Source organism: Phoca vitulina, unplaced genomic scaffold (assembly GCF_004348235.1).
Source record: "Phoca vitulina isolate PV1807 unplaced genomic scaffold, GSC_HSeal_1.0 scaffold16, whole genome shotgun sequence".
NCBI classification, from domain to species: domain Eukaryota; kingdom Metazoa; phylum Chordata; class Mammalia; order Carnivora; family Phocidae; genus Phoca; species Phoca vitulina.
Window position 1 is genome coordinate 12,384,131 of NW_022589719.1, and position 232,549 is coordinate 12,616,679.

General features: G+C 39.3%; 5 protein-coding genes, 1 non-coding gene and 1 pseudogene across 9 annotated transcripts; 3 read left to right on the forward strand and 4 right to left on the reverse strand.

Annotated features, from left to right (window-relative positions):
• Positions 1–9,647: 9,647 nt before the first annotated feature.
• DEPDC7 (DEP domain containing 7) lies at positions 9,648–29,323 on the forward strand. The gene is made up of 9 exons (XM_032413971.1): positions 9,648–9,763; positions 20,518–20,908; positions 23,003–23,130; positions 23,941–24,130; positions 26,906–27,117; positions 28,084–28,226; positions 28,414–28,539; positions 28,640–28,718; positions 29,024–29,323. Exons 1-9 carry the CDS (start codon positions 9,691–9,693, stop codon positions 29,215–29,217), a joined length of 1,536 nt encoding a protein of 511 aa, XP_032269862.1. The 5' UTR covers positions 9,648–9,690; the 3' UTR covers positions 29,218–29,323.
• Positions 29,324–34,209: 4,886 nt separating this feature from the next.
• On the forward strand, positions 34,210–69,743 carry TCP11L1 (t-complex 11 like 1). Of its 3 annotated transcripts, XM_032413973.1 has the most exons (11): positions 34,210–34,460; positions 34,919–35,143; positions 37,415–37,601; positions 49,241–49,373; positions 50,660–50,780; positions 52,056–52,276; positions 57,630–57,766; positions 59,841–60,037; positions 63,047–63,228; positions 64,883–65,055; positions 68,438–69,743. In XM_032413973.1, exons 3-11 carry the CDS (start codon positions 37,439–37,441, stop codon positions 68,638–68,640), a joined length of 1,530 nt encoding a protein of 509 aa, XP_032269864.1. In that variant the 5' UTR covers positions 34,210–34,460; positions 34,919–35,143; positions 37,415–37,438; the 3' UTR covers positions 68,641–69,743. The 3 variants fall into 3 exon arrangements, with proteins under 3 accessions (XP_032269864.1, XP_032269863.1, XP_032269865.1); XM_032413972.1 differs by lacking the exon at positions 34,919–35,143; XM_032413974.1 differs by lacking the exons at positions 34,210–34,460; positions 34,919–35,143 and having other exon boundaries at positions 37,513–37,601; positions 49,245–49,373.
• On the reverse strand, positions 39,095–39,814 carry LOC116638227 (40S ribosomal protein S29-like). Its single transcript, XM_032413976.1, has one exon. The coding sequence runs from the start codon at positions 39,790–39,792 to the stop codon at positions 39,619–39,621; it is 174 nt and encodes a 57-aa protein (XP_032269867.1). The 5' UTR covers positions 39,793–39,814; the 3' UTR covers positions 39,095–39,618.
• Positions 56,371–57,342, reverse strand: LOC116638226 (nucleoside diphosphate kinase, mitochondrial-like). The gene has a single exon (XM_032413975.1). It carries the CDS (start codon positions 57,321–57,323, stop codon positions 56,760–56,762), a length of 564 nt encoding a protein of 187 aa, XP_032269866.1. The 5' UTR covers positions 57,324–57,342; the 3' UTR covers positions 56,371–56,759.
• An 870-nt stretch (positions 69,744–70,613) lies between the features above and the next one.
• On the reverse strand, positions 70,614–145,415 carry CSTF3 (cleavage stimulation factor subunit 3). 2 transcript variants are annotated; one of them, XM_032413881.1, is made up of 21 exons: positions 145,220–145,415; positions 130,011–130,112; positions 129,793–129,888; positions 96,088–96,120; positions 95,594–95,691; positions 94,223–94,289; positions 94,104–94,138; positions 93,891–94,017; positions 92,448–92,525; positions 91,526–91,688; positions 88,888–88,997; positions 88,405–88,521; positions 88,072–88,146; positions 85,886–86,029; positions 85,218–85,320; positions 81,015–81,084; positions 79,606–79,801; positions 77,315–77,468; positions 76,557–76,651; positions 76,351–76,411; positions 70,614–75,897 (listed from the first exon to the last, which is right to left on the reverse strand). In XM_032413881.1, the coding sequence occupies exons 1-21, from the start codon at positions 145,244–145,246 to the stop codon at positions 75,695–75,697; spliced, it is 2,154 nt and encodes a 717-aa protein (XP_032269772.1). In that variant the 5' UTR covers positions 145,247–145,415; the 3' UTR covers positions 70,614–75,694. The 2 variants fall into 2 exon arrangements, with proteins under 2 accessions (XP_032269772.1, XP_032269773.1); XM_032413882.1 differs by lacking the exon at positions 145,220–145,415 and adding an exon at positions 145,098–145,213.
• Positions 145,416–167,228: 21,813 nt separating this feature from the next.
• Positions 167,229–167,617, forward strand: LOC116638614 (annotated as a pseudogene).
• A 29,041-nt stretch (positions 167,618–196,658) lies between these two features.
• LOC116638952 lies at positions 196,659–196,765 on the reverse strand. The gene has a single exon (XR_004300723.1). It is a non-coding gene; the product is annotated as a U6 spliceosomal RNA (small nuclear RNA).
• Positions 196,766–232,549: the final 35,784 nt, after the last annotated feature.

The following is a 232,549-nucleotide window of genomic DNA, read 5'->3' on the forward strand; positions in this document are numbered from 1 at the left end:
TATATAAATAATATATAACATATATGTAATAAAAATGATTTTTAAAATTCAGATTAGGTTTTTTGAAGGTATTATATGCATAAAATATTAGGGAATATATTTTCTTTTACCTTTTGTTGTCCCTTAGTCCTCTTCTTCGTGTTCCATTTTTTTATTATTATATGTAGTATTTATAAATATTAATCTTAATAGAAGCAGGGTCTGTTTTTTTCTAAATCAGAGAACATCAAAACCTCCTTCCTTCAATTGGGAATTAAGCATTACTCCAAATACACTAGTTGGCATGATTAGGTTTTTATTATACATTGTGACTATAGGAGAGTGATTTACTAACTACACTGTATCCAGTTCTTTAAAAGAAAGGTTTTGTCAGTGGACTTAGAACTGCTTGTTCTGAACTTTGAAGTCACAACCTGACATCCCACTCATTGTTTATCTTGCTATGTATGCTGTTATGGTCCATGCCCTAAGTGCTCTGTGTATATGTGTTTTATTAAAGAAAGTAGATGATTAGCTTAGTGGGTGTAATTTACTATTAATTCACTGCCTATAAAGACATTAGCTCTCAAATCCCATTCATTGTAAATAACATCATTTTTTGGCTAACTGGAAAACATATTTATAATTCATTACCTAATTTACTAAGCACCCATTCTGTATGAGGTACTTTGCTTTTGAGATTTACACAGCAATAAAAATTAAGATGCAGATAAGCTAAGATTTATTAACTAGTAGTGAAAATAGAAATTATTTCTTCTGGATACTTGGACCATTCATCCTGGGTCCTTTTATTTTTTTTATTTTTAAAGATTTTTTTTAAAGATTTTATTTATTCATTTGAGAGAGAGAGAGACAGAGAGACAGAGAGCACATAAGCAGGGGGAGAGACAGAGGGAGAAGGAGAAGCAGAGCTGGGAGCCTGATGTGGGTCTTAATCCCAGGACCCTGAGAGAATGACCTGAGCCAAAGGCAGACACTTAACCGTCTGAGTTACCCAGGCACCCCTAAAGATTTATTTATTTATTTATTTTTAAAGATTTATTTATTTATTTGAGAGAGAGAGAGAGTACAAGCAGGGGAAGGAGCAGGCAGAGCTCGGAGAAGGAGAAGCAGGCTCCCCGGCTGAGCAGGGAGCCCGATGCGGGGCTCGATCCCAGGACCCTGGGATCATGACCTGAGCAGAAGGCAGACACTGAACTGACTGAGCCACCCAGGCACCCCTAAAGACTTTTTAAAGTAATCTCTACACCCAACGTGGGGCTCAAATTCACAACCCTGAGATCAAGAGTATGCACAGAGTCATTTTTTTCTTTCTGTTTTGTTTTTTTTTTTTTTGTCAGAGAAAGAGAGAGTACAAGCAGGCGGAGAGGCAGAGGGAGAAGCAGGCTTCCTGCTGAGCAGGGAGCCCGATGCGGGGCTTGATCCCAGGACCCTGGGATCATGACCTGAGCTGAAGGCAGATGCTTAACTGACTGAGCCACCCAGGCATCCTTTTGTTTTGTTTTTTGTTTTGTTTTGTTTTGTTTTGTTTTGAAATAGATTTACTTATTTATTTATTTGAGAGAAAGAGAACACGATCAGGGGGCAGGGCAGAAAGAGAGAATCCATAAGCAGACTCCCCCCTGAGCATGGAACTGAGGTAGGGCTGGATCCCAAGACCCTGAAATCATGACCTGAGCTGAAACCAAGAGTCAGCTGCTCAACCAACTAAGCCACCCAGGGTCCCCTTTAGATGTATTTTTAAAAGCAGATATTGCTCATAGATATGCAAATACAAAATTTTATATATAGTAAAATATCAAATACATAAAATATATGCATTGTTACATTTTTTAAATGCCTCAAATGTTTTTGTTTTTTTTTTTAAAGATTTTATTTATTTATTTATTTATTCATTTGAGAGAACGAGAATGAGAGAGAGAGAGAGCCCATGAGAGGCGGGAGGGTCAGAGGGAGAAGCAGACTCCCTGCTGAGCAGGGAGCCCGATTCGGGACTCGATCCTGGGACTCCAGGATCATGACCTGAGCCGAAGGCAGTCGCTTAACCAACTGAGCCACCCAGGCGCCCCTAAATGCCTCAAATGTTAATAGTGATTTCTTCTGGATGGTGAGATTTTTTTTTTTTATACATTTCTCAAGCTGGAAATGTTCTACAGTGTACAATTACTTCTATTCTAAGCAGTGAAAAGTAAACTTTGCTTAAAACACAACTCTTTGGGGCACCTGGGTGGCTCAGTGGGTTAAGCATCTGCCTTCAGTCAGGTCATGATCCCAGGGTCCTGGAATCGAGTCCCGCATGGGGCTCCTTGCTCAGCGGGAAGCCTGCTTCTCCCTCTGCCTGCCGCTCCCCCTGCTTGTGTTCCCTCTCACTCTCTCTCTGTGTCAAATAAATAAATAAAATCTTTAATCAAAAAAAAAAAAAAAACAGGGCACCTGGGTGGCTCAGTTGGTTAAGTGACTGCCTTCGGCTCAGGTCATGATCCTGGAGTCCCAGGATTGAGTCCCGCGTCGGGCTCCCTGCTGAGCAGGGAGTCTGCTTCTCCCTCTGACCCTCCCCCATCTCATGCTCTCTCTTTCTCTAACTTATTCTCTCTCAAATAAATTAATAAAAAAAATCTTTAAAAAAAAGAAAAAAACCACAACTCCTTTCCTCTTCCAACTTGGAATCAAAATGCTGGACTTAGCTACCAGCTGACAATGGAGAGCAGGAGAGGGAGTGTTTACCAAGACACAGTGTTAACGGCAGAGCCTTGACTAGAAACAAGTCCTCCTACCTTCAGGTCTTCATCCTTCTCTGGCTAGAGGGAGCAGGCTGTTCCAGGGGCTTTTTTGTCTGTGCTCATTGGCCTACCCAGGTTCCTGGCTTCTTTATCTCTAAGTCTGGAATATCTGAGGCAAAAAGAAAACTCATCACCATGTCATTCTTGGGTCCCAAGGCCCCTAGCCAGTCTGACTTCTTTTCTACACCCTTCAGAAAAGGGTTTTATACATAGTGTCTAGGGGTTTGGGTTGTACTTACTAGGAGGAATGGGGAAATGTACTTCTAGTCCATCTTCCTGGGATTTATAATTTTGTATTATTCTCCTTCTCCCCCTCCCCCTCTTTCTCCTCCTTCTCTTCCTTCTCCTTTTATTTTTTAAAAGAGGGCCCACAGATTTGCAATAAGTTTCAAGCCAAACTGGATCCACCTCTGGTATTGGCACATGATAAGAAATCAATAAATATTTTTAAATGGGTAAATGATTTGATCCCATAATTATGGTATTTAACATTGAATCCTACAAAGAATGGTGTCACTCAAATATGGGAAAATTACAAGAAAAAAAATCTAATTGGAAACACCCCTCAAGCAGTGATGCTAACTGGATATTCTGATTAATGCTTTTTGGTTGTGTTTTTGTTTTTGTTTTGTTTTGAATTTTTTTATATTTTATATATTTATTTGAGAGAGAAAGACAGAAATAGTGAGAAAGAGCACAGGTGGGGAGGAGGAGGAGAAGCAGACTCTCCACTTAGCAGGGAGCCCGATGCGGGGCTCCATCCCAGGACACTGGGATCATGACCTGAGCTGAACGGAGACACTCAGCCTACTGAGCCACCCAGGCACCCCTGCCTTTTGGTTTTGGAAAAAAAAAAAAAATGAACTGAAACAAAAAAAGCAGCTAAGTGGTAACCAATTGAGGGTGCTGCTTAAGGGCTCTCAGGTACATTCATAATCAGCACAAGATTTTGCCTTTCATCTAAATCCTGAAGAGAAGCCTCACTGATCATCTGTTCCAGCAGTCCCCAAATTTAGCTGCATCCTGAAATCATTTAGCAAGCTTATTTCCAAGTGCAAAAGAGATGGAAGATTTTGTACACACCCTCCTGGTAATTATTAAATTATATAGTCTTTGGACTTCCAAGCAACAATTTATATTTGGCTCCTGACAAACTGCAACTGAAAAGGCCAGAGGAACTTAAAAACAAGGAAAAAATCTGCATCAACAAGTCGATATAATCCAAATGCTCCAAACTTAAAAAAAATTCTGCTAAGCGGAGTGTTGAATGAGACGAGATTGAGCCACCCAGGCGCCCCAGAAAGTAACATTTAAACCAGGAGAGAAGTAAGCATGTGTTCATTTGGGCACAGAGCATGGCAGGCAAACTGAGCAGCTGTGCAGAGGTCCTGAGGCAGGCATGTGCCTGATGTGTTAATGGAACAGGTGAAAGCTAGTGTGGCTGGAATGGAAAGATGGAAAGGTAGAGTGTGCAGAGGCTTAATCTGTGGCATAATCTGACTTACGGTTCAAGGACTACTCTAGCAGCCCTTTTAAAAGACCGAGAAGGGTGGGGACAAAGAGAAAAGCAAGGTCAATGAGGAAGCTACTGCAGCAGTCCAGGCAAGAAACAACAGAGACTCAGGCCAGAGTAATAGGAAGGGAGGTAGTGGGACATGGTCAGATTCTGGATATATTTGGAAAATGGAACCAACAGGTTTTCTCATGAATTGGGTGTAGGGGGTGAGAGAAAGGGAAAAGAAAAGGATGACTGCAAGACTTTTGGCCTAAGCTACTAGAGAGTTGGCAATGCCATCAGCTGAGCTGGAGAAAGTCGGTGTGGAACAGATTTAGAGGGGGAAGACCTGGAGTTTGGTTTTGGACATGTTAAGTGTGGGATGTCTACTGGACCTCCGAGTGGAGATGCAGAGCTGGCAGCGGATATGGGGCTGGAGTGTTAAGGAAATACTTAGAGATATCATTTTGGAAGTTTCAAGAGGTTTTTACAAACATGAGATTAGATGAGGGCGTGAGTAATAGAGAAGAGGACAGGGCTGCCTGGGTGGCTCAGTTGGTTGAGCGACTGCCTTCAGCTCGGGTCCTGATCCCGGGGCTCCTGGGATTAAGCCCCGCATCAGGCTCCCTGCTCCTCGGGGAGCCTGCTTCTCCCTCTCTATCTGCCTCTGCCACTCCCTCTGCTTGTGCTCTTTCTCTCTCTCTCTGTCAAAAAAATAAGTGGAATCTTTAAACAAAAACAAAAAAGAAGTCATAGGAGCTACTCCCTGGCTCCCACCACTTACTAAAAAAAAAAGAAAAAAGAAAAGGAAAGAACAGAGGACCAAGCCCTGGGACACTTGAACATTAGTAGGCAGGGAGAAGAGCTATCAGAGGAAAGGAGACAGAAGAATAACAACCAGTGAGACAGGAGGAATATTCAGAGTACTCAGCTTTGTGTTTATGCTATCAGCAAAGGCTATTCTTACCATTTTAGTTTTAGGATGTTAAAGATCGTTTGAGGAGCAAAGGCTATTCTTTTTTTTTTTTTTTTTTTTTTTGACAGAGAGAGAGAGATAGCGAGAGCAGGAACACAAGCAGGGGGAGTGGGAGAGGGAGAAGCAGGCTTCCCGCTGAGCAGGGAGCCCGATGCGGGGCTCGATCCCAGGACCCCGGGATCATGACCTGAGCCGAAGGCAGACACTTAACGACCGACCGAGCCACCCAGGTGCCCCAGCAAAGGCTATTCTTGACTGATGTTGACCCTTGGGTAACATATGAACGGTATCTTGAATTCCTTTTTAATTAGAGAAATTAAATGCTTATGAATCTAAAAAGTTTTGTAGCTTTAAATAGCCAGTGGTAATTTTTTAGACTTTGCACGTATTGCTTTGGAAGAAAAATAAAGCTATATCCATTTTGTGGGGGGGGGGGACGGGGAGAAACACCGTTTGTGAAAGAGAAAATGGTTGATCTAAGCCAAATTCTGGGGCCTTAATAAAATCATGGCAATGATGGTCATAGTTTATCTCTATTTATTAGCTTACCAGCCCAAAGTAGTCACACGACTTTGCTAGAGACATTATCGTGTTCTAAATATTAGTCAGGATATATATTAGCTTTTAATTAATTGATTAATTAATTGAAACTTGTATAGAACAAAAAAAGTAAAACAACTGTTTAGTGTATTTCACTATTCCATGAGAAGGGTCATTGTTGATTTATAGTCTATATAAAGAACAAAGGAGATGGACTGTGGATAACTGGAATATTTCTACAAAATACTTATGGTAAACATAGTTTATTATAATTCTTTCATAGCATCCATAGCTTTCAACTAATAAGAAAACTTAAAAAGTCCTGTATTTGAATTCGCATGAAGGGCTACTAATTTATTCCTCAATCTTCTATAATTTAAATATCCAAGTAAAATTGTACAGAAGTTTACATTAAAATTTTATGCTTCTTTAAAAAAAAAACAAAACTGGGGTGCCTGGGTGGCTTGGTCCTTAAGCATCAGCCTTCGGCTGGGGTCATGATCCCAGGGTCCTGGGATCAAGCCCCAAGTCGGCCTCCCTGCTGGGTGGGAAGCCTGCTTCTCCCTCTCCCACTCCCCCGCTTGTGTTCCCTCTCTCGCTGTCTCTCTCTCTGTCAAATAAATAAATAAAATCTTAAAAAAAACAACAAAAAACTTAGGGGTTGCCTGGCTGGCTCAGTGGGTAGAGCTTGTGACTCTTGATCTCAGGGGTTGTGAGTTCAAGCCCCACATTGGGTGTAGAGATTACTTAAAATCTTTCAAAAATAATAATAAAAATTTTAAAAACTTAGGATAATACCATTATATGAAGTATCCTATGTATAGAGAAAATTATACATTTTGGATGGATTTTTTTGCTTGATAGTTACTGCATCTAAAATATTTTTTTTTCAGACATTCACAAAAATTGTTGAGAACTAACTACAAACTAGCTTCTGAACTAAGTGCTGAGAATACAGTAGTGAAAAGACAAAAATTTCTGTGGTCTTGGAATTTACATTCTATGAAAAAAGTTCTATCAGGAAAAAGGAAACTTCAAGATTTTAGAGTAGTATTTCTCAAAATGTGGTTCACTGACATTTTGCATTATAAGTATCAGTGGTGCATGTTAAATATGATGAAGATTTGTGTATTTTTACCATAATCTAAAAAATGATGGAGATTGTCAGGAACATCATACTAGAAGCAGGAAATCAAAAAGTGGGGTGGGGGCAGGAATCTGCATTTTTTTTAAAAGTATAATGGTAGAAACCATTATGAGTAGAAAGTTTTATTTTATTTTATTTTTTAAGATTTTTATTTATTTGACAGAGACACAGCGAGAGAGGGAGTGGGAGAGGAAAAAGCAGGCTTCCTGCTGAGCAGGGAGCCCGACGTGGGGCTCGATCCCAGGAGTCTGGGATCATGACCCGAGCCGAAGGCAGACGCTTAACAACTGAGCCACCCAGGTGCCCCTAGAAAATTTTATTTTATACTGTGATATTTATTTTCTGTCTCTCTCTTTTAAGTAAGCATATATACTATATATATATATATATACCACTTCCTCTTTATCCATTCCTCTATTGATGGACACTTAGGTTATAAAGCTGTTAGTTTTTTAAACTCTGTATTTTGATATAAGAATAATTAAGATATCTATTATTATATGCCTAACATTAGCTACTAAAAGAAATCTGGAAAGTTAAAATATGCTCTCTGCCCTGTACAATTTTCCAATTTTGTTAGGCAATCAACATGTGTGTGTTGAAAGCATTAGGTAATATCTGAACAAGCTGGGGGAGGGTGCACTAAATAGTAATGTACTTTGGTAAGTGCCTTCGGTGGTCAGAGAGGGAATATATCAGAGTACAACCTGTCTAGTGAACAAGGTGGGTTTTGAGTTAGGCCTCCAAGGTGCATAGACTGTGGTTAGGTAGAGAAGAGGAAATACAGCATTTCAGGTGAGATAAACAAATATAGCACAAGCTGGTAAAAATTATTTGAAATGGTATATAAATTGTCAAAATGGTCATTAAGGTCACTTGTCTTTTTCAAAAGACTCAATACTAGTGTTTGTTAAGACTTGTTTTCAGAGTTTGGTATGAGTTTTTTTCTCTCCCAAGCAGTGAGGATGAACATGTGTTTTTATTCAATTCTGCTGCCTGGGACGACTAAAGTTAACTATCTGGTCTATTGAATGCCTGAAACTGGTCCTAAATTGTATCTTATTCCTGCAAGCAGGAACCAACTAAGAAATTACAGAGGAAATTCCTTGAACAGAAGTGAGGCCAGGTTTTACTACCACCAGGGGGAGAGAGCATATAAAAAAGGACTAACCAGTTGGCAACCTTTTCTGAATCTTCAGAGCAGCAACTGCTGGGGTCCCAGGCACTAAACTGGGGTTCTAGGGTCACAGCTTCTTAAGTTTGTATTCTTTGAAACAACCACATGTATGTATTTTTAGTGTTGTATTCTTTGAACCACATGTAGGAGCTTCTTCCAATAAGCTAATGAATTCCCACCTTAAACCATTCTAATTTACAACCTGATCACACAGGCATCCTCCTTCTAACCAAACATTATATGTACCAAAGGTTTAAAATCATTACAAAATTCCCAAATTTGAAAAAATTGGGCAAGTATCCAGCAGTTGAATTATTGGTCCCTTAGATCATTCAGCCTTTCAGAAGTACCCCAGCAGTGAACCCCTGGATTCCCTAGCTTCAAATTCCCGTTCACAACCCTCCCTTCCGTCTTTCCTAGCCTTCACTCCCTTTGCATAGCAAACTCTGTCCCTACCCTCCTGACCCAGAGTTACTTTGGAGACGACACCGATTTCCTTGGCAGTCAGCCCCATGGCCAGCCAGCTGCCCTCCTAACCATGACCTCTAGACATGCTCTCCTGGGCCAGATAAAGATTTGGTTTTTTTACAGGGAGGGATGCGGGAAAAACTCAGTGCATTTGTCATCATGACATAATTTTAAGCACTAACCTTTCAGAACCAACTACTAAAATTCTGAACATGAATTAGCTTGTGTAATCTTCATTAAAAAACTCCACACCAGGGGTACCCCGGTGGCTCAACTGGTTAAGTTTCGGACTCTTCATTTCTGCTCAGGTCATGATCTTGGGGTCGTGGGATGGGCTCTTCACCCAGCCCAGAATCTGCTAGAGATTATCTCCCTCTCCCTCTGCTCCAAACCCTGCTCTCTATCTCTCTCAAATAAATAAATAAAATCTTCCAAAACAAAAACAAAACCCCAACAACATCAACAACAAAAAACTCCACACCAGGGGCGACCGGGGTGGCTCAGTCGGTAAGCTTCGGACTCAGTGTCAGCTCAGGTCTTGATCGCAGGGTCCTGAGTTCAAGCCCCGTTGCAGTCCACGCTGGGTGTGGAGCCTACTTAAAAACAAAGAACAAACAAAAACCAAACTCCACGCCACAGGTGAGGGCACTGAGGCACAGAGCAGTTAAGCCACTTGCCGAGTCCCAGAGCTAATCCACGGTGGGACATGGTATGCACCCAGGTGGGCTGAGCCTGCGGGGCGCTAACTGCCGCCAGCGCCGGGGAGACGCCGAGCAACGGTGGGAAGCGGGCCGCGTAGGTGTTGGCGCCGGTCACGCGGCCCACACTGAAACGCTCCCTACTTGGCTATCGCCCACGTCACGACCGCACGGCGCAGTCCAGGAGGCCGCGGGCCGCACCTTTTCCCGGCCCGCGGGGCTGCAGGTTACCCACCGCCCCGGCAGGCACGTGACCCGTGGAGTGTGGCGCGCGGCGCTCTGGGCGGGCCGGGGGCGGGACCTGACGGGAGCCCCGCCCCGTCCCGGGCCAGTTAACTGGCGGCCGAGGGGCGGGCGCCCACTCCGCGGTGCAGCGGTCGGTGGAGGTGGTGACCTGGCAGGCACGGTAATGGCCACGGTGCGGGAGAAGGCGGCGGCGCTGAACCTCTCGGCTCTCCACAGCCCGGCGCAGAGGCCTCCGGGTAGGTGCTGAGGACCGCTGTCCGGGGCGTGTGGGGGTCCCGGGGCGGGCCGGGGGCGGGGGGTGGGGTGGCGCTCAGGCTGCGGTTCTCGCGCGGGACCGGGACCCCGCCGGGTCCAGCGGGCTCGGCGCGTCTGTAGCCACTCAGGCCAGCACCTCGTCGTGTCGGCGAATTGGGTCCCTCTCCTGTGGGTGGGCTTCGGCCGGCAGACTCCGCCGCCCTCACAGCCCAGCTTTTTACTTAGTTCCCCAACTTGAACTTCGCCGCGCGCTCGTCAGTGGCCCGCTGCGCTGCGTGCCAGGCGCTCGCACTAGGTCTCCAGACAGGCTCCACGTCGTTACTCGTAGCAAGCCTATCTGGACTTGGAGGGCTCTTTGCCTTCTGTCTCATCCACAGACCTCGACTCCACAATATGGCCAGGGAACCAGCGCCTCTCTTGCCCGCTCTGTTCTCCAGACATCCTGGGGGTGATGAGTGGTTTTTGTTCGACGGGAAGGAACTTGGCATAAAAAGTATTTGTTCGTTAAATTTTCTGGATAAGCAGTATTTCAGTGAATAGAAGTTTTGAACTTTTTTTTTTTAATGGCTATATGACATTAGGAGAGACGTTGGTGAATTCTGCCACCAGCTTAATCATATGTTTGGGGGTAGTTTGCTTAGCCTTTTGCTTTCTTTGAATATCCAAACAAATGAACGGAATGGATGATCAGTTCTAAAATTCTGTTCCTAGCATATTACAACTCAGTAAATAAAGATATTCAGACAACACAGCTTTTTTTTTTTTTTTCCTTTTTCTTTCTAGATAAGTTAAACCTTTCCCCCTTTCTGTATCGGCTGTGTGGGGTGTTATAGGTTCCCTATCTGACAGAAACTTTTCCTTTGGAAAATACCAACCAGTGAAACTGACTCCTTCCTCAAGATGACGGTAGTCAGTGAATTGACTTAGGTCATTTGGGTGCATCTCAATGGCTCCAGTCTTGTGTTGACTTATAATTACTAATGTTCCTTTTAATCTTCAAAATACTAATGATAAATTGTGATAAAGAACTACTTTCCTAGGAACAATCATAATATTGACCTTCTTCTGCCCCAATTTAAAGGATTCAGATAAGCATATGATGGCTACATTCAGAATTTCTCTTTGTTTTGCATTTTGAAGAGGAGGGATTCATTCATCATTTGAGAATTCAAAATTGGAAACAGTCTTGGGAAATCTTTGGGCTTACTGTCTGAGTGAAAGAAATTGCCAACTTTTGTGTGATTAGAACCATAGCACCCTGTCTTCTCTAACAGCTGAAATACCAGTTCTGAGCTTTGGGCTTTTGTGAACAGGTTCTTAGATGGCATAAGGGAATATGTATTCACAATTAAGTAGGTGACTGTCAGAGGGAAGAGCTGAAGTGCTGGTTAGCAGATTTGAACCCAAGGAAAAGACCAGTTTCCTGCTCGGCAGGTGCAGTGGGCAGAGAAGGGCCCACTGCCTTTTTTCATTTGTTTTGCTTGCTAGGGTTGGAACCCTACCTGTTAGCATTTGTTAATCCCTCTTCCACCCTTTAGTTCCCTGTCACAGTCCCAGGGAGCACAGTAATAGGAGCCCGTGCTTCTTGGTTCCTTGCTATTGGCTTTCTTTGTGCTCTGGCAAGCAGCTTTGTACACTTCGTTCTCTACTGAATAGTTACTCTTCCACGCCCTAACGGGGCTGTAATGACCAGGGACCTGATTTATGTAGAAGATATGAATGCTATAAGCTAACCTTCAGCACTTACTTCGAAGATATTTGCCTTTTAATATAGACGAACAAGAAAGTGGTGTGTTACCCTGTTATCCCTTCATACTGTAACCTAATTCTTTGAATTCACCTGGTATCACTTTTCCAGAGAGCTCAAAGTACTTCCCATATGCTGTCTCATTAATCTGTATGCAGTAAAGTAGGGGCCAATGCCTACTTTTGTGGATACTTCTCTTAATCTGTTTTAAAGTTGTTCTTTTTTTTTTTTTTAAGATTTTATTTATTTATTTGACAGAGAGAGACACAGCTAGAGAGGGAACACAAGCAGGGGGAGTGGGAGAGGGAGAAGCAGGCTTCCTGCCGAGCAGGGAGCCCGATGCGGGGCTCGATCCCAGGACCCTGGGATCATGACCTGAGCCAAAGGCAGATGCTTAACGACTGAGCCACCCAGGCGCCCCTAAAGTTGTTCTTATTAGAAGAGATTTCTTTTACATATTTTACCTACTTGCAGCCTTCTTTTTAGAGGCAGTCTCAGGCTTCAGCCTGACATCTCTAATACCATATAAGAGGAAAACAAACTTTGGACTACCAAAACCAATATGCAGTAAAAGCATTGCATATTGGTATCATTGTATAGCAAGTTTTTCCCACTCAGTCACAGCTGCCTATTTGAATACCCAAAACTCAGTTCTTTACATTTATGTATTTTCATAAGGTTTTGGTTAATGTCCAACAGATGTAGTTCTTTTCGTTGGTCTTGACAATTCTGTAACATTTTAAAACCTCTTGAAAAAAATTCTAAAATTCTGAAACAAATAATACATTATATGTTAAAAAAAAAAAGAAGAAGATAGTAGGAAGGGAAAAATGAAGGGGGGGAAATCGGAGGGGGAGACAAACCATGAGAGGCTATGAACTCTGAGAAACAAACTGAGGGTTCTAGAGGGGAGGGGGGTGGGGGGATGGGTTAGCCTGGTGATGGGTATTAAAGAGGGCACGTATTGAATGGAGTGCTGGGCGTTATACGCAAACAATGAATCATGGAACACTACATCAAAAACCAATGATGTAATGTATGGTGATTAACATAACGTAATAAAATAAAATTTAAAAAAAAATTCTCTTTAATCCTAAATGACTTAAGATGTTTTTTAAATTTTTTAAGATTTTATTTATTTATTTGGGGCGCCTGGGTGGCTCAGTCGTTAAGCGTCTGCCTTCGGCTCAGGTCATGATCCCAGGGTCCTGGGATCGAGCCCCGCATCGGGTTCCCTGCTCAGCGGGAAGCCTGCTTCTCCCTCTCCCACTCCCCCTGCTTGTGTTCCCTCCCTAGCTGTGTCTCTCTCTGTCAAATAAATAAATAAAATCTTAAAAAAAAAAAAGATTTTATTTATTTATTTGAGAGAGAGCAGAGAGAGCACACATGAATGGGGGGAGGAGCAGAGGGAGTGGGAGAAGCAGGCCTCCCGCTGAACAGGACCAATCCCAGGACCCCAAGATCATGAGTGGAGCTGAAGGCAGGCACTCAACTGACTGAGCCACTAAATGACTTAGGATTTTTCTTTATATAGATTATTATTTTTTTTAAGATTTTATTTATTTGACAAAGAGAGACACAGAGAGAGAGGGAAGACAAGCAGGGGGAGTGTGAGAGGGAGAAGCAGGCTTCCCGCCGAGCAGGGAGCCCGATGTGGGGCTCGATGCGGGGCTCGATCCCAGGACGCTGGGATCATGACCTGAGCCAAAGGCAGATGCTTAACGACTGAGCCACCCAGGCGCCCCTAAATGACTTAGGATTTATATATTATTTTCTGATGAAGAGTTAAATCCTCTGGTATGTGACACATCTTGGTCTTATCTGCTAGCAGTCTTTATTTACTGAATTCTGTTTAAAGCTTGACATCATCAGGTGGTACGAATAGTTAAAGGATAAACTCTTTGAAGGTAGGGACTCTGTCCCCTTAGGTCAGAGGAAGGAAGAAGAAGTAAAATACCTTTCCTTTTCTTTTTACTTTTTATTTTTTTATTTTTAATTTTTAAAAAAATATTTATTTGAGAGAGCAAGTGAGAGAGAGCACAAGCAAGGTGAAGGGCAGAGGGAGAAGAAGACTCCCTACTGAGCGGGGAGCCCGATGTGCGACTCAATGCCCGGACTCTGGGATCATGACCTAAGCCAAAGGCGGACGCTTAACCGACTGAGCCACCCAGGCGCCCCTCTTTACTTTTTAAATAAACTTTTAGAATTTTCTTTTTTTTCTTTTTGTTTTTAAGATTTTATTTATTTGACAGAGAGAGAGACAGCGAGAGAGGGAAGACAAGAAAGGGGAGTGTGAGAGGGAGAAGCAGGCTTCCCGCTGAGCAGGGATCCTGATGCTGGGCTCGATCCCAGGACCCTGTGATCATCACCTGAGCTGAAGACAGACGCCTAATGACTGAGCCAATCAGGCGCCCCAAACTTAGAATTTTAGAATAGATTTAGGTTTACAAAAAAGTCATGAAGTTTGTATATAGATTTCCCACCCACATGTCCTTCACTCATTTTCCCTTATTATTAACATCTTACATTAGTATAGTACATTTGTCACAATTAATGAACCAATGTTAACACATAATTATTAACTGAAGTCCATACTTTATTCAGATTTCCTTAATTTTTTTTTAAAGATTATTTATTTATTTATTTGAGAGAGAGAGAGAGCATGAGAGGGAGGAGGGTCAGAGGGAGAAGCAGACTCCCTGCTGAGCAGGGAGCCCGATGCGGGACTCGATCCCAGGACTCCAGGATCATGACCTGAGCTGACTTAACCAACTGAGCCACCCAGGCACCCCAAGATTTCCTTAATTTTTGCCTAATGTTCTTTTTCTGTTCCAGGATCCTGTTCAGGATATTACATTACATCTTAGGCTCTCCTAGATTGTGACAGTTTCCCACTTTGTTTTGAGTTATACATCTGTTCATTGCTGGGTACTGATGGTAGCTACCTTACCTATATTGTCTCCTGTGATCCTCCGAGTAACTGAGAGAAGTGGACCCGGCTCTGTTTTGCAACAGAAAAGTTACACTGTTTGCCCAAGATTGCATTACTAGTAAATGATGGAGCCAAGAATAGAACCCAGGGATCTGGGACTCCAGACTGCATGCTTTTGTCTTACTCTTTGTATCCACAGAAACTAGCCCTGTGCCTGCTGCATTAACACAAGTTTTCGTGTCCTAATTTATTCAGTTAACCCACAGTTTCTGAACTCTGGGCACTGTTGACATTTTCTTTGTCGTGGGGGCTGACACTTCAGCAGTGTCCCTAGCCCCTCTACTCACTAAATGCCAGGAGCACTTCCCCTTCCTCAGCTTGTGACGATCAAGAATGTCTCCAGACACTGCCAAATATCTAGCTGGGAGTAAAATCATCCACTAAGAACCACTGCATTAACCCTCCTTTAAAAATTTTTAGTAGTTGGCAATCATCTACAACCCACAAGTATCGAATAACCAAATGTATTATGTGAGGCAGTCTATAAGGCAATTAAATAATTTGAACTTTTGCAAACTATAAGGACATTTGAAAAAAAGAAGGCACTAGCTCACTGTTCAGGTTTTGTGGAAAATTGCCTAACATGAGCTAGCTGAATTCTTTTTTTTTTTTTTCCTGTGGGGTGGGGATAGTCTAATGCCCGAGAATGAAAAGGAATTGTTACATGTTCATTTAGAAGTAGCATTTTTTTCATAATTCTTTGTGTGTTTACCTTGCATTGGGATCCACTTTTATTAATGTGTATATGATCTTCTAAGGAGGCGAGTAATCCTACTAATTTGAAGTGATCATAGAATTGTTTTTGCCCGTAAGTAGGTTTCACCAGCAGGGCCGTAGTAGATGTGTTACACAGATCATAGGTGAAGCTGATTATCCTTTTGTAACTTTTGAATAAATGTAATTTCTTGACACATCTGCTTTATGACTTGATTTTTAGGGAATTATTATAATGTGATTATTTAGTGTGTATTTATAGAAGGGAAGATAATTATTAGCATCACATATATAAGAGTTCAACATTAGAAATTTAACTTTTTTATTGTTGGTAAACTTTTTTGGGTAGATTTCAAATACATGCAAAGGACAGGTCTTGGTTTTGAAAAATAACTATTGCTTTCAAGCGAATAAAGATGAGCGCTTGAAAAATGAATGTTAACTAGCCTAGGCTTATATAGTGCTTACGAGCATGTATAGTATGTTATAGATCTAGTTTAAAACAATCTCTGAGCCTCTTGTTAGGCCACCTTCCAAAAAAGCTTTTTATCTGATAAGGTCACATTTGTTTCTATGCCTCATTTCTTACCATATTTTATGTGGTGTTCAATGTCCATTCTAAATGGAGATGGGTAGAATTTCAGTCTCTCAAATCCTATAATCAGGGGTGCCTGGGTGGCTCAGTCGTTAAGCGTCTGCCTTCGGCTCAGGTCATGATCCCAGGGTCCTGGGATCAAGCCCCGCATCGGGCTCCCTGCTCGGCAGGAAGCCTGCTTCTCCCTCTCTCACTCCCTCTGCTTGTGTTCCTGCTTTCGCTATCTCTGTCTCTGTCAAATAAATAAATAAAATCTTTAAAAATAAAATAAAATAAGATCCTGTAATCAGATGTTTAGACCTGAAACCAACCTTAAACACAGTGTTCAGCTCTTATATCAGTAAATGAAGAAACCAACCTATAGAGGTTAATTCTCTTATCCCAGGTTATCACAGCTCATCTCTAGATTCTTTGATCCTTTCATCATGATGCTTTTAGAACACTCTTGACCAAATGTAAATAAGGAAGCATCAAGATGCAAATAGTGATGAATTTTAATTAATTAATTTTAGAGAGGGGAGAGAGGGGGTTGGGGCAGGAGCAGAGGGAGAGGGAGAGAGAGAATCTCAAGCAGGCTCCACACCCCCAGCACAGAGCCCGATGTGTGGCTCCATCTCACGACCCTGAGATCATGACCTGAGCCAAAATCAAGAGTCGGACACTTAACCGACTGGGGCACCTGGGTTAATAAGGTGAGCATCACTAATAATTAGATAGTGATGAATTTTAAAGAAATGTCTAGCTCATATGCAAGTGAGGGCTGAGGACAAGCTGAAGCTGAAATTCTGATGCTAGACTTACAAAGTACTCTTTGTCTACTTCTGGTCTCTTGAATCCTGTTTAGAAGTCACAGTAATTTGTCTCACTGTGCCATGGTCTGCTATACCCATATTCATTTCAACTCTTAGATAATGATAAATAAATTTCAAACCAGCATGTGGGGGATCTGTGTTCAACTGGTGAAGTCAGCATTAAAAAAACAGGTTATCCTGGTGTGGGTTTTGGCACATGTACTTGTCAAGTGCAGGGTATATTATGTATTAAAGTATCTGTATGAACATGAGCTAGTTTGGGTCTGTGGGTGGTGATGCTTGAGGGGAAATATCCCAGGATGCAATGTTGGGAATTAATGGTCAGTGAGAACAGAGGGGACCTGAAAGGGCTGAATTGTATCATGCCTGGAGGACTCTGGAAACTTTGCATGGCTCATAGGTGCCTACTATCCTGCTCTAACCTGTTCTTTAATCTTTTATACCATGTTATCCAACCTGCAGAACTTCCTGATTTTCCCATATTTAAGCAGCAAGTTAATATGTGGAAATTTATTCTTCTTACTTCCCCTCTGAAGACTAGCCTTTTCCATGTCACTGAAGCTGTGTATCCCTTCCTTCCCACCCCTTCTGTTGTCTTATTGATCTCCAATTAGTAAGTGACTCAGCCTTAATTTTTAAGATTTGTATACCTACCTACTTGTAGCTCAACTGTTATGACTGAGGTGTATCAAATTTAATATCATTACCAGCCCAGAAGTATATTTCACTGCTACTTAAAAGGCCCTCTGATCTCTACAAGTTTGAATCTTACTTTCCTCTCCTCTCCTACTCCTGTGTACTGTGACTAGTATATATTATAGAATTTATGATATCCTACTTTATTTTAGGACTAATGGCTACTGTTTTTATTTATTTATTTATTGGTTTATTTAATGATTGCTTTTTTTTTTAAAGGTTTTATTTATATATTAGAGCATGAGCAGGGGAGAGGGGCAGAGGGAGAGGGAGAAGCAGACTCCCTGCTGAGCAAGGAGGCCATCGTGGGGCTCAATCCCAGGACCCTGAGATCATGACCCAAGCTGAAGGCAGACGCTTAACCGACTGAGCCACCCGGGCACCATGCCTGCTGTTTTTAAATAGCTTTGCTAAGGGTTCACAATGTTTTTTTTTTTTAGGGCTCACAAATCTTAAAGTTGTTTTGTTTCTTCTAATCTCATTGGCTCGCTTAAAGCTCTTTCACTTAATCCAAGTCTTCAGTGAAAAGTTGATGCTAAAACTGGTGACTTAATGTATTTATATTTGAGTCCTAGAAGTATGTTTACTACTTGTGAAACTGGGTTTGTTTAACTCATGAACCTCAATTTCCTCAAAGTAAGATTATTAATAAGTATTTCAGAGAAGTTTATCAGGATTAAGCAAGAGAAGACAGAGCTTGTCATATTTAAGTACTCAAATATTAGTTATTAGTAATAATATAATGAAGATTTGAAAAAAGACTAAAGAGCAGACATTAAGTTCATTTATTTATTTTTTTCATTAAGTTCATTTAAATCCAGCTATAATCTCTAATATTTTAAGAAGCTAAGAATATTAACCTTGAACACTCCTTTTAATTAGTTATTGTGTCTGGAAACAGCGCAGCTACTCCTGGGTTCTAGATACCAGGAATGACCTGGACAGATTTTGAGATTTCCTTAAATGCTCCATTCTGGCTCTATTCAGTAGATATTAAATACTGTGCCAGTAGTATATCTATTTCCACCTTGGAAATAGTTTTACTAGTTTATCTAGTTGATTCTCCTATAATTCAGTCCTTAAAACTGCCTACATGACATTTGGAAAACTGGCATCAATTACTACCTTCTTTGTTTAGTACTGGATTATGAAGTATCTTGAATTTTATTTTTTTTTAAACTAATACTAGCAATTTTATTTTTTTATTTTTTTTTTAAGATTTTATTTATTTATTTGAGAGAGAGATCATGAGCAGGGGGGAAGGGTAGAGGGAGAAGCAGACTCCCCGCTGAGCAGGGAGCCTGATGCGGGACTCGCTCCCAGGACCCTGGGATCGTGACCTGAGCTGAAGGCAGACGCCCAACTGACTGAGTCACCCAGGCGCCCAGTATCTTGAATTTTAAAATATAAAAACAGTCTTGCTGATTATTTTAAACTAACATAATAATTGGTAGATAGTTAAACTACCCATCTATTTTTGGTCTGGGAAGTATACAAATAAACAGTAAAGGGCTTTATGTGTGTGCATGTGTGTATGTTAGTAATTTTCCTGGTGAAGATGTTAAAATTTCTAGTAGCACAAAATGACACTGTAAGTGAATACAGTGTGATGGTTCACTATGATTCTTTTATTTATTATAATACAAAAGATGAATTCCAAATGACCCACTTAAAATTTATGACCCTAGTACATTAAGTGGAGTTTTAATGTCCTTCAGGAACTTACCTTTGCCTTCATCTCATACATTCTATTTATCTAAAAAGGCAGGAAGGTAATTTCAGGTAGCAGTTTCTTTAGTTATGTCTCCCCTTGTTCCTTACAGTTTTACTGATGCATAGTTTTCCTTTTTACACAACCTTAAGGGAAGTAGTAACTTTTCAACTTCTCTGTCAGAGTATCCTAAAAATGAAGGGAGTAAGACACCTAACAAAACTGGGGACTTAAAAATTAGAACCACTGAATATTCAGAGGATCATTGAAAAGTGTAACACATAAAAAGGCATACTCTGTTTATGTAAAAAGAGAGCCAGCCAGCCAGCCAGCCAGCCAGCCAACAAGCTGATGATTAGCTAGACTCTGTTCCATCAGCTTATTAAAACTAAGGTCCATTTTTTTTTCCTTTTAATTGTTTCTCCTTTTCTTTGTAGTTTTGCCAAATATCCGTTTATTACAATGAGGAAAAATGTGATAAATCTTTGAAAGCATGTTTTCTTTCTTTTCTGTTTTGCTAAAATCTTGCTCAGTTTCTATGCTTTTCCTATCTTTGTGGTAGGCTGTGAGCTCCTATTGGGCAGGAACCAGTTTTCCCTGTTACAAAGTACTTAACTTATAAGCTGCATAATAGGAAGCTTTAAAAATAGTAGTTTATTCCAACTCCTGTGTGTGTGTGTGTGTCTAAATGATACAGACCATGAACCAAATTCCAGTAGCACCTCTTACAACATAATGTCTGGAAGTTACACTTAACCTCTGTGAATCTATTCTCCATTTCTCAAGTAGAGATTATGTCTACCTCATGGGGTTGCTAATGACCTAAATGTGAGGCACTTAGTAGAGTTCTGTGCACATAATTAGTAGCTGCCACAAGGACCTGCTTGATCTGCACTCCCCCACCCCAAAGACCATTTCCACTCCCCTCTGGTCTCCCTTCCTACTGTTCTCTCCCTGGTCACCCGCTCAGGCCATGCTGGCCTTGTTCCTCCTCTCCTGGCCAAGCACACTCGCTTCTCGGGCCTTTGTTCTTTCTGTTCTCTCTGCCCTTTCCCCAAATATCTGCACAGCTTGCTTCCTGGTTTTACTCAGGCTTCTGCTCAGATATCACCTTGTCAGATCTTTCCAGACATCCCCTCTAAAATAGTGTTCTCCTCTTCACCAGGCTTTATTTTTCTCCTAAGCACTCATCTAACACATACATATTGTGTGTATCTTCCCACAAAGTAGAAGTCTGTGAGAACAGGGACTCTCTTTTGCTCACCGATGTATCTAAGCCCATAGAACAGTGTTCAGCATAGAGTACGCACTGCATTTTTGATGAGCTGCTACTGATTAAAAGTTCAATAACAAGCTAACCTCATAATTGTTCCTCATTAATAACTTTGGAAATTGCCACCTTTTGCTCAAGGATTGCTTAGACCTGATTATAAATGAACAAGGTTACTCTGCATTTTTCCCCTTGCAGGTTTCAGTGTGGCCCAGAAACCATTTGGAGCCACGTATGTGTGGAGCAGCATTATAAACACGCTTCAAACACAGGTGCAGGTGAAAAAGCGAAGACACCATTTAAAAAGACACAATGACTGCTTTGTTGGTTCAGAAGCTGTGGATGTCATTTTTTCTCACCTAATTCAGAATAAATATTTTGGTGATGTGGATATTCCTCGGGCCAAAGTGGTGAGAGTGTGTCAAGCACTTATGGACTACAAAGTATTTGAAGCAGTTCCAACCAAAGTCTTTGGAAAAGACAAAAAACCTACCTTTGAAGATAGTAGTTGCAGCCTTTATAGATTCACAACCATACCTAATCAAGACAGTCAGTTAGGCAAAGAGAATAAGCGATATTCACCTTCCAGGTTAGTATATAATGTTAGATTATCCTGGGGATATTGGCAGGATTTCATCGACTTTTTAGCGAGAGGCTGACTGGCTTTATGTTATTTTAGAAATTGTAAATTAGGCTAACATCTGGGTCTGTGGGGAAATTTGATAAAATACAGTGAATTTCTATTTATTTGGTATCTCCTGGAATTCCTACTTATTCATATTTTATATTTAGCAGAAATAATCAACAAACTTTGATTTTCTTTCTGCATCAATTTACAATCATAGTATAAAAATATGTTAGAGAGTTTATACACAAAGTGATATGAGAACAGAAAAGGTGAAGGGAGGCTGGTGGGTTATCACTAGAATCCAGGACATGGTAGATGTTAAGTATGAAAGGCATGTGGGACCCAGAATGCAGAGGATTTTATATGACATACGACATAAAGAGTTTGCAATCAATCATACAGATGTTGGGGAGGCCACAGAAAATGACAATGAATCTTAGAAAGGTCATCCTATCCTGGCAGCCATACGGACAGCCTAACTGGGAGAGCCAGTTAGGAATCTATTGCAGTATTGCAGTCTACAGATGAGGGTGAAGTGAGCAGCAGTGGTGAAGACGGAATCATGTCAAGGGAGACTGGGGGACAGAATTGTAGAACCCAGTGCTTGAAATGGATGTATGTGATGAGTACATAATTAACTTGGTTATTTGTCATGAAATAAGACGTTTCTCTTTTATTTTCTTCAGCTAAACTGTATAGAAGTGACCGTGTAACTGAAGCTCTTATAATTCAGATCTGACCCAAAGAGTTTTAGTGTTACCGACTTTCAATTATTATTATTTTTTTAAGTTTTATTTATTTGAGAGAGAGAGCAAGCACAAGCATGGGGAGGGGTGGAGGGAGAGGGAGAAGCAGGCTCCCCGCCGAGCAGGGAGCCCGACGTGGGGCTCGATCCCAGGACCCTGAGATCATGACCTAACCTGAAGGCAGATGCTTAACCAGCTGAGCCACCCGGGCGCCCCTTTCAATTATTTTTAATGTATAGTGTATCAAAAATTGTGTATTTTTAGTGTATTTAGTATATCAAATATCTTTTTTTTTTTTTTTTAAAGATTTTTTATTTATTTGACAGAGAGAGACACAGCAAGAGAGGGAACCCAAGTAGGGGGAGTGGGAGAGGGAGAAGTAGGCTTCCCACTGAGCAGGGAGCCCGACGCGGGGCTCGATCCCAGGACCCTGGGATCATGACCTGAGCCGAAGGCAGACGCTTAACAACTGAGCCACCCAGGTGCCCCGTATCAAATATCTTAATGTCTTAACTTTCAAGACTCTCTATTTAAAAGATGATAACATTTACCTCTCTGTTTAGGAAAGATATATGAGGGTAAGATAGGGCAAAATCACTGCTTTCCAAATGCAAGTCCACATTCTTTATGTGAAACCTTTGGGGTCACATGCATTTAGAAATTTGGAACTTTGGAGGTTTTAAAAAGATAATTTTGTAGATAGAACATATATTAGATAACACTCCTAGAGGGATCTGGGAGAGCATCTGGTAACGAAATGCATTAATATTTCTGCAGTAAACAAAATACTCATACTAACTGGGATAAGTAAAGACTATGCAGGACAGGTTTCCTCCCCCCTCCGGCCCCAGTAAAGTGAGGACAGGTTTTGTCACTATATGAGTTCTGAATAAACTTTAGATTTCTCACAGCCTTTGGGGTTTCAGAATTGTGGGTAAATATTTATAGGTCTATATTTGGAAAATGATGAGCACTATCTACCAAAGAATGCCCCAGAAATAGAGATAAGTGATAAAAACCGTAAGCATAATGAAGTTTGGTTATGTTTTAAAATTGGAGATCAAAATTTTAGTCATCGAATTGCTTAAATCTAAATATTCAAAGAAAAATTTAGAGTATGTATATTTGGGCTAGAGTGAAGGTGGATGTTTTTGTATTCTACTCTTAGAATTTGCATTTGTTGTGTTTTTGCTCTGAAATACATAAGCTTTGTAGAAACTCAGCTCTCTGATGGTAAAGTATTTCTCTGGGCTTACTAAAATAAATTAATAATTAATAAATAATACTAAAATAAATAAATTCATTTTAGGTATTCCGATGTATTATTTAAGTCACCTGATATCAAATCAGCAAGTTTAGAGGATCTGTGGGAAAATCTGAGTTTAAAGCCTACTAACTCCCCTCCTGTAAACATCTCTGCAACCTTGTCTCCACAAGGTAAGTAAAGATGATGCAAGTAAGAAATTTAGAAGACCAACTTCAGATAAAATTAGTTATTTAAAACTTTTCAATCTTAACCTTTATTAGAATTTAAATATTCAGAGCACAAAGAAAGAGTACACTGTGTATTAAAGTTGTTTATATTAAGTTTTAACAGAGGTCTATTATCTTCAACAAATGATCAGTGTTGCAATTCTTGAACACTGACTTTTGTCCTATCAGCTGGCAGAGGTTCAAGCTGCAGTGTTTTGCGTGCAGATTTTTATTTATTTTAAATATGCTCTCAGATATTTTTTTCTCTAACATTTTATGAGGTTAAATAAAATTTTGAAAATTACATTAGAACATTAACAGAACTCTTATGTTCTTCCTTGTCTGTGGCAATGGAATGCAGATTAATGACTGATTTCCACCTTCCCTCCCCCATCCCAGTTGTGGAAACCCTGAGTGGAATAATCTGCAGCCAATAGTTTCAGACCAGTTTTCAGATTGAATAATGAATCATTCTTTCTTCCAAAGTCCTTATTAACATGTTATATGACTTGATCTCTTATCTCTGCCATATTGCTTTTACAGTAGAAGAATGAAAAGAATTCCTGCTGTCTAAAGTCTGTTCTCCTACACTTTAAACAAATCTTGAATTGTTTTACTTTGTCATAAGAAACCACTTTATAAATAAGGTTGACTTTTTTTTCTCTTTTCTCTTTTTTTTTGCCAAAATTTATACCTTAGACTTGCCTAGACAAATATCGTGGTGAGTATTTAGTAAATATTTTTACTTTTCACTTTGTCGTTTTTCCTGTGTAGTTATTAATGAAGTATGGCAAGAAGAAACAATTGGACGTCTCTTGCAGCTCGTAGACCTTCCACTTCTTGACTCCTTACTCAAACAGCAAGAGGTTGTATCTAAAGTTCCTCAGCCTAAGAGGCAACCTGATTTGGTCAACAGCAGTAACTATCTGGATCGAGGGATTCTCAAGGCTTACAGTGACTCTCAGTATGTGGAAATACATCTATCTCAATAATTTGAGTGTGTTTGTAGGAAAATCGTAGATAATGGTTTTAAGATAATCTCCTGAATTCTTCCGTCCACGGGATCAGATATGCATTAGCAGTTGATAATTATCAGGACTTGGGAAAGTGAAGAACAAAATTACCTTGGTCAAAATTAGAAAGAGATATAATTTTCATTATTTTTTTATATTTATTTTTGCTTCTCACATAACCTACTTACACATCAAGTGAAGAAAATGATTCTTCTTATCTTTGTTAAAATGTAGGGCTCTCTGGTCTTCAAAGGGACCTGGAACAAAATAAACAGATTTGACAAATTCTTAGACTTGTTTGACTACCTATACCTTTATGCTTCTCCAAAATATCTTGAATATGTATTTTTTTTAAAGATTTTATTTATTTATTTGACAGAGAGAGACATAGCGAGAGAGGGAACACAAGCAGGGGGAGTGGGAGAGGGAGAAGCAGGCTTCCCGCTGAGCAGGGAGCCCGACGTGGGGCTTAATCCCAGGACCCTGGGATCATGACCTGAGCCGAAGGCACATGCTTAACGACTGAGCCACCCAGGCGCCCCTTGAATATGTATTTTTTAATTAACTAGTTTTATCGAAGAGAGAATGAAAGTAACTCTTGCTCTCATATCTGACTATCATTCTTCTGAATATAAATCTTAAGTTGTGAAGGCTTAACTTCAGGTGCTAAAGGAAGTATGATTTTTTTTTTTTCCCTTAAGAAAGAGTTCTATATTCCTTATAACTTTGAAATTCTTTTCTTAAGTAAAATTATTAAAGGTTAAAATCTTGTATTTTCTAGCTTGTTTAATTTTTAATTACTTTGCCTCAGCACATCGTGTTCAGTAGTTAGGGAGATGGGAATGTTTAAAAGGAATGCAACTTACATTTCTCAGTACTTCTTCACAAGTTCCACAGTCCAGTGAACTATTAATAGTTAAATACCAAAAGGTAGTTTAAAACCTTATGCAAGGGGTGCCTGGGTGGCTCAGTCGTTAAGCATCTGCCTTCGGCTCAGGTCATGATCCCAGGGTCCTGGGATTAAGCCCCACACCGGGCTCCTTGCTCAGCGGGAAGCCTGCTTCTCCCTCTCCCACTCCCCCTGCTTGTGTTACCTCTCTTGCTGTCTCTCTCTCTCTGTCAAATAAATAAATAAAATCTTAAATAAATAAATAAAACCTTACGTAAAAAAAAAGTTAATCCTAACATACTAGTTAACTGAACTCTGTGTGTATAATAGGACGATTATTATTCAACAAGAATTTAAATCATTATGATGAGCACTGAAGGAAAAAGAGATAAATAAAATTGAATAAATCACACCTCTAATTCTTTTTTTTTTAAGGTGGGGGAGGGGCAGAGGGCTAGAGAGAATCTTAAGCAGGCTCCACCTCCAGTATGGAGCCCAAGGTGAGGCTCTATTTCAGGGCCCTGAGATCGTGATCTTTAGCTGAAATCAAGAGTCGGACATTTAACTGACTGAGCCTCCCAGGTGCCCCACATACCTATAATTCTTTAAAAAAAAAAAAATGAATTTAAATCCTATTTTTATAATCTAGTTTTTTTTTAAGATTTTATTTTTAAGTAATCTCTACACCTATCATGGGGCTTGAACTCACAACCCCAAGATCAAGAGTTGCATGCTCCACCGACTGTGCCCCATATTTCTACGATCTAAAGTAACATATGAAAACATTTTATAATTGGGGCGCCTGGGTGGCTCAGTCGTTAAGCGTCTGCCTTCAGCTCAGGTCATGATCCCAGGGTCCTGGGATCGAGTCCCACATCGGGCTCCCTGCTCAGCGGGAAGCCTGCTTCTCCCTCTCCCGTTCCCCCTGCTTGTGTTCCTGCTCTCGCTGTCTCTCTCTCTGTCAAATAAATAAATAAAATCTTTAAGAAAAAAAAAAAAAAAGAAAACATTTTATAATTACCTTACATTTTAAATAATTAGAAATTGTGCTAGAAGTGACCTTGAAGATCATCTTGCTGCATCTTACTATGAACTTGATGAAGCTGATGCACAGAAAGGTGACATGACCTGCCCGATATAATGCTCCTGGGTGGTGGCAGAATTAGTTGTCCTGAGTTCATAGCAGTAGAGCACATGGTTGTTCTTTTTTAAACTACATATAAAATACATATAAAATATATCATGTATATTAGCAAGTTGAATATTAAAAGTTATTCTAGAATTCTGTTTCTTGAAATGTAACATTTTTCTGATTTACCCAGGTGGCATTTTATTAGAAATGGAAACTAATATTTAATTATTTTTGAAACCCTACCTTATCTTCCTCTGTTGTCTCCTAGCCAGAGTGAGAGATGATAGATCACAGAGCTCTGAAATACACAACATCATATTAGAAAAATACTGGCCTAGGAGTCAGATCTGGGATCCAGTCCTAACTGGGACCCTGAGCAAGTAACTTAGAGTTTCTGGACCTCTGTTGTAAATTTAATATTAGAGTTTGAATTTTGATATCCTTTTCAGTTTACATTGTAGTGGATAGCTTCTGTTTTCACTTCGAAAAGAAAAAGAAGACATGAAGCCATACTTTTTGTCTGTGATACATGATCTAGCTATATTTTAAAAAGAATTACACATATCTATATCTAAGTGTATAGAAATTTATCCTCATGGCAAACTTGAAAGAGGTAGTAAATTAGGTACTGTGTGTATATTTGTTACTTGCTTTTTAAAATACTTAAAATAATTTTTTAAAAAATAATTCTTTTTTCCCCCATAGGGAAGATGAATGGCTCTCTGCAGCAACTGATTGCTTAGAATACCTTCCAGACCAGATGGTGGTGGACATAAGCAGAAACTTTCCTGAGCAACCAGATAGGATAGACTTAGTGAAAGAACTTCTGTTTGATGCCATTGGCAAATATTACAGTAGTAGGGAACCTCTGTTAAATCACTTATCTGATGTTCATAATGGCATTGCAGAGCTCTTAGGTAAGTAAGATCTTACTGGATACTGGAATTTGTCTTTTGGAGGAAACAGGAAAAAGTTAATTATCCTCAGAATGAACCAAACTGCTTCAGGCTCGAAGTGGATCTGGATAAATCCATGGAAAGTATGTTTATTCCAAACTTCTAGGGTTCATTTGGAAGGAGGCTTTAGTAAGCTCTAAAGTTATGCAGGAACTTCTGGTTGGCACAGGAGAATGCTGCCCTAATTCCCTGGAAGTTTAATAGGTATAGTGTGGCAGTTCTCTTCTTTAGAAAACACTACCAACACCACCACTCTCCCCCGCTTCATTGTCTTCAAAATGGCAGACACTCAATCCCTCTACCAATGAGCCAGACTGTTCGACATGGTTTGTTGAAAACAAATTGTGGATTTCAGAGAATCCTTTCTATTTTTCTCAGGTAGAGTTGGATACATCAGTATTTTACACATAGTGTACCCTTGAAATGTGTTGAATTAATGAAAAGCAGGCTGAGAATTTATTTACAAAGCCAAGAGTTTAATTTAACATCCTAAGATGATTATGACAAGGATTTAGGGTATCAGTTGCCAATTTGAGAATAGGCTGCCTGACGGTTGGTATTGGTCATTTATTGTAATTCCTAGTTGTTTTGTTTTGCTTTTGAAAATAGTTTTGAGAGGCCCCTGAGTGGCTCAGTCGGTTAAGCGTCTGCCTTCTGCTCGGGTCATGGTCCCAGCATCCTGGGATTGAGCCCCGCATCGGGCTCCATGCTCAGTGGGGAGCCTGCTTCTCCCTCTCCTTCTGCCTGCCTGCCTATCTGCCTACTTGTGATCTCTCTCTCTCTCTCTGTCAAATAAATAAATAAAATCTTAAAAAAAAAATAGTTTTGAGTAAGTTTAGTGTTTAGCTTCAGCTTTACCTTAAATTTTGTTCCCTTTGATAGTCATATTTGGTCAAAATTAAAAGCAGTTTTTTCTTTCGGCTGAAGTGAACGGGAAGACTGAAATAGCATTAGAAGCCACTCAGCTCTTTCTAAAGCTTCTGGACTCCCAAAATAGAGAAGAATTTAGAAGACTACTGTATTTCATGGCTGTTGCAGCACATCCTTCTGAATTTAAATTACAGAAAGAAGTAAGTCTTTTGTCTAAATGTGAATTGTATTCGAGCAGCCTTAGTTCTTACAGGACCCACAAGTCAGATTATTTCACATCGGCATCAAATATGCTGAAATGAGTAATGACTATTAATATTCAACATTGCCTTTTATATAAACTCATTCTTTTAAATATACACTATTGGGTGTGTTTTATTTTTATAGAGCGACAACCGAATGGTTGTGAAAAGGATATTCTCAAAAGCGATTGTTGACAATAAAAATTTATCTAAAGGCAAAACTGATCTTCTCGTACTCTTTTTAATGGATCATCAAAAAGATGTTTTTAAGGTAAGATTCTGAAAGTAGTTAAGTTGAGCTTATGTAATAGATCACTGGATTAAAATGCATTTGAATAATCTGTGTCCCTCCTTTTTTTTTTTTTTTTAAGATTCCAGGAACTCTACATAAAATTGTTAGTGTTAAGCTCATGGCCATTCAGAAAGGAAGAGATCCAAATAGAGACACAGGTAATTTGAGAAATATAATTTTCATGATCTTCCAAAGATAAATTCCTAGTGTTTATTTGAAAGTATTTTGTTGCACTTTAATTTCAACTAAACTTTAAATTCCTCAGGGTTATCCAGACTTAGCAGAGAGCCTCCTTATGTCAAAAAGTAACTTGACCAAATTTAGACAGTCAGCAGTGCTTAGCATCTTCAATGCATTTTATAAACTGGGGAATAAGAATATAAATGTAAAAATACTGCTTTTTTTTTTAGTTAAATCTGAGGAATAGATTCATTAACTGAACTTTTTACTTTTAAACATAAAGGATATATATATTGCCAGAGAATTGATCAAAGTGATTATTCTGACCATACACAGAAGACAACCAAGGATGAACTAATGAATTTACTAAAGACTATTGATGCGGATTCAAAACTATCTGCCAAAGAGAAGAAAAAATTGCTAGGTCAGTTCTATAAGTGTCATCCAGACATCTTTATTGAGTATTTTGGAGACTGAGTTTTTAATGTCTGTATATAACTTATGTATTTTAATAATAAATTATGTATCCTAAATATCTAATCACATTTGTAATCTTAGATGTTCTAAATATGAAATTGTACTTAATAAAACATTTTTTGTATAAACTTCCGTGTCTGAAACTGAGTATTAGATGGTGTATTGCTGTTAGATATTAACCTCTTTAGGGTGAGCTGATTTATAAGTACTGTGCCCAATACTTTATAGAACATCATAGAAATTTAATGATACGACATTGCAGTGTTTACATAACAAAGTATTAAATAGTACTCGTTAATAGGAGTGTGGTTTTTACCTTAAGAGGTACTCCTTAAAGATACAAGAGAGAAACTCAGGCTATGATAAAGTGAATTTGCTAATTACCATAAACAGTAGACAAGTCAGAAATTGAACTGTCCTAATGATTTTGAAAACTTCAACATCTTTTAAGTTTATTGGGGAAAAATTCAAACATTTAAAAATGGGAGAGAACAGAATAAAAGAATAACTTCCATGTACCTATTATCCACTTTCAACAATTGGCAACTCATGGCCAATCTCATTTAATCTATACCCCCATGCATTCCTTGCTCCCACCCCAGCAAACGTCAGACATCATATCACTTAATCTATTAAATTTCAGAATGCATGGCTAAAAGATAAGGACATAAAAAAAATAACCACAATATCATCATTACATACACACAAACCCACAATTCCTTAATACCATCAAATATGCAGTCAGTAGTCACATTTTCTGATCTCAAATGATTTTGACAGTTTACTCAAATAGGGATCCATTAAGGTCCATAAATTACAATTGGTTAATGTGCTTCTTAAGTCTCTTTTAATCCGGGGCGCCTGGGTGGCTCAGTTGTTAAGCATCTGCCTTTGGCTCACGTTATGATTCCCAGAGTCCTGGGATCGAGCCGCGCATCGGGCTCCCCGCTCCGCCGGAAGCCTGCTTCTCCCTCTCCTGCTCCCGCTGCTTGTGTTCTGTCTCTCTCTGTGTCAAGTAAAATCTCTTTTTAAAAAAAGTCTCTTTTAATCTATATATTCTTCTTTTAACTCCTCCTTCTCCTCCTCCTCCTTTTCTCACTCTGCCTCTGTCATTGAATAAACCTGGTTAGTTCTTGAGTTTCTCCACAGTCTGGATTTTGCTGATTGCAAGCTTGTACTAACTTTTATCATGTTCCTCTTGTATCCTGTACTTCTTGTGAACTGGTCATTAGCACTAAAATCTTCAACTTTTTTTTTTTTTTAAGATTTTACTTATTTGAGACAGAGCATAAGAGGGGGGAGGGTCAGAGGGAGAAGCAGACTCCCCGCCGAGCCGGGAGCCTGTTGCAGGACTGGATCCTGATCCCGGAGTCCCGGGATCAAGACCTGAGCCACCCAGGCGCCCCTAAAATCTTCAACTTTTCATCCAAGGTCATGATCATTTTGGAACTGCACTGTCAGGATATATTTGGTAAATAGACAAGAAATATAATACAATTACAATTTGAAACTGTTCATCCATACAATAATCAAAAGATTAAAAGGAAACAATTTTTCTACTTAAACTTTTAAAGAAAGGTTGGGAGGGGGCACCTGGCTCGCTCAGTCGGTAGAGTGTGTGACTCTTGATCTTGGGGCTGTGAATTTGAGTTCCACGTTTGGGTGTAGAGATTGCTTAAAACAAACAAACCCTAAAAGAGCAGTAGGGAAAACTGAGATGCACCAAAATGCTAGCATGTCAATCTTTTATTTTCTAACATCTGATACAAACAGTCTTTCAGTGGGAGAAGGTTGAGAACTCTATAATGTATCTGTGATCCCAGTTCTCCTAATAAAGCAGGGAATAACTTTGTCAGGTTTTTTGTTTTTCGTTTTTGTTTTCATAGACAAGGGAAGGCAGCTGTCTTTACTGTGTGAAAAAAAGATAAGATAGTTCGTGATTTAAATGTGAGGAAGTTTTCAGAAACTACTGAAAGTGTGGTGAGACCATACTTGGGGTGTGGAGGTGGTTCTTGCCTGGCTGCAAACTCGAAACACCTGGGAAGCTTAATTCTTCCCTGGCATCACCCCTGGAGTCTCAGATGATCCTTTTAGAACTCCTGCCCCCCCCCCCCCCGCCCCCGGAGATTCCAAGATGTAGTTAGGGTTGAGAACCACTAATCTAGAGACTATACATTAGTATAGAGCAACTGTGTGTACTATCTGACTTGCGACCTTTACTTTGCACATAATTGAATGATTATTTGGCAAACAAAACCTAACACTTCTTCAGGGGAAGCAAAACTAACTGCGTAGTTATTATATTCATGTTCCTAGAAGCAGTGGCATTCATTTCATGGAAAATTCTAGCAAGATCAGTTTACCTCAAACTTCCTAAGCAAGAATAAAGTTTAAGAAAAATTGGTCCTGTTTACTGCAAGCATGGTCAAAGTTTTATTTTTATTTTATTTTTTTAAGATTTTATTTATTTGACAGAGGGAGAGAACAAGTAGGCAGAGAGGCAGGCAGAGGGAGAGGGAGAAGCAGGCTCCCCGCTGAGCAGGGAGCCCGATGCGGGGCTCAGTCCCAGGACTGGGATCATGACCTGAGCCGAAGGCAGCTGCTTAACTGGCTGAGCCACCCAGGCGCCGCAAGCATGGTCAACGTTTTAAAGTGCGGGTCCTGTGCTACCATGAATGCTGTGGGCACCCCTCCTGTATCACTAAAACTGTCAGCTGCTTGCTGTGTGCCCTCATTCACTCATCCATGATATCCCCTTGGGGTCCCGGCCCCACTTAGACACCTGATGCCTAGGTGACTATGAGCCTTGCCACCACTCTAGCTAAGTAGACCAGGGCTAAGCACTGATCCAAGAACAGCTTACCTATAGGCAAATGACTGATTTTGCACAAAAATCAGCTTGCTCAAGGAAATTCTATATAGAAAAATCCAAATTAGGAGGAAGCAACAACTAAGAAAATAGAGAAACCAGTCTGTGATTCAGAGGGGTGCTGGGGATTGCAGCAAGGAGTAGAGAAGTGATGAGAGCCATCCTGTGTGTCTTGGGGAGATGATAAAACAGTACTGCTCTCTAGAACAGCTGCTGGCTTTCTCCTTCCAAACCCTAGGGAGCCTTGCTATGAACTCCCTTTATTTTGAAGTAGTTTGAGTTTCCAGTGCTTGCAGCCAAAAAAATCAAACAAGGTGTCCATATGTTTTTAATATTTGAAACAATTCCAAGTATATCAGAAGATAAAAAGTAACCGTTACAACTCACATCAATGGTTTTAATATTGTAACAGTGTCCCCTCCACAAGTGAAAATTGTTTATATTAATCCTTCAAGGAAGGTAGTGGACTCTCACTAGGGGTGTAGATGTGGTGGGGGCAAGGGTGGATCTCTCTGGGGAGGTGGTTCTTGCCTAGCTGCACATTTGAATCACCTGGAAAGCTTAACAGTTTTTCCACCAGCATCACCCCCAGAGTTTCAGATGATCGTTTTAGAATGCCCACACCCCAGACAATTTTAGGGTGTAGTCGGGTTTGAGAACCATTAATCTAGAGACTCTATGGTATATTAGTCTGGATTCCACAGTGAGAGCTTAATGTTTTCTTGGTGAATCTTTATTCCAGGTGGTTGAGTATCTTAAGGGTTTTGTTTTTTTCTCTCCTAAAGTGAATCCTCGTTGCGGACTTTGATGTTCTTGTGTATTTAAGAAAAAATACCTAATGTGCTAGTTAGTGAATGGTTTGATGGTGTTGTGTTGCATTAGCCTTCAATACTTTAGGAATAACTGCCCACGTGTGATCTATTTAGTAGTGTTTGAAAGCACTCATTTCACTTCATCTTGCTTTTCTAGTTACTTAAATTTAACAAGTTTTATAAGCTATGGGTAGGAGACTAGATTATTACCTTCATTTTGTTTAATTAAGGCATACATGACTTATGCTAAGTCTTATAGCATCTCTACAAAATGAACAGTTAATCACATAGCTTTTAATTTTTTTTCTAAAAATTTTATTTATTTGACAGAGAGAGGGACAGCGAGAGAGGGAACACAAGCAGGGGGAGTGGGAGAGGGAGAAGCAGGCTTCCCGCGGAGCAGGAAGGACCCTGGGATCCTGACCTGAGCCGAAGGCCGACACTTAACAACTGAGCCACCCAGACGCCTCAGATAGCTTTTACATTTTAAGATTAGGTACAAAAACTCTGTCCACGTAGTTTGCTATCCTACTGCTAAAAGGTGAGAAAAGCATGTTTTTTTGGAGCAGCCACTAGTCCAGTGCCGAGATAATCACGGCCCCCACTTCCTGTGATAGAGGGAGATGAGGCTCCAAAACGGGCTTGTCTTAGCATGTTTTCCCCTTCTAGAACACAGTCATAAAATGCTCCAAGTCCTCACTGTTGTTTATGTACCTACACCGAGCTGAACCCTCATGGGAACCGTTCGTCCCCTTGCCCCGCGTCTCTTCCGGGCTGAAGTCTCGCTCTTTCTATCGACAAAGTGTAGCAACCACTTAGGTAAGAGAGGATCCCCAAACCAAAATGAATCTGTGCCATTAAAGTGAGGCTTGGCTATCTAGGTGGTAAGCATGGCTTTTTTTTTTTTTTTTAACAGCTCAGATTAGGTAGAATAATAAACTATGTGCAGTGACAAAACATGATGGTAATATTGAAGTTTGAAAACCCGGGCGGGGAAGGCTTTGAATGAGGTTGCGAATAAGCGGCCTTTTTCTTTCATTTGACAGACTCCGCGCCGGCTCTACCACGTGTTCCTCTCCCGCCTCACACTCTCCCAACAGCGCCCACCTTTCTGTACGGAAACATGGCGCCGCCCTGAGTGGAGCGGGCACCACCTGGCTCCGAGCCACCGCCCACTGAGCCTTGTCCGCCGACTCGGAGCCCGCCTCTCGCATCTCCGTACGGAAACATGGCGCCGCCCGGCTGGAGCTCCCGCCCATTGAGCAAACTCCGCGCGTACGGGACCGCGCCTCCCGCCTTTCCGTACGGAAACATGGCGCCGCCCTACGAGGGGCGGGCACCTCCCGGCTAAAGGGCTGCCCCCTCCTTTCCGACGTTGAGGAGCGGCCGCACTGGCCGCTACCCACCGGACCCGGGCGGGGAGGACGGCCCGCAGCGCGGCGAGGGATGCGGCCTCGGAAGGGCAGAGGCTGAAGTGTCCCGTGCTCGCCGCGCATCGCTCCGCGCCTCCGCCGCCCGTCTCATTCCCCGCCCGAGCGGCAGGAGGAAGAACTCCGCGGCAGGTGAGGGAAGCGGACGCAGAGGCTGGCAGCCCTGCGGGGCCCGCACGGGAGGCGCCAGGTGGAAATCACAGGCATTTCTTCGCCTCCTCAGGGCAGGTCGGGCCCCGTGCTGTCGGGTGGAGGCAGGGACGGCGGCGGGGTGCGGCGTAGGGTGGCCTTTGTCCCAGCCCTCGAGGCCGTGCTCCTAGCGCGCCCCTCTGCCATCGCTAGCTGCCGGCCCGCCACTCCCTCGCCGGCCCGAACAGTTGTTTACAACGGAATCCGGCCGCTGAGCGTGAGTGGCGCTGGGTGCCGGAGGGAGCGGCTCCCGGCGACTGTAGACAGGGCGCCTTTCCTTTGCTCAGAGACCTCTTCTGCTGGGGAGTCTCTTGTGGCGGCTTTAGGGCCCGGCGTGTAGCTCGGATAGAAGGTCTTTAGGACCAGGGCGAGGATCCTGCTACCCCCGGTTCCCTCTCCAGGCGGAGGAGTTGGTGACTGTTGAATGGGCACGCTGTAAGCAGTCCGTGGTTCCTGTAGCTACCAGTTGCAGTAATTACAGCTCCCCTTTGTGGAAAGCCTGTAGTGTACCAGCTGCACATTCTGTCGTCTCATCTTACCCCCAAATCGAAGAAGTAGGCAGCTGCATTTTACAGATGAGGAAACTGAAGTTCCCCAGCTAGTAAAGAGCCAAAACTGGAACCCAGGTACGTCCTGAGACCAACGCCCCTCCTTTGCCCACACGCTGACATCAACAGAGATGACACCGCTGTCACCAAATACTTAGTGGGCATCTGTTTGGAACATAGACTTACACGGATGGAGCGTATGTGGGAAATATGGTTGGTGTTGGGCATGAAGTTAAAAATCTAGGTGAAGAGTTGTTTTTAATAAAACTAGCAATTTTACAGGCTCCCCACAACCCACCTTTCCCTCTTCATCACCTGCCACTAGTTTTCTCATTTTCATGTGCCTTCACATGTGCCCTCTGAGTGAAATGCCCCCCTTTCCACCTCCTCTCTCACTCTAGACATTTTTTAATTGCGTGAAATCCTGCTCTTTTCAAAAGAACGGTTCCAATGTCCCCTTTTCCGGGAGGGTTATCCCAGCCTCCTTCCAGGCGGAATTCCTTAATCCCTCTACTATGTTCCCTTAGTGGTTTCATCATGCCACCAAAGCTTAAGCTTCACTCCGTTTCCTTGTGAGCATGTTTCCCTCTCCAGACCTATTTAAGTAAGTGTATGTTGAATTGGATCTAAGGCAATGATGCATGCCAGATGTGCAGTAACTAGCCCGACAGGAGTTCAGAGAAAGGTGCAGACACTGTGGGGTAGTGTCCTGGGAGGAGTAGGACTCGCGCTGAATCTTAAAAGGTGGGGTTAGTTTGTTAAACTGAGCGTTAGAGAAAAGCATGCCTTCCTCCTCACTGCGCAGTTAAGAGTTACTTCATCCTTTCTGAGCTCATTCTCAGCATGTGAAGAGGATAAAATTAGAAGTGTGTGTTTGTCCTTTCTCATAGAAGATGCTGGCAATGTTATCTTTTGGATCTTGGAGCATATCCAGAGCCTAATAGGATTTAGGACAGAGGAAATGGGTGTCTGGAGTGGGATGTTGGAAGGTAAGGGGAACTGCATTAAAGCAACCTTCATATTAATAATACAGGCCTGGAGGGGCGCCTGGGTGGCTCAGTCATTAAGTGTCTGCCTTCGGCTCAGGTCATGATCCTGGGATCGAGCGCCACATCGGGCTCCCCGCTCAACGGGGAGCCTGCTTCTCCCTCTCCCCCTCCCCCTGCTTGTGTTCCCTCTCTCGCTGTCTCTCTCTCTCTGTCAAATAAATAAATAAAATCTTAAAAAAATAATACAGGCCTGGAAAAAAAATACAGGCCTGAAAATGTCAATTCCAGTAACTTCATTCTACTTAATGGAGGATTCTGAAAGTTCAGATAATTATATCAAGTGATTCATCTCTGTCTAATGTGCAAAAGAGAGTCTGCCAGACCTTTTGGAAGCAGTCAACATTTCTTTTCATCCCTGGATTACCCTCCAAGGTATATAATAAAGACTAATTAGTGTTTATGACAATGTTTTGTGATCTCCAAGTGCTGATGGTACAAATGCTAATTATTTGCAGTATTGTGAATGCAGAAACATTGTGTCTGTCTTCTCCCTTAATTAGAAACACCTTAGGAAGAGAGAACTCTAGAAAAAACTCGGGGGTAAAAAACTTGAGAAAAACTTTTACAGTAAAAAGAGGCTACAATTTCAGGCCCTTTTTTTTTTTTTTTTAACTGGCCCAAACCAATGTGTTAAGTATTATTACTGTTCTAACCAGCAACTTAAAAAATTAAAACCCCACCCAACCCCATACATTGTGGTTGTTTGCAACGTCCTCCTTACCATCTTTTCCTGCTGACTGGCAAGAAGTTAATAAAAATATTTGCCCCACATATTCTTACATGCTTTGTAAGATTCTACCTTCTATGTGTCATCCCTAGTTATTCACACAACAGAATCAGAGAACCGGCTCCTCAGCCCAGTGTCTTCATTTGGAAGCGAAGTTGAAAAAGCATGATTTCCAAAGACTTTTCATATCTACTCTCAGGAATGAAAGTAAAGAATGGAAGAATCGAATCACTTTTTGATTAAAATAGAAGCAGGCAGTTGATAGTATTATCTTCCGACAATGTAAGGTCCTGTTTTCTTTTGACATGATACTTAGGAGTGGGACAAAAATATTCAAACTCGTCGCTCTCTGAGGTACAGGTCCATAAATTTGATAAATCATAAGTGTCATTTTACATGTATCTGTTTAATCATTGAGGTAGAATATGATAGCTGGATAAGATCTTCGCAAGCGCATTCATTCTTACAGGTGAGAAAATTGAAACCCAAAGAGAATAAATGATTTGCCAAGAGTCCTACTGCTAGTTAGTGACAGAGCCAGAACATTTGGTTCACTTTTTTTTTCTTTCCTAGGAAAGTAAATAAACTTAATTGAGAATGTCCGAAAACCCTGGCAAGCCCAATATAAATGAAGCTGGAAAATCAAAATCGAATGATTCTGAGCAAGACCTTGAAGATGCTGTGGAAGGTTCTGATGAAGCTCTACAGAAAACAATAAAGTCGGTTTCTCCCAGCACCCAAAGAGTGCAAAGACCTCACTGTAAGCAAATTTGACTTTGGTTAGAAGCCATATTATCATTGTTTTCAGATGATATTTTGATTAGGCTTCCTTGTACTTGTGGCCCAGAGCTGCGTTCTAATATGATAACATTGCCGATAACTAGTATTTAAGAATAGCCAAGTTTCTCAACTGGCAGCCTAGTCACTTGTGGACTTTCTTTTTTTTTGTTTTTAAGATTTTATTTATTTGAGAGAGAGAGAGAAAAAGCGCATGGTGGGGAGTGGCAGAGAGAGAGGGAGAGAGAAGGAGACTCCCTGCTGAGCAGGAAGCCCTGCAGGGCTGATCCCAGGACCCAGAGATCCTGACCTGAGCGGAAGGCAGACGCTTAAATGACTGAGCCACCCAGGCGTCCCCACTTATGGGTTTTCAATTGCTTGAGAAATTAAAATTTTAGGATCATGTCCAGAATATTCCTATCTTCCTGCAGTCTCTGTGGCATTCCACTTTCTCTGAAGTGCTCTGAGAAATAGGGTGGAGTGCAAATTGTAGCTTTAATTTAAAAAACATCTGAAAAGTGTGAGGCAGGTTCCAGCCAGGACTGTGCTTGTGCAGGTTAAAAAAGAAATAGGTTTTGAATGTGAGTGAGGTCACCACACCCTAACTCCATTGCCTGGGGGCTTAGTTCCCACGAGGTTGAGGGGATTCAGTTTGCTGAATGTGTGGTGAAGTCATTTCAGATCCCTGGCAGGGAGCAGGGCCTCAAGGATGAAAGGGTGGTAATTTCCGCAAGTATTCCCAGCAGTCACCCCAACTCATGTCTTTTATTAAGAATACTTAAGCTTTTTGAAGTGAGTCCAAAAATGAAAGTTTTAAGAGGGAGTGTCATAGTCTAAAAATGTCAGTGCTGATGTTATCTCTTTAAAGTGTAGATGATCAGTAGTTCTTCATATTTGAAAGAAATATGAACATTTTTGGGGTTTCAGGTGTGTTTCTTTTAAAATGATCAAAGCTCTTCCCAGGTAATTTATTAGTCCACACAGTATTCTTTTCTTTTTAAAGATTTTATTTATTTATTTGACAGACACAGCGAGAGCGGGAACACAGCAGGGGGAGTGGGGAGGAAGAAGCAGGCTTCCCGCCAAGCAGGGAACCCGATGTGGGGCTCCATCCCAGGACCCTGGGACCATGACCTGAGCCAAAGGCAGACGCTTAATGACTGAGCCACGCAGGTGCCCCCTCCCCTTTTTTTTAATTAAGGAAGCTTTATGCCCAGTGTGGGGCTTGAACTCAGGATTCTGAGAGGAAGAGTTGCATGCTTTACTGACTGAGCCAGCCAGGCGCCCCTCAACATAGTATTTTTTTTTTTTTCCTTTTTAGATTTTATTTGAGAGTGAGAGCATGGGGTGGAGTGGGGAGGTTGCCAGGGGAGAGGGAGAAGCAGACTTCCTGATGAGCAGAGAGCCCAACACAGGGCTCAATCCCAGGACCCTAAGATCAGGACCTGAGCCGAAGGCAGATGCTTAACCGATGCTTAACCACCCAGGTGCCCCACAATATAGTATTCTTATAGCCAACATTATGGGCCCCATTTTATTGTGGTTTAGTATCACATAGATTTTGATAGATACACCAACAAGTTCAAGGAAACATGCTGTTGATAAGTCTATCATGCATGTGTTAGGCCTTGCAGAGAAAATTATTTTTGCAGAAAAAAGTCAGGTTCTCCCAGCAGCCAGAGTACAGAGCTCACTGTAAGCAAATATGACTTTGGTCATATTGATCTCTAATACGTATAGTTAGAAAGCTTCTGTTTTCTCATTTCTATTTATTTTTTAAGATTTTAATTTTATGTAATCTATACCCAACCTGGGGCACGAATTCACAACCCTGAGATTGAGTCGCATGCTGTACTGACTGAGACAGCCAGGCTCCCCTATTTTTTTTTTTTAGTTGGAGTATTTTTATTTTATGTACAATGAGTTGGCATTAAAGTAGGTATCTTGGATATCTGCAGTTAAAGTAGGTTATCTTGGATGACCAATTCAAGGAAGTTCACTTAATCCAATTTAATGAAGCCTGTATCATACTTCGCGTACTGACGGAAACACTGGCGGCACATCTTGAGGCCGTATTTCCAGATCAGACTGTGCCAGTTTGAGCAGATGCGGCAGGAATGAGAACCCTGGCCAAATTTCCTCGGATGGCTCCGGTACACCTGCTGGTGACCCATCTTGCTCTCTCGGATGCAACGAGGCAAAAAAAAAAAAAAAAAAGCCACCCCTATTTTTTTTATTTTTATTTTTTTTAAAGTAGGCTCCATGCCGAATGTGGGGCTTGAACTCACAACCCTGAGATCAAGAAGTCATATGCTCTACCGACTTGAGCCAGACAGGCGCCCCTGTTTTCTCATTTTTAAAATGAGGAAAATACACTTATCTCTTAGGATGGTTGTAAAGATTAAATGAATTCATGTAAAGCATTTAGAGTAATGCGTGGCACCTAATAAATGCTCAATAAATATTAATTGTTAATACTACTGGCATGTCATCTGTTGCATTTAAAGATACCAGGACTGATTGCTGTAATTTGGATGTATATGGCCAACATGATGGTTTTATCACCTACAGTTTCTGATAAGGAGGACCAGTGGTATAGATCTTTAGTCATTCTTTGATTGATGGCCATGCCTTTGGCATCCTGTCAGTCTACTGGCATGACTCCAAATTAATGTCAAGCCAACACTAGACTATATTATTCGAGATTGTGTGTAGTTATATCTTTAAGGCAAGAGTACTTACCTGGGACCCATGATTATGTGTTAGGGGGTCCTAGGAACAGCCAGAAAAGTATATCAACATTTGTGTGCATATGCATTTTTTTTAGGAAGAAAGTCATGGAATATTTCATTAAATTCTTTTAGAAGTCTATGCCAAAATGAGGTACAAAGTCAGTGCCCTAAAATATTCCTCTGGCTTCCTTGCTCTTGCTCCTTATAATAGTAGGGAGGCACAGGGCTGTGGGCCTCTGTGGTAAAGCTCAGACCCCATAGTCTGAGGACCACATCAGGAAGCATCACTGATCACATAGATCATAAATAAGAATTTATAAAATATGAAATTAACTGTCTGCAGACATTTGAGTTTATAGTAACTCTAAAATCACTTCTGGAATGCTACAAATTAAAATGTAAATAGCAAAAAATAACCTTTAGCCCTGCAAATTATAATAGAGTAATATTTTAAAGGCAGAATTGCTATTGGTACCTGTGATATTGTGATTTATAAAATAAGAAATATATTTGGTCTTTGTCCAGTCCTGGCAAAGAGCTCCTTTGGAATTTCCTAAGTGATGAGCCCTAGAAAGGTGTCTTTTGTTATGTTAATGAGGCGACTGGAAACCACCTAGGTCTCCTAAGGATGGGGGCTGGTTGCCAGGGGACCCAGTCATGTGATTAGAGGGTTGGAACTTTCAGTCCCATCCCCCAACCTCCAGAGTAGGAAGAGGGGCTGGAGGTTGAATCAATTGCCAATGGCCAGTGATTTCTTTCTTTCTTTCTTTTCTTTTCTTTTCTTTTTTTTTTTTGAAGATTTGAGAGAGGGAAAGAGCACGTGCCTGCACATGCACAGGCACGTGGGGGGAGGGGCGGAGAGAGAATCCTCAAGCAGACTCCCCACCAAACATGGAGCCGGCAGGGAGCCGCACCAGGGTTCTAGCCTAGGACCCTGAGATCATGACCTGAGCTGAAATCAAGAGTCGGCCGCTTAACCGACTGAGCGACCCAGGTGCCCGGCCAATGGCCAGTGATTTAATCAATCATGCCTATATAATGAAGCCTCCATAAAAACCCAAGAGGACTGTTTTGGGAGAGCTTCCGGGTTGGTGAACACCTGGTGCTGGGAGAGTGGGCTGCTCCGAGCATGGAAGCTCCGCCCCCTTTCCCGTACCTTGCCCCACGCATCTCTTCATCTGGCTGCTCCGGAATTATATCCTTTTATACTAGACCAGGGATCTGGTAAGTAAAGTGTTTCTCTGAGTTCTATGGGCTGCTGTAGCAAATTAATCAAACAAGAGGTGGGAGTCGTTGGAACCTCTGATCTATAGCACAGGTGACAATGTGGACTTGCGACTGGGGCAGTTTTATAGAACCCAGCCCCTAACTTGTGAGATCTGACTCTACCTGCAGGTAGAGTGTCAGAATTGAATGGCTGGTGTGTGACAACTGCTTGCCCCCGCACACGTTGGGATTTCGGTGCAGAACCTTTAGTGATAGAGAATGTTGAAAAAGAAAAAATGGCTGGCTTGTGAGAATTGGTTGGCACTAATCTGAGGTGGTGATTTGATTCTAAAAGATGATCTGTTCTTTCAACATAGAGCTCCTCAGAGTAAGGATCAGTCCGCTATAACTTCATGTCTCCTCTGAGATTCTCTACTACCACATGCTTCTCTGCTCACAAAGCGCCTTCTGTTCTGGTGTTTAATCACCTGTTGACCAGTAAGAGATGCTGTATTCAGATGAAAAACAGCAATTGTTATTCCAGTTAATATTTTCCATTTAGCATTTTGATTTATTAAATCAGGTCTTTGTGAGTTTAATTAGTAGATCCCAGTCATCCTTAGATAAATGGATGACACTAAGTTCTTGCATTTAAAAAAAAAAGATTTTTATTTATTTTTTTAAAGATTTATTTATTTTGGGGCGCCTGGGTGGCTCAGTTGGTTAAGCGACTGCCTTCGGCTCAGGTCATGATCCTGGAGTCCCTGGATCGAGTCCCGCATCGGGCTCCCTGCTCGGCAGGGAGTCTGCTTCTCCCTCTGACCCTCCCCACTCTCATGCTCTCTCTCTCTCATTCTCTCTCTCTCAAATAAATAAATAAAATCTTTAAAAAAAAAAAAAAAGATTTATTTATTTTGGAGAGAGAGGGGGCACACATGTGCACATGGGCAGGGGACGGGGAGTTACTGGGGGGGGGGGGGAGAGAGAGAGACTTAAGCAGACTCCATGCTGAGCACAGAGCCCAACACAGGGCTTGATCTCAAAATCCTGAGATCATGACCTGAGCTGAAACCAAGAGTCAGACGCTCAACCGACTGAGCCACCCAGGTGCCCCTAAAGATTTTATTTTTAAGTAATCCCTACACCCAACATGGGGCTCAAATTTACAACCCTGAGATGAGAATCACATGCTCTACTGACTGAGCCAGCCATGCACCCCACCCCTGTGAATTTAATTAGTACATCCCAGGCATCCTTAGATAAATGGATGGCACTAAATTCTTACATTTTGATTTGTTTATTTATTTCAGTAATCTCCACACCCAGTGTGGGGCTTGAACTCACAACCCCGAGATCGAGTTGCAAGCTCTTCCGACTGAGCCAGCCAGGCACCCCTAAGTTCTTACATTTTTAAAGCTCATGACTAGACTTTGAATTATGGTGTCTCTGTGTTCAGTCAATCAGCCAATATTTATTAAGTGCATACTGTGTATCAGGAATCCAGTAGTGAGCCAGCAGGCCCACATAATCTCTTTGTTCATGGAGCTTGCCGTCTAGTGAGGAAGACAAAGTAACAAGCAATTTCTACACAGTGCAGTAAGTTCTGTGGATAAACTTTACTCTTGCTTCACTGTACTCACTCTAGAGTAGTTTTGGGTGACATTTGCCATTTGAGAATTCTCAAATACAAAACAATCCCATCCCACAACCCTGTAATTAGTATGCAATGAACAATTCCTGTGTGTGTAGATCTGTAACGTATCCTGATATCTTAGAATTATAGCTTTTATCTCTTTTTATCAGGTACCCTTCATTAATAAGTTTGATTTTAAGTAGTCTCTAAGTTGGACAGCTCCTGCAAGCTGGTGTCTGATGTTCTCAGAACTCGGTACAAACTGTTTTGTCCCAAGTGTACCCAAAACCCTGAGAACACACTTACCTATAATTTGGAAGAGTCTCCTCTTTCATAGAACATTCCTTCGGTTATCTTCTTTTTGCATATTAGGAAATAATAGCCCTGGAAGATTTAAAGATTTAGGGGCAGAGGGAGATGGAGAGAGAGAGAATCCCAAGTGGATTCCCTGCTGAGTGCTGGGCTCCTCCCGGGGCTCAACCCCACGACCCTGAGATCACAACCTAAGCTGAAACCAAGAGTCAGATGCTTAACTGACTGAGCCAGCCAGGCGCCTCTGGCCCTGGAAGATTTAAATGACTTGTTGAAGGTCACATTCAAGAGTCTTGTTAGAGGGAACTGAATTTCTTCCTGACGTGCTCTTTCCATTGTGTTTCATGACTAGGTAGCATGCGAACAGGGTCTATTTCTCATCACCGAAATGCCCCAAATTGTTGAAAAATGGTAAATTTACTGTGAAAAGTGTTTATGTTATTTTCAGAAGTTTAAGATGATTAGACATTTGAAGATTTTTGCAAAACCAAGGCTAAAACAAAACTTGGAAGCCCTGGTGACAATCCTGAATCTCTTTAAGAGAGAAAAACTTGGCGTGCCTGTCTGGCTCAGTCATTAGAGTGTGTGGCTCTTGATCTCGGGGTTGTGAGTTTGAGCCCCACGTTGGGTGTAGAGATTACTTTTCTTTTTTTGTTAAAGATTTTATTTATTTATTTGACAGAGAGACACAGCGAGAGCAGGAACACAAGCAGGGGGAGTAGGAGAGGGAGAAGCAGGCTTCCCGCCGAGCAGGGAGCCCGATGCGGGGCTCGATCCCAGGACCCTGGGATCATGACCTGAGCCGAAGGCAGACGCTTAATGACTGAGCCACCCAGGCGCCCCAAGATTACTTAAAAAAAAAAAAATCTTAAAAAAGGTAAGAGCCCGATGGAATTTAATAACTTTAACTTCTGATCCTCGCTATTGATATACCACAATGGAAGTTCCATTTTCTGATAAATGGCAACAGAAAATATTAGCTGGGTGACTCAGTTGTTAAGCGTCTGCCTTCGGCTCGGGTCATGATCCCAGGGTCCTGGGATCGAGCCCCGCGTTGGGCTCCCTGCTCAGTGGGAAGCCTGCTTCTCCCTCTCTCACTCCCCCTGCTTCTATTCCCTCTCTCGCTGTGTCTCTCTCTGTCAAATAAATAAATAAAATCTTTAAAAAATATATATATAGGGACGCCTGGGTGGCTCAGTCGTTAAGCGTCTGCCTTCGGCTCAGGTCATGATCCCAGGGTCCTGGGATCGAGTCCCACATCGGGCTCCCTGCTCAGTGGGGAGCCTGCTTCTCCCTCTCCCTCTGCTGCTCCCCCTGCTTGTGCTCTCTCTGTGACAAATAAAAATCTTTAAAAATATATATATATATTAGCTTGAATAAATTTAATAATCAGTATGCATATAGCAAATTCCTGCTCAGTGCCTTTGAATTTTTAATCAATTTTATTGAGGTATAATTTATACATAATAAAATTGAATTTTAAGTACGTATTTGAGTTTTTTTTTTTTAAGATTTTATTTATTTATTTGACAGAGAGAGATAGCGAGAGCAGGAACACAAGCAGGGGGAGTGGGAGAGGGAGAAGCAGGCTTCCTGCCGAGCAGGGAGCCCGATGTGGGACTCGATCCCAGGACCCTGGGATCATGACCTGAGCCGAAGGCAGACACTTAACGACTGAGCCACCCAGGCGCCCCGTATATGAGTTTTGACAAATGCATTTACAGTTGTGTCACTACTACCACAATTATGAGCTGCTAGAACATTTTCATCACCTCCCTGAATTCCCATGCCCCTGGACAGTGAATCTTTCCCACCATTTGATCATCATGTATGATCCATTTAATGTATTGTTGAATTTGCTTTGCTATATTTTGTCGAGGATCTTTGCATCTATGTTCTTCAGGGATGTTGACCTGTACTTTTCTTTCCCTGTAGTGTCTGGTTTTGGTATCAGGGTAATGGTGGCCTCATATAATGAATTCTGGCCTTTGGCAACCACTTACTTGCTTTCTGTCACTATAATTTTGCTCTTTTTATGATTTCAAATAAATGGAATCATACTGTATATAGTCTTTTGTATCTGACTCTTTAACTTGAGATAATGCTTTTAAGGTTCATCTATGTCTTTGCATGTATCAGTTTATTCCTTTGTTATTGCTGGGTAGTCTTCCGTTGTATGGTTACAATTTGTTTATCCATTCTGTAGATGATCCACATTTGGATTAGTTCTAGGTTTTGATTGTTAGGAAGAATGCTACTATTAACATTTGAAGACAGGTCTTAACATGGCCATATGTTTTCAGTTTTCTTGGGTAAGACCTAGGAGTGGGGTTGCTGGGTCATGTGGTTAAGTTTATGTTTTACTTTTACAAGAGCTGGTTTTCCAAAGTGATGGTACCATTTTTCATTCCCATTGTTTATGTACGAGAGTTCCAGATGCTCCACATCTATGTCAAGACTTGGTATGATCAGTCTCTTTCATTTTGGCCATTCCGGTAGGTATGTATTGGTATCTCAGTGTGGTTTTAATTAGCATTTCCCTGATTCTAAAAGGAAAAACCTACAGTTTTCTACCTGCGTGGGGCAAAACCCAGTCCTTCCTCCTCTGTTTTTCTCCTGGGTGTCTTTTACTACTCACACAGAGTATACCTCTTCTAGTTACCAAATGTGTAGGGCTCCCCACCCCCAATCAATTTTCTGTGACACCAGCTGGGTGTCTTACACTTCAACTAAATTCTGACACTATTTACACTTCAACTAAATTCTGACACTATTTACCCAGAGTTAAGATCAGATATTACAGGTGAAGGACTTAGTCCCACAGGAATACCCCGCTCCCCCCATCCCTCTGCTTTGGACACCAGTCACAAGTCTAGGTTGTCGTCTCTGCTTCTGACCGGTCAGCTATAGACTGGAGATTCTAGTGGCCCCTCCTTGGATTCTATTAATTTGCTAGAGTGGCTCACAGAACTCAGGGCAACACTGTTCACCAGTTTATTAAAAGGTAAATACAGATGAACAGCTAGATGAAGAGCTACATAGGGTGAAGTCTGGGAGGGTCCTAAGTGCAGGAGCTTCTGTCCCTATGGAGTTAGGGTGTATCACCCTCCCAGTATGGATGTGTTGGACAACCTGGGAGATCTCTGAACCCCCTACTATTGGGACTTTACGGAGGCTTCCTCATGTAGGCATGATTAATTATTAACTCCATTTCCAGCCCTTCTACCCTCTCTGGAGAACAGGACTGAAAAATCCAGCCTTCTAATCATGGCTTGGTCTTTCTGGTGACCAGCCCCATCCAGAAGCCATCCAGGAGCTCATTCAGAGTCACAACAGAACAAAACATGCTGCTTGTGCTTATCACTTAGGAATTAACAAGGGTTTTAGGAGCCTGGTGTCAATGAGCCCGGTCAAAAACCGAATATTAAAACTAGATGCTCCTAATGTTCTTATCACTTAGGAAATTAGAAGGATTTTAGGAGTCTTGTGCCAGGAACAGAGGGGCAGAGACCAAAATACATATTTTCTGTTAATTTCACACTGATGATTAATAATGTTGAGTAGCTGTTCGTGGCCTACTGGCCACTTGTGTATCTACTTTGGAGAAATGTCTGTTCAAATCTTTTGCCCGTTTTTTACTGGTTGTCGTCTATTTTTGAGTTATAAGAGTTCTTTCTAATTCCGGATACAAGTCCTTTATCACATACGTGTTTTGCATATATTCTGTCCTATCTGGCATGCCTTTTCATTTTCTTGATAGGAGTCTTTCACAGAATAAAAGTTTTAATTTTTTTTTTGTTTTTTGGGTTTTTTTTTAAGATTTTATTTTATTTGACAGAGAGAGACAGTGAGAGAGGGAACACAAGCAGGGGGAGTGGGAGAGGGAGAAGCAGGCTTCCTGCTGAGTAGGGAGCCTGACGCGGGGCTCCATCCCAGGACTCTGGGATAATGACCTGGGCCGAAGGCAGATGCTTAACAACTGAGCCACCCAGGCACCCAAAAGTTTTAAATTTTGATAAAGCATAATTTATCATCTTTTTTCTCTTATATGTTGAGTTTTTTTTATCTTACTCTAAGAGATTTTACCTAATTCAAGGTAAAGATTTCACCTGTCTTTTCTCATAGGAGTTCTATAGTTTTAGCTCTTATATTTAGGTCTGTGGTCCATTTTGAGTTCCTTTTTACTTATATGAGGTAAGGGTTGAGGGTCATTCTTTTATATACAGAGAACCAATTGTTCCAGCACTATTTAGTTAAACTGATCTTGCCTCATTGACCACATGTATATGTATGTATGTGTGTATCAGTCTGTTTCTGGGTCCTCTCTTCTGTTCACTTGATCGATCTTCATGCCAAAAATACACTGTCTTGATTGTTGTAGCTTTAAAGTAACTCTTGAAATCAGTTCAAGTCTTTCAACTATATTCTCTTCCACAATAGTTTTCATATCTGTAGGTCCTGTGCATTTCCATGTAAATTTTAAAATCAGTTTGGCACATTTTTTTAAAAGATTTTATTTATTCATTTGAGAGAGAGAGAACACAGAGGGAGAGGGAGAAGCGGGCTCCCTGCTCAGCAGGGAGCCCGATGCAGGGCTCAATCCCAGGACCCCGAGATCATGACCTGAGCCAAAGGCAGACACTCAACTGACTGAGCCACCCAGGCGCCCCCAGTTTGGCATTTTCAACAAAAACGCTTGCTGGAATTTTTACTGGGATTGCATTTTATCAATAGATTAATTTGGCAGAAATTGACATCTTAATAATATTGAAAATTTTTATCTGGGCTTTGATTTTTGGATGTTCATTATATTTTACTAATATCCATGAAGCAAGATTTATTTATTTATTTATTTATTTAGTATTTTCATTAATATTCTGTAGAAACATTGAGAAGAATTTATGTTGAGTGTTTCCAACTTCCCCTTATGTGACTGAATAAAGATTTTTACCAGACAGGATAGGACCAGCTCTTAGATTTGGTTCCTTTTTTTGGTGAGCAAAAGAAGAAAGTAAAAGAGGAAGGTAAATAATTTTTGACTAACCTAAGAAGATCTTTATAACTGTTAAACCCCGTGCAAACCAGTGACATTATTTATTTCATTTTAAGCCTAGATCTTATCCCCATCACATAAAATTAATATATCTTTTTAATTATCTTCTAGATCAGTGCTTTTCAAATTATGGTTTCAAAACATTTTTAGTATCATATACAATGTAGTAGCTTTAGAGTTTTTTGAATAGCACCTGGTGCCCTAAACTACTTGATGAAATTTTAATTTGGGGAGATTCATTCCTGGCACAGTATTAGTGGTGGTGCAAAATGTAAACTGCTGATGGGAGCAAATGAGAAAATCCTAAATCTGGGGTCTCCTTTCTTAAATTTAGGATAGACAAAAAGCAAAGAGATTAGAAAACAACCCTCTGCTTCTTGGAAAATTTGATACTCTGTGACTTAAAAAGTTTACCTAAGTCTCAATTTAATTTAATCATTTCCACTGACCAGCCTTGAGTAAAAAAACAGATATTTTAAATGTTGGAAGTGGTCTCTGTTTTTAGGATTCTAGGTTAAAATAAAAATGAAACAAGTAAAATTCTGTTGTTTGAAATTGCTGGAGTATTTTCATAAACAGAGGCATAACCAAAATCATTAGCTGGTACCAGAACCACTGCCTTCTCCTCACTTTAATGGAAATTTTAATCTAGAGAAGCAAATCTCTTACCCTGGGTTTTGTTACAGCTAGTCCTCCTCGATTTGTGACAGTAGAAGAACTTCTAGAGACAGCGAAAGGAGTCACTAACATGGCTCTAGCCCATGAAATTGTAGTAAATGGAGACTTTCGGATTAAACCGGTTGAATTACCAGAAGACAGGTAAGGCGGTTACTGAGTTACCTTGTTTAGTGGAACTCTGCCATTTACCAGTTCTGGAAAGGTCTTCTCCGCTTGATGTCAGTATATTCAAATGTATTTTTTCCTTTTGTATGTTGGTGCTCAAAAAAACCCCACAGTACGTCTATACTTGGAATCACTATTGTTTGGAAATGGATCTCAGGACCACTGATCATAAATAAAAGGTCTAGGAAGTCTCCTGTGGACATCTTTCATGTCAGCTTCTCCTTATTGCATAGGACTTAGCTGTCCTATCTTGTGTTTTCGTTGTATTGTTTCATTCATTTCTTGTAACTATCACATCGTACTATAGTTGTTGGTTTACTATGTTCTTCACCAGAGTGTAAACTCTACAAAAACAAAGATTATGTGTTATTTTCTATGTCCATAGCACCTGGCACATATCCTATGAAATCTAAAACTCTTGATTGTAAAGTGTACCTTTTAAAATGTATTGTTATAAGAAAGAAAAATCATTGCCCGTTATAATTGTAAAAGTGCCGTGATAAACACTGGGAGTCTGTTAGCCAGGGAGGAGGAATGGCTGCTGGGTTGCCAAGCTATAGAGTCGCCCACATGAGCCTTCTATGACTTTACGGACATTTCTTCTATGTTCTGCAAAGACAGTACTTTTTCACATTAATAATGAAGAACTACTTGTTTTGCTCTCACAATATACTTTTTTTTTTTTTAAGATTTTTATTTGTAAGTAATTTCTACACCCAACGTGGGGCTCAAACTCTTAACCCTGATATCATGCTCTACTGACCAAGCCAGCCAGGCACCCCTAAAGACTGGTTTTAGTGAGATGTTATATGTTAGTTTTACAGTTTGGTGCCTAATTAAGCAAGTGTCTCATAGATCACATAGGAATAGGATATTTTCTGGAAAAAAGTCCTTCAGCCTATATACATGCTGAGTTGTTATCTTAAACTACTTAATCATAAATATCTTAAGAAACTTAATATCTTAAGAAAATTAAGAAAACAGCTCTGAACTTTTCAGTATGCTTTTAATCATATGGCACTGTTATATGCTATTAATTGGCCCAATGTCATCTGTCCAATGAGTTGAAAATTATTCTGTCCAATGAGGTATTTATTGAAATAAATCACTAAACTTAAAATAAGGTATATCTGGGAAGTCTTTCCTTCATCCAAATTATTTTTAAAATTTCTCACCCTAAACCTATAGAATTTGTGCTTTTGAGAGTGATTTGAGGCTCAGATATTTTATTTATTTATTTTTCTTTTTTCATTTGTTTCCAGCTTGGAGAAGAGAGTAAAGGAGATTGTACATAAAGCTTTTTGGGATTGCTTGAGCATCCAGCTAAGTGAAGAGCCCCCGACATATGACCATGCCATCAAACTTGTTGGAGAAATCAAAGAGGTGAGGCAGAGAGCAAATTGTGGTGCTTTTCTGGCGTGTTAGGAGTATTCAACCTCTCTGTGTTACCGCACCAGAAGACTGTAAAGAAATCGAAGGATAAGCTAAAGTACTTGCTGAAATGTGGATTAAGACTATTTTTGGCTCAATGCCCTTTTAAAAATTTGAAACAAGCTATGATAACCTGAAGGTTTTATGTTTGTAAATGAAGGTATATATTTAAAGATTTATTTATTATTTAGAGAGCGAGCACACATGCAGGGGCAGGGTCGGAGGGAGGGAAGAAAGAATCCAGGCAGACTCTGCACTGAGTGTGGAGCCCAACATGGGGCTCGATCTCACGACCCAAATGACCCTGAATTCGTGACCTGAGCTGAAACCAGGAGTTGGACACTTAACTGACTGAGCCACCCAGGTGCTCCTAAAGGTTTATATTTTTAGAAACAGAATTATTTAGAGAAAACAAAAGTTATTTTACAATATAGGTGATTTATAAAAATGTTAATAGGTGTGGATGTGTTCAATTTATAATGGACAAAAAGTGATTCAGTCTGTAGGATAGAGAAGGCAAGTAGAAGTTAAGACTCTTTCTGCAAGTGCCTTTAGCGGTCGTATCAAAGAAGAAATGCATCCGTGAAAATTGGCATCTATGGTTGGCTCAGAGGCTCACATTAATTATGTTTTTTCTCACTTTTAACAGTTTATCTTTTATCTGGTTGACTGCTACATAAACTTTAAATGGAAGCTTAAATAGCTACTCTAAATGATTTGCAAACGGGCAGCTGGCTGGCTCAGTCAGTAGAGTGTGCGACTCTTGATCTCAGGGTTCTGAGTTCGAGCCCCATGTGGGGCATAGAGCCTACTTTAAAAATAAATAAATGAGGGGCGCCTGGGTGGCTCAGTCATTAAGCGTCTGCCTTCGGCTCAGATCATGATCCCAGGGTCCTGGGATCGAGCCCCGCGTCGGGCTCCCTGTTCGGCGGGAAGCCTGCTTCTCCCTCTCCCACTCCCCCTGCTTGTGTTCCTGCTCTTGCTGTCTCTCTCTCTGTCAAATAAATAAATAAAATCTTAAAAAACTAAAAAATAAAAATAAATAAATGATTTGTAAGCATGTTTTCTATAGACTGTTAAGAGATTAAAATATGTATCACAGTAGCAACTGTATTACAGTAACAGTGGATAAGCCCTTATTTGGGTAATTGTAAATTCCTTTGCATATAATAAAAAATGATGTCTGACTAAGAAACTTTGATTAAACTTGGCTGTGCTCTCTTGTAGACTCTCTTATCTTTCTTGCTGCCTGGTCACACTAGACTGAGAAACCAGATAACAGAAGTCTTGGATCTGGATCTGATAAAGCAAGAAGCAGAGAATGGAGCCTTAGACATTTCCAAGCTGGCAGAATTCATTATTGGCATGATGGGGACCCTGTGTGCACCTGCTCGAGATGAGGAAGTCAGGAAACTAAAGGACATTAAGGAAATAGTGCCCCTTTTCAGGTATGGGAATCATGTTAATCACCTTCAGTGTGCTTAAAATACAGAGCCTTTTCTCTTGTTCTTTTTAGATTTATTCATCTTAGAGTGGGGGGAGGGGGAGAGGGAGAGAGTCTCAAATAGACTCCCTGCTGAGCGTGGACACCGGGCTCAATCAGAGCCTATTTTCAGATTTGGACTTCAAGTGTAGATACTCATAAATTAAAAAAAAAAAATTAAAAAGCAAACATTTTGTAAAATACAGAAAAATAGAAAGAAGGAAAAACAATCACCCATAATTTTACCATCTAAAGGCAAAATCACTGTTAATCATGTTGATATTTTTTCTCCCTCAACATTTTATTTTGAAAAATTCCAAACTTACAAAAAAGTTGTAAAAAAGAAAACCCAAAAAAACAAAAAACCCGTGCGGTGAACACTCATATATCCTTTATACAGCTCTCCCAGGTTTTTTGTTTGTTTGTTTTAAAGATTTATTTATTTGAAAGAGAGAAAGGGAGTGTGGTGGAGCGGGAGAGAGCTCAGAGCCCAACGCAGGACTCAGTCTCACGACCCTGAGATCATGACCTGAGCCAAAATCAAGAGTCAGATGTCTAATTGACTGAGCCACCCAGGAGCTTCCAGACATTATGACATTTAGCCTTAAATGTTTCAGTAGGTGTCATATTAATATTAATATTAACTTCCTTTGGTCTTTTGGGTGTTTATTTTTAAACCTAATCATAATCAAATTTATATAGTTTTTTTTTTTAAAGTAGGCTCCACACCTAGCGTGGGGCTTGTACTCATGACCCTGAGATCAAGAGTTGCATGCTGTACCGACTGAGCCAGCCAGGTTCCCTAAATTTATATAATTTTTATGATAATATTATTGACAAAGGATTGACACGATGCTGCCTGATAATTTGACTTTTGGTTAACTGCTTAGCTCTATTTTTCCTGTAAACAGATAAAGGTGTTAGGCCTCAAAATGCTACCATGCAACATTGCTTATGGGGAAAGTGACCTCGGATTGGTAAATTGCATCTGGACTAAAAGAAATGATAATGAACTATAAATACTGGATGGGACACCACACGTTGGATGACCTTTTATAACAGGTCATGCCCCTAGTGGAGACACTAGAAGCCATGCCATAGAATTATTACAAAATATATTAGCACATGAGGCTTGTAAGCCAGGTGGTTCCCATCGATCTGTCTGCTCTTGGCTGTTACTGGAACTTGCTGAAGAGGAGTGGTTGGTGCTGCCTTGTTGGCCGGCTGCGTGACTAGATGATGCCAGACCCGGGGCTTACGGTCGTCTCATGAGCCCAGGTGTTCAGTTGACTCGAAGAAGTCCTCTTGGTGGACATTGCAGGCCTGACTTTTTCTAGAAACATTATACCCTTAATCATTTCACTTTTTCTTTTAATTGAAAGTGTCATTGATATAATTGTATATTCATGTGGAGTTGTAAGAAATAACAGTACACTTTATCCAGTTTCCCCCAAAGCTAACATTTTGCAAACCTGTAGTGTATCACAGCTAGAATGTTGACATTGATACAATCCAGTGACCTCACTTAGATTTCCAGTTTTACTTGAATGTGTTTTGTGTGTATGTATGTTAATTTTTATATAATTGTATCCCCTATGTAAGTTTGTGTATTCACCACTACATTCAAGGTCCTGGGCAGTTCTAACCCCATAGGATCCCTTTTATGACCAACTTAGATTATTTTTAAAACTCCCCATAAGCATTTGCAATGGCTGCAAGATATTCATTTGCATAGATATAGTTAACTATTACTCTGTTAAGATGGACAATTAGAGTAGGTATAATTATTTGCTATTTAATCCTGCCATGAACATCCTTGTGCATAAAACTTTTTTCTATATTTTAGGTTATTTCCTAAATATAAGTTGTTGTTTTTTTTAAGATTTTATTTATTTCACAGAGAGATAGCAAGAGCAGGAACACAAGCAGGGGGAGTGGGAGAGGGAGAAGCAGGCTTCCCGCCAAGCAGGGAGCCTGATGCGGGGCTCGATCCTAGCATGCTGGGATCGTGACCTGAGCCGAAGGCAGACGCTTAACGACTGAGCCACCCAGGCGCCCCTAAATATAAGTTCTTAAATAGGATTACTATGTCAGAGGATAGGAACAGTTTTAAGACTCTCACTGCATGTTACCAAGTTGCTTTCCCAAAAGTTCCTTTCATTTTCAGCTTTTTTTTTTTTTTTTAAGATTTTATTTATTTGAGAGCAAGAAAGAGCTGGCACAAGTTGCAGGAGGAGGGACCGAGGTAGAGGGAGAAGCAGGCTCCCCGCTGAGCAGGGAACCCTACTCGGGGCTCGATCCCAGGACACTGGGATCATGACCTGAGCCAAAGGCAGATGCTTAACCGACTGAGCCACCCAGGTGCCTCTTATTTTCAGCTTTCTTGATATCATTATATAAGTATTGGGTATATATAAAAATGTTCTGCATTGTGAAGTTAACCTCCGTGTTTAGAAAGCATTGAAAAGACCTCCCAAAAAGGGGCACCTGGCTGGTTCAGTCCATAGAGCGGGTTACTCTTAAGCTTAGAGTCATGAGTTCAAACCCCATGCTGGGTGTGGAGATTACTTAAAAATCTTAAAAAGGGGCGCCTGGGTGGCTCAGTCATTAAGCATCTGCCTTCGGCTCAGGTCATGATCCCGGGGTCTTGGGATCGAGCCCCGCATCGGGCTCCCTGCTCTGCAGGAAGCCTGCTTCTCCCTCTCCCACTCCCCCTGCTTGTGTTTCCTCTCTAGCTGTGTCTCTCTCTGTCAAATAAATAAAATCTTAAAAAAAAAAAAAAAATCTTAAACAAAAACAAACCTCTTAAAAATGGATTTGTTCATTCATGCAACAAGCTCTTACTGAGCATCTCTTATGTGCTGGGCATGGTGCTAGATGTTAGAAATAGTAAGAGCTCCTAATAAGGCCAAGTGAGGAGTTCCTAGGAAGTGAGTCCCCTGGGGAGAGAGCTTGCAGCAAACTCAACCTAAACTCAATTCCTACTGGGAGGAGACGGGCCTGGGGAACCCGGCGAAGTGGGAGTACAGACACTGTTGAAGGGGAGATGAAGGAATATGGCCCACATTGTCAGACCCTCTGATTTCTCAGGAGAGCCTGGAAATGGAGGTCTTTAAAAACACTCTGTGAGCACGAACGTATTCGTGGGCTACTCTAGTCAGTGGCTGTCGGCGGGCAGTTTCCAGCAGTCACTGGTCTGCAGTAGGTGGATGTGGGGAATTGCTAAGGAGCGCTCAGAGGAGAGGCAGAATGTCCCCTGGAGAAGTGGGCTGTCCCAGGTACTTGGGAGGTGGACAGGATGTCAGCGGAGAGGCCATGAATTGTTCTCAGACTGTGTGTCTTTTCCATAATAAACTTACCCACATGTAAGGTCATTGTATCATACAGCGTTCAGTCTGTCCCAGAGGGCGTCAGGGGACTCAGAGGACATTTGACCCTGTTCTTCCTTCCCTGTGGGGCCACACCCACGCCTGTACCTTGGGTTCTCAGCCACCTCCTGCAAGTAGGTCACTTAGCAGCTCCCAGCCTCTGGAGACGAGGTGATGGTACGTGACAGGCAGGATTGAAGGCATCCTGAGCGTCGGGTCAGGTGTGCCCGTCGGGCACATTCGGAGTGTGAGCTTGCGGTTCTGCCACAAAACTAGAACAGAAAACCGGCCCTGAAACTAAGAGCCTGGGGGAAGAGGAGGGGAGAGGGGAGAGAGTTCTTATTCTTTCTTCCCTAGGAAAGTGAATTAGCCTGTGGGAGAGTGGGGACCGGGTGGTCCGCTCTCTGCCCTTGACCTCGGGTCCTGGTTGTCCTTCTCTGTGGCTGCCAGGAGGGCTGACCCCGTGCCAAGGAACGAGTTCCAGCCTAGACAGGCAGTGGGAGAGCTGTGTTTGCTTGGAGGTAGGGTGTGGAGGAGCGGGGACAGAAGGCAGCTTAATAATTTGCAGTCTTTTTAATCTGTTATTTAAATTTTTGTGTTTTCTAAATTTTTCTTGTTTTTTTTTTATGTTTATTTTTTTTTTGTTTTTTTTTTTTTTTTTTTGGTGTGTGAGAGTAAGCTTTATTTCTACTCTCAAACTCTTACAACTTTGCATAAAGTCCTACCTCAGAGATGGCAGAAACTGTAATAAACGATCCACCCCCCTGCACAACACAGCAAATTTTAATGTCCCACCCCCCTTTGGGGGAAGGGAGGTTACACTACACACTTTTGGAGACGCCCCAAAGGTTATCTGGCACTTTGGTACAGAAAGGATTTGGTCCGATTTCTTACTGGCTTAGGATACTAAAAGGCACATAAAGTTGGTTGCTCAACCCCTCTGGGCTGGGGTGGGGCAGAAGGTAGACAGGGAGGTGGTCTGGGACAGAAGGGCAGACCATGGGTGTGGGCTCAAGTTCTGGACGACAGAGGTAGTTGATCCTGGGTGGCTGCTGGGGTGGCTGAGGGCAGCCTGAGTGCTCAGGGTGGGTAGATGCTTCTCTGGTGGCCTTCGTCTGCCCAGTCCACCAGCTCACTGCTCTGAAACCATAGCTGGATCTCCCTCTGGGCCCCCTCCACGGAGTCGCTGGCATGGATGATGTTCCTGCTGATGTGGATGCTGAAGTCCCCCCTGATGGTGCCAGGGGCAGCCTCAGCTGAGTTGGTGTGTCCTACCATGGCCCTTGAGGAGCAGACCACGTTGGGGCCTTCCCAGACCATGGCCACCACGGGGCCGGAGGTCATGTAGCTGATGAGGGCTGGGTAGAAGGGCTTCCTCTGCAGGTCATGGTAGTGCTCAGCAAGGACTCTCTCTGGCGCCTGCAGCATCTTCATCCCCACCAGCTTGAAGCCCCTCCTCTCAAAGCGCTGGATCACATCCCCAACAAGCCGCCGCTGCACCCCATCTGGCTTCACTGCAACCAGGGTCCGCTCCCGGGTCCAGGAGGACCCTCCCGAGCTCGGGCGTGCGAGCAGGCTCGGGCCCGGGGCCCGCGGGCCGCTCAGCAGCCCCGGCAGCGCTGCGCGCCCCAAGAGGCCGCCCATGACCCTCGGCCCGCGGGCCGCTGGCTGAGAGCAAAAAGTTGTTACTTGTTTTTTATTAAGTAATCTTTATGCCCAATATGGGACTCAAACTCACAACCCCAGGGTCAAGAGTCCCATGCTCTACCAGCTGAGCCAGCCAGGCGCCCCTCTAAGTTTGTTTTTCTTAATCTACACGCTCTTGATTTTCCAACTTGCTGCCCTTTTTGAGATGAAAAGCCTCTCTCATATCTGCTCCCCTCTTTCCTCTAAGACCGTGCTTCCTTGACACATGCCCAGTTCTAAATGCTTTTCTCCCTTTTCTCTCAGGGCAATTTTTTCCGTGTTGGACCTCATGAAAGTAGACATGGCGAACTTTGCCGTCACTAGCATTAGGCCGCATCTCATGCAGCAGTCCGTGGACTACGAAAGGAAGAAGTTTCAACAGCTTTTGGAGAAGCAGCCAAGTACGTCTAATGCTTTGTGGTGTCCTGCACTCTGTTCTTCCATTTCAGGGCTGTAGCTGGTTGCACAATGATACTGTTTGCAAAATAAAACTAAAATTTTGTATGGGAGTGTTCTGATTTCAAGACCGAAAAGCACAAGACTTTGAACTTGACAATTGACAAGCAAGAGAAACAGAAGTAGAATATAAGAAAAGAAATTTAAAAGAACAAAGAAGTCCTAAATTAATAGGTTTTTAATGAGAACACCAGTTTGGGGTAAATTGTATGCTTGGCCTTGATTTTTAAAACACGACCGACTTCTTGTGACTATTCACTTTCCCCTCTCTTGGAGGTACATGAAGAAATTTTACTTTGCCTCCGTTCTATATGCAGAAAATCTTCCTGGTTTTATACCCAGAAAAAGTCTCATTTCCATAAGCCTCTCCAATGATAGCAGGAGAACAGAGGACTATAGAATCCAAAACTGTGTTGCATTTCTAGGGTGCTTTTTTTCGGGGTGGGGGTTCTGCATCGACAGCTGATGTTCCTGGTAAATTACAGCCTTCGGATCCAATTTTTTTATTTATTTAAGATTTTATTTGAGAGCAAGAGAGAGCACGAGCGGGGGTGGGGCAGAGGGAGAGGGAGAAGCAGGCTCTCCGCGGAGCAGGGAGCCCGATGTGGGGCTCAATCCCAGGACCCTGAGATCATGACCTGAGCCGAAGGCAGATGATCAACCAACTGACTCAGCCACCCAGGCGCCCCTGGATGGCTGCGAAATCCTCATTTATTATGAGTTCCATTTAGCCCCTAACTTGGGTGGTTAAAGAAGAAAATGGCAGTCTCTGGCTAGATTGTGTCGCCTGACCAGAACAGTTCATGCAGCGCCCGGAGCAGGTGTCCATCCCGCCGCAGACAGAGAAGGAGGGGTCAGGAAAGAGCAGAGCAGAAGAAACAGTACCAAGAGAAGACTGGATGCTGTTCCCAGCACACACACACGGCGTGTGCCCAGGGCGGGTGCATGATCACTATAACCCTCGCACCATAAGCCTACGAGGGGCGCACTATTTTTTTTTAACCCCTTTTTACAAATGTGGACATCGATTTTGAGAAATTTTTGACCAGAATGATTGGCCACCCAGTTCACTTTCTCAGCCAGGGTTGTACTGCCTCTCGGGAGGCCTCCAGGCTGGCCATCTTCCAGGCCGAAGAGCCTTAGTGTGAGAGTCGGGTGCCGGCAGCCAAGGGCCCGGTGAAGGAGCCGCTGCTGCGGCGCTGAGCGGCCAGGCTCCCCCTCCCTCCTCACGTGTACAAGCTGCCGGGCTACGGAGTGTGCCGCCTGCCGCAGGCTGCGGCGTTGGCACAGGGGCATCCTGCAGCCGGGTCCTTGGCCGCCCACTTGGCTTGAAGGTGACCTTCCCGGGCAGAGCCACAGCACGTTCCAGGAGCCGTCAGAGGGACTTCCTGTTCCAGACGCGGCAGAAGCAGCGCCCTCGGGGTGGCAGAGGTCCCCTCCCATGAGGCTGAAAGCAACCGAGCTTGATGGGAGACTCAGATCTAGACAAGGAAAAGGCCTCATTTTCAGTGTGGAGGATACTTTACACTGGGAAACTCTCGCCCGTGTCTCCTCCTGTCTCTGGGCAAGAATTTTTGCATCTCACTGAGCTGGAGTGATCAGAGCCCCCAGCCTTGTCTCCTGCCATGGTCGGGATGGGAGCGAAGCCCGTGGTTTGTTGAACATCTGTAGGTGGCGAGGCCGGCCATGAGCTTTGTATGCACGATCTTGTCTAGTCCTCGGAACTGCCTACGAGGTGGTATTATCCATCTCTTTATATTATATATAAATATATATATATATTAGGAATATAATATATTAATATGGAATAATATAATATATTAGGAATAATATAATATATTAGGAATCTGATCATTCTTAGCTAGTAATTTGCAATACTGTGATTTAAACCGAGTTTTATTTGATTCCAAAGTCTGTACTCTATATATACCTCACCTTCAGGATGATCTTCCCTAAAGTCATTCCGAGAAGCGTCCCTCCTGAGTGTCATAGTAATGTTCGCAGCCTTGTTTTTCACAGATTCCCTGGACTTTGTCACCCAGTGGCTGGAAGAAGCCGCAGATGACCTTATGAATCAGAAGTATAAAAATGCTCTGCCAGCTGGGGGAGGGGCCGCTGGCTCTGGGGACGGTCCCATGCCAAATCCTGTGGCTGTCCAGAATTATGCATACCTGAAGCTTCTGAAATGGGACCACCTCCAGAGACCTTTCCCAGAAGTAGGTGCTCCAGAGCAGTCTAACTGCTCATTTCTTTTTGTGCTGCAGAACTTTTAAAAAATAATAGTTTTGTGATGATACAGTTCTCTTACCAGAAAATTTCCCCTTTTAAATTGAACAATTCAGTGGTTTTTAGTTTATTTACAGTTAGAGGACCATTACCACGATTTAATGTCAAAACATTTTCATCACCCAAAAAAGACCCTGTGCCCATTAGCAGTCACTACCCTTTCCCCCCTCCCATACCCCTGGGCAGCCACTAATCTACTTCCTGTCTCTATGGATTTGCCTATTCTGGACATTTCGTATAAATGGGATCCTGCAATATTGGCCTTTTGTGTCTGGCTTCTTTGACTAAGCATAACGTTCCTCCAGGTTGTAGGATGTACCAGTACTTCATTTTATTTTATTTTTTTTAAGATTTTATTCATTTGACAGCACAAGCAGGGGGAGTGGCAGGGAGAGGGAGAAGCAGACTCCCCGCTGAGCAGGGAGCCCGACTTGGGCTCAATCCCAGGACCCTGAGATCATGACCTGAGCTGAAGGCAGATGCTTAACCGACTGAGCCACCCAGACACCCCAGTACTTCATTTTTTTTTAAGTTGTGTTTTTTTTACTCTAGAATATGCATAGTACAAAATTAAATACCAAAAAAAAAAATCTTTAAAAAAATTTTTTTTAAGTAAGTGCTACACCCAGCGTGGGGCTCAAACTCCCAACCCCCGGATCAGGAGTTGCATAGTCCACCGACTGAGCCAGCCAGGTGCCCCAAAATTCACTATCTTTATGTGTGCAGTTCAGGGCGTTAAGGACTTTCTCATGGTTGGGCCACCATCACCACCATCCTTCTCCAGAACTTTTCCATCTTCACAAATTCAAACTCTTTAAATACCTTTAAACACAACTCATGCCTCCCTCCCCCTTGCCCCTGGCAACCACCATTCTCCTTTGTTGTCTCTGGATCTGATGACTCTAGGTGCGTCATCTGAATAGAATCTTAACAGTATTTGTCCTTTTGTGTCTGGTTTATTTCACTCAGTGGATTGTCTTCAAGGTTCATCCGTGTCATGGTGTGTCAGTGTTTTCTTTTTAAGGCCGAACGATATTCCAGTGGTTGTCCCACATTTTGTTGAGTCGTTCATCAGTTGATAGACATTTGGGTTGCTTCCACTTTTTGGCTATTGTGAATTGTGCCGCTCCGAACGTTTGTGTACAGGTTTTGGTGGGGGCACGTGTTTGCAGTTCTCTTGGGTGAATACCTAAGCTGAGAATTGCTGGGTCACGCGGTGACTCGGAGTTTCCCTTGGAGGAACTGCCAGGCTGTTTTCCTGAGCATCCACCTCCCTTTCCCGTCCCTCAGCAGCGTGTGCGCCTCCCGGTGTGTACTGCTGAGCCACTCTCCTGTTTTTACACAACCTGATTACAACCATAACAGTGATGTTGCTTTTCAGTTTTATCTAAAAAATACTGCTTCCCATTCCATGTGGAGCATAAAAAAATAAATAAAAGTTTTTCACAATAAGTACTTCTAACTGCAGTGGTCCTTTAAGAAGACCGACAAGGATTTCCCCCATTTTGTCTGTAACCTGCTGGTTTGGTGTGTAGACTGCCTCATTTTTGAGGGCACTCAGGCTTTTTATCTCTAGCCTCAGAACCTGCTACTTCTCTAAATCTTTCTCCTCTAAGTTCCTGTTTTTCCTTTCAAGATGCTGTAAGCCTAAGGCTTCGTTCACTCTTGCCTCTGAGTTCCCTGTTTCGCACCAAAGGAGGCTCTAAATAAAGAGGGTGAGCAGGTAGGGGAGGCTCTGTTCTGAATAGTGGCACGTTCTCTCCCGGAGGGCAGTTCGCAGTCTGACATTTCTTTTAAAAATACCGCTGTGGGGAAGATGGTGTTTTTCATTGGACACCGATGTCTACCCTGAGGATTGATTGTTGGAAATCTTTTGTATCCTAAACCCAAGTCCTGCACAAAGCTGGGATGCTGCTGTGTCACCGAGTGAAGTCAAGGAAGAGGCTGGGTCTGTGGAAGCATTTCTGTTTAACAACAGAGGATCCTGAATCTTCAAAGATAGTTTTCACTGCTTGAGAAGAATGCTAGGCTAAGACCCTGAGTTAATGTCTTGATTTGGTGTGTCAGTCTCTTATAGCAAGACTAGTCCTTAACATTTATTTGGTTCACCTGTAAAAACTCCCATCGGAAGGTGTATTCATCAGCCCTTCCAGTGTTCTTTCCCTCATCCCACGCAGGGCACTTTGGCCTGGTAGGATGCATGGGGGATGCAGTCAGGGAAATCCACTCACTGCTTTCAGGGTGGCTTTGGATTGTTTTCTGTTATTCCTCCTTTTTTCTACTTACTGTTTCTTTTTCATTTTCTTTATTCACTCATCGATTCTTGAGGGCCTCCTTTGTGCTAGTGAGGGGGACACCAAGGTGAATCACGTAGGCTCTCCCTTCAAGCAGCTTCTCCTCTCCTTCCCTCTGGGGACTCTGGCTGGAGACCCAGGCTGCCCGGTTTGCTCTGGACTGGGGGCGGGGGGTGCTGCTGTTCGCAGGACTTGGGAGTTCCAGTTTTAAAGCCAGGACAGCCCTGGACAAACTGGGATGAGTTGGTCACTCTAGCTCCGTATCTCGTTACTCTTTTCCTGTCTCATGATAGAACTCCCAGTTACTGAGTGTTGGCTCTGCCAGCCCACTTTAGATCCATGGCCAGCCCCGTGAAGCAGGAATCCGTTTTGCACAGGGCTCCAGGGTTGGAGAAATTGGTGTGAGGTTATACTGCGTTTCCATAGCCATCTGCCTCCTGTTCTTAGAGTGCTCTCTGGCAGTCTTCCTAAGGAGCAAGGGGCTCTGAGGGGGAAGGATGATTCACGCATGACTCCCTCAGCTCTGAAATGACTAGAAAATTCCGAGGGCACCTGTGGAGGCCCGTGTGGGGCTGTACCCCACCGCCCCCTGCTGGCCGGCCTGCATCTCCCGCTCAGGGATGATTTCTGTCGTCTCCATTACAGACCGTTTTGATGGACCAGGCTCGCTTCCAAGAGCTCCAGCTCCAGCTGGAGCAGCTCACCATTCTGGGAGCCGTGTTGCTGGTCACGTTCAGCATGGCAGCCCCAGGAATTGCCAGCCAGGCCGACTTTGCTGAGAAACTCAAGATGATCGTGAAGGTTCTGCTGACAGATGCGCATCTGCCGTAAGTGGCCCCTGTGGGACAGCTGGGAGGCAGCGGGTGGCCGAGAGCAGCCTGCAGGGGGGTCTCCCGGTGTGGGGACGCCCCGGGGCCGCTCTCTAGGAACTGAGAGGAAACCTTGCTCCCTGTTTTTTTCACCCCAGCAGAACTGATCCGGGTTCATACAAACGGCGTTAGAGTCAATTCTAGGGTCCGCAAGGCTCTAGGAGAGTGGCTTTCACATGTTTAGGCCCAGGACCCACAGTAAGAAATTCATTTTCCGCTGTGACCTAGTACACACTTCAGGCACACGTGTAACTGAAATAAAAACTTCACAAAGTGAAACTTAATCTGAACCATGCTTAGCACAAATTCTTATAACATTAAAAAAAAATAAAAAAATACTGGTTGCTGCCCACTGAAATGCTCTCACAAGCCCCTAACAGTTTGGGTGGCACGGCCCTGGGAAAAGTCCTCTAAGAAGCGGGCGGCGTCCCCCCTGAGTCGCTGGGCCGTGAGCAGTTCTGTGCCCTTGCCCGCTCCCTGCGGCCCCCAGTGCTGCGTGTAAATGCCTCAGTTCATCGGGCAGCACGAGGCCACCCCTGCGGAGACGTCCGCTCGGGTCCGTGTGGTTCCCAGCCTACAGGATATTCTCTACTGGTCAGAAGTAAACACGGCCTCTGACAGGGCCCAGTTCAGAGGATTCCTGGAGGAGAATGTCCCCAGACTTTCTCATCCTTACGAGACGGAGGCATTTTCCTGCCGAGTTCGCACAAAGCGTGCCCGTGCTCGGTGCGGTGAGGGGTGTGTGCACATGCTGGGTTAGGCCGGGAGGGGTTTGCTGAGCTGAGGCCCTGGCACGGGGGCAGCCCTGGGCTGTCACCGAGGTCCCCCCGCCCCCCGGCAGACCTGGCTGTCTACTGCTTAAAGCGACCGGTGAGGGGCCCTGTCTGGCGCTTCCTCAGGGGGGTCCCGCCCTGCGCTGCAGTGTCCATCCTGGCTCTTGGGTTGGCACAGAGTTGGCACCAGCAGGGAGTCCCAGGGCTTGCACGTTTGCTCCCGCGACTCCTGCTGTACAAAGGGTTTAGGCCCAGAACGAAGGCCTTACAGGAAACCCACCAGCAGGAGGGCTCCCCACCGATACTCCAGGAGGGCCTGAGGGCTCTGAAAAATCAAGGTGCTCATTTTTTTTAACTTCGGGATTTCAATGGTATTTTTTTAAAGTAGTTAATACGTTCCCATGTTTCACAAATCGAAAGGGACAGAAGGGTATCCAATGAAAAGTTTCTCTCCCACTGCTGTCCCACAGCTCCCTGATTCTGGATTCTTGCGTATTACTCAGTGGCATTCAAGGTTTCAGGCTTATTTCAGCACACAGATGCTAGCAAGAAGTTGGGTTTGGGGTTGTTAGCGCTGGTATAGTCTCAGCCCTTCCCTTCCCACTGTCCTTTCTAGTAGAGAGAGAGAGAGTCTCCTGAGTCAGGTGTCCACAGCCTGGAAGGTTGGGGGCAGGGAAGAGAGTCCTGGACTTTCTCTTTGAACATGTCAGTCTGCAAACTGACTCAGATTGTGACTCTTATCAGGGCTTGGGCTCTTAACTTGGCTTGAGCTCGGTGGATGTGCACTTTGCTTACGGGCTCTTTCCTCCCTGCCTTCTCCTTTCCCTTCTGTACTCTAGCTCCTTCCATCTGAAGGATGCCCTGACTACCATTGGGGAGAAAGTCTGCCTGGAGGTGAGCAGCTGCCTTGCCTTGTGTGGGCTCACCCTCTTCACCACGGAAAAGGAGGCCGTGCTCAAGGGCCAGATCCAGGCTGTGGCCAGTCCCGACGACCCTATCCGCAGGATCATGGGTACGTTTTGGGGGGAAAGATGGGCAACAGGGATGTGCCCTTGGAGGGGCTGGCAGACCGGCCCCTCTGAAGAAATCTAGAAGGCTTTGATAGGTTATGAGTGCTGATGAGTGAGGAGAGAGAGTGAGTAATCACCACCAATGAGCGTGACCCAAAGGTCTGGACAAGTGACCAGGCAGCTGTCATTGTTCTGAGGGCTCTGACTTTGGAATCACAGGCTTTGTTCAGAACCCTGCTCCAGCACTGTGAGGTAATAGAAAATATAAGTATTGGTCTCTGCCCCCGTTCCCAGCACAGGGCTCCTAAAATTCTTGTAATTTCCTAAGTGATAAGAGCACTAAGCGCATCTTTTGTTCTAAGATTGGTCTTTGACCTGGATCCTGACACAGAGCTCTTAAATCCTTTGGAATTTCCCGGGTGATAGGAGTGTCTTTTGTTCTAATGAGGCAACTCTGGGTGGGCTCTGAAAGACCAGGCCATGATTAGAAGCCTGGAATTTTCAGCCCCGCCCGCCCGCCCCCCCCCCCCGCCCCCATTCTCCAAGAAAGGAGAGAGGGGCTGGAAATGCCTATGATGAAGCCGCCATAAATATCCCAGAAGTACAGGGTTCTGGGAGCGTCTGGGTTATTCATGTAATGGGAGGGTGATGGACCCCAACTCCACCAAAGCTCCTGCCCTCAGGACTCTCCCAGACCTCACCCTATGTGTCTTTTGTTCTGGTTTTCATCTGTATCCAAATCCTTTATTATGTAATAAGCTAGTAAACATACGTGTTTCCCTGAGTTCTGTGAGCTGTTCTAGCCAATAATCAAAATCCAGGGGAGAGGAGGTCATGGGACCCTCCAGTTTGTGGCCAAATCAGACGGAAGCTGTGGGCGTCCTGGGAACCTACTACTTGCAGTAGTGGGGGTAGGGGGGCAGCCTCGTGGGACTGAGCCCCTGGCCTGTGGGATGTGAAACTCCCTCCAGGTAGTGTCAGAATGGAGTACAATAGTAGGACACCCTGCTGGTGTTGCAGAGAATCGCTTGGTGTGGGAAGCCCCTGCCCTCGCCCACATCTGTTGCAGGCATGTTTGGGATGTGTGGTGAGAATGAAGGGGGAGCCAGGGCTTTCTTCACAAGCACCTGCTGTGTGGCTTGAGCAGGTGACCGGATGCTCCAGGTTCCTCATTTCTAAAAGGGATAATACCGGGGCGCCTGGGTGGCTCAGTCATTAAGCATCTGCCTTTGGCTCAGGTCATGATCCCAGGGTCCTGGGATCGAGCCCCGCATCGGGCTCCCTGCTCTGCGGGAGGCCTGCTTCTCCCTCTCCCACTCCCCCTGCTTGTGTTCCCTCTCGCGCTGTGTCTCTCCCTGTCAAATAAATAAATAAAATCTTAAAAAAAAAATAAAAGGGATAATACTGACAACCCTATACAGTTGCTGGGAAGACCACAGGGCATGAGGTCCATAAAGTGCTTATCAGAATATCCGTAGCCCATTGCAAGTACTTGCTAGAGAGGAGCTATTATTAAAAAGATTACTGTGTTAGCTGTTAGTCTTCATCATCCCAGCCATAGCACTGTGGAACATTCTGTTTGCTGTTGCTGGTTGATCGAGGAATACAGTGGTCATCTAATTTGGGGCACCTGGCTGGCTCAGTCAGAGCACGTGACTCTTGATCTCGGGGTTGTAAGTTCAAGCCCCACGTTGGGTATAGAGATTACTTAAAAATAAAATCTTTAAAAAATTTTTTTCATCTAGGGGCTCCTGGGTGGCTCAGTTAGTTAAGCGTCCGACTGTTGATTTCGGCTCAGGCCATGATCTCAAGGTTGTGGGATCGAGCCTGGAAGTGGGCCCCACGCTTAGCAGGGAGTCTGCTTGAGATTCTGTCTCTCCTCTCCCTCTGCGTCTCCCCCGCAACTTGGACTTGCTCGCTCACTCGCTCTCTCAAATAAATCTTTAAAACATTTTTTCATCTAATTTTTAAAACTCCTCTATTTCTCTTTAGTGTAATTAATTTTGAAGTCATTCTTTAGCTTCTTTATGAAACTAAATAGGTGTTCAACATAGAAATAACGAATAGTTAGCAGGCTTCAAGCGAAAGCTGAGTGACCTGTGGTTATCAGATTTCCGGTTGGAGTAGAGGCTGAACCAGTGACGTGAGCCGGCTTCTAACACTATGACTTCCTTTTTATCCTTAAGTAATATTTGATGGAAAAAGTTACAGGGATCGACAGTTTTTTCAAAATGACTTCATCCCAGCCCTGCATCGGTCACGATGTCGTCTGTGGGTCACTCAGGAGGAGCCTCTTGCAGATAGAAGGACCATCAAGATTAATATTAGTGACTTTGGTAGAGATGCAGGAACGTGCCGTAAATAGACTGCCGGCTAACAAGCTGCTCCGCGTCCTGCCATGTTGGGTGCCGAGTAACAGGTGGTCATAGACCTGGAGCTAAAAACCAGCCCTGGGGTAGGAATGATCCGAGGATCTCCAGTTCCGCGTGGGGCTTCCAATTCTGAGAACCTTAGAAAACCAAACTAACTTGGCAACAGGGGTAATGGGACCCATCTGGTCAGCAGTTGCTTTGTCACTGTGTATTGGGGTCTGAAGGGCGTAGGTCATTTGCACCCGAGAGGGTCCCACAGGCGTGCAGTTTGAAAGAACTCGGTGAATATAAATGCCCCTATTGCTTTTGTAAGAAAATCTGTAGGGGTTGATGAGGACCATGCAAAAGCGTCCTAGAGAGGAATGGCTTAAAAAGCAGCGCAACCTAAATTATTCCTCAGTAGTACAAGGTGGCAGGTGGCCACACCTCCGTGGCGGCGTTAAAGAAGGACGTTCACGCTGCTTACGTGTGGGCTTGGTGGGAAGAGCTCACAGACTCACAATGCTAGAATCTTTTTTTTCCATTTCTGAACTTACAATTCCTGCTTTACCCCCCACCTTTCCTCCCCCCCCGGGCCCCATTTTTTATGTGCTCTTCAGCAACGGTTCATGGTGGTCTCAGTGTGTCTTTCTCCTCAGAGCAGAACCTGTCAACACTTCAGTCTCCTTGTATTGATTCACACATTTATTCTTCCTTTCCAAATGTATTTTGAGCTTCTCCTGGGGCCAGGTCTCCTGCCAGGCCATGGGCTGAGTGCTGGGGCGGGGGGGATGACGAACAGGATAAGCGTGCTTCTACCCTCGTGAAACTAACCATCTAGAGCTGGAGAGGAAGTGTTCTAAAAATGGGCTGAATGTTCGAAGTGCACAGTGCTGTGGGTACCTGGTCTAGGGGGTGGGCAGGGAGGACTTCCCCGGAAAAAGGATGTTTAAGCTAAAAACTGAAGCATAATCAGAAGTTTGCAAAGTCACCCTGAACAAGAAACAACCAACTGCTTTCTTTTCTATCACAGATTCCCGAATCCTGATCTTCTTAGAAAGCTACCTTGCCTCGGGTCATCAGAAGCCATTGCTCACGGTCCCTGGGGGATTGGGTCCAGTTCAGAAAGAGCTGGAAGAAGTTGCTATTAAATTTGTCCGCCTGGTCAACTATAACAAGATGGTCTTCAGTCCCTACTACGATGCCATCCTCAGTAAGATCCTTGTCCGATCCTAACACGTGTGCGCTCTAGGCCGCAGTAGTATTAGCTTCTTGGTACAGAATACCTATTCTCAACTCTAGTGTTGCTTTGGAAAATGGCTATTTATTACATTTCTATGTAACAGCCCTGATTCCAAAAGGAAGAACACTGTGTATCACTGTTGAAAAGAGTTGTTGAAAAAGGCACTGAATTCTAGTTTGAAGGTTTGTATTTATGAGTGCAAGTTTACAAATCAAGAAGCTTCTTGTTCTCTTAAGTTTGTGGTAGCACTCCGCTTTTAAACGGTAGACTGCCGTGTGTCTCCACTGACTCTGTGCTGATTCGAGCTGCCTTGTCTTTCCCAGGGGGCTGGGGCCTCTCTTCCGCCATCTGGGTAGTTTTCCTTTCAGACACCCGAGAGGATCTGCCAGCCACCCAAGAAAGAGTGACCAAGCCATGTCCGTGTTGAGACTCATGCCCCTCCCTGGCACCGACCCTCACTCTTCCCTCCAGCTATTTTGTGTTAGAAGGGCTATCCCTAGTCTTACTGCCTCCCCCCAACCCCAGTGATGGCGTTCTCCCTGCCTGGCCTAGCCAGAGGCCCTGAGCGCCAGAGCCCTTTTGTTCTAGAGGGGATTTAATTGATTTTAAAAAGCTTATTCTTTTATACAGAATCATTCCTGAGTCTGGATGATAGCAGTTATGACTTCTGGGATCTAGAGAAAGGAAATTCTTTGACTTTTAAGCTTTGAAAGTTAAGGAGGAAATATTTTTTTAAACAGTATATACGTTGGTGTAATTTAAAAGACAGATGTCTGGGGTTTTTACTGAAAAATTCACTGATACAATGCACAGATGTATTGATTGGATTTGAATTTCAGAAATAGATTTAAGTGTTTTCAGATAAAACAGTATAGTGTAAGCTCACTTATTTCTTGGATAAGGAAGTCATAGAAAATCCCTGGTTTTAGAGCAGTATTTTTTTGAGGAACTTAGTGACCAGAATTCCTGACATATCCTGTGGCAGAAAGGGTAGCTGGTGTCTCACAGATAACCTACTCTGTTAAAAAAAAAAAAAAAAAAGTAAAAGGCATGCGTGCGTATGTGCGTGCGTGTTTCAGACAGGGACATTATATTAGAAGCAGAGCCATGAAGTTGGGAGTGAACTCCAAGTGCGGGAACAGCACAAGGCAAAGTAATGCAAGGAATCCCTTAAAGCGGTGAGGGATATGGTAGGGCGGGAGGCAGGCGTGATGGCAGGTGCGGTGGCAGCCTACCAGAGGAACGTTCGCTCTGTAGACTATCGAGTCGTACCAAGCTTCAGGAGAGGGTACGCTTATGTTGGGGGGACTGTGATTTCTCCAAATACATGCTACAAACTGTGTTCTAATGGTGTTTTCTACTTGCAGTCAGAAATGTATGCTGCATTATGTGGTCCGAAGTCCTATTATTAAAGTTTATACTCAAGGACAGATCTTCCCTGGTTTCATTGGAAGGGAATAAAAGTTCAATAAGTAGAACTTTTAAAGGACAAAATCACATCTTTTATAGTGTCTTCAAATGAGGTCACTTCTGGAATTGTTTCTGGAGGTAAGGTTGCTCTGTGGCAGCTGTGCTTGTTGGTCATGTGGTACCCCTCTCCCCCCAGGCTGAGAAGCCCGAGCACTCTAAGTGAGCACCATGCCCAACACGGGCCTTGAACTCACAACCCCGGGATCGGGAGTCACATGCTCTACCGACCCAGCCTCCAGCCACCCGCCCCCGCCCCCCCAAGCACTCTTTTGCCTGCCTCAGCATCCGAGAGTGTTTGGGGTTTAGTGCCGCCTCCGCCAAGAATGAAGGGGAAGAGCTTTACCCCCTAATACACAGGGTGGATCAGCACTTCCTGTAGTCACTCTTCCTAAATTTTAATTCTTTTTTTTTGCTTTCTTTTCTAAGGGTTAGCTTTTTATAAGATTTGACTTTTTTTTTTTTTTTTTTTTTATGGGTTCCTGATTTCAAAATTTAATTTTTTTTTTTTTTTTTTTTTTTGCCCCTCATGGGTTCCTAAATTCAGAGTTAAGTTTGTACCATCTGAAATCTTGATGCATATTTTACAGGGACCCACACAGACTCTCATGCCCCCCCTCCACCCCACCCCCCAGTGTCCACTGGTGGAGTTCTCCAAGTGGCAAAGCCAAGAATGAAGGAGGCAAAGTTCAGAATCACAATATTCATATTGAATTGTGTTGTTGTTCTTTGAAGATAAGTGAGCTACTTTCTTCTTGGAATCTCATAGGATTATCACTAAAGGCCAGGAAAATTCATTTAGTCACTCAGGAAATGTTTGTTGAGCATCTCCTTGTAATCTCCCCCCTCCCCCAACCCCCAGTTCTCCCTCCAAGATATGTATCCTTTGGAGCAGAAATTATCCTTCAGAATTGACCTGGTTCTATATAATGCATTGATTGGATTTGACATGATTTTCTATCTAACGGGTTTGTGGAAACAAGCGTCTTTTAGGGAAGTGCTAGGTTTATTTGGTGGTAGTACTTTACTGTGGATAGAACTGAGCGCCTTGAGAGTTGGGTCCATCATAGCAGGTGTGTTCGATTTATCTGATGGCCTCACGAATGAATGAATGTCCAGGGCAGGAACTGCTACTTTGTCAGGTCTCGGTTGGGTGGATGGATTCTCAGCCTAGAAGTTTTTTGAAAATCTCATTACGTTTAAAGCAAGCTGTACCATGCGATTGTTTATGTAACCATATAACCCGACTATAAATATACTTCAGGTAAGGATGTCTTACCGATTAAATGCAGTAGGCAGGTGCCTCAGAGTTTTTTTCTCTGAACAAAAGTTATGAATAAGTCTGACACAGCAGGGATATAATGTGCACACACTGGCTGACGATTAATGGGTTATTTAGCAGTTCTGTTTTTGTGGAGGTGCTTATGTTCATCTCGCTAAAACCCTAAGATTCCTGGGAATAAAGAGGTGTTGCCGCACCACCGTTCCTACTGAGTTACAAAGGGAATGAATAGGTGTTTGCTGTTTGATTTCCAGTGACTTTTGGCATGCTCTGGTTTCTGTGTAGAATGTTTGTATTAATTTTCATTTTGAGGCCAGGTGGTAGAGTGGAAAGACTGGGAGCTGTCAGGAAACCAGAGTTCTGACCCCATTTCTGTTACGTACTAACTGGGGCAAATCAGGACCTATTTCCAGCACATGTAACATGAAAGGACTAGACTTGATCTTTGAACTGCTTTCCAATCCTGACATTCTGTGATGTGTCTCATTTGAGTAACTTAAGTACACTGCAGTAGGATCGTGCACAGAGCTCCTGATTTAGAGGGTGGTCTGGGTTGGAGTCCTTCCTCTCTTGCCTTCTTACTGGCTGTGTGATATTGGGCCAGTCATTGTCCCTTGGGCCCCAGCATTTTCATCTGTAAAATGGGGAAACGACTCATTGACACTTGCTGTGAGAATTACATTTGATAATGGATATTAGAATGCTTTGTACATGGGAAAGGACTATAAATAGGAGGAGAGCATATAACCGTCTCCCCGTAGGTGTACCTGTGTCTGTGCCCAGCCTCCCTTCAGTCAACGTATTCTACGGGCTGGACGGAAGGGTTTCCTCCTGTCCTGGGACTCGTACTTTCTTCTGTCATCTCTTCTGTACTAAAGCTGCAATCTTCCCTTTGCTCCTCTCCCTGCTTCCACTGCCACCCCACTGATTCCTCCCCACCTCACCTCTGTATTATTTGAACCAAATGAATTCATGAGTGAACAAATGAAGGACGGCAGATGATGGGCTATGAAACTCCTATTTAAGGGCACTTATCTCATTGAAAACATAATTTAAATAAAGAACCACAATGATGTTTGCAATTGTGTCTTTATATTGGATTTTGTATTCTATAACTTTTGTTCGTAGCACTCAAAACAACTGCATGGAACGGAGGAGATACTCTGTAAGCTCAATAAGCTCTTTTAAACTGTCAAATGCTCACTGATCCTTTCTGAAATAGCTAGAGCCCCGGAAATAAGTGTCTGGAGCCTAAATGGGCAGGATTTAGTTGCACCTGGCCCTGCTGGGGGTTTCTGTTTATATTGCCTTCAGAACCTAAGAACCAGGACTCATGTGTAGGCCTGGTTTAGGTTTGAAATCACACGTGTCTGGAGTTAGTAGCACTAGTCACATTTCACCATTTTTACGTTTTATCTGAACTAAACACCGAGAAGGGTGTAAGATTAACTTCTGACTTTAAGAGCAACCCCAGAATTGAAGAAGCTCCTTCATTTCCGTCGTTTTCATTCCTGCCACCTCTGCTTTCTGAAGCTGTCTTCGTCGTGCTAAAAGCAGAACTCTGGTCAGGGCTCAGGGAGGAAAATTTAGAAGATGGATGAATTGTTTTTCTTGACTTTTATTCCCAAAACTTGGTAAGCTGACCCTTTTGTTGAATATGTAAGATTTTACTTAGATCAGGAACATGGCATCTGTTTTGTTACTTCGTATAAATGATCTGTTAGGACTTCTGAATTTTTTATTAAATAGAACTTCACTTAAAAAAATAATAAATAGAACTTCATTTGCTGAGTATCAGGTAAGAGGACTACCGACATTAATGAAGTTTGCTTTGGGAACTGAAATGTAAAAAACAAATTTATGAACATGGTAAATACGTTTTTACTGTCGTATAAATGAACTCTTGGTTTTACATGCTAAGCATAGGCCAATAGAGGGTTATAAAATTACCAAATAAATTCATAATTATTGACCAAGGTTAATATGCTGACAAAAGTGTATTTTTTCATTCTTTTCTAATGGTACAAATTTGGTTGTTGAGTTTTACATTTACTAGGTCACTACAACCTTTTACTTTACTGGACGTGGCAGCAGAGATCAAACCTCTTACTTGAAATTCAGTGCTAAAGGCTAGAGTTTGACTGATGTTGTTCAGGAAGGACTTAGAGTCCTTACATCTTACCTGGTTCTAGAGTTCTCTAGAAAATGTCATTGCTTTTATAAGAAGGAAAAATACGGATATCTTCTGAGAATTTCTGGGTCTAGCACTACGGATATAGGAGAGTTCCTGGACAAGTGGGACCGGCTGTATGAGCAGACGTCTGCACATTAGAGTTCCAAAAGTAAGTGCGGATTTCTAACATCATGCGACTTGATCAACTGTGTCTACAAAAGGAATGACCAAATACTCAATCATGTTAAAATCTAAAAATTCATAAAGTATCTATAGCAGAACATTAGAAAATGGTTTCTCCTAACATTCCTTTTTGTGTTTAAAAATCAAATAACATTCAGGGGAAAAACATCTTAGAAATAAATGCAGTAGGAACAGTTACAATACACAATGGCTACTCAGTGGCACTTTTCATCAAGGTGGGTGCGCGCGTGTTTTCTCTTTATTATGAGGCTAAAAAAATCATTTTTCATGCATTCACGTAGCTTTGTTTTGTCGTCCATGTAGACGTTATTACAGATCATTACAGGCATTTGAAGCCATTTGTTTTTAAAACACTACCCAAAGTGGCTGGGTGAGGGACACTGGGGAGGGCATGTGCTACGGTGAGCGCTGTGAACTGTGTAAGACTGATGAGTCACAGACCTGTACCCCTGAAACAAATAATACAGCATATGTTAATAATAAATGGGGAAAAAAAACCAAACACTCCCCAAAGATAGCAGTTCAGGAGAGATTCTGCCCCTCTGTATTTTAACGCCTGGGAAGCTATTTAGTACTACTTGTGCCTTTCAGATTGTTTTGATGATAACCATATTAAGAAAAACTACACAGCTTAAAAATAATACTTAAGAGGATAACAAAATCTGAATTAGAGCCAGCTGACTTTGTTTATAGGCTATTTTAGCTTTAATGGGAAAATACGGGAGACACATGCTTGTGAATTATGTAAATATCAAGATAACGTTTTTTCCATTACAAGCAAGAGTTTTACAGAAATATTTGAAGTTGATTTTAAAATGTATTTAGTTACTTTTGAATTCAAACTCTAAACTGCGTACCCAATATGTAAGAGTTTCTTTATAAAACTGTGATACCTTCCCCCCCCCCAACCTTCCTTTTAGCTTTTATTCTGAATCACAACCCTTAGGCTCAACTAGTTTTCTGTCTAGTAGTTTTTCTAGAAATGAGTCAAGAGGACATAATGTTGCTAACAAAGAGCGAAACCGAATTCTTGGGACTTATAATTTAATGATATCTGTGTGTAGCTCTTGAGCACTAAGTACCTTCTGAAATATATTTGTGAGAACAAGACAGTGGGTGGTTAAAGGAATTCCCACACTTTGCTTTTTAAGAGACATGAAAGGTAATATATCTGCCTCAGATTAATTGGGGGAAAGTACATATTTGAGGATTTCTAAAATGTTTAATTTGCCTCTTAAAATTAGATCCCTCTGTTTTCAGTTAATACTGAGACCAGGAGAGGACAAGTAGGTAAGTATACATAAATACAAGATGACTTTTCTTCGAATTGGCATTTATTTTTAAATGGTATTGGCTGAATAAAGTAAGTAGCTATTTTAAATACATTCTGAATGGAAGCAGCAGGAGGCATGACATTTTTGAGATCCTTTTATTTTTTTTAAAGGATTGTTTTAAAATTTTAAACTACAAAACCGATCCCATACATTCTGCCATAAATAAAAACAAACAATAAGGCAGACTCTACATAAGCAAACTGAGAACTGTTTTCAGAAAATGTGGTAAAATGCTTTACAATCATAAGCCATCCAGTTTTTAAAATAAAACTGTTGAAAACTCACAAATCTTCAAGCGGCACATACAAGACCCCCTTGAAGAGGGAACAAAATGTGGTTCTGCCATTTTGTGCTGTTCTCACATTTTTGAAAACCTAGTTTTAGAGCACAGGTCTGTTCCATGTTCTAAAATTCACACAGGTTGGTTGGTGGTTTTTCTTCCCAAGAACCATATGATAGAGGCACCAATGACATACGACTTTGTTTCCAAGAACCTTGTAACAAAGCATTGTCTCTTTTAAACATATGACTTAAGAGGCAAGAACGGAATCCTGGAGTTTTCTTCCAGAGCCCGGCTGGGGCCCGCTTCACCGAATTCGCTTCTGCTGCCGCGCTCTGTAGATGTCATGAACGGGGGGGACGACAGCTCCCTTTTCTTCATCGTCATCGGAATCCTCGTTGGGCCTCTTGACCGCCTTGGTGAGTACGGCGTTGCTCTCCACCGGGCCGTTCCCCTCGACGGCCAGCTCCGGGGCGCCGCCCGTGATGATCCGCACAGCTTCCTCAACAGCTGCGCAAACCACACGGAAAGGAAGGACTGTTGGGGGGTGGGGAGGCCTGGGGGGAGGGGCTGCAGAGTCCGCCCCGGGGAGAGAGACTGCACGCGCTACTTGGGACACTTCATGGTTGCCTGCAGAGCCTACTATTGGCAGAGCAAGGGAGGGCACGAGAGATACTACATAATTAAAGGAAAAGACCAAAGTGGCTCTTAAAATGACTTTCAGAAGCCCACTGTCCTAGTTCGTGTTCCCACGATAGAAAAGATCCGCTTTTGTGATGTTTTACTCCGTGGCATTAGAATGTGAACGAGCCTCTCTGTACCGAAGAGGGTTTGACTGCTCTGAGGTTTCACTGTACTGCAAGATGGCTAGCTGGAGTTGGGGACTTCAGCGCCAAAGAATAACAGTCGCCTGCCTAGGAGACCATGTGAATTCGGCCCTAAAGCGGGGCTTTCGTCACTTACTATTTGGTATCTTGCATCTTCGGAAAATTTCCATCAGTTCATCCACTTGTACAAAAGGACCCTATTTTGACACAAATAAATTTTAATCTCCAACAATCTGACAAGTTAAAATCGCACTACTTTACATTTTCCGTGAGAGGCGAAAAAGCACATGATTATTATAACCCACAGAGCAAGTATTATCAAGAAAATAAGAGTAAACAAACCTGGAAGCAGATGGGAGGAGGGAGAAGTTTCATTAGAACGACGGCGGCAGGCGGCACTGGGAACACGCCCCCGGGAACAGGGTGTAAGCCGGGTGCTGTGACACAAGGAGAAGGGGGGATCAGACAGGATGGAAGAATTTCTAGACAGAGCTAAAATAAATCAGAAGTAATTTATATAGAGAGTTCTAAGTATTGCTTTATTCTGGACATTTTAAATTGCTTTTACTGCTATACGTGTTTGGCCAACTACAGTGGAGGAGACAGGGCCGTCTCACCCCCATGGCCGCTGGGAGGCAGAAAAGTAAACAACCCAGTGGCAGAACTTCGGTTTTTGTCAAAGACCATTTCTAAGCCTCATAAATCATGTGTTCAGCAATCCTTTTTAAAGTCAGTTACTCAACGGCATGTTTAATCATAAGGGCCTTGTTCAAATAGGATCTAGAAGGGCCGCTACCCACTAGTAAGTGTAAATAACACCAAACAGCGTCACCGAAGTGAGTGTCCAGTTGTACAGGTAATTTGTATGGAGCAGCATCTCTGCCCAAACAGGTTACCAGAATCTGGATCATTGAGGGTATTTTCGTTTTTAAAGACATTCTTAACTCCTCTTGCTTCAAAGATTACAGCCAAGTCACTTGTCATAGTGACCCTGAGTCTAATAATTAACCTGCAAGGGAAAGGTCACATCACTCCCCCCCACCTCTGGATTTAAGTCAACAAACAGAGGTCTCAGTACTGGATCTAAAGTCATGGCTTACGTGCTAAATGTCGTGGCTGAAATGGAATCATCTGCTGAGTGTCTGGTTTGGGGTACTCTGGTTTTCTATCCACTTCATCTTTCAGAACAGGCACTATGGAAGGAGCTACAACTGGGTCTGGAATTATAGCTGCTAGCTTAGCACGGGAGACATCCTGAAAATGCAGAACACAAGAATCCTAAACCTGAAAAAGGGACTTGAAGTATCATTGTGCAATTCTACAATCTTGAGGATACACTGAATACCTGGGTTAAAACCACAGAGAACTGAGAGGGACAAGTTAGAATGTGACGGTAAAGACTATTAAATACTCAACAAGGAAAGCTACAAGGCTTTAGAGATGTGGTGTTTGATAACCTTGCCCTAACCCTGGTCAGGAATTGTTTGACTCAGTGCTGCTGGGTAGGACATTTGCAAGCTTTTTTGAGTAAACACCTGACTGGGCACCAGGAAGAGAGTGGGGCAATTTGTGAGAAGATCTACAATTTTAGATATTTTTCTGACCCTTCCCTTCCACTAGAATTGAACAATATCAATTTAAGTGAATCCCTACTTCATGAAAGCTAAAATAATCACTTAAACTAATTAATACAATTTTGTTAATGAAATAAAAAATTATTCCCAACATAGTTACAGGGAAGAAGGGACTGATATTGAGCAGCCACCTTTGTCCAGTTTTCACCATTTATTCCCTCTTTGATGAGGCAAATAGTAACCTCTCCATTTTATAGAAGGAACTGAAGCTCAAAGAGGTTCTAATATTTCCAAGGTCTTAGAGCTAAGAAGTAGAGAAAGGACTGGGAGCACCGGCCTCTGACCACAAGCCCACCCACCGTCCTCTTTTTAGTTTATCAGCAGTGCCCCACCAGGGCTGAGAACAGTTTCTCCAAGACCGGTCAAAAGGGACAGTGTGGCCACCTATCAGCGGGGCCCCGCCCCAGAGAAGTTCCTCTGCTGCGGGCGCTGCTGTCAGCCTGCCTGTCCGGAACCAAAAGAGCCCCTTTCGCCATCATCGACGCAGAAGAACATTTCACTTTCTCAACACTTGCTCATATGCACAGTTGGTGGCAGATCTCAGTGAGCAGGCCCATCGGGAACGGCTTTTTTCTCTTCCCCTCCCACATTATGTACACATGGGAGTATATTTAATCCTTCTCCCCCAAAATGAACGAGTTGAAATAGAAATAGAAGATGGAGAATTCATATTGAATAAATAGTTCAACTTGGAAATAGTAAGAGCTCTATTTTCATTAATTTCCATTTTCACCTTGACGAAGTTGAAATAGTCCTTGCTAACTTCACATAGTGGTCTTAAAGGTCTTTTGCTTTTCCTTGAGAAGTTAAACTAGAAGCTGACCTTCCTGACCCCTGAGCAGTCACCCCTAGTTATAGAATAGGAAGATGGGACTGGCACGGAACTGGGGCTTCCATCAGTGAAAAGGTCTGAAGGTCAATTATGGGTCATTTTCCCCAAACATGTAAATCTGGTTCACACACCAGACCAGCAAGACGCAGGCCCAAAGAGGCTGCTGAAGAGAATGATGGTCAAGAGCATCCTAATGCTGGTTGGCTTAAAGGGACCCAATCTAGGATCTTGTGGGTATCGCTTCCCTTTGGATTTCTATCTTGGTCTTTGTTTTCATGACACAGGAAAAAAAAAATCAAGAAATGACAGAACAGTGTTTTTCTCAGCAAGGGCTATTTCTGGAGCTGCATGAACATTAACCTTTCCCCCAGGGCCTAAACAGGTTGAGGGGCCAGATTTCTTAGGACTCAGTTGTCTATATAGAGGAGTTCAATTCCCAGATAAGCTCATTTCCTCAAGAGCCCCCTGAAGTACTGTGTTAAGATACAAATCCCTTCAGGAACTTTATGGACTTCTTAACAAGCTGTGACGTTTCTTCAGTATACCTACAGGAGCTACATTTGGTTTAGGATCTGTCAAAACACGTTCATGAGTTTTAAGAACTATTAGAAAAAACATAGCACCTAAAATGACATTTTTTCTTCCTTCCACAATACCGTCATGTGCCCACCAGACAAGATACAGGGCATTGGCAATTTCAGGGGAAGGCTGAAAGTGTTAAATCTCACTCTCGCATTTTGTCAGTACTTTTGATACTCAGTGTTTCATAAACTCAAGGAAAATCCCTGAACTTTTTTCCTGTTTTCTGAAAATCTAAAACTAATTTCTATTTCAGAATTTCCTTTAGAGGGATGTGTTTCCATAAACTGTTCTAAAACATGGGAAAAGTAGGGACACTACACACCTCTTGATCCTAAGTACATACCTTATAACCAAGCGCTTTTAGTTCACTTGCCGAGCAAGGATATAAGTCCATGAACTTATATCTGTCCACCAGTAAAGCTGTTTCTTTGCCTTCATACTCTTCTTTGAATGCTGTAAACCGTCTTTTCTCCACTTTGAGTATGCTAGCTAGATCACCAATGTTACTTTCGAAAGCTAGAAATCGGGCCCAGATTTCTCTGTAATAAATATAATCAGTACTTAATTATTCTGGGTTTGGAAGAGGGAGTCCATTTACAAAAAAAAAACCTGAAGTTCCCTACTCCCTTTTTTTAGTTAGAAAAAGCTCTTTTTTTAATTAAGATTTCCAAACTACAGGACAGTATAACAAATACCTATGGATCATCATCATCACCTAGATTTAATCATTGTTAATATTTCGCCATATTTGCTTCATCTTGCTTTTGCTTAAGTATTTGAAAGTAAGTTATAACACTTCACCCTGCACTCCTGTGTATTTAAGCCTCTTTTTGAGATTTTATTTATTTAGCACACCTTCCTATCCCCTTGTGGTCAGTAAGAGACACAGTTAGGTAAACTCTAGGTGGAAGAGCTGAAAAGGAACATACCCAGACTTCCAATTTCTCCTGAATAATGTGGCTTCACCATTTTGTTTAGTGGCATGAATTATTATGTGGAATACATTCTTCACTCAATGTATGAATAAAAATATATTCTAAAACCTAACATGATTGTTTTCCCCTCATTAACATGGATTATTTGGGACATATTTGTGCCTCAGAACTGTTGTAACAGCCAAAATTAATTCTCTGAGACTCTACTTAAATGTCACTAAACACCTTTGTATTAAAGTAACACACAGAATGCCGACTGCATACCAGGAATAGGACTATCACAAAAAGCCTACATTGGCAGATATTACTATTAGTTGATGAGATAAGGTTTGGGAAGGTTATGAAATGTATCCAGGGTATAATCAGCTGAGCTGGAAATTGAACCCAAGACTCCAAAGCCTTACTATTTCCACTCTACCACTATACCATGTTCCTTTGTTTGATAAAACTGACAGAGTCAAAAGCATAAACCAGGGATGTAATATGTCAAACAAACTTTGAATATGTAAGAGTTTTTGCCCTTGAGTAAGGTAAAACTTTCAGAACTTGTATTTGTTCATATCAATTTCTAGGGCATGGTAAACTAGGAAGATATATTAAAATATTTAATAATAAATGCCTAACATCTCTCAAAACAATTCTCAGTATACAAACATTTTTTTTAAAAAATCTTAAACAGGCAGGTATTTGTAAATTAAGCTTCAATAGAGAAGGGAAATTTCTCCTGAAACTTCTAAACAAACGTTCATTCACAGATCACAATTCAAGTGTTAAAGCTGCCATCGGAACCCAACCAACAGTTTTCCCAATAGCTTACCCAGACTTCTCAGGAGGAAGGCTTCCAGAGGTTAAGACTCGTTCAAACAAAACTCGGGTATTATTGTCCTCTAGGATATATAAAAAGATTTTAAATATTGAAAAATTACATTTTACAATCAACCGTGTATTTACATATGTATCACCTCGTTTAATTCTCACAAAAATCCTCTGCAAAAAGGTAACTATTTCCCCAATTTTTATAGATGAGTTAACCTGGGTTTCAAAACAATTGAGTTGGGGACGCCTGTGTGGCTCAGTCCATTAAGTATCTGCCTTCGGCTCAGGTCATGATCCCAGGGTCCTGGGATTGAGCCCCGCATCAGGCTCCCTGCTCCGCAGGGAGCCTGCTTCTCCCTCTCCCTCTGCTGCTCCCCCTGCTTGTGCTCTTTCGATCTGACAAATAAATAAAATCTTAAATAACCCAAAACAACAACAACAACAAAACCAAACAAAAAATGATTGAGTTGATCTGGCTCACTGTTACTGAGTAACAGCTGGAACTAGAAGCCAGGTCTTTTTACCTGTAGTTCAGCCCTCCTCCTACATATACTGCATTTATGTCAGGCCATTTATAACTGTGATATCTGAGCAAGGTATCCACTGGCCTTTTTGATCTTTTTTTTTTAAGGTTTTATTTATTTATTTGAGAGAGAAAGAGAGCATGAGCGGGGTGAGGGGCAGAGGGAGAAGCAGACTCCCACCGAGCAGGGAGCCCAATGCGGGGCTCGATCCCAGGACCCCAGGATCATGGCCTGAGCCGAAGGCAGCCTCTTAACCGACTGAGCCACCCAGGCGCCCCCCACTGGCCTTTAAAATATAATAAAAATTATATATCTGCTTACATTGTGTCACAATTGATATTTTTTAAATACCTGGAATGTGATGGATGGCAAGCTCAAATTTATATATAGGCGATTTTCTTATTTTGCAGCACCAGGACTACTCTCTATATAACTACTTTAAATTCTTGTATAGGTACAATTAAAATTTAAGTCTCGGGAGTTCCTCTGTAGCTGGAGGTGGGAAAATAACACTTCTTCCTAAGGGATCTATTAAAATTTAAGAATCCTGCAATACATTTACTAACAATCATTGAACTGTATATTTTAAATGGGGGCATTTATGGTATATAAACTATACCTCAATAAAGTTTTTTAAAAATCCAGCAGAGTGTTGGTTTTTATTGCCTCAGGGTAGTTATTCAGTGTTTACTACATGTCCATACACAAAGTAAAACCAAGAGATTAAATGTGTTGAACCTAAGAAGATGGCACCATATTCATGGCTTTCATCTTAAACTTAACATACTGTACTTCAAAAAATAAGTAAATCTTGTATTTTATTCTTTTTGTTTTAACCCAGGCCTTGCTCCATACACACTTTCTACCATTCCACATAACTTTCCCACTGCTTTACATGCCGTCTTCTCTACCTGGAATAATGCATTTTCCTCTATCTTTTCCTGGCTAACTACTGTTCATCCTTCAAGACCATCTCATGTTGCCTCTAGAACAGCACTGTCCAACAGACATATAATGCAAGCTACATATATAATTTAAATTTTCCGCTAGCCACATTTAAAAGAGTAAAAACAGGTGAAATTAATTTTAATATATTTTATTTAACCCAAGATATCTAAATTATTTTGGCATGTAATTAATATGAAAATTAAGGTATTTTACTTTTTTTTTAAATTTTTTTTATTTTTTGTACTGACTCTTTGAAATCTGGTATGTAGTTTACACTTACACCACATCTCATTTTGGCCTAGCCCCATTTCAGGGGCTCAATTCTTACTGGTCTAGTGGCTACCACAACTGCACAGCACAGCTCTAGAACTTAAATTGTACTCTCTTCTCTGTGCTTCCAAAGTAGCTCATTCAGGCTCTATTATAGTAGCACATTTTTTTCATGATTGCCACCATCATCCTAAGTAGTAACATTTACAATATGCATACCACATTCCATGTGTAAGTCAAACACACGCAAAAACTCATCTAATCCTCTCAACAATCCTATGAGAGGCACTCTTACGACCATACTGCAGATGAGAAATGGGAAACAAGATTATATACCTAACCCCAGAATTTATGCTACAATTAAGCACCAAAAGATGATGCAGTTACGTTTACACGTCTGATTCTCCCATGAGAACACTCTGAGAATAGGAATGGAGTCCTATTCACCTTCGTATTCCCAGACTCTAGTAACCAGAAGGTACTGAATAAATGATGAAAAGATGGGTGGATGGATGAACAAATGAAAGAACTATGTAAACACTGATTTTTGGAAGACAATAATAATGCTGATATCAGGGCGCCTGGGTGGCTCAGTCGTTAAGCGTCTGCCTTCGGCTCAGGTCATGATCCCGGGGTCCCGGGATCGAGTCCCACATCGGGCTCCCTGCTCGGCGGGAAGCCTGCTTCTCCCTCTCCCACTCCCCCTGCTTGTGTTCCTGCTCTCGCTATCTCTCTCTCTGTCAAATAAATAAAATCTTTAAAAAAAAAAAAAATAATAATGCTGATATCAGATATCATCCGCATTTTTGGAATAACATATATACTAGTAACTATTCTAAAAAAAATAAAATGATTTGCAATTGTTGAGAACTTCTTTTTTTTTAAAGATTTTATTTATTTGACCAAGAGAGAGCACAAGCAGGGGGAGAGGCAGGCAGAGAGAGAGAGAGAGAGAGAGAGGGAGAAGGGAGCTCCCCACGGAGCAGGGAGCCCGTTTCAGGGCTCGATCCAAGGACCCTGGGATCATGACCTGAGCCGAAGGCAGACGCCTAACCAACTGAGTCACCCAGGCGCCCAAGGAACATTAATTCTATAAGAGAAAATTTCTTTGTAATTCAGTGCTCCACTATCTCATTTTTTGGAGTTAAGTCCTCTTCCAGAGTGTAGAATCACTAAGCTAAAATACCAAATCGTATTTAAGTTTTTTCTACTATATAGGTATAAAGAATGCTGTATTTTTATTTTTTTATTATTATTTTTTAAGATTTTATTTATTTATTTGACAGAGAGATAGAGAGAGGGCACAAGTAGGCAGAGAGGCAGGCAGAGGGAGAGGGAGAAGCAGACTCTCCACTGAGCAGGGAGCCCGACGCGGGGCTCGATCCCAGGACCCTGGGATCATGACCTGAGCCGAAGGCAGCTGCTTAACTGACTGAGCCACCCAGGCGCCCCAAGAATGCTGTATTTTTAAAAAATATCATTCAAAGCATTGATATATAGTTGTGATATCTAACTCATTTACATGGCACATAATTGTACATTTCTTTTTTTAAAAAATTTTTTATTGTTATGTTAATCCCCATACATTACATCATTAGTTTTAGATGTAGTGTTCCATGATTCATTGTTTGTGCATAACACCCAGTGCTCCATGCAGAACGTGCCCTCCTCAATACCCATCACCAGGCTAACCCATCCTCCCACCCCCCTCCCCTCTAGAACCCTCAGTTTGTTTTTCAGAGTCCATCATCTCTCATGGTTCGTCTACCCCTCCGATTTCCCCTGTACATTTCTTTCTTAAACCAACTTTTATACCAGATCATTTCTAGTCAAGAAATTACATGTACTGGACTGTGGGTAACTAGACTAAATGAGACACATACATATGTATATATATACGTTATATAAATCCCCCAGCTCCGTGCCCAGTGTAAGGTCGGATCTTAGTAAAGGATGGCCATTATTATTACAACAGGATAGAGAAAGATGGTAATAAACAGAACGTTTCTTTTGGAAATCTCTTCCCCAGCAGCCTCCAAGCATTTCACTTTACTACTTGGGCATCTTTGAGTTTTGGTGGCTAGATATTACCACTCTTGTTTCCCCCACCCAGGAAACAAGAGATGATTTGCACAGAGTCGTCAGAGATGAGCATGAACAACTCTTTTTCCCAAGTCTGAATTTGTGGCTTTATCCTACTTGTGATGGAACTTCACTGATGAGGCATTAAAGACCATCCTGCAGAGTCAAAAGCATCTACTATTACTCAAATACAAATTCATGGTTGTTAGGCCACAAATATTTCTTGAGTGCCTATTAAGTGCCTGGTTCCAGTGTGACAACAGAATTAGAATACATCTGAGAAAGAAAGAAACCCAGCAACATATTTTCAGAGAATGATACTGATGGTTTAGTATTAATTTAGTATTAACATAACCATTATAGATCTACAATTGACTTACCATTGAGGTGAGAAAGATAGTCAATATAGGCCAAGACATATTCTGGAATGTCTCCATATTTCTTTAGACCCAGCTCAAAAATCTTAAAGGCAACAGATTTGTCCTAGAAGTAGAGAGGAATGTGCTGGTTTCTATGAAATGTCAGACAAGATACTCAAAACAATACTAAAACTATGACACCTAAGCAAGTTACATTAAGTATTAAAATGGAAATTAAAATCATATTAAGTAAAAACTGCTGAGGGCGCCTGGGTGGCTCAGTTGGTTAAGCGACTGCCTTCGGCTCAGGTCATGATCCTGGAGTCTCCAGATCGAGTCCCGCATCGGGCTCCCTGCTCAGCAGGGAGTCTGCTTCTCCCTCTGACCCTCCCCCCTCTCATGTGCTCTCTCTCGCTCTCTCATTCTCTCTCACAAATAAATAAATAAAATCTTTAAAAAAAAAAAAAAAAACTGCTGAGTTAAAGACCAAGGTGTTTAATAAAGCATAAATTAGCAGGCAGTGGGGATTTGGATGATGCTCCATATAATTTTACACAGATACACTTAGACTTCCTTTATGATACAGAGCAATTAAAACTTAAGGACAGAAACTAGGACTACCTTTCTTTAATTAATGTATCTCAGATGAAAGAAGCTATTTTACCTTTATATTTTATTTCAGCACTTACCTTACTACAGTAATACTCCATGAGTGCTGCAGTAACATAGACATGGTGGCGGGTTCTGGTATCTTCTCTTGCTTTTTTAAATATCATTCTTCCAGATTTGATACCTTCTGCTCTTCTTGCAAATTTCATATATTGGATATATACCTATGCAAAAAAAAGAAAAAAGCATTTCTTCTCTACAGATTAGGTAGAATGTGATTCCTGTAGCATCCGAAACAGTCTCACCTTATTCCTACACTAGTATGTTTCCTGTATAAGAAAACAATCTTGAATACCCAAGATACCAGAAAGTAAGCTTATAGATAGTGCTCTATTTAAGTCCACAAGCAAATTTTTTCTGGTAGTAAAGATGCATGCAAATTAATTTTTTTAATGCAAATAAATTTTTAAAAATTGATACATAATTCACATACCACAAAATTCACCCTTTAAAGTGTACAATTTAATGGTTTTTAGTATATGCATGAGGATGTACAATCATCACTACTATCTAATTCCAGAATATACAGTTAAGTTTTAAGGAGGGAATAAAAGTAAAACTACTAGAAAACATTCCATTAATAAATGCCAACACCTAGAAACTCAAGATTTAATCTAATACAAGCATATTTAATAATATATGTTTAACTTTACATTTTCTTGGTTTATTGCTTTAAAAGCCCACTAACTCTGTTTTTCCAAAGACCATATAATGTATCTTTTACTGATAAACTATTAATGAGCCATTTTATCCTCAGCATCACAGAGTGTGCAATACATGATAAGCATGTAATATTAGTTCAATAAACAAATGTTTCTGGACTAAGAGTAGAGTCCTGATTTGCCCAGTTTTGATGACGTCAAACTATGTTACCCAGTTTTGACAGATGGATGGATGAATGGATGAATGAACTATGAGTTCCTTGAGGAAAGGGATTTTCTCTAATTTGTCATTATACTTCTGGAATCTAGCATGGTGCACAGAGAAGTTTGCTAAATGAATTTTAAAATGATGAAGAAATGCAAGCAATCAGAACAGTGGAATCCCAACACAAACCAACAAAAAAGCAGTATAGATTTGACTTGAAGCAGAGGCTCTAGAGTTGCAGACACTCGCCTGTCCCCTTCCCCTCTGGATGAGAGAGCTTCATTGCATTTTAGTAGAGACTAAAGGCTTTGAAACTCAGGGCTTTGAAAACCACTATTATGGAGCAGAATTCAGGATAAAGCAAGTGCCCATCCAATTCCTTCCCAGAATATTGGCTTCTCTTGTTTCCATTTATTTAAAAAGAAATATTTATGAGGCAACAATTATGTGGCATAAATGGCTTTAATCCATGATCACAAGGAAGATGTTAAAAGAGAGCACCACTGCTTCATACTGCTGCATTTATTTATTTATTTATTTATTTTTATTTTTTTAAGATTCTATGTATTTATTTGACAGAGAGACAGAGAGAGCACAAGTAGGCAGAGCAGCAGGCAGAGGGAGAGGGAGAAGCAGGCTCTCCGCTGAGCGCGGAGCCTGAGGCGGGGCTCGATCCCAGGACACTGAGATCATGACTTGAGCTGAAGGCAGACACTTAACCATCTGAGCCACCCCGGTGCCCCCATACTGTTGCATTTAAAAAAAAAAAAAGTGAGGCGGTGCCTGGCTGGCTCAGTTGGTAGAGCATGCAACGCTTGATCTCAGGGTTGTGAGTTCAAGCCTCACACTGGGTGTGCAGTCTACTTAAAATAAATAAAATAGTAAGAAAAGAAAGAAGAGAACAGATCGGTAATTGACTATAAAGGGGTCACATGAGGGAATTTCTGTGAGGTGATTAAAGTGTTTTGTATCTTGGGGCGCCTGGGTGGCTCAGTCGTTAAGCGTCTGCCTTCGGCTCAGGTCATGATCCCAGGGTCCTGGGATCGAGCCCTGCATCGGGCTCCCTGCTTGGCGGGAAGCCTGCTTCTCCCTCTCCCATTCCCTCTGCTTGTGTTCCCTCTCTCGCTGTCTCTCTGTCAAATAAATAAACAAGATAAAATTAAAAAAAAAAAAAAAAAGTGTTTTGTATCTTAATTGTGATGGTGGTCCCATGACTCAATGTTATTGGTCAAGATTCACAGAACTATACCAAAACAACCAGTGAATTTTAATGTACGTAAATTAAAAATTTTTGTTAAAGCTGACTGCAAAGATGGTAAGGAAACATAATGTTACTCACCAAGGTGGGGTCAATATCTTCAATTGCCAGAAGTCTGTTATATATACTGTGAACTTTCTCATATTTCATGCGACTCTAAGGTGGTAGAGAAGAAGTGGATATAAATATACATTCATAAACAAGCAGGATTTGAGCTCTGAGGAATCCAGAGGCTGCACCCCACAATGGCACCTGCTTTGAGCATAAATATATAATGAGCTGAGGACTAATAACTGTTCATTTTGTATCATCTCTACTAAAAGCAGTATGCCTGGCAAAGAAGCAGCCAGAAAAAAATTTAGTCCTGCAGTAAAAAAATCCAATTATAAGAAAGTTCTAAATATTGTTACTGACCTCTTCATAATCTGCATATGCAAAATAAAGAAGCATATTCTTCTTTAATAAAGTGCTTATGGCTCTTTCATATATATTAGCAGCTTCATCACTAAATAATTTGGCATTATTCATATCCTAGGAGAAAAAAAAAGTTCACTCTTTAATAATTTTCATACAGCTGAAAGAGAATGAAATAGACATATATACATATGGACACATATGCATTTCTGGATTCTAAAAAAATTCCAAAGACTTAACATACAGAAGAATCATACAAGTATGCTAAATGGTTCATCATTTTAATAGATTAAAAAACAGCCCCTATATTTTAATTCTGACTAAGGTAGCCACATATAACAGTGTCACTAAGCTTTATATTGACATAAGGTTAACATTTTCAACACCCATACTTCATTACCAAAATTCAGTATTATTATTTTTATCAAATTATTGCTCTGTTAAAACCATGAAAAGGCCAAAGGTGGGGAGAGGAATACTTACCCCCTTTTCCGCAAGCAGTTTACTTGACTGCTCAAGATACTGGGCGGCTTCATACCAAATATCAGGGTGATGGCCCAGTACAAGCAGGCACTGTTCATAAGCAAACATAACTAGGGAAGACATTCACAACATTCAATTAAAATAAATATTATTTATGAAACTATCAGTACAAGCATCACAACAAACTTAGTAGGCTAAAACAGGGCCATCAATAATGAATGATAATTAGAAATAAAAGCTGTAGTGATTTCTGGCACCATTATCCACCCAAGCCCCATCCATCCATCCATCATTTATCAAATTAGTACTTATTTAGCGCAAACTATATGCTAGGGAATGTGAGAGATCCTGACTGTATGAGTGACTAAGACTTCCTATACTTAAGGAGTCTGCCCTGTGTTGGGAAGATATTACAAAGGCAATTATAAAAAGTAATAACTATTATGATGAGGAAAGTACAGTGTACTCTTGAACTTGCAGCAGCAGAACTTAGCATAGTTTAGGGACTCAAGAAAGGCTTCCCTAAGGAACTGACATCTAAAGCAAAACCTGAAGAAGTAATAGAATCTGGTCAGATGAGAGAGTAAGTGGAGCTCAGGAAGGAAGAGGGAACATGGTGTAGGCAAAGAAAACTATCTGCAAAAGCTTACAGATAAGAGTGACAAGACTGAGGAATTGTTTCAAGTTCCAAATTCTAGTTCTGACAGTAGCAGAGTTGTTCCTATAAGACTAACTCTCCTGAAAATAAAAATCATAAACCAAAAAAAAAACAAAAACCTAAAGGCATGGGAGATTGATCAAAAGAAACCAATGGCCAAGACAGAAACCAAAGAACATTGAGCCCTTAAAAAATCAGAACCACACAGGGTAAGATCCATATTTAATATGACTTTTCCCCTCAGGGACACATCCCTTTGTGTACAGTTCTGGGATAGCTAGATCTCAAGTCAAATACTGAAGTCTTACTGGCTTGAGGAAAGTAACATGGCATTCTGAGCTATGAAAATAGGTAGAAAATTAAGGGGGAAAATCCCCCCCCAAAGAGAGAGCCATAGAGGATGGCGCCTGAATATCTGAGCATAAATGCCCTCAAATCTTTAGCTGGCCTCTAAAATATACTTACACAGGGAAGAATACAAAGAGCTCAAGTGGAAAGCAAAGCTGGAAGGCTGAAAGAGCTGAATAGGTTTCTCAGCAGTTGCCCATTGTAATGGAGACCAAGTTTAGAATTTGAGTCCCATCAAGTTAGACGGTCTGGGCAAACACCTTGAACTTCCCATTCTGTTTAAGGAGTAAAGACTTTGTCCCAGGACAAAGAGATTTACCGTGAAATTAAAGGCAAAACTAAAACAGATCCATCCTAACAAGGTCCAGGTGATCTGTCAGTAATTTAACCCCCGGCTAAAATAAAATTCAACATTTTTCAAAGATGAGAGAACCCAGTCTTTACAATGTAGCATTTGTACATCTGTATAATGTCCAAAAGAAAAATTTTACTATTTTTTTTTCTTTTATTTATTTATTTATTTGACAGAGAGAGACACAGTGAGAGAGGGAACATAAGCAGGGGGAGTGAGAGAGGGAAAGCAGGCTTCCCGCAGAGCAGGGAGCCTGATGCGGGGCTCGATCCCAGGACCCTGGGATCATGACCTGAGCCGAAGGCAGACGCTTAACGACTGAGCCACCCAGGCGCCCCCAAAAGAAAAATTTTAAATGTCTAGACTCTTGACAAAACAGGAAGATGTGACCCACAGTCAAGAGAAAAAGGAACCAATTCCATGATGGCCCACATGTTGGAAATCAGCATACGAGGACTTTGGAACTACTCTTATAAATATGTTCAAGGATATAAAGAAAAAGATGGTAATAAACACAGAATCTCAACAGAGAAATGGAAACTATAAAAAAGAAACTATAAAAAAATACAATATATTTTTTGGGCGCCTGGGTGGCTCAGTTGGTTAAGCAACTGCCTTCGGCTCAGGTCATGATCCTGGAGTCCCGGGATCGAGTCCCGCATCGGGCTCCCTGCTCGGCGGGGAGTCTGCTTCTCCCTCTGACCCTTCTACCTCTCATGCTCTCTGTCTCTCATTCTCTCTCTCAAATAAATAAATAAAATCTTTAAAAAAAAAAAAAAAAAATACAATATATTTTTTTAAGTAGACTCCATGTTGGGTGTGGAGCCCAACATGGGGCTTGAACTCATGACCCTGAGATCAAGACCTGGACGCTTAACCAACTGAGCCATCCAGGCCCCCCCCCTTTTTTAAAATAGGCACCATGCCCAGTGTGGAGCCCAATGCGGGGTTTGAACTCATGACCCTGAGATCAAGACCTGAGCTGAGATCAAGTTGGACACTTAACCTACTGAGCCACCCATGCGCTCCCCAAAATTTCTAGAATGGAAATTTATAGAACTAAAAAGTATAATATCTGGAATTCACTGGATGGGTTTAACAGCAGATTGGATATGTTAAACAAAGGTCAGTGAACATGGATGGAGATAGAGCTATAGAACTTACTGAATCTGAAGAACGTAAGAGAAAAAAAAGACTGGAGGTAAAAAATAGCCTATGGGATAATATCAAGTGACTGAACATATATGTAACTGGAGTCCCAGGAGGGTTAATCTTATTACCTCTTTTTGTGATAAGCGTCTGATCTTCTGTACGAAGAGGGTTGCTCTTTTCCCACTGTATGTATTTCTTCCACATATCCACCTGCTGGGCTTCTTGGGGAGTATTCTGAGGAGGCACTGAGGGAGCATTGCGGTCCAAACCTTTCATTACTGTCTCATATTCCTAGATAACAAGCATTTAGAATTCGTGGTGAGCCTAGAAACAACTCAGATATATGGAACGGAGTTGATCAGTTTGGAATACTTTGTTCAAAATGCCTATTTTCCCCAAATACCACTTTGTTAATATAATCTAAAAACTATTGAAGAGCAGGGAGAAAGATAACAGAGGATAACTTACCCAAAAACAGGTTCCCAGGCCTGAGTGAACCCTGGGCCCTCTCTGTAAGTGATCTAGGAGGTCACTCTCCAGGACAGAGGAGCTGACAGATCAACATGACTGATGATCTGGTGGCATCATTACTGCCATCTTTGGAGAAACTGTCTTTTAAAATTTCAATAGTTTGTATTACTAGGCTATCTTCCCTACTTCTAACAGTGTCAACGAATGGAAAGGTATGCACATAAGACAAAAATCTGGCCCTGAGAGCTATGAGACCACAAAGTAGTACGGTATTCAAGCATGTATGAGCAGATATGAGGAAAGCATAAGAACTAATTCATCAATCGTAGGTAGAAACTTGTCTCCATGTCCTTCTCAAGTATTTCAAAAAATTTCTTCCAAACGTGGTTTACTCTATATTTGTCCTTCAACGTGTGTAAAGAGGCATTTCATTTCAAATATATCTGCTCAGATGATGAAATTAATTGTCATTGGTTAAGATTGCCAATAACTGAAAATGTCAAGAGGAACACCCAACAGGGAAAGCTCTTGTATAAACAACATACTCATCAAAAGAAGTGACCTGCTGGAATTCCATACCTTTGCTACACGCCTAGCATTCATGTAATCTCGACTCCGATCTTCAATCATTTTTTTAGCTAAATGAATATTGATACCCTAGGAAAAAACAAAGAGAAATGTATATTATTTTAAAATTAAGTATGTTTTAATAGTATGTTTTAATATTAGCATAATACAGTTAATTTGTGCATTTACTAAGTCATTTTCAATTCTATATTTTAAAAGATTTTGTTAATAAAGGTCAATCACATTACATGCTTCAGGGATCGAGGATCTGCTCATATCTGTTAGGAGCTGGTAGTAAGTCTCCATGTCAGGAATTTCTAAAGATAAGGAATGATTTGGAAAGGTTCTATTATTTCATATAAAATTCTATTAATAAAAAAATGCTATACAGATTCATCAGCGTGAATAGCAAGCACTTTGCTTTATTTATTTTATTTTTTTAAGATTTTATTTATTTATTTATTTGACAGTGAGAGAGAGACAGCGAGAGAGGGAACACAAGCAGGAGGAGTGGGAGAGGGAGAAGCAGGCTTCCCGTGGAGCAGGGAGCCTGATGCGGGGCTCAATCCCAGGACCCTGGGATCACGACCTGAGCCGAAGGCAGATGCTTAATGACTGAGCCACCCAGGAGCCCCACCAGCACTTTGCTTTAAAAGCCCTTTTCTAACTAGGTCTCCGTACTTTTTTTTTTTTTTTTTTTTAACATTTTATTTATTTGAGAGAGAGAGAGCATGTGTGAGGGCGAGAAGCAGAGGGAGAGGGAGAAGTAGACTGCCCGCTGAGCAGGGACCCCAATATGGGGCTCAGTCCCAGGACCCTGCGATCATGACCTAAGCTGAAGGCAGACGCCCAATGGGCTGAGCCACCCAGGGATCCCGAGAGAACGGTTTCAACACCCTACCTAGTTCTTCCCCATCACAATGGATATATGAGAAACTTTCTTTTAATGATACAGCTGCTGTGGCTGTATGTTTACATATATGAGCTGATTAGCTCAGCTGGTTAAAAAATATGCCAGTGAGACAAAGATCTTGGACTGCAGCCCCACTGCAAGCCAATAAATCACAGCACCGTAACTACATGAAAGACTTGTAATGCAACTGATCATACTACTGGAAACAATGCTAATTAAGGTCCCATTTCATAAGAGATGAATGACAATGTGTATGTATATGGTTTAGCACTGAATATAAGTGGTTTTGTAAGAATTTTAATTTCTCCCAGGGTATTCTCTAAAAAATAACTCAGTAATATTAGGAGACTCTCAAAACCTTACAAAAACATTAGGAGTAGTTCTCTGATTACAATCAAAATAAAAACAGACCTGTGTAGCAGGCCAGAATCTAGCAGCTACTACAGAGGTTAGAATCCATAAGTCCAAGTACATAAAAATTAAAAACAAACAAAATTAAAAATGGCTTAGTTATAATAATGAACTACTCTAGCCTAATTTACCTCTTCATACTTGTTATAGTCTCTCCAGAGTTGTTCAATGTTGATCATTGGATTAACACAACCTCGTTGATAAACTCTTCGGACAGCTGTTATTCTCTGATTTTCTGCATAAGATCCAACAGCTTCCCTGGCGTTGGATTAAAAAAATGCCATCAATTATATTATAGCTAAAGCAACTGTTCACATGGGAAAAAAAACTATAAAAGTACTTACACGCCTTTTAAGAAATTGATGTAATCCACCCAAATCTAAGAAATAAAATAAAATGTCAGTATCTTTTCTTTATATTTTCAAATTTATTAAGTGTATATATGGAAAAAACTTAACTCTACCTGATAAGACATAATTTCCATTCCAATTTTATCTAGTGCAAAGTCATATGCTTGAGCCATTTTTTCTCTGAAATAAATATGAGACATGTTTGCTTATTTTTAAGATTTTATTATTTTTTTAAGATTTTATTTTTAAGCAATCTCTACACTCAACGTGGGGCATGAACTCACAACCCCAAGATCAAAAGTCACATGCTCTACCCACTGAGCCAGCCAGCCACCCTCTTAAAGATTTTATTTTAAAGTAATCTCTATATCCATCGCGGATCTCAAACTTATAACCCTGAGATCAAGAGTCATATGCTCTGCCGACTGAACCAGTCAGGCACCCTGAAAGACATGTTTTTTTAAAAACAAGTATTTGTTATTAAAATATATCTACAGCTAAAACATATGGGGTGCCTGGCTGGCTCAGTTGGTGGAGCATGTGACCCTTGATCTTGGGATTGTGAGTTTAAGACCCACGTTGGATGTAGAGAGCACTTAAAAATAAAACCTTTTAAAAAAAAACAATAATTATAACTTCTCATCATATGATCAAAACAGCATTTGAACCTTTGAATAAGCAAAAATGTGAAGATATCTTTGCAAGTACATAGAGAAAATAGTTCTTTTGTGTTTAGTTTGTCAACGTCATTAATTTATATATTTTCTTTTACCTACTGTTTGTGCGTTCATCAAAGATAAAGCCCATGTTTCACTTATCCTTATATCCTTTAAATTGCCTAATCTTACATGTAGCAGATTCAAATGTGGAAATATTTGGTTCTCTGATTAAGGAGGTAAGTTATGTCTGAAGATGTATTAGCTCTGAAGTAAAATTTAGGAAGAAAGAACTTCCTCTTCAATATAAGATAATAAAAGAAATGAGGAAAAGGAAATAAAGATAGAATTCTAGTTATAGAAATAGCTTGTTTGTTATACACAAGAATAGCTATTTGAGAAGGTCCATTATTGAGTTTCTGTGAGGATGGATAGGTGGGTGTAAGCCGTGGCAGGGAGTTACACTCCGAGAGAACTGTCAAAGACGCCTTCGAATACGTAGGCAGCCCGCTGCACTGTAAGCTGCCAAGAGTAGTGCTAGGACAAGTAATAGATGCTTTTTATGAAGTTTGACAACAAGCCTACCAACAAAGTGATCTGGTGTTGCAAATGTAATGTTTCAACACAGAAGGGCTTGGGTGATTCAATTCTCCAGAATAAGACTTTCTTTGAAGCCCTTGTTGTGAGTTTTACTGACTTCTCAGGTAACCCTGAATTTCCAAATTCCTAAGTCTCTTCTCCCCGGAGTTAAGAGAAGGTGTGAGTTTATGTGGGATTGACTGTGTGCCTGGAGATGACTTGTATTCTTAAGATCTTGTTTTAACTTACTTGTAACTTGGCAGTTTACCCTTGGTTTCTCGAACATATGAAAGATAACACTTCCATAAATCAATGTGCAAAACCTTCATAAGGCATCTCTGAAATAGCTATAAGTACAAGAAAATATTATCAGAACCCACAGTTAAATAAATTCCACATGTACATGGGCAAAATGAAATATTAAAAAAAACAAAGTCAGCTCTTTTCATGAATTTATCTTCTTACAGATAAATGGCAAATTTAACAAATCCCTCCTATTTTCAGGTTAGATAATCAAAATCATTCTGATGATTTTGGTCAGTGGAGTATAAATACTTTCTTTTCCAAAATTTTTATTATGAACATTTTCAAGCATACAAAAAAAACTGAATAAGTACAGTGAACTCCTATATAATCACTACCTAGATTCAACAATTGTTACCATTTTACTATATTTGCCTATGTTTGTTAAGTCCTAAGTTAAACTTCAGCATAAAATTCAAAATATGTTTATGAGGACTCACCTTTTCAACCTTGTCATAATTTTTAGCTTTTATCTGAAGAGAAACAGAAAAATACAGAATTAACATTATTGTTTTTAGAGTATTAAAACACCATGCCAGACTTTTTTGACTAATCTTGCAAATTCATCCCTACACTTTCCAACTAATTCTGCTTTACACATAACAAACAGAATTTTGAGCATGACCTGGATAATTATGCATTATAAATGTGCCTTATGTGAACTGATTCTACACATACAGCTTTTCATACATTTATGTTGAAATTTTATAAATTTCAAATTTTGTAAAATTATAGTCACAAGGTAGATACAGAAATATATAGAAGGCATACTTGAATAAAGCTTTATGTATCTACTGAAGACAAACTTTACTTAAAGCTTTGTTTTCCCAGAATAGCTACTACTAGAACAATCTGAGTATGGTAGCAAAAAGATTTGCTAACTTTGACTACAATTACATTTTAGTCACCCAGTCAACCTACTATATTCTAGGCACTGTGGCAGCAATTGTGGCTACCACAGCGAACAAAACATGCATAGTGTCTGCCTGTGTCCTCAGAGGACTTGAAATTTTATGGGGAAAAGTTGTGCCAAATGGGGGAAATATAGGGTGCTATGGGTACACTTAGGGGGACCATAAAACTCAGACTTGGGGACTTGCAAAAAATTTCCTGGAAAAAGTGAAGATGTTAAGGATGAGGTGTTAGGCTGGTAAAGAAAGGGAGGAGTTATTCCAAGCAGGAGGAATAACATGTGCGAAGACCAAGGTTAAATGTTATTACATATCCCTTTCTCTGAGTATCTTCATCAGATGGTAGGTGATTAATTTGGTTCGAGAAATCTTGGCTTGTGGTCCTTTTCTCTCAGTAGTATATATAAATTTTCTATTTTCTAGCTTAAGGTGATGCAGATGAGAATTTTGATGACAGACTTTTTTTTCTTTTGCTGATAACTTGCTCTTTCTCTCTGGAACTTGTAAGATTTCCTCTTGATCTTCAGAGTTCATACATTTTAAGAGGCTATATGTAAGTTTTGCACTTTGAGGCAGCTCAGTCAGGCTCTGGAGTCAGACCTCTTGGGTTTACATGGACTATCCACTTAACCTCTTTTTTCCTTATCTGAATAATGGGGATGATAGTACCTATTTTCTAAGGCTGTTAATAAGGACTTAGTGAGTTAATGTGAAGCCACTAGAACACTGCCTGGCAAAGTGAGCACAGAGTAATTGCCATTTATTATTCCATTAGCACAAATTCAGCATGCCCTTTGAAGTTACAGATACAGGGATCTTCCAGCTCAAGAATTTTTTTAAAAATTACTGCCTCTCTTCCATCTGTTCTTTTTTTCCTTTTAGAACTCCGATTATGCACATTAGATCTCCTTGCTCTATCCTCAAAATCTATTATTTTTACCCTGTCTTTGAATTTTGGTCCAGGTTTAAAACTATTTCTTCCACTAGATTTTCCAGGCCAAAAATTTAGGTCTCCATGTTACCATTCTCTTTCATTTGACTTACTGCTATAGTTAGTTCAAAAATAATGGGTTTGTCTTGTTTTTCAAAAATTCTGTAATTTCGATATTGCTGTGGTTCATATTATTTTGTTAAAGTTATTGCCTCTCTCCTCTATTTTGTTAGGGGTCTGTCCTGACAGTTTTAGTTAGCAGTCCTTTCTTGTTGCTGGATCCTTAGAGGTACAGCTGTTTTTTCTGTCTATTCACTGAAGCTCAGTGTTGGCAGACCTAGGTAGTTGACCCTTTCTCTACCATCAAACCTATGTAGCAGGTGTAGACAGCAAATAGCCTGGTCATAGTCCTTGGACATAGAACCAGAAAGAAATCTTTGCTCAAGAGTAGGGAGGATTCAGCCTGCTGGTTCTGATCCTTTTTCGTTTCCTGGAGCCACGCTGATGTCAACATTCCTCTAGGGGTAGAAAGGCAGTTGAGGCGTTCCAAGTATTTTTATGGGTCAGTTTCTTACTTTTTGCCTTAAGTTCTCCACCAGCCCTCTTCTTTGAGGCTGCCATAAAACCTGAGGTTTCTTGCATTCCCCTGCTTGGTCAGTAGAGGTAAATAGCTTGAGTTGAAAGTGGGAGTGAAGTAAGTTCAAGTCACCAGCTTCCCAAATGCAGAGTACAAATTATATACAGTTCTCACAATTGGCCAGGAAAACCAACACTCATAGAGAAAACTGGCTAAGAATATGAATAGGCAATTCCCAGAAGAGAGAATGCAAATGGTTAAAAATAATGTGGCAATACATACGAACTTCCAAAATGGGAAAAACAAAATAATAGATATCATTTTATACCAGTCAGTATGGTAAAAGCTTAAAAAAGGTATTAACAACTACTGAAGTGGCATGAGGAAAGGGAGTTCATACACTGCTCAAGGAAATATGAATTGTTATGACCTTTATGGAAAGCCATTGGCAAAATCTATTCAAATAAAAAAATATACCTTTTGACCTAGCAATTCTGCTCTCAGATCTACCCCACAGAAACAAAAGCATCAGGATAGAAAGGTGTTGTACAAAGTTATTTACTGCTAACTTTGTAGCAGCAAAAACAGTTAACAAAGTAAATGTCCACCAACAAGGAAATGGTTTAATAAATTATGGTACATCCACATTATGGAATATTATATATCCATATAAAATGAATTAAAGCTATATATAAAGGGTAAGTTGGGAGAGTTTCATATGATTTTATTGAATGAAAAAAAGATTAAAATGTGTATAATTCATTTTTATAAAACGATCAAAAATAAATCTTATTTGTACATATCTATGTTTGTAGATGATTTTATGAGCATGGAGAAAATATGGTATACACACAAAGTTGATAATACAGTTATAGCAGGCAGAGTTCTAAGGGTAGAAGAATAGAGACAAGAAAAAAGAGACTGTACATATATGATTTCATTTATGCATTTAAGTTTAAAAAATCTATTTTTGTGTAAGAAACATAAACCAAAAAATCTGGGTTTTTTCCTACATGAATTGGTCCTCTATCTTGGATTCATTATTTATTGCTTCAATTGGTACTACATTCAATACATGTATGTAGAAAAACTACAGAATTCTCTGGTCTTGAATACCTGGTCACTGATGGTTATTAATTCAACCAATAAATATTCAACAGCCCCTCTCTAGAGGCTATACTGATAGCATTAACATTGCAGCTATCATCTCATTACTTTTTAAACATTCAAATTTTAAAATATCAACCTGCTTTGGTAAAGCAGTGTGATAAAAATGAAAAGAATTTGATCACCTTGTATCATATACTGAATTTCTCTCAGCATCAGTGTTCCCACTTATAAAACAGGAATGATAAGAACATTTACTATAAACAGTTTCCAAGGATTGAAAAGAAAATAAAGCATTTAGACATTCCGGATGTATAAATCATACCAATTAACAAAATTATGAACTAAAGGAGTATAAACTTTTCATTACATAGTCTCTAAACAGAGCTATATAAACCAAATAACCAAAAAAAGCAATGTTGTTATAATTGGCCCCATTTGGGAGAAAAGCAAAAGTTATGCTGCAGATCATATTCAAATTCCATTTTGGTGAAAAATTCCACATTGGTGAATAACCAGCACAAGAACATGTGAACATCCTGCTTTTGGTCACCCTACTAGTCCATTTTTCTTCTTTAAAACATTATTAGCCTAGGTGTTATTGACTAGTACTTATATGAAAACATCTTACTAGAAGTTAAATATTCTTAATATTTAGCAGTTATATAGGCTTGTACAGGAATCTACCTGATAACAAAAGCTTGGTTTAAATTTTTTAAATAATGAAAAAAAAAGAAAAAAGAAAAAAATAAATTAAAATAATTTAACTTGAACTTAGACATCAGAGATTCCTGGATCTGTCATTAACCAATGGAAAATGCCTCCATTTAATAAGCCCATTATATACATACACATAAATTTTACAAAGCTTACTAGAACTTTGCTCATAACTTAATCTATTAAAAGTAATGTTATGGGGGCACCTGGCTGGCTCAGTTGGTAGAGCATGCAACTCTTGATCTTGGGGTCATGAGTTTGAGCCCCACATTGGGGGTGTAGAGTTTACTTAAAAATAAATAATAAAAGTACGTTATGTAATTTTGAAATGAAAATAACAGGGGCTCTTTAAAAAAATTATCTTTCGTCTCCAGCTCTCAAACTTTAATGTGCAATCACCCGAGTAGTGTGAACTTCTGCGGGCGCCTGGGTGGCTCAGTCGGTTAAGTGTCTGCCTTCTACTCAGATCATGATCCTGGGGTCCTGGGATCCAGCCCCTCCCTGGGCTCCCTGTCCAGTGGGGAATCTGCTTCTCCCTCTCTCTCTAACCCTCCCCCTGCATGTGCTCTTGATCTCTCAAATGAAAAAAAAAAAAAAAGGAAGTGTGGACTTATACGTTTTTTTAACAGGAATCCCAAGTTATCCTAATGCAAAGATTTTTTAAAGCAGATGGATTTATACCAAAATATGAATAACTTGTGTTAGTGTGATGGAATGATTGTTTTTTTTAAATTTCTAATGTTATATTATTTTTATAATTTAAAACATCATTATAAGAAAAAATTAAGGATAATTTTTAATACTGATTCTTCTATCTTAAGAATTTGTCATACAATTACAGTATTACTTTTTTGATAAATCATTTGAATTTTACCAAGACATGAAAAGTTGCTGTGGAGGGAAAGGAATAAAAATTTTCTTTCTTTTTTTTTTTTTTTTAAGATTTTGTCAGAGAGACAGAGAGAGAGAAAGCACAAGCAGGGGAAGTGGCAGGCAGAAGGTGAAGCAGGCTCCCTGCTGAGCAAGGAGCCCGATGTGAGACTCAATCCCAGGACTCTGGGATCATGACCCAAGCCGAAGGCAGACGCTTAACCAACTGAGCCACCCAGGTGTCCCAGGAATAAAAATTTTCTAAGTGTCAACTTCCTAGGAATTATTTTTATTTTATAAAGGGGGGAGATACGTGGAATACTATCAAGATTCATTAAACTTTAAATTTAATTGAAGTTGGGGTTATTTGGATTACTGGTTATTTGGGGCAGGGTAAAACAAGTATAACACTGAATAAACATAGATCTATCCCTAACACTTTTTTTTTAAAAGATTTTATTTATTTGAGAGAGAGAGCATGAGAGAGAGAGAGCGCACACGAGACGGGGGAGGGTCAGAGGGAGAAGCAGACTCCCTGCTGACCAGGGAGCCTGATGCGGGACTTGATCCTGGGATTCCAGGATCATGACCTGAGCCAAAGGTAGTCGCCCAACCAACTGAGCCACTCAGGCGCCCCCATCCCTAACACTTTTGAACATTTCCTATTTCCAGTCATTTCTTAATTTCCACAGTTATTTCCCAAGCACTCATTGAACGTTGAAACGTTCAACTTCTGGAACTAAAATTTCCTCTGGGTAATTATTGGAAGTTATGATGACTTACAGCAGATTATTTAATTTTGTAAAATATAAACTGGGTCAGAAGAGAAAAAAAGTTTTAATAAACCTTTGACTAATGGTGGTAACATCCATTTTTAACAGTTTAGATTAACTATGCCCTTACCTGGAACATTTTTATATGGAAATCTAAAGGAGCCCCAATATTTAGCTGTTCAAAATTAAATTAGTTTTGATGTTGGAACATTTTTCATATTTCACTGAACATTTTATAAGTTTGGTGTAAATGCCTATAAAACTAACATTTTTCCTATCAAATAAACCTGTATGTGTCAACAGCATTTTGGCCTATTTCTTCAAATTCAATTATTTTTCTTAAACCTTGGGAAAAGAATACAGATCCCATAACATCAGAATTCTAACAAAAACACTATTTGCAAAATTGTCAATTAAAATAATCATTAATAATCGTAAAATTAATTTTAAATGGTTCAAAAACATACTTGACAAATAAACCCAAATGACAGGGTAACTATGAACAAGCAAAACAATCTAAGAGAAAAAGTAGATCTCTATACACTTTGTTTAGATTTTTATATAGTAACCAATTAAGAAGTCAGTGCTTATGGTTTTGTTTTTGAAGATTTGACTTTTTTAAGTAATCTCCACACCCAACGTGGGGCTCCCACTTACAACCCTGAGATCAGGGGTCGCACGCTCCAGCGCCTAAGCCAGCCGGGCGCCCCAGTGTCTGTGTGTGAAGATACTACGCGGCTACCCAGCAGGGGCATCTCAAGTGAACTGACATGGCGGTTGCTTATAGTAAATGTGATGAATAAACAAATTAGTTGTAAACCTGCATTCCTAATTCGTTCCCTACATCTTTTCCAAAGTTAAAGCACATGCACTTTTGTGGAACTTAAGACAATTTAAATTGAGTTTGAGCTACCGAAGTTGCCTCATCCTGCTTAATTATCCAAAAAGTTTTGCCCCAAACTTGAAAGCTGAAAGCAAATGTTATCCTAATTATAAACCCTATCTTCCATTCCTTTATTCTTTCCCAATGCTCTCCAATCTTCTATCTTGAGAGAAAGTCTTGGAAGATTACAGAATTTAAGTAGTTTTTAAGGAATTTGGGAGATACTGAAGAATGACACTTTAAGACAGACCAACAGTTTTCAAGTTGCTGGAGTAGCTGCAGAACATTCTCCTTTCCACCACCCAGTCCCAATATCAGCGAAGGACTGTCTGCAAATAAATTCATTTTTATTTAACAAATAATTGCGTGCCTATGTGGTAGGCTCTTTTCTAGCACTGGAGATAGGGGTGGGTTAAACTAAGTTTTATAACTCGTGGAGTTCTATTTTAGTGAGGGAGTCAGGTAAAGAAACTAGGTAGTTTTAAAATTTTTGTTCATCTGTACTTCCTATTTTTTCCTACATTATATGGTATTATTTCTATAACATAACTTTTCTATGTAAATTTCTATGTAAATAAACCTTTCTTGTAAATGTAGTTACAAATGTATGCCTACATATACATATACAGATTTAGATAAACCTGTTTATGTCCCATAAATTTCAGTTCTCCAAGCACTTAAAATGTGTCACAGAAATAATATATTGTTAAATATGAGTGGAAAGTATAGACCACTGTTACAGTCTCATTAGGATTGAAATTAAAATGTGCTAAGCAGGGGCAGCTGGATGGCTCAGTCGGTTAAGCGTCTGTCTTCGGCTGAGGTCATGATCCCAGGGGATCGAGCCCCGCATTGGGCTCTCTGCTCAGAGGGGAGCCTGCTTCTCCCTCTCCTTCTGCCTGCAGCTCTGCTGCTTGTGCTGTCAAATAAATGAATAAAATCTTAAAAATATATATATGCTAAGCAAAAATATGATTATCTTCAGTTCTAGATTAAGTTTACATTCATTTCAATACTTCATACTAACCAAATTAGTATTAATTGACCTTCCACTTTTCTGAACAGTATCCTTGGGGCACCTGGGTGGCTCAGTCGGTTAAGCATCTGCCTTCAGCTCAGGTCATGATACCGGAATCCTGGGATCTGCTCAGCAGGGAGCCTGCTTCTTCCTCTCCCTCTCCCCCTCACCTGCTCATGCGCTCTCTCGCTTTCTCTCTCAAGTAAATAAATAAAACCTTAAAAAAAAAAAAGTACCCAGTGTGTGCATAGGATTTACCAAGTGGATATAAGAATATGAAACTGAACTCTGTTAAAGAACTTGTAATCTACTTGGACGCATAAAGTAATTATTGGAAAGAACACAGGACTAACTTTAAATTATTTTGTGTATGTTCCACGTCCTATAAAATTCGGAGGAAAATGAATTCTATGCAAATTGCAGTTACCAAGGAAAGTTTCACTGAGCAGGTGGAATCCAGACCATTAATGAGAAAAAAAGGTTTGTGTAAAAATGACATAGTTTCTGGAATTTTCTGTGGAACAGTGAAGACATCCACATGAGAACATGTATTAGGAAAGCAGGTTGGCTAATTGTGGTAGAGGTCCACTACAAAGGGCCTAAAAAGCTAAGCAGAGTTTAAATCTGATGCACAAAAAATTGGATGTCACCAATAACGAACGTACAGAAACTATGGCTCATCAGTAGTAGGGCGGGAGGTGCAGGTGAGGAAGACTGAGGTGGCCTTGGTACTATGGGATGAAGCAAGTAGGCACTAGCTGACAGAATAATAGCTAAGAGGATGCTGCTGTCATCCTTAAGTGGGATAACAGTACCCTGAACTTGGGGGAGGGGAAACAGGAAGAGAAAACCAGTAATATAGAGGGAAGAGCAACAGACATATTTTTTCATGAGAACAAAAATTAAAAATGTTACGGTAGTTGTTGTAAAGTTTACTTTTTATTAGATTTATATGAGATGGCCATACAATGGTATGTGACTAGAAACAGTTTAAAGTTAGGAGATAAGGTATTTGTTTTCAAATTAGACTGGGGATAAGGAATCTGTATTCTAATCATTTGTTTTAAAAGAATTTATATATATACCAGAGTATACAATGCCTAAGACATTAGGTATATTCCCTAAAGCAGAGAATATACACAAAGACTAATTTCAAAAAAACATGCATTACCAGGCAGAGAAAAAGAACAGAACCCTAACGAGTATATGAGATGAGAGAAAAAGGACAAACTCACATCTAAGTAGTTAAAGAACACTGTGAGAAGGAGAACTGGTGAACGGCAGGATATGACACAGGTCAAAAGGAATGTGGGAGTAAAAAAGATCAGTGGGTCTGGTAATAAAAGTTACAGCTTATCTATTACAAATTTAAATTTAAAAGTTGGAAACAATTCAACTTCCTAGAAGTTGAAATCAATACAAAATACTGTTAATACTAGCAGCATTTATTAAATACTTAATGTTAAGCACTACTCTAATAAGAGTATATATATATATGTATTAACTCATTTAATCCTAGAACACCACTCAAGTAAATAAAGTACTATTTTTATTACTTAAAGATGAGAAAACTGAGGCATAGGAAGTTTAGAAACTTGCCCATGATTGCACAACTGAGTTCTTAACGACTACACTCTATATTGCTCTTTGGCAAGGAATATGTATGAGGATGTTCACTGAAAGATTGCTTCTAATACAGAAATTTGGAAACTTAAACGACCAAAGGCAGAATGACTAAGTAAATTATGCTTTGTCTAAACAATGGAACAGGGTATACATATATACATAAAACTTCAAACGCAATGATGTAGATTTATAATACTAAATAAAAATATCTACACATTTGGTATGTTTACCCATCTACTTATCCCCCTCACCCTCCCCAATCTAGAGTGCAAGAGACATAAACTAAGGAGAAATGCACATAAAACTGCTACCAAAACTATTATCACCGGGAGAATTGAGATTTGTCTCAGTTACGTATTTCCATAACACATTTCCTATAACAAATTTTATTGCAGTAAAGAGAGACGGGTTTTTTAAAAGAGAAAATCATAGTTGATTTGGGGCAGTAAATTCTTCTGAGTAATTCACTGGTATTTTTCTCTTGTTATAAACATCTCCATTTTAGATTCATTTTTAAATGCTCTGAAATTCTCAGCCAGGCCTACAAAGCTAAATAAAAAAGTTAAATAATTGATAGGTAAATCAGGCAAAATTGATTTCAACCAAAACCATCAAAGGTAAAACTTTCATCTAAATTTGATTCTGCCCCAATTTACAGGACATCTGTCAACAACCATTACTTGACATCTAGAGACACAGCCTGTTTTACTTAATGTCTAAATTCTTTGCTCCCAGTAAAAACATTTTGTCAACATTATGCCAAACGTTATTTTTCTAGGATATCCTTCAAATTTTGATAAGGAAAATAGAGCAGAATATCTTCCTTTTTGAGAAAAGTAATTTGGTCTTAAGTATCAAAAGTCACCAATCATCAATGGGCTCAACTGGTTTTGCCACTCTAGCACTATTATGCCACCTCCCCATCATTTCCTCAAAATTGCCCCGTGGCATTGAAATTCTTACATTAGGGGCACCTGGGTGGCTCAGTCGATTAAGCATTGACTCTTGATTTCTGCTCAGGTCATGATTTCAGGGTTGTGAGATTGAGCCCTGTGTTGGACTCCATGCTGGGTGTGGAGCCTGCTTAAGATTCTCTCTCTCCCCTTCCCTCAGGCCCTCCCCTGCTCACTCTTGCTTCCCACCCCCCCAAAAATCCCCGTACATTAAAATTGAGAATGAGAAATGAGAAATATGTACAATCATTTGAGATCTTTGAGCTAGTAGGAATGTCAAAAAAACAGCTTTATAAGCTACTGATCTCAAAACAGTACCAATGTGCACCTTGAGTAATGCTTAAGCAGATGTACTGAATCACTTTCCTCAAAGGTCTAACAGTTTCTTTCCAATCCATTTATACCGTTTTCTATGCTACCTTAATTTTCAGCTTTTAAGAGTTGTCCTCTTAAAAAAATGAAAACCCTTTCAGGCAAACTTAAAATACTATTCAGTATATAATTTCTCTAAGATTATCACAAGAACTTTATGTATCACCTTAGAAAGTATCTCACTCTACTCATTTGCTAAGTTAATCTTCCATGAGTATAGTCATACTTTTTTTTTTTTTAAACGTGTGGAGTTTTTTTTTTTTCCCAGTAATCTCTACAGCCAACATGGGGCTCAAACTCAGAGATCAAAATCACATGCTCTTCCGACCAAGTCAGGTGCCCCTGGAGGGGAAAATTTTTGAAGTGGGAAATCATTTACTTAAAACTCTTTACAATTGTTTCTTCTCTTACTATACTTCTCAGTACATTTGCAATTTCACAAATTGAGAATTGCTATTTTAAAAATTAATAATTATCATTGGACAAAAGCCATATTTTAGTCACTCCTCTACTGTGAATCATTCTAGTTTCACTAATCAATTTCCTTCTCATTTTGATAAACTCGTATCAGAATACCACTTCGCTTGCCAATTTTCAATGGCATCGTAATTTTTTCTATTCATTTCCTTGACACTAATTCTATATATGCTTTTACATTGCTAAATCAAGTATAACATTGATACTAGATATGTAGTATCATGAGTAATGCTTCACCTGGACTTAAAATCACTTCTGGAAAAACAAGATTATGCTTCCATAATGAAGTGGATACAAATTTAGTGGATTACATTTCTCTACTTTTGGAGCAACTTGCCTACTCTTCAATTTCCTTATCAACACAGATTCATGAATGTGGAAAAAAATCCATTTTCTCATTCTACAAAACTTACACTGCATGCCTCAGATTAAAATATTACACTTTAAAAATCAGTGCTTCTATTCAAATACTCTTTAGATCAGAAATTATAATTCTGCAACTCTGCCCTTCATACCCTTGTCATTTTATCCAAAAAAAAAAAAAAAAATCCAGAATCATTTGTATTATGACTCAATTCTAGCTTTCTCAATCCTACATGCATAGTTATTAAAATGACCTAATTCCATGTTGCATTTAAAAATATGCTCACCAAATAATCTCCTAATCATCTTTTCCGCCAAGTCTGTACATTTATTTAGTCTTTTCCTCTCTATTCCTGGGCTAACTATACAGTGGCCATTTTTACTAAAATTTGGAAGCAATTTAAAAGGCCCTTACCTGGCTCATTTGAAAGATCATGGCAGCAACCTTTGATAGTGAAATACCGATTCTAAATAGTCAATCTGAAGAAATTATTATAAATGTGTAAAGGTATTTAAGTAAAATCATATTTGTTAAGTTTCTTATAAAGCAAAAAACTAGAAACAATATAATGTACAACAATAAAGGACTGGTTAAATAGCACATTATCTACAATGGACTACTTTGGCTTAAAAGCAATTTGGTATAAGTAACACATGTGGAAAACCTAAGTTACAAAAAGTCTTAAGATTTTATAGATAGCTACACCTAGAGAACCCAACAGTGGTGGAAGGTAGTGGGAATACCATTTTCCCCCTTTAAACTTTTCTAGCTTTTCTGCAATAAACATGTATTGTGTTACCCTTTTAAAAAAGAAAAATAAAAGCTTTATTTTCCCTTTTAAATAATGACAAACTCACTTTTCCTTTCATCTTTTCTCCTAACTTCCATTCATTTGATGCCACTTCATTATGCTTGCCTTTTAAAATTGAACCATTTAATTCCAAAATTTTTATTCACCCACATATTTAGCTTTTGTGACAACTGTGTATGAAAGCCTGCTATACGAACTGTATTTTTTCAGTATTCCATTGGCTCATCTGAAAACAAATGAGTCAATATCATTAAAAAAATCCCACAAAGGCACTGACTTTCATCAGTTTATTTCACAGCACCTAGAATAGTGCCCAACATAGAACATTCAATAAACAGTTGCTAAATCAAAGTTAACTTGGGGAATTAATATTACACTAACTGAAATATCTATGGAAATGTAGAAGTGTACCTTTTATAAAAACCTGTGAGTTCTGTAATTCTTGTTAAAATTTGAACTGAAAAACCCCACCTCCATAAGATGGTTTAGAAAGAGTATTATACTGTCTGGGGCGCCTGGGTGGCTCAGTCGTTAAGCGTCTGCCTTCGGCTCAGGTCATGATCCCAGGGTCGTGGGATCGAGCCCCGCATCAGGCTCCCTGCTCGGCGGGAAGCCTGCTTTTCCCTCTCCCACTCCCCCTGCTTGTGTTCCCTCTCTCGCTGTGTCTCTGTCTGTCAAATAAATAAATAAAATCTTAAAAAAAAAAAAAAAGGAGTATTATACTGTCAATTTAGAAGAATAATTTTATAAAATAGATTAAGGACTGATTAAAATGCTAATATGGATTTTGAAAGTAGATTTTCACATGGCTTAGACAATTCCATGCAAATACCCAAATCAATTTTTTCTTTAATTCTCTTAAAAGTTTTTATTTCCCATGTAACACTGCTTCAAATAACCATTTGAAAGAGGTGATTGGGGCTCCAAAGTGAGGTTTAAGTAAGTAGACATAACTAACAAATTATCAAGAAATAAGAATGAGACTTGAATCTTCTTCCTCTATGATGGATATGTTCCAAATTCAAATTCTGGTTCTATTTTTATGAGTTAGGTCCTACTTAAAAATTTTAAGTATTTATTATCTCCAGAATGTTTATAAAATAATAGGTAGTTAAATTTAAAAACTTTTTTCCTTACTTCATAAGTTCCTAAGTGCCTTTCTCCAAGCAAGCCTATAAAGGCTTAACAAAAGCATGCCCTGTTTTCTCTGCAATTTATATAGTTTGAAATGTTTGGCTTGTATTTTACATTTTATCTCCTCCAAATATATGTTTGAGAGGACATTTTCCAAAGTGATACTACCAAAAGTAAAGAATTAAGCTCAAGTTCTATATGGAACACTGCCATTAAGGTTTCAGTAGACAAGAACAAAGGGTTATACTGGTATTCCTGCTATATAAAACAGACCCTCACTGGGCTTTCACTTAAATGTAAAGAAAGCTGAAGGGGAAAAAAGCTGAATAGCAAGCTCTGGACCAAGATAATATTTTAGCTTATATATGAAGTCTGGAGGCTCCTGTCTTCTAATAAACAGATGGCCATTTTTCCCAGTGGATTCTAATATACAGGTCTAATTTTGTCCAGGCTTTATGTAACAGGTTAGTGCGACTGTCAGTTTATCAAAATCTGTGACATGTAAAAAGTAATAGGAAAATCAGTTTGCTACTGCCCAATTTCTCTAAGAAGCTGAGCTGACAGCCCTTCTCTAACCACTACCTAAACCTAAGAGAGGACAGAAGCCAGGGACAAGACCAGTGCTGCCCCACCCCCACCCCCTCATTAAACAATATGCACACAAACAAGGCATAAAATAATGTAGGGAACAGACTTCCAAGTTGCTACAGATACACTGTTGGATGGGAGGGGATGCATATTGGAAACCCAGATTTTATAAGTGTTTAATTACCTCAACAACTGGGAAAACTAATTTAAAAATGTTTAATGTTAAATAAATCAATGAATAAAAGTAAAAAAGTTTCATGTTCAATAGTACAAATATAACCCATATAATATAAAATTCATTTCAAAGGGATTTCTATAATTCTTAAAAGTGCCTTCATGGTTTTGATGCCTATTTTTAATTAAAAGCTCAAGAAAATTTATACTGTGAATCAAGACTGTTCTTCACAAATATTTTATAGTCAAATCAATTTAAGAGAAAAAAGCAAGTAACTAGCAAAAGTAGTATACCCTTAACAAAATCCACTTAAAACTATTATTACATACGGATATTTGAGTCTTCTTTCTAATGTTGAGTTGCAAGAATATAGAAAGTTCAAGACATATGTGAGAAAAATAACTTGCAAACGTAAGATTTAAATGGGAAATTATAGGGTTGATCAACTAAATGAAAAACTAGGCACAAAACATGTATTTGAAAGAAAAGTATTGAGAGCAAGTCAAGAACACCAAAATAACAAAGAAAAATAATTGGTTTTTCATCTCAGAGCGTATTTATCATTTCTTCCAATCTGACACTGAGAAAAACATAAGCAATAAAGAGAACATACTATTTAAATGTTATGTCAAAATTACTTCAATTTCTAAATAGCAAATTGTGAAGCATTCCTTAACTCCCCTAATATATAATGTTTCTGCAAATAAGAAAAAGCAAAACAGAAAAATGTGGTATCAGGGCTCAGAAAAATAAATCCAAAGAGTCTTTAAACATGCAAACATGCTCAATCTCATTCATAAGAGAAATGCAAATTAAAACCATACAGAGATTTACCTATAAATACTGGCAAAAGTTTTAAAGTGTTTTTATATGCAATATGCAATAACATATTGCAATAAGAGGATATGAGGAAGTGAGGTTTTTCAAGGATTATCAATGGGATTTTAAATTGTTACCACCTCTGCGGAGGGAATTTGGATATAGAAAATTCAAAAAATCCCACATACATTTTGATCCAGCAACTCTTCATCTAGAAACTTAATCTACAACATATTCAAACAAATGGAAATGACATGTAGAAAGACATTCAACATTCAATGCAATAATGTTTGTATTACAAGTCTGGGAAGAACCTTAATATCCCTCAGTAGAAGATGGGTTAAATAAAGTACTTGTAAGAAAAAATAATGACTTTTAAAATTCACTTGTTTAAGTAATAAAGAAAAAAAAGCAAAGTGCAAAACATAAGAGGCAATTATTCATGTAAAAGTAGAGGAAAAAGACATAGGCTGAACATTTGTCACTGAGGAGAAGATGGGTGGCTCAAGGACAAGGAGATGAAAAACTTCACTGTAGGTCTCTTTGGTATCTCAGATTTTTGAACCGTATTTTTAAAAAATATGTATTTTAAAACTCTAAACAAACCCTCCAAATACTCCAAAAATGCACAAAAGACATGGGATATGTATTATGCACACAGAAATTACAATCTCCCTATTTCATTTTTTTTTTTTAAGTAAGCTCTACACCCAACATGGGGCTTGAACTCATGACCTGAGAACATGAGTCGGATGCTCTACCAACTGAACCAGCCAGACAGAAATTAGATGTATAATATTGTTTTTTATTTTTATTGTTTTAGATGTATAAAATTGTTAAACTATTTAACTAACAACATATTCTAAGGCAAAGGATTACTTTTGCAACTTCTAAACACCTAAAAGAATTTAAGCATTTTAAAAAAAAATCTATCACAAACTGATAAAGTATAGAAGTACTACCTTATATTTAACTCAGGTAATTTTCAAATAAAATTAAAATACTGGTATAACTCAAGATTATTTAAAGTGTTTTATAAGGTATTAATAACACTTAACTATTATTGAAATGATTATACATGGGAAAAATATGACTGAAAGTCAACACTTAAGAAACTGTTCAACATAAACTTATAAGCTTCTGGCACTAAAGCAATCAAATAAGATTTACCAAATTTATTTTATAAACAAAAATAAAATTCATAATTACTTTCTTCCAAAAAAATTAAACTAAAAATATACCATTAATTACAATTCTAATAAAGGCCCACTCACTTATGAGAACGTTCATTAGAACAGGATGAATTTGGGTGAGAAAACTTATTACAAAAACAAATATTCAGGGTAACCTGATGGATACTTAAAGATTCCTTAACATATATTTTTTAAGCTTGAGGAAACTATATATATAACTGGAAATGTCCAAAAATATATGTGTATCTTTGACAATGCCAAAGTTGCTTTATTAATCTTGCCTAGATTTTTTCATCTCCATAAAGACTTCTTTTCTGGATATAAAACTTTGACAGCTATTTTCTCTCAGCAAGTTGAAGTGGCAATTCCAATGTCTTCTGGCTTCCATTGCTGCTGTTGGGAAGTTGTTGATCAACCTGCCAATCCTTTGGTCATTTGTCTTTTTGTATATAGCTGCTTCTATGATTTTTTGGTCTTGTTTTCTATGGTTGCACTTTCATGTATCTAGGTGGGATTTTTTTTTTTAATCTTATTTGGGATCCATTGAGCATCCTGAACTCTGGAAAATTAGTATTTAGCTCTTCAAATTGTGCTTCTGCCAATCTCTCTTCTACTCCTGAAACTTCAATTAGACACATTTTCACTCTATGCTTTGTGGTTCTTAATCCTTTTTCACATTTTCTATCTCATGGTCTCTTTAAGCTCTAATCTGGATTTCTTCAATTCTCTCTTCACTGTGTCTTATCTGTTTTAACTCAATTCAACCTTAACTGAAGTCTCTGAAGATCTGTTTCTGCTATATGCGGTTTCCTTACATGCTCAGTTTTTAATAATTGAAATCCTTCTCATTGGAAAAATATTTGGGGAGTTTTTCGGTTTTTTTTAAGGCTTTTGATGAAGGTACATTCTTCCAGAAAGAGTTTGAGTAAGCTTATTGGTTTATTAAGAGCCTAAACTCAGGTTTAATCCACCTTGCATTCATGGTTTTTTGTTTTCTTTTTGAACCACCCAAGTGCTATTTATTTTGACCACAAATCCATGCAAGGGCCAACTCAGTGTTGTAACATACCAGGACTTCCCCATTCCACTCTGCTCAGGATCACAGCAAATGTCCTTAGTCTCCTAAGGTTAGGAAGATAGTATAGATTTTTTCTGGTTCACTGTCACTCTGAGTATTGCCTACACAGTTTTAAAGAGGAAGAATGTCTTGTTCAGCAGGACTTGGGCTTCGATATTTATTGCCTGAGCTCTTAGAAGCATTAACAACTGCAGCTTGCATTCTCCCAATGTGGCAAAGACTCCAGGTAAAAACAACTGAGGTACTCTGCTTATCTCCCAGTGTTCCTATTTTTGCTTTTCTGTATGTTTTCCAATTAGTTTTTGGCCTGGCAATTCCTTACTATCAGTTCTTCAATCAGGCTTTTAAGATGTTTTTCAAATTCAGTCCAGCAGTCTTAGTTGCTTTCAGCGAGAGAGCTGATCTGAGTAACCAAGCTCACCATACTACCCAAATCTTCTCCAATATATTTTATTACCATCTAGCTTTCAAAAAACTTGGGAAAAAATTGTATGCAAGCTATCTTGAAAAGTAACTTAGGTCTTTTAAAATCCAATGTTCATTGAAACACTAAATCCCAAAGGTTAAAAAAATATATAGAATTTAAACCAAATATATTTCCTATATCATAGAATTCCCAAGTTAGTGTAATTCAGTTCTCTGAAACACTTTCCAAACCCAGCAATTCGAGTTTAATGTTTGCTATGCCCAAGTAAGTGAAGCTAGGGTGAAAATCACAAGAACAAAAAGTAAAATGATAATATTTAACACAGAATTCTACAGCTTTTTTTTTTTAAAGATGAAAGCTAGAGTAATTCACCTTTTAGATCTGTTTTTAAAAATAAATCTATATAAAGTTAAGTTTATGGGTTAAAACAGGCATTTGTATATTTCAGTATTTAATATTTTAATATAATTTAATATTTTAATATTTGCAGAAGAATTCCCACCCATCAATCAGATGTTGGCACTGTGTACATATACTTAAGTCAAAGTTGTGAAAGGGGGTGGGGTAAGAATTAGAATGTCTATGCTTTACTAATTTGACAAAACCCCGTGAAATCTGATAAATCAACATGTGAAAACTCAAGTTTTAATCTCATGTATACATACACAAATGTCTCAGAAATTTCACTCCAACATAATACTGCTAAAACTTTATTATAACTAGCCAGGCATTTATCTTATACCAAGTTTTAAAGTTTTATCTGCAACTATTTCAGAATCACAAGCAATTTTTTTAAAGTTACTTCAAAATGGTAGGTAAATTAGTAATACCCTTTAAATTGAGTAATTCTTTAAAAACACTTTGTGTCATACATCAAGATAATTCTAAATGTCAATGAAGCTTATTCTACGATACCTAAACATCTGGGGGTATCAGACAAAAACACTTTCTTTTTAAAGCTATTAGACATTTAATTTTATTAAAAAAGAATACATTTTTTCATAAATTGGTACCACACTCTAATTCCCAGAAATTAAAATTCAAGGGGCACCTGGGTGGCTCAGTTGGTTAAAGGGTCTGCCTTCAGTTCAGGTCATGATCCCGGAGTCCTGGGATTGGGCTGGGCTCCCTGCTCAGGAGTCTGCTTCTCCCTCTCTCTCTGCCCCTACCCCCAAAACTCGTTCTCGCTCTAATAAATAAAATCTTTTTTAAAAAATTGAAATTTAAGTTGTAAAACAATATGATAATCTCAGTTTTACTTCCCACTGCAGTTTTTCATCCAACAAATATTAGAGTACCACTATATGTCAAGCATTGTTCTCAGTGCCTGAAAACTAACAGAGTACAAAAGACAAAATTAATAAACATAGTAAGTAAACCATTCAGTATATTAGATGACTAAGTATTACAGGTGAAATAATAGAGGAAAGAGTGAGTTTTGACGAGTTGGGAATGGGGTGGCAAAGTTTTAATTCAGTAGCCATAGCCGATCTCATGGTGAAGACAACACTTGTTCTTGAAGATTTGAAGAAAGCAAAAGATTTACTTAAGCAGCTGTCTGGATAAATACCTTTAGAGCAGACAAAGAGCTAATTTGTAAAGAAAAGCCTGGAGGTGGGAATACGTCTAGAATATTTAAGGAGGCCAGTGTGACTGAAAAGACTTTACTATGTGAATTATCTTCCATACAGATATCAAGCACAAATTTTTATACTTAATCTGGTATCCCAGTATTTATTCCTCACATAAACTAATTAAAAACTAATCAACCTATCTGAATTTGACTAATAACTGATGTTTAAACATAAAATTTACAGATATAAACTCAGTTAAAATGTATGAATTTTGTTATAACTATACCAATTTCCACTTGGAAGAGAATCCTGGTTACTGTAATAGTTTTGAAGGTTCCAGAAAGTAGCCAAACCCAATCAAGAACCAGAACTCACTAATTCAGTGATCAAAGTTCCAGTATAATCCTCAATTACTTACATAAAAACACTATTTCATGTAATACCATTCTTTCTAAAAACATAAATCATCGTTATCACATCAATATTAATTATTAATACTTCCCTTATTAACATACTGCTGTAAGTAGACAATACTCCCACCCTAATAGATTTTTGGACTTTACAAAAATTTGAAAACTTAGAAACTGGCATAGATTTACCAAAAAGATATTTTTGAAAACCAGCTCTTGTGCCTTTATCTTAATTTTAGCCAGTCTATGTATTCCAAAAATATTCACAAGACATCAGGACATGAGTTCCAGGATTTTCCTCAAAACTAAGTTTCAATCTTTGATAATAAATAAAAGTATAAGTGACATTTAAAAATTTTGGTTAATTGTCCCTTTGGTACAACTGTCCCTTTTAGTGCACACTTGCACATTAACCTCTATGTTTAACCAAATTGAGGTAGTAAAGTCTCATAAATTTTTTTCATTAATAGGATTCATACAACAAATGACCAATCTTTTTTCCTGTGCATAAGTCAATCTGGAAACTCTATGTTACTAAATAAGCTAGACACTTGTATGTGGTGTCCTAGGACTGGCATTTAGTAAAAACAGATTTTACTTACGGTGAAAACTTTCCTAGGAACCAAATTGTTTAAAGCAACCACTCAGGTTTTATCTACCTATAAAAAAAATAACTAGTTTCTACCTTTGAAAAGGCTTTTTTCTCCCCCAAAACAACACTCTGGCCAATTGTTACATTTTCCTCAAGCTATTTGAAAACTATTTCAGGAAATAAAAGGTCTCATAGCTTCTTAATTCTCTTAAGTTTCTTAAGACTGAAATGCCAAGTAAAAATTAATGAAACCAAAAGAGAATTTCTAACCAACACGTATCTTTCTTTGAAAAGTGAAAAGGAAACCTCCACTCAGTTAACATCTAGATTTATGTAGGCATGACTTAAAACAAAAGCCCAGAATTATGTTCTCTCAATTTGCTATTTTCCTACAGCAAAATTACATTCACCTTACTATTTTAGTCATTATAAAGTTTCAGATATTTAGGCTTTTTCTCCAGTTCTATTTTCTAACAGCTTGGGTGCAATTATTAACTATCGAGGTCTTATGTTTTTGTAACTAAAATATTTCATGTAATAGTCATAAATCATGTTTGAAATAGTGGGAAGGACTAGAAGCAAAATGCAGCTTACCAACTATCAAGCTGTTTCAACTGCTCAAATAAAACTATGTTTTTTTTTCTTGCCTCCGTTGAGGCCTCAGCACTAGTGGTTCCCTTTGCAAGGGATTCACAAATTTCAGGCCTGTTTAGAAGTCTTGCTGTTCTAGATTCCCTGGACCAACCTCACATACTGTTTTATACTGTTTTCTCTATCACAGCACCTATCAGCCATATTGTAATTTCTCTACTGTAAACTTGTTCCCTGAGATGTTCATAGCATCTTGGTGTCTAGCATGCATTTATTCAGTAGATACTTGAAAGTTAATTCCCCCATCTTCTCCTGATATATTAAGTGAAAGCAAGACCTGAAACAACACATTTTCATGTATTTTGCCTGTAGCCACATAAAAACCTACAAAAATATACAGATGGTGTAGGGCCTGAAAATGTACCCAATGATTTTGAGAATCTATATAAATTCAACAGTCAGTTGTACTACAGAAATACAGTATGACACTTTGGGCAATTTTAATGAATATAACCCAGGCAAATACATCAACAGACATCTGTTAGGTCTTCATTCTAGTAAACATCCACTATTTCAGGGTACTTTTAAAGACTGCACATATAAAAATACTTGCCAAAAGGGTTTGCTAATAAAATTCTGCATAATTTAATCTGCACAGACTCTCCTAAAAGCTACAGTTATACGTTTCTCCCTATTCAAATAGGATTAGAATAAGCATCACTAAATACACTGAAGCGAATTTCTACAGTTCTTCAATTATGAGAAACTTAAAACTGCAAAACTGTTTTATAGGCAAATAATTTGAATTTTTACATTTCATCAAGGTTTATTTAGATCAATTGAGCAGTATCAGGAAGATGAATAAAGGTATTTCAGTACTCAGTGACATAGATTGGAGATGCACTCTAAAACATTTCCGGGATGCCTGGGTGGCTCAGTTGGTTAAGCGGCTGCCTTCGGCCCGGGTCATGATCCCAGGGTCCTGGGATCGAGTCCCACATCGGGGCCCCTGCTCAGCAAGGAGCCTGCTTCTCCCTCTCTCTGCTTGTGCTCTGTCAAATAAATAAAATCTTTATAAAAAAAACCAAAAACAACATTTCTTAACCTTCTAAGTCTGATAAACTATAAATTACCAATAACTGAAAATGTCGGTCCAGTTTCAATAACTATGACTGTCCCATTTACTATAGAAGTTAAGATCCTCTTTCACAACTTTTAAAAATTAGAGCACTAAATATTGTTGTGCCCCTATGACTTCAATTTTTCATTTTTACTTTTTCATGAAGTTTTTTTTTCATAATTTCAAGTATTTTAAAGATTTCCCCTCCAAAAAAAGAACCACACACACACACACACACACACACACACACACACACACACAAATAGTCTATCCTATCAGAAAGACTTATTTTGCAAAACTTCCACACTTCTATGGAAAGAAAAGTTAACTGTTTAGTAAGCAGATATTCAAAGGCTAATATTCTTCACTAAATCCTAAATTCTGGCCTTGATTTAAGAAAATTCCATCCTAATAAAACTCACAACTGTTCATTAAGAACTAGAAGGTAAAATGTACTGTTCTTACATTAATGTTGAATAGTTTTAAAGAATGAGTTCTTACAAATTAAAAGTCCAGAATTAGTAAGATTTGTGTTCAGAATTCCTTTTTTAAATTAAATCAAAATACATAAGGCTAAAATTTTTTAAACTGTGAAGTGTAAAAATACATAGAATAACAAAGTAAAATTTTAGAAGATTTTACAAACCATAAGATACTGTACCATGCCAACTTCTAAAACTTTTTTAAGATTTTTTTTTAAAGATTTTATTTATTTGGCAGAGAGACAGCGAGAGAGGGAACACAAGCAAGGGGAGTGTGAGAGGGAGAAGCAGGCTTCCCGCCAAGCAGGGAGCCCAATGTGGCGCTTGATCCCCAGACCCTGGGACCATGACCTGAGCCGAAGGCAGACACTTAATGACTGAGCCACCCAGGCGCCCCATAAAACATTTTTAATAATTGTATGTGGTTGTGAGTGGCTATACATAATCTACTTTTTTTCAAAGGACTAGATGCCCAGACCCAGGAATTAGAACACTTGACTATAAACCTCTTTCCCACTTATTTAAACAGGAGTTTTGTTGATGCTAACAAAGTTGTTTAAATAATCTAAATCTCAGAAAAGCTGATCATCTGAATAAAAAAGAGGGATAATACATACCTACCTCAAAAAATGAGGAATACATACCTCATAAAATACATACTTTACCTCAAAAGGTAAACTGTGATTAATCAGATATCCCATATAAAGTACTAAACACAGTGCCAGAATATATTAAAGGACCAATAAATTTGAGCTATTACTGTTGAGACCAGTAATCAGAATAAAGAAAAATCACTATATGATACAACTGAAAATCAACTATGAATTTTTAAAATGTAACTTGAACTCTTTACTTCTAAGAATCTGTTCTAGAAAAATCTTTCACCTCCAAAAATACCTTCCTCATATACGTTGTTCCCTTATGTAATGTCCACATGGATTTTTGTTTTCCATAAAATTCACTAGTTTTGTAGATGAAAATATAATAGAAAAACATTTGCTTACGTTTAAGAACTCCAGTTCAATTCCGTGCATATTTTAGGTAAGAACTACAAAAACTTTAAGTTACTGCGAATGTATTTAAATTTAGAAAATAAGTTGCCTCGGGGCGCCTGGGTGGCTCAGTCGTTAAGCCTCTGCCTTCGGCTCAGGTCATGGTCCAGGGTTCTGGGATTGAGCCCCGCATTGGGTTCCCTGCTCCATGGGAAGCCTGCTTCTCCCTCTCCCACTCCCCCTGCTTGTGTTCCCTCTCTTGCTGTGTCTGTCAAATAAACAAAATCTTAAAAAAAAAAAAAAAAAAGTTGCCTTAGTAAAAATATAAAAAATTCCCACCTCATTCCCTAGCATTACAACAGTTCTAAAGGCAACTCTTGTCTAGAATAGTTAATGGGACTTTTCCATTTTTATACAGATTACTGGAAACAACACTTGAATTCACATTAGTTTTTCCTATTCAGATAGGGAAGGAAAAAGTGAGAAACAGAAAATCTGTGTGGTAAATTTTACTTAAACGCAAGACACAGCAGAAAAAGGACCATTATGGGGGTGGCTGGGTGGCTCAGTCGGTTAAAGAACCGACTCTTGATTTCAGTTCAGGTCATGATCTCAAGGGTTGTGAGAACAAGCCCCACATCAACTCCACGATGAGCATGGTGCCTGCTTGAGATTCTCTCTCTCTCTGTCCCCACATCCCCTGCTCAGGTACATGCTCTTCCTTGGAAAAAAAAAAGTTATATAGAGAAAGATAGTGTATGGCAAAACATAACATTCAGTCAAGGTAGAAGGTATATAATTTTCAAATAAAAATTTGAAAAGGGGTGGGTGCCTGGCTGGTTCAGTCAACTCTTGATCTTGGGAGTCAGGAGGTCGAGTCCCACATTGGGCATGGAACCTACTTACTTACTAACTAAATAAATGGCTTGCCTAAGATGACAGGAATTCAATGGAAGAGCTTAAAATACAAAATCCTAGGTCACCAGATTTCAAATTCTGTGCCATTTCTATTCCTCCATACTACCCTTTATAACCTGCAAATTTCCCGCATTTCTTTCAAGAAACTACCAATTCTTCAAACATCTTTTCTGCACTACGAAAAGTTGACGATGCCATTGTTGCAGTAACAGATAATCAGGGATAATCCTACTACTGTAGTTGACACACAAAGCAAATAACCACCCCCACAATTAAAGGACTATATTACAGACACCTGTATATATAAATAAGTTCTTTTGACTTGGAATGTCAGTTCTTTAAATGTAAATCTCACTATTCTGTGAACTCAGGAAATTCAAATTTACAATCAAACAGCCAGCTTTTAGGAAAATTAAAGCAATCTTTAATTGCTAACAGAGAAATTATTTCCTTTAAAGTGTTAAGCTTTCTAATTTGTGCCTCAAGCAAAGAAATTATTTAAATAAGTACTTTAAAAATACAGCATTTGCAAACACAATCAAGTATTAGGTAATTTTTTTACTTTCTTACCTGTTTTAAAGCCAAAGACCTGACAATAAAAAAAAAAATTCTTATTTGAAATAACTTGCCATGTGGCCAACCAACAAATCAATAAGATACTCATTTTCTGTGGCCTACAGTGGTTCTCATAAAAAAATAAAACTAGTTTTTATAAACCTAATGAGTCGAGGAGCAAATGTTATCTTCCCCACGTGATTTATGACAGAATTTAAAGGCATTACTGATAGAGTATATGATTTGGAAAACTTGCTACAATCATAAACCACTGAAATCCTGTAAATCATCACTTTTCTAACTACACTAACTATTGTTTAAAAGAAAAAAATGTGGAGGGGTGCCTGGGTGACTCAGTCGGTTAAGCGTCTGCCTTTGGCTCAGATCCCAGGGTCCTGGGATCCAGCCCCGCATCAGGCTCCCTGCTCAGAGGGGAGCCTGTTTCTTCCTCTCCATCTGCCAGCTCATGTGTCTCTACTATTAAAAAGGAAAGAAAAAAATGTGGAAGAAAAGCTAGTCCTTTCCAATAGTTTTCAAATGTAAGTAAGCTTGAAGTTTGAGTCATGAATACAGTACATATTTACACTCAACAATAAACACAGGGAAAAAATTAGATCTGTCAGAAGAAAAATATCAATGATTTCTAACAAAATTGTTAACAATTTCAAAATGAAGTGGGTGGTTGCTGAATGAGAAATAGGATTTTTACAGTTGTAAAGTATCTCCCCATTATTTTATTAATTACAAAAGGAGAAATAGTGACTACACAATGGAGAAGATGGTCAGCACGGACATCACCAATAAGGGGTAAATGAACATCATGTGCCTCTGGATGAGATAGTGAGGACACACAATTATCTGCAGCTTCTCAGCTACAGCGTATGTAAACTGAATCTACTGAGAAAATACCAAACCTAAAGTTGAAGAACAGTTCAACATCAAAAGAGACTAAAGAGGAATGACAACTATATATAGTAACTTTGAATAAGATGCTGATTTTATTAGAAAATTGCTATAAAGGGCATGACTAGACAAGGACTATATTCAAGTTTTATTAATGATAAGTTTCCAGAATTTCCTAAGTGTTTATGTATGAGAAGATCTGTTATTAGAAAATACACTGAAATGGGGCGCCTGGGTGGTTCAGTGGGTTAAGCATCCAACTCTTGATTTTGGCTCAGGTCATTATCTTACGGTCCTGAGATGAAGCCCCACATCAGGCCCAGCATGGAGCCTCCTTAAGATTCTCTCTCCTTCTGCCCCTCCCTGCCTCTTAAAAAAAAAGGGGGGGGGAGAAGGGAGGTAAGGAAAAAAAAAAAAAAAATACACTGTATTAAAGGTTCTGATGTATGCAACCCAATCTCATAGGGTTCAGAGAAAAACAGATTGATAAAGCATATGTTAAATGTTAAAAACTGGCCAATCAGGGCAAAGTGTATATGAGAGTTCTTGAATTGTTCTTACAACTCTCCTGTAAGTTTAAACTATTTTCAAAAAACAAGTTAAAAAAGCAAAAATGGCAGTTTATAACTGTTTGCTATTCAACCCATAATAAAGCAGATTAAACCACGTAATCCCCAGTGACTGGCATACAATTTGAATCTTCCACCTAAATAATGATAATCTAAATAGTGATGTTTTACGCATTTTCTCACCTACTAACATATCCTAATTAAGAAAACCACAAAACCCCAAGAAATCACCTATCAAACAAGTTAAACGAATAATTTAAAAAATGGTAGATGAGGGTGCCTGGGTGGCTCAGTTGGTTAAGCGACTGCCTTCGGCTCAGGTCATGATCCTGGAGTCCCTGGATCGAGTCCCACATCGGGCTCCCTGCTCGGCAGGGAGTCTGCTTCTCCCTCTGACCCTCCCCCCTCTCATGTGCTCTCTCTCTCTCTCTCTCATTCTCTCTGTCTCAAATAAATAAATAAAATCTTTAAAAAATAATAAATAAATAAATAAATAAAAAATGGTAGATGAGGGAGTCAAAATAAATGTACAGATAGTGCAGGAAATGTTTTTTGTTGACAATCTTCCCCCAAATACTTTTAAGCTCCCTCCTACAATACTGTCTTACACTTTCATATTTCGTTAAGGTAATGAGATTTTGACATTTAAGTTTTATGAAATTTAGATATTACTCCAGTTCTCCTACAAATATCACTGATGCAAAAATTCTCACTTGTAAGATGGAAAGAGCCAACTCTCCTAAGGACAGATATTGACTGCAAATAATAAAATTACTGTTTATAAGTCTTATTTGATTTAAAAGTTACCAGAAGGCACTAAGGGAAAATTTTTTTTAATATAAGGAAACATTAGTTAAAAATGGTTGAGAAACAATGTACTCCTCTGTGTGAAGAATTCAGAAACCTGACTACAAAAGTAGCTAGAAATAATGACCAGTTGTTAGAACAGTCCATTTCCCATCCCCCAAAAGAAATAAGTAGTACTTATATATACTCAAGTACTAATTGATTTTGGCTAATAATCTGAAAATATGAATATATGGTGGTGTTCATAAGTTTAAAGACTCTCTCAAGGGTTAAGGCTTATCAAAAAAAGCTACAGTAATTTTTAAGCCACTCTCTCCAGCTTAAATGGTCCTCCCTGAACACACGGGACTCCTAGAATTTGTCACTTATAAAACAAGTTTACAGAGCTAGACAATTGGGTTTCAAACCCAGGAATAAAGTCAGAAACTACGAAACTGTCGAAGTTCAGTAACACAACCACAACCCTGATTGCCTCTAAAAAACAGTCACCACACTGTCAGGAATACTACTACCAAGCATACAACAGACACTTCTAAGATTACTCCTAGATTGATTACATATTGAGTGATCGATCACAGCATAGTCAAAAGAGCAAGCCAGGAGACTAATTACTTCATAGTCCAAATACAGGTAGTATTCTGTGAGGTAGGAAATACACTCACAGCAAATGAGATTGAATTACTGCCTTTTTAAACCTCAATTCCCCAAACTAGATGCCAGGAACACCTGAGTTTCCACCTGCCCATCCGGTGGAGATGGAGTCAGCATTAATGGTATGCCTAATTGCCAGGCGATCCTATAGCACTGTAGTTTCTAAACTTTGATTCTAAAGGATAATATCTTGATTTATTTCACTCACATATGAGTTGGCTAAACTAATTCATCTTATCTTCCAGCTCTGAATTTTGGATTTAAACTTAATGTCCTCTTGGGGTTTAAAATATACAATACTTGCATATTCGGTTTGTTGGATAAAAAAAAAATTTTTGAGAAAATCATAATCACAAAATGGTCAACACTCCTTTTTTAAAATTCAACATGAAAAAGTTACAGAAAGTCACCATTAACAAAGCTTTTCCCTTATCACTATGTGAGGTGATGGATGATGACTAAATATTGTGGGTATCATTTTACAATATATGTATCGAATCTTTACGTTGCACACCTTAAACTTATGCAGTGTTATATGTCAATTATATCTCCACACAACTGGAAGAGAAAAAAGACTATTTCCCATATAGAAATATGTAAAGACTTACAATAACGTTACCTGTATATGCTACAACTAAAATTTTGTATCAAAAGAAAAGGTCATAATTGAACACGTTCTATCACATAAATAAAAGTATTAGAAAGCTTATAAAAAGCTTTGGGACTATTTTATTGGCCTTATTACATTTCAAAGTATTATTTCAAAACTACATTTCAACCCTGTCTTTGACATTAGATTTTTGTTTTTAGAACTATCACTTAACATTACCAAATTGAAAATTTTTCCTTGTGGGGGTGATGGGGGTCAGGTGGGTCTGTCTCCTAGCATACAAAATGGTAAAACTTACCCCAGGTTATGCTTCCCTGAGCCTTAGAAAAGCCGTTTAGTTTCTCAACAAGTTGTATTCAAAGCAAATATTCACAATTTTGTTGAAATTGCTGTGGATTCTGAATATGTGGGGGAAAAAATTTATACAGACTTCAATTTATGCCATTATATTAACCAACTGTTTTCTGTTCCAAAGTTGCTAAGAGCACAACTGTTTAATAAAAATTAAAGTTTAAAAAGTAAAATTATTTACAAGCAGATAAATGCATTCTTGTCCACATTTCAAAATACAGCTTTTTAATAGACATCACCAGTGTATTTTAGACATCTTCATTTCTTGGAAGTGCCTTGAACCAGACTCATTCAAAAAGGAACAGCTGTTTGCAAGTTGAAAGCACACACTAAACAAAAACAATGAATCCATTACAAAATATTTGAGCCTTTAAGAGGTCTTTTTGCTTGTTTTTTAAGAGAAAGTCAATTAATTGCCACCTGGTTCCCTTATGCTCAAGTTAGAACTAAAAATGCAGAGCACCCTCAAAAGGCTTTTCTGTTAGGATTAGTTGTATTTCCAATTATGGAGGTTCTACTCCACAATATTAGGAAGAGCTTATGTGTTTTGTGTTTATTCATGGATGCCATGCTGCAGCATAATTTTAATTAAAACCTCTTGGAAGAGGGGAAGTGGGTTGTATACCAAAATAGTCCCCTACGATCTTGTTGATTATGATGCTCCACAATTAAAAAAAAACCAAAAAAACACTATTAGGTATTATATATTAAGTATTGTTATTCCACAAATGCCCAAGAAATTTAGGCTACAGCATTACCCACAGGGAAACTACCAACTGTGTGACCAAACAGCCCTTTTTGTTCCATAACAAATTTTAGAATATGTGTATTTTTTATTAAAATCTGGTTAGAGATGTCTTTTCCACATTTTCAGAATATACCATAAATCTTATTACACACAGTAAAGTAGAATATAAAGAAGCTGGGTTAAAAATTCGAGTCTTTTGCAGAGGAAAAAAGATGAGCTTGCTTTTTCAATATTTATCAGTGACTGCAAAGATTATAATTTTGCTTTATAAAGTGGAGAAACAGAAATATACAAGCAATTAGGTTGATTAGTACAAGGTTTTGCTTGAAAATAAATCACTACATTTCACATAAAATACTAAATTATCTAGAAGACAAAGAACAGAAAGTAAGATTTTTTAAAATGTTATCTAAATTAACTATGTCCTTTTGCAAAATAGTTTTATTATACATTGCCTGGGTAAAGAGAAAAGGCCTCAAGGGAAAAAAAACGTATAGATCAAGTTAGTATCAGTGACAAGACCTAAACATCTATGCTACAATAATGGAAGGGAATATGGACAGGATAAGATATTTCAATAAAACCTGAAATAAAAGTTTGCTACTTTTAATAGTAAACACACAAGTATCTTTGTTTTTAGAAAGAGTATGTAATTATTCAAAGCACTTTCGGATATATGAGTACTCAGTTCTGTGTTTGCAAATCATTCCTGTTTTCTTTCATACCCCTACACTACATTTATACATGCATTTAAGAAACTATAGGTTAAAGATCATGTTGTGTTTTAGAGTACAATCTGAATAATCACACAGACATGGACCAACATTTATTACAAACAGGAAAAGAGCAGATCTATAAGAAAAGAGTACAGATTTTTTAAAAAAGAGATTGCAAGCTGAAGTATAGAAATTATAATCTATATGATAATGCAATAATTTTATCTGCATTTTAAAAAATCACATTGCTCAGTATATACAAAGCATTATAACAGTAGTTTGAACTGCTACTTAGAGGAATTAAAACAGTATTGACAGTGGAGAAGTTTATTTCAATTTAGGTCACTCATGCTCCATCCTGAGTTCACTTCCATTTTCCAAGAAGAAAGGTATTTTTTAAGTCATTTTTCCCAAGTAGAAAGGTTATTTTGAAAAATTGAGATGTATACTTTACAACCCATTTTATAAGGATTCACGTTTTTAAAATTTTTTAAATAAAAAGCAATCAATTCTCTACATACTTTTATTAAAGAATTACAGCTTTCACAGATGGCAAAATACATTGTTGCTATTACCAGTAGCATTACCTTCTTCATTTCTCCTTCAGCTATCAATAAAAATCATCATCCTTTCGTAGGAAAATTTCTTACGAATGTGGCCCAATTCAAAACAAATTACGTCTACCAGTAAGATATTGTAGCTTATATGCTGTCACATTGATTACCTAGCTACATGAAAAGCTACAGAAACCACAAGGGGAGAAAAGAACTTAAAAAAGAATATGGCAAAACCATAAATGTTCTCAATTTTGTGATATTTAGTAACCCTTCTGACCACTCTAAAAAGTGGTTCTTTAAAAAGCACTGAGGCTCTGACTGGGTCACTTAACTCTGATGTTTCTATATAATTAACATATGCAACACGAAAGTAATCTGGTCTAATTCTGAACTTATATAATTATAATAAATACACAGATGTTGGTCCTAAATGTCCTTTCATTAGAACCAGAGAATTTTATCTCCAACAATTTCTATGGTTTAGCAAAAAACTAAAAGTGGGCAATGAATTAAGGATGATAGTTTAATAAAGCTATCCTTTTAATTTTACCTAGCTAGTACTGCAGATGCCACTGATGAGAAAAGGATATACTGGCAAATATGAAAAATATCAGATTAGTGTCATTAACTTCTTTAATAAAAATTACTTATATTATACTCTCATTTGCAACTGATGCTGATGTTTCAAATTTAAAAGCAAAAAAACCCCAAAAACCACTTTTTGCTACTTTGTTCTGAAGTAGGATTTACAAATTTCTCTGGGGAAGCAAAATTATCTGTAATCAATGATGTATGTATTTTCATTTGAAAAGAACTAAATATATCTGGACTCACACGCATTGGTTTGGCTGACCATAAATAAATGAAACATATTTTTCCCACCACGAAGTACTGAGTTACAACAAATGTATTAAAAAAACTTTATTTTCTTGAGAGTGCATACAAAATGTTATGTAAACACTGTTAGTATTATCTTTAATGTGAAGACATTTTTTTAATGTATTATAAATAGGTCATGTGTCTCCTCCAGAAACATTAAAGGCCACATTGGGTGATATGACCAAAGAAAACTTTAGCCTCTTACAGGCTAAACAAAGTACAAAATGTGAAAATAAAAAAATAAAGAGCAAATCAGGAAAGAGAAAAACACAGGTCAGGATATGCATTTCTGAATCAGCAATTTAACATTTTAATTCCTAAACCAAAAAAGTCAATTTTACAAAATACACATATAATCTTTACCATTTTTTCTCAAAAGATGTTTTATACATACATTCATATTTGTGTCTGTATGTGTGTGAAATAACTGCAAATATTACCAATTAAATAAATTGGGCAACTGCTAGCAGCTCTGAAATATTAAATGAAATGAGCTTGTTATTTAGACAATTTTCAGCCCCTTGAAATAACATCTGGTCTTAGGATTCTTTTTTAGAATGCAGTTGGAATTTATAGCTAGGAAATGGGAGAAACAGACTCACTGTGTTCATACTCACAGAATGGAGTATCTAACTGCCAATTTCAGTTCAACTTACGCTATAATAAAATGCATGAATAAATACCTGAATATTTGAGAAATTTCTAAAACTAAAGAAAGTACTACTTCATTACACAAAACTATTACGTATCCATTATGTTCATTTCTGATGAGTTTGCATATAAGCTAATGTGTTTGTGAAATCAAACTGGAATGCAGACCAAGTACAGGTGATCCAGGTTCCTTGCTTTAATGAGTATTACAAAGCAGCACTGGGTTCAGCTACTTCAGACAGGCCTACTCACTCACCTGGTGAATTCCACGCCAGTCTACTCTGATGATTAAATATATTAAGGAAAGAAATGGTCCCAAAGGATAAGTGATGAAACCTTAAGGATATGATCTTGGGCCAAAACCACAACCAAACTCCATGTAAGGTACAATCTCTCACACATACAAACACACATACCACATACACAACCACACACAAAAAATTTAACACACACACACACAATGTTCCTGTTATTGTCCAGTAATTCCCTCCCACTCCCAAGGTAATATACTATAAACTATAGCACAAATACAGTAAGTACACTGTAGCCTCAATTTAAACTGGCTGTTGGTTGCATCCGTTATGAGAAACACATCACAGGTGGCACTGTGTTGTGAAGTCTGTTTAGTACTACTGATGACTAAAGCCCTCGGAATAGGTCCAAAACAGACCCATATATTATCAAATTTTAGTCATTATGGAAAATGTTATGATGAGGCTGCAGTGTATTTGATTATGTTGAGAATGGATATTACAAAATTAACATTCAAAATAAGAATACTTCATAGTATAAGTTATAAAAAGAAATGGATAGAATTTTCACTGTAATGTGCACACTATTCCCATCTCACCCCTTCCATCCCATTAAATTATAACCTGAAAGATGATTACTTGGTGCCACTGGTATCAATACATTAACGCTTTATTATCATCTTGACTAATTCCAGTTGTCAAAAATGAACATTTACCTTCTAATCATAATCAAGAATGAGGCCCTTACTCTTTAAAATAAACATGCCTGACTTAAAATTTCAAGATAGTTAGAAAGCAAGAAAAAGAAAAAAGTATCATTGGGTAAATTAGGATTACACAAATTTGAATCACATTAGCTTATTCCTGAATAATGTAAACTTTATCCTATTAAAAACCTTATCTTTAAATTATCAAAATGCTTACATTTATTGACAAACCATGCATTTTCACAAAATTAAAACCTGAAATAATTTTTCACCTAACATGTTTCATTTCACCACTCAATATACCCTATGAAACTAAGTTAACATTTCTGTATTTTCTTATAATACCATTCATATTAGTTTGTAAGTAGGAATAAACAGAAAATGAGTTCTAAATAAATGACACAGGAGGCAATAAATTGACACATGACAAGTAAATAAAAGGCTAAAGCACTCCAATACCATTGAAACTGTTTTAATGTTGTTGCAACTCCAAAATGCAACAATCATCAGCTTGTAAAGACCCAAATTTCAAAAATTCATTTTAATTACTCCTTCAAACCTATTTTACAAAATAAAGGCAAGAGACATTTAAATCCTCCTTGTCCTAGTTGTGCTATCTATGTTCCTAACTTGTTTTCTATCACTCTAGTGTATGCTGCAATTCCCATCAAGATGCTATATAAGAAAAAATAAAATAAAATATTAACCTCTGCTTCAATGTATAGTTTCCAGAATCTGCCAGAACTGGGGAACTGGGCAACAAGGCGTTCATAAGTCTTCCGTGCTTTGTCTATAGGTTGATTCTAAAATTGAAAACCAATAAACAGCATTTACAATGTTAGGATTATGAAAATATTATTTACTGCAGAACCAAGTAGTGTGATTGGACCCATAGAGAAGGAAATGTAATCCTATATCACTAAACCTGTGCCTCTCGAATGAGAATGCTCCAAGCGTCAAGGTCATATGGATTCTCTTCTAATTTCTTTTCGGCTTTCTTCACCTTCTCTGGGACATACTCAGCTGCCTGGGGGAAAGAAAAATAAGGAACTGATGTTATTGTTTTAAAAGTTTCATACCTAATTTAATCCAAGCACAGTTATCGTCCCCAATACAAAGCATAAAAATGTCCTCTTACAAAAGAGGCCTGCATTTTCTACAATCTATATATACTATGCTATCATAAGTCACCTGCGTAAAAACAAAATTTAGTGATCACATACTTTTAAAAGCCATTATTAAATTTAAACAAACCCATCTTTTACATTAAATATAGAGCAGCCATTCTCAAACTCTATGGTCTCAGGACCCCTTTTATATTCTTAAAAATTACTGAGTATGCCAAAGAACTTTTGTCTATGTGATTACTTCAATATTTACATTAGAAATTAAAACTGACAAAAATGTTAAATATTTACCCACGTACAATAAAAAATTAAGTTAACATAATACTTTTATGCAAAATAAATTTAAAAATTCAGTGAGAATATCCTTATTTTATATATTTGCAAATCGGTTTAGGGTCTTATTTTTTTTTTTAAAGGTTTTATTTATTTATTTGACAGAGAAAGACACAGCGAGAGGGAACACAAGCAAGGGGAGTGGGAGAGGGAGAAGCAGGCTTCCCGCGGAGCAGGGAGCCCGATGCGGGGCTCGATCCCAGGACCCTGGGATCATGACCTGAGCCGAAGGCAGACGCTTAACGACTGAGCCACCCAGGTGCCCCATGGGTCTGATTTTTTTAAAAATGTAGCTGGATTTTCCTATCTGCTTCTGCATTCAATCTGCTGTGATAACACATCATTTAAAAATTCCACTGTACTCTCATGAGAGATTAAGAGTGAAAGGGCAGGGGCGCCTGGGTGGTTCAGATGGTTAAGCATCTGCCTTCGGCTCAGGTCATGATCCCAGGGTCCTGGGATCGAGCCCCGCATCGGGCTCCCTGCTCAGCAGGGGACAGCCTGCTTCTCCCTCTCCCTCTGCCTCTTCCCCTACTCACGCTGTCTCTCTCTGTATCTCTGTCTCAAATGAATAAATAAAATCTTAAAAAAAAAAAAAAGTGTCTTAAATTTATTATGAAACTATGAACTCACAGATCCTGTCTTAGGAACCTCCAGGGTCCCTGGACCAATTTTGAGAAACACTGCTATAGAGCATTCATCCTGAGCCACAAAAGAGAAAGCATGAAATGACATGGAAATTGTATTTTGATGTAAAGCTTTTAAAAATGATTCACAAATTGTATATATAGCATCACTAAAACTATTAAAAAGAAATTTGCATTAAGAGATTTATAAAATTGTACTAAAATGTTTAGTGGTCACCGTGGGTAATGGGTGGTAGTTTTATTTTATTTTAAAGATTTTATTTATTTACTTGACAGAGAGAGATAGGGAGAGCAGAAACACAAGCAGGGGGAGTGGGAGAGGGAGAAGCAGGCCTCCTGCAGAGCAGGGAGCCCGATGCGGGGCTCGATCCCAGGACCCTGGGATCATAACCTGAGCTGAAGGCAGACGCTTAACGACGGAGCCACCCAGGTGCCCCGGTGGTAGTTTTATTTTTATTATAAAAATATAATCTTAAAAAAGGTAATGCCTAAAATAGCCAGCACCTGAGGCAAAAATACAAGTATTACTTCTCAAATTGTTCAGAATTCCACTATGTGCCACAAAAAGAAAGTGATACTCAAGTAAGTCAGATAAATGTTAATTTATAGAACTTCTGTTTTGTCTTTTTTGCAGGACTTCTTGAAATCTATAATATGGCAATACACAATAATACTCAACAGGCAATAGAGAGGGAAGCACTGCCCCTAACAGCTTTCTTTTTTTCAGTGGCAATTCACATCTCATAGAAAAATAATGTCAAAACTCCAGCTGGGAAAAAAATTTTAGTCATGGGTTTAGGGAAAAAAATATACCTGGAAGAAATATACTCTTCTTTGGAATAAATTATTGTCTACCACTGATAAGTGTACGTTTTATTTAGAAAGAAAAACATGTTTTAAAAGACCTATGTAATTTTGTATGAAACATGTATTTTACTAATATGTAAGAGCTCTATAAGCTAGCTCAAGAAACTAAAACTGGAAAAGTTTAATAAAGGAGGACTACTGGCCCAACCACATATTAAAACACAAATTAAAACACAGCAAAATGGTTTGGTAATGGTTCATGCATCACTGGTTCATGATAGTTGAGAAAGAGAATGATATATGGAAAATGAACAAATAAAGGTGATATTTCAAATCAGAAGAGTGGCTTATTCAATGTATGATGTTAGAATAACTGTATAATCATCTATTAGAATAATGGCAGTCAACTTTATCAAAATAAAGCTGAATTCCTATTTAACCCTTTCTACCAAAGTAAATTTCAGATAGATCAAAGAAATTTAAACACCAACAAAAAAGAACTAGAGGAAAACATACTGAAATGGATCTTTGCATAGAAAAGGCTTTTCAGAAGCCTTTGAAAAGAGCACACTTAATTCCATTTAAATTGTGCATGAACAAGTAGTATAATCAAAGTCAAAAGACAAACCTAAAAATATCTAAATTTATTCATGTACAGTCAATAAAAGACCAGCAACTCACAAAGAAAATGGGCAATGTATTTCAACAGTTCACAGAAAAAGAAATACAAATGTAAACCATAAGACAGAGATCCAAAGTGTTTTATAATTAGCACTGCACTGGCAAGGGTATGTAAAAACAGATATTCTCACATTGTTGGCAGGGGGCAAGTAGTAATGTGATCAAAATTGAACATGAATGTCTGACCCTGAATTCCACTTCTGGCAACTTCTCCTATCGTACACAAGCACAAAGATGTATACTGAAGAACAGTCAACTACTCGGCTATTTGCTGTTGCATAAAACTAAAAATAATTAAAATAATCACATATAAAAGAACTAAATTAATGAAGGAATTTGTAGTCACTAAAAAGAACAGAGCAGTGCAGATCTATAGACAGCAAGATGGAACTATCTCCATAATACTGGGTGCAAAAAAAATTGGGAGGTGAGCTGGGGAGAGACAGAGACAGACTCGCAGAAACACTCACTTTATAATGTATATACTCTTCTACTGTTTGAATTTTCACTATTCACCTGAGAAATATTTGCTCAGTGCCTAGTATGTGCCACACATTTTTTTTTTTTTAAAGATTTTATTTATTTATTTGAGAGAGAGAGAATGAGAGAGAGCACATGGGGGGGGAGGGTCAGAGGGAGAAGCAGACTCCCTGCTGAGCAGGGAGCCCGATGCGGGACTCGATCCAGGGACTCCAGGATCATGACCTGAGCCGAAGGCAGTCGCTTAACCAACTGAGCCACCCAGGCGCCCTGTGCCACACATTGTTGAAGGGACACTTCGGGATACAACAAAATAAAGACGACTCCATTCAGAGTTTACTTCTTGAAAAAACAAACTTAAGAAAATATTTTAAAATAAAACTAGGAACTTAGTTTATGAGATACCAACTATGAAATGTTAATGAGAAAATAAGAAGTGTGATACAGGAAATTTAAATCAGGAACTAAAAAACAGCTAAGCTATACTTGAATTGCTTTAGTTAATCAATGCTAACAACTAGTGTTTCAAAGCAGTCTAATGGGAGGTCTATTCACTCAAGATCCACCTGCTGAAAATTAACCTACCAAATTAGATAACGTAGACCATAATCTGTAAAAGAACAGAGAAAACTCAAAAGATAGTCTCTAATATTCAACCAGCAAAAATCACAGCAAGAAGTATAAATGTCTCCTTGCTAAATAAGCCATTCCCTTTAGTGATTCTCAACCCTGGCAGCACATTAGAATCACCTAGAGGAAAAGGGATTTTAAAGAAGATGCTCAAGGGGCGCCTGAGTGGCTCAGTCGTTAAGCACCTGCCTTCATCTCAGGTCATGATCCCAGAGTCCTGGGATCGAGCCCCGCATCGGGCTCCCTGCTCTGTGGGAAGCCTGCTTCTCCCTCTCCCACTTCCCCTGCTGTGTTCCCTCTCTCACTGTGTCTCTCTCTGTCAAATAAATAAAATCTTTAAAAAAATAAAATTAAATTTAAAAAATAAAATAAAAAAATAGATGCTCAAGCCCCACTATATAGGTTAAATCAGAATCTCTGAGAACAAGCCTTAACCATTACCACTTTTACTTTTTTAAACTCCCCAGATGGTGCTAATGTGTAGCCTCAGGTGAAAACCACAGCTCTCCAAGGGTTTCCTAACCCTTTTTGGTGCCCCAGAACTTTCCAATAGTCTACTGAAGCCTATGGGCTCTTTCTCAGAATAATGTTCTTTTTTTTTTTTTTTTTTTTTAAGTAGGCTCTACATCCAATGTGGGGCTTGAACTCACAATCCCAAGATCAAGAGTCACATGCTCTACTGACTGGGCCAGCCAGGTACCCCTCTCAGAATAATGTTCTTAAATACACAAAATAAACTATGAAGAGACTTCAAAGGAAAGCAATTATATTGAAATATAATTATTGAAATATCTTTAAACAAAGTTTTACACAGTAATAGATAATGCATTAAATAACAGAATCTAGTAATGAGTCTAGTGATGAGGACAATAATATTTGGAATATTTATGTCCAGTTACAGTTGTTGCTAACACTACTAGTGTGGTTTCTTGCCTACATTCATAATAGAAGGAAAGGTTCAATTTCAGTTAGAGAGTAGTAAAAATAAAGACTTTTATTTTCCCCATCCAACTTCACAGAACCCCTAAAATTTTAACCAGACACCTGGAGGATGGGGTTACAATGGACCTAAGAACCCATGCAAAGGATGTTGGAGAGCAGATGTTAAAAAAACGCATTAATCACTCCTTGTTAAATAGTAATCCCATTTCATAATAAGAAATATAATTAAATTACATAAATCCATTCAAAGTCCAGTTAGAATCTGAAAGAGTCATGGCTCAGCTCTTTTCAGAATCCCTTATACTCCTAAATATTTTCCTCTTGTCAAAGATGTAATTAAATGTTCACAAAATAATCTACATAGATAATCCTCAATCAAGTGCATTAATAAACAAGGAAGCTAACCAAAATGGCCAAGAATATACTCTGGTAGTTATGGCCACATTTAATTCTTACAACAAAAAGTCATTTATCATCATGAACCAGTTGGGTAGCCAACAGCATAACACTTTTGTTCTCTTGCCTGGGCACATTTTTATAGGGCAAAGGAAACTTGAACAGTTTTCTAGTATTCCACACAAGGGGACTGGACCTCCATAAGAAATGGAATTGTATTACTATTTCCTAAATCTACTGCTGGATCAGAGGAATAGGTCAGTTTAAGAAAATCTAGGACAAGTTTCCAGTGCTCATTTGAAATGGAATGAGGTTGGAACTCTGCTTAGTAGAGGGAAAGAACAGCTGTCCCATGGTTACACGTCCCCAAAACTTACTAGTAGTAAGACATTCTTTTTTTTTTTTTTTTTAAAGATTTTATTTATTTATTTGACAGAAAGAGAGAGACAGAGAGAGAGGGAACACAAGCAGGGGGAGTGGGAGAGGGAGAAGCAGGACTCCCGATGAGCAGGGAGCTCAATGCGGGGCTTGATCCCAGGACCTGGGATCATGACATGAGCTGAAGACAGGCGCTTAAAGACTGAGGCACCCCTACAATAAGAAATTCTATCAAAAATCCAGCTTTTGCCTTTGGAATAAACTATAATCCCATTATCACTCTTTAGGGAATGTTAATGGGGAGCAGGATGGAACCCCGAATCAAATGAGCAGAACAAAAGCTGGACTAGTTCCCATGGCATGCATTACCAACGATATCAGTAGGACTTTGGGAATGTCTTTGACTTGCATGATTTTAAAAACCAGAAAAATAACACAACTGTATGGCGTATACAGAGATACACACCAACATACACTATTTCAAATGGGTACAAAACCAAGAAAAATTGTCAACTAGATAATGTACTTTTTTTTTTTTTGGTAGGGACAAAATGTTACTCAGGAACTCTCTAGCATCTGTTCTATGAATTGTTTTTCTAGTAGTAGGGTATTGTTAACATGACAACTAATTTATTTTCTCTGTGAATAATAACAAGTGTACAACTGGCTAAAAGCATGAAGGATGGTAAATGGTAAATCCATTATGTGCTGACCTTTTTAAATGTTCTTTTTAATAATGGCTTTTTTTTTTAGGCATAATCATATACAAGTCACTCATTTAAAGTATACAATTCCCAACAAAGTTTTTAAAAACGTCTTATCACATGGGGCGCCTAGGTGGCTCAGTCTTTAAGCATCTGCCTTCGGCTCAGGTCATGATCCCAGGATCCTGGGATCGAGCCCCGCATCGGGCTTCCTGCTCAGCGGGAAACCTGTTTCTCCCTCTCCCACTCCCCCTGCTTGTGTTCCCTCTCTTGATGTGTATCTCTGTCAAATAAATAAATAAAATCTTAAAAACAAAAAACAAAAAAACCTCTTATCACCTAACAAGAACCATACTAATAGCCATTACCTTTCCCAAACCCCTAGCCCTGGGAAACCACCAAACTACTTTCGGTCTCCATAGATGTGCAGGTATTTCATGTAAATGGTATCATACAATATGTGTTGTTTCTAGCTTTTACTTTGCATGTTTCCAAGGTTCATGTTTCATCATGTATCAGTATTTTCCTAATACCAAGTAAAGTTCCACTGTATAGATAATCCCACAAATCCCACATTTTATTTATCTGTTCATGGCAATTTGGTTTGTTTCCAGTTTTTGAGTGGAGTTTTGTTTTTTTTCATACACACACACACACACACACACACACACACACACACACACATATACCCCTACAGGTGAAACTGCTAGGTCATATGGTAATTCTATTTTTAACATTTTGAAGAACTGCCAGACTGATTTCCAAAGTGATTGAACCAGTTTACATTCCAACTAACAGTGTTAAGAAGGTTCCAATTTCTCCACATCCTCACCAACACTTGTCTTTTGATGATTATGACCATCCTACTGGGTATAAAGTGGTAACTCACTGTAGTTTTGATCTACATTTCTCTGATCGCTCATGAACTTCAGCATTTTTTGATGTTCTTATAGGACATTTGTCTTTGGAGAAATGTCTTTTCAGATTCTTTGCCCATTTTTAATTGGGTTATCTTTTTATTGCTGAATTGCAAGAGTCTTTTGTATTATAGATACAAGTCCCTTATTAGACACCAGATTTACAAAAAGTTTCCCCCATTAGGAGGGTTTTTTCACTTTCCATGTTTAACCTTTTGTTATGTGAAGCCAACCCAGAGACATAGAATTTGACAAGGGCCTCACAGGCACTGTGCACTATTTAAACGGTTCTCAAACTTTTTGTAAAGAATCATTCTACATTCTTAAAAACTGAAGAACCAAACAAAATTTTTTTTTAAATGTGGGCTATATGAATATTATCATACTAGAAATTAAAATTGAGAAAAAGTTTTTAGTTCATTTTAAAATAATTTTAAAAATATTTTCCAAAACAAAAAAATAATTAGTGACAACAACGGCAGTTTTATGTTTTTGTGATTCTTTAATGTGCGGCTGAATAGAAGACATTATCTGCTTCAGCTTTCAATCTATTGCAATATATTGTTTTGGATGAAGTATGACTATGTAACTACAGTTATGAAGTATATGACTACATATGTAGTTGGGAAAGGGAAAAGCACTTTTAATAGCCTTTTCATATAATTGTAGATAGCTCATGTTGCCTCTGAAAAACTCTAAGTTAAGCTTTACTGAAACTGTAAACCAGTTTCTATACGGCAGCTTAACTAATATTAAGGGATTGGTTAACTGGAGGTGGGAGGGGGAAAATGACAAACACGATTAATGATTGAAAGAATAAAATAATCTATTTTTCCCATTCCCACCAGGGAAGTACAACTTTCACAGAAAAAAAAAGGTAGTTCTCCTCCAAATAGCTGTTTCTGTGGTAAATGGGGAGGGTGTGATGCTAGAGGTCACACCGAAATTAAATTAAAATAAAATCAGTGAAAATTTAACCCAAGGGATAAACATCAAAAGTATAGGGGAGAAGATGGTAAGTTAAAAGATTTAAACCTAGGGACGCCTGGGTGGCTCAGTCAGTTAAGGGCCTGCCTTTGGCTCAGGTCATGATCCCAGGGTCCTGGGATGGGGTCCCACATCGGGCTCCTTGCTCAGCAGGGAGCCTGCTTCTCCCTCTCCCTGCCACTCTCCCTGCTTGTGCTCTCTGACAAATAAAATCTTAAAAAAAAAAAAAAAGATTTAAACCTATATAAATAGTTCTTGACCATGGAGAACAGAACTAGAGGATGAGTCTCTAACATGGTTTTGTAATGAGTATTTTCCACTATTAAGGGTAATGACTGACTAAATATACTACAGGGAGGAAAACCATAAAATACTATCAGAAGCCTAACCATCCTCAAATAATCTGCAGTCTTTTCTCCACTTATTTTATCAAGAATGTATTCAAAAACAACTTTTAAGGTTCAGATATCTTCAACTCCTATGTGGTTTGCAAGCTTTCATCTACATAAAAATCACCCGTGGTACTTGTTTCAAATGAAGATTCTCAAGTCTCACAGAATCTGTTATAAGTCTGAAATTAAGGTGTACGTACCTATACTTGTATAAAGCAAGTATAGTATAAAGTGATTATGATGCAATGGACCATGGACACCATTTGGAGGAACACAATCTAATCTATCTGTTCTGAAAATACATTTTTCCAAACGTTGTTTCTTTAAAAATAAAGTAGCATCAGATCTAACTCATTCCATTTTTTCCCTAAAACATTAATAAAGCTGCATAAATTATACTGTCTGTGTGAAGTCTTTAGTCTCCCTTGGTAGTTAACCTTTATCCAAAATTAAAAATAGACTAGAGTAGCACTTTGCAAGACTATCTGCAAGTAGTAACTGAGACGATTCATATGCCTAGAGAATAAAGCAGTTTATGTGCCAGGTGACATTAGGACTGAATGCCAGCTTAGTCCTGTGTTTGTTCCTTTACCAGTGCAACAGAACTCTACCAGATTTTTTTTTGGTAAATGAATCTGAGTATGTATCCTGCCTATAATCCCTTCAGCCCTTCCAGAGACTAAAAATCTATTAAACATGTAAACAATTCAAAACTTAAGAAAAAACAGGCTAAAGATTTTCGGTCCAAATAATGATACTTATTGGGCGCCTGGGTGGCTCAGTTGGTTAAGCGACTGCCTTCGGCTCAGGTCATGATCCTGGAGTCCCTGGATCGAGTCCCGCATCGGGCTCCCTGCTCGGCAGGGAGTCTGCTTCTCCCTCTGACCCTCCCCCCTCTCATGTACTCGCTCTCTCTCATTCTCTCTCTCTCAAATAAATAAATAAAATATTAAAAAAAAAAAAAAAACAAATAATGATACTTATCATATTTGCTTATTAAATCTGCTTATTCATTCCCTAGGAAACAAATAGCTGCAAACTACAAATAAAAATTTGAATCTTTTAGAATTCAAAAAATGTGGCTTTAGACCAAAAGCAGCCAAGGTATTATTAATTCACTAGATAAACTAAGTAAAACCTAAAAATCATCAGTTAGGACATAATTTTGTCCTCTTGGCTTTATTCAGTATTTACTGATTATAAACTATCCATGAATCTAAAAATTTGCTAATTCAAATCCCTTTTTACATCAATTCTCACAGCATTACCAACGGCACAGCAAAACAAAACAAAACAAGAAGACTCAAATTCACAGCTAGGTCTTGTCTAAAGAGAAAAGATTTAGAGACAATGGCAGAAAAGCTTAAAACTAGGAACTGTTTTCGGCAATTATCCACTTAATAGGTACAAACATCTCAACAAAGATTTTGCAATTCTGGAAAGTCTACCTGGGACGTAAGCTGTATTCCTGAACTCCCATATTCTTAATGCTGAAGGAATGCAATTTAATGCATTATCTCTTAACACAGCACCTTTCTATTGTATTTCTAAGAAAAACCAATACTTATATATAAATACAGATCAATCTCTCTTAGGAACAATTATTGCCAACTAGAGTATTCTACCTGGTCAAAATATTAACAACAAAGATGAACTCAATTTTGGCTGCCCCAAGCTGTTATACCAAGTATCACAACAGGAGGAGGAAAAGTGGGAAAGGCTATTACAGAAAGATTGTTAAAAACAGATAAAACTAACTGGGCCCAAAGAACACGTCATCTAATATACACATTTGGCCCTTTCCCCTCCCTACTCCTAACCTCCCCATCCACTTTGGCTTTATTATTTTTTTTTTTAAGATTTTATTTATTCATTTGAGAGAGAGAGACAGAAAGAGCACAAGCAGAAGGAGAGGCAGAGGGAGAGGGAGAAGCAGACTCCCCGCCTGACATGGGGCTGGATCCCAGGACCTGGAGATCATGACCTGAGCTGAAGGCAGACAATCATCTGAGCCACCCAGGTGCCCCTCCACTTTGGCTTCAAAATTGTTTTGACAATACCATTATCTTTTAACTGATAGTAAGTATTAATGGTTACCCAACAAAACCTTAAACCAGGTTTCAGGTTTCAACATTGTATGTTTCATCTTTCATCTTAATAAGCATATAGCAGGGAACAGTTTTCATTATTTTCTATATTGTCCCAAACTTATTTTTCACCAAAAGACAACAATGATTTATGGCTCCAAGTTCCCCTCTTTAAGAACTACTGATAATTATGCTGCTTCAAGTCATGTAAATTTTCCAAAGTGAGGATCACTTTGTTTATATTATAAGCCTTCCTAATCCTAGGTAGGTTATAGATTGTTTTAAAAATGAAGTCTTACTGGGGCACCTGGGTGGCTCAGTTGGTTAAGCGGCTGCTTTCAGCTCGGATCATGATCCCAGGGTCCTGGGATCAAGCCCCAGGGAGCCTGCTTCTCCCTCTCCCTCTGCCTGCCTCCCTGCCTACTTATGCTATCTCTCTGTCAAATAAATAAATAAAATCTTAAAAAAAAAAAAAATGAAGTCTTATTTCTAAAAGATGAGTGCAGAAATAGAATTTTAGGGATTTAAAGGTGCAACCCCCCCACTCTTATGCCCAATTTATTTTTTCATATTTATGCACCTGTCCTCCCAAAATTAAATTCTATAGGAATTTGTAATGTATCACATACAGCCTAAATGCAAAATTCATCCATTCATTTACTGAACACCTTTAAGTATCAAAACAGATTCCCAGATTCCTAGATGCAAGGATGAATAAATAAGGCAATCCCTTCAACTCAGGTCCAAACCCCGTGGAGGAACTCTAGACAACAGCTAAATGCTGTAGGGGTACTGCACAAGGTAAAATGGAGCTAAAAAAGAATGAGATCAAAAGTTGAACCAAGCACTAATGTATGTATGTATATATACACACACAGAAGACAGCATATATCTGTAATTCCACACACTAACCAGATGTGTTTTCATTAGGGAACTGGGGAGAAACCTACAAGCACATAGTTTTGTCACCACTGAACTGGCAAAAACAGTAATCAAAAATACCGATGAAAAATGCCAAGGTAATTTAAATAGCTCTCTATGCAAAATGGAACTTCCTCACAAAAGTTTAAAAAAAAAAAAAAAGACTACAATAAACCTTAGCAAGTGATCCTGCTTGTTTACAATCACTTCCCCCTTTCAAAGGGCACAAATCTATAGATTCAGTACCAAGAAAGTAATGACCATCCATATTTTTGAATAACAAATTTAAGATACTATCAGGTTTATTCAACCAACTTCTTTCTGAGCTTCAATGCTATAAGGCTATAAAAGAAATCTACACCTATCTTGCCATATTCTTTGTCCATCACATCCCTCTGCATCTTTCCAAAGCAAACACACTATTCAGAGTGGCTTTGATTTTTTTTTTACTAGTCTTCAGTTTTATTTAGCCTCTTTTTCTTGTCTAACATTTCAGCTCATTTTAGGTGCTCTCTCCTCTAACTATTCACCGACTAGTTAAAAGGTCATCGAGGAACACATCATCAACCGAAAGAATACTAACTGCAAAGGGAAAAATAATCCTTCACAGTGAAGAAACCCAGCAGTCATCACCCTACCCAAAGCAAACTAGTTGATTCATATTTTTAAGGTCACTCGTGAAGGTATAATTTTTCATTTCAGTTAAAGCTGAATAATACAGTATCTGGGATTTGCTGGAAAGTAATGAGGATGGGGAGAGCAAGTGAAAGTATGGGAAAAACAAGATTAGCCATCAGTTAAAGCTCTATGATAGGAACATCATACATTATACTTTTTTAATCTTTTTTTGCATGTTTGAAATCATTACAAAGTTAAAGAAAAGATTATATGAAGATGACGTTGATAATCAGATGTCAAGAATTGTCTTTTAGGTTGATGGAAGAAAGATACAGGAGCCACCATAAAGGTTGGGACAAGTTGAGCATCCAAAAGAAAAATAAATATCGCTTATTTTTTTAACACTAAATACAGAGAAACCCATGAATACACAGTAATCTCCTTGAAAAAGGAGAAAGAAAAATGGGGCGCCTGGATGACTCAGTCGGTTAAGCATCTAACTCTTGGTTTCAGCTCAGTGTCCTGAGACTGAGCCCTGCATGGGGCTCCACGCTCAGGGCAGTCAGCTTAAGATTCTTTCTCCCTCCCTCTTTCTCTGCTCCTTCCCCCACCCACACTTGCATGCTTGCAAGTGCTCTCTCTCTCCAAAATAAAATCTTAAAAAAAAAAGGAGAAAGAAAAAAAAATTGTTTATAGAAAAATATGAGCCAGTCAGAAAGAACAGAATTTTTAAAACACCACCATTTGCCACCTCCAATAATAACTATTTATTCAAGAATTACCAACTGACAAACATAATAAAAAAAAATTATCAATTGACAAATAACTAGTTAAAAGGTTGAGGAACACAAAATCAACCTGCAAATTACTAACTGCAAAGGAGAAAATAATCCTTCACAATGAAGAAACCCAGCAGTCATCACCCTACCCAAATAATCGAACAACCATCACTAATAGTGGAATAACCTAACAACCTGGCATGAAGTGCCTTTTGATGTAACATTATACCGTTCTACCCAAAAATATTTAAGCCAAATATTATCAAAGCTCTTCAGTTTAGACCTAACCAACCACAAAATTTTCAGGAAATAACAAAAGATGAAGGGACAAGTTAAATGATACCACACATACACAAACATCAAATCAACCCAGAAAATGAGAAGTTTTACTAGAAAATTGTCTTGGATTCTTCAAACAGTATCCCCCTAGGAGAAGGGGCGGGGGGGGGGGGGGAAACTATTCAAGAGACGTAACTAAATGATGTAAACCCAGATTAGATTCTGATAAAGTAAAATAAGAGAAAAAGAAAGAAAGAAAGAAATCCTATGAATCATATTCTTGGGACAACTGGGGAAATGTGAACAGGAACTGGGCTTCAGAAATGATAGTATTACTATTAATTTTCTTAGGTGAGAAAATGGATTCGTTATATAACTGCATCAATGTCCTTATATAAAAGAATGATGAAATATAAGGGGCTGAAATATGTGTCCACTTACTTTCAAACAAATAAGTATGCAGAGATAAAACAAGCAAGGAAAAACGGTTAACAGTTGTTGATTCTAGGTGAAGAACTGTTGTTGATTCTAGGTGAAGAACTGTATTGCAGGTGTTCATGCACTTTTCTTTCAACTTTTTTCTATGTACTAAACTTTGCACGGTAAAACTTTTAGGTTAATTTCTTTTCTCGTAAATTTTCACCACCATCTCTTCCATTTAAAACATCACAGTTCTGAAATATTCAAGGTCATGACATTTTGGTGTCTATAATTTTAGATAAATTTAACAACAAGTTCTGGAAACTTTCAATGAAACCTTAGGACATTACTACTCCTCAGCTTTCAAGTGACAAAATATGAGCCCATCTCAGAAAAATGGTAGTTATACATAAACAGATTTGATATGATTTTGAGACTTGAGACTTTGCATTCTTGGGCATTGTGACAGCATGTAAAACGTAAACAGAAGATTTCAGTACTGAAATCAGTCAACGAGCAAACACAAAATTTAGTTTAGCAAGCTTTCCCGACATAATGACATTTACAGTCACCCAGACTATTCAAGAGGAACTGCAACTTTGCCTCATCTCTGTCAACCTCCAAGAACAGCCTCTACCTTCTAAGCTGGAGACTTAAAAAACAAAAACCTAAGTGTAGTTCGTTACCATGGCAACGGGAAATTTCAGGAAATTGAGACTCTGCAAGCTAGCTAGCCTCCATTTTAAAAACTATTTACCTAAACGTACCAGGACTTAAATCGAAAAACAAACTGAATGACATCTTTCATAAGGTATCAGTTTCCTCTTTCAAACTAAAAGGTAGTATTTACCAAAATTCTGAATAAAGAGCAAAAGAAGCAAATCATTTTACTAAATATCTGATTTTTAAAATATTTATAGGTCACTTACATCCAGTACTAAAGCAGATGCTTTTATTTACAGTGGCCAAAACAGACTTCTCATTTCCGATTTATCAAATTCTGCAATATTTGTGTCGCTTGAAAAACGAAAATGAAATGCGGACAGAAGAGAAAAAGCAAGCAGGAAAAAGCCACACAATTCCCAAATCTCGGCATAACCATGCTCTTCTCCTACACTACTTCCTTCTTCATTCGCACTGGCAAGAGACTATTTCTCCAGATGAATTTCATCTCCGATTATTTCTCAAACTGGTAACCCATTTCTGGGTTTACTGGACAGGGGGCAGAGGAAACACTGTCAAGTTTTTCGAAAACAGCGACTACACGTTAAAGTAATCAATTCCTAAGCACCCTAATATCAAAACAAAATGGTATCAAAGCAAGGCATCCCACAGGAGTAGTCCCATGAACCTAAACAGGACGAAGTAGCTTCCTGACTATTGTCTAAATCAAATATTTGTTCATATTAACGTCTAAGACAGAGAAGCCAAAAAATAATTTCAACTCTCAGTCAGCTCTTGCTCCCCATTCCACCATTCTTCTATACCCGGTCCTCCGGATCCATTAGACCCCGATTCCTTCCTCAGGCGAACATGGCTGGAGTAGTCGGACGAACACAGACGTGGAGAGAAGAGGTCGCCACGAGGCCCCACCACTCTCTTTCCTCACCTGCTCCGGGGCGCCGTCTCCTGACATGGCCTCAACTGATTAGAAAGGGAGAACTGGCCCGCGATGCGAAGCTAGAAAAGAAAAATTAAACTAAAAACCACCCAAACCAGTAAAGTTACCCCTTGCCCAGCGGAGCCAGACCGCCAAGACGAATCGCCACCGCCCACTCAGATATGAATTAAAATGGCTGCGCCCCTGCCGGACGAGGAGAGAGGTGTGGCTTCTGCATTAACTTCCGGGGCAGTGGGCGGAGCTAAGATCCCAACTCGCCAGTTACTCGGCCGCGCAGATACAGAGAGAACCCAGAGGTGGGTCCAATGCCTGGGCTGACGTCACGACCATGGGGTAGGGGAGCTGTTGATGAGCTGGCTACAACCGGCTGGGAGGCGGGAAACAGTTTAGCCTGTAGGCTCGCGCGCGTTTTGGAATTTAATTATCAAGCTGTGGAACCTGGTTCTTCACTGTTGAAGCCTGACTGCCAATCAGTTTAGTTCAGGCAAACTGGCCATCTTAGGGAGCAATGCTAAGTTTAAATGCCTTCTATACTTTGGAGATAAGGAATATATCGAGGTTTTCTATGCTTCTTAGAGATGAGAGGAACAGATCGAGCCCATATTAATTTATACCGCCACTATCTCCTACTGTTTGTCTAAGGTTTTAACGTCTGTAAGGCCCGGGTTTAAGCTCAGCATCTCACCGTGATTTCTCGTATGCAAAGTAGAGAGATAATAGCACTCAGGCTCTGGAGCCAGACTCCATTTGTTTGAATCCTGGCTTCATCTCTCACTTGATGGGTAACATGCTCCAGTTTCCTTGCCTATAGATAGACATAACAGTAGTACTCGCAATTTAAATAAGGTGTAACTGTAAAAGTGCTCAGAGCAGGTCTGTCATAGCCCAAGATTAAGTGAGAACAGGTCTCTTCTCAAACTAATTTCCAGTTAAAGATCATCTTACCGTGTCTCCTTTTATCCTCGCCGATGGCGGCTTACATGCCAAAGTAAACAACTTTTCCCGTACACACCTTATTCTTTTTCAGTCTCCGTGCCTCTGCTTCTATTTCCACCACCCTTTCCACAGCCTGAATTCTTACCCTTCCAAGTAATCAGACACATGAACAAAAGACGTATATTAACACAAAGATGTAAATGTTTATTGCACCATCCAACAATAGAGGACATTAAATATATTACAAAACATCTCTACAATGGAATGTTATGGGGCCAGTAAACTGATGCTAATGTACAATGACTGACAGATATCCATGATACTGTTACCTGAAAAAGAATGCAAAAATAGTGCACATTATATAGGAGATACACACACACACACATTTAAAATATTAAAAGATTAAAAGTAGTTATCTCCAGATTTGGGTGTCACATAGTTTGCTTTTTATCTGTTTTCTTTGTCTATGATTAATGTAAGAATAAATCTTTAAGAATAGTATTCGCACACAAAAGAATAAACATTCACATTCTATTCTTCAAAGTTGGACTCAAATGCTGTTTTTTCCTAATATATATATATTTTTAAGATTTTATTCATCCATTTGATAGAGAGCAAGAGCACAAGCAGGAGGAGCGGTAGGCAGAGGGAGAGGGAGAAGCAGGCTGGTTTTCTCCAGGAATGTCCCATATTCTGGATATATCCAAAAGTGTGCTCTAAAGAAGTGATAAGATTCAGGTTAAACATTTTGGCAAAAAGGGGTGCCTGGGTGGCTCAGTCGGTTAAGTGGCTGCCTTTGGCTTGGGTCATGATCTCAGGATCCTGGGATGGAGCCCCAGGGAGTCTGCTTCTCACTCTCCTCTGTGCTCTCTCTCTAATAAATAAAGAAAATCTTAAAAAAAATTTTTTTTGGCAAGAATATGTCAGGTATAGCTATGTACTTCATTTTGTATTATGTCAGGAGATACATCAAATTACTAATTTGATGCTGCGTTTGATCACTTGTTTGGGTGGTGACTATCCATTCTCTCCTTTAGGTACATTTTACCCTTTGTAGTTAATGAGCAGGTAATTGCAGAGTAAGGCGTTGGCACAGTGCTAATTTCCTGTTCCCCAACAAATTTTCACCACAGTTTGGTCACCCATCAATAAATCTTTCCTGAATTAATAGTGAAATACTTGGTGATTAAATAAAAATTTTTTAATTCTATTATTCTTTCTGCATTAACAGAAAGTTCTTCTGTGAAAAAGAACTCTTCCTCATTAATACATAAAAGCAGGGTAACTGCTTAATTTTTTCCCTTTAATGATAAATTTTCAAAGCAAAGGTTTTGATTTAACATCTCCTTCAATTAGTAGAAAATGAGTTTTTTTCTGGCTTTTTTTCTTTGAGTATCATTGTGGTTTCATGAGTTTTTTAAGACTTAAGTTTCAATCAATTGTAATCATTATTCTTTTGGGTCCAGTATAAGCCCCTTTATACTGGGTGACTGGGTCCCATGTCTTTTTGACATGATGCCATTAGTTTTGGAAAACTTCCTGACTTACTTGCACAAAATGTCTTAGACTCACTTACGTATCTTCCCTCTTACAGAATTGTACACTCCCTGTCACAGACCTAGACTCAGTCATTTCTCCAAGGTACCTTGGTTCCTTCAGTTTGGAAATAGTAATAGAAACAAAATGTGGGCAATAAATGTTCTTTGCTACTGGGTGCCATTGTTTCTAGGCCTTTCCAGTGTTCAGAGATAGGAAATGTATTTTTTAAATTATGAGTTCATATATTGATTTCCAATTCAAATTTAACAGATTGTCTTTTTTCTGTATTGATTCTACATTTGTATCTCATTTCTCTTACTCTTGGTCCTTTCAAAATATATTAAAAAGTTTTTAGATTACATCAAAATGAAAAGCTTCTGCACAGCAAACTATCAACAAAACTAAAAGACAACCTACTGAATAGAAGATATTTGCAAATGACATATCTGATAAAGTGTTAGTATCCAAAATATATACAGAACTTATACAACTCAACACCAAAAAACCAAATAATCCAATTAAAAAATGGGCAGAAGACATGAACAGACATTTCTCCAAAGAAGACACACAGATGTCCAACAGACACATAAAAAGATGCTCAACATCCCTCATCATCAAAGAAATGCCTATCAAAACCACAATGAGATATCACCTCACACCTGTCAGAATGGCTAAAATCAAGAACACAGGAAACAAGTGTTGATGAGGATGTAGAGAAAAAGGAACCTTCATGCACGGTTAGTAGGAATGCAAACTGATGGAGCCACCTGTGAAAACAGTATGGAGGTTCCTTGAAATTTTCAAAATAGAATTACCATAAGATCTAGTAATTCCACTCTTTGGTATTTATGAAAACACTAATTCTAAAGGATATATGCATCCCCATATTTATTGCAGCATTATTTACAATGGCCAAATTATGGAAGCAGCCCAAGTATTTGTTGATAGATGAATGGATAAAGAAGATGTGGTACACACCCACACACACACTATGGAATAGTATTCAACCATAAAAAAGAATGAAATCTGGCCATTTGCAACAACATGGATGGATCTAGAGAGTATAATGCTAAACAAAATAGTCAGAGAAAGACAAATACCATATGATTTCACTCATATGTGGAATTTAAGAAAGAAAATAAATGAACAAAGGAAAAAAAAGAAACAACCTAAAAAAGAGACTCTTAATTATAGAGAACAAACACATGGTTACAAGAGGGGAGGTGGATGGTGGGATGGATGAAATAGGTGAAAGGAATTAAGAGTATACTTATCTTGATGAGCACTGAGTAATATATAAAATTGTTGATCACTAAAAAACAAAAAATTAAAAGTTTCTAGATTAAAATACAAATACTAAAATATCTATCAATACATCAAGCAAGTGATGTTTAAGTCTTCTTTAAAAATCTTTTTGTCCTTAGATTGTGTCATAGTAAGGATGCTCAGTCAGGGTGCCTAGTACAAAAGTCACTTGAAATAATTCTTGTTTCTCTGAGTTTATGGGAGCAACTTGACATACAGTTAGGTTCAACTGTTTCATTTGGTTTCAGTTTTAATGTTTGCTCTTTTTAGCTGCAATTTTATTTTTAAATATAAAAACCCCATTACATGGTTCAAGAATCAAAACTATGTAAAGAGTTATTCTCAGAGGAGTGTCACTTCAATCTCTAGACCCTCCACCCACCCAACCCCATTCCCATCCTCTATAGGTAATCATTTTTATTAGTTTCCAGTGTTTCTTTTTGCAAACATAAGCAAGCATATATTTTGCCATTTTTCTTGCACAAAAAGTCCACAAGTCTACACTTGCTTTTTTTCACTTAGTGTATTGTGGAGGTCACTCCCTACTTTACCAGTAAAGATTTTCATCATTCTTTTTTGTTTATTTAACATTTGGATAGTACTCCACTGTGTGGATTACCGGAAGCTTTAACCCAACCTTATTGATGGGAATCTGTGTCGTTCCCACTCTTTTGCTCTACAAATAATGCTTCGGCAAATAATCTTGTGCGTATGATTTTTTTACATTTCTGGATATATATCTTTGGGGTACATTCCTAAAGTGAGATTGCTGAGTCAAAGGGTAAATAGACATGTAATTTTATTAGATCTTACCAAACCCCTTCCATGGGAACTGTGCCATTTTGCACTCCCCAAGTCTGTGTATTTATTTTTCCCATAGATCCTTCAACAGCGTGTTGTCAAGGGTTCCCTGGGTGGCTCAGGCGTTAAACATCTGCCTTTGGCTCAGGTCATGATCCCAGGGTCCTGGGATCCAGCCCCACGTCGGGCTCTCTGCTCAGTGGGAAGCCTGCTTCTCCCTCTCCCACTCCCCCTGCTTGTGTTCCCTCCCTCTGTCAAATAAATAAATAAAATCTTTAAAAAACAAAAACAAAACAAAAAAAAGTGTGCTGTCAAATTTGGACTTTTGCCAATCTGATAGGTAAGAAGTGGTATCTCAGTACAGTTTTATTCACATTTTTTTTTTATTTTACAAGTGAGACTATAATCTTTTCATATGCGTAAGGGTCATTTCCTTTTACTCTGAACTGTCCATGTTTTTTGCCCATTTTTCTCTCTATTTTTGGTCTTCATTGTCTTGATTTTTTATTTTTTTATTTTTTTTATTTTTTTTTTTTAAAGATTTTATTTATTTATTTGACAGAGAGAGACAGCGAGAACAGGAACACAAGCAGGGGGAGTGGGAGAGGGAGAAGCAGGCTTCCCGCTGAGCAGGGAGCCCGATGTGGGACTCAATCCCAGGACCCTGGGATCATGACCTGAGCCGAAGGCAGACGCTTAACGACTGAGCCACCCAGGCGCCCCATTGTCTTGATTTTTTAAAGTGCTCTCTAGGGATGCCTGGGTGGCTCAGTTGGTTAAGCATCTGCCTTCGGCTCAGGTCATGATCCCAGGGTCCTGGCTCTGCTCAGCAGGGAGTCTGCTTCTCCCTCTCCCCCTACTTTTGCTCTCTCTCTGTCAAATAAATAAATAAAAATCTTAAAAAAAAAAGTGCTCTCTATATTATAGAGATTCACTCTTTGAGTGTTATATAGGTTGTAGATATTTCATCCTTATTTCTCATTTTTCTTTTAATTGTGCTTTTATGGATTTTTTTTTTTTTTTTGGTGGGGTGACAGGAGGTTGGGTGAACTGTTTTTTTTGCTTATGTAAAAAAATTTTTTTAATTGTTATGTACTAGTATTTATCAATCCTGTCGCTCTGGATTTGGAAACCAAGACAGAAGGGTTTTCTCCATTCCCAGGTAATAAGTTCATTCATGGTTTTAGTATTTCTATGATTTCATTTTTTCCATTTAAAGATTTTATTTATTTATTTGACAGAGAGAGTGAGAGAGCACAAGCAGGGGGAACAGTAGAGGGAGAGGGAGAAGCAGGCCCCCCACCAAGCAGAGAGCTGGATGTGGGGCTCCATCCCAGAACCCTGGGATCATGACCCGAGCTGAAGGCAGACGTTCAGCCATCTGAGTCACCCAGGTGCCCCTCATTTTTTCCATTTAGATAGTGTTGTTAGAATTGGCAAATGAGGGGAGCCTGGGTGGCTCGGTCATTAAGCGTGTGCCTTCGGCTTGGGTCATGATCCCAGGGTCTGGAGATCCAGTTCCGCATCGGGCTCCCTGCTCAGCGGGAAGCCTGCTTCTCCCTCTCCCACTCCCCCTGCTTGTGTTCCTGCTCTCACTATCTCTCTTTCTCTGTCAAATAAATAAATAAAAATCTTAAAAAAAAAAAAGAATTGGCAAATAAAAATACAGCATACTCAGTTAAATTTGAATGTCATATAAAAAACAAGTAATTTTTTATGTAAGTACATACCAAGGAGCAAAGGTAGGCAACTCTCTTTTAGCTGGCAATCCTACATTTGGATTTATTATCCATTTAGTGTTTATTCTGGTGTATATTAGGGAGTATGAGTCCAATCTTATCTTCTCCCAAATACAAATTCCACTTTCAAAAAGTAATTTTTAATGAAGGAGTAGTCTTAAATAAATTAGTGGCAATATGACATTTTGCCCCTGAATGCTGTGCTTTGCATCTTTTAAGAATTAAGAACATTTGGGGCACCTGGGTGGCTCAGTCGTTAAGCGTCTGCCTTTAGCTCAGGTCATGGTCCCAGGGTCCTGGGATCAAGCCCCATATCGGGCTCCCTGCTCAGTGGGAAGCCTGCTTCTCCCTCTCCCACTCCCCCTGCTTGTGTTCCCTCTCTCACTGTGCCTCTCTCTCTGTCAAATAAATAAATAAAATCTTAAAAAAAAAAAAGAATTAAGAACATTTTCCTACCTAGCTAACATAATACTATCACATTTAATTAGATTAATAATTCCTTAATATCATCTAATATTTAGTACATATTCAGATTTTCCAATTGTCCCAAAATTTTCTTCACATTTGGTTTACTTAAAACAAGAGCCAATTTAGAACAACACATTATGTTTGGTTTTTCTGTTTGTTTGTTTTTTAATTTTATTTATTTGTTTGACACAGAGAGAGAAAGATAGAGAGAGCACAAGCAGGGGGAGCGGCAGGCAGAGGGAGAAGCAGGCTCCCCGCTGAGCAGGGAACCTGATACAGGACTCGATTCCAGGACCCTGGGATCATGACCTGAGCCGAAGGCAGATGCTTAACCAACTGAGCCACCCAGGTGCCCTGGTTTTTCTGGTTTCTTATATCTCTTTTAGTCTAGGGCAGTTCCTTTTTTCACAACACTGATTTGTTGAAGAGACTGAGCCAGTTAGTTGTCTTCTATTCTTTTTTTAAGATTTATTTATTTGAGAGAGAAAGCACATGTGATTGTGAGTAGGGGGAGAGAGAGAGAGAGAAAGAGAGAATCCTCAAGCAGACTCTCCACTGAGCATGGAGCCTGATGCCAGGCTCAATCCCAGGACCCTGAGATCATGATCTGAGCTGAAACCAAGAGCTGGATGCTCAACCGACTGAGCCACCCAGGTGCCCCCGTTAGTTGTCTTTTAGAATGCATGTTCCACCTACAGATTTGTCTTATTGCTTCCTCATGATGTCATCCCATGAGCTTCCTGTTGCAGGTGTGGTTAAAATCCATTAAATAATATAAAGCTTTATACTGGATTAGGGTTGGAGACAGTCTGATTCTGTTATATTCTTCTTGCAACTAGAAAGTAATTCTTTGGAACCACATACATGTTAGGTTCTTCATCAATTATTCACCTCATGGTTCTTACACTAACTGATAATTTTTGACTTGCTAATTTAGAGGTTATTTTATTATCATTTTCTAATTATATGATTGGTTTTACATTGATTTACTAGCATTCTTTTTTTTTAAGATTTTATTTATTTATTTGACAGGGAGAGACACAGCGAGAGAGGAAACACAGCAGGGGGAGTGGGAGAGGGAGAGAGAAGCAGGGTTTCCACGGAGCAGGGAACCTGATGCGGGGCTCAATCCCAGGACCCTGGGATCATGACCTGAGCTGAAGGCAGACACTTAACGACTGAGCCACCCAGGTGCCCTGATTTACTAGCATTCTTTTTTTTAAATTAATTTTTAAAAAATATTTTATTTATTTATTTGACACAGAGAGAGAGAGAGAGAGACAGCTAGAGAGGGAACACAAGCAGGGGGAGCCGGAGAGGGAGAAGCGGGGTCCTGGCAGAGCAGGGAGCCCAGTATGGGGCTTGATCCCAGGACTCTGGGATCATGACCTGAGCCGAAGGCAAATGCTTAAAGACTGAGCCACCCAGGCACCCCGATTTACTAGCATTTTTGTGAAGAGTTTTCCCTTATGAACTGAGCCTACATAGTTTATTAGAGAGCAGGTTAAAGACTTAATTTTTCTCCTCTACTTTTCAAATTTTAAGTAAGGGAGTGAATTAATAATATGTGCCTCCTGTGGGGACAAGTGAATTTTTCCTGCATTTTTCTTTTTTTGGGGTATCATTTTGGAATTCAGACTTTCATAAATTCAATGTGTTTCCATAAACTACAATCTAGAGAGTGTGTTGTCCTAGAAGTCACACGAAGAAAGTTTATCAAGAAGGAAGTGATCAACCGTGAAACCATGAGCCAGGTGCTAGGTCAAGTAAAATTAAGATTGGGAATTCTCCATTGGACTTAGCAGTATAGAGATTATTGATGACCTTCACCACAGCAGTTTTGAAGGAGTTATGGGAGCAAGTACCTGATGAAGTGGGTTTAAGAAAGAGAAGAGAGGAATTAAAGAGCAGTCTTTGAAGGGATTTTCCTGCAAAATAAAGCAAGAAAAAGGAGGGGAGAACAGCAGCTACTAGTACAGTGAGTCGAGAGAGAAATTTTTATTTGTTTTGTTTGTTTACTATGATAGCTTTTATTTTTTTTATTTTTTTTTAAAGATTTTATTTATTTATTTGAGAGAGAGAGAGACAGCGAGAGAGGGAACACAAGCAGGGGGAGTGGGAGAGGGAAAAGGAGGCTTCCTGCCTGAGCAGGGAGCCCGATGCGGCGCTCGATCCCGGACCCCGGGATCATGACCTGAGTGGAAGGCAGACACTTTACGACCGAGCCACCCAGGTGCCCCAAAAGTCCATAAGAATTTTTTAAAAAATCAATTTCTGTCAGCAGTCTCATCAGGCTGCCCCCCCCAAGAGACTACTTCTATCCACCTTATTTTCTTTATCGTCACTGCCATTCCATTAGTAACCACTTGTCCTTCTTTTAAAGCCCTGCCAAAAGTGCATTTCTTCCAGATGCTTCTTTTTTTTTTAAATATACTGAAATATAATTCACAGATTACATTGTATTAGTTTTAGGCATAAGACATAATGATGGCTATGTGTATGTATTGCGAAATGATTACCACAATAAGTCTAGTTAATATCCATCAACACACATAATTACAATTTTTTTTCCTGCAATGAGAACTTTTAAAATCTACTCTCTTAGCAACTCTCAAATATACAATGTAGTATTGTTAACTATAGTCGCCATACTGTACATTACTTCCCTGGGATTTATCTTATAACTGGAAGTTTATACCAAGAGTAATATTTGTCTGTTGTTAAAGTCGGAGAGTTAACAGCAAAATTGTATACTGGTGAGAATGATACAGCAGCAAGTAAAACCTAAGAGATAAAAGGGAGAATTCTGGAGTAAGAGAGGTGAAGGGAATTTGAATGTTGTGCATAAATGGAGGAAGGACTCTTTGAGATAGAAGAAGCATAAATAACTCAACAGATGGAAAAGTTGAGTGTGTGAGTGTGGATGCTGAGACATGGTTAGGTGTGTTGGTGAGAGTCTTTGGAAGTTCCCTTGTGATTACTTCCATTTTCTGGTGAAGTAGGAAGCATGATCACCAGCTAAGAATAGGTTTTGGAAGTGAGGATTTGGAGGTTCAGAAGAAAGAAAGATGAAAAGATAACACGGGAGGGGTGAGGGTGAGTTGACTAGGGACATTTAGTAAGATTGCCTGGCAATCTATAGGGTCCACCTGAGATGTCTGGCCAGGAATTTAAAATGGACCAGCCTGCTTTTGTGTTTTGCTCCAGCCACAGTTCAGCCACACAAATCAAATACATACGTGGGTTAGGGGAAGACAGCTGCATTTAACCAGAGGTGTGGTTTTGTCAAATGACCATGAAGAAACAAAAGGGAGAAACATGAGTCAAAATGTATGGAAGGGAGGCGCCTGGGTGGCTCAGTCGTTAAGCGTCTGCCTTCGGCTCAGGTCATGATCCCAGGGTCCTGGGATCGAGCCCCGCGTTGGGCTCCCTGCTCAGGCAGGAAGCCTGCTTCTCCCTCTCCCACTCCCCTTGCTTGTGTTCCCTCTCTCGCTGTCTCTCTCTGTCAAATAAATAAATAAAATCTTTAAAACAAAAATGTATGGAAGGGAGTGTTTATAATGACTGACCATGGAATTGAAACTGGGTAAGGAGGGGAAATGAGGACACCAAAGGGTGGGGGACAGTAGTGTCACCAGATTTGAGGACCAATGGTGGCATTAAAGATCTCTAGAAGGAATAAGCTGAAAAGATAGGAGGTAGAGATTAGAGAATGGAATGCAGAAAGATGAGATCACAGAGGATCTGTACTTACTGATAATGACAAAATCAAGGTTATGACTATAGAGGTGAGTGGCTGAGGTAGGTTGGAGGACAAGACCAGTGGAGGTGAATTCAAGAAATTGAACAATGTGGGTATTGAGGGTTTGTCTAGATGTAAACTGAAATTAACAAGAATGAAGAGTAGTACTGATGGGAGAAACCACAAGCCAGGAACTAAAATCTTTGAGAAAGATAAGGAGAATATTTCCAAATACTAATAACAATAATTCTACCATCAATCACACTGATGAAGGAAGTCTAAGGTTTCTCTGTAGCAGAGGTTCTTAGACTTTTTGGTCTCAAGATCATTATAAACCCTTTTTTTAATTTAAATTTTAGTTAACATGCAATGTAATATTGGTTTCTGGAGTAGAATTCAGTGATTCATCACTTACACACAACATCCAGTGCTCATCACAAGTGTGCTCTTTAATACCCATCCCCCATCTAGCCCATCCCCCCTCTACTTCCCTCCATCAACCCTCAGTTTGTTCTCTATCATTAAGAGTCTCTTATGGCTTGTTTTCCTCTCTCCTTTTTTTCTTTTCCCCTTTCCCATATGTTGATCTGTTTTCTTTCTTAAATTCCACATATGAGCGAGATCATATGGTATTTGTCTTTCTCTGACTGACTTAATTCACTTAGCATAATACACTCTGCTCCATCCATGACTTTACAAATGGCAAGATTTCATTCTTTTTGATGGATGAGTAACATTCCATTATGTATACATATACTGCATCTTTATCCATTCATCTGTCTCATTAGTCAATGGACATTTGGGCTCTCTCCATAGTTTGGCTATTGTTTATAATGTTGCTATAAATATCAGGGTGCATGTACCCCTTCAAACCTGTATTTTTGTAACCTTTGGGTAAATACTTAGTAGTGCAATTGCTGGGTCATAGGGTAGCTCTATTTTCAACTTTTTGAGGAACCCCCATACTGTTTTCCAGAGTGGCTGCAGCAGCTTGCATTCCCACCAACAGTGTAGGAGGGTTCCCCTTTCTCCGCATCCTTGTCAACACCTGTTGTTTCTTGTGTTGTTAATTTTAGCCATTCTGACTGGTGTGAGGTGGTATCTCATGGTGGTTTTGATTTGTATTTTCCTGATGCCGAGTGATGTTGAGCATCTTTTCATGTGTCTGTTAGCCATCTGGATGTCTTCTTTGGAAAAGTGTCTATTCAGATCATTGTAAACTCTTAAACATTATTGGGGACTATACAGAAATTAAAACTGAGAAAATGTTAAAATATTTATTTATTAAATCAATAAAAAATAATGGTAATATTACAAGTTAACATATATATGTTTATACAAAATAACTGTATTTCCCCAAACAAAAAATAATTAGTGAGAACAGTGGCATTTTACAAACCTCTTTAATATCTGGTTTAATAGAAAGAGCTGGATTCTCATACTCCTTTGGCATCCAATATGTTCCCATGTCATGAAGCCTCTGGAAAACTCTCCTGTACACTCATGAGAGAATGAGAGTGAAAGCTGACAAACATTATCATGATATATTTTGATCTTGTGGATACCTCGAAAGATCTACACACTCCCATATAGCAAGACATAGTACCTTCTAGGCCTATCTTAATTTAAGTCCCAATCACTTGGAGCTCCCCACCAACATGGATAGTTTCAGTATACACCAGCCCTGATTTAATTAAAATGTTGCTGGTATTTTTACTATATTGTTTTTACATATTTAAAACAATTCTTTCTTTAAATTCAATTTAGTTGGGGCACCTGGGTGGCTCAGTTGGTTGGGCATCTGACTTCAGCTTGGGTTATGATCCTGAGGTCCTGGGATTGAGCCCCGCATCGGGCTCCCCACTCGGCGGGGAGTCTGCTTCTCCCTGTCCCTCTATTGCTTCACCTGCTTGTGCTCTCTCTCTGTCAAATAAATAAATAAAACCTTTTAAAAAAATAAATTCAATTTAGTTAACATATATTGTATTATTAGTTTCGGGGGTAGAATTTAGTGATTCATCAGTTGCGTGTAACACCCCCTGCTCATTACATCAAGTGCCCTCCTTAATGCCCATCAGCCAGTTACACCATCCCCCTACCTTATTTTTACATATTTTAAGTATCAATCCTGGCACCCTCCAAACACTTCAGACTGCCTGTCTGAGTGGTCTAAGTTATCTTTCAAAGTATGAATTATTACTTTTATAAGTGCTTGATTACAAAGTGGCATAGATTTTTATTTTTTAAAAAAGATTTTATTTATTTATTTTAGAGAGAGAGCACAAGCGGGGTGAGGGGGAAAGGGAAAGGAGAGAGAGTGTCTCAAGCAGACTCCTTGCTGAGGCCAAGCCCAGAGCCCGACAATGTGGGGCTCGATCTCACAACCCTGAGATCATGAACTGAGCCAAAAGCAAGAGTCAGATGACGCTTAACTGACTGAGCTACCCAGATGCCCTGGCATGGTTTTTTAATGATCTGCTCTTAACCCATTTTTTCCCATGCAAGTCCTACATTAAGCATGCAATTTTGCAGGTCAAGGAAAGTGTATATTGTATTGTAGCAGAAGTGTGTATATGTGTGTATATTCTTATCCCTCCCTTCTTTATTTCATGGTTCTGTACTTTGGTTTTATCAATTTTATCACAGATAAAGATCTTTCCACATTCATACACAGAGATCTTCATTCATTTTTACAATTGCGTAGGGCTCCATTGTAAGGATATACCATAGTTTCTTCAACTCCTTCCCTATTGATAGGTAGGTTGTTCCAATCTTTTACTATTACAAATAATACCACAATGGATAACAATATGCATATGTTGTTTCTATTTGTGGAGCTATCTTCAGGATAGGTTCTAAGAAATGGGATTGTTGAGTTAAAAGGTGAATGCATTTCTTATTTTGGTAGGTATTAGATATTTCTAATTTTGTTAGCTTGTGTCCTTTTCCTCTCTTACCACCAATGTCTGAGAGTGCTTCTTTCCCCACAGACCTGCCATAGAGTATGTTGTCAAACTTTCAGATATTTGCCAGTCTGATAAGTGAGAAGTGGTAGCACAATAAAGATTCATTTTGCATTTCTTCTGTCCTAAGTGAAGTTGAGAAAATTTTAATATGTTAAAAACCATTTGTAGGGCGCCCGGGTGGCTCAGTTGGTTAAGCGACTGCCTTCGGCTCAGGTCATGATCCTGGAGTCCCGGGATCGAGTCCCGCATCGGGCTCCCTGCTCAGCGGGAAGTCTGCTTCTCCCTCTGACCCTCCCCCCTTCATGCTCTCTCTATCTCATTCTCTCTCTCAAATAAATACATAAAATCTTAAAAAAAAAAAAAAAAACCATTTGTATTGTCCCTTGGACTCTCTATTGCTGGCATTTGCCCATTATTCTATTGGGTGTTAGTTCCTTTCTTCTCAATGTCTAGGAGCTCTTTATGTAGAAGGGAGATTAGCCCTCTGTGATATAAATTGCACATATCTGCACTCTGCCAGGTGTTCTTATGTGATACCTTGTCAGATCAACCAAGCCAGAAGTAATCTCCACCTTTATTTATTTATTCTTTTTTTTTTTTGGTGGGATTTAAAAGATGTTTTATTGACTATCTAGTTTGAATCTGCTTACAAGGAAAAGAAAAATGTCTAACATGTGATGAATGAAAATAATGTTTATCCTAAGTCATTATTGAGTACAAATCCACAGCTTAACAATGTGATTTATTTATTTATTTATTTAAAGATTTTATTTATTTATTTGAGAGAGAGAATGAGAGACAGAGAGCATGAGAGGGAAGAGGGCACAGGGAGAAGCAGACCCCCTGCTGAGCAGGGAGCCCGATGTGGGACTCGATCCCGGGACTCCAGGATCATGACCTGAGCCGAAGGCAGTTGCTTAACCAACTGAGCCACCCAGGCGCCCAACAATGTGATCTAAAAAGAAAGCAGAAGAGCATTCAACTGCTCTAACACACAGGGTTAGAAATAAAAGGTAAAAGTACATTTGTTTTGGTAATTCTAAATATACAAATATTTATTTATTCTTAAAGATTTTTATTTGTCAGAGAGAGAGAGAGAGCAAGAACAAGCAGGGGAAGCTGCAGGGAGAGGGCAAAGCAGGTTCCCTGCTGAGCAAGGAGCCTGATGTGGGACTTGATCCCAGGACCCTGGGATCACGACCTGAACCGAAGGCAGACACTTAATGGACTGAGCCACCCAGGCGTCCTTAATCTCCATCTTTAAAGTCCTTATAACAATTCTCACCTACTGCCTTGTGTTATTTGTATTCATATTTTATCTCTTCCACTAGATTATATTTATTCTCTCATAGAGTACTTTTGAGTGGATCAAAATTTGGTTTTAGCTATTGCTTGAAATGTGCAAATTATTAACAAGTGCTTGGGAATTTGTCCTGTATTATATTTGTCATTCAACATTTTTATTTATTTTTTTATTATTAACATATAATGTGTTATTTGTTTCAAGGGTCTGTGATTCATCAGTCTTACACAACACACAGTGCTCACCACAACACATACTCTCCCCAGTATCCCTCACCCAGCCACCCCGTCCCCCTGCCCCCCTCCCCTCCAGCAACCCTCAGTTTGTTTCCTGAGATTAAGAGTCTTTTATGGTTTGTCTTCCTCTTTGGTTTTGTCTTGTTTCATTTTTTCCTTTTTTCCCCTATGATCCTCTGCCTTGTTTCTTAAATTCCACGTATCAGTGAAATCATATGATAATTGTCTTTCTCTAATTGACTTATATCACTTAGCATAATACCCTCTAGTTCCATCCACATCATTGCAAATGGCAAGATTTCTTTTTTTGATGGCTGTGTAATATTCCATTATATATATATACCTCATCTTTATCCATTCATCTGTCGATGGACATCTGGGCTTTTCCATAGTTTGGCTATTGTGGACATTGCTGCTATAAATATTGGGGTGCAGGTGCCCCTTTGGATCACTACATTTGTATCTTTGGGGTAAATACCCAGTAGTGCAATTGCTGGGTCATAGGGTAACTCTATTTTCAACTTTTTGAGGAACCCCCATACTGTTTTCCAGAGTGGCTGCAGCAGCTTGCATTCCCACCAACAGTGTAGGAGGGTTCCCCTTTCTCCGCATCCTCACCAACATCTGTTGTTTCCTGAGTTGTTAATTTTAGCCATTCTGACTGGTGTGAGGTGGTACCTCATTGTGGTTTTTGATTTGTATTTCCCTGATGCCGAGTGATGTTGAGCACTTTTTCATGTGTCTGTTGGCCATTTGGATGTCTTCTTTGCAGAAATGTCTGTTCATGTCTTCTGCCCATTTCTTGACCAGGGTTTTTGTTTTTTGGGTGTTGAGTTTGATAAGTTCTTCATAGATTTTGGATACTAACCCTTTATCTGATAAGACATTTGCAAACATCTTCTCCCATTCCATAGGTTGCCTTTTAGTTTTGTTGATTTTTTCTTTCACTGTGCAGAAGTTTTTTATCTTGATGAAGTTCCAATAGTTCACTTTTGCTTTTGTTTCTCTTGCCTTTGGAGATGTGTCTAGCAAGAAGTTGCTGTGGCCGAGGTCAAAGAGATTGCTGCCTGTGTTCTCCTCTAGGATTTTGATGGATTCCTGTCTCACATTTAGGTCTTTCATCTATTTTGAGTTTATTTTTGTTTATGGTGTAAGAAAGCGGCCCAGTTTCATTCTTCTGCATGTGGCTGGCCAATTTTTCCAACACCATTTGTTGAAGAGACTCTTTTTTCCATTGGATATTCTTTCCTGCTTTGTCAAAGATTAGTTGAGCATAGAGTTGAGGGTCCTTTTCTGAATTCTCTGTTCTGTTCCATTGATCTATGTGTCTGTTTTTGTGCCAGTACCATACTGTCTTGATGATGACAGCTTTGTAATAGAGCTTGAAGTCCAGAATTGTGATGCCACCAGTTTTAGTTTTCTTTTTCAACATTCCTATGGCTATTTGGGGTCTTTTCTGCTTCCTTACAAATTTTAGGATTATTTGTTCCAGTTCTGTGAAAAAAGTTGAAGGTATTTTGATAGGGATTACATTGAATGTGTAGATTGCTCCAGGTAGCATAGACATTTTAACAATATTTGTTCTTCCAATCCATGAGCATGGAATATTTTTCCATCTCTTTGTGTCTTCCTCAATTTCTTTCATGTATTCTATAGTTTTCTGAGTACAGATCCTTTGCTTCTTTGGTTAGATTTATTCCTAGGTATCTTATGGTTTTGGGTGCAATTGTAAATGGGATCCAATCATTAATTTCCCTTTCTTCTGTCTCGTTGTTGGTGTATAGAAATGCAACTTATTTCTGTGCATTGATTTTATATCCTGCCACTTTACTGAATTCCTGTATGAGTTCTAGCAATTTTGGGGTGGAGTCTTTTGGGTTTTCCACATAAAGTAGCATATCATCTGCAAAGAGTGAGAGTTTGACTTCTTCTTTGCCGATTCAGATGCCTTTTCTTTCTTTTTGTTGTCTGATTGCTGAGCCTAGGACGTCTAATACTATGTTGAATAGCAGTGGTGATAGTGACATCCTTGCCATGTTCCTGACCTTAGGGGGAAAGCTCTCAGGTTTTCCCCATTGAGAATGATATTCGCTGTAGGTTTTTCATAGATGGCTTTTATGATATTGAGGTATGTATCCTCTATCCCTATACTGTGAAGAGTTTTAATCAAGAAAGGATGCTGCCCTTTGTCAAATGCTTTTTCTGCATCTATTGAGAGGATCATATGGTTCTTGTCCTTTCTTTTATTGATGTATTGTATCACAGTGATTGATTTGTGGATGTTGAACCAACCTTGCAGCCCAGGAATAAATCCCACTTGGTCGTGGTGAATAATCCTTTTAATGTAGTGTTAGATCCCATTGGCTAGTATTTTGGTGAGAAATTTTGCATCTGTGTTCATCAGGGATATTGGTCTGTAGTTCTTTTTGGTGGGGTCCTTCTCTGGTTTTGGGATCAAGGTAATGTTAGCCTCATAAAAAGAGTTTGGAAGTTTTCGTTCCATTTGTATTTTTTGGAAGAGTTTCAGAAGAATAGGTATTAATTCTTCTTAAATGTTTGGTAGAATTCCCCTGGGAAGCCATCTGGCCCTGGGCTCTTGTTTGTTGGGAGATTTGATTACTGCTTCAATTTCTTTGCTGGTTATGGGCCTGTTCATGTTTTCTATTTCTTCCTGGTTCAGTTTTGGTAGTTTATACATCTCTAGGAATGCATCCATTTCTTCCAGATTATCTAATTTGCTGGCATGTAGTTGCTCATAAAATGTTCTTATAATTGTTTGTATTTCTTTGGTATTGGTTGTGATCTCTCCTCTTTCATTCATGATTTTATTTATTTGGGTCCTTTCTCTTTTCTTTTTGATAAGTCTGGCCAGGGGTTTATCAATCTTATTAATTCTTTCAAAGAACTAGCTCCTAATTTCGTTGATCTGTTCTACTGTTCCTTTGGTTTCTATTTCATTGATTTCTGCTCTGATCTTTATTATTTCTCTTCTCCTGCTGGGTTTAGGCTTTATTTGCTGTTCTTTCTCCAGCTCCTTTAGGTGTAGGGTTAGGTTGTGTATTTGAGACCTTTCTTGTTTCTTGAGAAAGGCTTGTATTGCTATATACTTTCCTCTTAGGACTGCCTTTGCTGCATCCCAAAGATTTTGAACAGTTGTGTTTTCATTTTCATTTGTTTCCATGAATTTTTAAATTCATCTTTAATTTCCTGGTTGACCCATTCATTCTTTAGTAGGATGCTCTTTAGCCTCCATATATCTGAGTTCTTTCCAACTTTCCTCTTGTGATTGAGTTCCAGTTTCAAAGCATTGTGGCCCGAAAATATGCAGGGAATGATCCCAATCTTTTGGTACCAGTTGAGACCTGATTTGTGACCCAGGATGTGATCTATTCTGGAGAATGTTCCATGTGCACTAGAGAAGAATGTGTATTCTGTTGCTTTGGGATAGAATGTTCTGAATATATCTGTGAAGTCCATTTGGTCCAGTGTGTCATTTAAAGCCTTTATTTCCTTGTTGATCTTTTGCTTGGATGATCTGTCCATTTTAGTGAGGGGGTTGTTAAAGTCCCCTACTATTATTGTATTATTGTCAATGCATTTCTTTGATTTTGTTATTAATTGGCTTATATAATTGGCTGCTCCCATGTTAGGGGCATAGATATTTACAATTGTTAGATCTTGTTGGATAGATCCTTTAATTATAATATAGTGTCCTTCCTCATCTCTTATTACAGTCTTTGGTTTAAAATCTAATTTGTCTGATATAAGGATTGACACCCTAGCTTTCTTTTGATGTCCATTAGCATGGTAATGGTTTTCCAGCCCCTCACTTTCAATCTGGGGGTGTCTTTGGGTCTAAAATGAGTCTCTTGCAGACAGCATATCGATGGGTCTTGCTTTTTTATCTGATACCCTGTATCTTTTGATTGGGGCATTTAGCCAATTTACATTCAGCATAACTACTGAAAGATATAAATTTAGGGCCATTGTATTGCCTATAAGGTGACTGTTACTGTATATTGTCTCTGTTCCTTTCTGATCTAGTTACTTTTGGGCTCTCCCTTTGCTTAAAGGACCCATTTCAATATTTCTTGCAGGGGTGGCTTGGTGATCACAAATTCTTTTAGTTTCTGTTTGTCCTGGAAGTTGTTTTTATCACTCCTTCTATTTTCAATGACAGCCTAGCTGGTTAAAGTATTCTTGGCTGCATATTTTTCTCATTTAGTCCCTGGAATGTATCATGCCAGTCCTTTCTGGCCTGCTAGGTCTCTGTGGATAGGTCTCCTGCCGATCTAATGTTTCTACCATTGTAGGTTACAGACCTCTTGTCCCGAGCTACTTTCAGGATTTTCTCTTTGTGTCTGAGACTTGTAAGTTTTACTATTAGATGTCGGGGTGTTGGCCCTTTTTTATGGATTTTGAGGGGAGCTCTTTGTGCCTCCTGGATTTTGATGCCTGTTTCCTTCCCTAAATTAGGGAAGTTCTCCACTATAATTTGCTCCAATATACCTTCTGCCCCCCCTTCTTCTTCATCTGGGATCCCAATTATTCTAATATTGTTCCGTTTTATGGTATCACTTATCTCTTGAATTCTCCCCTCGTGATCCAGTAGTTGTTTGTCTCTCTTTTTCTCAGCTTCTTTATGTCCATCATCTGGTCTTCTACATCACTAATTCTCTCTTCTGCCTCATTTATCCTAGCAGTTAGAGCCTCCATTTTTGATTGCATCTCATTAATAGGCTTTTTGATTTTGACTTGGTTAGATTTTAGTTCTTTTATTTCTCCAGAAAGTGATTCTCTAGTTCCTTCTATGCTTTTTTCAAGCCCAGCTAGTATCTTTATAATTGTTATTCTGAACTCTAATTCCAACATCTTACTAATGTCCATATTGATTAGGTCCCTGGCAGTCAGTACTGCCTCTTGTTCTCTTTTTTGAGGTGAGTTTTTCCATTTTGTCATTCTGTCCAGAGAGCAATAGATGAATAAGACAACAAAAGGCAACAACGACCCCAGAGAAATAAACACTAAACCAACTTAGAAGAGACCGGAAACTAAAAAAAAAAAAAAGAAGAAGAGACCGGAAACTTTGGCGGGGGAGGGGAGAATATGATCAGGTGGGTGAATAGAACAGAGCCATACACTAGATTTTGGGTGTATTTTGGTCTGTTAGAAGAAATTGCATCCCAAAATTTTAAAGAAAGAATAACATATATATACAAAAATAAGCTTAAATACAATGAAGGGATAGAATATGACTGTAAAAATGAAAATTAAAAAAGATTTTCAAAAAGGAATTGATAAGAAGTTGGTTGAAAAAGGAAAGAAGAAAAATTTTTAGAAAAAGAAAAAAATAAAGAAAATTTTAAAAATTAACTTTGAAAGACTAAAGCATCATGGGGAAAAAGCCATGGATTCTATGTGCAGTATTCCCCTAGCGCTGGAGTTCTGCTGTTCTCATTGATCGGTAAACTTGGTCTTGGCTGGCTGTTCTCGCTGATCTTCTGGGGGAGGGGCCCGTTGCCATGGTTCCCAAATGTCTTTGCCGGAGGCGGAATTGCCCCGCCCTTGCCCGGTCCGGGCTAAGTGATCTGCTCCGGTTTGCTCTTGGGAGCTTTTGTTCCCTGCAAGCTTTCCGTACAGCTTTGGAGGCGGAGAGTGAAAATGGCAGCCTCCCTATCTCCGCCCCAGAGGAGCCGAGAACTCAGGGCCCCACTGCTCAGTGCGCCCCAAGAGAAAAGCCTTCAGTCACTCCCGTCTCCCCGGTCTCTGGCCGCACTCTGTGCTCACCCAGCCTGTGACCGCGCGTTTCTATCTCTGGCACCCGACCCCGGGTGGAGTCTCCAAACCCAGCAGATCCCTGCGGTGTGCTCCCGCGCTGCTCCTCCTGGGGGAGGAAGGTGAGTCTCCCCGGGATCTGCCGCTTTTTGGGTCCCTGCTGGAGGAGCAGGGGCCCGACTGTGCTGTGGATCACAGTTTATGGCAACCCCGAGCTGAGAGCCCGTGCCTCGGCTCCGTCTCTGCAGCCGGCTTCCCCGCTCCGATACCTGGGGACTCTGCCGCACTCAGGCACCCCCGGTCTTTCTGTGACCCCGAGGGTCCTGAGACCACCCTGTCCCGCGAGGGTTCCACCCCCGCTTAGCCACTGGAGCGACGTCCCTCAGTGGAGCTGACTTCTAAAAGTTCCGATTTTGTGCTCTGTGGCTCTATCACTTGCCAGAAGCGGCCGACGGAGGCCCCCTCCCCCGCCGTCTATCCTCCCGAATATCTCCTCGGAATCACGCCACACGTCCTACCTTCCAGAAAGTGGTTGCTTTTCTGCTCAGAGTTGCTGCTATTCTTTTCTTTGATCTCCGGTTGAGTTCGCAGGTGTTCAGAATGGTTTGATAACTATCTAGCTGAATTCCTGGGACCAGACGAAATTTAGGTCTCCTACTCCTCTGCCATCTTAGACACTCTCCTATTGAACATTTTTTAGAATTTATTTAGTTCATTCTTTTCATTAATTCCTAACAACATTTTAGAGCTGAAAATAATTCCAATACTCAAATTGTGCAAGGTTGGCCCTTCCTAACAAATTCCAAGGCCAGTTTTACTTATGAACAAAACTGGAAGAATCTGAAGTTAAAATTAGCAAATTGAAAACATTGCTGAGCTTAAAAGAAAATATAAAATACAGGATAGTTAGATATGTGCATAAGGATGGATTAACATTTGGAAATCTATTAAATATATTGTCATAAGAACAAAAAAGAAAATCATTATCATTTGATATTTGTTAAAAAGTATTTGATAAAATTCCACACCCATTTAGGATTTAGGAACAGGGAAGTCTCAGAGGGTGTGTGGGCCAGGGATGGCCCCAAAGAGTAGGAGGCGTGGGGGGGGGGTGGGCCTAAGTGTCACCGCTAAGCACTCTCAGCCAGAATCCAGAGTAGGACTCTTCAAGGATAGGTGCAGGTGCAATGGCGTCCAAAGAGGAGCAAGCAGTAAAAAAAATCTCAACATGGAAAATGCCAGCCAGGAAAACAGAAAAAAGGATGAATAGGAGCAAGTTGCTAATAAAGGAGAGTCCTTGGTCCTCCCTTTGGAAGCTGGTGAATATTGTGTGCCTAGAGTAAATCATAGGTGGATGCGTGTTAGGCAGCCCATCCCGCAGTGTAGGTGGGACATGATTCAGAGACTTGGAGAGCTGCAGGCAAGGATGAGAGAAGAGAATATGGAAAGGATTGGGGAGGTGGTGAGACAGCGGATGGAAAAGCTGAGGGAAAAGTAATTCAGTCACAGTCTGCATGCAATTAGCACTGACCTTCCTTACCATGACCATCATGTTGTGTTTTGCCTTATGACTTGAATCCTGATATTTTCCCTCAAGTTAATAGGAAGACTCATCTGCTTCCTAAACTTGCATGTTCTCCATGTACCTTTGTTGTAAACCTTTCGGTGGTAGATGTCTCTTGTGGGTTTCCGATGGCCAGCTTCTAATTGAATGTTGTATTTTGACCCAATCTGTAAGATTCTGTCAGCAGGGGAGTTTTACCCTATTGTATGGCAAGATGCTCATTATATATTGTGAAGTTCATAAAGCAGTTTAAAAAGGTGAAAAAAAAAAGGGTGCCTGGGTGGCTCAGTTGGTTAAGTGTCTGCCTTCAGCTCAGGTCATGATCCCAGGGTCCTGGAATCGAGCCCCACATTGGGCTCCCTGCTCAGCAGGGAGTCTGCTTGTCCCTCTGCCTGCCGCTCTCCCTGCTTGTGCTCTCTCTCTCTTCCTCTCTGACAAATAAATAAATAAAATCTTTTTTTTTAAGATTTTCAGTTTTTTAAAAAATGAAAAAAAGAGAGAGAGAGAGAGAAAAAAAGGGAATCTTTAAAAACTAGGAACAGAAGGAAACTTCCCTGCTTGATAAAGACTATTTCCCAGAAATCTACAGCAGGTCAGTTTAAATTACAGTAATGGTCACTTTCACATCTGCTTAATGCTGCACTGGAGGTCCCAGTTAATGCCAAACAAAGTATAAATGTTGAAAAGTGAGACAGATCTGTCAATATTTTCAAACAATATGATTTTCTACCTCGAAGATACAGGTAAGTCAATTGATAAACTATTAGAAATAACAATAAAATCCAGTAAGGTGGTCAAATAGAAGATCAACTTACAGAAATTAAGAGTTCCCTATACTCCATCAGTAATGGATTAGAAAAATGTTATAAATGATAAAATATACTCATGACAGCAATAAAAACCATAAGACATCCCCAAACAGCTCCTTTTCTGGCCATCTATGAACTCCCAATTACCTAAGACTGTGGTCAGTCTTATTTGATCTACCAGTAATATTTGACAAAGCATATCACTCCTTTCTTTTGGAAACATTTTCATCACTTTACCTCCAAGATACATATATACTCATATCTTGGTTTTGCCAATACCTCATTGGCCAAAATTACGTATATACACACACGTATATATGTGTGTCTCTCTATATAATATATATTATATATTATTCATATATATATAACATATCAGCCAACATCATTCATAAGACCGATGCTATTAACACATATATTGTAATATTTTATTACTATATTTATTTAATATATCTAATGTATATCAATATACTTAATATATTAATATGCTTAATATAATTATAATATATAATATATATTAATATTTAATATATTTATTACTATTACTATGAATTTCACCACTTGCAGTGTTTCCATGAATCCCCCAGGTGGCAGACAAATACAATTTCCACTTGATTAAACTAACATGGTAAGAATGTTACTTTCTTATTGATTATCAATTAGAAATACTAATCAGAATTCTAGAATACAGGCCAAGTATACTTACCATATGATTATGGAACGAATTTCTTAGAGTTTACATTAGAAGTTCGTTAGGAACATAAATGGCATTTGTTAAATTGCTGAGCAATCATTGTAATTAGGCACTTTGGTAAATATATATCCACCTGATCCACCATCCTAAACATTTAGAAGTGTATCTGCTGGGTAGGAAAGTTAATATTGGTCCTTAAGGACCTGAAAAAAATCAATTAAGCATCACTGATAATAAAGCAAAAGCTCTGTTAGCCAACTAACTGGGTTTTTAAATCTCTAAATTCTTTAGAGATTTCTACCATTATTATTAATTTTAAACTCTTGTCAGTCAAAATTGTCCTAAAAGGCTGGGTGCCTGTTATACTTGATATAATTTACCCACTTGCTATAAACACATTAAGTGTACCCCACCTCCTCACACTCACAGCTGTTTTTCTAATGTTTGAGTCTGCTTTTGATGTTTTGATGTATTTTATAAGAAAGGAGCATGACCACAGATAGGCAGAGGGGTGGGCAAATAGTTTGAAGGCTTGTGTGAGAAGGACACAAATATAATGGGGACTTTATTTTTTAAAGTATCAATAACACTACCAAGTAATGAATTCTCTATGTACATGATGAAAAAGACTGGAAAGACTATTGACTCATCTTGAATTGTTAATTAAACACATCTCTTACATATTTCCTAATTTAATCTGACTCTACTGCTGGCTTTTAAAATGATTTGAAAAGCAAAAAAAAAAAAAAAGAGAGAGCGAGATAATCAGTTAAAAACCATCTGGGCATTGTTAAAATTATATTCATTGTTCTAAATATTGAAAAAACGTTCTTAAATTAGTCAAGAACTAGAACAACAATATTGGCAAAAACCGAGAGGAGAAAAAAAAGCCAATTATAATCTCACCACTTCGAAAAACAGTTTTTATTTCACATAGTCCCTTTTTGTATTCAGTCATATGTACACATTTTTCCCATTGTAGAAAACATTTGATATATACAATTTTGATTTCTGTGAAGAGCTGTTTTTTTGTTTTTAAAAATGTGGGGCCAGAGGGTACCTGGCTGGCTTAGTTGGTGGAGCATGAGACTCTTGGTCTTGGGGTTTGGGTTCCAGCCCCACGCTGGGTATAGAGAATACTTAAAAATAAAATCTTTAAGAAAAAAATCGGGGGCTGATGCTAACTAGTATGGCATAGACTTTATACTGACTCTAATTGCCTTTTTTTTTTCTTAAGATTTTATTTATTCATTTGACACAGAGAGAGAGCACAAGCAGGGGGCGCGGCGGGCAGAGGGAGAGGGAGAAGTAGGCTCCCTGCCAAGCAGGGAGCCCGGCGCCGGCCTGATCCCAGGACCCTGGGATCATGACTTGAGCGGAAGGCAATGGTCAACTGACTGAGCCACCCAGGCGCCCCTCCAATTGCCTTTTAAGAGAAGCTAAACACTTTTGTCAGGGATGGGCATCGAAGTCAGAATCTACCCTGTAGATAGACTCTCCACTAATGAATTAAGCAATCCAATCACATGTACCCTACTTGAAAGGTTGGAGAAAGTAGAGAGATACCAGGAGAGAAAGACCATGTGGACTCTGGTATAACCAGTCCTTGAACTGTCTCGGTTATGAAATGGCTTAATAATTTTAAACCGCACATGCCCTTAACAGTTAACCCCCTTTTCCCTTAAAACTGAATGAACTTCTGTTCTTTGTAAACTAGAGTATGACCCAACCACATTTTGATAAATTATTGATTCATGTTCTCTTTTCCCTTCTTATTCTGTTTCCTCGCCTTTCATGGGAGCTTGTTCAGCAAATGATTCATTTGAAATAGAAATAATTTTTAAAAACGGATCTTACCAACTCTGAAAACAACTTGCTATTGCATAAAAATAAAGAATATTTTAGAACTTTGCTTCCACAGTTTCATTATTATCCTCGATCCTGAAAATTGTATAAAAGATGTATTCATTTTCTGGGAGAAAAATCCACAATCTCCATAAATTTATGTTATCTAAAATGCCATGTTTTCAGGACATGAATTTAGCCCACAAAAGACTCTCAGTAAAATATGTATGCCTCATAATCTTTGGTGAAATAATATTCTGCACAATAGTACAATACTACCACTATACTCTGCTTTTCATCCAAAGACTCTTCTAAATTCTTTTTATGAGGCAACACATACTTTCAACTCTATGATGGTCATTTCATTGTTTACTGGTAATAGTACACAGAAGGATGGAATGTGCTATCCCTGGCACGAAGAGTTCTGTTGGAAGTTTAGAGAGAATAAAATGTCTCCATACTTCAGTGACTACAGAGAAAACACTTGTGGAAAAGAGCAAAGTTCCAAGAAGTATATATTTATTATCTCTGTGCTGGTTAGTTGGAACTCTTGGTCAATGAGATCATGGTTTTAATCCCAATGTGGCTCATTTGTCTTTCCTCGCACCCTTAATCATGACATGCACACGTAGCCCCAGCCAACTGCTTGACAATGTGTCTTCTTGGCCCAAAGGGGGGCCTGTTAAGAGAATAAAATAATCTGTGCAACTCCACCACTATAACTGAAGAAATAATTTAAAATTCTTGTCCAACTGACAATGGATTAATAGTTAATCATTTTCATCTAGACATTAATAGTTGTATAGAAAGGCACTGCTTGGGGCGCCTGGGTGGCTCAGATGGTTGACCGTCTGCCTTCGGCTCAGGTCATGATCCCAGGGTCCTGGGATCGAGCCCCACGTCGGGCTCCTGACTCGGAGGGGAGTCTGCTTCTTCCTCTCCCTCTCCCTCTGCCTCTCCCACTGCTCCTGCTCTCTCTCTGTATCTCTGTGTCTCAAATGAATAAATAAAATCTTTAAAAAAAAAAAAAAGAAAGGCACTGCTTATATATACATGAACAATTCCTAAATGATCTAGATGAACAATTAATTGATTCTGCACAACAGAATATATAAATGTTTCTGTATATTTATATACAAACTATAAATATAAATAAATGTAATATATATAATTCTGCATAATACCCAGAAGTGGAATTGCTGCATCATATGGTAGTTCCATTTTTTATTCTTTTGGAACCTCCATACTGTTTTCCATAGTGACTGTACCAATTTACATTCCCGCCAACAGTGTACAATCCCATCTTAATAGTGATGGGATTTCCCAAGTGTGTTTCATTGTGTGTCAGTGTACAGATAGAGTATCACTTTTTAAATTTTATAATTGGAAATTCGTACTTCTGACCCTTGAGATATGGCATTTGTCTTTCTGTGTCTGACTTATTTCATTTAGGATATGCCTTCAAGTTCCATTCATGTTGTCACGAATGGCAGGATTTCCTTCTTTTTTACGGCTGAATTTTATAAATATATACATACAGTATATACAATATATATGCACAATATATACTTATATATTTTATATGTATGTATAAAATTTAGCCACATTTTAATATATTTTATAATATATTTATATAAAATATTTATATATTACAGTTACATATATACATTTATATATTCTTTTTTTTTTTAAGATTTTATTTATTTATTTGACAGAGAGAGACACACAGCGAGAGAGGGAACACAAGCAGGGGGAGTGGGAGAGGGAGAAGCAGGCTTCCCGCCGAGCAGGGAGCCCGATGCAGGACTCGATCCCAGGACCCTGGGATCATGACCTGAGCCGAAGGCAGATGCTTAATGACTGAGCCACCCAGGCACCCCTATTCTATGTTTTTTATATTTATATCTATCACATCTTCTTTATCCATTCATCCATCATTGGACACTTAGGTTGTTTTCATGTTTTGGCTATTGTAAATAATGCCACAATGTACATGGGGTTGCAGATATCTTTTCAAATTAGTGTTTTTGTTTGCTTCAAATAAATACCCAGAAGTGGAATTGCTGCATCATATGGTAGTTCCATTTTCTATTTTTTTGGAACCTCCATACTGTTTTCCATAGTGGCTGTACCAATTTACATTCCCATCAATAGCATACAAAGCTTTCTTTTTCTCCACATCCTTGCCAAAACTTATTATTTCTTGTCTTTTTGATAATAAACATTCTAACAGGTGTGAGGTGATAATATCATTGTGGTTTTGATTTGCATTTTCCTAACAATGAGTGATGTTGGACACCTTTTCATGTACCTATTGGCCATCTGTATGCCTTTTTTGGAAAAATGTCTGTTCAGATCCTCTGCCCATTTTATTTTATTTATCTATTTTGGCCATTTTAAAATCAGATTGTTTGTTTTTGGCCATTGAGTTGTATGAGTTCTTTATATATTTTGGATATTAACCCTTTATCAGATATATCATTTTCAAATATCTTCTCCCATTCTGTAGGTTGCCTTTTCATTTTGCTGATGGTTTCCATTGCTGTCCAGAAGCTTTTTAGTTTGATGTAGTCCCATTGCTTATTTTTGCTTTTGTTGCCAAGAGAGTCTTAATAAAATGAAGGAAACAAAGGGTTTTAAAAGATTAAAAATCTGAGCATTCTAGTTTTACATCAGAATCATTTGTTTGAGGGGCACCTGTTTGGATCAGTCGGTAGAGCACGTGACTCTTGCTCTCGGGGTTGTGAGTTTGGGGTCATGAATTCAAGTCCCATGTTGGGTGTAAAGATTACTTAAAAAATAATAATAATAAATAAATAAATATGGTAAAAAAAAAAAAAAAACCTATACCCTATGAAAGAAATCATTTGTTTGAAGCACACCAAATCAATAGTAGCAGAAAAAAAAGTGATGATTATCACTCCTTTGGCTACCTTAGTCACATAATTAATGGTAAAGTAATTTGATACTATCTGCATATCAGAAAGGACAAGCCATATTCCTTACACCTGTCGTTGAACTCCAGCTATGTGAAAATTGGGTTAATAATGATTGCTGTAGTATTATTCAACAATAAGCCAAAGTGGGGGGTTTTTAGTAAGATACTTGATCATGAATTAAGTATGAATTCATGAAATACCAATACATTTTCTCCAGTAAAGTGAAATCTTAAAAAGAAATGCCTTGGGGCACCTGGGTGGCTCATAGGACTTGGTTTTGGCTCAGGTCAGGATTTCGGGGTCCTGTGATCAACCTTGTCTCAGGCTCCGCTCAGCAGGGAGTCTGCTTCAGGATTCTTTCTACCTCTACCCCTCCCCCTCCTCTAAATAAATAAATTAATTAATTAAAAAAAGAAATCCACTATGGGGGCTAATTTAAAAAGTGCACAATTTTTATAAATGACAAACAAACCCAACCAGTTCTAGCAGAAGTTTCTCATTTTGGAATCAAGTTTTTGTGTAATTGTATATTGATATACAAGAAGCTCGGTACAACGTGTCACTGTCTGAGTCTCACCTATAAAATAATTGGCCTTGACATTTTCGGAATCTAAGTCTTACGATGGATGAACATTTTGGGGACAGCTTCTTCTGTTCTCTTACTCCTACTTGCATCAGGGACCAATCCTATGGCTCTTTTTAGAAAGGAGAAGTGGTTCTTTCTTCCTCTTGCATCATGGAATTTCTGTATGCTCAATCCCTCACTATGTCTGAAGATATCAGAATTGTTTAAAAGTCTCATATTTAAGTATTTAATCCCCAAACCTTTAGTGAGGTATTTTTCTGTACTTTCAATCTTCTGTGTACTGTGATTCACAGATAAGTAGGATATAGTCACTGCCTTCCAGAAACTCAATATTGATTTAAATGTGTAATTACTAAATTCCCTTAAAGTATAAACAAATTCTAGACTTCACTTTAATAAAAGTATTTAAACATTAGAATGCAACTATGAGGGATGCCTGGGTGGCTCCGTTGGTTAAACATCTGCCTTCAGCTCGGGTCACGATCCCAGGGTCCTGGGATTGAGCCCCGCATAGGGCTCCTTGCCCTCTCCCGCTCCCCCTGCTTGTGGTCCTTCTCTCGCTGTGTCTCTCTCTGTCAAATAAATAAATAAATTCTTAAAAAAAAAAAAAAAGTCTGATATTGACAAAAGCACAGACATACACCAATGGAACAAAACAGAGTCCAGAAATAAATTCATACAATTTTGGACCAAAGATAATTCAATGGAGAAAGGATAGACTTTTCAGCATATGGTATTAGAACAATTGGACATCTATGTGCAGAAAACTAAATCTCAACCTATACTTTACACCTTATACAAAATTAACTCAGAATGGATCACAGACTTCTAAATAAAACTATAAAACTTTTCGAAAAAACAAAGGAGAATTTTTTTTTTACCTTGGATTAGGCAAAGAATTTTTAGATACGATGCCCAAAGCATATTTAATCCATAGAGGAAAATATTGATAAATTGGACTTTGTCAAAATTAAAAAGATTTTCTTTTTGGAAGACACCCATTAAGGGAATAAAAAGACAAACCACAAATTGGGGGAAAATATTTACAAATCACATATCTGACAGAAGAGTTGTATCCAGAATGTATAAAGAACTCTTGAACAATTTAAAAAGTGAGCTAAAGATTTGAACAGCCACTTGACCAAAGGGCATAAACAGATGGCAAATAAACACATGGAAAGACACTCCATTTCATTAGTCATTAAGGAAAGGCAAATTGAAACCATGATTGGCTATGGCTGCAAACCCTACTGAACAGCAAAACAACAACACCTGGTAATAACCAAGTGCTGATGAGGATGCAAAGCCCCTGGTGCTCTAATACATGGCTGGTGGAAATGTAAAATGGTCCAGACACTTCCTAAAACAGTTTGGCAATCTTTTATAAAGCTAAATATGTATACTTACCATATCACCCAACAATCCCACTCAGAAGAGTTTCCCCCAAGGTAAATAACAATTATCCTCAGAGCAAAACCATATAAATGTTTATAGCAACTTTATTCATCATCTCAAAAGTCTGGAAACAAACCAAATGTCCATCAGTTGGTGTGGAATAAAGGAACTGTAGTGCATTTATATTAAAGAAATGCTATTCGGCAACTAAAAAGGAACAAAGATTGATATGCAGAATAGAATCGCAAATACATTATGCTTAGTGAAAGAAGACAGACTCAAAAAGGCCACATGCTGATTGATTGCATTTAGGTGACATTCTGGAAAAGGAAAAACTACATGGGTGGAGACCAGATTGGTGATTGGCAGTTAATTTCACCAGGCCATTGTGAAAATTCGAAACTTGTACGATCTTCCTTCTCTGTCTCTTTTGCTGAATACTCCTTATCTCCCAAATCTAGAATGCTCTGGGCCTCAGTTCCTGGAACTTTTCTATCACAGTCTTTTCTTTGGTGATCACATTCAGTTCCATAGCTTCAAATACCAGCTATCTGCTAACTCCCAAATTCAGGCAATACCTCTAATCTGCCCTCCAGACTTATTAAATCAACTGCCTATGTGACATTTCCACTTGGGAATCTAATAGTACCTCAAACTTAACATGTCCAAAACAGAGCTTCTGATTTTATTCCACAAACCCTGTCTTCTCCTAGGCTTTACCACGTCAGAGAATGGCAACTGCATCTGTCCAATTGTTTAGGCCAAAAACAGTTCAGTCATCCTTGACCTCTCTCTTTCTCTTGCACCCTATCCTAGCAGCAATTCTAGTAAATTCCATCTTCCAAACAACAACAACAACAACAACAAAAAAAAAAAAACAGAAAAAATAAAATCTGAGCACTTTTCTCCACCTCTACTGTCCCCACTTTGCTGCAGGCCATGATCATGTCTCACCTGGGTTACTGTGATTGCCTTCTAACTGGTCCCCCCACTTCTGCCCTTGACCCCTATGTTAGTTCTCTGAGAAACAGATGCCAAGACATGATTAAATGTACAAATGGGAAACCCATGTGGAAGAAAATGAGGAGGGAGTTAGGAGGGGGTAGAACAACTGTCAGACTGTGATGTAAGTTTGGGTCCAGATGGAGAGAAGGAAGGTGGGAGGGGGGCAACAGTCTTAGGCTGCTGTGCAGTTAAGAAAAGTCCTTGTGCCAAAGTCATCTGTCAGAGGAGTCCTGTGATTCTTGGGAGGGGGCCTGCCTTAGTATCCCAGCTACGCTCGGTCATTGGCTGAGAGCAGTCAGTGCAAAGCATGGCCGTAAAACACCACAGCTGTGGCCCTCAGTCAGTTATGCAGGAAGCCATTGAGAGTGTTTTCCAGTCGCTACCATATCCCCTTCAGTCTATTCTCTATACAGTTGTCAGAGTGATCCTGCTAAAATATGGCTGGATCATTTCACTCTACTGCCCAAAACCTTTTAATCACTTCCCATTTAATTCAGAATTAAACCAAACTCCAAACATGGGCCACCTACTACTATATAGAGGCAAGATCAATAGGTCCTCAACGTCTAAAGTGAAACGTTTGGGACAGATATGCGGCAGTCTGACCTGGTAGTGTGCTCTGACCAGATTTGGTAACAGTTGCAAAGTCAGATGTTGGCTTCTTAGAAAAAGTACAGTTTGACTTCTCTTGAATCCTGTGATATATTAAACCACCTTCTCAGAGTGTTAGGTGACAGGATATAGAGGGGATTGTATCAACGTACAACACACTTACTTTTCCAAAGAGAGAATGAGGAAAGAATGCATGCTTAAGGTTTTCTTGAAGAGGTACCCAAAGATTCATCTACGACCAGGGACTCTTAAGGTTGTAAGTAGATTGGGATTTCTCTCCTAGTCTCCTACTAAACAATTTGACTGACTCTGTTTTCAATTTGTCACTCCTGGAGGATATGGATGACTCTTCCTGGAATTAATGCACCAGGAAAGTAAAAGGAACAAGGGCTACTTGGAGAAATGGTTGATTCCAAGGCTGGGGCAGGGAAAGACAAGATGAGTTGGGAATATCTTATTGTATCAGAAAGTAAGGAAGTGCTGAAAAACTAAGGGGAACATAGGAACCAGCTTGAAGGGGATCCCACAGGTCAAATACTGGTGAGTTTGAGCAACAAAGTAAATAATAATAGGAATGGGTTATAACTCATTGATTGACAAAAGGGAAGCTATGAGTCCCTGTTATTATAGAAAAAAAAAAATCACCATTTTATAGACCCTGTAATAATTGATTCATAAAAGAATCATCAATAAATAATAAGACTATTATGTGAAAGACTGATGGGGAACGTGATATTCATACAGTCTCAAAGTATCACTCTACAGAATACTTCCTAATCACAAAGGGAAAAGACATCTTTCTACCAGAGAAATTCAGGAGGACCTTAACAAAACGAACCAAGTTAACACCAGTGATGAAGCAAACATTTGATGATTTACTGGAAGGACTCAGAAAACTTTAAAAAGCTGTTATTCTCACAGGTACAGTTTATGATAGCAAAAGGATATAGATTAACATCAGCAAAGTGAAAAGGAGCATGGGGCAAAGTCTGGGAAAAACTAGGAATAAGCTTCTAGTTGTCCTTTCTCTGTAGGGTCACACGGATAGCACTCAATTCTCCCAGCAACCATGTGTAACCATATGTATGAAATGTTGGCAACCAAAGAAGCTGACCCATGCCTTGGTATTCCGGGTTTTATTGGGCGCCAGTTACAGAAGCATGTATCACCATGTGACTGACCTCAGATACCTAGTCACCAGATTCCAGAGGTCAAACTGATGCAGCATAGACCAGGGCCTGAGGCATATGAAAACAGGTATTCACCATAAATCAAATTACTAGCATAAATTATCTGGTCAAACTGATACAGGATGGCCCAAGGCCCAAGGCATACAAAAACACTTTTTTTCAGGCAGGATATTCCAAGGGCTCAGAGGTTATCTCTTCAGAGCTGGTCAAGGTCCAATCCTTGCTTTGGAATGTGCAGAGTCTGAGCAACCAGGCCTGCTGAGTTAACCCTTTATGGCATACCACCTGATAGGAAAAGGGCACAAATCAACAATGTAGTATCTTGCCAAATTTTTAACCTAGATCTGGTCGTGAGAAAACCATCGAGAAATCCAGATTGATTGATGTTTGGCAAAACAATTGTCCTGACTCTTAATAAATGTCAATGTTATGAAAGACAAAAAAAGGAAAAGAAAAAAAAAGATGGGATGCTATTCTAGATTAAAAGAGACCAAAGAGGGGCACCTGGGTGGCTCAATCGGTTAAGCCGTTAAGCGTCTGACTTTGGCTCAGGTCATGATCTCAGGATCCTGGGATTGAGCCCAGCAGTGGGCTCCCTGCTCAGCGGGGGGTCAGCCTCTCCCTCTGCCTCTCCTTCCCCCTCCCCGACTTGTGCTCTCCTTCAGGCAAGCACTCTCTCCCCGCCCTCAAATAAATAGATAAAATCTTAAAAAAAAAAAAGGAGAGACCAAAGAAATGTCACAACTAAATACAATATGTGATCCTTAACTAGGATGTCCTTGATCAAAACAAAACAAAGTATAAGACATTATTGGGACAATTTGGGACATTTGAATATAGACTGTATGGTAGATAATAATATTGCATCCATGTTAAATTTCCCAAATATGACAAAGATTCTCTCTTTTGACTGAACTTGAGTCAGGCTCCTCTGAGTCCTCTTTCTGACTATGCCCCTGACCTTGGGCTCTGTCCTTGGTACATCAAGTATAGTTTTAGCAAGAGTGCTGCTGGGTCAGTATATGGAAAATCTCCCATCCATCTGGCCACTCTTGATTTCTGATTAAATTCATCATCCCTTACCTTCCATATCTTATCACCCTGGCCTGCCTTCAACAAGAATCCCATTATTAAGTTTATTTATTTTATTTATATTTTATTAAGTAATCTCTATACCCAACATGGGGCTCAGACTTATGACCCTGAGATCAAGGGTTGCATTTTCTACCAGCTGAGCCAGTCAGGTACCCCCATCATTGGGTTTAGCCACAATCTCTCTGTTGTTTCATTTTAACAATTTTCCATCAACTGACATTCACCCTGATTCTTCCTTATAAATTCCCATTTGTCTTTGTTGGACTTGGAGTTGAGCTCAATCCCTCTCCCATATCACAAAATCCCCCTGTAGGAGTTCTGCCTTATCATCTTGAACAGGTGTCATGAATAATTTTTTCTTTTTTTTTAAAAAATATTTTATTTATTTATTTGACAGAGAGAGAGAGAGAGAGAGCACAAGCAGGGGAAGTGGCAGGCAGAGGGAGAAACAGGCTTCCCGCTGAGCAGGGAGCCCGATGCCGGGCTCGATCCCAGGACCCTGGGATCATGACCCGAGCTGAAGGCAGCCGCTTAACTGACTGAGCCACCCAGGCGCCCCATGAATAATTTTTTCTTTAACAAGTGTAATAATTATGGGCGCCTGGGTGGCTCAGTCGTTAAGCGTCTGCCTTCGGCTCAGGTCATGATCCCAGGGTCCTGGGATCGAGTCCCACATCGGGCTCCCTGCTCGGCAGGAAGCCTGCTTCTCCCTCTCCCACTCCCCCTGCTTGTGTTCCTGCTCTCGCTGTCTCTCTCTCTGTCAAATAAATAAATAAAAAATCTTTAAAAAAAAAACAAAAACAAGTGTAATAATTATATTATGATTATGAAGAAGATATCCTTGTTCTTAGGAGCTACAGGGTGAAATATTTAGAAGTGTCATGAAGTCTGCCACTAACCTGTAAATAATTTAGCAAATACTTATATCTGCATATGTGTGTATGTATAGATGTGTGTGTATACGTTATATATATGTGTATATGTGGGAAGAGAGAGACACAGAGAGAGAGAGAGAACATATTTGGCAAAATGTCGACAATTAAATGAATCTAGGATGAGTATTCATATTTACAATTCTTATAAGTTCTCTGGTTTTTAAATTTTTTTAAAAGATTTTATTTTTAAGTAATCTCTACACCCAACATGGATTTCGAACTTACAACCCCGAGATCAAGAGTCAGTCACATGCTCTATTGACTGAACCAGCCAGGCACCCCTCCGGTTTTTAAATTTTACAAAATAAAAAGTTGGGAAAAATAATTCTATTAACCTTGGAGTGGGAGAGGAGAAAAGTGTTAGAGGAAGAATTTTGAGCTGTTGGGTTTCCCTACCTTGATATTTATTTTATTGTGGCAAAAAATATAGTAAATTAAATGTACCACCTCTACCATTTTTTAAAGATTTAATTTTAATTAATCTCTACACCCAGCATTGGGGCTTGAACTCACAACCCCGAGACCAAGAGTCACACGCTCCACCAACTGAGACAGCCAGGCGCCCCCCTCCCCCACCTCAACCATTTTTAAGTGTATATTTTAAATATATATTTAAAATATATATTTTAAGTTAAATATATTCACATTGTTATGCAACAGATCTACAGCTTTTCATCTTGCAAAACTGAACCATCACACCCATTAAACCCTAATTTCTCCCTTTCTTTTTCCCCAGCCCTTGATAACCACTGTTCTTCCTGCTGCTAGATTTTGAAGACCTTACGTACCTCTTATAAGTGGAATCATAAAACATTTGTCCTTTTGTGACTGGCTTATTTCACTGGTATAATGTCCTTGAGGTTCATCCACGTTGTAGTATATAACAGAATTTCCTTCTTCTTCTTTAAAGCTGTGTAAATATTCTGTTGTGTGTATATATCACATTTTCTTTATCCATTTATCCATTGATGGACATTTGGGTTGCTTCCACCTCTTGGCTACTGTGAATAATGCTTCACTGAAGGTGAGTGTGCAAGTATCACCTTGAGATCCTGCTTTGGATTCTTGTGAATTCCCAGAAGTGGTATTGCTGAGTCATATGGTAATTCTTTTTTTTTTTTTTTTTAAGAGAGTTTAGGCCCTGCTGAGGGTGGAGCCCACTGCAGGGCTTGAACTCATGACCCCAAGATCAAGACCTGAGCTGAGATCAAGAGTTGGATGCTTAAGCAACTGAGCCACCCAGGCGCCCCTTGGTAATTCTATTTTTGATTTATTAAGGAATCTCCATACTGTGACTACACCATTTTACATTCCAATCAACAGTGCACAAGGCTTCCAATTTCTCCACATTCTCACCAACACTTGTTATTTTTTATTTTGATAGTGGCCATATCCCACTGTGGTTTTGATTTGCATGACTCTTAGGATTAGTAATGTTAAGTATCTGTTCATATATTTGCTGGCTATTTGTATATCTTTTTTGGAGAAATCTCTATTCAAGTCCTTTGCCCATTTTTAATCAGATTATCTGGTTTTTTTTGGTTGTTGAGTTGTAACAGTTCCTTATATATTCTGGATATTAACCTCTTATAAGATACATGATTTGCAAATATTTTCTCCCTTTCTATAGGTTGATCTTTCACTCTGTTTATTGATTCCTTTGATGCACAGAAGTTGTACAGTTTGAAGTAGTCCCATTTGTCTATATTTGCTTTGTAGCCTATGCTTTTCACGTCATATCCAAGAAATCATTGCCAAATCCAATATCCTGAAGTTTTTCCCCTATGTTTTCTCCTAGAAGATTTGTAGTTTCAGGTCTTACATTTAGGTCTTTAATCCATTTTGAGTTAATTTTTACATATGGTATCGGTATAGAATCCAACTTCATTATTTTGCACGTGGATATCCAGATAACTATTGGCTTTTAAAATTCTTTTTACTGAATGCCTGGCAAAGATCTTATAATGTCATAATATGGGGGCGCCTGGGTGGCTCAGTCGTTAAGCGTCTGCCTTCGGCTCAGGTCATGATCCCAGCGTCCTGGGATCGAGCCCCGCATCGGGCTCCCTGCTCCGCGGGAAGCCTGCTTCTCCTTCTCCCACTCCCCCTGCTTGTGTTCCCTCTCTCACTGTGTCTCTCTCTGTCAAATAAATAAAATCTTTTAATAAAAAAAAATAATAATAATGTCATAATATGTTGCTTACTGAGGGCATGATAGTGGTCTTTTCTTTTTTGGTTTTTCAGTTTAACTCGATAGGAAAAGTTATCTCGGTTTGATTATATAAAGGGAATGTGTGAATTTTCTCTGTAAATATATTTGAATATATAAGCAACAAATACATTACTATACATCTTATAAATGTGTAAAAGGAAAAAATCTGAGTAATTCTAACAGCACTCAGTAAATGCTAATATAGAAAAGTTAGTTGGATAGAAAGAACAATAACAATAGGAAGAAAGTAATTTATAGTTAATTTGCTTCCCCTGTATTAAGAGGTCTTTGCTTAGAAAAGCAACATTGAAAACAAACTCATGTGCTAAGTATCTCTTTGGAAAAAAAATAGATGAATGTCTTAGGTAATATGATAGTGGAAGATGGGACAAAACAAGAGGCATTTGGATTAATTTAATGAGTGTCCTGTAGAATTTAAGAATATAGTGTCCTGCACGTGCCCAGACATAGATCAATAGCAGATTTAGGGAAGCACTATTAGACTGCACCTGTTGGAGTCCTCAGTGAATCCAGTCCTTGTTTAAGGCTTCCAGTTGGAGCTCACAGTTGTCGTAGGGATTAAATTATTTAAAGCCTTCAGCTGGCTAGTGTAGGCAAGCAGTAGCTTAGAAAACACTTAATCTATTTTTTAAAATCTGTTCCTAAGTTTGCTTTGCTTAGGCTGTAAGACTATATGCACCACCCACCTGCCACATTCTGGAATCTTTTTGTCAGAGAGGGTAAATTTATCCAAGAAAAAAAAAAGATCCTTAAGAAATAGTCTACATTTTAATACGATATGCTTATTTTGAGCATAATTTATTTGTAATAATGATTTTGCTAAGCAAGTAAAAAGGCATTGATTAAACTTATTTTCAGAAGGGAATTACCAAATTATTTATTTCAACAGTGATCTTTTAAAGTTTTATTTTTAATTATAGTTGGAGGGGCTTTTGGTAACAATGCACGGCCCCTTTCAACAGGATCATTTTTAAAAGACAGCTCCACATATATTAAGTAATTTGGTAGTCCATTACAATGTATTCAACTTCTTTTTAGAAAACTAGCATTACTTAATAAACTGCACTGTGCCTTGAAGTGACCTAACAAGGAGTTTGGATAAAACCTTCTGGATAATTCTGAGGCAGAGGATTTACTAGGCAAACCTCTTATATATAATTAATCATTACCTAGAGGTCCAGTGTATTCTCACTGATAAAACCTGCAAATACCTTCTTTCTTACTAGAAACTTTTAGTCTAGTTTGGGCCTCTATCATTTGTTAGATGAATGATAGAGGAAATTAATACATTTCCAAAATCAAGAACTATGTTTCTGACATCATTCACTGTCCAGAGTTCTTTCTTGGCTGCCTCTGAAATAATAAAACTGTTGTTTCTCCAAATTGCTGTATATGGAATAAAATCACTATGGTGGGCGTATACTCTTATATTCCTGAAATTTGTGTATAGAGTTTTTGAAACAGACAAAACCCAATGAAGTAGGAATAAAGCATTGAATGTAAAAGTCTAAACTTTTTAGATTACAGGTCTCAAGATCTCTTACTTGTAGAGCTAACACATTTTGTCACCTTCTTTCTTTTCCTCTTTAGAACTTTTCATTATTTTTAGAAGCTTATTTTGGGCATGATAAGATGAAGGCCAAAATTTAGATATATAGCAGAGGAAGAAAATCAATTTAGGACAAACTGCCTCTTAAATAGAGAAAATAAATGAAGCTATTCTAGTGCAATTTCTTACTTGGCTGCAAGTATTACCCACTGAAGAAAAGTGGAATATGATTTCATGCCAAATGGTGGCAGCCTTTGGAGAGTCAACTTGGGCAAATCAAACCAAATAACCTAAACATTCACACCAGCTACACTATCATGATTTTTATTTAATTTTATTCAATCAGGCAGAGTTTCATATTTTCTCCCAAGTTGTTGCTTTCAAAATGTTATCATTGGGCCCTATCCCAGAAGCCCATGGGCAAGGCTGTCAAAAGGCTCCATTCCCATTTCTAGGCCACCTCCCTCAGAGCCTCTTTCTTGCTTTCAGCAGGCTCCCTAGGGATTCGGCTCTCCTTCCTCTACTCCTCACAGCTGTCGCCGCCTGCTCTATTTCCTGGGGTTCCTCCCCCACCCCATCCCACCTAAAACTGGTTGTGGTCTGACCCACTTTCTTTAGCTACCCTCCTTCCTTTCTGTCTCTGAAAATAAGTATGAGGCCTGTTTACACCCTAAGGGAACAAAGTACTTGGAGGAACCTACAATCCAGCTGTCTCTGCCTTTGTCATAAACACATCCTTTGTGGGAGACCCGTCAACCCTCACGTGGCCGACTTCCCCTTAGAATCTATAAAGAAAAGAACCAGTGTGTTTCTGTAACTTCTCTTTCAGCTATTTTGCCTTTCAGCGAGTACCGCTTTCCCTGCAGCCCCTGGGTTGCGCAAGGACTGTTGGCATGAAATAGTTCCACGATAAAATCATGGACTGCTGCCCCCAGAGGGGCTGTGACTGGCGTCAGAAGGGAAGAAGCACCCTTCACTTGGCTGCCCAGGACCCGTTACAGTCATTTAGGGTCACCAGCCTGGCCTCTCTAGGCATCTCAGTCTTCCCTTCCCGCCTTAGGTTTTTCTTGGCTGCATGCTTATCAAGATCAGCCAGTCATGTCTATAAATTTCTAGAGTGTACTATTTAAAAAAGTACTCTCTGGAGTAGGTTGGAGCCTTGATTTCCCAAATATAAGTTGGGTAAACATGACCCTCTCCACACGGGTTTAACTTTTTAACTCTTTGACTCTTCTCACCACACTCACACCCACACCAGAGACCACTGGTAACTGTGGCCACCACCTGAACTCTTCACTCAGGTAAGGATTCAAGATCTCTTTCCTTTAGTCTGCTTTGCACATCTCACATAATAGCTTTCCTCCAGTCCCAAGCTAATTGAATTTGCTTTCTGGCTTTCTCTTATCTTTCTGCATTTGGATTTAATGATCAGGTTTCCTAATTTTTTCCTGGGAACTGACCTGCTAACTCCATAGAATCCTGCCTCTGGCAATTTCCTTGGACCCAACAGGCAAATTAGATTAACTCCCTTCAAGAGCAGGGGGCATGTTGTATCTCTCTTATCCACAATGCCAGAATGGTGTCCTCTGGGTAGTGTGTGCACTCATCATCAATTTTCTTTAATGATGAGAGTGTGGAAGATTATGGCTTTGATAACTAGTTCTGCTTTACGAAAGCATTCCATATAATGAGCACTGAGAAATGTATGGAATTGTTGGATCATTATATAGTACACCTGGAACTAACCTAACACTGTATGTTAATTATACTTGAATTTTTCTAAAAAGTGAAAAAATAAAAGAGCACTTCATAAGTCTTTATCCTTGCAGTGATGTGACAGACTTAGAATCAGCCTTCAAGAGGACAGCATGGTGTAGTGCCCATGATCAAGAACTCTGGAGCCAGACTTCCTGTGTTCAAATCCTTGTTCTGTCACTGTCTAGCTATGCACCCTTGGCCAAATTACTTGGTTTCTCTAGGCCTCAGTTTCCTCACCTGTAACCTGGGTGTAATGACAATACTTACTTCCTAGGGTTGTTATGATGATTAAGTGAGTTAACACTAGTAATGAACGTAGAACAGTGTCTAACACATTCCAAGCACAAAATTATTTATTAATCAGACAAAAAGAGATTTTTTAAAAAGATTTTATTTATTTATTCATCAAAGAGAGAGAGAGAGCACGCACAAGCAAGGGGAGTGGCAAGCAGAGCAGGCAGAGGGAGAAGCAGGCTCCCCCTGAGCAGGGAGGCCCATGCAGGACTCGATCCCAGGACCCTGGGATCATGACTTGAGTGCAAGGCAGACGCTTAACTGACTGAGCCACCCAGGCGCCCCAAAAAGAGATTTTTAAAATAAATAATTGATCTACTTCTACCCTCCTAGGTAGTATTGAAATATTATCAGTTGGAACAGGTGGAAAATGTTTTTATGTGGCTCAGCCAAGTTCCAGAATGAATTTAATTGTAATTGCTTTGCTTAATATTGAATGTTTTCAGTTTCAGCTTTCAATCACTAATGACAATCATCTAGCGGATAACTAAGTGTGATGTGTATTGCTCTAAAACTTAACAATGAGGGTCTTTCTTCTTTTTTACAAAGTTTCTCTAAAATGGAAATATCTTTCACATAAAATATTTTAAAAGTGTGTTTATTTAAATATAGTCAAAACAAAGTGTTTTAAAATTTTTTGTACATTTTTTCTTTATAGATTAAGACTTACTAATATATTGACAACACCCAAAAAGGGAATGATTTAAAATAAATCATGGTACATCCTTTAAATGGTCTACTATGCAGCTGTTTAGAAGAATGCAGTAAATCTGTATATACTAATATGGAACAGGCACCCAGCTATATTTTGATAAAAAAGGAAAGCGTTGAACATATGGTATGCACATATATGGTTTTGTAACGCTCAGAATAAGGTACAAATAAAAAGTAACTTCATTCTTTCCCTTCACTATCCCTTTAAACATGGAGGAAATCTGGGGCACCTGGGTGGCTCAGTCGTTAAGCATCTGCCTTCAGCTCAGGTCGTGGTCCCAAGGTCCTGGGATCGAGCCCCGCGTTGGGCTCCCCGCTCAGCGGGAAGCCTGCTTCTCCCTCTGCCCTGCCTCTTCCCTCGGCTTGTGCTCTCTTTCCTTCTCTCTCAAATAAATAAATAAAATCTTTAAAAAAATAAAAATAAATAAACTTGGAGGAAATCTTATGGAAGGTCATAACCCTTTTGGTCATCCTTAGGAAAAAAAATTAAAAGTCCCCTGAGCACTTTAATTTCCCATTACAGTTTCATTTCTGTAATTAAGTTGGCCACTCCAGTGAAATAACTGAAATTCCAAGCCTCAGTAAATTAGAGTTCAGCTCTGCTTTGAGCCTGAGGAAAGAGGCAGGCTGGGTAGCTTCTTGGTTTCTCAGCCTTGGTCTTCCACTGCCTCTCCCCTGCTTCTCTAAACTCCTCTAGCTGAAGAGGGAAAAGTAAAAGATGGGAAAAGTAATTCTAGTTGGGGCCTTTTAGGAATAGCAGATTCTGGTTCCGATTCTTGATCTCTTCTATGGTTTTCTCAGAGATCCCCCAACTAGCAACCTCCAACTGCAGTTCCTGAGGTGCGGTTCATGCTTTTCTCTGCCACACCGCTTACACCTCTAACCCTCGGCCCGTGGATGGCTGAGGATGACACACTCTCTCTGTCTCTGTCTGTCTTTCTCTCTCGGGGTCTCATATCCCTCCAGGCAGCCCAATTGGGTAATGTTGTTTTTAAGCCAATTTCAACCTGTTTTTTGCCCCTGAATCCACTTAATCCTCATGTCAATGCAGCTCACTCCCAGGAAAGCTTAGCCTCTCCATTCTCGGCCTCTTTGGGCCTACAGCCATAGCTTCTCACATTAAATCTCCCAGCTACACACCAGATACCATTCCATCATATGGAATAGATTAAGGTCCCAAACTCTGAGGGATGCTATCTAGCCCAGCCCTAGAAGTGGTCCCTTTGAAGGCTTCTTTTTTTTTTTTTTAAGATTTTATTTGTTTATTTTTTTTTGCGTGCGGGGGGGCAACCCTGCGGGGGGGGGGGGGGGGGGGGTGGGGGGGGTCCAGAGGGAGAAGCAGACTCCCCGCTGAGCAGGGGGCCAGATGTGGGGCTCAATCCCAGGACCCCAAGACCATGACCTGAGCGAAAGGCAGACACTCAACCGACTGAGCCACCCTTCACCCTGGTGCCCCTGAAGGCTTCTTTTTGGTGTAAGGTAAGGGAAAACACCATCCTCCTGACCCCCATGAGCATAAGGAAAACACACAAGAATAACACAGTCCTTTCCAAGGAAATCCCCCTCTCTGGTCACTTCAGCTTCAGGACTTTATCCCTGAAGAGTGGCCAAGGTTTGCAAAGCCAGTTTTTGATTCTTGCCTTTGTAAGTCCTGTTTGGAAGGTAGGCACTCTTCTTGGAATGTGAGTGTATGTGATAGCTACTGTTTTCTCTTAACCTTTGAGGATACAGCTGAAACTAAGACAGAAAGGATCTCATTATAGCCTCCTATTTATTATGTATCCGGAGAACATCTCTTCAAGGATACCCAAGAAAACAGGTGCTTGCCTCCAGGGGATGGAAGGGCCGGAGGAGAGAGATATGAAGGGAGACATTTCCCTGTATACCCCCTGTTGCCTTTTAACTTTTGTACCATGTGCATGTGTTACCTATTCTGTATATGTAATAATCTCATCCCAAGATGCTTCCTCTTGTAAAGTCAGAGCAAAAACACACTGAAGAATGATGTTTGTTTTTTTAAAAGCAAAAGTATAACTCAAGGCGCCAAATGAAGAATTGATGTAATTATAAAGATTTCCAAGTCAAGAAAGGCACTTTATCTCTAATCCTCCATGCATTTTAGTTCTGTGTTTTGTTTTGTTTTGTTTGGACTAAATTACATTATCTCAATTCTTCATTGCTTTTGTCTGCCTTCTTGGTACCACCAAACTGATAAATTATGGTTGATTCAGTTTTTACTTAAATTCTGTTTCACATTTGATTTTGAGTCACAGAAGAGTCAAGTTGGAAAGAAACTTAAAAAGTATTCAGCTGTTCCTCAGGTGTTGGATGAAGACACTGAGTCCCTCATAGTATGTCATCAGAGCAAACACATCTTCCAGTTAACCTCCTGGAATGCGCGGAAGCCTGCCTGTTCTTCGTCGTGTGTGTGTGTGTGTGTGTGTGCGCACGCACATGCATGTGTGTTTTGTTTTCTTCTTTTTTATTTAAAGCAATTGTTGAAGATAAATGACAGTATCACTGCATTCTATAACCCAGTGCCAGCCACTGTTCCTGCCTCGTGCTATCCTTAGGGTAGGACTCAGTACTTCTCATTATATCTCAAAAGAAAATCCATTCTACAAGGCACTAGAGGGAAAATTTTGTAGAGAAGATGGATTGGAGGATTACATCATATAGCACACAATAAAATTTAATAAAAATCCCCATTAACCAGCTCTGTTCTCTCCCCAAGTTCATTGCCAGACACCAGCTATCTTTTCTCCCTTCTAGCCCTTTTTTTCCTCAGGCAGACTTGTCAGGCCGCACCTGGTTACAATTAGCTGTACAGCCCGTGGGATGTTCCCTCTGAACTCCTAAATCTCTCTTTTTGTCTCCCAGAGAGCAATTCAACTTGTTTCTGGTTTCTTCATTTTTGCATCTTCACACCTGAAATCCTGTTTGGCTAATAATGCACTTCCATTAGAAGCAAGCAAGTAGTAAACAACATGTTTAAATCTTCTTTGTCTCAAAACAATTTCTTTTCTTCTCCAATTCAGAAAAGCAGCCATAAGTAAACACTGAATCCCGATTTGTATCATTAAGGACATTTGGTGTCACAGAACCCCAGACAATTAGACGAATAAAGACCTCAACTTAAAAGATGAAGAAACTGACCTAGAACAAGATGCATGCAAGACTGTTAGTTATCATCCAAAATCTGTTTGCCCATTATCCATAGTGATGGATTTATAGCTTGGCGTGGCCTCGTGACTAAACTGTCACCAATGGAATGGAAACAGAGTTGCCTTGTGCAGCTTCCAAACCACTTGCTTAAAAGGAATTTGCTTGTTCTGGGCGCCTGGGTGGCTCAGTCGGTTAAGCGGCTGCCTTCGGCTGGGGTCATGATCCCGGAGTCCCGGGATCGAGCCCCAGATGGGGCTCCCTGCTCAGCGGGGAGTCTGCTTCTCCCTCTGACCCTCCCCCCTCTTGTGCTCTCTCTCACTCTCTCTCTCTCTCTCTCTCAAATAAATGAATAAAATCTTAAAAAAAAAAAAAAGGAATTTGCTTGTTCTTCCCTTCCTCTCTTTCCCTGTCTGTTGAGCCAGAAATCAGGCTTGACAGCAACACAACTCAGACCATTCAGACAAAGCCACTGCCCTAGCATCATACTACTCTAAGTGTGGCCCATGGGCTAGTAGCATCAGCCTCAGAACTTGTTGGAATAGGCCCCACCCCAGATATACTTCATCAGAGTCTGCAGTTTAATGAGATGCCCAGGTGATTACATTTATATTAAAGTCTGGGAAGAACTACTTAGAAGATAGCGGAGCCATGAGACGGAAGGAATCAGGGTCCCTGATTGTCAGGAACTGAATTACCCTGAAAGCCACCAATGTTCTGCCCCGCCCATTGGCCTCTTTTTTTTTTTTGGCGGTAAAAAAATGCACAACATAAAATTTACTATCTTAACTATTTTTGAGTGTACAGTGCAGTGGTGTTAAGTACATTGTATTGTTGTGCAACCATGACCATCATCCATCCCCAGAACCCTTTTGATCTTGCAAAACTGAAACTCTGTACCCATTAAATAACACCTCCCCATTCCCTCCTTCCCCCAGCTCCTGGCAACCACCATTCCATGTTCTTCCAGACCCACCTACTTGTGGACTGTTAAGAGAGAGAGAAAAAACCTTCTAATTTATTTAAGCCACTGTGTTTTGGGGCATACTGCTCAATTCCCCTCCTGTAGGACTAAAACACTCATTTCCTCAGCTGCTAAAAGTATTTGCATACGTCAGCCTTAGCTCAGCCCCTCTCCAGAAATTGCCCTTGGCAATTCTGGGTGAGAATTTGGGTGAGATAACTTAACCAAAGTCTTTCTAGGGTCAGCCATCTTATAATCAATGAATTCAGGAGTCAAGGCGAGTACCAGCCCCCTTGCCCCAATTTGAGACAACTCAGAAAAGTCATTCCAACTACAAAGCTTCCCTGGGGTTATTGTGACTGTATCACAGTTATACTTTTTCCTCTGCCTAATTCTGCTTCCTCTACTCCCCACTGGGGTTGATCTCATGAATACTCCCCAGTATGTCCTCATTTGGTATCCTTGGCCTAAGGATAAGAACTATCATAATAGGGGAGGCCATGCCTCTTAAACTACCAGCCAAAATAGTAAATAAAAAAATATCACATTCTAGGGTTAATCATAGAGATTATTGGCCTTATAAGGCCCCTTATTTTTCCCTTTTAAAAAATTGAAGTATATATCGCTTCTCAGCCTTTTGGCTAAGATCAAGTGTAAAAAATTGAAGTATAATTAATATACAGTGGTATATTATTTCAGGTGTACAATATAATGATTCAACAATTCTATACTTCACTTAGTGCTCATCAAGATAAATGTACTACTCTTAATCTTTTTTATCTATTTCACCCATCCCCCCACCCAACTCCCCTCTGGCAACCACCAGTTTATTTTCTGTATTTAAGAGTCTGGCTTTTTTGTTTGTCTCTTTTTCCTTTATTCATTTGTTTTGTTTCTTAAATTCCACATATGAGTAAAGTCATATGATATTAGTCTTTCTCTGATTGACTTAATCTCACTTAGCATTATACTCTCTAGATCCATCCATGTTGTTGCAAATGGCAAGATTTCATTCTTTTTTATGGTTAAGTAATATTCCATTGTGTATATATACCACATCTTCTTTATCCACTGATCTATGGTGAATATTGGCTTCTGATACAAGAAAACTAAAGGGACTCCATGAAAAATTGCTTTTTTTCTTCTATTCTTGCTAAGACCTTCTATTCTTGCTAGGACCTACACCTTCACCTTACACATGCCTTATAGAACAGATAATGTATATCCTCCTTGGAGTTAATGATTTCTGTGGATTCTTTCAGCACAATAGGTAATACCTAAGCAGTGACCAGGTAGGGTGATCATGAACATTTTCCAAGATCACTGACTCACCAAGACCCCTGGCTTCAGGGCATGAGTGACTTATGAAGGACAGCTAAACACTCGTCTTTGTTCCTGGGTGCCTGAGAAGATGCTTGCACTGGACCACAATCCTCAATAAAAACCCCAGACTCCAACCAAGAAGAAGACTCACTCTTCTTTCCTTTTCACGTCTCCTGATGCTGTCTGTATCTTTACTCTCTCTATGTCTTCAATAGATTCTGCTCTCACTTCCTCTCAGTTTGCATTTGATTTCTATCTTGCCGAAAGCCAAGAATCCTCTTAGCTTGTCCTGCAGGCCTCCCTCTGGGTCCTTGGAACCAGCCAGTCTGCATCACTTCCATATCTCGGCTATTGTAAAAATGCTGCATTTGAATTAGTGTCTTCATTTTCTTTGGGTAAATACCCAGTAGTGGAATTACTGGATCATATGGTATTTTTATTTTTAATTTTTTTAAAGATTTATTTATGGGGTGCCAGGGTGGCTCAGTAGTTAAGCGTCTACCTTCAGCTCAGGTCATGATCTCAGGGTCCTGGGATCAAACACCATGTCGGGCTCCCAGCTCAGCAGGGAGTCTGCTTCTCCCTCTCCCTCTGCCTCCCCTTCCGCTTGTGCTCTCTCTGTCTCTCTCTCTCTCTCAAATGAATAAATAAAATCTTTTTTAAAAAGATTTATTTATTCATTTGAGAGAGGGAGAGAGAGCACAAGAGTGGGGGAAGGGGCAGAGGGAGAGAATCTTCAAGCAGACTCCCTGCTGAGCACGGAGCCTAACCTGGTGCTCCATCTCACGACCTGTGAGATCATGACCTGAGCCAAAACCAAGAGTTGGATGCTTAACTGACTGAGCCACCCAGGTGCCCCTTTATTTTTAATTTTTAAAAACTGTTTTTTTTTTTTTATTTAGGTAATCTCTTTACCCCACAAAGGGCTTGAATTCAGAACCCCGAGATCAACAGTTGCATGCTCCTCCAACTGAGCCAGCCAGGCACCCCAACTTTTAATTTTTTGAGGAGCCTCCATACTGTTTTTCACAGTGGCTGCACCAACTTGTATTCTCACCAACCAGTGCACTAGCATTCCTTTTCCTCCACATCCTCACCAACACTTGCTATTTCTTGTGTTTTTGATTTTTAGCTATTCTGATATATAAGGTAATGTTTCATGTGGTTTTGATTTGCAGTTCCCTGATGATTAGTGATGTTGAGTATCTTTTCATGTATCTATTGGCTATCTGCATGTATTCTTTGGAAAAATATCTATTCAGTGGGAAAAATATGTAGCCAAGGATACTTTAACAAGCAAGGCTGTCATTCAGAATAGGAGAGATAAAGAGTTTCCCAGACTAACAAAAACTAAAAGAGCTCATGACCACTAAACCAGGCCTGCAAGAAATATTAAAGGGGGCTCTTTGAGTGGGAAAGAAAGGCCAAAAGCAACAAAGACTAGAAAGGAACAGAGAAAATCTCCAAAAATAACAACTTTACAGGTAATACAATATCACTAAATTCATATCTAACAGTAATCACTCTGAATGTAAGTGGACTAAATGCTCCAATCAAAAGACATAGGGTATCAGAATGGATAAAAAAACAAGACCTATCTATATGCTGTGCACAAGAGATTCATTTTAGACCTAAACTCACCTGTAGATTGAAAATGAAGCGATGGAGGGTGCCTGGGTGGCTCAGTTGGTTGAGCGACTGCCTTCGGCTCAGGTCATGATCCTGGAGTCCCAGGATCGAGTCCCGTATCGGGCTCCCTGCTCGGCAGGGAGTCTGCTTCTCCCTCTGACCTTACCCCCTCTAATGCTCTCTCTCTCTCATTCTCTCTCAAATAAATAAATAAAATCTTTAAAAAAAAAAAAAAAGAAAGAAAGAAAATGAAGCGATGGAGAACTATTTATCTATGCTAATGGATGTCAAAAGAAAGCCAGGGTAGCGATACTTATATCAGACAAACCAAATTTTAAAACAAAGACTGTAACAAGAGATAAAAAAAAAGGCACTATATCATAATAAAGATGTCTATCCAACAAGAAAATCTAAAAATTGTAAATTTTTATGCCCCCAACTTGGGAGCACCCAAATATATAAATCAATTAATAACAAACATAAAGAAACTCACTGATAATAATACAATAATGGTAGGGGACTTTAACACCCCGCTTCTAGCAAAGGACAGGTCATCTAAGCAGAAAATCAACAAGGAAACAATGGCTTTGAATGACACACTGGACCAGATGGACTTAACAGATATATTCAGAACATTTCATCCTAAAGCAGAAAATACACATTCTTTTCGAGTGCACATGGAACACTCTCCAGAATAGATCACATACTGGGTCACAAATCAGGCCTCAACAAGTACAAAAAGATTGAGATCATACCATGCATATTTTCAGACTGCAACACTATGAAGTCAACCACAAGAAAAAATTTGGAAAGACCACAAATACACGGAGGTTAAAGAACATCCTATTAAAGAATGAATGGGTTAATTAAAGAAGAAATAATTTAAAGAAGAAATAAAAATTACATGGAAGCAAATGAAAATGAAAACACAACGGTCCAGAACCTTTGGGATGCAGAGGGAAGTACATAGCAATACAGGCAAACCTTAAGAAGCAAGAAAAGTCTCAAACATACAACCTAATGTTACTTCTAAAGGAGTTAGAAAAGCAGCAAATAAAGCCTAAAGCCAACGGAAGAAGGGAAATAATAAAGATTAGAGTGGAAATAAATTATATAGAAACAAACAAAAACAACAAAACAACAGTAGAATAAATCCATGAAACTAAGAGCTGGTTCTTTGAAAGAATTAATAAAATTGATAAACCCCTAGCCAGACTTATCAAAAAGAAAAGAGAAAGGACCCAAATATATAAAATCACAATGAAAGAGGAGAGATCACAACCAACACCACAGAAATACAAACAATTATAAGAGAATATTATGAAAAATTATATGCCAACAAATTGGGCAATCTGGAAGAAATGGACATATCCAAGGTCAATTCAGTGGCAAAAACGGAGCCTGATCTTGGGTTTCCTGAATGCCAAGTCAGTGCTCTTTTCATTCACCTTCTTTCCATTTCCCCAGTTGTGGGTAAAGGTTTTCCTATTCTCCAGTTAAGGTTGTGTTCTCCATCTGATGTAGTAGTTATGAGCCTACGCTATGGTGTCAGACAGACCTGAGTCTCTGCCACTTCTCAGCAGTGTGTCATTGAGGAGATCATTCACATTCTTTGAGTTTTGGTTTCTTCACATGTACCTACGAATAATGACAATAGTACCCGTTTCATGGAGTTTATGTAAAGATTAAATGACATAATATTTAATATGTAAGATAAAACCCTAGGACATAAGCTTCAATAATGTTAAGGGGCCTTATCATTTTCTTTTAAAGATTTTATTTATTTATTTGACAGAGAGAGAGAGACAGCAAGAGAGGGAACACAAGCAGGGGGCAGTGGGAGAAGGAGAAGCAGGTTTCCTGCCTAGCAGAGAGCCTGATGTGGGGCTCGATCCCAGGACCCTGGGACCATGACCTGAGCCAAAGGCAGAAACTTAATAACTGAGCCACCCAGGTGCCCCTAATTGGCCTTATCATTATTTCTGCCTGGCTTCTGGAGATCTAACATCTTTCTTTACCTTGCTTTATCCTCAGCTTTGGCTTCTCATTCAGACTGGGAAATTTGATTCCTGAGAGTTCATTTTAATCTGCTTACTCAAGCTCAAAGTGTTGACCAGCAAATGGAAAGAACACTGTGATTTGCCCTGGTACAGACACCATAGAGGCATTGCCTTGCATCTCAAAGTTATTCAATATGTAGACACAACTGCATACATGATTACATAAAATGGAGGACCGTTCATTCGTGCCTGGGGTATCATTAACACCATGTGATCAGGAAGACAGTTTTTCTTTGTTGTTGTTTTTTTTAATTTGTGGTTTATTAAAAATATGGAACGCTTCACGAATTTGCATGTCATCCTTGTGCAGGGGCCATGCTAATCTTCTCTGTATCGTTCCAATTTTAGTGTATGTGCTGCCGAAGCGAGCACGACAGTTTTTCTTTGAAGGCAGTAGTTCTAATAGGGTTATCCCTCTTTTACAAATACAAATACTTTATAACATCTCCTTTATTATCCTGAGATAAAATTCATTAGTACAATAAATCATTTACACATATAATAAACAATGAAGGCCCCAACTTCAACATAAAAGAGAAATGAAGGGAATGTATTTTATAATAAAATGTGTATTTCAGGGGCACCTGGGTGGTTCAATCAGTTGAGCATCTGACTCTTGATTTTAGCTCAGGTCATGATCTCAGGGTCATGGGATCAAGCCCCGTGTCAGGTTCTGTGCTCAGCACAGTCTGCTTATCCCTTTCCCTCTGCTCCTCCCCCACTCTCTGTCTCTCAAATGAATAAATAAAATCTTTTTTTTTTTAATATTTTATTTATTTATTTGAGAGAGAGAAAGCATGAGAGGGAGGAGGATCAGAGGGAGAAGCAGACTCCCTGCCGAGCAGGGAGCCCGATGCGGGACTCGATCCTGGGACTCCAGGATCATGACCTGAGCTGAAAGCAGTTGCTTAACCAACTGAGCCACCCAGGTGCCCCTAAATAAAATCTTTTTGTTTTAATAAATAAAATCTTTAACAATATATATGTTTCACTATATCAGTGCTCAGGCATGACTACATTATGGGGCCAAGAGTCAGTTGGAGGTTTGCAGCTGTGCATAGAAACATGCATGTCATTAGTAGCTATAAACGCAGACTGCTAGAGTTGTGTTGAAATGGTGATTTGAATGTTGAGAAAACTGTGACTATCAGTGATTCATTTTTTCTGAAATGATGAAAAATTTGCTGCAAAATTTCAAACAAACCAAAATACAGCCTTCTTTTCCTTTATCTGCAAGGTGTGTTTCTAGAAAATTCAGTGTGTATTAGAATTGGGGGGACACTGTATTTATATGAAAAATGAAGGTAGGTTGTAGGTGCAGGTAATTATGAACAGGTTGTTCACTGATATATCTGGAGAGACCTCAAAAGTTGTGAGGGACCAGAATAATTCTTTGGAGTGGACAGCATCCTTGGCAACTGTCCCTTAAATCCCAGCAGGGCTTCTAATCATTATCACATGTGAAGATTCTCCCTCAGAAGCCAAAATGCCCCCGGAGAAGTTCCACCTGCTTTGAGAACCACAGCCTTAAAGAAAATGTCATTATTATGTATGGTTTTATTATACCAGGGCACTGGCACTCAAAACTTCCCAGAAAGTTTTTTCTTCAATATAATAATTATTTTACACCATCTATCACCATTTTACAAATGAGGAAACAAGCTCATAGAGATTAAGCCACTTGTCCCTGGTTGGCCTTACCCAACCCTGCTCACTACCACTGGGAAACTGTAGGGTCTCTGACCCAGGGCTCAACAGCGAGATTGCTCACCTCCATCTCCTGGAAACCCCCTAAGTTCTGGTTCTCGGGACTCTACTGAGCTGCCTTGCTGGTGCAATTTGCCTTTCCTCAGACCCTCTCTGAAGGCATCTGCCCCTGCCGCCACCCTCCCTGCCTCATTTCCACGGCCACTAGCTGCTCTTCAGGTCTTCCCCAAGGTAGCCTGGCTGAGGTGGCAGAAGAGTCCTCCCCTTTCCCACCTTCTGTTACTAGGTCAGAAAGCCCAGTTCCAGTTTCCTGAAGAGTTTCAAGGGGGCAGTAACTGATTTGATTTGGACTTTATTCCAGGCCACTCTCCCTGGGAGTCTGATGTGGGCACTTGGGGCTGGCCTGGAAGGCTCTCTGCCACCCCTCACTTAATAATGTCCTTCCCTACCCTATACCAACCATGCTTTCCTCTCCAAGTGAACCCTTGTTTCAGTTGTTTGTATGGGAACTTAAAAAGGGGGGCATTTTTCAGCTGCTCCTTAGGGGGACCTCAGCAATGGTTTCCTAATATTAACCTCATGTGGAATAGAATACAAAATATTCATGAGTATTTGGGATAAAGCTCATGACTTAGAGAGATTCCTAGCTCCTGGGTATTCTGTATGTTCTCTCTCCTTTCCCCTTCCTCTCCCCTTCTCCATCCCATCCTCAGACTATCAGAACTGTACATTCACTTCCCTGTTTCAGGGATAAAAGCTAGAGCAGCACATCTTCTACATGTTAATCAGGTGTTGATGGTAACAATCTGCTGATCTCCCCCAACCTTCATTCCCACCCCAAACATGTGTTCTCAGACAATGCCTTGCTTTTCCACTCATTCTAGGGTGACTTGCTCTGAACCTCAGGGCGGGGTCTGACCTTATTTCATATTTATATGATACCGGTATCAAATACAGTGCTGGCACTTAGTAAGTGCTCCATAAATATTAGGTAAACAAATGTATGAATGAATGAATAAATGAAATTCTCACTTTTTTGAGGTCTGAAATGGAAAGTTCTACCTTACCATTAATTAAACACAAATTAAAATAAGGGATATCTACTACCACCATTTTGTTTGGCAAATAATTTTGAGAGGATAAAATACAGTATTAGTAGGGCACCTGGGTGGCTCAGTCCTTAAGCGTCTGCCTTCGGCGCAGGTCATGATCCCAGAGTCCTGGGATTGAGCACTGCGTCGGGCTCCCTGCTCGGCAGGAAGCCTGCTTCTCCCTCTGCCTCTCCCTCTCCCTCTGCTTGTGTTCCCTCTCTCACTGTGTCTCTCTCTGTCAAATAAATAAATAAAATTTAAAAAAAATACAGTATTAGTATGGTAGAGGCAGGTGTCCCAGGTAAAGTACTCTGTAGGCACTCTACAGCACTCAGCAGCCCCGGTTGGGAGAAAGAACAGCAGGCTGATATTCATAGTAAGACTACATTTGTACTGCACTGCTGAGGGGCAGTTTGGCAACATGTACCAATAACGTTTTCATGCTCATGAGTCAATAATTTATCCTAGAGAAATGATTAGATAAATGTTAAAAAATGTGTTAATGGTATCATTATTTATAATGACAAAACTTGGAAACAGTATATAAAATATGGTACTGGTTAAATTAATTATAGCACATCCACACAATGGGTTATTATAGAATTGTAAAATAATATGTTCGAAGAACATTTAATGACATAGGAAAAGATTCCATAATGTATGAAAAATATAGTAGCTACAAAACATTGCTGAAAGAAAATTTAAAAGGCACAAATGAATAGGAAAACATCTTGTGTTCATGGATTGGAACATATAATATTGTTAAAATGTCAATACTACCAAAGTTGATAGAGATTTAATATGATCCCTATCAAAATGTCAGTGACATTTTTTGCAGAAATAGAAAAATCACCCTACAATTCATACAGAATCTCAAGGGACACCAAATAGCTAAAGCAATTTGAATAAATAACAAAGTTGGAGGTCTCACACTTCTGATTTCAAAACTTACTACAAAGCAGCATTAATCAAAACAGGGTGGTACCAGCACAAAGACAGACATGTAGACCAATGGAATAGAATAGAGAGCCTATAAATAAACCCTATCATATATGGTCATATGATTCTCAACAAGGGTGCCAACACTATTAAAAGAGGAAAGGACAATCTTTTCAACAAATGGAGATAGGAAAACTGAATATCCACATGCCAAAGAGTGAAGTTGGATCTCTACCTCACACCATATACAAAAATCAGCTCAAAATAGACCGAAGACCTCAATGAAGAGCTAAAACTAATAAACTCTTAGAAGAAAGCACAGGGGGAAAGCCTCATGATACTGGATTTGGCAGATATGAAACCAAAAGCACAGGCAACAAAAGTGAAAATGGATAAGTTAGACTACATCAAAATTTAAAACATCCATGCATCATAGGACATGATCAACAGAGTATCCAGTATATATTTAGAACTCCTAAAACTCAACAACAACTAGAAAGACAAATAACTAATTTAAGAATGGGCAAAGGACTTCAATAGATATTTCTCCAAAGAAGATATACAAATAGCCAACAAGCACATGAAAAGACGTGAATACCCTTGATCATTAGAGAAATGCAAACCAATGCCCCAATGAGATAGTACCTCATAAGTACTGGGATGGGTATAAGAAAGAAAGAAAGAGAGAGAGAGAGAGAAAGAAAGAAAGAAGAAAGAAAAGAAAGAAAGAAAAGAAAGAAAGAAAGAGAAAGAAAGAAAGAAAGAAAGAAAGAAAGAAAGAAAGAAAGAAAGAAAGAAAGAAAGAAAGAAAGAAAGAAAAAAACAAGCGCTGGTGGGATGTGGTGAAATTGGAACACTTGTCCATGGCTGGTGGAAATGTAAAATGGTGCAACTGCTATAAAAAACAATATGATGGGGGTGCCTGGGTGGCTCAGTTGGTTAAGCATCTGCCTTTGGCTCAGGTCATGATCTCAGGTCATGGGATCAAGCCCCTCATTGGGCTCCCTGCTCAGCGGGGAGTCTGCTTCTCCCTCTGCTACCCGCCCCCATGCTCTCTGTCTCTCTCAAATAAATAAAAAAAATCTTAAAAAAAAAGAAAGAAAATGTGGTATATACATACAATGAAATATTATTCAACCTTAAAAGGAAGACAATTCTGACATATGCTACAACATGGATGACTCTTTAGGACATTATAATAAGTGAGCTATATCAGTCACAAAAAGGACAAATATTGTATGATTCCATGTATAAAGGTACACAGAATAGTCAAATTCATAGGGTAGAATGGTGGTTGCCAGGGCCTGAGGGGAGAGAAGTATGGGAAGTTATTGTTTAATGAATCAGATTTGCAATTTGAAAAGAGTTCTGGATGTTGGTTGCATAGTAATGTGAATATACTTATCATTACTGAACTATACACTCAAAAATAATTAAGATGGTAAATTTTATATATATAAAACATTTTATCACAATTAAAATTTTTAAAATATTTTATTTATTTATTTGAGAGAGAGTGAGTGAGAGAGAGAGAGCACAGGGGGTAGGTGGTAGGGGAGAAGAGAGGCAGAGGGGGAAGCAGACTCCCCACTGAGCAGGGAGCCCGATGCGGGACTCAATCCCAGGACCCTGGGACCTTGACCTGAGCCGCAGGCAGACGCTTACACTTCTGAGCCACACAGGTGCCCCAAATTAAATTTTTAATGAAAATTTAAACATGAAAAATAAAAAGATAAATTGTGTATATATGGAATTATTTCATTTTAAAAATACGTGAAAATATAGATGAACAAATATATGACTATATAGAGAGAACATATATATTATGTATTACTATATAGAGAGATACAGAGGGAAAAAAATGAAAATAAATACCCCAAATTTTAGCTGTGATTCTCTGTGGGTCAGTTGAAATAAGAACGATTCCTATTTCCCTCGTACTTGCTCTGTATTTTTCAACTTCTTACAATGAATATATCCAATATATCTTTTAAATCATAAAAATATTTAAGAATAGAAATAGTACTCTTGATCACCTGGGTGACTCAGTCGGTTAAGCGTCCAACTCCTGATCTGAGCTCAGGTCTTGATCTTGGGGTTCTGAGTTCAAGCCCCACATTGGGCTCCACACTAGACATGGAGCCTACTTAAAAAATAAAAAACAAGCAAACAGAAAAACCAACAGATATAGTTCTCTTAAAAATTAAACACTTGTGGGGGGGCGGAATCGGAGGGGGAGACGAACCATGAGAGACGATGGACTCTGAGAAACAAACTGAGGGTTTTAGAGGGGAGGGGGGTGGGGGGATGGGTTAGCCTGGTGATGGGTATTAAAGAGGGCACGTATTGAATGGAGCACTGAGTGTTATATGCAAACAATGAATCGTGGAACACTATATCAAAAACTAATGATGTAATGTATGGTGATTAACATAACATAATAAAATAAAATTTAAAAAATCAAACACTTGTTTGGTAAAACCCATGGTAACTTTTTTAAACAGGTAAGACTAGTAAAGATCAGGAAAATATATTAGAAACATTCATGAAAGGATTAATATCCACAAAATATAAAAGGCTACGACAAATCAATAAAAAAAAAACTTCCTGAAAGAAATACAGGCCTTTTGCCTATAAATAATCAATTCACAGAAGAAAATATGTAAAAACAGTGTATAAATAGAGGCTTATTGTCATTAGCAACCAAGGAAATATAAACTATAGCAATAAAATATCTTAATCAATCTGAGTGGCAAAAATTAAAACAATGGATAACATGAACTCTTAGTGAATATTCAAAAATAAGGATACTGTTCTACTCTATTGGTGGGCCTGCACAATGGCCAAGCATTTTTGGAAATCAAAGAGGCATTTATGTATCAAATTTTAAAATTCACATGTACTTTGACCAAACAGTTTTATTTCTAAGAATCCATTCTAAAGAAGTGCTCTCATATTCACAAAGAAGTGTGTGTGTATACTCATTACCTTAGCATTTCGGAATAACAAAAAACCTAGAAATAATCTAAATGTCTATAAATGAGTTAATAAATTATGGTAATTTGTACTGTGTAATAGTATCCTGTAGTTACAAATGAATCTATTAGGTCTCTATGTATTAACCTGCAGAGAATCTTGAAGACATAAGGGAAAGAAAATCATTATAAAAGAAAAAAATATTTGGGGCACCTGGGTTGCTCAGACAGTTAAGCAGCTTTGTTTGGCTCAGGTCATGATCCCAGGGTCCTGGGATCAAGCCCCACATTGGGCTTCCTGCTCAGCCGGGAGTCTGCCTCTCCCTCTTGTTCTTGCTCTCTCTCAAATAAATAAATTTTTAAAAAACCTTTAAAAAGAAAAAAGTTTGAATGTGTATATGCATACAAGTACATACATAGCATTCAAACCAAACTGTTTAAAGAGGTTTTCTCTGGAGAGGAAAGAGGGATTTGAAGGTAGATGAAGAGTGATTTTTGTATTTTGTTCTGTATATTTCTCTATTGTTTGCACTTACAATGAGAATGTGTTCATGTAATATTTGTGGAAAGATATTTTTATCAATAAGTAAAGACAAAAACATTTTAGGTAATAAAGATGTTTTTTAAATCAAGAAAGCAATTGGTTTTAGGAGGGAAGATTAGATTTTTTAAAATCAATTAATCTTTTTTTTTAAGTTTATTTATTTATTTATTTAAGTAATCTCTACACCCAATGTGGGGCGGGAACCCAGGACCCTGAGATCAAGAGCTGCGTGCTCTTCCGAGGGAGCCAGCCAGGTACCCCTAAAGCAATAATCTTGTCTAAAGTCAGAGTTCTGAAGACGAAAAAGTCTGATAATATAATAATCCACTTACTATAATTCTCATCAGTCCACACTGTTTTCTCAGCCATTTCAACATACAAAAGTTTTTAGTGATCATGAAGTTGATGGCACTAAGTATCAGCCACCTAATATTTAGTACTTAAGATACATGTTCTTCTATAAAAATGTGATAAAGTTTTAATGGTGTGCATTTATATCAGTTTGGATACTTTCAGCTGCAAATAACTTAACTAAAGTTTACTTAAAACAGTGCTTCTAAGTACCCTATTGGCATTTGGTCAAGACTGTCCCACCCATGGGAGGATGTTTAGCATCCTTTATCTCTAGCACCAAATGCTACTACCTCCACCCAGTCATTGACTAAAGCAAAATTGCCCACCCCACCGCCACCCCCACGTTTCCAAATCCTTGTGCAGTACAGCTTCTGACTGAGGACTGCTAGCTTCAAAAGAGAGGACATTTATTATTGTCATTAAGCAAGAAGCTTGAGACATGGTGGTTCTGAGGTTGATGCAGTAGCTCAAAGATGTTATGAAGAACCCAGGATCTTTCCATCTTTTTGAACTCTGCTATCTACAATGTTGATTTCTCACCCTCAGGCTAGCTTCTCATGGTAACGAAATGGTTGCCTCAGCTCCAGGACTAATGCTCTTAAACAACTGTGTCCATAGGCAAGAAAAGGGCAATTTTTTTCATGGGTCCCATTTTAAAAGGAGAATAAATCTTTATCAGAAATCCCTCTGACTTCCCAGCCAGTCCCATAACCAGGATTGGGTACTTGCCTGTGCCATCCCTACCTAGAGAGGAGAAGGGGAGAGTGATATCTGGTACCTGCAGCTTTTATAAAAGGGGGCAGGCTTGGTGGTCATAGTGAATGGCACTTGTATTTTAATGTCTTCAGATCTAACTGAAGTGAAAGATTGTCTTCTAGTCAGGAAAAGACGAATGGTCCAATGAAGGCATAGTACTGCATTTTGTTCTGGAAAACACAAACGTTCCAATGACTTAGTGCTTTTTATTCTCTTACTTTGTCATGCTCCACTTCCATTTTTTATGATCTTTATAATCAACTGGATTCAATAAGAACTTCAGGAGGACAGCATGGGAACTAAATGACTGGGGCTTCAGGAAGCCCTGCTTCCCTCGGAGCAGGGAGCCCGATGCGTGGCTCGATCCCAGGCTCCTGGGATCATGACCCGAGCCAAAGGCAGACGCTTAAACTGAGCCACCCAGGAGCCCCGATCCTATAGTTTTATAGATAGGTCTTGACTTGGGATACATTGTATGGTGAAAGCCTTTAATACAATGCCTGGACAGTGGTAAATACTCAATAATGTTAACGACAATGATAATGATAATTTTCATCACTCACCCCTGAGGGCATTGCTGACTCCCAACTTAGCCACCTTATACCTTTAATTCAGATAAAATAAAGTTGGGTTTTCCACTATTCCATCTTGATTTTTATTTATAGCACAAAATACTCCAACATTAGAACAAAATTTAAAAAGAAATAAAAGCCTCATAAACTCACTATCTAACTATACTGTTGTTATTTTTCCATGTGTTTGTCTTTTGTCTCTTTTTGAAAACAATTTAAAACAGTTGAATCATAGTGTATATATACGTATGTATCCTGGTTACTTCAGGTAACATTATCCCGTAAGTTATTTTTCAAGTTGCTACATAGTTTCCATATTTATAATTTTTAGTGGTTAAAAAAGAAGCCATGTTTACTTGTGCCTTTCGCTATCATTGCTCATTAGACTGTTTGTTAATCTAGCAGTCTTATAATTAGGGCTGCAATCTCATGCATTTACAGTTTTTTTCCTCCTAGGATATATTGCCAAGAGCGGAATTACCAGGCCAAAGGGTATGAACATTTTTATAACTCTCAATATATAATGCCAAATTGTGAAAGGGTTGTACCCAATTTACAAATGGCAAAGTCTGGAATTCTTTCATAAGAAAAAAGAAACTAAAATAAAACACGTGAAACTAGAGTCATTTATAAAACAGATTTCCTAATTCCATTGTAACGGAAGTCTACCCAACCTCAGCTCATTTTTCTAGCCTCCTTGGTCTCTATGTTACACTTAAATTTTAGCCTGAGTTAGGACTTGCTTGCTGCTAGGTATGGTGAATGCTCTGATATAATCTTTTTGTTACTTATACTGAGAATTGACTTTAAAAATAATTTTATAATTAATGACTCATATTTTCCTCTTTATGTCCTTACTCCCTTATTTAAATGTTCTAGTTTTACGTCTGACTCCAGCTCTTTTAACGCAGCAGGGGATAATCAATGATTTAATCTGGCCCCACCCCCACTGCCCTGGCTTAGGTTAGCTATTCAGAGACATTTAAGAGGCAGAATTAACTGGCCTTGGTGATTAGCTGAATAGCTAATGCCCTTCCTCTTAAAGGGTGAAGAGAAGCAGGTGGGGAATACTGCAGTAAAAACCAGGCAAGCTGGTTCAGACTGGGTTGGTTATGCCGTCAAGATCACACTATAAGGGCAGGAGCAGTAAAAGCTAGTATTATCACTTTGTTTGGGCCACAAACCACACCAAAACTCGGTGGTTAAATCTCCAATCATTGTTCTGATTTTCCCTTTTCTTCCTTCCCTGAATAATTTGGTCCTGAAGCTGTTAGGTAGGGCTGAGCAAGGTAACATGTATGCCTGGCTGAGTGGGGGGGGGGGGGGCTATGGCTGCTAGAGCAGGCTCTGACCAAGGTGAGTGCTGGAGCTTGAATAGGGTAAAGAAGGTGTCTGCTTGGGGTGTGGCCTCATTGAGGAGTCAAAGCCTGAGTAGGGTCAGAGAACATCTGCGTGGGGGAGGGGGGAGGTGGCAGAGATGGGGGATTGGCTACATGCGGAGGGTTCATAAAATAATTATATTGAGGGTAATGGGAGAATGGCTTGTTGCTATTGGAAAAAAGAGGCACAAATATAGAAAGGAAGAAAACTAGAATTAATCCTGTGCTCCTGGATTGGAGTGGGAAGTATCAAGTTGAACTCATGGTTTTCAATATATTGTATATATTTTATATACTGGAATGAATTCTATTCAGTTATATATATTTTATGGAATAATACTATTATATACATATCTATTCTAGAATTAGATGAGATAGTGGTAATGGTTGCACAACATAATGAATATACTAAAAGCCACTGAATTGTATACTTTAAAATGGTGAACTTCATGTTATATGTATTATATCTCAATAAAAAATGCATGTGTATATATTATTAGGCAAATGAGAGAGAAAAATATAGATGTAAATGTGTGTGTATATATTATTAGGTATATGAGAGGGAAAAATAATAGATGTAAATGTGTGTGCATATATACATACATACACGCACATTTCCCAGCTCTGCCCACTGAAAGAACCAAAGCAGTGACACCCCAATAGTAATGAGGATGCCCAGTGACAAGATTCTGATTTTTAAATATTCTCTATTAAAAAGAATCAGGACTGCTTCAAAGAATGGTAGTTTCTAGGTCTGGCACAAGAAAAGGACAAGATGATCTCGGGATATCTTATTGTGTCAGAAAGTAAGGAAGTAGTCGAAGAATGCTGGAAGTAGTCAAAAGATGCAGAACCGGGGACGCCTGAGTGGCTCAGTTGGTTAAGCGTCTGCCTTTGGCTCAGGTCATGATCCCAGGGTCCTGGAATCGAGTCCCATATCAGGCTCCTTGCTCAGTGGGGATCCTGCTTCTCCCTCTGCCTGCCTCTCTATCTCTCTCTCTAACGAATAAATTAAAAAAAAAAAAAAGATGCAGAACCAGCTTGATGGGGCCCCGATTAACCAAATCTGGAGGAATTTGAGCATCAAAATAAACAATGAAAGTAACAGATTACAGTCTCTCAAATAAAGTACAAAACCATACATCTATACTGACATAAATCATTGATTAAACTAAAAGTTTGGTGAGGAATAGGGCATTTACAGAGTATCCACAAAATATTTACTGATTATTTGGACAAATGGAAAAGTTTATAGTGGAGAAGCTTGGCAGACACCACTTTAATCAAGTATTAAGTGAACATCATTGGTAATGAGACAAATTGAAGTCAGGTGCCACTGAACAAGATGAGGTAGGAAAAAAACAGCATCATCTCTGTGATGTTCCTGCCAAAAGGGGAGGGGGGCCTATGAATGGAAGTAGGCCTGGTAGGGAGTATCAAAATCCAAGTGTGGTGAAGAATTCATCTCCACAGAGGAGGGCCTGATGCCCCAACTGGGCAAGGAGAGCATTGTCTTATGGGGGTGGCCTGGTTTGGGGCATCAGAGCCCAAGAAAGGTAGAGAGAACTGGCCTGAAATGGGATTTTGGAGCCCAAGTGGGCTGAGGTGGTTGTCCATGCAGGGGGTGTGGGGAGGCAGGGCCTGAACAGGTGAGGAGAGCTTCTGTGTTTAGGAGGGGCCTAGACCAAGGTGTCAGAGCTTAAGCAAAGTTTCTACAAGGAGAGGAGGGCGTCAGAGTTAAATAGGAGAAGCAACAATTATGCCTAGGCATTTTGTATACAAACCGCCGAAAACCAAAGACAAAGAGAAAATCTTGAAGGAGCCAGAGGGCAAAAAAATCACCTTACCAAAAAATTACAGGGGATATGTCATCAGAAACCATGTAAGCAAGAATAGAATGGAGTGAAATATTTAAAATGTTGAAAGAAAAAAAAAAAAAACAACCCTACGAACCTAATGAATATGGTGAATAATATAGTGATAATTTCCAGTGAAATTATCCTTGAAAAGTGATGGAGACATAAAGTTTTTCACAAACAAACAAAAACTGAGGGAATTCATTGCAAGCAGAACTACCCTACAAGAAATGTTAAAAGAAAATTTTAGGCAAAAGGAAAATTATATTGGTCAAAAATTTAATTTCCATAAAGAAGGGAAGAGCATCGGAGAAGGAATAAATGACAGTAAAATAAAATCTTTTCTTTTTTGTAGTCTTTTCAAAAAAATTTTTTTAAGAAAGGGGGAGGGGCAGAGGGGCAGAGGGAGAAGGAGAAGGAGAGAATCCTAAGCAGGCTCCATGCCCAGCCCAGAGCCTGACTTGGGGCTGGATCTCACGACTCTGAGATTATGATCTCTGAGCCAAAATCAAGAGTTGGTCATTCAACCAACTGAGCGACCCAGGCATCCCTATATTTCTTAGTCTTAACTGATTTAAAAAAAAATTTTTTTTTACATTTTTTAAAAAGATTTAGTTTATTTATTTGACAGAGAGAGACACACAGCGAGAGAGGGAACACAAGCAGGGGGAGTGGGAGAGGGAGAAGCAGGCTTCCCGCAGAGCAGGGAGCCCGATGCGGAGCTCGATCCCAGGACCCTGGGATCATGACCTGAGCCGAAGGCAGAGGCACTCAGGCACCCCTAGTCTTAACTGATTTTAAAAGATAACTATTTGTTTAAAGCAATGATAGTAACAATGTATTGAGTGGTTAGAGCATATGGACAAGTGAAATGAATGACAGAAATATTGCAAGGCACAAGAGGGAAGAATTGGGAATATTCTGTTATAAGGTATCTGTACTATATGTGAAAGTGGGTAGGGTGACTTGAAAGTGTACTTATATTAGTTAAAAATGTGTATTGTAATCTTTAGGGCAACCACTAACATTATTTTTGAAGAGTAAATTGATACATTATGACAGAAGATAAAATGGAATTATATAAAATGTTCCATTAGAACGACAGAAAGCAGAAAAAGAAAAAAAAAATACAAGTAGAAAACAGTAAGGTAAGAGGAGCAGGACATCTGCCCAGGTGTCAGAGATTAAGCTGAGTGAAGAGGGCGTCCATGCATGTGGGTGACCCAGAAGGGGGTTTCGGGGGGGTAAAGTAGGGTATGGAGGGTATCCACACAGGGAAAGGCTAGCAGCAGTGATGGAAGATTGGCTGTGTAAAGGGAAACTTTATCAGATAAGTAAATATATTAAGGATAATGTGAGCCAGGTTTCTCGGTGTCAGAAAGGAAATTACATGGGCGCCTGTGTGGCTTAGTCAGTTAAGCGTTGGACTCTTAGTTTGAACTCAGGTCATGATCTCAGGGTCGTGAGATGGAGCCCCGTGTTGGGCTCCGTGCTGGGTGTGGAGCCTGCTTAAGATTCTCTCTGTCCTTCTCCCTGTGCCCCTCCCCCTGCCACATGTTGCATGCTCTCTCTTAAAAAGATTTAAAAAAAGAAAAAGAAAAAGAAAATACAAATATGGAAAGGGAGAAAACTAAGATGAAATTTCTGGAATTGGCAGTATCAGTATAAATTCATGGATTTCAATAAATATAGATAGGTATCTAAATACATATGGATGTAGGGGCACCTGGGGTCTCAGTCGGTTAAGTGTCTGCCTTTGGCTCGGGTCATGATCCTGGGGTCCTGGGATCGAGCCCCACGTCGGGCTCCCTGCTCAGTGGGAGTCTGCTTCTCCCCCTCCCTCTGCAGGCTGCTCTACCTGCTTGTGCTCTGTCAGATAAATAAATAAAATCTTAGAAAAAGAAGAAAGAAAGAAAGAAAGAAAGAAAGAAAGAAAGAAAGAAAGAAAGAAAGAAAGAAGAAAGAAAGAGAAAAAGAAAAAGAAAAAGAAAAAGAAAGAAGGAAGGAGGAAGGAAGGAAGAGAAAGAAAAATGTAAATGTGTGTAGGTCTAAGTTTGTAGGTGTGTGTATATATCTGGATATTCCCTTGCTCTGTCTTGCTGAGAGGACCTAGAAGCAACATCCACCAGCAATGAGCACACCTAGTGCTCAGATATTGAGTTCTAAATGCCATTCTCCACTAAAAGAACCAGAGTTCCCTGAAGAAATGGCTGACTGCATGGTTGGTGAAAAGGAAATGAAAGATGAGCCTGGACTATATTATGTTAGAAAGCAAGGATGTGTTGAAAGAATGATGGAGTCATGTCAAAAAAACACAGAAACCAGTGTAAATGGGCTCCAACAGGCCAAATGGGAAAAATTAAGCATCTGTACAAAATAATAATAGCAATAGTTTAGAAACCATTAAATAAAATGGGAACCGTGAGTTCATATTATAAATAAATGAATAAATTGAGAATTTGACAAGGAATGGGACATTTACATAGTTTCAAAAAACTCCTACAAAGTGATTATTACAAAGGGGAAAAGAAAACTTCACAGTGGAGAAATCAGTGGACACCACTTTCTGGCAAGTGACCAAAGCAAATATCATCAGTAATGAGAAACCTGTGCCACAAGAATACAGTATTATTTCAGATGCATTCCTGCCAAAGATTCATAATCAAACCTATTAGTGAGGAAACATCAGAAAAACATGGTTTGAGGGAAATTCTACCAAATAACTATCCTGTAATTTTCAAAAGTGTCACAATTATGAAAATCCAAGAGAGACTAAGGAAACATTTCAGACTAAAGGAGACTAATGAGACCCAACAGCTAAATGAAAACACAGGACTGTGAAATGGATCCTTTGGCAATAAAGACCATTATTAGGACAACTGATGAGCTTGAATGGTGTCTTAAGGATTAGATGGTGATAATGAATCAATGTAATTTCTTCATTTTTTTTTTCAAATAGAGGGATCACAGCCCCTCTCTCTCTCTCTTTTTTAAAGATTTCATTTATTTATTTAACAGAGAAAGAGAGAATTCATGAACAGAGAGAGGGACAGAGGGAGGGGGAGAAGCTGACTCCCCGCTGAGCAGGGAGCCTGACTTGGGGTTCAATCTCAGGACCCCGAGATCATGACCTGAGCTGAAGGCAGAGGCTCAGCCAACTGAGCCACCCAGGTGCCCCTAATTTCCTCATTTTGATAGTTGTATTATGGTTATGTAGAATATCCTTGTCTGTAAGAAATACACACCTAAGTATTAGAGGGCCGTGATGAGGCATTACGTTAGCATCTTGCTCTCTAATGATTCAGGGGGGAGATTCTTTGTACTGTACTTGCAAGTTTACTATAAGTTTCACATTGTCTAAAAATAAAATAATCTACTTGAAGAAAAAAACAAGTAAAAAAGTTTATATAATTGTATATCTGTAAGTAGAGAAAGAACTATAAAGTTACACATTAAGCTATTAACTGTGGTTAATTTTGGGAGGGAGTTATGCATTGGAGTAGGAGTGAAGAGGGACCTTTAAGATGTTACTCTATAATCTTCTGTATTTGTAACTTCCAGCAACAATAAAAAGTCCAGCCATACTTCTGAAGAAAAAGGACCTCACTCAGACAGAAGAGCATGTGACTCTTGATTTCGGGGTCCTGAGTTCGAGCCCCACATTGGGTGTAGAGATTACCTAAATAAATAAATAAAAATATAGTATGGTACTGTAAAATCTATTTTCTCCTTCTTATGATTTTCTTAATGACATTTTCTTTTCTCTAGCTTACTTTATTGTAAGAATACAGTATGTAATACACATAACAGAGAAAAATGTGTTAATCTATTGTTTATGTTACCTATAAGGATTCTGGTCAATAGTAGGCTATTAGTAATTAAATTTGGGGGGAGTCAAAATTTATATGTAGATTTTTTACTACGTGGGGAGTCAGTGCCCGTAACTCCTGCATTGTTCAAAGGTCAACTATATTGCAATTTTGCTTCTGTCTATAGAGTCTGTTTTGAAAGAGTCGGCCAGCCTTATCATAGCTAAGCTTAGCTGCCAATTTGGTTTTTTGTTTACTTTTTCTAACCGTTCCTTCATAGATGTTTGGGAAATTTTAAGTACTTGGTTCAACAGAACTTGCTTGTATTGTGTTCAAATGACCAGAGATGTAAAGCAATCAGTACCTATTTAACAAAAAAAACAAAAAGGAATGAGTACACTATTGGGAGGGGCTTATATACTAAGTATAAATAAAAGCCTGAACTCTTTTCATAACTCCTGATGAGTTCACAAGAATTTAATAACTGTTGAGGGAAGGGTTTTACACTGAACTTTACATTAATGCTAGACTAGAATTTAAGTTGCCCTCAGTTTTACCAAGTAGACACTATAAATGTAAAAAAAGAAAAAAAGGGAAGAGGAAGAGGGAATTTTAAAACCATACTACAGTGTTTTCTATCAAACCACAAAGTTGTGCAATTACCATTTGTTTCTGTTTTTGTTTTTTTTTTAAGATTTATTTATTTGAGAGAAAGAGAGAGAGAGCACAAGAGACGGAGAGAGAGTACGATAGAGAAAGAGAGCAAGAGAGAGCACGCCCAAGCAGGGGGAAGGGGCAGGGCAGGAGACGAAGAAGCCGACTCCCTACTGAGGACCCTGGGATCAAGACCTGAGCTGAAGGCAGATGCTTAACCACCTGAGCCATCCAGGCGCTCCTGTTTTTTGTTTCTTTTTTTAAAAGAAGTCAAAGAGAGTGCGTAGGCAAGGTTCTTGGATACATATGTAAAGAAATTTGTTCTCAGAAGTGTGTGTGTTAAAGTCACATGCTGCATATATGTGAATTTTAGATGAATCACCATACCAGTTAGAATACTCTAAACCATCTCGGGACCTCATTTCTGGCCCTGTTTTTTCACTGACTTACAGTTACTGCCACATAACCTTTAACATTAATAAACACAGCAACAAATATATACATTTAGGGAAACTCTACAACACGGGAGGCACCTGATGATGAAGGGAACTCGGGGGTTTGGGAAACATTAAGTTTCTGGCTTTTTTTTTAAACACAAAATTAGGTTTTAGGCTTCTTTTGCAATGCCCAGAGTACCCAGTACAGTGTTTGGCTCACAAAAGTACTTGTTGACTTTAGAAAAACTTACTCTGACATGTGTCCTTAGAGACCTATTTCCCCATCTTGATTCCCTGAGGCTGGAGTAAAAATAGAACATGACCAAAATGTGTTGCAGAAACAAACTTCTGGAAATATGCAGTACTGGGTCATGCTTTTTTACCCTTTCTACCAATAACCATAGTACAACTACACACACAGAATTGCAATTTCACCTCATTTAAGTTTTACTAATATCCTGGAAACAAAGATCCACGTAGGCACTTAGTTTTAGAGTATTGGAATGTAAGAGTTATTTCTCTCTCAGTTAGTAGGGCTTTTCTCACACACAGAAATAGTCTAGAGTCCGTGATTTGACTTTAACTTCCACTAATATTAATAAATACAAGTTTTCAAAAGACGTGGGGCTTGAACTCATGACCCTGAGTTAGAGAACTGAGATCAAGAGTCAGGTGCTTAACTGACTGTACCACCCAGGTGCCCCTCAAAAGACTTTAAAGAATAGTTTTCTGTATTCTCTCCAATAAAATCCTATGTAATAGTCATGCACTGATTTAGAGAATATTTTATTTATATTCATTGTTCAAAGATCTGATTCTTTTTTTTTTTTTTAAGAACTTATTTATTTATTTGACAGAGAGAGAGAGATAGTGAGAGCAGGAACACAAGCAGGGGGAGTGGGAGAGGGAGAAGCACGCTTCCCGCTGAGCACAGAGCCTGATGTGGGGCTGGATCCCAGGACCCTGGGATCATGACTGGAGCTGAAGGCAGACGCTTAATGACTGAGCCACCCAGGCGCCCCAAAGATCTGATTCTTTAAAGGATTGAGTTAAACGTCATTTTTCTTCAGAATAGACCAAAGCGCCATTTATTATCATTTTTACCAGTATTTATATTTCTGTAGCATGGTGGTGGAGACTGGGCTCTGCCTTGTTTGAGGGCTTCATTTCACTACTCGTTCACTTGTTGTGCTTCAACTTCCTCAGTTGTACCTCAGTTTCCTTATTTCTAGAAGAGTGCTAGTTAAATCTATCCTTATGAAGTGATTGTGAGGAACATACTATATCATGCTTAGCACAGCGTCCCTGACACAAATGAATCCTATGAAAATGTGTGCCCAACACTGTAGTAAACCGTAAAGACTACGGTGCAAGGGAAAATGAATCCAGATTCCTAAGAGTTTGAAATCTTAAACCAACTTGCATTAGGATAATTAAGTGCTAAGCTAAGAGATAACATCTCTATGTTCAGAATGAATTCAGAGTAGGGGGAAATTTTTGTGACTGAGGTCCTTGGAGGGATTTTATGGGGGAGTAGAATCTGCACTGGGCTTTGAAGAATGAGAAATAATAAGAACTTAGAATCTTTTGTAAAATAGAAGCAACTTTAAGCAAACATTTTTTTTTATTTGAGGATTTCTTGGGAATCATTCATATATAACTGTTTTGATTATTTTGTTTATGTGAAATATTTATATTTGTTTAAAATGCTTAGTTTCTTTATAAATGATAACACTTAAAATCTAATTAGAGAAAACCCAATTAAATGGTAAGTACTTAATTACAGTTCATTCACATTTGAAGAACAAACTAATGTACTAGCTACTAATAACTTTTCAGCATGGATATGCCTTTCTTCATCCATCCTTATGGAAAACATGGCTCTTTTATACACCAAAGTATAACTGATCGCTAATACCAGGCTTCACATCGGAATTACAGGTGTTCACAATCCATGAAGATATCGCTAGAGAGTTCTGTTTAGCGTTCAGTAGGCAGTAACATACTATGAACCTTCATGGCATATTATAATTTTAAAAAGAGACGTAGGAAACCAAAGCTGAAAAAGACCCTGTATAACCATTTAGGCTGACTTCAGCCTTTTCTGTGTTATTTATTTTTTTTTTAAGATTAAAAAAAATTTTTTTAAGTAATCTCTACCCCCAACATGGGGCTTAAACTCACAACCCTGAGATCAAGAGTCACATGCTCCACCGACTGAGCCAGCCAGGTGCCCCTTCTCTGTGTTTAAATTAGGAAACTAAGCCAGATTCTCCTAAAGACTTAAGTAATCAGGGAGGTGCATTAATTCTTCCAGGCCCCTCTTACTATGTGATGTTGTTGCCTTCTTAATCACCAGGTTGCCTACGAAGTGGGAAAATAACATGTGTCCCCAAATGTGATTCCTCGGATTAGGCCTATTGCCAGTCGAGAAACAGGGAAAGCATATTGTCACAACCTCTGTCAAAAAGCTCTAGGGTTTTAAAAACACATTTTGCCCTATTTAAGTTCCCCAATGAGTTCATACAGCTTCCAGAACCATCCCATTACTAAGCCTTTCTACCACTGTGAGTACACTCACTCTTCTGACTCTGTCCCTCTCCGAGCTGTGCTCTATGCTTCACACTTTCAGCTCAACAAAAACCTTGGTCCCATTCCTTTAGGGTCTTGCTATATAACAGTTACTTAATTTAATAAAATTATTGTACTAAGGAATCCTCAGTTGTCTCCCTGCCTCCCCTCAGTATTTTACTGAAAAGACTGTCTATTGCCAGAAGTATTCAGAACATTGAAAACCAAGAACACTGTTGTTCTTGAGAAATGCTCTTCCAAACGTTGACTCTGATAAGGTATTTCACCCCCAGTGAATCATGGGAGTAACAATCACTTTTATAAAGCACCTATAACGAGATGGAAAAAGGAACAACCTCGGCAAAATTTAGATCTGTTAAAATGTATTTGGGGCTTAGAAATCTATTGTTAATTTGCACAACATGTTCTGATGACAGAATGACTTCCTAAATTTGAACTTGAAGTTGACATAAAGAGAAGCAACTGTTGCAATCAGCCTATTTTCAACAGTCAGGAAAACAAACTCAAATAAAACTTATCTCTGAGTTTTTGGTAGGGTAAAGCTGAAGAGATGGTGTCACTTTTCCTTTCTTGGCTCTTAAAGCTCGATGAGGACATTTTCTGGGATTACGTCCTTTGGTTATAATGAACGTGGCAGGCAGATAGAGCGCACGGAGATGCCTCAATGTCTGAAAATTAAATGGAGTCTCGGTAAGCAGTCCTGATACGTGTTTACTAAATTGGTTTAATTACTGCTGATTCTCACATTCTGCTTTTGAGTTGAATCTTAAATATTTGACAGTTTTAGCACGTGGGATTCACAAGCAACAAATAAAAAAGCTATCTTTGCAAATTTCCTAACACTTAAAAAAAACAGTAATAAACATTTTGAATTTACAGAAAGCACTTGTTTTAACAAATTGGGCTGTTGTCTCAAATGGGAAGAAGCTTTTTGCTAATTGGATATCTTGGCTTTATCACTTTTATGATGAAAGATGGTATAGCATTTTAGGTATCTTTTGCCAAGAAAACAACTATAGAGTAACGTGAAGATTGGAATGGGCTGTTTGGGAAATGATTCTTCAAACTGCAAATGCTTACAGGTAGCATCTGTTTAATAAATCAAGTGGCCAAAGGAGAACGAAAGTATCACTGTGGCTGTTTAAGTTGCATTTTTACAAGGCCCAAACAAGAAAGTAAAAAAGAGATGAATGGTCATTTTGTGTCTGCTATCAGTGGATTAAAGTGCATTATAAAGATGGTGAATATATTTTTAATATACATAGGTCACTTCATGTCCTCTGGGAAACAGACATCAAGATGGAAGAAGTCCAAGAGATTTATTAGTGATAAGGCCTGTGAAAGATAAAGACGAGAGAGAGCAGAAGTCTGAGATGAAAGCCTGGCACCTGTGGGAGGAGCAAGGGAAGAACTGAGAACTGAACAGGAAGAGCTTGGGGCTCAGCTGTGGCTCCGAGCAAGTCTTGGGCCTTCCTACAGAGAGTGGCAATGCAGATTGCCAATAAAGGAGTTCTCTCTGCTGGCAGAAATGGGCCAGACCCTAGGCCCCCAACTCTGCTCACTCATTGGCTTAGAGCTGCCTAGGGGGAGAGTGCCCTGGGTTTGGATGCTGCCACAAGTCCTAAATGTGCTGCAGCTGAAGAGTACCAGCTGACTGTATTCTTCAGCAAGTTCTCTCTTTAAAGGATCTCTGACAGGGCGCCTGGGTGGCTCAGTTGTTAAGCGGCTGCCTTCGGCTAAGGTCATGATCCCAGGGTTCTGGGATAGAGCCCTGATTGGGCTCCCTGCTCCGTGGGAAGCCTGCTACCCCCTCTCCCACTCCCCCTGCTTGTGTTCCCTCTCTCGCTGTGTCTCTCTCTGTCAAATAAATAAAATCTTAAAAAGAAAAAAAAGATCTATGAACCATGCAGCTCCATCAGTGACACAGTATGCATTTTATCATGCATATCTTCATTATGTTTATGATGAAGGAAATAGAATTCCCTCTGAGTCAAATTTTTTCTGCCTCGACTAGTAAGACACCAATATTATTTTGCTAAATTTGCAATTTTTCTTTGCCAAGAGCTCTGTGACTTATCAGCCAATACACTACCCTTGGATTCAGGTGTCTTGCTTCATGCTTTCTGAAGTTGGTTCTGGGTTTTCATTTGCTTTGGCTAAAAACTAATTTGTAACACAGAGCATCATTTGCCATCTCATGAGAATATCTTATTACAGATAGATTCCATGATTATTGTTAAGTTCTGGGCATTTCTCATCTAACTTCTATAGCATAAAGCAATTGTTAGGTGTTATTAGTGATGCCATTTTGAAAGAAACTTCTTATCACAAATCTTTGTATTTCTGAATGAGTTTAATTAAAGAGCAACTTGAAGTTCCACGGCACAATGTTTAAAAAAAAATAAAAAACAACTATGACTCCCCGTAACTATATATTTATGTGATGTCACAATACAATCACATTGTATAAAGTGGATTGTATATAAGTGGATTGGAGGCAGAGGCAAATTTAAGACAAATGATTATACATAACTTCTGATTTCTATTTTTCACATTCATCAAAATGGCTTCATTGCTCCTTTGATTGATGTAATAAAAGTAAATATAAATAAGAACTTATAAAATAAATGTATGTCAAAATTAAATTTATTCTGCATACAATGTTAACCTAAAATGGATTTTTTAATTTTATGTTTTTAAAAATATGTTATTTATTTATTTTAGAGAGAGAGTGCATGAGTGGGGGGTGGGGGAAGGGGCAGAGAGAAAGGGACAAGCAGACTCCCTGCTGAGCAGGGAGCCCACCTCAGGGCTTGATCCCAGGACCCCAGGATCATGACCCAAGCTGAAGGCAGACACTTAACCGACTGAGCCACCCAGGTGCCCCTGGAGAACCCCTTTCTTACACTACAGATTAAAGGAATGAATTTCTTGGGGTGGGATAGAGGGTAGGAGCTTTTCTAGGAAATAAAAAATATTGAAAAATAAAAGAAGAGAGCTCCACTGACCAGTTTAAGACTTCTCTGGTTATCTTCAAGCCATCAGCTGCTGCCACACCCCATCTTTGTAACTCAGTGGAATTGGAATTCTCATGTGAGTGGGAATTGTGGCTGGCAGTTCCCGTAATCCTCAAATCAGTGCCACCAAAACTTTGGGAAATCAAAGGCATATCCGTCTTAATAATTGTTTCAAAAGATGGAGAAGAATATACAGTGAAAAGAAAGCTTCCCTTTTTCCCCTGGTCCCAACTTACCCAGGTCATTTTCTGGAGAGAGCACAAGTATTAGTTTCTTGTTTATTTTTTCAGAGCTTTTCTATGTATTTGCATATATGCATTTATCCATAAATCTTTATCTGCCACACTAATGGGAGCATGTTTTTCACATCGTTTCAGACCTTGCTTTTATCACAACATAGCTTAGTGGTTGTTCCATATTAGCACATAGAAACCTGCCTTATTTTAATTTTAATGGCTGTACAGTATTCCACTGTATGGATATGCCATAATATACCTGAGTTCCTACTGATGGACATTGGGTTGTTCCTAATCTTCTGCTATTATAAACAATGGTGCAAAGAATATATGTATATATATACAATTTTCACAAATGTATTAGCATATCTGTAGGATAAATGCCTTTGTCTTTTTTTTTTGTATCAAGTTGGTCTTTTTCTTAATGATTTGTAGAAGCTGTTAAAAGTGGATTAGAATCTTTCAATATTAAGTTTTCGATTTCTTATGAATGTACATAACATAAGGGAAAGAGGGAATTGTGGAGATCTCAGGTAAGGATTATCAGTTGACGTTTCTTTATTTAATAGGATATTTTCCTTTACAGTAGAGTGAATTATTATCACTACTGTAAGGACATAGTACATTTGTTATAGTAATGATCCTATGAAATAAATAATTCTTTTAATATCTGTCCATCATAGCAACAAACTTCTTTTCTACTTGACACTTTGTCATTTTCCTGAATGCCAGTCTTAACAGCCTGTTACATTAAGAACTTGAAAACACATTAAGAAAGTGAAACATAAGCAAAGTTGGGCTTTTGTAACATAATTCCTAGGGACAGATGCAAAGCTGTAATACAACTGAGTATTTCAGGAGCAAATAGAACTATTCTGTAACATCTGATAAGAAGTTAAACCCTCCCGAGCTATAGATACTTTTGTTGGCATTCAGCAGTTGTGATCTGCAAAATCTTAAAGCGAACTTTTGTACAAAACTACTTTTGTTATACCAAACGAAATAATGTCCAAGGAGTTCGTTTATGTTTATTTTTAGTTTTTCAAGTTTGTTTATTTTTGGTCCTGTGACTCAGGAGTAAATTTTTTATGGAGGGGGGAGGGGCAGGGGAGAGAGAGAATCTTAAGCAGGCTCCACGCCCAGCATGGAGCCCAAGGTGGGGCTTGATCTCACAATCCTGAGATCAGGACCTGAGCTAAAATCAAGAGTCGGACACTAAAATGACTGAGCCATCCGGGCGCCCCCCCCTCCAAAAATACTTTTTAAACCCTTCTATACTCACTGTTCATGAACTGATTTCCTTTACTTTTCAGAATATTTTTCATTTTAACAAGAAAGGAATAGCATATGAAATGGTGCCATCTTCCTATGATGCCAGTTTTGACGAACTCTTTAAAGAACACTAACCTTTAGAAAGATGTTTATCTACTTGCAAGGAGCATAAACCCCAAGAGATTTTCTGGACTCTTCCCTAATTTGGGAGATTTTTGTCAAATTGCTTGCATATGCTCATGTACTCACACTTAATTAGTCACAATTCTTCTTTAGAAAAAGCTTGTTTTAAAGAGAAGCTCAACAACTGTGATATCTTTGGAACTTATAAATATCTAGTCCAGGATTTCCTTAAGCCTGTCATCTGTTTCCTCATTTCAAAAGTTGAAGCAGTGTTAGGCTGCATTTTTAAAATGTTGGGTTTGTTTTGCCAATACAGGAAAAGCAACACTTCCTAACTTGCTTAGATTCATGCCCACATAATTTGAAATTATATCAGCTCCAGATAAGTACTATGGTAATAGGGGAATTAACAGGTTGAATGTGCGCACATACACGTGGATGTCCATGTGTGTCTGTAGTGTGAATGTGTATTAGTAATGTGATAGAGGATTTTAGAAAATCAGTACGAATGTCAATTCATTTTTTGAACATTTGTGACCAAAAGAGAGACTAAACACACATTTCATTAATTAACTTATTTCCCTTAATAAGTGTTTTTCTAATCTTTAAATCCTTGAGTTAGGATTCATTAATAAGTATATTTTTATTAGAGCATGGTATTTCCTAAAATCGTCTTTAAAGATGAGTTACACATTAGTAGTATCTTTTAGATACTAATAGTTGCCTCTCATCATTTATATAAATGTACTAAAAATAATTGTATATATCTAGCTCAAAATTCTATTCTATGTGGAAATTTCCCTTATAAAATCTGTGGTAAGTGGTTAAATAGTTTTTTTGGTGGTTGTTTTTAGAGAGAATGTATGGGAAACATCTAGAACTGTTCTTGGTACAGTTAACTTTTTTGCTTAACAACAGTCTTTAAATGAAATTTTGTCAGTGGATAATCATTAACTTTATTCAAAGATTTACCATGAGGATGTTTTTTCTCCTGATTGTTTATATATTTTACTGATTATGTGAGTAAACATGTTTATTTTTATGAATCTAAACAAAACAAAGTTAAAGTTTACTATAATCTCACCTCTCAGTAATAGTTACTATTAACAATTATGTGTGTGGGTATATATATATTCTAATTAGGTATATGTCTATTTGAGTATATATAAACATTGATATATTTTTATTCTACAGAAATAGATCATATTAACATTTTAAAAAAATATGTCTCAGATATCTTTTCCTGTAAATAAAAATAGATTTTGGGTGAAATAGGCAAAGGGGATTGAAGAGTACACTTATCATGATGAGCACAGAGTAATATATAGAATTGTTGAATCACTATATTGTGTGCCTGAAACTAATATAACAGTGTGTTAACAATACTGGAATTTTAGGGCACCTGGGTGGCTTAGTTGGTTAAGCAACTGCCTTTGGCTCAGATCATGATCTCAGGGTCGTGGGATGGAGCCCCGCATCGGGCTCCCTGCTCAGCTGGGAGCCTGCCTCTCCCTCTCCCTCTACCTGCTACTCCACCTACTTGTGCTCTCTCTCTCTGTCAAATAAATAAATAAATAATCTTTAAAAACAAAACAAAACAAAAAACCGATACTGGAATTAAAAAAAAAATTTTATGTTTTTTTTTATTTTTTTATTTTATGCTTTTTAATCCTGCCATGTATTCCATTATATGGTTATACCACAGTTACTTATCCAAACTCCCTGTAAGAGTTATAGTAGAGTATGTCAGGCTGCAATTTCATGGCCAGAGTCTTCAAGGAAGACATTCTTTTCATTCATGCAACAGAGTTTTATTAGAGTCTACTGCTTCAGTGGAGCTTACACTCTAAAAGGAACAGACAAAATAAGCATGTAAGCAAGTGGACAAGATTTTTTTAGAGGATGATAAATGCTAGCCCAAGGCCAGTGTGACTAGGATGCAGTAATTGAGGGGATGAAGTCAGAGAGGTACGCCTCGCGGTCCACGGAAGGAAGCACGAGTATTATTTGCATTTCAGTGGTGAGCTTTGGGAGGGCTCAGACTGGAAAGCTTCAAGGTATTCCTGGCTGCTCATCTGCCTCACCTCTCATACCACTCTCTTCCTGGTCCCTCCTCCCTGGCCACACTGGACTTCTGACTCTTCCTGGAATATGTGAAGTTCTTTTCTGCTTCTGAGTCTTTACATTTCTTTCTTTCTTTTTTTTTTTTTTAAAGATTTTATTTATTTGTCAGAGAGAGAGCACGCACAAGCGGGGGCCAGAGGGAGAAGCAGGCTCCCCGCTGAGTAAGGAGCCCGATGCGGAACTCGATCCCAGAACCCTGGGATCATGACCTGAGCCAAAGTCTGAAGCTTAACGGACTGAGCCACCCAGGCGTCCCGGGTCTTTACATTTCTTATTTGATCAGCCTAGAAACAACAACAACAACAGCAACAAACCAAAGCACTATTCTTCCACGTAATGATGTGGCTCCCTCATTCATATCACTGAGGTCTCTCCTCGTACATCCTATCTAAAAATGCTTCCTCCCTACCCCCACCCCCATCATGATGTCTCCATTCTAATCCCCAGGAACTCTCTATATCTTTCCCTTGCTTGATTTTTCTTTGGAGCATTTACTGCTACCTGACTTTATTTCTTTCTTTACGTGTGTGAATTCTGTCAGCTCCCCTAGACTGTAAATGCCACATAAGGGCATGGATTTTGTCTGCTCTGTACAACATTGTATCCCCAGTGCCTAGAACATTGTCTGGCACATAGCGGGTAATGTTATTAGTTATCTATTCTATGTAACATATTGCACAAAACTTAGTGGCTTAAAACAATAAGCATTTATCTCACAGTTTCTATGGATCAGGAGGGGCTAAGCTGGGTGGGTGTGGCTCAGGGGCTTCAGCATTGTAGTAAGCGTTGGCCCAGGCTGCGGCAGGAGGGTCTACTTCCAAGCTCTTTCATACGGTTGTTGGTCAGTGCCTTGGTTTCTCCATAGGGCTGCTCTCAACATAGCCAGTTGGAAAGTGATGAGAGAGAGAGATCGAGAGAGCAACTGATTAAGGTGAAAGCCACAGTACCTAGTTATGACCTATTCTGAAGTTGTACACCATCATTTCTCCATCATTCTATTTGCTAAAAACCAGTCAGTAAGCCCAGTCCACACTCAAAGGGAGGGGAACGAAGGTCCATTTCTTAATGGGAGGGGTATTACATAATTTGTGGACATATTTTAAAAACAAACAGAAGGATGTATAACTTGGGTTATATCTTTAAACAATCACTGGCTGCTGTGTGGAGAATGGACTCTGGGGGGCAAAACAGAACCAATGAGACTGATGCTGATGCTAGCCAACATTTATTAATTCATTTTCTGTGCCAGGAACTGGTCGAAGCACTTGACAGCTATTAAGTCACTTAATCCTCGGAACAACCTTATGAGGTCTGCATCATTCTACTGTCTGCATTTTATAGATGAGGAAGCCGAGGCACAGAGATGTGAAAAAAAACAGCAGTCTAGGTGAAAGATGATCTCATACAACAGCTCTGACCCGGAATATTTCAAATGCCTTTAAGTTCTCCAATTTATGATTCCAACTCATCAAAGTGAGCACAAGGTATTATAGAAATCTCTAAATTAATTGAAGATAATACCACAGTTATGCAAGGTAATATACTCATAAATATGTACTATAGATTTTAAATTTCTGCCAATGATTCTAGAGTAGTCCATGGTCTATCTCTTTTTTTCAGTAATGGAAGTCCATAGTTATGATAAGCGTAAAACCATGAGGTTTAAATTTTATTTTATATGTCTCTGGAGCTAGAAATAACAAATTTACAAACACAGTGACAGTCATGAGTGTATTTATCCTTTTGCAGATCTTAAAAACAAATTTATTTTGTTTTTTCAAATGTTTGGATAAGTATATCTTCAGCCCCAGAACTTAATCTATAATTGCCAAGCAATGGAATCATTTTTTTTTCTGAATTTAGATGGTGTAAATAAGAAATACTATTTTCCTATTATATCAACTATATAATAACTACATTAATAGACCATTATTTTAGGTCATTGTATAATTTGTATTTTAATTAAAATAAGCTATATGTAAGCAGATTAGATTTACCTTTACAGTTTTGAAATATTCTACTGCTTGTCATACGAAGAATGAATGGTCTTCCTTTTTTTTATATAACATATTTTTTCTTAAAGATTTTATTTGTTTATTTGACAGAGAGAGAGAGAACACAAGCAGGGGGAGCAGCAGGCAGAGGGAGAAGCAGGCTCCCTACTAAGCAGGGAGCCCGATGTGGGGCTCGATTCCAGCACCTGGGATCATGACCCAAGCCGAAGGCAGACATTTAACCGACTAAGCCACCCAGGCGCCCCATGAATGTTCTTCCTCATGTTAAATGAAATTCTGTACTCTGCCTGCAGATCAACAATGACCTTTACACTGTTATCCTTAGTGTGTTGATTAAAGAAAGTGTTTGTTTAGCTTTTGTTGCCCATTTCATTTTACTGCAATGTGAACTAATTGTACTATGCACAGGAAAATATGTCATTTTTCTTTTGCTTTCATAGTTGATTGCTTCCCCCATCATCTCATAGGCCCTTTATGATACCCCCATCATTCTTTTTTTCTTTTGCATTTTTTCTGCAAATATATTTTAACCGTACTAGAAAAGAAAAATTTATTGCTGCATTAATCCCAATAGCAGTTTTATGAATAATGTTTCTTCTATTATTTCAAAGGAGTGAGCAGGTTTCTGCGCCATATGAGAAGCACACTGTGAAGACTGACCGTGCTGGAATAGGGGTCAGTGTTTTAAGAAACAAACAAGATGCACCACAGCATTAATCTCATGGATATCTAATAACATACATAATCATTGGGTTACATAGTAATTTAGACAAATGGGTAGTAAGCAGGTGACACAGATAACTATACTTATATTTAATGAAGGCAAATCAGGCATTTGGGGGGTCAGTTGGGGATAGAGGAAATGTGAACTTTGAGTAGAAATTTCAGTAGATAATAGGTTATTAACCAACTGGAATTCAGACAGTTGGGACTCTAAATTTTCTGGTTGGGGCACAGCCACAGGATAGACTTTGGAATTGAGGGCAAGACAATGAATTTTCTTCTCTCAAGGAAAATTGTCCCTTTCAAAGTGGGACAAAAACTAAAAAGGATGGTCCAGACATGCAGCTGAATGTAGTAAAGGTAAGAAAAGAGGTTTAAGCTTGAGAGTGACTGAATCCTCCTTTCAGGGAAAGAGAAGAGGAGGAAGAAAAGCCGAGAAGGGAAATCATGAGGAAAACCAAATGTTTCTCTTTGTAGCTCAAACCTTCCCCTTCTCTCTCTTACTTCTGGGGCTGATCTCAGAGGGGACGTGGACCGCTCAAAGGGGACAATGTGACCCTGAATATCTTCTCCAAGTAGCCTGAAATTTTACTAATTAGACATTCTTAAACATTTTGATTCACCTAAACTTTACTTCGAGCCTACTATACATCAGGTTAGCATAAGTGATCTCATTTAATCCTTAGCTTCTTTGCAAGGTAGGTGTTCATGGAATTTGAAGATAAGGAAAAAGATTGAGGAAAGTGTGAAATGTGTTCAAAGGCACACATTGACTGAAGAGTCTCCTGATTCTTCCTTGTCCAGTCTCCTTCCACCACTTCCTGGAAGGGTCAAAGGACAAAAAGGAAGGCTGTATCAGCAGGGCTGCTGTGATGAGTGGGGGGATGGGAGGGTATGAGTCACACTGCAGACGTCACAGATTTGTATTTTTATTATGACACTTTCCAGACATATGGCAGAAAATGTGTTGCCCTAACAAAATTGAATATTAGGACAATTTTCTGACAGGTGTAAGCAAAGCCTCATGAAAAGTGCCTTTTCCAATTCCAACATAGTCTTTGTTTGGTTTATTGGCAGCTTTGGCTATTTTTAAACATAAAATTAAAAAGTATGTTTTAAACAGCATACAGAAGTCCTCCCTTATCCACGGGGGATATGTTCCAAGACCCCCAGTGGATGCCTGAAATCGCAGAGAGTACTGAACCTTATATACATTATGTTTTTTCCTATACACACACAGCTATGATAAAGTTTAATTTATAAATTAAGCACAGTACAAAGATTAGTGACAATAACTAATGATAAAATAGAACAATTATAACAATACACTGTAATAAAAGTTATGCGAAGGTGGTCTCTCTCTTAAAATATTTTATTGTACTGTACTCACCTTTCTTCTTCCTGTGTTGATGTGAGATGATAAAACGCTTACTTGACGAATGAGGTGAGGTGAGTGATGTAAGCGTGACATACGCGTGACATAGCGTCAGGCTATCACTGACCTGACGATACCTCAGAAGGAAGATCATGTGCTTCTGCACTGCAGTTGACTGTGGGTAACAGAAACCAGGGAAAGCAAGATCGTGGATGCTCGGGGACTACTGTACTTTTCCTAAGATTAAACTTGAATTTACTTGGGGAATGATCAAAGACAAGTAATTTTGATGTTAAGGATATCTGGATACAGGGGCGCCTGGGTGGCTCATTCGTTAAGCGTCTGCCTTTGGCTCAGGTCATGATCCCAGGATCCTGGGATCAAGCCCCACATTGGTCTCCCTGCTCCTTGGAATCCTTCTTCTCTCCCACTGCCCCTGCTTGTGTTCCCTCTCTCACTGTGTCTCTCTCTGTCAAATAAATAAATAAAATCTTAAAAAAAAAAAAAAAAAGGATACGAGGTGGGAACAGGAGTGTCACAGGGGGACACTTTGGGCTGCCAAAGCATCATCTGAAGCAGCCTGAAGGGAGTGTCTTTGATCAGCAGAGGGAGGAAACCAGGTATGTAGGGGGAATGTAATATAAGGGGCATCACAAGTAGATAGGAAAAAAGCACCAAGGAAGAGAAAGGAGAGAATCAATCCGAACGTCACAACTTTACCCAGACCGTCTCTGTCGTCTGTTCTGAAAGTCTTAAAGGCATGGCTATTCTCAGGTTGTTCCCCCGCCTCCCCCACAGTAGCAACCTTGAAGCAGCTCCCTATTTTCTGTCACCCAGAACAGCTGGATTGACACAGATGCAGAGTAGATTGTGATGTGATATGAGGACAGACCCTCGCCTAGAGGATTTCTCCTTAAATGCGTGAAATTTCACTAACCCAGAGGACTCTGTTAGCAGGCAGAGTTTTTATTGTAGTTGTAACTGTCATAGTTGTCACATGGCTCTGCATGACTGAACATCCCGCTTTTGTGAGGTGAGCACAGTTTCTTCTGGATGATCCTTGCATGCATCCTTATATATTCCGCTATGGCACATGACCTCAGAAAATAGGGAGGGCAATTTACTACCAGGAGTCAGGCAGTCGATATTGAATATGGAGGGACTGGCTATTTCCTAAGTTCAGATATAAAGGGAGGAAGGAAGGAATTTGGGAACAGATCAAGGAGTTCCTATTCTGGGGCAGTCATTTTGTTGAATCAGATGGGATGACTGAGGCAAGAGGACTGGGTGTGTATGGTCTTGAGTAAGGAAAGAAAGCTGCCTGAGGCTCTGTTCTCACTTACCGGAATCTCTGTTCCCTCATCTGTAAAAGGTGGGACCTGACAAGCTTGGATGACTTCTCCATGTACCATTTTAGAGGATTGTAAAATTCTACTTTCCTTTTAGAGCTTAATGTTTGTTATATCCATGATTTGTTGCTGAGACCTGTCAGGAATACAATTTTTTTTTTTTTAAGGTAGGCTCCACAAACACTATGGGGCTTGAACTCAAGACCCCAAGATCAAGAGTAACATGCTCTATTGACTGAGCCTGCCAGGAGCCATAAGAACACATTCTTTAATTTAAACTCTTCCCAAGGGTGATTATAATCTCCTTTATGACTACATGTTTTATAAAAACATTTTCAAACAGTATGGAGTTTCCTCAAAAAGTTGAAAATGGAGTTACCCTATGACCCAACAATTGCACTATTGGGTATTTACCCCAAAGATACAAATGTAGTGATCCGAAGGGGCACCTGCACCCCAATGTTTATAGCAGCAATGTCCACAATAGCCAAACTATGGAAAGAGCCCAGATGTCCATCGACAGATGAATGGATAAAGAAGATGTGGTATATATATACAATGGAATATTATGCATCCATCAAAAGGAATAAAATCTTGCCATTTGCAACGACGTGGATGGAACTAGAGGGTATTATGCTGAGCAAAATAAGTCAATCAGAGAAAGACAATTATTATATGATCTCACTGATATGTGGAATTTGAGAAACAAGGCAGAGGATCATAGGGGAAGGGAGGGAAAAATGAAACAAGACGAAACCAGAAAGGGAGACAAACCATGAGAGGCTCTTAATCTCAGGAAACAAACTGAGGGTTGCTGGAGTGGAGGCGGGGGGAGGGATGGGGTGGCTGGGTGATGGACATTGGGGAGGGTATGTGTTGTGGTGAGTGCTGTGTGTTGTGTAAGAATGATGAATCACAGACCTGTACCCCTGAAACAAATAATACATTTTACGTTTTTTTTTTAAAGATTTTTTATTTATTTGTTTGACAGAGAGAGACACAGCGAGAGAGGGAGCACAAGCAGGGGGAGTGGGAGAGGGAGAAGCAGGCTTCCCGCGGAGCAGCGAGCCCTATGCGGGGCTCGATCCCAGGACCCTGGGATCATGACCTGAGCTGAAGGCAGACACTTAACGACTGAGCCACCCAGGTGCCCCACAGTTTATGTTAATAATAATAAAAAATGGTAAAAAAAAAAAAAAAAAAGTAAAAAAAAATTTGAAGAATGCATTTCATGAAAATCTTTGATTTGGGGTAGATGCTTAAGGTCACACAGCTTGGGCACAAATCCAGCTCCATTATTTACTGTGTAACCTTGGACAAGTTTCTTAATCTCTGTGCTTCAGTTCCTTCACCTATAAAATGAGAATAGTAACAGTTATCCTTGAGTTATTAAATAAAAACATTCAGAACAGTGTGTGGCATATGGTAGGACCTAAAAAGTATTTGTGGGATGCATGAATATCACTTAGGAATGGTATGTTCACTCAAAGCTTTTTGGAGGAGGGAACATTTGTCTTACTTTGAAGGACAGGTGGGATCTCAATAAGAGAAGGCACTATTAATGACAGAAATGTTACAAGCATGGAGAAATAAAAGGTATCATTGGCAAGAGAGAAAAGCACATTTTTGTGGGGTCATAAAGCCTATAGGAAAATGGCTAAAAAGGTTTTATGGAGTCCAACTATAATGTGCCTCAATAGCCAAACTAAAAAATATGAACATTTTTAGTAACTGAAACAGTCTGAGGGTTTGTGAGCAGGGACCTGTAAAGATAAAACTTTTTTTTTTTTAAAGATTTTATTTATTTATTTGAAAGAGAGAGAAACAGCATGAGAGGGGAGAGGGCCAGAGGGAGAAGCAGGCTCCCTGCTGAGCCGGGAGCCTGATGTGGGACTCGATCCCAGGATTCCGGGATCATGACCTGAGCTGAAGGCAGTTGCTTAACCAACTGAGCTACCCAGGCACCCAGCAGGGACCTGTAAAGATCCAAACAAGATGGATGGACTAAGACACCAAGATACAATGTGCAACACAGGGAATATAGTTAATAACGGTGTAAGAACTTTATATGGTGACATGGTAGCTAGATTTACCAGTTAGCAGTGTATATAAATGTTGAATCATTATGTGGTACACCTGAAACTGATATTGTATATCAACTACACTTCAATTAAAAAAAGTTAAGAAGAAAAGAAGAAAACAAGGTGCATGATTTATTTTACTTGCTTGTTTTGTATTTCCTTGGTTTAAACATTTTTTTCCTCATATAAAACCTATGTTAGTCCAATATTTTGCATTATAAGTACACTTAACTTCCAAGAATGAAATTCAGAGGCTCTGGAGAGAGAGAACAAGGTAAACAGTGTGGGGGCTGGCAGGCCTTTTCACTCTATGAGCTGGTGCCTGTGGGCAATGGATTCAATCAGACCTGAAAGAGAGCCTTACATTTTGGCAAAACCTATGGAAATAATGTGCCAAGGATTATAAGGATTCTCCAGCCATGGAGACATCATTTAGGTTGCATACGAGTGGGTATGTCAGTGTTTTTACCATCTTGGAGGAAGAAATTAAAGACTTAACTGAAAGCTCTAGAAAAACTTTAACAAAGGATGTGATTGCTAGATTCCATCTTAAGAAGAAGATGAAACTGGAAAAGCCAACAAGTTAAAAGCTTCATAAAATTTCTGAAGTGCTCTAAGAGGTGGAACATGTGAAAAATTGACTTTCTGATTAACTACCAGGAGCAGACCATTTTTTTAAGTTTTTTTTTTTTTAAGATTTTCTTTATTTACTTTTCAGAGAGAGAGAGAGGGAGAGAGCACAAGCAGGAAGAGTGGCAGGCAGAGAGAGAAGCAGGCTCCCGGCTGAGCAAGGAGCTTGATGCAGGATTCGATCCCAGGACCTTGGGATCATGACCTGAGCTGAAGGCAGATGCTTAACCGACTGAGCCACCCAGGCATCCCCTAGGAGCAGACCATTTAGATGGACATATTATTTGTACAAGGTTATATACACAAAACAATGCACACTGTACTTTGTGAGCAATTTGGATAATTTTCAAGGATGAATTTTGCCATATGAGATTTTTGCTTTCTGCTGACTGTAATACTGAACTCAGATTCAGATAAGATTTGTGAACTTCCAGATTAAGATGAGATCATTTTTATCTGTTTGAATTTATTATTTATTTATTTATTTTTAAGACAGTGTGTTTTTTAAGATTTATTTATTTATTTGAGAGAGAGAGAGAGAAAGAGAGTGCGTGAGCAAGAGGAGGGGCGGAGGGAGAGAAAGAGAATCCTCAGACTCCTCGCTGAGCACGTAGCCCACCCCGCTGCTCAATCCCAGGACCGTGAGATCATGACCTGAGCTGAAATCAAGAGTGAGAAGCTTAACTGACTGAGCCACCCAGGTGCCCCTGTTTTTTAATTTTTAAAAAGATTTTATTTATTTATTGGAGAGAGAGAGAGAAAGAGCACGACGCGGGGCAGGGGGGGCAGGCGGGAAGAGGGTGAAAGTACAACAAGCAGACTCCCGGCTCAGCAGGCAGCCCAACTCAGGGCTCTATCCCAGGACTCTGGGATCAGGACCTGAGCAGAAGGCAGACGCTTAACCCACTGAGCCACCTCGATGCCCCTATCTGTTTGAATTTAGTGGGAACAGTTTCTTTCTTTCTTTCTTTCTTTCTTTTTTAAAGATTATTATTTATTTATTTGACACAGAGAGAGAGAGAGCACAAGCAAGGGGAGTGGCAGGCAAGGGAGAGAGAGAAGCAGGCTCCCCACCAAGCAGGGAGCCTGACGCAGGCTCAATCCAGGACCCCGGAATCATGACCTGAGCAGAAGGCAGATGCCCAACCAACTGAGCCACCGACGTGCCCCAGTTTCTTTTTTTTCAAGGAAGAGAAACAGATCTTTGGGCTGCAAAGTTACTTGAGTGGGCCTCTCAGCTATGCAAATGTAGGTAGGAGACACTCCTGAACGTTTTTTCCATTCCAGCTGCCCCTCCCTGAGGCCCAGGTATACAAAACTGAACTCTAGCTGGAGGTAAATTATTTGCATTAGGAGGCCAGGACCTTTGGGAGGGACTAAACAGCAGAAGCCCCCTGCTGGACCCCTCCTGCCTCAGACTTGTAGTTAGGGAGCTCTTTTTGTTTTTGTTTTTTGTTTTTTTTTTTAAGATTTTATTTATTTATTTGACAGAGAGAGAGATAGTGAGAGCAGGAACACAAGCAGGGGGAGTGGGAGTGGGAGAGGG

What these genes read in the sequence shown, in the direction of transcription:
- DEPDC7 (XM_032413971.1), top strand. Translation starts at nt 9,691, where the DNA reads ATGGCCACGGTGCGGGAGAAGGCGGCGGCGCTGAACCTCTCGGCTCTC. An exon ending in AAGGCTTACAGTGACTCTCA is followed by an intron (nt 24,131 to 26,905) that starts GTATGTGGAAAT and finishes TTTCCCCCATAG; the next exon opens with GGAAGATGAATGGCTCTCTG. An exon ending in TGGCATTGCAGAGCTCTTAG is followed by an intron (nt 27,118 to 28,083) that starts GTAAGTAAGATC and finishes TTTCGGCTGAAG; the next exon opens with TGAACGGGAAGACTGAAATA.
- TCP11L1 (XM_032413973.1), top strand. Translation starts at nt 37,439, where the DNA reads ATGTCCGAAAACCCTGGCAAGCCCAATATAAATGAAGCTGGAAAATCA. An exon ending in AAGAGTGCAAAGACCTCACT is followed by an intron (nt 37,602 to 49,240) that starts GTAAGCAAATTT and finishes GTTTTGTTACAG; the next exon opens with CTAGTCCTCCTCGATTTGTG. An exon ending in CCCTATCCGCAGGATCATGG is followed by an intron (nt 65,056 to 68,437) that starts GTACGTTTTGGG and finishes TTTCTATCACAG; the next exon opens with ATTCCCGAATCCTGATCTTC.
- LOC116638227 (XM_032413976.1), bottom strand. Translation starts at nt 39,792, where the DNA reads ATGGGTCACCAGCAGGTGTACCGGAGCCATCCGAGGAAATTTGGCCAG.
- LOC116638226 (XM_032413975.1), bottom strand. Translation starts at nt 57,323, where the DNA reads ATGGGCGGCCTCTTGGGGCGCGCAGCGCTGCCGGGGCTGCTGAGCGGC.
- CSTF3 (XM_032413881.1), bottom strand. Translation starts at nt 145,246, where the DNA reads ATGTCAGGAGACGGCGCCCCGGAGCAG. An exon ending in GGTAAACTGCCAAGTTACAA is followed by an intron (nt 94,290 to 95,593) that starts GTAAGTTAAAAC and finishes TATTTATTTCAG; the next exon opens with AGAAAAAATGGCTCAAGCAT. An exon ending in CATATGCAGATTATGAAGAG is followed by an intron (nt 88,147 to 88,404) that starts GTCAGTAACAAT and finishes CTACCACCTTAG; the next exon opens with AGTCGCATGAAATATGAGAA.